This window comes from Mobula hypostoma, chromosome X2 (genome assembly GCF_963921235.1).
Source record: "Mobula hypostoma chromosome X2, sMobHyp1.1, whole genome shotgun sequence".
Taxonomy (NCBI): Eukaryota; Metazoa; Chordata; class Chondrichthyes; order Myliobatiformes; family Myliobatidae; genus Mobula; species Mobula hypostoma.
The window spans coordinates 9,921,736-10,210,093 of NC_086129.1; positions in this window are offsets into that span (position 1 = coordinate 9,921,736).

Consider the following 288,358-nt stretch of genomic DNA (forward strand, 5'->3'; position numbering starts at 1 on the left):
GAATAATTACTTTGGTTCTGTCTTCACTAAGGAGGACATAAATAATCTTCCAGAAATAGTAGGGGACAGAGGGTCTAGTGAAATGGAGGAACTGAGCGAAATACATGTTAGTAGGTAAGTGGTGTTGGGTAAATTGAAGGGATTAAAGGCAGATAAATCCCCAGGGCCAGATGGTCTGCATCCCAGAGTGCTTAAGGAAGTAGCCCAAGAAATAGTGGATGCATTAGTGATAATTTTTCAAAACTTGTTAGATTCTGGACTAGTTCCTGAGGATTGGAGGCTGGCTAATGTAACTCCACTTTTTAAAAAAGGAGGGAGAGAGAAACCGGGGAATTATAGGCCGGTTAGCCTAACGTCGGTGGTGGGGAAACTGCTGGAGTCAGTTATCAAAGATGTGATAACAGCACATTTGGAAAGCGGTGAAATCATCGGACAAAGTCAGCATGGATTTGTGAAAGGAAAATCATGTCTGACGAATCTCATAGAATTTTTTGAGGATGTAACTAGTAGAGTGGATAGCGGAGAACCAGTGGATGTGGTATATTTGGATTTTCAAAAGGCTTTTGACAAGGTCCCACACAGGAGATCAGTGTGCAAACTTAAAGAACATGGGACCCCAGTTGTTTACAATATATATTAATGACTTGGATGAGGGAATTAAATGCAGCATCTCCAAGTTTGCGGATGACACGAAGCTGGGCGGCAGTGTTAGCTGTGAGGAGGATGCTAAGAGGATGCAGGGTGACTTGGATAGATTGGGTGAGTGGGCAAATTCATGGCAGATGCAATTTAATGTGGATAAATGTGAAGTTATCCACTTTGGTGGCAAGAACAGGAAAACAGATTATTACCTGAATGGTGGCCGATTAGGAAAAGGGGAGGTGCAACGAGACCTGGGTGTCATTATACACCAGTCATTGAAAGTGGGCATGCAGGTACAGCAGGCGGTGAAAAAGACGAATGGTATGCTGGCATTTATAGCGAGAGGATTCGAGTACAGGAGCAGGGAGGTACTACTGCAGTTGTACAAGGCCTTGGTGAGACCACACCTGGAGTATTGTGTGCAGTTTTGGTCCCCTAATCTGAGGAAAGACATCCTTGCCATAGAGGGAGTACAAAGAAGGTTCGCCAGATTGATTCCTTGGATGGCAGGACTTTCATATGAAGAAAGACTGGATGAACTGGGCTTGTACTTGTTGGAATTTAGAAGATTGAAGGGGGATCTGATTGAAACGTATAAGATCCTAAAGGGATTGGACAGGCTAGATGCAGGAAGATTGTTCCCGGTGTTGGGGAAGTCCAGAACGAGGGGTCACAGTTTGAGGATAAAGGGGAAGCCTTTTAGAACCGAGATTAGGAAAAACTTCTTCACACAGAGAGTGGTGAATCTGTGGAATTCTCTGCCACAGGAAACAGTTGAGGCCAGTTCATTGGCTATATTTAAGAGGGAGTTAGATATGGCCCTTGTGGCTACGGGGGTCAGGGGGTATGGAGGGAAGGTTGGTGCAGGGTTCTGAGTTGGATGATCAGCCATGATCATAATAAATGGCGGTGCAGGCTCGAAGGGCCGAATGGCCTACTCCTGGACCTATTTTCTATGTTTCTATGTTTCTATGTAACACCTCAACATCTGGAATCCAACACCAGCAAACAGATATCTCTGCACCAGCTGTTTCAGGTTTCAAAGTTTCTATGCTTTGGAAAATGGCACCGAGAAAAGGAAGCCCCACCAGCCTCTCGATTCCTCCTCCGTCCATTGCCAGACCCTAGGTGTTAAACTACTTACAGCCATTTCACACTTCTCTGAAAAGACGTCATCAGTGGTTCAGGCAAAGATTTTTCTTTATATGTGTAACTACTTTTTGGGAAACTTTCCAATTTTATTTTTTAGTGTGCCCTCCACATTCAGTAGCCTGCTGTGGGTTAATCCTGTTCTGTGTCATCTATTGCTCAGACGTTGCATTTCCCTGGCAGTTTGGCAGGAGGTGATTTATTGCAAAATAATGAGGTTCAAACACAGTCAGCAGTAATTGAACTTGAACTTCCTGTTGGCTGAAATCTAAAACTATGATCACCCGGCTTTGGAGTTATACGATCAGGGAATATTACACTTGGCCATTAAGCACTTCAACTTAACATACTTTCATTTTCCTCAAGCTTTTAATTAATATCACATTCTCTCCTTCTCAACAATCCAATTCTTTTTTCAAAGAAACACTTGAATTCTACTATAACCTCAGTCTGCCTCTGATTATTCCACATTCTAGCCACACTAAGAGAAAAATAATCTTTTATTTTATTCATTTTTATTTAGAGATACTATATGGAACAGGCCTTTCCAGTCCAACAAGGCGCATCGCCTAGCAACCAACTTATTTAACCCTAGCCTAAGCACAGGATAATTTACAATGACCACTTAACCTACCAACTGACATGTCTTTGGACTGTGGGAGGAAACCAGGGCACCCAGAGGAAACCCACACGGTCACAGGAAGGATGTGCAAACTCCTCACAGACAGCGCTGGTATTGAACTCCAAACTCCAGGAACCCCCGAGCTGTAATAGCATTGGGCTAGCTGCTATGCTACTGTAAATTCAGTACCAAAGATTCTAACTTTGATCTGTGACATTGTTTTTGCATGAAGAAAACAATTCTAACTTTATACAGCCACTGGACCTTGTCATAACCATCAGCAACAATTTCACCATGCTCCTCCAAACACAGTTTCAGCAACACAGATTCGACTCCCACCACCGTAAGGAGTTTGTATGTTCTCCTCATCATCATGTGGGTTTGCTCTGGTTTCCTCCCAAAATCTAAGGCCATACCGGTTGGAAGGTTAATTGGTCAATGTAAATTGTCCTGTGATTCAGCTAGAGTTAAACTAGGAGTTGCTGGGCAGCATGGCTCAAAGGGCTAGAGGGGCTTGTTTCACACTGGATCTCAATAAAAGAAATTGAAACGGATTCCTTTTGTCATAATATCGTGTCGAAACATCTTATCATACTCTATGTTTGCGTACTGTACGTTCATGGCCTTCTGCTGCTGTAACCCATCCACTTCAAGGTTCGATGTGTTGTACATTCAGAGATGCTCGTCTGTTGTAACATGTGGTAATTTGAGTTACTGTCGCCTTCCTGTCAGCTTGAACCAGTCTGGCCATTATCCTCTGATCTCTCTCAGTAACAAGGCATTTTCACCCGTAGAACTGCCACACACTGGATTTTTTTTTTCTCTTTTGCTCCATTCTCTGTAAACTCCAGAGACTGTTGCATATAAAAATCCCTGGAGATCAGCAGTTTCTGAGATACTCAAACTACTCTGCTGGCACCAACAATCATTCCATAGTCAAAGTCAATTATTTCACATTTCTTCCCCATTTTGATGCTTAAACTGAAAAACAACTGAATCTCATGACCGTGTCTGCATGCTTTTATGCATTGCGTTTCTGCCACTTAACTGGCTGATTAGATATTTGCATTAACAAGCAGGTGTACAGGGATAACTAATAAAGTGGCCACTGAGTGTACAATTCCAGTTGTTTACTTCTACAACCAAATGAATTCAGTGTATGAAAATGTTCAATCTGAAACCCAAGTGTATGTTTGTTGCAATAAGAGAACCTTGTTTTATATTCATAAAATCCTACTGCATTCTCCAATCAAGTCGTGTGTATTATATTGTATTGGTTTATTATTGTCACAGGTACCAAGATACAGTAAAGAGCTTGTCTTAAAACTGTTCATACAGATCAAATCATTAGACGGTGCATTGAGGTAGAAAAAATGTAAAACAATAAGAATGCAGAATTAAGTGTAAAAGCTACTGAAAAAGTGCAGTATAGGTAAACGATAAAGTGCAAGATCACAACGAGGTAGAATGTTTCAAAGTTCAAAGTAAATTTATTATCAAAGTATATATATGTCACTATATACTCCCCTATGATTGATTTTCTTGTGGGCATTCTTAATAATTACAAAGAAATACAACTGAATCAATGAAAATCTGAATGCAACAAAGACAGACAATCAATGTGCAAAAGATAACAAACTGCAGATGCAAAAAAATGAAGAAAAAACAACATAAAAATAATAAATAAGTAAGCAATAAATATTGAGAACGTGAATTGTAGAGTCCTTGAAAGTGAGTCCGTGGATTGTGGAATCAGTTCAGTGTTGGTGTGAGTGAAGTTATCGATTCTTGTTCAGGAGGCTGATGATTGAGGCCAAGAGTCCATCCTATCATACAAGACATCCATTCAAGAGTTTGATAACAGTGGGATGGGAACTGTGCTCGAGCTTGGTGGTATGTGCTTTCAGGCTTTTGTATCTTCCGCCCTATAGAAGAGGAGATATGAGAAAATGTCTGGGGTGGCTGGATTCTTTGATTATGCTGGCTGATTTACTAAGGCAGTGAGAAGTATAGACAAAGTCCATAGAGGTGAGCCAGGTTCCTGCGATGTGCTGAGCTGTGTCCACAACTCTCTTCAGTTCCTCGCGGTCATAAACAGAGCAGTTGCCATACCAAACTGATATGCATCCAGACAAAATGGTCTCTCTGGTGTATTGTTAAAAATTGGTCAGGGTCAATGGGAGTATGCTGTATTTCTTTAGCTTCCTGAGGTATTAGAGGTGTTGGTGAACTTTCTTAGTTGTGACATGAACATCATTGGACCAAGACAGCCTATACACACTGAGGAACTTTGTGTGTGTGTGTGTGTGAGCCAGGAGCTAGTCATACTTCATGGAGGATTCCAGCAGTAACCAGTTAGACTTGTTAAACCCAGATATACATAAGCGTCTTATACAAACTAGTATTCTACATTTTCAGACACATTTTATTTTTATTTTTCATAACATGAACCAATCCAGCTCCAGTTTTGAAGTCTGTTTCAATTCCCATAAAGTTTTGGCTGAATTAATAAAACATTTCTAAGTTAGTTCCTTTCTGGTACAGATGGCCCTTGCTATTCTTTTTATGGCCAATAATGCTACAACTAGATATCACTTTAGCACATTCCCTGACATTAAACCATGGTGACTGTCTATTGACTAACCTATCAGAGACAGCAGATTTGCCATAAGACCATGAGACCATAAGAGCAGAATTAGGGCATTTGGTCGATTGTGTCTGCTTCCACCATTCAAACATGGCTGATTTATTATCTGAACCTATTCTCCTGAGTTTTCTCCGTAACCTTTGATGCCCTAACTAATCAAGAACCTATTGCCCCCTGCTGTAAATATTCCCAATGACTTGGTCTCCACAGCCATCTGTGGCAATGAATTCTACAGATTCACCACTCTCTGGTTAAAGAAATTCCTCCTCTCTGTTCTAAAGGGACGTACCTCTATCAGGGTAACTAATTCATGAAGTTGTTATTAACAAGATTAAGCAAAAAATGCTGGAAACACTCACCCAATCAGGCAGCATCTGTTAAGGGAAAAACAAGATTAACATTTTCAATCTTCAGCAGACCTGGGAAAGAGAAAACAAATTAGTTTTAAGTTAGTGAAAGGGTAGGGATAGAGGAAATATCTCTGACAGGGTGAGGCAGGGTCACTGTGATAATAATCACTGAACCCATCTAGTTAAACAAGGAAGTCATGTTGGCTGTTTTCCAATCTTCTAGGACCCACCTAGAGTTTAACGAGTTATGAAAATTTTCAACCAATGGGACCACAACCTCTGCAGTTACTTCCTCTAAAATCCTCATGTGCAGTCTGTCAGGACCTGGCGACCTGTCTGCCTTAGGCTCCTGAGTTTCTGCATTCTCTTATCTCACGTAATTGTTTTTTTTTGTAAATTCTGTTATTTAATTTACTTAGAGAAACAGCACAGCCCAGCTTGCTGGTACTGTAAACCACTACATTAACCATGACACTACCATGTCACCTATGTTACTTGAAATCAAATCATCTGATTTCACAAATTTTCCCACAATGACAATTGTTGCAAAAATGTATTCAACACACTACTGTTTCTTTGTTTGCTGTTATTAATTTTCCTATCTTATTTGAGTCACCCTCTTCCTATTTACGTATCCATAGAAGCCACTAAGCCACTAACCTGATGGCATGAACTTCGATAACTCAAATTTCCAGTAATTGCCCAACTCTCCTCCCTCTCCCACCTTCACCATTCCCCATCCCCTTTTCCTTCTCTCACCTTCTCTTACCTGCCCGTCACCTCCCTCAGGTGCTCCTCCCCCTTCCCTTTCTTCCATGTGCTTCTGTCCTCTCCTATCAGATTCCCCCTTCTCCAACCCTGGATCTCTTTCACCAATCAACTTCCCAGCTCCTTACTTCATCTCTGCCCCTCCCAGTTTCACCTATCACCTTGCGTTTCTTCCTCCCCTCCTCCCACCTTCTTGCTCTGCCTCCTCATCTTTTTTTTTCCAGTCCTGATGAAGGATCTCAGCAAAAAACATTGACTCTCCTCTTTTCCATGGATGCCTGCTGGGCTCCTCTAGCATTTTGTGTGTGTTGCTTCCATAGAAACTTGTTTGTTTTTGTAGCACATGCAAATTTTCTCTCAAAATTCATATTCTCCCACAATCTAAGGTTTATACTCTTCCACTGCTGAATTCTAAACACTCCTCAGTCCTCTGGTTTACCCCTCGCCCTCATCACCCTCTATACCCTAATTTTCAGTTTAACTTTACCCTTTACCTCTGTTGAATTGTGCTTCTTTCTCATAGATAGCCTCTTGTTGGTTGCAATTAAAAGTTTGCTGAATATTACATACCAGCCGTTTGAACATCTGACCCAGTTCCTTCACTGACCTGTCTCTCAGTGTGTTTGCCCAGACCACCTTAGACTATTCCTCCCTCATAACAGACACAGAAAATATCAATGGCTGCATGTCTATTGACACTCTCCTTCACCTCCTTCCCCCAGTATATTCCAGTGCTGCTCTCCCCAATCCCTAGTAACACACACTAAATGGTGGAGGAACTCAGCAGGTCAGGCAGCATCTAGAGAGGAAGAAACAGTTGACCTTTCAGGCCAAGAACCTTCATCAGGACTGGAAAGGAAGGGGGAAGAATAAAGAATAAGAAGGTGGCAGGAGGGGAAGGAGGACAAGCTGACAGGCGATAGGTGAGGTCAGGTGAAGGGGAAGGTAGATGGGTTGGGAAGAGGGATGAAGTGAAAAGCTGGAAAGTGATAGGTGGTGAAGGTAAATGGGTGAAGAAGAAGGAATCCAATAGGACAGAAGAGTGCATCACAGGGAAAAGGGAAGGAGGAGGAGCACCAGATGGAGGTGAAAGGTAGGTGAGAAAATAAGAACAGATAAGGGGCAAACCGAAAAGGAGAGAGGGAGAGGGGAAAGGGAGAGAAATTACTGGAAGTTAGAGAAATCAATGTTCATGCCATGAAGTTGGAGGCTACCCAACGGAATATGAGGTTCTGCTCCTCCAGCCTGAGAGTGGCCTCATCGTGGCAGTAGATGACATGTCAGAATGGAAATGAGGAGTGGAAATAAAATGACTGGCCACCAGGATATCCTCCTTGTACCCTTCCCTCCAGCCCTCAATGGTCCCAGTGCCTTCACACACAACCCCACCACCCCCACCCCACACACACACACACACAAAACCTCCTGTCCCCACCATGGCCCTCCTCTCCCCTGCTGTCCAGAATAGAAGTAGAGTTTGACCAGGTAATCACTTGCCTTCCCTGGACTTTACATTTTCAGTCTCCATGTTCTTTGTTTCTATTTCTGTGTGTCTCACTTTGCAGATGTTGGTGTTTTCAGGACAACCTTCGATCAGCCAAGAGCCAGTCTCAGACTCCAGAGGTATGAAAGCACATCAGTCTGAGACCTATTTGTCCTTTCAACACCAGCATCCAGTCTCAATCATGTCAAAATATGGTGTCTTCTTTCAGTTTGCCTTTTTTTTTCCCTTCGGTGACTCACTCCTGGGAAATGAACACAAATTATTTTTATACATTTAATTTGTTGTTACTTGTCTTTCCATTCTCATTTCTAGAATCCTATGTTCATTCAAGCCCTGAGATAATGCAATAACCCACCATTGAGGACATCTTCAAAAGGCAGTGCTTCAAAAAGGCAGCATCCATTGTTGAGGACCCTCACCATCCAGAACATTCCCTTTCTCATTACTACAATCAGGGAGGGGGTACAGAGCCTGAGGACCCACACTCAACATTTTAAGGATCATTTAATGTATCAGAGTCCTAGAACACTACAGCACAGAAATAAACTCTTTGGCCCTTCTATCATTCTGCCTAGTCACATCGACCTGCACCCACGCTGTAGCCTCTCCCATCCCTGTACCTATCCAATTTCTCTTAACTGTTAAAATCCAACCCATACCCAGAATCCAGCTTCCACCCGTCCACCATCAAATTTCTAAACAAACCACAAACACTACCTTTTTCCTCTCCATTTGCTCTACTTTATGTACTTATTACTGTTACCTGCAGTGATTTTTTTTATGTATTGCACTATACTCCTGCTGCAAAACAACAAATATCATGACACATATCAGTGATATTAAAATCAATTCCAATTCTAATTATCGGAAGTTTGTGCGCAATAGGGTAAAAGACAGCGGTTCATTAAAAATTTGTACGTCAGTGGGATTTGGCTGTGAAATTTTAATCCAGGAGGTGCACAGAGATCATATTTTGTGAGAAAAGTCTCTGAACCAATGATTGTGGTTCATTTGCTGTCTTGCCTGCAAAAGAGGCCAATCAATGGCTGTTAGTACCTGTCTGAGCAAGAATATCGGTCAGTGTTTTACCCACGCACACATTCACTGCGGATATGTGGAAAAGGGGCAGAGATCTGCAAAGAGGGGAGTGAGATGAAAGGGATGTTGGGGTTTAAGGAGTGTGTGGGAGTCAGGATGAAATCAACAGCCAGCAACTTCTCACTCAAAGACAAATTCTCTGCAATCAATGACACTTAATTTCTATGTAAACAGCTTGCAGAAGTAGATCTTAAAATGATTTTAGTTTAAATAACATTTTATAAATTATGCAGTATTTCTGTGTGAAATCTAATGCTGATTAGTAATTGAAGAAATGCTAACAGTGTACAGAAGTACTTTTATTTATAAGGCCTTGCCAAAAAAAATCGATGAGCTGGAGTCTGTCCATGTATTAACCCATCCAATGAAAGGATTGGCATTGTCCTCCTTGGCCAATGATCAACTATTTTCAAATTTTGTCTTGGAGTTTAACCACTGTTTTTCTAGCTTGCTGGACTCAAGTCCATTGAAAAAGTCTTGTGCACTAGACCTGGAGTTCTGGTCTGGGGGCCATTGTTAAAGCTGCATGGACCAGGCCTGACCTCTGGTTTGAAGATCATTACTAAAGCCTTGTCGACAAGGTGTTTACTTCTGGTCTGAAGGCAATTGAAAAAGACTGACTATTCCAGTGGAATGTGTGAAAAGATGGGCGGAACGTACTGCATATTACTCTGTTGGGAACACTTTCAATACTCCCAGCAAACTGAGCAAGGAGCTGGGGAAGAACGCTCCTATTCTGAATTGCAGAACATACAGCATAGAACAGTACATTCTGTGCCAAATATGATGCCAAATTAATGTGCTTTTTCCTGTGAGTGCTTGTAACCCTCCATACACAGCCTGTTCATGCCTCTTAAACAATGCTAATGGGTCTCCGTTCACCACCTCCTCTTGCAGAACATTCCAGACAGCTACCACTCTCTGTGTAAAGATCTTGCCACATAAATCTCCTTTTAACCATTGCCCCTCTCACCTCAAAGCTATGTCCTTTAGCGTTTGACATTTCTGTCTAATCGATGGAGCTGGGAGACAGTGACAAGTGGGTGATGGATGGAGGCAGACAAAGAGAGAGAAAAATGAGAGGCAGGTTCAAATATAATTCTATTACTGCTTCACCTAATCCATCTGCCTACCATTCCCCACACCAGGTCCCCTCTCCCAATGTTCCCAACTGAATTCCATTCTCCACCTTCCTCTCCTAATACATTCCAGAATCAGTTTTATTACCACTGTCTTAAATTATGTGAATTAATTTGTTTTCCAGCAGCAGTTCAGCACAAAGATATAAAATTACTATAAACTACAAAAATAAATAAACAGTGAAAAAATAAAGGAGTAACAGAGTAGTGTTCACGGGTTCATGAACTGTTCAGAAATCTGATAGTGGAGGAGAGAAAGCTATCTCTGAATCATTGAGTGTAGGTCTTCAGGCCCCTGCACTTCCACCCTGGTTGGAATAACACAAACAGGGCATGTCCTGGATGCTGAGAGTCAGAGTGGATGCCGCCATCTTATGGGGGGGTGGGTTGTGCTCATGATGAAGCCCACTGAGTCTACAAACCTCTGCAGCCTCCTGCAAACATTGGCGCCTCCATACCAGGCAGTGATGCAACCAGTCCGAACGCTCTCCACCGTACATCTATAAATGATGTCCATCACCTGCAGCTCCTTGTCACCTCTATTTATTATTGAGATACCGCACAGAATAGGCCCCTCTGGCCCCATGAGCCGCACCGGCCAGCAATCCTCTCGATTTAATCCTAGCCTAATCACAGGACAATTTACAATGACCAATTAACCTACCAACCAGTACGTCTTTGGACTGTGGGAAGAAACCAGAGCACCCAGAGAAAACAACATCGTAACACCTGGAGGAAACCCAGACAGGCACGGGGAGAGCATACAAACTCCTTACAGACAGCAGCATATCTCTATTCTCCCCGTCTTGATGCAATTTCCATTACCCTCCTCTCGACCTGCCAATCTTCACTCCTCACCTTGATCTTTTTATTGTTTTCTTTCTCTTGTTCCACCCCTTCACCTCATCCCTTCATACTGACAATCTCCCCTTCTAATCCTTCAGTCCAGAGGAAGGGTCTCCACCCAAAATGTTTAGATTCCATTTGTCTCCATGGATGTTACCTGGCCCACTGAGTTCCTCAAGAACTTTTGTGTGTTGTTCCAGACTTCCAGCATCTGCAGCCTCTTGTGTCTCTTGTCAGCAACTGTAATCTGTTGATCAGAAAGCATCTGCCATGCAAACAGAATACAGTGAGCTCAGACTGTGGGAGACCTAGGCTAACATGGAAACTGGATGGAAAATTAAAATATGACATTGTTCTCCACTTCATGGCATGATACTTTACTCAGAATGGTATGAACATGGAGATAGAAAAGATTGCAGATGCTTGAATCTGCTGGAGGAACTCAGCAAGTCGAGAAGCACCTGTGAGCAGGAAAGGAAATGACTACTTATCAGATTAAAACCCTGCATTAGGACTGAGAGTGGAATGGCGAGATTGCAAGAGCTGAGGGTATTATGGTCCGGTCCGTGAAGTCCACATTCCAGTTCACAGACCGGTCCATCGATCCTTATTCCAGGTTTTCTGGTTTTCTCTTGTTCTGTTGGTGCCTTAATTGAGGCACATGATTCTCATTTTGGGCTGGTTACATAAACAGCTCCTGGGTTCAGCTTCAGTTGCTGGACTATTCCCTTCCCTTCCTTTCACCTTCCTCCTGAAGCCTTGCTTGTAACCTCTACCTGAAGCCCAGCCTGCAACCTTGCCTGCGTCCTCGCCTGTATTGCTGGCAGGTTCTACCGCCGGAGCAAGACTGGAGCCTTGCTGTGCCTAGATAAGGAACTGTCCTTCACTATTTGGAACTGTCTCTGTGTCCACGCCTTCGCTAGGTAGGTCCGGCCATTTGCCACTACCTTGTGTTGAGAACCATCTCTGTGTTCTGCGTTCCTGTCTCCCAAGACCAAGGCTCTGTGTTCTGCGTTGCTGTCTCCAAAGACCAAGTCAAGCCTTCGGGGTCTCATCCTGCCCTTGTGCCTCGCCCAGCCCAGGAGTACCTCGTCTAGTCCAAGCCACATCCAGGTACCTTATCTAGTCCAAGCCATGGCTTTGTGTTCTTGTCCTGTGAAAGAGTTCTTCATCCAGTCCTGTGGCCGCATCCAGCCCTGTAGCCATGTCTTGTCCTCACCTAGATCCGGGGTCCAAGCCTGAGTCAAGATCCGGGTCCCTGTCCAGTCTCTGGCTCGGAGTCCTTGTCCAGGTTCCAAGTTCCTTGGTCCTCGTCCAGGTCCTGCTTTCCTAGTCTAGTCCTAGCCCAGGCCTTGCATCCTAGTCTCGTCTAGGGCCCGTGTCTTGTCCAACGTCGTTTCTTCCCCACCTCCCTTGCTTTGTGACACGCCTAGTCCTGTTCCTAGTACTTCAGTGTCTGTGTGTTGCATCTGGGTCTGCTCCCAGCACCCCACCACCACCCCCCACCCCCGTATGACAGAGGGGGAATAGTGAGATAGGAGCCTGATGTGATTGGTGGATTGAGAAAGAGGGGTGAGACAGTGGTCTGAGGTCATTGGTAAATTGAAGGAACGTGGTGAGACAGAGATCCGAGATGATTGGTGGATTGAGGAAGACGGATGGAACATTGGTCTGAGGTCATTGGTAAATTGAAGGAACGTGGTGAGACAGAGATCCGAGATGATTGGTGGATTGAGGAAGACGGATGGAACAGTGGTCTGAGGTCATTGGTAAATTGAAGGAACGTGGTGAGACAGAGATCCAAGATGCTTGGTGGATTGAGGAAGACGGATGGAACGGTGGTCTGAGATCATTGGTGAACTGAAGAAAGGAGGTGAGACACGGGCCTGAGGTAACTGCTGAATTGAAGCTGCTGGTGGGTAAGAAACAGAAACAGTAACATGCAAGAAGTTCCACATACTCGATTTGCTCTGATTCCCAAATTGTTGAGTTTATGACTTGGCCAAACTTTGTCCTGACTAAGAACATCATCAGTAAAGGATGGTTGCAGGAGTACTCAACATATCTTCAATGGAGGACAGAGGACCTATATCTCCTAGCAGAGTCCATCCAGATGGGAAGATATCATAGAAACATAGAAAACCTACAGCACAATACAGGCCCTTCATGTGCCGAACATGTACTTACTTTAGAAATTACCGAGGGTTACCCGTAACCCTCTATTTTTCTAAGCTCATGAACAACTGCAAAATTAACCAAGGAATTTAAAATGATAAATCATAGGAACAGGTCTAGGCTTTTATAATTGTTTTTTTATGTACACAGAGAGTGGTTGGTGAGGGAATGTACTACCTGAGGTGGTAATCGAGGCAGATACGGAGAACATAGAACACTACAGCACAGTACAGGCTCTACGGCCCACATAGTTGTGCCAAACCTTCTTCACACAGAGCCCTCCATTTTACATTTCATCCATGTTTCTATCTAAGAGTCGCTTAAATTGCCCTCATGTATCTACCGTTCCCAGCACCCCTGGCAGTGTGTTCCATGCATCCACCATCCTCTGTGTAAAAACCCTACCTCTCATATCCCCGCTATGCTTTCCTCCAATCTCCTTAAAATTATGACCCCCATACTGGCTATTTCTGCCCTGGGCAAAATGTCTCTGGCTGTCCACTCTATCCATGCCTCTTACACACCTCTATCAAGTCATGTCTTATTCACATTCGCTCCAAAGAGAAAAACCCTAGCTTACTCAAGAAATCCTCATAAGACATGCTCTCTAATCCAGGCAACATTCTGGTAAATCTCCTCTGTACCCTCTCTAAAACTTCTACATCCCTCCTATAATTTACTTTTAATTCTCGATACATCACAGAATGACCGTCTGGAGGTTTGTAATGAGTAATCGTGGCTGAGGTCAGGTGCAGGGACTGAGAATGGAATCAGAGGGACACACAGTCTGCCGGGGTTATCTACTTCATGGAAGTGAAGACAAAAGCCAATGGAACTTCACCACCTAATGGAAATGTCTAAAGTTATGAGAGGCAGTAACAGCCTTTTTCCCAGGATAGTGGAGTCCAAAACTAGAGGACATAGAGGGTGGGAGGGAAAAGATTTTTAAGGGACCGGAGTACAATGGAAGTAATTCAGAATTACAATAACCTGGAGCACAATTTTTCCATGCAGGAAGTAAGTATATGGATATGTGGAGAAAGCAGGAGAATGGGGTCGAAAGGGATGATAAATCAGCTATGATGGGATGGCAGAGCCGTCTTAATTGACTGAATGTCTTAATTCTGTTCCTATATCTTCTGGTTTTATGGAAGGGACCTCTCTCCATGCTGAGTTGCTCTGTGAAGCTATGAAAGAATTAGTCAGAAATTTGCCACTGTACTGAGGGGTTGCAGCGCTGTCTGGGGTACGGTCTTGCAGATGAATCATTCTCAGTGGAGAGAGTGAGCAAATTCAAGTGCCTGGGTGTCAATATCTCGAAGGGCTTAACCTAAACCCAACATACTGTGACGAGCACTTGATCCGTAACGACAGATGAGGAAGTTCGTTAAACTCAGCAGCAGTTTTATTGTGATAAACATAAAACAGACCAGGGTGCTATGACCCAGAGCTGAGTCTCATGCAGACGGGGGAGGTGACCATTACACACCTCCGGTACAGCTGGGATGACCCACAAAATACACAAGCGAATAACCGCATAACCCAAGCTAAACTGGAACTTCCCACCATAATGCCACGAAAGCATTTTAACACAAGAACAATAAACAGAGCTGGTCATTAGAAATGCAGGGGCGGGCGATCAATCACTTCCTCACCCAGAGCGTCTCACTGCCCCCACCCGAGGGATCAGCCGTCTCCCGGCAACCCCAGAGTCCATAACAAAGTCCGAAAGTCCCTGTAGGGTTTTGCTGCCGCCTGGGACGCTTGGAGGGGCGGGGGGGGGGGGGGGGGGGGGACTTGTTTCTGGAGCTCCCTCCAGGCGAGGCCCTGTTTGTGTGAGGCAAGAGGCAGAGACTCCTTCCTTCAGCCTCGCTGGGTTAGTGGTGGCCAAGAGCTGACATGATGCCAGCCGGTCCCGGTGCAGTACGACTGCCTTTCGCGGCACAGGCAAGCGCACCCGATATAGCACATCGGAGATGCTGTCGAGCATCTCTCCGGCCCCTTCCAGTGGCTTCCCAGATTGGGCAATAATCCCTTCTTCTGGGAGGGGCAGTGGACCCATACTGGGGCCCCCATGTACTGCTGCATTAGAACATAGAATAGTACAGCACAGTACAGGCCCTTCAGCCCTCAAACTCTGCCTCCCATATAAGCCCCCACCTTAAATTCCTCCATATACCTGTCTAGTAGTCTCTTAAACTTCACGAGTGTATCTGCCTCCACCACTGACTCAGGCAGTGCATTCCACGTACCAACCACTCTCTGAGTAAAAAACCTTCCTCTAAAATCCCCCTTGAACTTCCCACCCCTTACCTTAAAGCCATGTCCTCTTGTATTGAGCAGTGGTGCCCTGGGGAAGAGGCACTGGCTGTCCACTCTATCTATTCCTCTTATTATCTTGTACACCTCTATCATGTCTCCTCTCATCCTCCTTCTCTCCAAAGAGTAAAGCCCTAGCTCCCTTAACCTCTGATCATAATGCATACTCTCTAAACCAAGCAGCATCCTGGTAAATCTCCTCTGTACCCTTTCCAATGCTTGCACATCCTCCCTATAGTGAGGCGACTAGAACTGGGCACAGTACTCCAAGTGTTGCCTATAGAGCTGCATCATTACATCGCGACTCTTAAACTCTATCCCTCGACTTATGAAAGCTAACACCCCATAAGATTTCTTAACTACCCTATCCATCTGTGAGGCAACTTTCAGGGATCTGTGGACATGTATCCCCAGATCCCTCTGTTCCTCCACACTACCAAGTACCCTGCCATTTACTTTGTACTCTGCCTTGGAGTTTGTCCTTCCAAAGTGTACTATCTCACACTTCTCCTGGTTGAACTCCATCTGCCACTTCTCAGCCCACTTCTGCATCCTATCAATGTCTCTCTGCAATCTTCGACAATCCTCTACACTATCTACAACACCACCAACCTTTGTGTCTGCAAACTTGCCAACCCACACTTCTACCCCCACATCCAGGTCGTTAATAAAAATCACGAAAAGTAGAGGTCCCAGAACAGATCCTTGTGGGACACTACTAGACACAATCCTCCAATCCGAATGTACTCCCTCCACCACGACCCTCTGCCTTCTGCAGGCAAGCCAGTTCTGAATCCACCTGGCCAAACTTCCCTGGATCCCATGCCTTCTAACTTTCTGAATAAGCCTACCGTGTGGAACCTTGTCAAATGCCTTACTAAAATCCATTGACCCCCTCTGGGACATGCAAGCGTCACAGCCGTGCACGGACTGTCTGTATCCAGGCCGGTAGAAATGTTCACGCAGCTTGCCCAATATCTTTGCAACTCCGAGATGTCCGGCCTCCACCAGTCCGTGCACCGACCGCAGCACCGTGGCACGGAGCCCCCTCAGGACCACCAGCTGCAAGAGTCTGTCACCATCGGACAACTGCCACCGCCTGAACAGCATCCCATCGTGGACCTCCAGCGTTCCCTACTGCGAGTACAGGGCCTCGGTCTCTGGGTCCAGGGTGGAGACGTCCGCCCACTCCGGCCTTCGTCCCACAGTCAGCCATTGCCTCACCCAGGCAAGCACAGATCGCTCACCTGTTCACTGTGCAGCTGCTGGTCCGTGGTGGGGAGGTGGTCGCCGGCTGTCACCATCACTTACTCCTGGTTCAGCTGTGTCGCGTTGGGCCACCACCGGGTGTGCTTTGCTGCCGTGGGCTGCTGTGAAACTGGCAGTGATTGCTGCTGTCCCCCAGGACCGCTTCCTGGAGCAGCCCTGCCGGAGAGCCACGGCTTCAGCACTGAGGTAGAGTGCTGGCCCCGACACATCCACGCGGGCCCTCCCAGCGGGACAGCAGGTCCAGGCCAAGGATGCAGGACTCCTGATGTCGGCGAGCCGCACTTCGTGCTCCTCTGCGTTTCTCCCCACTGTGATGCTCAGCCCCCTCTTCCCTCTCATCGCCGCATAGTCACCGGTGACCATCGCCAGTTGGACTGCCGTCGTTGTCCACCCAGACGGGGATGGCTGGTCTGTGTTGGGGAGAACACCGGGATGGATGATAGTGATGGTTGACCCTGTGTCCACCAACGCACGGCATCTGATGCCCTCCACCACGCATTCCACGGATAAGCCTTGCTCTTCCCCAAAACGACCCACACACGGACCTTCTGCTGAAGGACTCGGGTGACGCTACCCTCTTGGCGTTCCCTGATGGCTGCTCTGAGCTGTGGTGCCGGTGCGGGGGAGCCCCGGGCCACACCGGGCGACATGACCTGGCTCACCTCACCGGTAGCAGACGTCGTTTCGTGGCCGGCACGGCGCTGATCGAACCTGTCTCACGGGCTCCTGTTAGTCAATTTCCTCCTCACCCTCGGTGACACAAGCCCGGGATCGCGGCATGCGGGTTGATGCTGGAACACTTTAGCCGGCTAAGATCACTTCTGCTCTCTCCGCCTCTGCCACCTCGCCCAGCGATGATGGCGACGTCAGGCGAACATGCTGCCGAAGGCACTCTGGCATCAGCGACTTTACAAGGGCGTGGAGGGCAAGCTCTTCCGCATCGCGGGAGGGAACTCGGGGTAGCCACCCTGATCACAGTGGCGGAGATCTGCTGCAAGCATCCCCAAGTTTTCTCCCATACGGCGCCGTCTGCTGCATGGTTCTTCCCTCATTGCTTCTGCCCACAGCCTCTGCTCGAAATGCCGCTCAAGCGCCACTACGAGGGTCCTGTAGTCGCGCTGCTCTGCCGGCGTTAGGTCAAGGAGGACCCGCAGGGCCCCTCCCTTCAGAGCCAGGGCAAGGTGCGTCGCTGTCTCGGCGGGGCTCCATCCTTTGTGCCATGCGGCAAGTTTGATTTGCGCCAGGTATGGCTCCAGGCGGCTGGTACCGTCATACCTGGGGAGCTTCACGGAGACCTTGTGGCGCTAATCGTCGACGGCCTTTGATCTTCCTGATGCTCTGGCGACGTCTACCATGGTGCCCATCCTCCCATGGCTACGGCGTCTTGGGTTCTCCGGTGAGGGTTGTTACGGAGGCGAGTGATGCACTCCACTCCGTCCCCTGGGTTGGGTACGCTCGCTCAATCGGGGAAGGCACGATGCTCGGTTCCCAGGTCCTCCCTCCGGGTCCAGTCTTCTCGAGCCCCGCCCGTGGGTGTGGGGGAGGCCTACTGCTCGGTCCCTCGTCTTATTCCCTGGGTCTTAAGGCACTCCATCCGCCGTTGTAGCTCTTCAATCTCGTCGTCCATCTCGCATCCCACTCACTCCTGGCATCAATGTGGTGAGCATTTGGTCCATAATGACAGACGAGGAAGCTCTTTCACTCAACAACCGTTTTATTGTGATAGACATAAAACAGACCAGGCACCGTGACCCGGAGAGTGAACCCATCCAATCTCATACAGACGGGGCGGGGGGGGGGGTGACCATCACACACCCCGGTTACAGTTTGGGTGACTCACAAATACACAAGCAAATAACTGTATAACCCAAGCTAAAATGTAACAATAAATGAACTGGAACTTCCCACCATAAAAAAAATCCCACAAAATTATTTTAACACAAGAATAATAAACGGTGCTAGTCATTAGAAAGGCAGGGGCAGGCTCTCGACCAGGGCCGCCCCACCCTCGCCCCCGGAGCGTCTCAATATCGATGCAAGTACAAAGGAGGCATGACAGCGGCTGTATTTCATTAGGAGTTTGAGGGGATTTGGTAAGAAACCAAAAAGACTTGCAAATTTCTGTAGATGTACCGTGGAGAGCATGCTAACTGGCTGCTTCGCGGTCTAGTATGGGTAGAGGCTACTGTACAGGATCGAAGTAAGCTACAGAGAGTTGTGAAATTATTCGGCTCCATCTTGAGCACCAGCATCCGTAGTGTCTAAGACATCATAAAAGAGCGGCGCCTCAGGAAGACGGTGTCCGTTATTAAGGACCCCCATCACCCAGAGCATGCCCTTTTCTCACTGTTACCATCAGGGAGGAGGTACAGAAGCCTGAAGGCACACACTCAGCGATTCAGGAACAGCTTCTTCCTCTACCATCCGATTCCTAAATGGACATTGAACCCATGAACACTACCTCACTACTTTTTTATTTCTGTTTTTTAGCACTATTTATTTAATTTAACACACACACACACACACGTACTTCCTGTAATTCACAGTTTTCTTTTTCCCTCTATTATTATGTATTGCACTGTACCGCTGCTGCATAACAACAAATTTCACGACATATGCCAGTGATATTAAACCTGATATGGATGTAAGTAATCTAAATCTACTGCTTTGCTGTTCTCCAAGGGCTAATATTTGTCTCACAGCTTTAAATATGACCAAGCTAATATCACATTGCAGTTTGCGGTCCTTGCTCTGCACTAAGCTCCCTTCATTACGTAGTGGCAGTCACTTCACAAACGCCTCACTGGACAGCAAATGGCCCCGGTGTGTGCTACAGCTGTCAGATGCAGAACAGTGGATGTCGTTTGAACATTTTTGCTCTGGTTTATCCATTCAATGCCATCAGGATCCATGGTTCACCATGAGGCTTTCTCTGTGGGTGGGGTGGGGTGGGGGGGGGGAGATGAAGAGACCTAAGAGGTAACTTCTTTACACAGAGGCTAGTGAGTACCTGGAATGAGCTGCCAGAGGAAGTGGTCGAGGTGCATACATTTGAGATATTTGGGTAGGTACATGGAGAGGAAGGTCTTCGGGGTTATGGGCCGAACACGGGCATTTGGGATGAGCAGCGAGGGTGCTGTGGTCAGCATGGTCCAGTTGGGTCAAAGGATCTCTCTCCTGCTGTATTACTCTCTGATTCTATGTCCCAGAGGCAATCAACATCCTGTGCATTAGTCACAACTAAACTAGATCCAACTACCTTCTTGGAGGCAGTATAATGCCTTCAAGTGGCAGTGACCCAGGTTCAATCCCACCTTGTCCTTATGATCACACCATGACCACAAGGGTTTCCTCTGGGTGCTCTGGGTTCCTCCCACATTCTAGAGATGAACAGGTTAATCGGTTAATTGGTCACATGGGTGTTATTGGGCAGCATGGCTTTTTGGCGCAGAAGGGCCTGTTACCGTGCTCTATCTCTATATGTGCTCATTTCAAATAAATGTTGCAGAATAGTCAACAGTACAAGTGTTGATTCTTTGGAATGCTAGCCAGGAATTCACTGAGAGCAGTATTGGAAAATAATGCAATTCTCCCCAGCACATCTGCTCTCTATTGCAGTCAGAATGAACTGTGTTCTCTTCACTGTAACTGTCCTCAGTGATCAGTGAGAGACACACACAGTCTGGGCATTGATACATGATGTCCACAGTGAAGGATTAATGATGGCTTCAGTCCAGTTGACTCATGATCAATAGGTAATTACTGAGAATCACATTCGTGCAGATGGAAAAATTGCAATCAGACCCAATAGTCCCCCCCAGTTAGGGACGACTATTACTTTTGAAAGCTTGGTTCAGGCCACCAAGTTAAGGTTTATTCGGAACCGAGACTCTTGGCTTTTTGCCCTCCTGCTCTACTCTAACAGAAGTAGTGGATACGGCCCAGTCCATCACAAGTAAAACCCTCCCCACCGTTGAGTGCATCTATATAAAACATTGTCACAGGAAAGCAGCATCAATCATAAAGGTCCCCGTCCACCCAGGCCATGCTCTTTTCTCACTGATTCCATCAGGAAGAAAGTTCAGGAGCCTCAGAATTCACACCACCAGGTTTGAGCATAGTTACTACTCCTTAACCATCAGGTTCTTGAACCAAAGGGGATAACTTCACTCACCTGCACTTGTCCCATCATTGAAATGTTCCCACAATCTATGAACTCACTTTCAAGGACTCCATTTCGTGTTCTCAATATTTCAATCAACATTGGGGCACCTCAAGGGTGTGTGCTTAGCCCACTGCTCTACTCTCTGTATACACATGACTGTGTGGCTAGGCATAGTTCAAATACCATCTGTAAATTTGCTGATGATACAACCATTGTTGGTAGAACCTCAGGTGGTGATGAGAGGGTGTACAGGAGTGAGATATGCCAACTAGTGGAATGGTGTCGCAGCAACAACCTGGCACTCAACGTCGGTAAGACAAACGAGCTGATTGTGGACTTCAGGAAGGGTAAGATGAAGGAACACATACCAATCCTCATAGAGGGATCAGAAGTGGAGAGAGTGAGCAGCTTCAAGTTCCTGGGTGTCAAGATTTCTGAGGACCTAACCTGACCCCAACATATTGATGTAGTTATAAAGAAAGCAAGACAGCAGCTATGTTTTATTAGGAGTTAGAGAGATTTGGCATGTCAACAAATACACTCAAAAACTTCTATAGTTGTACCGTGGAGAGCATTCTGACAGGCTGCATCACTGTCTGGTATGGAGGGGCTACTGCACTGGACCAAAAGAAGCTGCAGAGGGTTGTAAATCTAGTCAACTCCATCTTGGGTACTAGCCTACAAAGTACCCAGGACATCTTCAGGGAGCAGTGTCTCAGAAAGGCAGCATCCATTATTAAGGACCTCCAGCACCCAGTGCATGCCCTTTTCTCACTGTTACCATCAGGTAGGAGATACAGAAGCCTGAAGGCACACACTCAGTGATTCAGGAACAGCTTCTTCCCCTCTGCCATCCGATTCCTGAATGGACATTGAATCTTTGGACACTACCTCACTTTTTAAAAAAATGTACAGTATTTCTGTTTTTGCACATTTTTTAAATCTATTCAATATATATAATTGATTTACTTGTCTATTTATTATTATTATTTTATTGTTTTTCTCTCTGCTTGATTATGTATTGCATTGAACTGCTGCTGCTAAGTTAACAAATTTCACATCACATGCTGATGATAATAAACCTGATTCTGATTCAGATTCATGCCGAATCTCCACAAGTTCCTAAGGAAGTAGAAGCATGGCTGTGCTTTCTTTGCAGTACAGGTTCTCCGAAAGAGTGACACGCAGGAATTTAAAGTTACTGACCCTCTCCACCTCTGAACCTCCGATGATTACTGGCTCATGGACCTCCGGTTTCCCTCTCCTGAAGCCTATAATCAGTTCCTAGGTCTTATTGACATTGAGTGAGAGGTTCTTGTTATGGCACCACTTTGCAGATTTTCAATCTCCCTCCTGTATGCTGATTCATCGCCACCTTTGACTCAGCCCACAGCAGTGGTGTCATCAGCAAACTTGAATATGGCACTAGAGCTGTGCCTAGTCTCAGTCACAAACGTAAAGCGAGGAGAGCAGGGGACTAAGCACAGAGCCCTGTGGAACACCTGTGCTAATGGTGATTGTTGAGAAGATGTTTTTGCCAATCCGAACTGACTGGGGTCTACAAATGAGGAAATCCAGGATCCAATTGCACAAGGATTTATCGAGAGCAAGGTCTTGGAGTTTATTGATTAGTTGTGAGGGGATGATGTAGCATCCTGATGTAGGCATCTTTGGTGTTCAGGATTGATTGAAGAGAACATAGAACATAGAATAGTACAGCACAGTACAGGCACTTCAGCTCACATTGTTGTGCCGACCCTCAAACCCTGCCTCCCATATAAGCCCCCACCTTAATTTCCTCCATATACCTGTCTGGTAGTCTCTTAAACTTCACTAGTGTATCTGCCTCCACCACTGACTCAGGCAGTGAATTCCACGCACCAACCACTCTCTGAGTAAAAAACCTTCCTCTAATATCCCTCTTGAACTTCCCACCCCTTATCTTAAAGCCATGTCCTCTTGTATTGAGCAGTGTTGCCCTGGGGAAGAGGCGCTGGCTGTCCACTCTATCTATTCCTCTTATTATCTTGTGCACCTCTATGATGTCTCCTCTCATCCTCCTTCTCTCCAAAGAGTAAAGCCCTAGCTCCCTTCATCTCTGATCATAATGCACACTTTCTAAACCAGGCAGCATCCTGGTAAATCTCCTCTGTACCCTATCCAATGCTTCCACATCCTTCCTATAGTGAGGCAACCAGAAATGGACACAGTACTCCAAGTGTGGCCTAACCAGAGTTTTATAGAGTCAATGAGATGGCATCAGCTGTGGACCAGTTGCACCAGTAGGCAAAATGGAGTGGACCGAAGTCTTCTTTCAGGCAGGAGCTTGTATGTTTAATTACCAACCTCTCAAAACACTTCATCACTGTGGATGAAAGTGCAACTGGGTGATGGTCATTGAGACAGGTCACCATGCTCTTCTTAGGCACTGGTGTAATTGAAGCCTGCTTGAATTGGGTGGGTACCACACACTGCCAAAATGAGAGGCTAAAGATCTCAGGGAACACACCAGCCAGTTGGCTAGCACAGGTCTTTAGTACATGGCCATGTACCCCATCAGGTCAGTTGATTCACCCCCTTCAAAGCAGCCCACATGTCAACTGCAGAGACCGAGATCATAGGATCAGCGAGGGACATGGGGGTTCACAATGGCTCCTCCATGTTCTGATGGTCAAAGTGAGCATAGAAGTGAAGCCCTGCTGTCTCCCATGTCACTTGATTTAACTTTGCAGAAGGTGACAACATTCAAGCCCGCCACAGCTGTCGAGCATCCCTTGTTGATTCAAGTTTGGTCTGGAATTGCCACTTTGGATGTGAGATGGCTTTCCAGAGATCGTACCTACATCTCTTGTAGCTTTCTTCATCTCCAGACTTGAATGCCTTTGATCTGGCCCTCAGCAGGTTTCGGATCTTGTGGTTCATCCAGGGTTCCTAATTGGGGAAGACTCGATGATTTAGTGGGGACACACTTATCTACAGCTAATATTATTTTCTCTCTGCTATATTATGTATTGCATTGAACTGCTGCAGCTAAGTTAACAAATTTCACGTCACATGCCAGTGATAATAAACTTGATTCTGATTTTGATTCTGTTTTATTGCCTATTTATTTATTATTATTCCTTTCTTTTTGTACTTGCACAATTTGTTGTCTTTTGCACACAGGTTTAACCATCAAGTTGGTGCAGTCTTTTGTTGATTCTGTTATGGTTGTTATTCTATTATGGATTTATTGCGTATGCCCACAGGAAAGTGAATCTCAAGGTTGTATATGGTGACGTATATGTACTTCGGTAATAAATTTACTTTGAACTTTGAACTTCCTTGTCAGACATGCGCAACATGCTCAAAGTTCTCACGAGGGGTAGGCCATTTAGAACGTAGCTGAAGAAAAACTTTTTCACCCAGAGAGTGGTGGATATGTGGAATGCTCTGCCCCAGAAGGCAGTGGAGGCCAAGACTCTGGATGTTTTCAAAAAAGAGATGGATAGAGCGCTTAAAGATAGCAGAATCAAAGGTTATGGGGATAAGGCAGGAACTGGATATTGATTGTGGATGATCAGCCATGATCACAGTGAATGGCGGTGCTGGCTCAAAGGGCCGAATGGCCTACTCCTGCACCTATTGTCTATTGTCTTTTGAGTTGTGTGGACATTGACTCCACAGGACTGCAATCTCGAAGATCAGGTTGCAACAATTTTAAGGAGAGTCCTTTGGGAAAGTCATGAACAAAGGGAGATACATACAAAATAAGGGTCCAGTTATTTAAAAGCAAGGTGTGTAGAAATTTCTTCTCTCAGTTAGTGGTGAATCTATGGAACTGTCTTTCCCTGAAGGTGGTGAAAGCCACATATTTGATGTCCTTAAGGTGGAGGCCCATAAATATTTGAAGACCAAGGAGCTAAGGGGAACTGATGCAGAAAGATAGTTGAGGCCTATTTTCCTGTGTTCTTGGGAAGCCAAAAGAGCATATTCCAGACATCTTGGTGTAGAGGCTCCAATGCAGAAGATCACAAGGGGCTGCAAAGACCGGTAAACCCTCCTGTCCCCCTCCCCTCTCCTCCTTCCTTCTATCCCCCTTTGGTCTTCCCACTCTCCCTCCTGCACCTCTCCCCTTCCCTCATTCCCCCTCCCCTCCCTACTCCCTCCACCTCCCTCCTCTCCTCTGCCCCTCTCCCTTACCTTCTCCTCTCCTCTTAGCCCCTCTGCTCCACCCACCTGCCTCCCTTCTCTTCCCCCCTCCACTCTCCTTCCTCCCCTCCTTTCTCCTGCCCTCTCCCTCTCTTCTATCCCCACTCCCCCTTCTTCTCTCTCCCTTCTCCCGTCTTTCCTCTCTCCTCAATTATTCACAATCAGTATCTGCAGTTCAGGAATTTTAACTTGGACATCATCTTCTCCTTTCTATATAATACAATTTCCTTCCAGAATTTGCACACTTCTGATGTATAAGTTAAGACTCTGGTTGTGTTTTCTGTTTTTGCTCCTTGTATTTAACAGATAGATTAGAATGTTAGACAGATCCACTTAATTTTGCTTGATCCTCATCAGTTACTGAAACCCTAAATGTTTAGATGGCTGCAGAAGACCCACATTCCACTCATACAAGGAGTAAACAGCTCTGGAGTCAAAATAAACTGCATCTACATTGAGAGACACAAGTCCAGGCAGGCCTGGTTCACAGATTAAAGTAACAAGTGAAATAAATTACCCACAGTCTCTCTGGAATTCCGATTGAGCTAAGGAACCACCACAAATTAGCCCATAAACTTTTAAAATATTTGAAGAGCTGGACAGAATGTACAATTTAGAGTCAATGATAGGTCAATCTCTGAACAATTTAATCATCTCAAAAGTGCCTTTCATCTGTGAAATCTGTCTTCTTCATATCTTTCTGGATGAGGATTCCTGCAACAAAGAAGACAACTTCTTCCATGAATGCTTCCTCTTGAGGTGAATAATAATCCACACAAAATTGGTCAATTGTCTTATTATTGTCACATGCCTTTCGCTGCAGTGCTGCCCAGGTCCTAGTACGAGGTGCATAATGCTGTTTGGACAATTTAAAAGATATACTGGAAAGACAGGGATCAGGATTGGAGGAGAGAGCTGGTTTTTGCTCGCTCTCCTGCGATGGCGACTTCTCTCTTCAATGCGCTAGGCTGTGAAGACTGCCCCAGCTGCTGTGCTCTGTGACTGCTAATATGGTCGACTGACACCGAGGCCCAGGCCTACACCAGCTGCTCCGGGCTTTGGATCTAAGGATACATTTTGGTTCAGAATGTTCTTACTCGCTTCTATTGTTTACATGATTTGTGTTTTTTTTTCCTTTCCCTGTGCATCAGATGGTAGACTTTTTTAAATTAAATTATGTCGGGTTTCTGTATGTACCGTGTTTTGGCCTTCATGTGTGGCTTAGCTACTAAGTCCGGCAGAACTGTTTCTACTGACAGGAGAAGGGGCAAAGGCAGGTTTTGGTATTTTAAAACCAGTTGTTTCAGGCAGGTAGGGCTCATCAGCCATGGTTGGCAGCCCACTTAGGAGAAGGAAAACTCTGATCTCAAACCTCCGCTGCCTTGCAGCTGTACCCACTCATGGAAAAGGCTCCGCGAGTAAACCCCAAGGGAAAAATCCGGAGCTGAATACCGAGGGCAGTCCTACGGTGAGGTCAATGCTGACTGGCAATTCCTGCGATGCTGCTGGTACCAAACTGTATCGGTCTCTGCTGTTCCTTTGGGGGTCATCAGGTGCATGGAGAGGGGGAGCCTGTTACATAGGCAACAGCTTGTTCTCCATATTGTACTGCCCTGGCTTGTATTCCCAGACAGTGAGGACACAACATACATGATCAACCCTGACCAACAGAGGCGTCAGACTCAGGAGTACTAGAATAGAAGTGTAGCCTGCTGGAGACACACGAGGAACTGCAGATGCTGGATATCTAGAGAAATACACAAATTACTGGAGGAAATCAATGAGTCAGGCAGGATCTGAGGAGGGAAATGGATTGTTGAAGTTGTGGGGTGAGACCCTTCATCAGGACAGTATAGCCTGCTCCTATGGACAACCACTAATGTTCCTGTTGATAGAAGCAATGCCACAGGATCGCTGTATCTTCATCAAGGATCAACTTTATTCTCCATATATAGAAACATGGAAAACCTACAGCACAATACAGGCCCTTCAGCCCACAAAGTTGTGCCGAACATGTCCCTAGGCTTACCTATAGCCTTCTATTTTTCTAAGCTCCATACACCTATCCAAAAGTATCTTAAAAGACCTTATCGTATCCGCCCCTACCACCATTGCTGGCAGCCCATTCCACAGACTCAGCAGTCTCTGAGTAAAAAACTTACCCCTGACATCTCCTCTGTACCTACTCCCCAGCACCTTAAACCTATATTTACATATATTAGGAATTTGCTGTGGTGTGCTGGTGTGATATGAAACAAAAAACATTTAATTAACTCTAAAGAATGAAGAATTATATAAAAATTAATTGAAGGTATGGAAATAGAATAAGATGTCTATAAATACCAGCATGTATTTACAATGTAAAGAGCATCATAAAAAGTGGTTTACAGTGTTTACAATGTAGTGCAGTATTTGTTTCTCTTTAACACTTCTACCGTAGTATTACCCTCAAATTAAAGCTAATCTCTGAAATGAGTGATGATGCAAATCCTTTTGCTACTCTTTCTCAAGGATCAGAATCTGAATCCGGTTTAATAGCACTGACATGTATATCATGAAATTTGTTGTTTTCAATGCAATAGATAAAATTTACTATAAATTACATTAAGGATATATAGATTTTCACTCGCTCTCCTGCCATGTTCACTCCTGTCTCCGCGATGCTGAAGCTACGAGACTGCCTACGGCTGCGGCGCTTCGTGTCTGTGAACTTTGCGGTGATTTGCCCTGCTAATATGATGAACTGATGCAGAGGCTTTGGGCTGATTTCGAGCTGCCCTGGGGATTTGTACCTTTGGGCCCAATTTGGTTTGCGTGATTTGTGTTTTTTCCCCTTTCTCTGTGGGCATTGGGGGGTGGTTTTTATCTTTTTTATTTGGGTTGTTTCAGGTTTCTTGCTTTGTGGCTGCCTGACAAATCTCTATATCGTATACTTTATACATTCTTTGACAATAAATGTACTTTGAATCTCTGAATCTTTGAATCTTTGAAAAATAATTAAATTAAATAAGTAGTGCAAAAGGAAAGCAAAAGTAAAAAATAATGAGGTAGTGTCCAGGATCAGTTCATTGGCCATTCAGAGATCTGATGGTGGAGGGGAAGACGGTGTTCAAAAAATGCAGGCTCCTGTATCTCCTCCCAGATGGTAGCAATGAGAAGAGGGCATGTCCTCGATGATGGGGTTCTTTGATGATCGATGCTGCCTTTCTGAGGCATGACCTTTTGAAAATGTCCTGGATGCTGGTAGTTGAGTTTGCAACCTTCTACAGCTTTGTGCAGTGGCCCCTCCATACTAGATAGTGATCTAACCAGTTAAAAGGCTCCTCACAGTACACCTGTAGAAATTTTCCAGTCTTTGGTGACGTAAACAATGTTAAGTCAATGAATTTGATAAGATGAACTTTATACCATAATTACTGTTAAGATGCCATCTTGGATATTGGAAATATAACAGCACAGGGTTAATTGAATAGACTTTATTTCTTACATCCTTCACATACATGAGGAGTAAAAATCTTTACATTACATCTCTGTCTAAATGTGCAATGTGCAATCATAGTAACTTATAATAAATAGAACAGTCAATGTAACATAGAAATACACTCATATCAAGCGTCAGTTAATCAGTCTGATGGCCTGGTGGAAGAAGCTGTCCCGGAGCCCGTTAGTCCTGGCTTTTATGCTGTGGTACCATTTCCCGGATGGTAGCAGCTGGAATAGATTGTAATTGGGGTGACTTGGGTCCCCAATGATCCTTCAGGCACTTTTTACACACTTCCCTTTGTAAATGTCCTGAATAGTTGGAAGTTCACAACTACAGATGTGCTGGGCTGTTAGCACCACTTTCTGCAGAGTCCTGTGATTGAGGGAGGTACAGTTCCCATACCAGGCAGTGATGCAGCCAGTCAGGATGCTCTCAATTGTGCCCCTGTAGAAAGTTCTTAGGATTTGGAGGCCCATACCAAACTTCCTCAACCATCTGAGGTGAAAGAGGTGTTGTTGTGCCTTTTTCACCACACAGCTGGTGTGCACAGACCACGTGAGGCCCTCGGTGATGTGGATGCAGAGGAACTTGAAGCTGTTTAACCTCTCAACCCCAAATCCATTGATGTCAATAGGGGTTAGCCCATCTCTATTCCTCCTGTAGTCCATAACCAGCTCATTTGTTTTTACGACATTGAAGAAGAGGCTGTTTTCTTGACACAACTGTGTCAGGGTGATGACTTCTTCCCTTTATGCCACCTCATTATTGTTTGAGACTAGGCCAATCAATGCAGTGTCGTCAGCAAATTTAATTAGCAGATTAGAACTATGGGTGGTGACACAGTCATAGGTATACAGGGAGTAAAGGAGGGGACTTAGTACACAGCCCTGAGGGGCTCCTGTGTTGAGAGTCAGAGGGGTGGAGGTGAGGACGCCCACACTTACCACCTGCTGGTGATCTGACAGGAAGTCCAGGATCCAGCTGCACAAGGCAGGGTCAAGGCCGAGGTCTCTGAGCTTCCTGTCGAGCCTGGACGGAATTATGGTGTTGAATGCTGAACTGCAGTCCAAGAACAGCATTCTCACATAAGCATCCTTCTTCTCCAGATGTGTAACGACGGTATGTAGAGCAGTGGTTACTGCGTCATCTGTCAATTGTTTGTGTCGGTAGGTGAATTGTAGGGGATCCAGTTTGTGTGGTAGCAAGCTGCAGATGTAGTCCTTGACCAGCCTCTCTAAGCATTTGCTTATTATTGAGGTGAATGCGACAGGACCCCAGTCTTTCAAGCATGTTACCTTGGTCTATTTTGGTACAGAGACAATGGTGGATAATTTGAAACAGAAGGGCACTCTACACTGGGAGAGAGAAAGATTAAAAATTAAAATTAGAAAATACATGTTACTGTATAAATAACTGTACTTTAATATACTTGCTTAACTGTCAAATACTGATGAGATATTTGAAAAAGTAAACTAATGATTTAAAATCAAACAGGGACTCCACTAAAGAAGGACTTCATTCAAATAAAAGGTTCAGACCATTCACTTGGTTTGTACTCCTCCTGATCACAGTGAAGAAAGAATTTTCAGAAGAATGAAAATGATTAAGTCCTAATTATTTGAAACACAACACCATGAGCTGAAGAAAGAATTTTCAAAAAGATGTAAATATCACCTGAATATCATTATGAGTGCACAAAGACACTGCAGTCTTTCAGCGGACACCTTCCTGCTCCTGTAGAGATAAGTTTCCCTCATTTTTTCTTCAATTTAGCAGTTATTTGAAAGGTAAAAAATGTGTGGATCCCAATACTGAATAGATAAACGTATCAAGTTTGTAATCTTGACAAAGGATCTTTAATGAATGAGTCAAGCAATGAAATCCTCAGCCACATTGGATAATTGGTTATTATTGTTTCATGCACAATACCAGGATACAGTGAGGAGCTTTTGTTTGCAGATCAATTCATGCATAATACATCAAGAGCAAAGCAATAACAGAATGTAGAACGTGGTGTGACATTTACTGAGAAACTGCAGTGCAGGCAGACCAATAATGTGCAAGATCAGTGGTGATGTCAACTCAAAGTATATTACCAAATTTGTATACTATATGCAAACTTGAGATTCATCTCCTTGCAGGCAGCCATGTAACAAAGAAACCCATTAAAAATAAAGACCTTCAAACACCCAATGTGCAGAAAAAGAACAAATCATGCTAACAATAAAAGTAAGCGAATAACATTCAGAACTGAAGTTCATGTGAGTGAGTCTACAGCCACGAAGCCAGTCATCACTGCAACCAATCTAGGAACCATTTTGTTGCAGGCCACAGCCTCAGTTCAGTGCAGAGATGAGTAAATCTCACCAAGCAGTGAGCTGAACACTGGTCCTTTCCTCGCCTCCAGCCCCAACACCCTGACCTTTACAATCTGGCACAGCACTTAAATTGGTCAAACCTTGGGTCATTCCTCATTCTTGGACCAAGGCACTGCTGCTTCAATATGCTCTTGGACCTGGAACCCACTGCCTCAATTCAGCCCATAGTTGACCTTTCCAATTCAGCCCGCCGCTGAAATCGATGTAGACTGAGAGGTCTGCAGTTCATCTCTTATCAAACAACTGTTTTGTTCATAAGTCCTATAACAGTGGGATTGAAGTTCTTCTTGATTCGCAGACATTGTGCCTTTAACTTCCCCAGTAATTCGCTGACACTGGGCTCTGGTCAACAGGCCTCGACTTCCGGACTGCTTATTGACTCTCAGGCCTTGATCCTCAGCATCAGCTCTGTTATATTGAATATGACCACCATGAGAACTGTTTATAGGAGCAATTCAAAGCTAATCTCAGTGTTCTGTTCGCTTTCCTGTTTATTTCTTTTATCCACGAGGCTATTTCTAACAAAACAAATTACTGTCCTGAACAGAATATCCTGCAGAGCAATTTCAGTTGGCAGTTAAGAGACGATCATGACTGGTAGCATAGCGGTTAGCGTAACGCAATTACAGCACCAGTGACCCGAGTTCAATTCCTATCGCTGTCTGTAAGCAGTTTGTACATTCTCCTCATAACCGTGTGGGTTTCCTCCAGGTGCTCTGGTTTCCTCCCATATTCCAAAGATGTACAGATTACTAGGTGAATTGGTCACATAGCTTTAATTGGTTGGTGAAGCTCGTTGAGCCGGAAGGGCCTCTTACAATGCTGTATCACTAAATAAAATTAAGTAAATATCTCAAAGTAAAGAAATGCTGCCTTGGTAATGGCAAAGAACATTGGGAATTCAGATCTACTTTTACAACAATTTGGAAATTCCATGTCCATCATGACTGGTATTATCCTTTAACTTCAGATTCACTTAATTAATTGGCTTTAGATTCTGATTTGCTCTGTGGCACAACACCATATCTTGGCAACATTAATCCCAGACAATGGTAGAGGCAACAGCCACTCCACACTGCACCAATCACTGCTTCTATTTTGTTAAATGTGTCAAAAGGCTTGTATTTATAAAACGCCTTTCATCACTTTAGATGAATCTGTAGAATTAATCTACAGATTACTTTAGAACCACATTAGAATAATTTTTATTTTTTTTTACTTGTCAAAAGGCTTGTAATTTTAAAATGCCTTCCATCATTTTAGAATAATCTGTAGATTGATTACTTTAGAATTGCTTTTACAATAATCTTTTTTGTTAAATTTGTCAAAAGGCTTGAGTTTAAAAAATGCCTTTCATCACTTTAGAATAATCTGTACAAATTCTCACCAAAAATGTACCATATAAGTGCTATCAGGGCTCCTGCTATGTCCTTGTAGAATACTGCAAGTGTATGCTAGTAGCATTGTGATTAATGACCAAGGGAATCTATTTTTGTGATGATTGTTTTTTTATATCTGAATACCTGAAACAGAATAACAGTATATAGACTGGGGGCTAAACATAGCTTTTCAAAATATAATAGTTTTTGTCCTTCTATTCTTAACTTCTGTTATAAAAATCAATCTACTGCTGGCTTGCCTGTGGCTATACCAAGCTGTCTTTACATTTATAAGGAATCATATATCTGAACCCAATTCTTCCACTCAGTTAGACGGCAAGTCCAAGGGCTCAAAAACACGGAGTAATCCTGGGACCAACACACATAAAAGTTGCTGGTGAACAGAGCAGGCCAGGCAGCATCTCTAGGAAGAGGTACAGTCGACTTTCCTAGAGATGCTGCCTGGCCTGCTGTGTTCACTAGCAACTTTTATGTGTGTTGCTTGAAATTCCAGTATCTGCAGATTTCCTCGTGTTTGAGTAATCCTGGGACCTGTTATGGCCAGGTTAGCATTTTAGACAGCATCAATCTCACAGCGGGCTCTATCATAAAATCATGAATAAACATGAATGTTTTCATAATAATTCATAGAGTCATACAACACAGAAACATGCCTTACAGCCAAACTTGTCAATGCTGACCAAGTTGTCTACTTGAGCCAGTCGAATTTCCCTGTGTTTGGCCCATACCCCTCTAAACCAGGGGTTCCCAAATCTTTTTATGGCATGGAGCCAGTAAATGGTAGATTAACTGAGGGGTCCATGGATGCCAGGTTGGGATCCCCTGTTCTAAAGCAAGAGTTAGAAAAGAGAAGAGTATAGCAAAAAGTCAAAGGACACAGAACTCACTAGGTTCTAAAAGAACCACAATAATATGAACAGTTAGCTCATAGTACCATCAATTTCAGGAGATGTCACTGAGGTTCTTGGATTATATATATATTTTTCACATGAATATGCTTCTTTGCTTGTTAATTTGTTTGTTTCTCACCTTGGCCTGGCAGGAACACTGTTTTGTTCTGTGTATCTATTATGGTTGAATGATAATATTTGAAGCAAGGCCAATGAACCTGTGGCATCAATCCATACGAAGCGGATTGATCCACAGACCATTGTAAAAATGTGGGTGAAGGTGATTGTTAAATTAAATATCCAAGGGTATCCGGTAATATGCTAGGCAGTAAAGTATGGGAGGTGGGGTAGTGAGGATGAGATCAAAGCAATAAATTGGTAAACTGATTTATTGCTACATGTACCGAGATACAGTGGAAAACTTGTCTTGCATACTGCTTGCATAATTTCACGTCATATGCCGGTGATAATAAACCTGATTCTGATTCTGATTCATACGCAGTGCACTGAGCCATTGTTTGTGAGCCATCCAAACAGATCAGTGACAGATGCAGCTATGGGCTAAGAAATTACAGATGGAGTTTAGCCCAGATAAATGTGAGATGTTGCACTCTGGTAGGGCAAATGCAAGGAGACAGTATACTGTTAAGGGCAAAATCTTTAACAGTGTTGCAGAGAGATCTTGGGATCCAAGTTCATATCTCCTTGAAAGTGGCTACACAGATTGATAAGGTGGTTAAGAAGGCTGATGGAATGCTTGCTTTATTAGTCGAGGCGTTGAGTTCAAAAGTGAAGAGGTTATGTTGCAACTTTGTAAAACCCAGGTTAGGCCGCATCTGGAGTATTGTGTACAGTTCTGGTCAACCCTCTGTAGAAAGGATGTTGAGGCTTTGGAGAGGGTGCAGAAGAGGTTTATGGGATGTTGCCTGATTTAGAGGGCATGTGCTATCATGGGAGGCGGGATAAACTTGGGTTGTTTTCTCTAGAGTGTCAGAGGCTGAGGGGAGATCTGTTAGACGTTTACAAGATTATGAGAGGCATAGATAGAGGAGACAGAGAGTATCTGTTTCCTTGGGTATAAATGTCTAATACCAGACAGCATGCATTGAAGTTGAGGGGGTAGGTTCAAAGGGGATGTGAGGGGTAAGTTTTTTATTCAGAGAGTGATGGATGCCTGGAATGCACTGCATGGTGTGGTGGTGGAGGCAAATACATTAGAGACTATGAAGAAATATTTAGCTTGGCACATGGATATGAGGAAGATGGAGGGATTAGTTTTTGGAGATTTTTGATTTACTTTTTAGTTGGTTCAGCACAGCATGTGGGCAGAAGAGCTTGTTCCTGAGCTGTACTTCTCTGTGTTAAAGGTTCTGCCATTCCATGCAATAGTACATCAAAGTTATATAAAACATAAGAACAACACAGAATGAAAATCCAGACTGTACAATGATTTTAGAGCAAGAGCTATGGACAGTATAGATTGTCAGGAGCTATCAAGAACTTATTTACTCAGGAAAGAATGAAAAGAAACTGTGACCAATGACCAGCCCCAAATGGGAACAAATACAAAATGGTGGCAGAAGAAATGGCAGATTCAGTTCTAGCTTGAAAGGTCATCGAACTGAAACAATAACTCAGCTCCTTCCTCCATAGACTGGGCAGAAAATACAAGAGCCAGAAAGCACATTCCACCAGTCTCAAGGATAAAGACCGTAAGACAATAGGAGCAAAATTAGACCATGCAGACAATCGAATCTGCTCTGCCATTTAATCTTGACTGATTTATTATCCCTTTCACCTGCATTCTCCTGCCTTCCCCCTGTAACCTTTGATGCCTTTGCTAATTAAGAGCCTACCAACCTCCAATTTACATATACCCCGATAAAGTGAAAGTCGTTATATGCACAATTACATGTACAGTATGCACTCGCAGCTGCATCACTGACACAGAATCATATGAGCCTCATTCACAAGTAGGGCATAAATTATACACAATTCTTAAAGGAAAGAACATAATTAGAACAAAAAAACAAACATTCCTTCCAAGAAAGAACACAGTTGGAACAAAGAACAACAATGTCCATTTTGTACGCAAACTCACCATGATGTTGCGAACACTAGTGATTAGGATTTTGCTGGTTGGTTCAAGAACCAAATGGTTGAAGGGAAGTCGCTATTCCTGAACCTCAATAGCTTCTATCCCACTGTTGAATGGTCCCCTAGAGCAAGAAGATGGACTCTTTACCTCACAATTTACCTCATTGTGGCCCTTACATATCTTAGTATCTTCCTGCACTGCACCTTCTCTGTAACAGTAACAATTTATTGGGCATTCTGTTGGTGTTTTTCTTTGTGCTATCTTAATGCACTGATGTGATAGGGCTCACTTTTATTCTGAGTGCTATTTGCTACTTTTGTTGTTTACTCAATTCGTTTTTTTTCTCTGCACATTGGGAGTTCGACAGTCTTTTTTATGTGTTCTTTGTATTGTGGCTGCCTGTAAGGAGATGATTCTCAAGGTTGTATGATGCACACATACTGTACTTTTATAATAAATGTACTTTGAACTTTGTATGATCTGTATGCAAAACAAAGTTTTCCACTGTATTTCAATACATGTGACTTTAATAAACCAATTACTCCGTAATCTGCTGAATCATTCTAGTTTATAGTTTAGCCATATACAAGCAGCAATATTTTGCTACTGTGGCAAGAAAGTGATATTTTTGAAGTGGAACAGTGATACTTAGATAAAAGTACGATTGTAATTCAAAATATTGATTAAAGTGTCAAAAGTACGAGAGCCTACTGCCAAATTGTATCACTGGAACCGTTTGAAAACAACTCAGTGAGTCTGAATCCTCTGTTCTTCAATCCGGACTGGGCTTCTTGAAGCCCTTGTTCCGCTCCCATGAAGTAAGAGATGGAGATGAAAGAATCCCTTGTGTTTGATTTCAATGTTTCGATTATTCACAGTTTATTGATCATTACTTCACAGCAGCAGCAACTTTGCAGGATATTTGTTTAACTGTCTCTGGTCACTATCGCACCAGAGTAGGGGATATCAGAAGAGTTTACAAAAAAAAATGTTGTATTTGGTGGATGTTGCATGATACAAGTTCCAGAAGCAGTAGACTAAGACTTTTCTCATCAGAGAGCCCTTTGTAGTACTGTTGTTCCACTCAGTGAGATTGAAAGTACAGGACCCAAAGCTTTTAAATTTGATAATCTGGAGCTCCAATCTTAGAGCCACAAAACATAAAAATGGTCCCTTCAGTGCTCCACAGAAGTGCCAACTTTCCTTCCTATCTGCTCTAATCCACTTGCCTGCATGTCCTTCTCTGCCTTTCCTATTTAAGTGGCTCTTAACTTCAGTAATTGACTCCACCTCCTCCTCCTCCATCAAGATAATGGCTCATACTTAGTCATTTTAAGTTCATTGGGATGGTTTTCTGGATGGATGGGGGTGGGGGAAGGTTTCAAGGTCAGATTAGGGTTTAGGAACAGGGACATGGAGACGTTAGTGGTCAATGCTTCACTCTGCACTTGAAGTCCAATGACATAGACAGGTGATGAAGGACATCCACGGTTTAGGCCTCTGCTCTGCTCTCGGCCAGCGATGTGGATGGCTGATTAAGGACACCTGTGGATGTTGGGCTGATCCATGTCAATGGGTCCCAGGAGACATGAGCATTGTGGGCATGCTATGTTGGCGCTGGAATGTGTGGTGACATTTGTGGTCTGCTCCCAGCACATCCTCGGGTGTGTTGGCTATTAATGCAAATGGCACATTTCACAGCATGTTTCAATGTATATGTGATAAATAAATCTGAATCTGAATCCTCCAGCAGCAAAGGCTATGCTGCAACCCTATTCAGGCAAATATGCCGTGTGCCTTCTTCACTACTCTGTCTACCTGTGTTGCCACTCACGGGGAACAATGGTTTTGAAATCTCAGATCCCTCTGTTCATCAATATTCTGAATTGTTTTTAGGTTAGCTTTAGTCCAGGAACAGCTTTCTAACCTATGCATCTCTCTTCTCCAGGTGAGTGAGGACAGTGTGTAGTGCTGTGGCTACGGTCAGTAGATCGGTTCTGTCCAGTGTGGGTGGTAGCAAGATGCAGATGTAATCTTTAACCAGCCTCTCAAAGCATTTGCTTATTATTGAGGTGAGTGCGACAGGACGCCAGTCTTTCAGGCATGCCACCTTGGTTTTCTTAGGTACAGGAACAATGATGGATGATTTGAAACAGGAGGGCACTACACACTGGGAGAGGGAGAGATTAAAATGTCCGTAAATACACCAGCCAGCTGTTCAGCACACACTTTAAGAACGTGCTCTGGGATGCCGTCTGGTCCTGCTGTTGATATGTTGGAATGCTCTACGTACCTCAGCCTCGGAGATGATCAAGGAGCAGGTCTCATCGGTGGCACTCCTCAGGGGTTCACTTCTATCTACCTTGAATCGAGCGTAAAAAACATTTAGCTCATCCAGGAGCGTGGCAGCAGTGTTGGCTGTACTGCTGTATTTCCTCTTGAAGTCCACGATGGTGTGCAGTCCTTGCCATACGTCATGTGTGTCATTGTCGCAGGGTTGTGACTAGATTTTGTCCCTGTGTTGCTATTTTGACACCTTGATGGCTCTGTGAAAATCATAGTGGCATCTCTTGAGCTTCTGTTGGTCTCCGGAGGTGAAGGCTTTACCCCCTGCGCTGAGAGCAAGACCCACTTCATGATTTATCCAAGGCTTCTGGTTTGGGTAGACCTGCACCAATTTTTGGAAAACAATGTCTTCAATACACTTCCGAATGAAGCTTGTGACCATGTATAATTCACAACCACTGACATGGAGTTGGGGTTCACTTTAAGAGGCTGTAATGATGTGATGAAGTACTGTTACTGAGCTTTGAGTTCTGCATTTAGTTGACAATAAATTGAGTTGTTACAGTTCCCCTTAAACTTAAAACACCTCTACCATTTTGTTTATGAAAACCTACACTACCATGCATAAAATGAAAATATTTTGCCTGGATAAAGGGTGATTGAGCTAAATATACATTTTCATCCTCACAAGAATGAAATAAAAAGAGCATGGATTATAAGACATAGGAGCAGAATTAGGCCATTCAGCCCATTGTGTCTACTCTGCAGTCTATGTCATATGGCTATTTGACTTCTCAAAGTGTATCTCTTTACATTTGTTAATTCTATCTGCCAACATTCCAATTTTTCAATGAATCTACAGTACATCCTGCTGCAAAACATAGGAAACATTCTTCATTATGCACAACACAGACATTTTTCATGTCATCCATGGATTTACTAATAATAATTCCTCAACACTTCTGTAGAAGAAGGAAAAATGTTTTACACAGGACAATGATATGAAGAATATCCTGTTAAACAATGAGGCTCATGGAAATGACAAGAGAAATTTCCAATCAATTCCACTAATGAACATCTGCACTCTCTCCTAACACCTCAACCTCCCATAACTATGTAATATTCCAGGAGCAATTTTGTGAAAAAAGGATCAAATGGAGTAAAATATTTCTGAAAAATAACTTGGGGTCCCAAACCCCAGTATTAGAAAAGTAAGAAACAAATTCCATGTTAGCATGAAGCCACCACCCTTCCCACCTGTAACATGTTATGCCAGGAGGCTACTCAGTTCCCCACTGCATATTTGCAATGAAATATATCATCATTTGACAACCTGGAAACCTGATCCAGCCCAATGGCTCACAGCAGAGAGAAAAACCATCTGATAGCGAAGAGGAAGAAGCTGTCCCTGAAACATTCATTATGCGTCTTCAGGCTCCTGGACATCCTCCTCAGTGCAAAGATGCTATGTCTCAGATAGTGAGGGATGCCACCTTCTCAAGGTACCACCTCTCACTGCTCTCTGTAAGGAGTTTTTACATTCCCCCACGATCACATCGGTTTCTTTCAGGTCCTCCGGTTTCCTCCCACGTTCTAAATACAGATATCAACTAGAGTTAGTAAGCTGTGAGCATATTATTGAGCTGTCCCAGAACATATTCAAATTGTGTTGGCCATTGATGCAAATGGCACATTTCATAGAAAATAGAACAAAGAACAACACAGCACAGTATAGGACCTTCAGCCCTCGAAGATGTACCTACATCTACTCCGCGATCAATCTAACCCATCTCTCCCACATAGTCTTCCATTTATTCTTTCATTCATGCACCTACCTAGGAGTCCCTTAAATGTCCACTTGATCTATGCCTGTTATCACCTTGTATACCTCTATATATGTAGTGGTGTTTCAGTGCACATGTGACAAATAAAGCTAATCTTTAAGCCTCTTTAAAAATGTCTTTACTATTGCGGAGATGTGTACCCATGAGAGAGTTGGCTGAGCTTACAAACCTCTGTAGCCCTTTTGCAATTCTGTGCATTAGAGCCTTCATACCAGGCTGTGATGAGCAGGCATTTAGAATACTTATCACTGTAACACCTATAGAAATTTGCAAGAGTCTTTGCTGACATAATATAGCTCCTTAGATTATCCATTACCCATTTTTGAAGTTGCAGGATCCTGAGTACTGTGATTGTTTTTTCACTGTAAATGAGAACTTGGCCCCACTTTGGGCAATATTCAAGATGAGGTGTCTCACCAGCACCAGCAAAGGAAAAGAAGATGATCAGCACAAGATTTTTATCCGGCATCAATTAAAGCTGCAGGATTCTCACAAAGCATCTCAAGCAGTTTGGTTCCAGAATGAAATCACTGTTGTGACACAATTATTTCATACACGGCAGCAAGGATCCATGGGTAGCAAAGCAGTTCAAACCCGCTGACTGGTCTCACCCTGAAACATCGACTCTTTATAGCCAATGCTGATACTAATCATACAGAAGTTATTAGAAATTAATGATTAATAAAGATTAGCTTTATTTGTCACATGGACCTTGAAACGTACAGTGAAGTGTATTGTTTGCAACCAGTACAATCCGAGGATGAGCTGGGGCAGCAGCATGCCTACAACCGACTAACCCATGTGTCTTTGGAATGTGAGAGGAAGCCCTCGCAGGGAGAATGTACAAACTCCTTCCTGACTGCGGTGAGAATTGAACCTGGCTGGCATAAGATCAACTGCTTTGCTATTGTGCCACAGGAGAAAAACACACCCAAACTTTTTCAAATAACACCATGGAGTAGGTGAAGGGGTGTGTGGAACAAGCTGGCAGAGGAGGTGGTGGAGGTGTGTACAGTTGAAACATTTGAATGACATTAGAACAGGTAATGGATGGGAAGGGTTTGAAGAGAAATGTCTCAGGCACAGACAGCTGAGACTGACTTGGGTGAGCATCTTGCACAAAATGGTTGAGTTGGGCCAAAGGGCCTGTTTGCATGCTGCATGACTCAATGACTCTACACATCCATATACTGTATCATCTCAGCTAACACACTACCAAGGAGTAAGTATTACCCTCACCATTTTTCCATCTGGTAGTGGAGGCAACAGAAAAGACCCCTTCATCAGTACTGGAAAAAAGGCAGAAACACTTCCCCCCTTCCTTTTCAAACCTGCGGAAGGGTCTCAGCCTGAAACAGCAACTCTTTATTCCTCTCCATAGATAGTGCCTGACCTGCTGAGTTCCTCCGACATTCTGTGCGTGTTTCTCCAGGTTTCCAGCTTTCCTTATGTTTTGGATGGTGAGGAGATTGTAATAAGACCATAAAATATAGGAGCAGAATTAGGCCATTCAGCCCATCAAGTCTGCTCCGCCATTCCATCATGGCTGATCCGGGATCCCACTCAACCCCATACACCTGCCTTCTCACAATATCCTGTGATGCCCTGACCAATCAGGAAACTATCAACTTCTGCCTTAAATATACACACAGACTTGGCCTCCACCGCAGTCTATAGCAGTGCATTCCACAGGTTCACTACTCTCTGGCTAAAAAGCTTCCCCCTTACATCTGTTCTGAAGAGTCACCCCTCAATTTTGAGGCTGTGCCCTCTAGCTCTGGATACCTCCACCAGAGGAAACATCCTCTCCACATCCACCCTATCTAGTCCTTTCAACATTCAGTAGGTTTCATTGAGATCCCCCTGCATTCTTCTAACTTCTAGTGAGTACAGGTCCGAAGCTGCCAAGCACTGCTCCAATGTTAACCCTTTCCTTCCCAGAATTATCCTTGTGAATCTCCTCTGGACTCTCTGCAATGATAACACATCCTTTCTGAGATATGGGGCCCAAAACTGTTGAGAATACTCCAAGTGTGGCCTGACTGGTGTCTTATAAAGGCTCTAGTCTGGCTTTAGGCTCTAATGTGAATGAAAACAGGAAATAATCTGTTAAATAATTAACTGGGACGAGTTAATTAACTTGTTTGAGTTGTAGTTATACAGCATGGAAACAGGCCCTTCAGCCCAACTTATCTATGCTGACTATGTGCCGTTTACCTGCATTTATCCCAGCTCTCTTTAAACTCCTCTTATTCAGGTACTCCCCAACAACCTGAACTAGCGAAGGTAATTTCACACATCTCAGCACTGAACTAATTCCACAATCTATTGACTCACTTTCACGGACGTATGTTCTCAGCACTATTTATTTACTTTTTTATTTATTGTTGGCAGAATTTGTGCCCTTTGGCAAGTTGGATGTTTGTCAGTCTTTGTGACGTGTAGTTTTTCATAAATTCTATTGTATTTCTTTTCCAGTAAATGCCTGCAAGAACAAGAATCTCAAGTAGTATCTGATGATAAATTTACCATTGGACATAAGACAAAAGACATAGGAGCAGAATTCAAAGTTCAAAGTAAAATTTATTATCAGCGTACATACATGTCACCACATACAACCATGAGATTCTTTTTCTTGCAGGCATACTTAGCAAATCTATCTACAGAACAGTAACCATAAACTATAAACATCAGAACTGTAAACCGTGAACAAACTATGCAAATGGAAATATAAATAAATAGCAATAGGCCTATTGCCCCGTCAAGTCTGCTCCACCATTCCATCATGGCTGATTTATTATCCCTCTCCACCTTATTCTTCTGCTTTCTCCCCATATCCTTTGACACCCTGACTAATCAAGAACATATCAACCTCCAGTTTAAATACACTCAATGACTTGGCCTCCACAGCCACCTGTGGCAATGATTTCCACTGATTCGCCTCCCTCTGGCTAAAGAAATTCCTCCTCCTCATCTCTGTTCTAAATGGATGCCCTTTTATTCTGAGGCTGTGCCCTCTGGTCCAAGACTTACCCATGATAAGAAACATCCTCTCTGCACCCACTCTGTCTTGGTCAATAGGTTTCAATGAGATCCCCCCTTCATCCTTCTGACCTCCAGCGAGTACAGACCCAGAGCCGGCAAACACTCCTCATATGTTAACCCTTCATTCTCAGAATCATTCTCATGAAACTCCTCTGGGCCCTCTCCAATGCCAGCACATCTTTTCTTCGATAAGGGGCCCACAACTGCTCACAATAATCCAAGTGTGGTCTGACCAAACCTTATAAAGCCTTAGCATTACAACCTTGTTCTTACTTACTTTCAAATTTATATTGAAATTTACTTCAAACTTTGAAATTTGCATTTATCCAACTCTCTCTTTATGCAAGAAGTTGTTACTCATTTTAAACTACGACAATGCTAGTGTTACTAATACTGATAACCTTACCATCAGATGTATGGCTATGGCCTCTCTGCTTTGAGTTAACTACATATTTCAAGGGATTTGATAAATACATTGTATTGACTGGTAATTGTGATTAGTGCTTCCTGCAGTTATTAATAGCCAAAGATCAACATGAGTTAGTGCAGTCATTATGCATTGTCTTTATGGACCAGATGCACAGTATTTGTGATTTCTATTAGTGACAGCACTTACATTCCACTAAAATCTACCTTGCTGAACAGATACTTCAATGTCATATGTGTTCCAGCTTCTAACATTGCCTGGTTCTCAAACATTCATTGAAACCTAACAAATATTGATAGAGTGGATGTGGAGAGGATGTTTCCAATAACGGAGGAGTCTTGGACCTCAGAATAGAAGGACATCCCTTTCGAACAGAGATGAGGAGGAATTTCTTTAGTCAGTATATAATTTATTGCCACAAGTGTGTATATTTAAAGTGGAGGTTGATAAGTATTTAATTAGTAAGGGTGTCAAATGTTTTGGGGAGAAGGCAGGAAAATTGGCCTGGCCCAATCTACTTCATTATGGTTTTATGGTCAAATCTGCTTCCTTCTGCAGAAGAAATGTTCATTTCTCTCTCTTTGCTATTATTGCCACTGTCTTTGTTAGTTAAATAAAAGCCAATCCATTAAGGTATCAACCTGACAAAATGACAGACATCAATAACCTTAATTCCAAATGAGAGTAAAGCCTGTGTTCAAAATTCAGAGAAAAATGTCACCTTCATTGATCGCATGTCAGATTGCACTAACACTGTCTTTAAAGATAACAATAAAGATGAGCTTTATTTGTCATATTATCTTATTGTACAAGACCCAGGCTTTGGAGCAGTGGCAGCCCTGTATAGCTGGATTTTTGTGGACAGATGCAGCTGATGGTTCTTCTACACATGCTTCTGGAGGCGCCCAAAGGCACTGCTGGCTCTGGCGAATCGATTGTCAATGTCCCTTACTACCATAGTGTCATTGGAAATGACGCTGCCTGGGCAGGTGAACTGCTCAACCGTAGTGAGAGGGTGGTCATCAATGGTTATCTGAGGTGAGTTGTAAACACCACAAGGGGGCTCCTAATGGAGAATCATTGTTTTCTTCAGGCTGACTGTTAACCTGAGAGCCCTTGCAGCCTTGACAAACTGAGTGATTGCGGCCTGCAGTGCGTCCTCTGTGTGCGTGAGAAGAGCACAGTCGTCAGAATATAGTAGCTTGAGAGTGGGTCGTTGCTCGAGGGCTTCCATCAGTGCTATCAGCTGGCAGGATCGTGTCTCCAACAACGAGGTCCTGGCGAAGACCAGCTTCCAAATATTGAAGCCACTTTGCTGCTCAAGCAGGTCCACTGGTCGGGCCATGTGTCTCACACGGAAAACTCCAGGTTACCAAAAGCAATTCTCTGCGGAGAACTCTCTCAGGGCAAGAGAGATTGTTGTGCCCGGCACTAGAGGTACAAAGGCCAACTTCAGCAGAAGCTCTCTCAGGCAAATTGAGGTCAATGAGTGGCAGCAGCGAGCTTGTGACAGAGACCACTGGAGAACGCTGATCCAAGAATTTTGAGGATTCCAGAACAGCGACTGCTGAAGAGAAGAGGAGATGCAGGAAGGATCCTACTACCCAATCGCCCTCATCCCAGCTGCTCCTGTGTCCCTACTACTCCAGAGTCTGCAGATCCAGAATTGGCCTCCACAGTCACTAACATCGTGCTGTCACTGCTGACAACTCTTCTTCCCTCCTGATCTTTACAAGAAAAGAACCAGCCATCATCATCATCCAATCTCATTACTGATCAAGTTAACTGATCAGAACACACTTTATTTATAATATAGATTGGCTTTATTTGTCGCATGTACATGGAAACGTCAAAATATAGAGCCAAATATGCCATTTATATCAAAGTCCAACATTCAAAGTTCAAAGTAAATTTTATTATCAAAGTACATACATGTCACCATATACAACCCTGATATTCATTTTGTAGTGGGCATACTCAGCAAATCTATAGAATAGTAACTATAACAGGATCAGTGCAAGATCAACCAGAGTGCAGAAGGCAAAAAACTGTGCAGGTGCAAATATAAATAATGAGAACATGAGATGCTGAGATAAAGAATCCTTAAAGCGAGATCATTAATTGTCGGAACATTTCAATGGATGGCCAAGTGAGTGTAGCTATCCTCTTTTATTCAAGAGCCAGATGGTTGAGGGGCAGTTACTGTTCTTGAACCTGGTGGCATGAGTCCTGAGGCTCCCGTACCTTCTACCTGATGGCAGCAGCAAGTAAAGAGCATGGTCAAGGTGGTGTGGATCTCTGCTGATGGATCCTGCTTTCCTATGACAGTGTTTCATGTAGATGTGCTCGGTAGTTGAGAGGACTTTACATATGATAACCTGGAAAGGATCTATTACCTTTTCTAGGATTTTCCATTAAAGGCATTGGTGATTCCATACCAGGCTGTGATGCAGCCAGTCAATATACACTCCACTACACATCCATAGAAGTTTGTCAAAGTTTTAGATGTCATGCCAAATCTTTAGATGTCACACAAACTCCAAAGGTGTTGCCATACTTTCTTCACAATGTGCTGAGTCTAGGACAGGTCCTCTGAAATATTGATACCCAGGAATTTAAAGTTGCTAATCCTGTCCACCTCTGATCCTCCAATGAAGACTGGGTCATGCACCTCTGGTTTTCCTCTCCTGGAGTCTATAATCAGTTCCTTGGTTTTGCTGACATTGACAACACTCAGCCAAATTTTCAACCTCCCTCCTGTATGCTGATTCATCGCCACATTTGGTTCGGCCCACACGGTCATAGGTGTAAAGCGACTACGAGGGGTGATTGATAAATTCGTGCCCTAAGGTAGAAGGAGTCAATTTTAGAAAACCTGGCACATTTATTTTTCAACATAGTCCCCTCCTACATTTACACACTTAGTCCAGCAGTCATAGAGCATACAGATCCCTTCTTTGTAGAAGTAAGCGTCTTGACCTCCAGAAAGTTGTCCACAGCAGGGGTGATTGATAAGTTTGTGGCCTGAGGTAGGGGAAGATGAGTTATACAGCTTTCGTTACATGGACATACATTTCAACTCTTTGAATGATTATGCAGAAAGTTTGAAGTTAATATCTCATCTCCTTCTACCTTAGGCTACGAACATATCAATCAACCCTGCTGTGGACCACTTTCTGGAGGTCCAAGACTCCGACTTCTACAAAGAAGGGATCCGTATGCTCCATAACCACTGGACTAAGTGTGTAAATGTAGGAGGGGATTATGTTGAAAAATAAATGTGCTAGTTTTTCTAAAATTGACTCCTTCTACCTTAGGCCACGAACTTATCAATCACCCCTTGTAGAGCAGAGGGCTAAGCACACATCCCTGTAGTGCACTTGTGTTGATGGAGATAATAGAAGGGATGCTGTTGAGGTTCTTAATTGGACATGGCATGAAAAGTTACGGGGAGAAGGCCAGGAACTGGAATTGAGGACGAGGAAAAAAAAGGGTCAACCATGATTGAATGGCGGAACAGACTCAAGGGGCCAAATGGCTGAATTATGCACCTATGTCTTATGGTCTTGCCAATCTGAACTTATTCAGGTCTACAAGTAAGGAAATCCAGGATCCAATTGCACAAGTAGATATTGAAGCCAAGGTCTTGAAGCTTAGAGATTAGTTTTGAGGAGATGATGATATTGAAAGCTGAGCTGTAGTCAAAAATGGGCATGCTGCATCTTGGCTGTCCAGATGTTTCAGCGTTGAGTGAAGAGTCAATGAGATGGCATCTGCTGTTGACCTGCTGCTCAGGTAGGCAAATTGGAGTGGATACAAGTCATCTCCAGGCAGGAGCTGATATGTTTTATCACCAGCTTTTCAAAAAACTTTGGCATTGTGGATGTAAGTGCAACAGGGTGATAGTCATTAAGGTAGGTCACCATGCTCTTCTTGGGCACCGGTATAATTGAAGCCTGCTTGAAGCAGGTGGGTACAACACAATGGCAAAGTGAGAGGTTAAAGATCTTAGTAAACACACCAGCCAGTTAATCAGCACAGGTCTTTAGTACATGGCCAGGTACTCCGTCCTTTCCAGGGATTCACCCTCCTGAAGGCAGCCTGCACATCAGCTTCAGAGACTGAGATCATTGGATCTGTCATAAGGGGGCGCTGGTGGCGGACCCAAATGCAAGACACAGATACTGAAGTACTAGGAACTGGAGTAGGAGTGTCAAGAAGGCAAGGGAAGTCGGGAGGAAAAGATGCTGAACATGGACACAGCCCCAGGATGAAATAAGGACACCGGAATTGGGCTAGGACTTGAACTGGGAGCGTAGGACCTGGACGAGGAACTTGAAACAAGGAGCCTGGACTAGGACTCCGAGCCAGAGACTGGATAGGGACCCGGAGCATGGGTCTTGACTCAGGCTCGGAATCCGGATCCAGGCGAGGACTCGGGATGAGGAACAGACGAGACACAAAAATAGTACAGGGAATATGAAGCTTTGACATGGACTGGACGAGGCTCTAGGACGAGGCTTGGACAAGGAGAGGTTCTTGGGTGCGATGAGAGACTCCAGGACGGGACAAGGTACTCCAGCACTGGGCTGGGCATGGAACTCTGGATTCGGCTGGGCTCGGCTCTTGACTCTTGGACTGGACGAGGTACTTCTGGACTGGACATGGCTCCAGGACCCGGCTTGGCTTGGCTCTTGGATACTTGGCTGGGCTCGGCCCTTGGACTGGGCTTGGCTGGTTCTTGGGTACTTGGTGGGGCTCAGAGCCTGGACTCTTTCTTGGGCTCGGAGCCGGGACTCCTTGTTGGGGCTTGGAGCCACCGGAACCCTTCTAGGACACAGGGCCAGGATGCTTTCCAGGAAGCAGGGCCGGGCTCCTTTCTTGAGCGCAGCAGCTGGGATGGTTTTCAGGACGCAAGGCTGGACCCTTTTTAGGACGCAGGGCTGGGGTGGCCGCCAAGGGAACTTGCCGTGGCAACTGTCAGGGATACAGAAGGAAAGGAAGGGAACAGTCCAGCAGCCAGAGGCTGAATCCTGAAGCTATTTATGAAGCCAGCCCAAACGAGAATCAGCTGCCTCAACAGAAACTGAGGAAAACTGGAAAACCTGGAAAACCTGGAGTAGGGAGCGATGGACCGGACCATGAACCGGAATGCGGACTTCACGGGCCGAACTATGACAGGATCACCGAGGGACGTGGGGGGTTCGCGATGATTTCTCCATGTTCTGACAGTCAAAGTGTGCATCGAGGGCACTGAACCCATCTGGAAGCAAAGCCCTACTGTCTCCCATTGTTTGATTTAAGTTTGTAGGATGTGATAGCATCCAAGCTCCACCACAGCTGCCGAGCATCCCTTACTGATTCAAATTTGGTCCGGAATTTTCACTTCACCCGTGAGATGGTTTTTCGGAGATCACACTTATACCTTGTGTAGTTTTCTTGGTCTCCAGACTTGAATGCCTCTGAGCTGGCTGATCAAATCAAATCAGTGAGTATTGTGACAGGCAGCCTGGAAGTGTTTCCATGCTTCCAGCACCAACATCGTATGCCCACAACCTACTAACCCTAGCCCTAAACTTAGGTCTTTGGAACGTGGGAGGAAACTGAAGACCCACATGGTCCTGGGAAAAATGTAAAAATCCTTACAGACAGCAGTGGGAACTGAACCCTGATCAATGATGCTGTAAAGCGATTGTGCTATCCACTACGTTACTCCAACATTAGCTGACAACTTGCTTTCCATGCAGGTACTCTGTTTCTCAGTCTATAGCTCCTCTATTTTAAACATGTTGCAACTTGTCCAAAGGAGTTAACTTTCTTTTTAAATCTTTTTATTGAGTAAGTATACAAAAAAGGTAAGCCATATAAACATTAATACAATGTTAAAGTATAATAAAATTCCAAAAGATAACAATACCAAAAAGAAAATACTACAAACAATGTAATTTAAGCATAAGAAACCAAAATAACATAATAGTATACTAGATTTTATATATATCAATGGAAAAAAAAAGAAAAAAACCCCCCCAAAAAAAAACCCACCGTGCAACTAACTAAAAGCAAAGCAAAGCAATGGGCTAACTTGAAACTAAACAGAGTTAAACTTAAAATCACGTCCTCAATCCCGACCTCCATTAAAACAGTGAAAAAAAAACAAGAAGGGTAAATATTACATTAAATGAAAATATCGAATAAAAGGTCCCCAAATCTGTTCAAATTTAAATGAAGAATCATGAAGGTTACTTCTAATTTTCTCCAGATTCAAACATAAAATCGTCTGAGAAAACCAAAAAAAGGTAGTTGGAGCATTAAGCTCTTTCCAATGTTGTAAAATACATCTTTTCGCCATTAAAGTAAGAAATGCAATCATTCTACGGGCTGAAGGGGAAAGATTACTAGAAATTTTAGGTAGTCCAAAGATAGCAGTAATAGGGTGAGGAGAGATATCTATATTTAATACCTTAGAAATAATATTGAAAATATCTCTCCAAAAAGTTTCCAAAGTAGGGCAAGACCAAAACATATGAGTTAAAGAGGCTATCTGCCCCGAACATCTATCACAGAAAGGATTAATATGGGAGTAAAAACGCGCTAACTTATCTTTGGACATATGTGCTCTATGCACCACTTTAAATTGAATTAGGGAATGTTTAGCACAAATAGAAGAAGTATTAACTAATTGTAAAATCTGCCCCCAATCATCCACAGAAATGGTAAGCCCCAATTCCTGTTCCCAATCTACCCTAATCTTATCAAATGGAGCTTTCCTGAGTTTCATAATAATATTATAAATCATAGCCGATGCACCTTTCTGACATGGATTAAGGTTAATTATCGAATCTAAAATATATATAGGAGGAAGCATTGGAAAAGAAGGAAGTATAGTACTTAGAAAATTTCTAACTTGTAAATATCTAAAAAAATGTATTCTTGATAGGTTATATTTATTAGATAATTGTTCAAAAGACATAAGGGAACCATCTAAAAATAAATCCAAAAACCGTAAAATACCCTTAGTCTTCCAAGTTTGAAAAGGGCGATCCGTAAAAGAGGGAGGAAAAAATATGTTACCTAAAATAGGAATCGCTAACCCGAATTGATTAAGATCAAAAAATTTTCTGAATTGAAACCAAATACGCAAAGCATATTTAACGATCGGGTTAGAGACCTGCTTAAGGCGTTTCGAATCAAAAGGAAGAGATGAACCTAAAATAGAACCAAGTGTATAACCCTGAACAGATTGTAATTCCAATGCTACCCATTTAGGAATAGATAGTATATCCCGGTCAAGTAACCAAAATTTCATATGTCGAATATTAATAGCCCAATAATAAAATCTAAAGTTAGGTAATGCTAAACCTCCATCTCTCTTAGCTTTCTGTAAATGTATTTTACCCAGTCTCGGATTCTTATTCTGCCAAATAAATGAAGAAATTTTAGAGTCGACTTTATCAAAAAAAGATTTAGGAACGAAAATTGGTAATGCCTGAAACACATATAAAAATTTTGGCAAAAAAAACATCTTAACTACATTAATACGACCAATCAAAGTTAAATATAAAGGAAACCATTTAGATGAAAGTTGAGTAATATGGTCTATTAATGGTAAAAAGTTAGTCTTAAATAAATCTTTATGTTTACAAGTAATTTTAATCCCAAGATATGAAAGGTAATTATTAATCAATTTAAATGGAAATTTATAATATAAGGGAAGATGTTTATTAATCGGAAAAAGTTCACTCTTACTAAGATTTAATTTATAACCTGAGAAAAGACCAAATTGTGCTAATAACTCTAAAACAGCAGGAATAGATCTTTCAGGATTAGAAATATATAAAAGTAAATCATCAGCATAGAGTGATAATTTATGGGACTTTAATCCCCGAGTTATCCCAGTAATATTTGAAGATCCTCGAATAGCAATTGCAAGAGGTTCTAATGCAATATCAAATAATAGGGGACTAAGAGGACAGCCTTGTCGAGTACCACGAAAGAGAGGAAAAAAAGGTGAGTTTAAAGAGTTAGTACGAACCGAGGCTACAGGGGAGTGATATAACAGTTTAATCCAGGATATAAATTTCAGGCTAAAATTAAACATTTCAAGCACCTTAAATAAATAAGGCCATTCTACTCTATCAAAAGCTTTCTCGGCATCTAAAGAAATAACACACTCAGGAACATTTTGTGAGGGAGTATAAACGATATTTAACAATGTACGAATATTATAAAAAGAGTAACGACCTTTAATAAAACCCGTTTGGTCTTCCGAAATAATAGAAGGAAGTACTTTTTCTAGTCTATTTGCTAATAACTTAGAAAAGACTTTAGAATCAACATTTAATAAAGATATTGGTCTATAAGATGCACATTGAGCAGGATCTTTATCCTTCTTTAGTATTAAAGAAATTGATGCTCTATTAAAAGATTCCGGAAGTTTACCAAGTTTCAAAGAAGCCTCAAAAACCTTATAGAGCCAGGGAATCAATAAAGAAGCAAAACATTTATAAAATTCAACGGTAAACCCATCAGGGCCCAAAGGAGTTAACTGTGTGTCATAAAAATCTGCTGAATCTGTGATAACAATATCTCAATGTTACAGCAATAAACATTCATAAATCTTTTGATTGCAAAGTTGATGTTACCTTTTTAATTGTCTTTGAGCTTTTCTTCTCTTCTGCTTTCTAACCTAAAATTTAAATCGATTCTCCACCCAGATTCTTCAGTTCATGATGTTCAGCTTTATCTTGGACTGTCGCCAGCCATGTTCTCATCCAAGGAGCTGCTTTGAACTTCTCAGCTTTTGTTGGGTGGTTTCTCTCTCCCTTTTGGAGGGTGTTTCCACCCCTAAGGCCATCAGCAGTTTGTGTGGTGTGACCGGCGATCCTGGAGCAGTCTCTTGGAGAGTACTGTAGGCTATTGAATTCCCCCCAGGATCTTACAGCGCTACATACACACTCACTACAAACAGATCAGGAGCATAACCCTGGCTGATCTTCAACCCTCTGGTCCAAGACTGCTGAAGCAAAATGGACTTGGACTGTAACTATCCTGATTAAATCAGCTTACACAGCACAGATCAGCACTGAGCCAGGTCCCTGCAAACTAACATCACATAAACCAGGAAAACCTTCATGTCAGCACAAACAAAATGCTGAAGGAGCTCAGAAGGTCAGGAAGCATCTATGGCAAGGAATAAACAGTCAATATTTTGGGCCAAGAACTTTCATCAGCACTTTTTAAAGGTAGTGATCGGACCACCAGACGACAACAGCACATCCTTGTTTGCGGGTTTGATGATGAGGTTGGGATTAGTGTAGAGAGAGAGAGGAGGGCCATGGAACACTGATGAAGGGTCTGGGCCTAAAACATTGACGGTCTATTCTTCTCCATCGATGCTGCCCGTCTTGCTGACTTCCATCAGCATTTTGTGTGTGTTAATCTGGATTGCCAGCATCTCCCGAATCTGTGTTAAAAGCCTTCATGTTACTGCTTCTTACATCTTGTGGCCAGGATGTGGAATATAAATTACAAAGGGCAAATGAAAAGACATGTAAAAAGGGCAATCTTACGATAGGGTTGGGGGATTTCAAAATCCAGATCGACTGGGAAAATCAGGTTGGTGTTGGAGCCTAAGAGAGGTAAGTTGTAGAATGCCTGTCTAACAAGATGGCTTGTGAGAACAATTTGTGGTTGAGCCCACTAGGGGAAAGGCAATTTTGGATTGGGTGTTGCGTAATGAACCAGATTTGATTAGGGAGCTAAAGCTAAAATAACCCTTAGGAGGCAGTGATCATATGATAGAATTCACCCTGTAGTTTGAAAGGGAGAAGTAAAGTCAGATGTATCAGTATTACAGAGGGATTTACAGAGGCATGAAAGAGGAGCTGGCCAAAGTTGATTGGAAGGGGACACTAGCTGGGATGATGACAGAACAGCAATGGCTGGAGTTTCTGGAGGCAATTCGGATGACACATGATAGATACATCTCAAAGATGAAGAAGTATTCTAAAGGAAAGATGACACAACCGTGGCTAACAAGGGAAGTCAAAGGCAGCATTTAAAAGTAGTTTTTAAAAAACCAACAGAAGGCAACTAAACAGCCATAAAAGAGAAATGAGGAAATATGAAGCTAGCCAATAATATCAAAAGTTTTTTTCAAATATATGGAGTAAAGAGAAGCAAGAGTGGATATCAGACCACTGGAAAATAATGTTCAAGAAGTAGTAATGGGGGACAAAGAAATGGCAGGTGAACTTAATTAGTAGTCTTCACTATGGAAGGTACTAACAGTATGCAAGAATGTTAGGGGGCAGAAGGGAGTGTAGTTGCTAGTACTAAGGAGAAGGTGCTCGGGAAGCTGAAAAGTCTGAAGGTCACCTGGACCAGATGACCCCACGGTTCTGTAGGAGATAGCTAAAGAGATTATGGAGGCATCAGTAATGATCTTTCAAGAATCGTTTGATTCTGGAATGGTTCCTGAGGACTGGAACATTGCAAATGTCACTCCACTCTTTAAGAAGGGAGGGAGGCAAAAGAAAAGAAACTATTGGCCAGTTAGCCTAACGATTGGAAAGATGTTGGAGTCCATTATTAAGGATGAGCTTTCGGGGTACTTGGAGTACATGATAAAATGGACCAAAGTCAGCAGGGTTTCCTCAAGGGGAAATCTTGCCTGACAAATCTGTTGGAATTCTTTCAGGAAATAACAGACAGGATAGACAAAGGAGGGTCAGTGGATGTTGGATTTTCAAAAGGCCTTTGACTAGGTGTTGCACGTGAGGCACTTCTTTTCAAGTTATACAGTACGTCAGTGACTTGGATGATGAAATTGATGGCTTGTGGCCAAGTTTGCGGGTGATACAAAGATAGGTACTTGGGAGTCCTTGTGCAGGATTCCCTAAAGGTTAACTTGCAAGTTGAGTCGGTGGTAAGGAAGGCAAATGCAATTTTAACATTCATTTCAAGAGGACAAAATATAAGAGCAAGGATGTAATGCTGAAGCTTTATAATGCATTGGTCAGACTGCACTTGGAGTATTGTGAGTAGTTTTGGGCCCCTTATCTGAGAAAAGGTGTGCTGGCATTGGAGAGTGTCCAGGGGATGTTCACAAGAATGATTCTGGGAATGAAAGGGTTAACATGCAGATATGAGGAGCATTTGATGGCTCTCAGCCTGTGCTCAGTGGAGTTCAGAAGAACGAGGGATGATCTCATTGAAACCTATTGAATATTGAACAACCTTGTCAAATGCCTTACAGGTTGGGTACCCCTTATCCAAAATTCCAAAATTTGTAAACCTTGGAAGTCCAAAATGTTTTTGAGCACTGACGTGATGGTTCAAATGGAAAATTCCACAAGGCACTGGGAAGATTCCCAGGTAACGCACAAGTCTCTGCACACTACAGACAGTCTGAGAAGTGACCTCACATATATAATGAGCAGAGGTTAATGAAAAATAGAAAAACACTGCATGAAGTGAAAAATGAAGATATCGATCGTGTATCGAAAGAGTAATTTGTCAGTGTTGGATATGCCACTTAACGGTATGTGATCATGAAACAAGCAAAGATCTATTGTGATGAACTGAAAATTGAAGGTAATTGTAAATATTGAGCAGGCTACTTGCAGAAATTTAAGAAAAGGCACGGCATTAAATTTTTAAAGATTTTAAACATTTTTAAAGATAAAGTGACTACTGATCATGAAGCAGCAGAGAAATGATGAGTCTGCAAAGATCGTCGCTGATCAAAACCTAGCCTAGCACTAGAACACGTCTACAATGCAGATTGTCTTTACACATTACATAAAGCCTAATAAAAAGTAAAATACAAGTACTATGCACTGTAACTTTTAATCATAAATGGAGACGGAAAGCCTGCTGTTGTTTGTTGTTCAACGGCTGATTCCAATATTCTTCTGATGCTGCTTTTGTTACCTTGCACACATTATATTATTGGCATGTAATAATTTTTACTGTTAAGTACATACATGTGATGAACAAGTGTAAGACAAAGACTGCTTACCGGTAGCAGTCAAATTCAGAGTCAGAAATGATGGCAATCCCAAGCTATCTCATTCTCTATTCCAAAATCCAAAAAAACCTGAAATCCAAAACACTTGTGGTCTCAAGCATTTTGGATAAGGGGTACTCAACCTGGACTAAAATCCATGTAGACAACATCCATAGCTCTACCTTCAGCAATCATCTTCATCACCTTGTTGAAAAACTCAATCTTGTTAGTAAGACGACTGGCTCTCCCTAATTAGGCCATGGTTTTCCCAAATGCTCATAAATCCTATCCCTGAGAACTGTCTCCAGTAACTCCCCGAACACTGATGTGAGACTCACCAGACTGTAGTTTCCGGATTATCCCTGGTTGCCTTCTTGAATAACAGAACAACATTAGCTACTTGCCAGTCCTCTGAGAACTCACCTGTAGCTAGAGAGGACACAAAAGCTATTGGTCTAGCATATTAATACACTCTGCACTGATCTCCATATCCTCCAGATCATTCTCCTTGGTGAGTACTCAATAAGGGCGTCACCTGCATCCTCCACATCCAAGCAAATGTTCCCCCCCTTATCCTTGAGTGATCCTACCCTCTCCTTGATCTTGATGCATGTGTAGAATGCCCTGTGACTTTCTATAATCCTACTTGCAAGGACTTTTCATGGCCCCTCCTGGAATTCCTAATTCCCTTCTTGAATGCTTTTCTGGCTTCTTTATAATCCTCAAGGGTTCTGTTTGATTTTAGCTGCCTAAGCTTTACTTACTTTTCCTTTTTCTTTTTGACTAAATTCATCACCTCTCTCCAACTCTTACCTTGCCACCTTTGTCCTTCCGAGTGGAGCATACCTGTCCTGTAGTCTGTACAGTTAGACTTTAAACTTGCTCCACATGTCGGATGTGTACTTGCTCATAAGCTGCTGTTCCCAATTAACTCTCGTTGCTTCCTGCCTAATGCTCTCATAATTTGCCGTGCTCCAATTAAATACTCTCCTGCAAGACCCATACTTATCCATATCTGTAGCTATCTTAAAATTTAAGGAGCAAAGCAACAGCAAAGATATAGACTTGCAGTTACCCCAAAAACTTTGCGTATCACCCAGCATTCGACATACCACAGGCTCTCTCGCTCCCTAGTAAGGGAGAAGGAGGTGTCTCCATTTTCCCAGTGAGCAGGGAGACATAACAAACAACTCAATGGTTTATGTTGTTGAAAGTCCATTACGTCGCTTTTTCCGAGCTCTGTTCCCAAAGATCTCAAAGATCCCGAGTCTTTGGGCACACAGCAGAAGATTTTATGACTCCCTTGACGACACACAGGTGTGCTGCCGTGACACCGACCCTTGATCCGCCTGTCTCCAGAGCCCCGAGATCTTAGACTTCCAAATCTGAGCCGGACTCTTAGGCCGAGCCCTTAGCGTGCCAAACAGCGGCCAGTCCTGAAACCCCGAGAATGGGTCCCATTCCTGCAAAGAACCATAGTCAGCATGTAACTGCAGGTCAGGATCTTCAAAACAACCCTGAAAGGGAAAAATAAAGATATTAAAGATGGAAATAGAGCTGTTTCTAAAGATGCAAGCAAAGGATTGACCGTTTAGCGCCATCTTAACTTCACTCCGCCTCCCCGAACTCCCCTTCGGAGTTCAATCCTGGTACCGGTCTGTACGTCCTCGCTGTGAAGCGCATGGATTTTCCCCGGGTGCTCCAGTTTCCCCCCACCATACAAAGACGTACTGGGCAGGTTAATGTTTACTGCCATTTATAGTAATTTTTTTTGGTATTCAGAAACTTTTCATATCATTATTTTGAAAGCGTCTTTGCTTTACAGAATAGTTTTACGTATTTGCACAGTACTGTACATCTTTTAAATATATATATTACCTGTTCTATGATTCACACATTCATTTGTTAGTTTGTTTATTTATTTATTCATTGAGATACAGTGTGGAATAAGCCCTTCCTGCCCTTCGAGCCACGCCGCCCAGCAATCCCCCAATTTAGCCCAAGCCTAATCACAGGACAATTTACAATGACCAATTAACCTACCAACTCTTACGTGTTTGGATTGTGGGAGGAAAGTGGAACACCCAGAGCAAAGCCACACTGTCACGGGGAGAACGTACAAACTCCTTGCATGCAACGGTGGGAATTGAACCTGGGTTGCCCCTTCTGTAAAGCATGTGCTAACCACTACACTACTGGGCCTTGCATATTCAAAGAATTACTCAAAAATATTTTTCTTTTGATGAAGGGTCGCAGCCTGAAAATGGACTGTTTATTCATTTCCATAAATGCTGCCTGACTTGCTGAGTTTCTCCAGCATCTTGTGTGTATTTTCTAGGTTTATTTCCACCGATTTCCATTTGCGTATAAAAAGCATCAAACATTGCACATTAACCTTTAATTGTTCTTTCTTAAGATAAAAGATTAGGTTTATTTGCCATATGTACATTGAAAACAGATATATGTAGTCAAACATGTTATTTGCGTCAAATCGAATCAGTGAGGATTGTGCTGGGCAGCTCACAATTGTCGCCACTCTTCCGGTGCCAAAACAGCATGCCCACAACTTTCTAAACCTAACATGGACTTCTTTGGAATATATGCCTTTACATTCACACATGTTATAGACTTTAGCTAATTCAAAAAGTTAATCAAAAATTTTTCCTCCCCAACAGGGAGCAAAATGTTTCCAGTGCCAGGGTCATAGAAACAATCTGTACCTTGGGTATAAGATCCTGATGCAACAAGCCAGTGATTTATACAGTATGTTTTGTCGGTATTGTAAAATCCTTCAGCATTACATTTTTTTATGAACCAGTGAGACAGGAGTACACAGCAGTGCTCAGCTAGGTCCAAAGACAAAACCATGGTTAATTACTCCAGAGCTCATGAAGGTGCAGTTATGTCCATATTCCAAAGGTGCTGCTGCCTAGAGAGAAACAAATTGCTTTTTCTAAAGACTGATGGTCTTACAATTTTCAGATTCAGAGTCAGATTCATTTATTTATCACACGCACATCGAAACATATACAGTGAAATGCACCATTGACGTTAACAACTAACACACCTAAGGATGTGCTGGGTTCAGCCCACAAGTGTTGCCACATATTTTGCTGGCAACGTAGCATGGCCACAATACTCAGCAGAGCTCAACAAACAATAAAAACAACAGCAAACAAGCCCCTTTCCTCCCTCCCACACACATCGACAGTCATCCAACTCCAGGAGAGGAGAGGCCTCCGGTACCCAGTCTCCAGCTTCCAGTTTCCAGGCTTCAGTCATCAGACTTCTGGACTTTTGATCAACCTTTACGTTTCGATCTTCAGTATTGACCCCTGGACCACCTAATGATGGGACCCCAAAATCCAAACTCAAACTCTGGACATGCAGACTAACCAGCCCTGACACCCTGATGCCACCTGCTCACACAGGCATCCGATCCTGGGACAGCCGGACATCCACAAATGTCCCTCGTCAGCTGGCTACATCGCTGGACTTCAAGCATACCATATTACGAAGAAAGGAAGAGTGGAAAACTACTTGTTCTCATTCTTAACAAAGGAGGGATAGACTGAGTTATGGGAAGATAGGATAAATCGAGGGCTTTCCTCTTTGGAGCAAAGGAGGATGAAAGGTGACTTGATAGACATGCACAAGGTGATAGGAGGCATAAACTGAGTGGACAGCCAGAGACTTTTTCCCAGGGTGGAAATGGCTAATACAAGGGGGCATAATTTTAGGTGTCTGGAGGAAAATACAGGGGTGATGACAGAGTAGAGTCTACTACACAGAGAGTGGTGGGTGCGTGGAATGCACTGCCAGGGTTTGTGATAGAGGCAAATACATTAGGGACATTAAGCACACAGATGTAACAAGAACCTAGGGCTATGTAGGAGTGAAGGGTCAGGTTGATCTTAAAGTAGGTTAAAAGGTCGGCACAACATTGTGGACTGAAGGCCTGTATTGTGCTGTAATGTTCTATGTTCTAAAGGGCCAAGAGGGAGGGATCTAAATGGATTTGGAGTTCTGGATTCAGGAGGAAGGATTGAAAAAGCAAACTATGTAACAGCAATCTGGTGCATCTGGTAGAGTCACTGCCTCACACCTCAGTGAGACAGGTTCGATCATAATCTCAGATGCTGTGTTGTCTGAAGACACACCTTTTGGGCAAGCTGCAATTGTTCTTCTTAAAACGAGCAATAACACCTAAAACCTCAACTGCGGTAAAATCCTTTAAACAAATGTCATGATGAGGCCAAAATACTCTAGCCTAGTTACAGGTCCAGTGAAAATAATTCCTTGCTGTAGTATCACAGATACATAGGTACAGACACTGCGCAGAATATACTGTAAATTACAGATGCATTATGCAAGACAGTGAAGAGGAAGACTGCAAAACATGACACTAGTGCAAAAAAAACCCATCAGAATCATAGTAGTGTAATTACAAATAAACCTCTCCGAGGATTGACACCTTGTCACGATGGTGTGGGTTGTGAGTTCCTGTGATCCCGAGAGCAATGCTGCCTTTAGTTTAGCCGTCTGGCTCCTGGTCAGGTCACCCATGCTGGTAAGGGCAAGGGTGGAGGTTCCAGACGAAGAACGATCCAACTAAAACCTCAACGGTGGAGCTGGTGGAAGATGATGGCAGTGAAGGTGAAGGAAGGCTGCAGAAATGGAGACCTGCACTCCATGCCATTGGACCCTGAGCCTGATCTGTCAAGGACCATATGGTGACTGCTCATGTATCATCCTCCCCATGTTAAACAAAGTCACACACAGACATTCTCCATTCAGGGAATCTACTCTGACATCCCGGATGAGGACCCAGCATTAGACAACCCCTTAGGAGAACATCATGCTCAACTCGGGTGATCATTACTATTACCACTAATACACTTGTGCTAAATTTATTAATATCAGAAGCACAAGAAATTCTGCAGATGCTGGAAATCCAAAGCAATACATACAAAGTACTGGTGGAACTCAGTCAGTCAGGCAGCATCTGTGGAAATGAAGTACTGAAGAAGAATCTCGGCCCGAAGCATCGACTTTTTATTCATTTCCGTAGATCAGGGATTCCCAACCTGGGGTTCGCAGACCCCTTGCTTAATGGTATTGGCCCATGGCATAAAAAGTTGTGAACCCCTGCCATGGATGCTGCCTGGCCTGCAGAGTTCCTCCAACATTTTGTGTTTATTGCTTATTAATATCAGCTTTATTATCAGCAAATCCAGAGTGGAGCCCCTATGGCGGCTGGATGTCATTGAACATCCTTCCAGCAGCTCCTGCAGCCAAGCTAGTGCCAAATGTATTGCTTCATAAGCTTTCCTTTGGACTACAGTGGTGAAGCTGAGAGGGGGATCTTGACGAATGGGCATCTCAGGACCTCCATAGCTTCCACCCAGGCTTATGACAATGAGGAGGATCACTCATTGTCTTACAAGACAGACGGATGCCAACCATTATTAAAAGAAGCAAAATGTGATTTAAAATGCTCCACTAGACTCCTTATTCACACGGACATCCTCCGTTGGGCTGCCCATTAAGTGCTTGGCTAAATCTTTCCTATCTTTTTGGTATATCCAATGAATGCTTTTGAATTCGCCTTTCTCACAAATCTCTTTTCAGCAGTAGAATTAGTTCCATTCAATGTCAGAGCCTTTTTCCTAGCAATGCTACTATTTCTATTCCCCTTTCAACAATTCTCACTATTATTAGTCAGAACATTTCCACTTTTTCTAAATTTTTAATACTTCATTAAGAAGCTTGACTACTGAAATTCTATTCCTACCAAGGCTTTGCCCAATGCTTTTTTTCCCTATTCAGCACAGTCCGTTACCAGAAACATCCTCCTGAGATCTGATACCTCCAGCATGTTGGTACATCTAGATCACCCAGACTACTCGTCGTCTTCACAACTGCTATCATGAGTAGTAACTGTGTGATCTAGATGCACTGTTAGCATCAAATTTCCCCAGATGCTCAGCTTTCCTCCCACATCCTGAAGATTTGAAGATTGGTAAAGTATAAAGATTAGGTCTTTACTTGTCTCATGTACATTGAATCGTTGAAACATACAGTGAAGTGCATTGTTTGCATCAATGATAATCCAAATGTGTGCTGGGGACAGCCCGCAAATATCACAATGCGTCTGGCACCAATGTAACACGCCCACAACTTATTAACCCATACTAATTTATGTCTTTACAATATGGGAGGAAACCAGAGCACCCAGAGTAAGCCAACACAGTGACAGGGAGAATGTATAAACTCCTTGCCGTCAACAGCGAGAATTGAACCCCGGTCACTGTCTGGTTAGTAATAGAATCCATGGAGAGTTAATGGGAGCATGGGGAGAGTAAAATAAAAAATGGGTTGGTGTAGGATTTATGTAAATGGGTGCTTAATAAAGAGTATAAGTGTGGGGAGAGCTGTGGCAAAGTGCCTGACGTTAATTGTACATGGAAGCAGAGGCAGAAGCAGCAGAGGAAGAGTTCAAGGTCAGGTTGGATGCAGAATTCTTTACTGACAAAGCTGAGGCCTTTAATCACTGTTTGTTTAGGTTCAGTGAGGAGCAGGTCAGAAGGGATAGTGAAAACCTGGCAGGTGATGAGAATCAGAGTCCGAATCAGTTTATTGCCAGTCTGTGAAACATACCAGAATTGATTGTGGTTTGGTGCCAAGCATAAAACAGAGAACAATACTACAACAGACAGCACAATAGCAACCAACAATTTACAAGACAATACTACAAACAGCCATGAGCAATCAACAATTAGCAGAATGGTGACAAGCACAAACGTCAATGATCAAACTTAAATAAATGTGAACATATGAACAGACACAATAATTATCAACAGAACAAGGAGAGCAGGAAAGACTGTTTAACGGATGCTGTGCAGGGACAGTGAGGGTATCACACCCGAGTGAGTTTTGTTGAGAAGCTGGATAGCTGCAGGAAAGAAGCGGTTCAGAGATGACGGGTAGTCCTGGTGGTGATGGACTTGTACTGTCTTCCTGATGGCATAAATATAGGGAGAGACAGGGTCAGAGGGAAGTAAAGGGTAAATAAATCCAAGGGAGAATTGGAATACAGGAGGTGATGAACTTACGATATGTAACATTAGAAATAAAGGGAAAAGGTCATCTCCTATAACTTCCACTGCCCCCCCCCCCCCGTTAATCTATCATCTAGATCAGGGGGTCCTAACCTGCTTAATGGCATTGGTCCATGGCATAAAAACAGTTGGGAACCCCTGGTCTAGATGAATTCACCAACAGTTTATCACCATGACAACACTGACCTCACCCTCTCAGATATTCCCATTACACTCCCCTCCTCTTCTACCCTTTCTGTAACTCAGAACTATTTTGGAGCTTCTTCCTCCTTTCCTTGCAGTCATGATGAATGGTCTTGGGCTGAAACATCAACTGTTTATTCCTCTACATAGATGCTGCCTGACCTGCTGAGTTCCTCCAACATCTTGTGTACTGTATATGGCTGTGGATTTCCAACATCTGCAGAGTTTCCTGTTTTCAAAGCTAATTTCTCTTTTTCCTAGTTAGACCATAAGACACAGGAGCAGAATTAGGCCATTCAGCCCACTCATTCTATCATGGCTGATCCCAGATCCCACTCAACCCCGTACACCTGCCTTTCTCGCCTTCTTTCAGTTCTTTGAAATGAAACATTATCTTTCTTGCTTTTGCCATGGATGCTGCCTGATCTGCTGAGTAAAAGAAAGATTAAAAGATTAGTTTTATTTTTCACATGTACATCAAAACATACAGTGAAATGCATTATTTTCTGTTAGCGACAAACACAGCCTGAGGATGTGCTTGGGGACAGCCCGCAAGTGTCAACATCTTACTAACCCTAATTTGTATATTTTTGGAATGTGGTTCATCTGGTCTGTGCCGGGCCATTTGAACTGCCTACTCCCATCAACCTGCCTCAGGGCCATAGCCCTCCGTATCCCTACCATCCATGTACCTTTCCAAACTTCTCTTAAATGTTGAAATCGAGCTCGCATACACTACTTGTGCTGGCAGCTCATTCCACACTCTCATGACCCTCTGAGTGAAGAAGTTTCCCCTCATGTTTCCCTTAAACTTTACACCGTTCACCCTTAACTAATGACCTACAGTGGAAAAAACCTGCTTGCATTTACCCTATCTATACCCTTCATAATTTTGTATACCTCTATCAAATCTCCTCTCAATCTCTTACATTCTAAAGAATACAGTCTTAACCTATTCAATCTTTCCTTATAACTCAGGTCCTCCAGTCCCGGCAACATCCTTGTAAACTTTTTCTGTACTCTTTCAACCTTATTTACAACTTTCCTGTAGGTAAGTGACCAAAACTGCACATGATACTCCAGTCTAGGCCTCACCAACGTCGTATACAACTTCAACATAACATCCCATCTCTTGTACTCAATACTCTGATTTATGAAGGTCAATGTGACAATTAAGGATAGATTGTCTACAAAGTCTACATCTCATAAGAGTATGGAATGACTCATGATCAGCCCTGGTACATGAGCCAATCATGAGATGACAGCAGCAGATTTAGTGTATTCAGCTGCTTTCCAAATTCCTGTCCATGCAGGGTACAAAAAAGCACTGGCTGAATGCTGAAAGTAAATGACTGTAGCTCATTAATATGCAAATGTAATACAACCAGCATAAGAAAACAGTTGTTTTTTCCCAAGCAAATTCAACATGGGTTCATGGACCATTAAGAAATCTGATGGCGGAGGGGAAGAAGTTGTTCCTAAAATGTTGAGTGTGTGCATTGGTTGTTAATCCAAATGCCGAGTTTCAATGTACGTGAGGTCAGTAAATCAGAATCAGTAATGTAGAACACCACCCCTCCAATGTTAATTTCATCTGAAGCATTAGATTGCTTGCTCTTGATACTTTTTGTAGAGTCCAGTGTCCTCAGGAGTCCTATGAACATACACTGCAGCCCCTAAAGGGGAGGTGCAACGAGACCTGGGTGTCATTATACACCAGTCATTGAAAGTGGGCATGAAGGTACAGCAGGCGGTGAAAAAGGAGAATGGTATGCTGGCATTTATAGCGAGAGGATTCGAGTACAGGAGCAGGGAGGTACTACTGCAGTTGTACAAGGCCTTGGTGAGACCACACCTGGAGTATTGTGTGCAGTTTTGGTCCCCTAATCTGAGGAAAGACATCCTTGCCATAGAGGGAGTACAAAGAAGGTTCACCAGATTGATTCCTGGGATGGCAGGACTTTCATATGAAGAAAGACTGGATGAACTGGGCTTGTACTCGTTGGAATTTAGAAGATTGAGGGGGGATCTGATTGAAACGTATAAAATCCTAAAGGGATTGGACAGGCTAGATGCAGGAAGATTGTTCCCGATGTTGGGAAAGTCCAGAACGAGGGGTCACAGTTTGAGGATAAAGGGGAAGCCTTTTAGGACCGAGATTAGCAAAAACTTCTTCACACAGAGAGTGGTGAATCTGTGGAATTCTCTGCCACAGGAAACAGTTGAGGCCAGTTCATTGGCTATATTTAAGAGGGAGTTAGATATGGCCCTTGTGGCTACGGGGATCAGGGGGTATGGAGGGAAGGCTGGGGCGGGGTTCTGAGTTGGATGATCAGCCATGGGTGAACCAAATTGGTAAAGGTGCTGAGGAAGAGGATTTCTTGGAATGTATGCGGGATGGTTTTTTGAACCAACATGTCGAGGAACCGACTAGAGAGCAGGCTATTCTGGACTGGGTTTTGAGCAATGAGGAAGGGTTAATTAGCGATCTTGTCGTGAGAGGCCCCTTGGGTAAGAGTGACCATAATATGGTGGAATTCTTCATTAACATGGAGAGTGACGTAGTTAATTCAGAAACAAAGGTTCTGAACTTAAAGAGGGGTAACTTTGAAGGTATGAGACGTGAATTAGCTAAGATAGACTGGCAAATGACACTTCAAGGATTGACGGTGGATATGCAATGGCAGGCATTTAAAGGTTGCATGGATGAACTACAACAATTGTTCATCCCAGTTTGGCAAAAGAATAAATCAAGGAAGGTAGTGCACCCGTGGCTGACAAGAGAAATTAGGGATAGTATCAATTCCAAAGAAGTAGCATACAAATTAGCCAGAGAAAGTGGCTCACCTGAGGACTGGGAGAAATTCAGAGTTCAGCAGAGGAGGACAAAGGGCTTAATTAGGAAGGGGAAAAAAGATTATGAGAGAAAACTGGCAGAAAACATAAAAACAGACTGTAAAAGCTTTTATAGATATGTAAAAAGGAAAAGACTGATAAAGACAAATGTAGGTCCCCTGCAAACAGAAACAGGTGAATTGATTATGGGGAGCAAGGACATGGCAGACCAATTGAATAATTACTTTGGTTCTGTCTTCACTAAGGAGGACATAAATAATCTTCCAGAAATAGTAAGGGACAGAGGGTCCAGTGAGATGGAGGAACTGAGCGAAATACATGTTAGTAGGGAAGTGGTGTTAGGTAAATTGAAGGGATTGAAGGCAGATAAATCCCCAGGGCCAGATGGTCTGCATCCCAGAGTGCTTAAGGAAGTGGCCCAAGAAATAGTGGATGCATTAGTGATAATTTTTCAAAACTCGTTAGATTCTGGACTAGTTCCTGAGGATTGGAGGGTGGCTAATGTAACCCCACTTTTTAAAAAAGGAGGGAGAGAGAAACCGGGGAATTATAGGCCGGTTAGCCTAACGTCGGTGGTGGGGAAACTGCTGGAGTCAGTTATCAAGGATGTGATAACAGCACATTTGGAAAGCGGTAAAATGATCGGACAAAGTCAGCATGGATTTGTGAAAGGAAAATCATGTCTGACGAATCTCATAGAATTTTTTGAGGATGTAACTAGTAGAGTGGATAGGGGAGAACCAGTGGATGTGGTATATTTGGATTTTCAAAAGGCTTTTGACAAGGTCCCACACAGGAGATTAGTGTGCAAACTTAAAGCACACGGTATTGGGGGTAAGGTATTGGTGTGGGTGGAGAATTGGTTAGCAGACAGGAAGCAAAGAGTGGGAATAAACGGGACCTTTTCAGAATGGCAGGCGGTGACTAGTGGGGTACCGCAAGGCTCAGTGCTGGGACCCCAGTTGTTTACAATATATATTAATGACTTGGATGAGGGAATTAAATGCAGCATCTCCAAGTTTGCGGATGACACGAAGCTGGGTGGCAGTGTTAGCAGTGAGGAGGATGCTAAGAGGATGCAGGGTGACTTGGATAGGTTGGGTGAGTGGGCAAACTCATGGCAGATGCAATTTAATGTGGATAAATGTGAAGTTATCCACTTTGGTGGCAAAAATAGGAAAACAGATTATTATCTGAATGGTGGCCGATTAGGAAAAGGGGAGGTGCAACGAGACCTGGGTGTCATTATACACCAGTCATTGAAAGTGGGCATGCAGATACAGCAGGCAGTGAAAAAGGCGAACGGTATGCTGGCATTTATAGCGAGAGGATTCGAGTACAGGAGCAGGGAGGTACTACTGCAGTTGTACAAGGCCTTGGTGAGACCACACCTGGAGTATTGTGTGCAGTTTTGGTCCCCTAATCTGAGGAAAGACATCTTTGCCATAGAGGGAGTACAAAGAAGGTTCACCAGATTGATTCCTGGGATGGCAGGTCTTTCATATGAAGAAAGACTGGATGAACTGGGCTTGTACTCGTTGGAATTTAGAAGATTGAGGGGGGATCTGATTGAAACGTATAAGATCCTAAAGGGATTGGACAGGCTAGATGCGGGAAGATTGTTCCCGATGTTGGGGAGGTCTAGAACGAGGAGTCACAGTTTGAGGATAGAGGGGAAGCCTTTTAGGACCGAGGTTAGGAAAAACTTCTTCACACAGAGAGTGGTGAATCTGTGGAATTCTCTGCCACAGCAAACTGTTGAGGCCAGTTCATTAGCTATGTTTAAAAGGAAGTTAGATATGGCCCTTGTGGCTACAGGGGTCAGGGGGTATGGAGGGAAGGCTGGGTTCTGAGTTGGATGATCAGCCATGATCATAATAAATGGCGGTGCAGGCTCGAAGGGCCGAATGGCCTACTCCTGCACCTATTTTCTATGTTTCTATGTTTCTATGATCATAATAAATAGCGGTGCAGGCTCGAAGGGCCGAATGGCCTACTCCTGCACCTATTTTCTATGTTTCTATGTTTCTATGTTTCTAAAATCCAGAGTGGGTCTTTACTCTGACAAGCTCTGTCTATACTCCGCAGGCACCAGCATACAGTATTCATCTTACTCTAGTTCCATGTTCCCAGCTTCCTGATTGATATGCACAAGTGCCTTCAGTGTTCCATGATGTGTATGCTGCAAGGATTGATGAATTAGCTAACAGTACTTAATTTGAACAATGTGCACACTATCATCAGCAAGAAAGAATCCAATAGCTAATCTGTCACAAAGAAAATTGTTTCATTTTGGTCACGCTAAGACAAATAGACTTTTAGTTTGAGTCTTTGCTCTTTATTTTGAACTTCCACTTTGCTGTTATGTACAATTTTATGATGTGGGATTGTTATCAGTAAGAACTCTGCAAGGAGTACTGTACATACTCATAAAATTGATCATAAATTCTTTATGATTATCCTTATTATCACTCCACAAGTGTTTCCAGTTCTCCTGTGATAGTCACCTATTAAATTATATTTGCAACATGATTGCCTTGAATGGGTCATTAGCCCAACAATATGACTTTTCCAGTGCTTGTAACTGACCAGAAGACGAGCTGCATGGTGATACAGCAATACCCAGAGTAGACTTCCCACTTGCCTGGTGTTAACTTTAGAGATCTTTAGTGCCCAAAAGCAAGTCAGCGAGGATAGTGTTGGGCAGCTCACAAGTATCATCACGCTTGCAGTCAGCAGAGCATGGCCATAGCTTACTAACCCGAAACTATATGTCTTTGGAATGTCAAGAAAACTGGAGCACCTGGAGGAAACCCACAAGGTTTCCTTGATGCTTAAGATATATCTCACTCTATATTTCCATATTTCGATGTTTCGATGCACATGTGACAAATAAAGCTAATCTTTATCCTTATGCTTGTACAAGGCCTTGGTGAGACCACACCTGGAGTATTGTGTGCAGTTTTGGTCCCCTAATCTGAGGAAAGACATCCTTGCCATAGAGGAAGTACAAAGAAGGTTCGCCAGATTGATTCCTGGGATGGCAGGACTTTCATATGAAGAAAGACTGGATGAACTGGGCTTGTACTCGTTGGAATTTAGAAGATTGAGGGGGGATCTGATTGAAACGTTTAAAATCCTAAAGGGATTGGACAGGCTAGATGCAGGAAGATTGTTCCCGATGTTGGGAAAGTCCAGAACGAGGGGTCACAGTTTGAGAATAAAGGGGAAGCCTTTTAGGACCGAGATGAGGAAAAACTTCTTCACACAGAGAGTGGTGAATCTGTGGAATTCTCTGCCACAGGAAACAGTTGAGGCCAGTTCATTGGCTATATTTAAGAGGGAGTTAGATATGGCCCTTGTGGCTAAAGGGATCAGGGGATATGGAGGGAAGGCTGGGGCGGGGTTCTGAGTTGGATGATCAGCCATGATCATACTGAATGGCGGTGCAGGCTCAAAGGGTCGAATGACCTACTCCTGCACCTGTTTTCTATGTTTCTATGTTTCTGAAATCACTCAAGGGTTACCACCAACACAGACAACACAGGACACTCCAAAATCACTGGAAGAATAGGGAGTTTGTATATTCTCCCATGATCATGTGTATGCTTTCCCTGGGTGCTCCTGTTTCTTCACACATTCCAAAGATGTACAGGTTAGGGTTAGTGAGTTGTGGGCATGACATGTTGGCACCAAAAGCATGGCAACACATGAGGGCTGTCCCCCAGCACGATCCTCAGACTGTGTTGGTCATTGACACGAATGGTGTGTTTCAGTGTATGCTTCAATGATTCAGTGGTCATTTGACAAGTAAACCTAATCTTATCATTAATCCTCCAAAACCACTGGAGGAGGATTTTATGGAGGCAATGTCAGAGGAACACTGAAAAGGAGCAAGGGCAGCAATATTAAGATCCTCTGATTGAAGTTGATCAGTCAGAGTATTGGGGCTGCACGGTAGCATAGTTGTTAGCACAATGCTTTATAGTACAAGTGATCTGGATTCAATTCTCACCACTGCCTACAAGGAGCTTGTATATTCTCCCCATAATTGTGTGTGTTTCCTCCAGGTGCTCCAGTTTCCTCCTACAGTCCAAAGATGTACCGATCAGTAGGTTAATTGTTCATTGTGAATTGTCCCATGATTAGGCTAGGGGTTAAATTGAGGGGTTGCTGGGCAACGCGGCTCGAAGGGCTGGGTGGGCTTACTCTGCACTGTATCTCAATAAGTAAGTAAGTAGATCCTGTCAGGCACTTGCCACACTCACTGGCTTGCAACCAACCCAGGAACCACTTCCACAATGCACAGCTGGGCCCTGATGCGCCAATCAACATTAACAGTTATATTTTGGGGATTTTCCTTTCAATAGATGAGATTGCACTCTAGGCCTAACCAGATGATTTACTCACATTCAACATGGAAAATCTAATCTCAGCTGCTGTTAATCCTTCTGTTGGTCAATAACGGCGTGCTCGAGCACAAGTGCTTGCCAAGCTCCCTTCCAATAAATCAATATTTGCTTACCCACAGAGGTTGGAATTGCTTGCATCTGTTTCATGCCCTGATGCCATATTGTGTCTTAAACAATAGAGCAGTCAGGCATGAGACAGAGTTCTGTGATCCACCAAATATTTCCAGCAAAGGTCTTCTGGTATCTGGAAGACAACTCGAATAACAATGTCATGACAAGCTCCTTTCTATTTCTTTGTTTCTCATGTTCCTGCAAGGTTTTTCAATGGATCAGAATCAGGTCTATTATCACCAGCATGTGTTGTGAAATTTGTTTACTTAGCAGCAGCAGTTCAATGCAGGAGAAATAAATAAATAAGTCAATCAATTACAGTATATGTATATTGAACAGAAATAGTACATATTAAAAAAGTGAGGTAGTGTCCAAGGGTTCAATGTCCATTTAGGAATCAGATGGCAGAGGGGAAGAAGCTGTTCCTGAATCGTTGATGGCTTTTGTGTCTCCTACCTGATGGTAACAGTGAGAAAAAGGCATGCCTTGGGTGCTGGAGATCCCTAATAATGGACACTGCTTTTCTGAGACACCGCTCCTTGAAGCTGTCCTGGGTGCTTTGTAGGCTAATACCCAAGATGGAGCTGATTAAATTTACAACCCACTGCAGGTTCTTTCAGTCCTCTGTAGTAGTCCGCCCCACCGCATCCCCCCCCCCCCCCGCAAGACCAGACAGTCATGCAGCCTGTCAGAATGCTCTCCACGGTAAAACTATAGGAGTTTTTGAGTGTATTTGTTGACATCTCTTCAAACTCCTAATGTAGTATAGTCACTGTCCTGCCTTCCTTATAATTACATCGATATGTTGGGACCAGGTAAAGTCCTCAGAGATCTTGACACCCAGGAGCTTGAAACTGTTCACTCTCTCCACTTTTGATTCCTCTATGAGGATTGGTATGCGTTCCTTTGTCTTACCCTTCCTGAAGTCCACAATCAGCTCTTTCGTCTTACTGATGTTGAGTGCAAGGTTGTTGCCGCATCGGTGGGGTAATTCTGCACAAATGTAATATTCACACCTTTTATTCACTAAGTCCTTCTGTTTCCATGGTCATAGAGTCATAGAGCTGAGCAACACTACAACAGACCACCTTATCCATGCTGACCATGATGTGGGTCCCTTTAATCAATATTTTGTCCATGTTCCTCTACTCTGTTTCTGTCCAATTACCTGTCTTTTAAACTTTGAAATCTTTCTTTCTCTAGCAGCTTGTTCCATGGAAAACTTGTCATTCAGATCTTCTGTATCTCTCTTCGTTTCTGGTTTTGGAATACTCTAAACTCAGGAAAAAGACTTACTACCTACTTGGTCTCACCAGAATCAGAATCCGATTTATTATCAGTGAATTTTATGAATGAAATTTGTTATCTTGTGGCAGGAGTACAGTGCAAAATTGTAGAAGTTACAAATATAGTACAAAGAGAAGGAAAGAGAAGGTAGCGTTCATGGACCGTTTTACAACCTGATGGTGGAGTGGAAGAAATTGGTTCTGATTTGTTGTGTGTGTGTGCCTTCAGGCTCCTGTACCTGCTTTCCAAAGAAGAGGAAATGTCCTGGATGGTGATGAGGGCGGATGCTGCCTTCTTGAGGCACTGCCTCTTGAAAATGTCCTTGATGTTGATGAGGGTTTTGTCTACGATGGAGCTGGCTGAGTCGACAAACCTCTGCAGCCTTTTCTGGTCCTGTGCATTGGAGTCTCCGCACCAGGCGGTGATGGAGGTGGATACCTGCTGTCTTGTACTTGGGCATGAAAGTACCTTTCCTGCTATGTTCAGCGATCTGTGGAAGTGCAGGCTAAATAAAATTCAAGTTCAAGTTCAGGTTTATTGCATTCAGCCATACACATGTATACAGCTAAATGAAACATCGTTCCCCCGGGGCCAAGGTGAAAAAAAAATGGCACGTATACTGTCGATCCGGCAATACAGTCAAAAATAATATTGCTACAAGTCTCTGTATGGCATAGCCTGAAGATTGACAGGTTGACATAAAGTGTGAGGTCCATGTTTATATAAGACAGTGTAATGTTACTGACGCTTATAATAAAACAAGTGGTAGTGTAAATACAGTCCATGAAGTCCTTCAGCTTCTTGATATTTTTGGTACCCAATCATTTACTGTATATTCCCTTGCCATTATTTATTTACTTACTTATTAAGATACAGCACGGAATTGGCCTTTCGTTCTCTGTGAGCTGTACTGCCCAGCAATCCCCTGATTTAACCTTGGCCTAATCACGGGACAATTTACAGTGACCAATAGGAATCCAATCACAAACAAGAGAGAATCTGCAGATGCTGGAAATCCCGGTAACACACACAAAGTGATGGAAGAACTCAGCAGGCCAGGCAGCATCTATGGAAAAGAGTGTAGTCCACGCCACCCTCCGTCCCCAGCACTCTCTTCTCTGCCACCTGTCCCCTCACCCCTCCCATGGTGCTCCACCCTCACTATTCCCAACATCCTTTGCTCCCGCCAGAGTTACAAATTCGCTCTCCACTCCACGTTGACAAATACAGTACTGTGCAATAGTCGTAGGCACCCTAACTATATATACAGTATGTGCCAAAGACTTTTGCACATGCTGAGGAGTGATCTGTTACTGGAAATATAACATGCTTTGATCATGAAAATACTTTTCTCTTGCTTTTAATTTCTTTCTATTGGTCTGTTATACTTTTCCTGCCTTCACCATTATTTTGCTACGACAGTTGTTAGCAAGTTTGATGGATTTATATTGCAAGTCACTGGAAAATTGATCTCTTATTTTAGAACATAGAACATAGAATAGTACAGCACAGTACAGGCCCTTTGGCCCACAATGTTGTGCTGACCCTCAAACCCTGCCTCCCATATAAGCCGCCAACTTAAATTCCTCCATATACCTGCCTAGTAGTCTCTTAAACTTCACTAGTATATCTGCCTCCACCACTGACTCAGGCAGTGCATTCCACGTACCAACCACTCTCTGAGTAAAACACCTTCCTCTAAAATCCCCCTTGAACTTCCCACCCTTACCTTAAAGCCATGTCCTCTCGTATTGAGCGGTGGTGCCCTAGGGAAGAGGCGCTGGCTATCCACTCTATCTATTCCTTTTATTATCTTGTACACCACTATCATGTCTCCTCTCATCCTCCTTCTCTCCAAAGAGTAAAGCCCTAGCTCCCTTAATCTCTGATCATAATGCATGCTCTCTAAACCAGGCAGCATCCTGGTAAATCTCCTCTTTTGAATTTTCTGAATTCAAAACCTTCAAAACAAAATCTACTTATCATTTTTTAAAATATTTCATTAATTACAATAAAGGAAGTTAAGAATTCACATTGGTTGTTCATGCTGGGATAATGAAAGGAGGATGATAGAAGCTGACTGACAGATGGTTAATATAAGAACAACAAATATAAAATAACTGATTTAGCCTCACAATACAAACCCATATTCTACATGTAGATAGGATGCTAAATAAGACTATTGGAATGTTTGTCTTCATGAGTCAGGGCATTGATCTATTCTGAGCCCATCATCTTGATGTAATTATGAAGAAAGCACACCGTTTGGGCATATTCTGAAGTTAGCGTATATAGCAAATATTAATTTCAAGATCAACTCATCTTCAGGTTTGAATGTGGATTGTAGATTGAATTTAAAATGCAGCTCTGAATAATAGTCCTCCTGGAGTTGCTGTTTGGGGTTGAATGCAAACTGGAAAGACCTATTCACTTGTCTGCATATGGATGAATGCAGCCTCGGGTCAGTGTTGATTAACATTCATTTTGGGTGTCTGGAGTGTAGGTGCGAAGAAGGAGGTGTTGGAAAATTATCTGTAATTCAAAGGAAGCATCGTAGATACATTGTAACTATAGAATTATTCTGCTGTTATCTTTGATCTTTAGCATATAAAATTGTCATGTAATATTGGGTCAGGCAGTCCTCTTCTTCCAAGAGTGTCTTACTGCTTGTTTCCGAATAAAGATTTCTATATCCATTAGCTTCAGTGTCTCGCTAGATACTTTATTTGCAGTCACAACACCACCAACAGCTTTAGTTCATTTTAGAGTTTGAGTATGTCACCAAAGACTCTTACAAATTTCTATAGATGTACAATGGAGAGCTTTCTGACTGAGTGCATCAACGCCTGGTATAGAGATTTCAACGCACATGATTGGCAAGAGGCTGCCACCTCCATCACAGGCACAATTTTAGAGTATGGAGCCGAGTTTTTGGCTCATTGAGATTACTGCAGGGAGAGGCATAGACCATAGGTATTTTTTTCATTACTTCTTCTTTCTTTCTTTCTTATTGCACATTCCCAGCAGTGGGGATGCCAGAGACGATAGTAGAATTCTCCTCTTGTGGGATGTGGGAAGGCAGGGAGATCTCCAATGTCCCTGACGACTACACTTGCAAGAAGTGCATCCAGCTGCAGCTTCTAACAGACCAGGTTAAGGAGTTGGAGCTGGAATTGGATGGACTTGGTAGCAACTGGGTGCCACAGTTTCTGAAGAGACCTTGGAATGTGTAGAGGGAGAGAGAGTTTAAAAGAATCAAATGGGAACAATTGGCACATTTTGCAAAGCACAGTTCCTCAGGAGACATCGAATTGCGTAGAGGAAGAGAGAGTTTAAAAGCAGCGGGCAGGGCCAGTCGGCACATTTTGTGCACCACAGTTTCTGGAGGGAAATTAGATTGTGCATAATTAGAAACTTGTCAAGGGCCAATAAGAAGAAGTTAGGTTTAAGCAAAGCGGCCATAGTCTGAGTGGGCCAGTGGGCTGCAGCTTTTAACGGACTATGTTCAGGATTTGAAACTGGAACTGGATGAACTCTGGATCGTTCGGGAGGCTGAGGTGTTGATAGACAGGACATACAGGGAGATAGGTACACCCAAAGTGCAGGACACAGGTGACTGAAGGGGGTAAAAAGATAGGCAAGCCAGTGCAGAGTATACCTGAGGCTAATCCCTTCAACAACACGTTTACCGCTTTGGGTACTGTTGTGGGGGAGGGGGAGGGGTGACCAAGAAACATAAAGCTACAGTGGTCAGAGTCCAGCTCTGTGGCTCAGAAGGGAAAGGGGGAGAACAGGCAAGCTGTAGTGATAAGGGCTTTGTTGTTTAGAGGAACAGAAAGGTGGTTCTGTGGTTGAGAACGAGATTCCAGGATGGTATGTTGCCTCCTGCGTGCCAGGTTCAGGGACATCTTGGATCAAGTCCACAGCATTCTAAAGTGGGAGAGTGAACAGGCAGAAGTCATGGTCTACATCGGAACCAATGACATAGGTAGGATGGATGAAGAGGTTCTGCAGAGTGAGATCAGGGAGTTAGGTGCTAAGTTAAAGGACAGGTCTTCCAGGAATGTGATCTCGGGATTTCTACCCATGCCACATGCTAGTAAAACCAGAAATAGGAAGGTTATACAGTTTAACATGTGGCTAAAGAGTTGGTGTAGGATGGAGGGCATCAGATTTTTGTATCATTTGATTTACTTCCAGGGAAGATGCGGCCTCTAAAGAAGGGACAGTTTGCATCTGAACTGGAGAGGGAGTAATATCCAAGTGGGAAGGTTTGCTAGTGCTGCATGGGGGGTGGGGGTTAAACTAGAGATGCAGAGAGATGGGGAGGGGAAAGTGACAGAGCATATAGAGGAATGGTTGTGGAGAAAGATGTTGCTAAACCTACATACAAAGTCAGGAATCAAAAGACTGAGCATAATGTTCTAAGCTGCGTACATTTCAATGCAAGGAGTATTGTAAGAAGGCAAATGAGCCTACATCAGAGATAAGCATGTGGAATTATGATGTTGTAACCATTAGTGAGACTTCATTGCAGGTGGGGCAGGACTAGCAGCTCAATGTTCTGGAGTTCCGTTGTGTTTGACGTGATAGAGGGGGAGGGATTAAAGAAGGAGAGTGACGTTTTTAGTCAGGGAAAATGTCATGGCAGTTCTCAGACAGGATAGACCGGAGAACTAGTCTAGTGAAGCTTTATGGGTGGAACTGAGGAATAAGAAAGGTATGACCATGTTAATTCAATTATATTATAGACCACTCAACAGTCTGCTAGATTTAGAAGAGCATATTTGTAGAGAAATCACAGGCATAAGGTTGTGGTTGTAGGGGATTTTACATATTTACTGGGACTCCCATACTGTAAAAGGGCTGGATGGGAAAAGTGTTCGTCAAAAGTGTTCAGGGAAGATTGCATAATCAGTACACAGAAGTCTCAAATAGAGAGTGTGTGATACTAGATTTCCTATTAAGGAATGAGACAGCGTAGGTAACAAAAGTTTGGGCAGGGGAGCACTTTGCATCTAGTGAGCATAATCCCATTAGTTTCAAGGTAATTATGGAAAAAAGATAGGTCTAGTTCTCAGGGTGAGATTCTAAATTGGAGAAAGGCCAATTTTGATTGTATCAGAAAGAATCTGGCAAGTGTGGAGGGAGACAGGTTGTTTTCTGGTAAAGGTGTAAGTGGGAGCCCTTCAAAAGTGAAATTTTGAGAGTACAGAGCTTGTACAGTAAGTTCCTGTCAGAATAAAAGACAAGGATAACAAGTTTAGGGAACCTTGGTTTTCGAGAGGTATTGAAGCTCAGGTTCAGTAAAGAAAGGAGGTGCATAGCAGGTACAGGCAGAGAGGAACAAATGAGGTACTTGAGGAGTATAAGAAATGCAAGAGAACACTTAAGAATGTGCATTTAAGTTTATGTCAACCCGCTGCAAAAAGCTAACTTTCATGACATTTCTAGTACCGTGCAAAAGTCTTAGGCTCATATATGTATCTGGGGTGCCTAAAACTTTTACACAGTACTGTAGTAATTTTATATATTGCACTGTACTGCTGCCACAAAAAAAATCCATGACATACTGAATGTGAGTGATGATAAACATGATTCTGATATGAGCCTCGATTGTGCACCGAGAGTGGGAAGGGGACAAAGAGAGGAGAGTCATGGTTAGTAGAAGGGGAAGGGAGAGGGGAGGGAGCAGGAAGCATCAGAGACATATTCCGTAATGATCAATAAACCATTGTTTAGAATCAAATGACCTTGCCTGGTGTCTCAGGGCTGGGTGTGTTGGCACCTGTGGCATTCCCCGCCCCAGCACTCCTTCTCTGCCACCTGTCCCACACCCCTCCCGCGGCACTCCACCCTCGCCATTCCTGACATCCTTTGCTCCTGTTAGATTTACAAACTCGCTCTCTGCTCCACGTTGACAAACACAGCACAATGCAAATGTCTTGGGTACCCTCAATATATATATATATATGTATATATGTGTGTGTGTGCCTAATACTTTTTCACAGTACTGTATACCCTATGCATGTGTGCCTATCACAATAATAAAGTTGAAATTGAATTTGAAATTACTGGTCAACAACCAGACACCCTCCAAAGTCCATCAAAACCTCCTCCTATCTGACATTCTATACATTCACCTTTCTCGTAACTTCTCGGGCCACATCTTCTCCATATTACTTTTAATATTTATAAAGTACTGCTGCTGTTAGGTAGCTCTAACAGAAGCATGCTTAATGAGAGAGCAGAGAAGGGAGAACGTCCGGAGTGGATAGGAACTTTGATTGTGATGGCTGCTTTACTGAGGCAATGAGAAGTGTAGACCATCTATCCATAAATGACGTGCTGGGCTGTATCCACAGCTCCCCTCAGTTTCTTGCATTCTCAGGCACAGTAGTTGCCATAACAAGCTGTTAACGTGCATACTAATCTGGAGGAATTTAGCAGGTCAGGGAGCATAAATGGACAATCGTTGTTTCAGGGCAAGATCAAAGAGTCTTACTTTCTCGGTTCAGACAAAATGAAGTTTGACTGCTCTTGATGTACACACAAAAATAATAATGACAGAAAATAAATTGGAAATTTGCATAGTGTCATTCAAATGAGAACTAAAAATGGAGCAAAGTTCCGTATAATTAACAATGGTGTCAATGGCTCGATTGTGTCAACCCTGTCAATTCCTACATAATTTCTACACATTATTTTTTGATACCTACTAAGCATTTTTCTTCCTTCAGTTACTACTTCAGCAAGGACGGATTTTTATAATTTTTATGGTGGTCACTAATGAACCGATCATTTTTGCCTCGCCGAAGAATGAATGCAGAATAAATCTCAGCCACTTCAGCTATAATAACAATACATCCCAATAATTGCCACTGTTCAAGAAAATGTCAATGTGAAATTGGTAGGATTTTCAAATGCTGCCACAGTACCAGATTGTGCCTGGGTTGCCATAGAGATTAGAATCCAAAGAGCAGAAACCTGAGTGACTTCCATTAAAAGCCCTGTATAGAACAGCATGTTATTATGATTGATTTTAGACCTCCAGGGACTTGACTACTCTGAAATGATCACCATAGCTTGTTTTGCTGTGCAGTGTGCGGCCGACATATCCAATGATATTTCCAGTGTTTTAGTGTGATTCTGCCAACCACACTGAATTTGTATGATGGCCTTCCCCTTATATTACTCTCAGCAGATGCTTATCCTGTTATTGACACTAGTATTGTGATTGTGGCAGATGACGTACATTGAATATGACAACACAACATTACAGTAAATTGGAAAGAATTTTATTTTTCGATCAATGTCCACTTGAATATAATTACCTTCCATTCTCAGAGACTTCATCATTAATCTCTCAAATGAACAGAAACTAGCCATTGTGAACCAATGGGTCAATTTTCTGAAATACTATTTAATCTTGAAATCCTTTCCCGTCTCCCTACTTTGCTCTTTGACAATTTGTAATATTCTTCCAGACGTTGTCAGGTAAAAGCACGTTTTGTAGAAAAACAGAAGTTATGATTTCCAGCGTCTACAGAATCTCTTGTGTTTATAAAGTTATCATGATTTATGTCATAAACCTGAGGAGTACAGAATCTGAGGAAAAGTCTGATGCACATATATAAAGCTAGGGCACCTAAGACTTTTGCACAGTACTGTACTTGTCAATGTGGAGCAGAGAGTGAGTTTGTAAATCTGGCAGGAGCAAGAGATGTTGGGACTGGAGGGGGTGGAGCACTGCAGGAGGGGACAGGTGGCAGAGAAAAATGCAGACAAACCCAGCCTTGAGGCACTAGGCAAGATCATTTGATTCCAAGCAATTGGAACGTGTTTCTGGCGCTTCCCGCTCCCTGCCTCTCCCTTCCCCTTTTCCCAACAATTATTCCCCTCTCCCTGCCCCCTTCCCACTCTCAGTCCACAATAGAGACCCATATCAGAATCAGGTTTATCATCACTCATGAAGTTTGTTTTTATTTGTGGCAATACATAAAATTACTACAGTGCTGTGCAAAAGTCTTCGGCTCCCTAGCTATATGTGTGTGCCTAAGACTTTTGCACAGCACTGTAACTTCAGAAAGTAGTGAATGCTACCCAACCCAACAAAGATAACGCCCACTTCACCATTGAGGATATTTATAAGGAGCTCTGCCTCAAGAAAGCAGTAAGACTATAAGACAAAGGAGCAGAACTAGGCCATTCAGCCCATCGATTTTGCTCTGCCGTTTCATCATAGTTGATCCCAGATCCCACTCAACCCTATCGACCCTCCTTCTCACCATATCCTTTGATGACCTGGCCAATCAGGAAACTGTCAACTTCTGCCTTAAGACCCGTGGTCTTAGTCTCCATCACAGTCTGTGGCAGACCATGCCACAGATTCACTATTCTCTGGCTAAAAAAAAACCCTCCTTATCTCTGTTCTTAAGGGTCACCCCTCAGTTTTGAGGCTGTGCCCTCTGTAACCATCATCAAGAGCCCCCATCATCCAGGCCAGCCTTTCTTCTCTCTACTGCCATTGGACAGGTGGTACAGGAGTCTTAGGTCCCATGCCACCAGGTTCAGGAACTGTTATCAACCTACAGCAATCAGGATTTTGAACTGGTGTGGTAACTTTGCTCACCCCAACATTAAACTGATTCCACAAACAACAGACTCACTTTCAATGACTCAACAACTCATGTTCTCAGCATTGTTTGTTGTTTATTTGCACAATTTGTCTTCTTTTGCACAGATACAGTAGGGACATTTAAGAAACTGTTAGATTTGCACTTGGATAATAGCAAAATGGACGTCCTTGTCGGAGGGAAAGGTTAGATTGATCTCAATGTAGGTTGTAAGGTTGGCCAGTTCTGTGCTGAAATGTTCAATGTCCTATGATTCAAATTCAGGTTCATTTATTTATCACATGTTCATTGATTTGTTGAATTATTGATGCTAAGATCTTTATATTATTGGAATATATGTTATTGTGTATTTGATTCCAGAAACATATGCCAATTAGATTCTTTATTTAAGTTTTTATTTAGTGCTAAAATGGACATGTCGATCTCCCTGGGTAGTGTACTCCGGGTTTCTGTCGGTGTTACATCTGAGTGCCCTCCCCCAGCATGCTCAGCGGTAACACAGCAACACCATTACTGCTTGGTGCGTTAGAGTTCAGAGTTCAATCCCGGTGTCCACTGTAAGGAGCTTGTACATTCTTCCTGTGTGCATGCAGGTTTCCTCCAGGTGCTCCAGTTTCTTCCCACGGTCCAAAGACATGGCAGTGAGCAAGTTAATCGGTCATTGTAAATTATCCCGTGATTAACCTGAGGTTAAACCGGTGGGTTGCTGGCAGTGCAGCTCAAAGGGCGTGCTGTATCTGTCGATAGATAGATAGATAGATAGATAGATAGATAGATAGATAGATAGATAGATAAATAAATAAATAAATAAATAAATAAATAGATAAATAAATAAATAAATGGATGAATGCATGCATGCAAAATATCGCTTGAGATTCCTCTGCCCACTGTGCAGGATAACCTACCCACCAGCTCCTTGCTTATGAGACCTGGAGTGGTGAGGTCACCTGATTCCAGAGGATGGGAGGCAACTTCATTAGTTTACTATTGAAACCAAGAAGACTGTGTATAACACAGTGGCACTAAAACTCAGTTCTGGACTTGAATTCAGAAGCTACGTAGACTCTTCAGTACAGAAACAGTCATAACCTGTCCATGCCATCGGAAATAAATGTTTCCATTAAGCAGGTTAACCATATAACCATATAACAATTACAGCACGGAAACAGGCCATCTCGGCCCCTCTTGTCCGTGCCGAACGCTTACTCTCCCCTAGTCCCACCGATCTGCACTCAGCCCATAACCCTCCATTCCTTTCCTGTCCATATAGCTATCCAATTTAACTTTAAATGATAATATCGAATTTGCCTCAACCACTTCTGCTGGAAGCTCGTTCCACACAGCTACCACTCTCTGAGTAAAGAAGTTCCCTCTCATGTTACCCCTAAACTTTTGCTCTTTAACTCTCAACTCATGTCCTCTTGTTTGAATCTCCCCCACTCTCAATGGAAAAAGCCTATCTATCACGTCAACTCTATCTATCCCCCTCATAATTTTAAATACCTCTATCAAGACCCCCTCAACCTTCTATGCTCCAAAGAATAAAGACCAACTTGTTCAACCTTTCTCTGTAACTTAGGTGATGAAACCCAGGTAACATTCTAGTAAATGTTCTCTGTATTCTCTCTATTTTGTTGACATCTTTCCTATAATTTGGTGACCAGAACTGTACACAATACTCCAAATTTGGCCTTACCAATGCCTTGTACAATTTCAACATTACATCCCAACTCCTATACTCAATGCTCAGATTAATAAAGGCCAGCATACCAAAAGCTTTCTTCACCATCCTATCCACATGAGTTCCACCTTCATGGAACTATGCACCATTATTCCTAGATTCCCCTGTTCTACTGCATTCTTCAATGCCCTACTATTTACTATGTATGTCCTAACAAAATGTAGCACCTCACATTTATCAGCATTAAACTCCATCTGCCATCTTTCAGCCCACTCTTCTAACTGGCCTAAATCTCTCTGCAAGCTTTGAAAACCTACTTCATTATCCACAACTCCACCTATCTTAGTATCATCTGCATACTTACTATTCCAATTTATCCATCCAGATCATTAATGCATATGACAAGTAACACTGGACCCAGTACAGATCCCTGAGGCACACCACTTGTCACCGGCCTCCAATCTGACAAACAGTTATCCACCACTACTGTCTGGCGTCGCCCATCCAGCCACTGCTGAATCCATTTTACTACTTCAATATTAATACCTAACAATTGAACCTTCCTAACTAACCTTCCCTGTAGAACCTTGTCAAAGGCCTTACTGAAGTCCATATAGACAACATCCACCGCTTTACCCTCGTCAACTTTCCTAGTAACCTCTTCAAAAAATTCAATAAGATTTGTCAAACATGACCTTCCACGCACAAATCCATGTTGACTGTTCCTAATCAGACCCTGTCTATCCAGATAAATATGTATACCATCTCTAAGAACCCTTTTTAGACAATGGAACAACATGAGTAATACGCCAATCCTCCAGCACCATCCCCATTTCTAATGACATTTGAAATGTTTCTGTCAGAGGCCCTCCTATTTCCACATTAACTTCTCTCAAGGTCCTAGGGAATGTCCTGTCAGGACCCAGAGACTTATCCACTTTTATATTCCTTAAAAGTGCCAGTACTTCCTCTTCTTTAATCATCATAGTTTCGATAACTTCCCTACCTGTTTCCCTTATCTTACACAATTCAATATCCTTCTCCTTAGTGAATACCGAAGTAAAGAAATTGTTCAGAATCTCCCCCATCTCTTTTGGCTCCACACATAGCTGTCCACTCTGATTCTCTAAGGGACCAATTTTATCCCTCACTTGCTTTTGCTATTAATATAACTGTAGAAACTCTTTAGATATATTTTCACCTTACTTGCCAAAGCAACCTTATATCTTCTTTTAGCTTTTCTAATTTCTTTCTTAAGATTCTTTTTACATTCTTTATATTCCTCAAGCACCTCACTTACTCCATGCTGCCTATATTTATTGTAGATATCTCCCTTTTGCCGAACCAAGTTTCCAATATCCCTTGAAAACCATGGCTCGCTCAAACTTTTAACCTTTCCTTTCAACCTAACGGGAACATAAAGATTCTGTACCCTTAAAATATCAACTTTAAATGACCTCCATTTCTCTATTACATCCTTCCCATAAAACAAATTGTCCCAATCCACTCCTTCTAAATCCTTTCGCATCTCCTTAATGAATTTTGCTGCTATTCTTTGGGAGAATTCCAAGCTGTATCCTTGTGGAAAGAGTTAATGCACTTTCCTGTAATTCTTTCTTCTTCTTCTAAGCCCATCACCGCTGCTGGGGTTGCCAACAGCAGCTCGCGAGAGTCCTCTGTCCTGGGCCAGTCTTTCAAGTTGTACAGAAGGTAGATTGGCCCTAGTGGTTTCCACAGACTTGTGGTTTTCACCACCAACTTCATACATCTTCCAGGCAAAGATCCTCCTTCTCCTAGGAATGAGGTTTTTTGAATGTCTGTCGCACTGGGTTTTTACAGGATGGGGTTGCTAGTCCGTGACCAACCCTCCTCCTTTCCCAGCCGAGTTTGGGACTGTCCACAGCAAGTTTTGCTGTTATTCGTCGGGCAAATTTTAAACCGAACCTTTGCGGGCTGAACTTTAACAAGGATGTGAGATTGCAGCACTGAAATAAAGATTGAATTTCGATACAATTATATTTCAATCCCTCATGTAGTCATCGTGATTGTCAATTTCTCAAGGTTTCATACCTAGAAACCCATGCAAAGCCAATAGGTTCATTAACCTGATCTCTCTGACTAAGTAAATGCAAGTCCTATCCATCAGCTGAAGGCCTGATGTACTGTTGGCATAAGGCATTATTTAACCAATCAGCTATTCCAAACTAGACAGGTTCTGACTACAAGAATGCAAGTGTGGTTATTTTGACATCAAGCTGTCAAAAATGGAAACCACCTTTCTTACATTTATTTTGTCAACTTTAAATTAATTAAGCAATTTTGCCTCAGCTAAATCTAACTTCAATATCAAAGAACAGGTGAGCAGTTTTAAAGAACGGAGTGAAACAAGATTTGTTTGATACCTACTGGAGGACAAGAATCACATTTTTTATGTCTGCTTCAAATTCTGAAGGCACAGAAAATGAGAGAGAGGCTCAAAGTTTTTCGTTGTGGGCCACAAATGTTTTGGATAGGCAGCATAACTGATACTGGTATTGGTTTATTATTGTCATATGTACCAAGATACAGTGAAAAGTGCCACTCAAAAAATATGCTAGCTGCTTCACTTTGGAAAGTCGAATTGAATACAGAATAAACGGGGTTAATGACAGGAATTTTAGCAGTGTGGAGGGATAGAGGGATCTTGTGATTCACATCTAGAGATCCCTCAAACTTGCAGCACAAGTTGATAAGATGCTTAAGAATGTCTGTGGTGTATTGGCCTTCATTAGTCAGGGGCCAGATTGAAAAGTAGTCAGGTGAGATTGAAAAGGTCAGGATGTTGGGACTGGAGGCAAGGGACAGGCTGCTTCTCTTTGCTGCTCAGTGACATTTTACTCAATTCTGCACTGAACTAAAGCTGTGGCCTGCTCCATCAGCAGTGATGCCTGTCTTTGTGTCTGTGGACTCAGTTTTGTATGCTATTTGCTTAGTTTTATTGTCTGCACAATTTGTTTTTCTCTCTCTCTCTGCACATTGGGTGTTTGATGGTCCTCTTTTTTTAAAATAGGTTCTTTTGGGTTTCTTTGTTTTGTGGCCGGAAAGAAATTTCCTGGTTGCATAATGCATTGTGTGTGTGTGTGTGTGTGTGCGGCCTCCGTCGGTCATGGTCGACCATGGGTACTGCGCCCCTGGTAGTCACTGGTTTGTCGAGCAGCATCGACAGTGGCTATTGAGGCCGATCCTGGAATGGCAGGCTCTGCCACAGTTGCTGCACGTGTAGGGCATCGTGGAATTGTTGTCTGCTGTCCGCTGTGCTCTCCGTTTAGCTCTACGCTCCACAAACTGACTCGGGATCAGTCTTTCGCCTTGCTCTCGGTGTTGCTGAAGAGTACCTCGCCATTCGTTGCGGTTATCTGCTGTATCCTCCCAGTGCTCTGTGTTGATTTTTAAAGCTTTCATGTCGCGCTTGCAGAGGTCCTTGAAGTGAAGCTGGGGTCTACCAACGTTCCTCTTGCCTGTTGCTAGTTCTCCGTAGGGGACATCCTTCATATGACGGATGTGGCCCAGCCAGTGCAGTCTTACATACTTTGATAATAAATGGACTTTGAACTTTGAACTTTGATGGAGTTCAAGAGCTGTGAGGTAATGTTGCAGCTCTATAAAACTCTGATTAGATCACACTTGGAGTATTGTGTTCAGTTCTGGTTGCCTCATGACAGGATGTAGAAGCTTTAGAGAGGGTGCAGAGGGGATTTAACAGGATGCTGCCTGGAAAAGAGAGAATCAGAATCAAGTTTAATATCATTGGCATATGTTGTGAAATTTGTTAACTTGGCAGCAGCAGTACATGATAAATATAGAGAAAAAATCAATTACAGTTAGGATATACTGTATATGTTATTAAATAGTTAAATTAAATAAGTCATGCAAAAACAGATAAAAGGTAGTGAGGTAGTGTTTGTGGGTTCAATGGGGAAGAAGAGGATTGCAGAGGGGAAGAAGCTGTTCCTGAATTGCTGAGTTTGTGCTTCCTTATGGTAACAATGAGAACAGGGCATGTCCTAGGTGGTGGGGGTCCTTAATGATGGATGTCGGCTTTCTGAGCCACTGCACCGTGGAGATGTTTTGGATACTACAGAGGCTAGTACCCCTAATGCAGCTGACTAATTTTACAACTTTCTGTAGCTTACTTCGATCCTATGCAGTAGCACTGCCACTACTAGCCAGTCAGAAAGCCCCCCACAGTACATCTGTAAAAGTTGTTGAGTGTTTTAGGTAACAAACCACAATCTCCTCAAACTCCTAATGAAATACAGCCACTGTCTTGCCTTCTTTATCACTGCATCGATATGTTGGGACCAGGTTAGGTCCTCAGAGATCCTGAAACCCAGGAACTTGAAAATGCTCACTCTATCCATTCCTGATCCCTCTATGAGGGTTGGTATGTGTTCCTTCCTGAAGTCCACAATCAGCTCTTTTACCTTAGTGACACTGAGTGCTAGGTTGTTGCTGTGACACCACTCAACTAGTTGGTATATCTCACTCCTGTACACTATCTTGTCTCCATCTGGGATTCTACCAACAATGAATTGAATTGAATTGTCTTTATTTCTTACATCCTTCACATACATGAGGAGTAAAAATCTTTACATTACATCTCCGTCTGAATGTGCAATGTGCAATCATAGTAATTTATAATAAATAGTATGTACAACAGGACAGTCAATATAACATAGAAATACAGTTATGTCAGCATGAATTAATCAGTCTGATGGCCTGGTGAAAGAAGCTGTCCCGGAGCCTGTTGGTCCTGGCTTTTATGCTGTGGTACTGCTTCCTGGATGGTAGCGGCTGGAACAGTTTGTGGTTGGGGTGATTCTGGTCCCCAATGATCCTTCTTTTTATACACCTGTCTTTGTAAATGTCCTGAATAGTGGGAAGTTCATATCTACAAAAGCGCTGGGCTGTCTACACCACTCTCTGCAGAGTCCTGCGATTGAGTGAAATACAGTTCCCATACCAGACAGTGATGCAGCCAGTCAGGGTGCTCTCGATTGTGCCCCTTTTGAAAGTTCTTAGGATCTGGGGGCCCATACCAAACTTCTTCAACCGTCTGAGGTGAAAGAGGCACTGTTGTGCCTCTTTCACCACATAGCTGGTGTGTACAGACCACGTGAGGCCCTCGGTGATGTGGATGCCAAGGAACTTAAAGCTGTTCACCCTCTCAACCCCAGATCCATTGATGTCAATAGGGGCTAGCCTGTCTCCATTCCTCCTGTAATCCACAACCAGCTCCTTAGTTTTTGCGACATTGAGGGAGAGGTTGTTTTCTTGACACCACTGTGTCAGGGTGATGATTTCTTTTCTGTAGGCTGCCTCATTATTATTTGAGATAAGGCAAGTCAATGTAGTATCATCAGCAAATTTAGTTAGCAGATTGGAGCTGTGGGTGGCGACACAGTCATGGATATACAGAGAGTAGAGTAGGGGCTTAGTACACGGCCCTAAGGGGCATCAGTGTTGAGGGTCAGAGGGGCAGAGGTGAGGGAGTCCACTCTTACCACCTGTCGGTGATCTGACAGTAAGTCCAGGATCCAGCTACACAAGGCAGGTTGAAGGCCGAGGTCTCTGAACTTTTTGTCGAGCCTGCATGGAACTATGGTGTTGAATGCTGAACTGTAGTCCAAGAACAGCATTCTCACATAAGCATCCCTCTTCTCCAGGTGTGTAAGGACAATATGTAGAGCAGTGGCTATTGCGTTGTCTGTTGATCAATTGTGTCGGTAGGCAAGTTGTAGGGGTCCAGTGTGGGTGGTAGCATGCTGCAGATGTAATCCTTGACCAGCCTCTCAAAGCATTTGCTTACTATTGAGTTGAGTGCGACAGGACCCCAGTCATTCATACATGTTACCTTGGTCTTTTTAGGTACCGGAAAAATGGTAGATATTTTGAAGCAGGAGGGCACTCTACACTGGGAGAGGGAGAGATTAAAAATGATTGTATCAGCAGCAAATTTATAGAAGGCATTTGAGCTATGCCTAGCCACACAGTCATGGGTATAGAGAGAGTAAATCACATATCCCTGAGGTGCGCCAGTGATGATTGTCAACGAGGTGGAGATGTTATTACTAATCCACTCAGATTGTTCTCTATACATTTTTCTCTATATTTATGTGCTGCCGTCGCAAAGTTAACAGATTTCATGACACATGCCGCTGATATTAAACCTAATTCTAATTCTGATCCTTTCTGTAATGGTGCAACCGGGACCATAAAACCATGAGACCATAAGATATAAGAGCAGAATTAGGCCATTTGGCCCGTTGAGTCTGCTCCACCATTTCATCATGGCTGATCCATTTTCCTCAGAGCCCCAATCTCCTGCTTTTTCATCATATCCCTTCATGCCCTGACCAATCAAGAATCTATCAACCTGTTCCTTAAGCATACATAAAGACTTGGCCTTCACAGCCACCAGTGGCAACAAATTCCACAGATTCACCACTCTCTGACTAAAGAAATTCCTCCTCATCTCCATTCTAAAAGGATGCTCCTTTATTTTGAGGCTGTGTCCTCTGGTCCTAGACTCTCCCACCATAGGAAACATCCTCTCCACCTCCATTCTATCAAAGCCTTTCACCATTTGATAGATTTCTGAATTCCAGTGGATAGCTGCCCAGAGCCATCAGATGCTTTTCATATGACGAGACATTCAACCCTGGAATCATTTTCATCAACTTGCTTTGAACCCTCTCCAGGACCGAATGCAACTCTGGTATTTTTGAAGGTATGTTAGCAGGCAATTCCCCATTTGTTTGATATTGGTAGGATATTTCATCAGTTTTGATTAGCCTATAGACAACTGATGGAGGAAACACGGTAAGTATATCTTCCCTTTTTCCCTTGTGACAGTGTAACTGATTCCACACAGACAGACCTCAGGCAGTTCAGTGAGCTGAGAGAGTAACTATCACTAAATCACGCTCTGCTTTGTTACTAGCACCCCCTCCCCCAACACAACTTTGTTTATTTTCCATTACAAACTCAGTAATATATATTTATTTTTTTTAGCTACATCCTGTATCTAATAAAGTAGATAAAAAATAAAGTGTATGTTTGTGGTCTTCTGCTGCTGTAGCCCATCCATTTCAAGGTTTGATGTGTTGTACATTCAGAGATGCTCTTCTGCACACCACTGTTGTAATGTGTGGTTATCTGAGTTACTGTCGCCTTCCTGTCAGCTTGAACCAGTCTGGCCATTCTCCTCCGACCTCTCTCATTAACAAGGCATTTCACCCACAGAACTGCTGTGGCATGGATTTTCTTTTTTTTGTTGTTTTTCACACCATTCTCTGTAAACACTAGTGACTGTTGTGCATGAAAATTCCAGCATTTTCTGAAATACTCAAACCACCCCGTCTGGCACCAATGGCTAAAATCACTTAGATCACATTTCTTCCCCCATTCTGATGTTTGGTCTGAACAACAGTTGAACCTCTTGACTATGTCTGCATGCCTTTATGCATTGAATTGCTGCCACATGATTGGTTGATTGGATATTTGCATTAACGAGCTGGTGTGGAGGAGTACCTAATAAAGTGGCTACTGAGTGTATCTTACTGAAGCTTAATGGTTGCGATTTGTTGGAGCTGGCATTATGCAATGGGGCAATAGAATTTACTTTCATCTTTGCATCATACAACAGGCAAGTTTGCGATTAGAGCCAGTCGACAGGAAGAGAGAATTAACACACTGCACGTTACGAGTGACAGTAAAACAATTTGATTTATTATAACCTGTTAAATGCCACATAAAATAACGTAACGGATGTTAGCACCAAGAAAAAACTTGACTTGTAAAGATTACAAATGAGCGGGTAGCATTAACAATAAATTTTTCATTCTGAATTAAAATTCATTTGCCTCCATTTAAGAAGAAGAATACTGTATTCAATTTAATCAAGATGATTAGTTTGTGATCATAAACTGTGTGACAAATTGATCAGTCTGATGTTGTCATGTAACCCCTTGTCCTGCGTGATTTAATTTTTTTAGTTGCTGCTTCTATTAAAATGGCTTGTAAGGCTTGTACAAACTTCATTATCCATATTTAAACCTCTCAACTACTCTATTGATCTATAAATTATATAGCTTGTATGAATATAAAGCAACTTTCCAAATGACTCTTAATTACTTTAATGATTTCATGCTTCCGTCTCCTTGTTGTCAGAGAAAGAACTCTGGAAAGACATACAATTTATTCACAGCAGCACCACCTGATTGCTGCTTTCAAAAACCCAGGCATATTTAATTATTTCAGAGAAAACTGAAAGGTTCAGAAAAAGTAGTCAGTTTATTCTTTCAGTACATAAGGATGAAAGCTGAAGCACTTGTTTCACCAAATCAAAGAGCTGATTAGAGAGGAAACCAGAGGTCTATGAGCAGGTTCTCATTAGGGATTCAGAAGTGGAGACTTCAGATTCCTTGGCATTATCATTTCAGAGCATCTGTTCTGGGACCAGCACGTAAGTGCCTTTACAAAGAAGGCATGGCAGTGCCTCTACTTTCTCAGAGGTTTATGTAGACTCAGAACGTCATCTAAAACTTTTGATAAACTTCTATAGATGCACAGTGGAGAGCATCCTGACTGGTTACATCATGACCTGGTATGGAAACACCAATGCCCATCAATGGAAAAGCCTACAAGAAGTAGTGGATAAGCCCAGATCATTGCAGGAAAAGCCCATCCCTACCAGTGAGAACACCTGCAGGAAGTGGTGCCACAAGAGAGCAGCATCCATCAGCAATGCTATCTTCTCGCTGCTACCATCAGGAAGGAGGAACAGGAGCCTTAGGTCCCACAACACAAGGTTCAGAAATAGTTATTACCCTTCATCCAGAACTAGCCTGGATAGATTCACTCACCTCAACACTGAACTGATTCCATAACTTATGGTCTCACTTTCAAGGACTCTACAACTCAGGTTTTCAGTATTATTTATTTATTATCACTATTTATTTTTGTTCGTATTTGCACAGCTTGTCTTCTTTTGCACATTAGTTGTTTGTCAGTCTTTATGTGAAGTTTTTAATTGATTTTATTGTCTACCTTTGTACTTAGACCTGCAAGAAAATGAATCTCATGACAAATGATGACATACAAGTACTTTGATAATAAATTTACTTTGAACTTTGAACTTTGTTTCATCAATCCTACTAATGCAAGATCCATTATGACCACAGCCTGCGTTATATAAGTACTGCGTTAGTGCTGGAGACTGGAAGTCTCTTCTTGTATGCTAAAGATGGATTCTTGAACTCACGGTCTACCTTGCCCTTTATTGTCTAACAGAGCAACACACACAAAATGCTGGAGGAAGTCAGCTGGTTAGGTAGCATCTATGGAGTGGAATAAGCAGTCGATGTTTTGGGCTGATACCATTCATCGGTTAACAAAAGTCCATTAGAGCAGTGGTCCCCAACCACCGAGCCGCGGACCGGTACTGGGCCGCAAAGCATGTGCTGTCGGGCTGCAAGGAAACGATATGATTTGGCGATATGAAACAATATGAGTCAGCTGCACCTTTTCTCATTCCCTGTCACGCACTGTTGAACTTGAAATAACCTACCAAATCATACCAAATAGCACATAAAATCTAAAATAACACTAACATATAGTAAAAGCAGGAATGATATGATAAATACACAGCCTATATAAAGTAGAAATAATGTATGTACAATGTAGTTTCACTTAACAGAATCGGGAAGATTAAGCCAAAACCAATTTGTAGAGAAAAAATCGGCACGTACATGCATGCGCACGTCATGTATACGCACATCACGCATGCGCACACGGGTGCCTGCGCAAGGCTTCATGGTCATGGTAGTCTTTCTCGGGGTAAACACAAGAGTCCCGTATTTGACTGCTACTTTTGTCCCTTATTTGGGAGTCAGCCAGCCCGCAAGAATATTGTCAAATTTAAACCGGTCCGCGGTGCAAAAAAGGTTGGGGACCCCTGTATTAGAGTGTCACTGACCCGGGTTCAATTTCTTTCTGTCTGTAATGAGTTTGTATATTCTCCCCATGACCACGTGGGTTTCCTCTGGGTGCTCTGGTTTCCTCCCACCTTCCAAAGACATACATATTGGTAGGTTAATTGGTCACGTAGACTAATTGGGTAGTGCATGTCAGGAATTGTAAAGGAGGCTTGACCCAAGCACAAAGCAGCAGAGATGATTTAGCTGTAAATGATATTTTGCTAATAAGATTCCAAGAGTGGCCATGAAGCAAGAGAGAACAGATGCTTAACACAACAAGGTAACAAGGTAACTGAAGGCCAGGAAAAACTGGTTGAGGCTGGCTGGTTCGTATGGGTGAACAACGATTGTGGATGAGAGCTGGGTTTAAATGGGCTGCAGATGATGAGTTGGAAACAAGTGGCAGGTGGAGACAAGGTGGTGCCTGCCTGTGCACTTGTTGGCCTGGAAGGGCCTGTTACCTCTAAATAAAATTTAAATTTAAAACAGTAGCTCTGCTGTTTCTTCAAGAATGGCAAGAAAGAAGGTTGATCAGCAGCAAAAAAGAGACGTCAGGGATTTTCTGTTCTGCAATTAACTGGATAAATTACACATTCTCTGAAAGTTTCTTCACTGTTCCTCATTAATGTTCCAGATTATTACTCTTCTTATTTGATTATAATGATAATTGCATGCTGCACATAATATAATACTAAGTTTGCTGCGTTGGTCAGACTCCTGGTTGTAAATCAGATGGCTGGATGCATCAGTCCAACAATGGATTTACAACGCATTATTTGGGCAGATTCCTTCATGTAGCCCTGAGCCAGTGGAAAAGACAGATAGCATCTTATAAGAACATAAGACATAGGAGCAGAATTAGGCCATTTGGCCCATTGAGTCTGCTCTGCTATTTCATCATGAATGATCTATTTTCCCTCTCAGCCCCAATCTCCTGCCTTCTCCCCATATCCCTTTATCCCCTGACCAATTAAGAAATCTATCAACCCCTGCCTTAAAGATACTCAGTGACTTGGCCTCTACAGCCTCCTGTGGCAATGAATTTCACAGATTCACCATCCTCTGGCTAAAGAAATTCCTCCTCATCTCCATTCTAAAGGGATGTCCATCTATTCTAAGGCTGTGTCCCCTTGGCTTAGACTCCCCACCACTGGAAATATCCTCTCCACATCCACTTTATCGAGGCCTTTCAACATTCAATAGGTTTCAATGAGGTCACCCCTCATTCTTCTGAATTCCAGTGAAGAGAGGCCCAGAGCCATCAAATGCTCATTGTATGACAAACCTTTCAATCCTGGAATCTTTTTTGTGAACCTCCTTTGAATCCTCTCCTTGTCAGACATTCACCATTTTCAATGGCAGCAACAGCAAGCTAACTAGGTCTCCATTTGTAGATCACCGTCCATGCTCAGCGAGGGATTGGGGTTCAGCTGTTGTGTAGGCCACATCCTTGTCTTGTTAATTGGTGATAGTAGCCGCTCATTGGATACAATATTGGAGATTATTCCATCAAGACGGGTAAAGATTTGGGTCTGTTTTCTTTGGAGTTTGGAAGCTGAGTTTATTGTTATGTGCATAAGTACAGTAAGCTACAGGTACAATGAAAAATGCTTGCTGTAGGTATGGACAATACACAGAACATAGATTACATAGAAACTATACAAGACAGAAGAAAGGCAAAGAAAGACTGCAAAAGCAAAATATTAGTGCAAATAAAAAGACAAATTCAGAGACAAGTTCATAGTAGTGCAAGAGGTGGTCTGTAGACTTCCACTGAAGAGTGAAGGGTGACTTTATGAGACAAACAAGGTCCTTAGGGGCAATGAGAGGGTAGAGATTGAGAAGGTTTTACCAGTAGGAGATCCCTGCATGAAAGAAAATCATTACAAGATTAGATGGCAATCAAATTAAGCTGAGGTACGTAAATTTAATTTGAAGCAGGCAGTGCATCCTTGGAATTCTCAAAGTTCAAAGTAAATTTCTTATCAAAATACAAATATGTCACCATATACAACCCTGAGGTTCATTTTCTCGTGGGCATTCACAGGGGAAAAAGAGATTCAATAGAATCAATGAAAACCTATACACAAAGAATAGCAAACAACCAATGTGCAAAGGAAAACAAACTGTGAAAACAAAAACAAACAAAAAATAAATAAATAACTAGACAAATAAGTAAATAAATAATACTGAGAACCTGAATGGTAGAGTCCTTGAAAGTGAGTCCATAGGTTGTGGAATCAGTTCAGTCTTGAGGTTGGAGCGATTCACTCTGGTTCAGGAGCCTGATGGTTGAAGCTAAGATGTTAGAATTATTGAAGATAGAGTGATAACAGGGAATAAATTAGTGCACAGGGCTCATATGTCCAAAGATAAATTATCTTGTTATTACTCTTATATAAATCCTATATGTGATAGATGTCACTCTGAGATAGCTTCTTTAACCCACATGTTTTGGTCATGTCCTTTGTTGAAAAAATATTGGAAAGATATTTTTAATATTATTTCAATGGTTTTGAATACAGACTTACAACCTCAACCAATTACTGCTATTTTTGGGTTACCAATGACAGAATCAAATCATTTAACCTCTTCAGCTCGTTGGATGATTACATTTCTTACTTTAATGGCTAGAATTTTGCTGAATTGGTAAGAGATTAACCCTCCTACCACATTTCATTGGTTTTCTCAAACTATGTTGTGTTTAAATTTGGAAAAAATTAGAAGTATTGTTTATGATCCCTCTATTAAATTCAAAAAGGCTTGGAGGCCATTTATTCAGCATTTTCATATGATGTAATTTGACCATTTCCAAACTTATTTTACTTCTCTGTAGTGTTGGTTGAGAGGAACGGAGTCGTCGATACTAAGGTTTTCCTTTTTCTGTTTTTTTTACAATGTTACAAAACAGTCCATGTCTCTTTTTTCTAGTTTATTTGATTAATTCTGTTTAGATTAGTGTTTTTTTGGGGGGGGGGTATTTTTTTTCCCTTTTTCATGATTTTTTTTAGATATCTTTCATTGTTTTATATTATTCATTTGTATCCTGGGAGTTTTATGATTTAAGTGTTATTTGGCTTTATAATCACTCATGTTAATTATAACAATGTATTCCCAATAACTTTGTACTACTACCATGTTATGTTTATTTTTATGAAACTAATAAAGAGAAAGAAAAAGAGTGATGACATGGAATTGAGGACTGCAAGGAACTGGTACAGAGGAGGAACTGAGGCCCAGGGCTGGTCAGCCTTGATCACGGTGAATGGTGGTGAGGCTGGAGGAGCTGAGTGCCCTAATCCTGCTAATGTTTTGTAGCAATCTTGTGACTGGGATTCCCTATTTTGGTAATTTATTCATAGAGTCATAGATTTATTCATAGAGTCATAGAACTCTAAAGTGCAGAAACAGGCCCTTCAGCTCATCTAGTCCATACAAACCATTAACCTGCACAGTCCCATTGACTGGCATCCAGACCATAGCCCTCCATACCCCTAACATCCATGTACCTATCCAAGCTTCTCTTAAATGTTGAAATCAAAATCGCGTCCACCACTTGTGCTGGCAGCTCGTTCCACGCTCTCACCATCCTCTGAGTGAAGAAAATCCCTCTCTATTTGTAGTGTTACCCAACCGCAGTGGAAAGAGCCTGCTTGAATTTACCCTGTCTATACCCCTATGATTTTGTACACCTATATCAAATCTCCCCTCATTCTTCTAAACTCCAGGGAGCAAAGTCCTAGCCTATTCAACCTTTCCCTATAACTCGGGTCCTCAAGTCCTGGCAACATCCTTGCAAATTTTCTCTGCACTCTTTCAATCTTATTTACATCTTGTAGGCAGGTGACCAAAACTGCACATAATATTACAAATTAAGCTTCACCAAGTGTCATACAACTTCAACATAACATTCCATCTCCTGTACTTAATACTGAAGGCCAACGTGCCAAAGGCTTTCTTTACGACCCTATCTATCTGTGATGGCACTTTCAAGAAATTGTGGATCTGTAATCCAAGATCCTTCTGTTCAACTGCACTCTCCATTGTGTTACCACACACCGTGTAAGACCTACCCTGTTTGGTCCTCACAAACTATACCAGCTCACACTTGTCTGCTTTATATTCCAACCGCCACTCTTCAGCACATTTTCCAGCTGATCCAGATCCCGTTGCAAGCTCTGATAGGCTTCCTCACTGTCCACTACACCCCCAATCTTGGTGTCTTCTGCAAATTTGCTGATCTTGTTTGCCACATTGGAGGGAGGAGAAGATGGCGGCGCGACACAGCGCACACGGCCGTTCCGAATTGATATCGATATGTGTTAACTAGGGGACCGTGCACAATCCGGATTTGATGGGGACAGCCGTGAGAAGCGCAGAGGAACATCTGGAGTAACTTCTGAAATGCCTGCTTCACTGCCGCTACTACTGTGCGATCAAGAATCTCTGGAGACGAAGGTGCCAAATCCTTGGCTTTGCGTATCGCCTGTTGCCGGGGCCGGGATGGAAGCGCTCGGCAGAGATGGTGCTCGGTGTCGAAGAGGTGGGTCGGAGGCTCAGAGTTTTCGGACAGACTCGAAGTCAGACTGTGGTCGGATGCTTCCGGGATGCTGCACCGGCAAGTTGGCGGTGCTGGAGGTTTACCGTCTGCGTGAGATGATGGGAATTTCGAGAGATTTTGAGACTTTTACTGTGCCATGGTCTGTTCTTATCAAATTACAGCATTGCTTTGCACTGTTGTAACTATATGTTATAATTATGTACTTTTTGTTAGTTTTTAAGTTGGTTTGTCATGTGTTTTCGTGATATCATTCTGGAAAAACATTTTATCATTTCTTAATGCATGCATTACTAAATGACAATAAAAGGGGACTGCGTGTCCTCATAATCATAATCGTTATCATTCAGATCGTTGATACAGATGACAGACAACAAAGGACCCAGCACCGATCCCTGTGGCACTCCACTAGTCACGGGCCTCCAGTCAGAGAGGCAGCCATCTGCTACCACTCTCTGGCTTCTCCCACAAAGCCAATGTCTAATTCAATTTACAATCTCATCTTGAATACCTTCTTGACCACTCTTCCATGTGGAACTATGTCAAAGGCCTTACTAATGTCCTTGTAGACAACATCCACTGCCTTGCCTTCGTAAACTTTCCTGATAACTTCCTCAGAAATCTCTATAAGATTGGTTAGACACGACCTACCACACATGAAGCCATGCTGACTATCCTTAATCAATCCATGTCTATCCAAATACTTGTATATCTGAGAATACGAATAATTTCCCGATTTATCCTGAGAGCCTTTATTAAACAGCAGAACAACACTAGCAATCCTCCAATCATCCAGTACCTCACCTGTCGCTAAGGATGATTTCAATAATCCTCAGCAATTTCTGCACTAGCTTCCCACAGGGTCTGAGGGAACACCTTGTCAGGCCCTGTGGATTTGTCCACCCTGATTTGCCTCAAGACTGGAAACACCTTTTCCTCTATAATTGGTATAGGTCCAAGACATCACTGCCACTTCTATAGATTCTGTTTCCATTTCTTAAGTAAATACAGATGTAGAAAATCAAATTAAGATCTTCTCCATCTCTTTTGGCTGTACACATCCTGGAATTACAAAGGAACATTTTGTCCCTTGCAATCCTTTTGCTCTTAATATATCTGGAGAAGCTCTTAGAATTCTCCTTCTTATTGTTTGCTAAAGCAACCTCATGTTTTCCTTCCTGATTTTTGTCTTAAGTGTTCTCTTGCATTTCTTATGCTCTTCAAGTACTTCATTTGTTCCTACCTGCAATGCACTTCTTTCTTTTTTTCCTTAACCAGGCATCAATATCTCTCGAAAACCAAGGTTCCTTAAACCTATTATCCTTGCCTTTTATTCTGACAGGAACATACATACCCTGTACTCTCAAAATTTCACTTTTGAAGGCCTCCCACTTATTAAGTAAACATTTGCTAGAGAACAACCTGTCCCAATCCACACTTGCCAGATCCTTCCTGATACCATCAAAATTGACCTTTCTCCAATTTAGAATCTTATCTCAAGAACAAGACCTATCACTTTCCATAATTACCTTGAAACTAATGGCATTGTGATCACTAGACACAGAGTGTTCCCCTACACAAACTTCTGTCACCTGCTCTGTCTCATTCCCTAATAGCAGATCCAGTATCGCTCTCTCTCTCTAGTTGGGATTTCTACATACTAATTAGGGAAACTTGCCTGAATACATTTTACAAACTCTAACCCACCCAGTCATTTTACAGTATGGGAGTCCAAGCCAACATGTGGAATGTTAAAATTACCTATTATCACAACCTTATGTTTCTTGCAACAGTCTGTGATCTCTTTTCAGATTTGCTCCTTTAAAACCAGTGGACTGCTGGGTGGTTTATAATGTCATCCTATTAATATGAAACTACCTTATCCCTCAGTTCTACCCATAAAACCTCAAAAGACGAGTTCTCCAGTCTGTCTTGACAGAGCATTGCCATGACATTTTCCCTGACTATTAATACCATCCATCCTCCTTTAATCCCTCCCACTCTGTCATATCTAAAACCCCGGAATATTGAGCGGCCAGTACTGCCCCTCCTGCAATGAAGTCTTACTAACGGCTACAATGTCTTAATTCCCCTTGCTGATCCATACCCTAAGCTCATCTGCCTCTCCTACAATACTCCTTGCATTGCATTGCAGCCCAGGACACTAGTCACGCCATGATCGGCCTTTTGATTCCTGACTTTGTGACTTTCTCCGCAACCTCTCCACTATCTGTTTTGGTGCTCAGGTTCCCATCTACCTGCAATCTAGTTTAAACCCCCTGTGAAGCACGAGTAAACCTTCCCGCTAGGATATTAGTCTGCCTCCAGTTCAGGTGCAAACAGTCTCGTCTGTATCTTCCCTGGAGGAGAATCCAATGATCCAAAAATCCGAAATGGTGCTCCTACACCAACTCCTTAACTGTGTAACCTTCCTATTTCTGGACTCACTAGCATATGGCATGGGTAGCAATCCTGAGATCACAACCCTGGAGGTTCTCTCCTTTAACTCAGTACCTAATTCCCTGAACTCACTTTGCAGGACCTCGTCACTCATCCTACCCATGCCATTGGCACTGACATGGACCATGACCTCTGATTGCCCACCCTCCCATTTAAGAATCCAAGATGTCCCTAGCCCAGGCACCCAGGAGGCAAGATATCATCTGGGAATCTCATTCTCCTCCACAAAACCTCAAAACCTCCTGTCTGTTCTCCCTATCATTACACAATCCCCATCTGGTCACCGAATTATAGGAAAGATGTCAATAAAATTGAGAGAGTACATAAGAGATTTACTAGAATGTTGCCTGGGTTTCATCACCTAAGTTACAGAGAAAGGTTGAACAAGTTGGGTCTTTATTCTTTGGAGCATAGAAGGTTGAGGGGGGACTTGATAGAGGTATTTAAAATTATGAGGGGGATAGATAGAGTTAATGTGGATAGGTTTTTTCCATTGAGAGTGGGGGAGATTGAAACAAGAGGACATGAGTTGAGAGCTAAAGGGCAAAAGTTTAGGGGTAACATGAGGGGGAACTTCTTTACTCAGAGAGTGGTAGCTGTGTGGAACGAGCTTCCAGCAGAAGTGGTTGAGGCAGGTTCGATGTTGTCATTTACAGTTAAATTGGATAGATATATGGACAGGAAAGGAATGGAGGGTTATGGGCTGAGTGCAGGTCGGTGGGACTAGGTGAGAGTAAGAGTTCGGCACGGACTAGAAGGGCCGAGATGGCCTTTTTCCATGCTGTAGTTGTTATATGGTTTATATGGTTATATGGTTTATATTACAGCTCACCTCTTCTCCCCACCTGACTGGGGTGGCTTTCCTTAGCTAGGTCATTCCTTCCCCCCAATACTATCCAAAGCATCGTTGCCTCTGAACCTATTGTTGAGGGAAAGGCCACATGGGTACTCTGCTCTGGCTGCCTATTCCCTTTCCCCTCCTGATGGTCAACCAGTTACCTGTGTCCTGCATCTTGGGTGTAACCACCTCTCTGTATGTCCTGACTATCAACCCCTCAGCCTCCCAGATTATCTGGAGTTCATCCAGTTCCAGCTCCAACTCCTTAACTCGATCAGTTAGAAGTATCTGCTCTTGCAGCTGTAGTAATCAAGGACACTGGAGGTGCCCCTGCTTTCCCATATCCCGCAAGAGAACCATTCTACTATCTTGCCTGGCATCCCTGCTGCTCTAAACCTGCAATAAGAAAGAAAGAAAGAATAAGTAATGAAAGAAAAAGTCCTTTCATGGCTTGTGATATATAAGCCATGCTGCGTTCTGCCATCCATTCTAGTTTGTTCCTGTTAGTAGTGATCACTGGTGTGGAGAAATAACTCAGATCCATAAAGCTTCCTTGTTCTTTGTGGCTGTAAACATAAACGACTGAAAGTGAATTTCCTGTAATGGTTAATCATTGAGAAAGCAATGATCCAGACAGAGGCTCCTATGTTTTAAAGTTTGATAATCAGCAGCTATCCTGTTTCACTGATGACAGTGATTGTGTAAACAAGAAGATCTTAGTTTACTTTTAGGTAGCAATGCTGTGATATATAAGCACATTTGAACTGGATCTAAGATTTGTTTTAAAATTAAGTGCTTTTGAGCCATCTTCTTTTGAGTTCATAAGAAACCATGCTTATCTTTTAAAAAGACTTAAAAGACTCTTTATTAAGTATTTGGATAGACAGGGACTGCTTAGGGATAGTCAGCATGGCTTTGTGCATGGTCGTGTCTAACCAATCTTACATAGTTTTTCGAGGAGGGGGAGGGAGGGAACGTCAACTCAGACCATGAGAGGCCTGCATCGGGCATTTTCATGCCTTACAAGGCGCAGATTGGAAGTCTGTGTGGGACACCACTCCTCACACAGACACTAGAGCAATGTGTGGTTAAGTGCCTTGCTCAAGGGCACAAACACGCTGCCACAGCTGAGACTCGAACTAGAGACCTTCAGACTAGACGAATGCCTTAGCCACTTGGCCACGTGGAAGTTGCCAGAAAAGTAGATGTTTCTTACTTCAGTTTGCTCTCCGTATCGCACTGCCCTGGCTTGTGTATCTAGACAGCATGGACGCAACATCCGTGGCGACCCTGACCAACAGAGGCCTCAGTTAGCTGATGGAAATACATCTGAGGCCTCTGTTGTGTTGTATTTTCCAGCCACATTCCATGAAAATCACTTTGCTTTTCATAACAGTGAGTTAGGTGAACTTAGCAATTATCTAATAATGAAGACATGAGAGACTGCAGACGCCAAAATCTGAAGTGACACACAATCCACTGGAGGAACTCAGTGGGTTAAGCAGCATCTGTGAAGGGAGAGAAATACCTGTCGATGATCTGGTCCAAACCCTGTATCAGGATGTTAGAAGCAGCTTGACCTGCGAGTTCCTCCAGCAGATTGTTTATTATGAAGTGAGATCTCAAGTGTACCTTTACATGTTACTTTACTTTGCTTTATTTTATTGTCGCAAACAATTGATACTACAGCGTACAATCATCACAGCGATATTTGATTCTGCACTTCACACTCCCTGGAGTACAAATCGATAGTAAATATTAAGAATTTAAATTATAAATCATAAATAGAAAATAAAAAAATGGAAAGTAAGGTAGTGTAAAAAACCGAGAGGCAGGTCCGGATATTTGGAGGGTACGGCCCAGATCCTGGTCAGGATCCTTTCAGCAGTCTTATCACAGTTGGAAAGAAGCTGTTCCCAAATCTGGCCGTACGAGTCTTCAAGCTCCTGAGCCTTCTCCCAGAGGGAAGAGAGACGAAAAGTGTGTTGGTTGGGTGGGTCGTGTCCTTGATTATCCTGGTAGCACTGCTCCGACAGTGTGCGGTGTAAAGTGAGTCCACGGACGGAAGATTGGTTTGTGTGATGTGCTGCGCCGTGTTCACGATCTTCTGCAGTTTCTTTCGGTCTTGGACAGGACAACTTCCATACCAGGTTGTGATGCACCCTAGAAGAATGCTTTCTACGGTGCACCTACACAATCATGGGTGTACAGTGAGTACAGCAGGGGGCTGAGTACACAGCCTTGTGGGGCACCGGTGCTCAGAGTGATTGTACAGGAGAGCTTGTCCCCTATTTTTACAGCCTGGGTCCTGTCTGTGAGGAAGTTGAAGATCCAGCTGCAGATCTGAGTGCTAAGGCCCAGGTTCCGGAGCTTAGGAATCAGTTTATTTGGAATGATGGTATTAAAGGCAGAGCTGTAGTCAATGAAAAGGAGCCTTACATATGTGTCTTTATTCTCCAGGTGTTCTAAGGAGGAATGTAGGGCCAGAGAGATGGCATCTGCTGTTGACCTGTTGCTCCAGTAGGCAAATTGCAAAGCGTCGAGGTTGACTGGTAGGCTGTGGTTGATGTGTGCCATAACCAATCTCTCGAAGCACTTCATAGCAATTGATGTCAGAGCCACAGGTCGATAGTCATTCAGGTATGCCACCTTGCTCTTCTTCGGCACCGGGATTATCGTTGCCTTCTTAAAACACGAGGGGATCTTAGACTGAAGCAAGGAGCTGTTAAAGATGTCAGCAAACACTCCAGCTAGCTCGCTTGCACAGGCCAGGAGAACCCATCCCGGGACGCCATCTGGGCCTGTCACCCTCCTTGGATTTATCTTCAGGAAGGCCCTTCTAACGTCCTCCTCGGTGACGATGAATCTCGATGCCACCAGGTCCGGTTCATCCAGAGGGAGCAGGACGCTCCTCTTCTGTTTGAATCTTGCGTAGAATATGTTAAGTTCGTCAGGAAGACAAGCGCCACAGTTATTGATATTCCCAGCCTTTTCTTTGCAGCCAGTGATCTCATTTAGATCCTGCCATAGTCTACCAGCATCCCTCTGGTTAGCCTGGGGTTCCAACTTGGCTCGATATTGCCTCCTGGCGCCCTTAATGGCTTTCCAGAGTTCACACCTGGATTCCGTGTAGTGACTGGTATCTCCGGACCTGAAAGCCATAGCTCTAGCCTTCAAAAGGGACTTGCCACTTTAAAGAAAACTTACAGTAGATTCTCATTATTTCAGACTTGGCCCACTGCGGTGGTCTCATCGCCAATTTGAAGACGGAGCTCGAGAAAAATTAGGCCACGCTGCCATGAGGAGCCTGTCCTTACTGACCTAATCAGTTCCCCTCTACCACCACTCTGCTCCGTCTAGCGGAATTAGTCCTTACTCTTAATAATTTCTCCTTTGGCTCCTCCCACTTCCTCCAAACTAAAGGTGTAGCTATGGGCACCCGTATGGGTCCTAGCTATGCCTGCCTTTTTGTTGGGTTTGTGGAACAATCTATGTTCCGTGCCTATTCTGGTATCTGTCCTCCACTTTTCCTTCGCTACATCGACGACTGCATTGGCGCTGCTTCCTGCACGCATGCTGAGCTCATTGACTTTACTAACTTTGCCTCCAACTTTCACCCTGCCCTCAAGTTTACCTGGTCCATTTCCGACACCTCCCTCCCCTTTCTAGATCTTTCTGTCTCTATCTCTGGAGACAGCTTATCCACTGATGTCTACTATAAGCCTACTGACTCTCACAGCTATCTGGACTATTCCTCTTCTCACCCTGTCTCTTGCAAAACTGCCATCCCCTTCTCGCAATTCCTCCGTCTCCGCCACATCTGCTCTCAGGATGAGGGAGGTGTCCTCCCTTTTTAAAGAAAGGGGCTTCCCTTCCTCCACCATCAACTCTGCTCTCAAACGCATCTCCCCCATTTCACGCACATCTGCTCTCACTCCATCCTCCTGCCACCCCACTAGGAATAGGGTTCCCCTGGTCCTCACCTACCACCCCACCAGCATCCGGGTCCAACATATTATTCTCCGTAACTTCCGCCACCTCCAACAGGATCCCACCACTAAGCACATCTTTCCCTCCCCACCTCTCTCTGCTTTCCACAGGAATCGCTCCCTACGCGACTCCCTTGTCCATTCGTCCCCCCCATCCCTCCCCACTGATCTCCCTCCTGGCACTTATCCTTGTAAGCAGAACAAGTGCTACACATGCCCTTACACTTCCTCCCTTACCACCATTCAGAGCCCCAGACAGTCCTTCCAGGTGAGGCGACACTTCACCTGTGAGTCAGCTGGGGTGATATACTGCGTCCGGTGCTCCCGATGTGGCCTTCTATATATTGGCGAGACCCGACACAGACTGGGAGACCGCTTTGCTGAACACCTACGCTCTGTCCGCCAGAGAAAGCAGGATCTCCCAGTGGCCACACATTTTAATTCCACATCCCATTCCCATTCTGACATGTCTATCCACGGCCTCCTCTACTGTAAAGATGAAGCCACACTCAGGTTGGAGGAACAACACCTTATATTCCGTCTGGGTAGCCTCCAACCTGATGGCATGAACATCGACTTCTCTAACTTCCGCTAATGCCCCACCTCCCCCTCGTACCCCATCCGTTACTTGTTTTTATACACACATTCTTTCTCTCACTCTCCTTTTTCTCCCTCCGTCCCTCTGACTATACCCCTTGCCCATCCTCTGGTTCCCCCCTGCCTTGTCTTTCTCCCTAGGCCTCCTGTCCCATGATCCTCTTATATCCCTTTTGCCAATCACCTGTCCAGCTCTTGGCTCCATCCCTCCCCCTCCTGCCTTCTCCTATCATTTTAGATCTCCCCCTCCCCCTCCCCCTCCCTCTTTCAAATCCCTTACTAACTCTTCCTTCAGTTAGTCCTGACGAAGGGTCTCGGCCTGAAACGTCGACTGTACCTCTTTCCAGAGATGCTGCCTGGCCTGCTGTGTTCACCAGCAACTTTGATGTATGTTCCTTACTGATTGCAGTCTTTTGGTCAGGAAGTTGCAGGGTCTGGAGTTTGGTGATGAGTTTACTTGGAATAATGTTCCAAGGACATGGGTCTACAGAGTAGAGTTTCCAATTTTATAGATGACACAAAGGCAGCAGAAATGATAACCAATGTGGAGGAGAGTTACAGACTGCAAGGGGACATAGACAGGATGGCAGAAGCAGATGGAGTTTAATATTGAGCAACTTTGGGAGTAAGAGGAATGAGTGACAATGTTAAAGAATTGTCGCTGTTCTAAATAGGATGTAAAGATTTGGTTAAGTGTGTGCTTCAGTACTTGATCGTGACAGGGCCCACTGAGGGAATGGTTGGTGAAGCAGAAGGGATCCTGGAAGTGATTAGCAGAGAAGTCATGTGCAGAACCCAAGTTTCTGCTCAATAGAACAGTATATTATTATTTGCTACATGTACTGCCATACAAACTTCACCAACACAAGTAACTAGTTATGTGTTACCAGCCAGTTTTATTGGGAAAGAACTGATTAAGCTCTATTTTCATTCATGTTCTAAACACCTTCATATAGAGAACCTGTCAAAGTTAAACATCAATATTAAAGTAATGTATTTAAAGCAAAATTCATTATCAAAATTCATATATGTTACCATATATTACCTTGAGATTTATTTTCTTACAGGTGTTACGTCAATGGCAACAATGAATATCAATCGAGACGGGTTATATAAAAACAACCAAACATTTATTAAGCACTTATAAACGATAAGGAAAAAAAAAACAAAGGAAAACTTTAACCGGAGGTTAACAGGTACGCAGCTGTTCACCAACTCGCCACTCGGCTCTGGTTCTTAAAGCGTTAAATGCAAAAACAGTTCTTAAAGCGATACAGTCAGATATAGTTCTTAAAGCAATAACTTCGAAAGTCCAATAGTTTTACACATTCAATTGGGAGAGACTTCTCTGGAGAAAGATTTCTTCACAGATGCACCTTTACTGCTGGTTCTGTCCACAGGATTCCCGATGCCAAAAATGAACAGTTTAAATCAACTGACTTTAAATTCCTTTTAGAGAGAGAGAGCCTTTGTGCATGAACTCATTGCGCTTTTACAAGAGTTATCTCAATGCAGGTTCTCTCCAACGAAGACTCAATAAGGTCGATCCTTTATTAAACTGCCAAACGATGCCGACTTCTCTCGATCCTTCACTTCCATGAATTCTTCACTCTCCCTTCAAAACTGTCGGAATTGAGTAAATTGGCACTTCCAGCCACAAATTTCCAGTTCAATAATACAAATCTTGTAAGAGAACGCACCTTCCGTTTTAAAAATGAAACTGCGTCACAAAAACAAACACGCAACAGAAACGGAGGCACAACACGTTCTACCTGGAAATCTACAAACTCAAAAACTAACTGCATCACCTGGGTCGACCCTTATATAGTCACGGGGCACATCGGCGGGAAAATCACATCAGGTGACCTCCAAAAGACCATTACAGCATTCTCACAAAAAAATTCTCCTTCAGCATGTAACACAGACATTTGCAGGAAAATACAGAAACCATAGAAACTACAGCACAGAAACAGGCCTTTTGGCCCTTCTTGGCTGTGCCGAACCATTTTCTGCCTTGTCCCACATAGAAACCATAGAAACTACAGCACAGAAACAGGCCTTTTGGCCCTTCTTGGCTGAAATATAATAGAATTTATGAAAAACTATACATAAAGACTGACAAACAATCGGCCATGTGATTTACATTTTTGAAACTCTACCTTTAAATTTTAATTTATTAATTTTATTTAGAGATACATCATGATAACAGGCGCTCCTGGCACAATGAGGCCACACTGCCCAATTACACCTATGTGACAAATTTACCAAATAACCCGAATGTCTTTGGACTGCAGGTGGAAACCGATGCTCATGAAGGAAACCCATGTGGTCACAGTGGCAAGGCACAAACTTTTTACAGGCAGCGCAGGAATTGAATCCAGGTCGCTGGCGACGTAAAGTGTTATGCTACCTGCCTTAAACAACGGCATTGCTTAAAGTGATCACATGGATGGGATTACATACTGAACTGAGATATTTGTATAATGCGTCGTGTAATTTTATTTTATTTATTTCATTCTTTTATTGTAACTTTGTTCAACCTTCATGGAACATTGGTTTGGCCGCATTTGGAATACTGCCTTATTCTAGCCAGTTAACTGTAAGAACAATGCAAGGGTTTCAGACAGGATGTACAGAAAGATTTTCTGGGATGGCCCAGCTCTAAGATGAAAGTCAAAAAGTCAAAGTAAAAGTATATTGTCATATGCACAAATATACGTGTGCACAGCTGCAATGAAAATAGTCATTTGTATCACAGGTACATCGCTCAGTTAAGCAGCATTCACAAGAAAAACAAATATTAAACATAAAAAGAAGAATGTATGAGCAAAAACAAAACAAGGTCCAATTTAGTGCCAAATGATTGATGTAGTCAGAGTGTTGCTAAGCTCTAGAGGTCGCAGCAACAACCTTGCACTCAGTGTAAGACCAAAGAATTGATTGTGGACTTCAGAAAGGGTAGGACAAGGGAACACCACACCAGTCCTCATCGAGGGATCAGAAATGGAAAGAGTGAGCAATTTCAAGTTTTTGAATGTCAAAATCTCTGAGGATCTATCCTGGGTCCAGCATATCGATGCAGTTACAAAGAAAGCAAGATAGTGGCTAGACCTCATTAGGAGCTTGAGGAGATTTGGTATGTCACCAAAAACACTCAAAGTTCTACAGATGTACCATGGAGAGCATTCTAACTGGCTGCATCACCGTCTGGTATGGGAATGGGGAGCTTTGCACAGGATCAAAATAAGCTGCAGAAAGTTGTAAACTTAGTCAGGTCCATCATGGCAATAGCATCCATAGCATCTAGGACATCTTCAAGGAGTGATGCCTCAAAAAGGCGGCATCCATCATTAAGGAGCCCTGTCACCCAGGACATGCCCTCTTCTCATTGTTACCATCAGGGAGGAGGCACGGGAGCCTGAAGGCTCACACTCAGCGATTCAGGAATAGCTTCCTACCCTCTGTCATCAGATTTCTGAATGGACATCGAGCCCATAAACACTACCGCATTATTTTTTTCTCCTTTTGCACTACTTATTTAATTACCTTTTTAATATATATATATACTTACTGTAATTTATTATAATGTACTGCTGCATAACAACAAATTTCATGACATATGCCAGTGATATTAAACCTGTTTCTTATTCTGATAAGGGTGTGACAGTTGGTTACCAACCGTTTGAAGGGAAGTACTCTGGGGAAGCAGAGGCTGTTCTCCTTGGAGCAAGAGGTGAAGGGATTTATAAAAGGAAGCTGTTCCTAATTGTAGGTGGTCCAAAGGTCAGGAGGCAAAATGTAACACAAGGAAATGGGAAGGAAAGCTGTTGGTGCTGATGATGGTTTTGATCTGGAATGGGTTCCTGTAGTGGAGTGGAAACAATGTCAATCAGGATTGTGTAGGCACATGAGAGAGTCATTTACAGAGCTCTGGGAAAAGCAGATGTATGGGACCTATGAGATTGCTCTATCAGGAACTGGCAGGACTCAGTGGGTGGAATGGTCACTTAATACGCCAACAGATGAGAATAAACTGAGATGGGAAAATCTACACATGCTGGAAATCCGAGCAACACACACAAAATGCTGGAGGAACACAGCGGGCCAGGTAGCATCAATGGGAAAAAGCAGAGTCTATGTTTTGGGCCGAGACCCTTCATCAGGACTGAAGAAGAAAGATGAGGGGTCAGAGTATGAAGGTGGGGGAAGCGGAGGAAGTAGTACAGGGTGGTAGGTGACCGGTGAAACCGGGAGATGCAGTGGGGTGAAGTAAAGAACTGGGAAGTCGATTGGTGAAACAGATAAAGGGCTGAGGAAGGAGGTAGAAGACCATGGGAGAAAGGGTGGAGGTGATAGACAAGTATGGAGATGAGGTGAAAGAGGGAAACAGGAATGGGAATGGTGAAGAGGGGGGTAATTACCGGAAGGCCGAGAAATTGCTATTCATGCCATCAGGTTGGAGGCTGCCTAGACAGAATATAAGGTGTTGCTCCTCTTACCTGAGTGTGGGCTCATCTCAACAGTAGAGGAGGCCATTGACCGACATATTGGAGTGGGAACGGGATGTAGAATTGAAGTGGGTGGCCACCAGGAGATCCTGCTTTTTCTGGCAGACAGGGCATCGGTGCTTGGCAAAGTGGTCTCCCAATCTATGTCGGGTCTCACTGATATACAAGAGGCCACACCAGGAGCACCGAATACAGTAAATGACCCCAACAGACTTACAGGTGATGGATCGCCTTCTTGGAAGGACTGTTTCGGGTCCTGAATGGTAGTGAGGGAGGAGGTATAGGGACAGGTATGGCACTCATCCTGCTTGCAAGGATAAGTACCAGAAAGGAGATCAGTGGGTCGGGATGAATGGACAAGGGAGCCACGTAGGGAACAATCCTCGCGGAAAGCTGAAAGTGGTTGGGGGCGGGGGTGGTGGGATGTTGTGCTTGATGGTGGGATCCGATTGGAGGAGGCAGAAGTTCCAGAGAATTACAATACGTGCTGGGTGCAGCGGCTACTGGGGTGGTAGGTGAGGATAAGAAGAAACCTATCCCTGGTGGGTGATGGGAGGATCGTGTAAGGGGAGACGTGTGTGAAATGGAAAAGATACAGGTGAGGGCAATGTTGACGGTGGTGGAAGGGAAAGCCCCTTTCTTTGAGGGGATCTCATTAGTTCTAGAATGAAAAGCCTCATCCTGAGAGCAGTTGCGACAAAGGCAGAGGAATTGAGAGAAATGTATCTGCCACTACCACCACCCCAGACAGGACATTCCAGGTTCCTGCCCTCTCTGTGTAAAAAAACTTGCCACTGACATCTCTTTTGAACCTACCCCCTCTCACCTTCAATGCATACTCTCTAGTATTAGACAGTTCAACCCTGGGAATCAGATACTCACTGTCCACTCTATCTCTGCCTCTCATAATCTTATGAACATCTATCAGATCTCCCCTCAGCTTCCTCCGCTCCAGAGAAAACAACCCAAGTTTGTTCAGTCTCTGGTTATAGCAACGTATACTACACTGAGATTCACAGTAGAACAAAGAAATACAAGAGATTGAAACAAAAAAACAACACACAAGCAAGGATTGACAAACAACCAGTGTGCAAAAGAAGACAAACTGTGCAAGCACAAAAGAATGATAATAATAAATAGTAAATACATAATACCGAGAACATGAGTTGTTGAGTCCTTGAAAGTCAGTAGTTTATTTGGCTTGAACAAGTTTGTCGCTGCAGATTTATGCTAACAGTCTTGTTCAGTAGAACATAGGTTTAGCCTCATTGAATCAGAAGTGTCTTCATTTCTGTTCTAACACCAGAATACTCCTTGAGAAAAGAGAGACAGTATTATTTTCTGACTACATAAATTCCTCACTGCTGCTTGAGTTAACATCATTGATCTGTGTGAGCAATGGGATACAAATGCATGCACATTGTGTGAAAATTAATATTTTCCATGTACTTTATTCTTCAGCTATTATTTGAGTGGGTGGTCATTTTCATATAATTCCCACACTCCATTTTTAAAGCAATGAATTGCAAGTGGTAGGATATAATGAAGTTGTTGGGTGCAGTGGGAAAAAATGCTGAATTCACAATGTAATTGTTCCTATTTTACAACATCCTCGACTGGAGAGCTTCTGATTTTACTTTTTATTTCAGTTAGAGATACAGTGTGGAACAGACCCTTCCAGCCCAGTGAGCAACCGATTTAAAACTAGCCCAATCACAGGACAGAAATGACTTCTGTAAGAAAAATCTGCCAAGCGTAATCATAGTCATGGATAAGACCATGATCACCCACGTTAATATGACACAGCACATAATGATGATGATGATGAATCACAGGACAATTTACAATGACTAATTAAAGTACTAACTGCACGTCTTTAGACCGTGGGAGGAAACCGGAGCACCCAGAAGAAACATACACACACACACACACACACACACACACAAATAGATGGGAATACCATATACAGAGGATGCTGGAATAGAACGCTGAACTCTTATGGCAAGCGTCATGCTACCTTGGCACCATTCAGAGTTACCTGCTGCAACAATATTGTTACATTGCTCGAAATTCCAGATTACAGTTAAAACGTAAGTGATGATAATAGTCTTTGTGTGTGCTTCACAGCTTGGGGAGAGAGTAATGGGACTATAGCAACAGAGTCATTGAGTCTTTGAGCATAGACTTAGGCAATTCAGCCTCTCTATGAGGACCATTGCACTAATCATATTAACAGTAGCCTAGTGGTTAGTGCAACACTTTATAGCTCCAGCTATCACTGATCAGGGTTCAATTCCTACAGTTTCTACATACTCCCCATGACTGCAAGGGTTTCCTCTGAGTGCTCCAGTTTTCTCCCACATTCTGAAGATATACAGGTTAGTAAGTGTCAGTAATTTGTGGGCATGCTATGTTGGCACCAGAAGCATGATGACACTTGCGGGCTGCCCCCAGCTCATCCACGGTATGTGTTGGTTGTTAACGCAAATGACGCACTTCACTATATGTTTCAATGCACATGTTACAAATAAAGCTAATCTAACCGTTCAAATTATAACACCATCATCTCTATCCAGAATGCACTCAAGAACTTGTGGGATCAACCAGTCCCAGAACTCTGCCATTGTACCCATGGATACCGTGTGATCCTTTTCCAGGCACAGCCAGGCATTGACATAACCCTGGAAGAGTGGCAGGGAATCAGCTCAGGCAGACCCTTTGACTGCCTGCTGTGTAGACCTATGGCCAAGGGCAGCTTGCAAACTTTATTTACCTGCATTTGGTCCAGTACCTTCTATGTCTCAATGTTCATCTAGATCGGAGCTCCCAATCTACGTTCCACCAATGTCTCAGTTAATGGTAGGGGTCCATGGCATAAGAATGGTTGGGAACCTCTGGTCTAGATGTTTCTTACATGTAGCGAGAATATCACTTGCCTGAGGAATTGATGCAGTGAGGGCCTGTGACTGAGATGATTGACCTTCAACAACTACAAATATCTCAGAATCCAAATCAGAATCAGTTTTATTATCACTGATATGAAATTTGTTGTTTTGAGGCAGCAGTACAGGGCAATACATAAAAATTACTTGAAGTTAGAAAAAGAAATGCATTTAAAATAAATAAATAGTGCAAAAACAGAGAAAACTAGTGGGGTAATGTTCACGGGTTCATGGACTGTTTAAAAATCTCACAATGGACAGACAGGAAATTCGGTGGCTGTGAAAAATATGCCAGGTTGATGTGTTGCCTCTCTGGTGCTAGGGTCCAGGATGTCTCAGAGCAGCTGCAGAAGATTCTCAGGAGGCTGTGTGCACATTGGCACCAATAGCACAGGTCGGAAGGAGGATGAGGTCCTGCGTACTGAGTATAGGGAGTAAGGGAAGAGACTGAAGAGCAGGACCTCCAAGGTGGCAATGGTTTGATGGTTCCATTTAACATTAGAGAATGTTTACAATATACAATCTGAATTTTTTACTCTTCACAGACATCCACAAAACAGAAGAAACTCCAAAGAATGAATGACAGAAAAATATTACAACTCCAAAGTCCCCTCTCCCATGCACAAACAGCAGCAAAGTGTCAACCATCCTCCCTCTCCTTCTGGATTACTCACAGTACCATCTGTTAGTCATGGCAAGAAGTAGATAATAGTACAGATGAATGAGTGGCTGAGGAACTGGTGCAGAGGGCAGGGATTCAGATTTCTGACTCATTGAGATCTCTACTGGGGAAGGTCTCACCTGTACAAAAAGGATGGGTTACACCTGAACCTGAGGTGGACCAATATCCTTGCAGGCAGGTTTGTTAGAGCTGTTGTGGAGGGTTTAAACCTGTGTTTCCCAACCTTTTTTAGCCCAAACACTTTCATACATGCCCAACACCCCCTGAAGCACCTGCATACTTGCCAATGCCCCTCTTAGGCACAATGTACAAATACATGTCTACCATATGCTAACATGAGAAAAATGATTCTGCTTTAAATTCTTATTTGTCTTTAAACCTAACTTACACAGTACCTGTGCACTGTAAAGCAGCTTTGATATCAATGTAATCTTTGAGCTTGACGGTTTTTAGCAAGAGTTGAAATATCTGGTTCAAGTTGTGACAGCAAAAGCCTTAAGTCCCCATGTGGTTTCTGTCTTTTGTGAGTATGTGGTTCACTGCACTGCAGCCTCTTTCAACAAGGTAGGAGGATGGAAATGCAATGAAGAGCAGTTTGGCTCTTATCCAAAGACCAGGAAACTTCATATGACAGTGTAGCCACATACCACAAAAGCTGACATTTTAGAAAAGCATTTTTCTTCTTCATCATTCTGAATTTCAATAATTTCTTCCTGCAAATTTTCTTCCTGTTCTTCCACCTTGCAAAGAAATGGGTTAATTACCCAGACCAGAATTTCCAGATTGTTCAAATCCTTGAATCAATTCTGAAAATCCTTCTTCAGTGACTGCAGGTGTAAACAGTACTCTTGCAAATCATCATCTGTGAAAGAGAGTGCCATACTTTCCATGCAGGGAAACTGTGAGAAGATACATCTCCCAATGTTTTACTAATAGACTTCCAATTTTTCAATAAAAGTGGACACTGCACATTTTGCCTGGATTAAATTGAAACTTGCACTGCAGTTTCATATTTAGAATGGTTATTTTGGCATAAAGATCAGCTAGGTATGCCACATTTCCACATAGAAGTTCAATCTTGTTTCCCAAGCTCTTGTCAATTTTGAGCAAAAATTCAACCACACTGTCAAAAAGATGAAAGAACGATTTTAAACAGCAGCTTTTTGTTAGCCAATGCACTTCAGAGTGAAGAAGCAAGCATTCGAACTCTTCATTGTTATCTTGGCATAATTGGCGAAATATTCTGCTTTAATTTTGTTGATAGCATATATTACAAGAGTCACACTTGAAAAAAGTCACTAGCTAAGGTTTTTGGCGGTGAGATGTTGATGATGAATTACACAATGGATTGTAAACAGACTTGGAATTTCTTTTTTCATAAATGCCACTAAACCAGCATGGTGACCTGTCATATATGGGGCTCCATCTGTTGCTCAAGAAATCATGTTCCTAATCGGAAAACCTTTATCCTCAATATACATTTTGAGCTCATTGGAGATTGACTCTCCATTGATATTTGTTTTTAACTTTTTACTAAAGAGAATCTCTTCATAAACTTCCATTTTGCTAAACCATGCATTTGCCATTAGCAATGCCTCATTATCTCGCTCAGTTGCCTCATCCAGTTGTATCCCAAATTCTGTGTTTTTTTTGTAGCTGTGTGAAAAGTTAATACTCAACGTCTTCACTGATTTCGTTGATACAATGATTATTACTCAGAGGAACTGATTTTAAAATATTGGTCTTCATTTTGAGAACAGAGATGAGCACTTCTGATACAGTAGGCATGATCAATCTTTGACCAATTGTACGAGATTTTCCACCCTTTGCTATCATTTCACAAATGTTATAAGAAGCAATGAGACCACTATCAAAGTCATTTAAGCTTTCTTGGCAAATGACTCAAGTGTGCAACACTTTTCAAATGCTTCTTTCATCTTCTGGATCTGAGTAATACTATAAGTAGCCTTTTCAGGGTGTCTTTTACGGAAGTGTTCCTGCAATCCTGATGGTTTCATGGCTTCATTAGACAGTACCGTATTACAAGAAAGACAGATAGGGCTTTGCTGATCTGACGGGAATGGAATAAAAGCACACTCCAGGCACGTAACATTTTATTGACACTCTTTCTGCAGTTTCTGTTTCTTAGGAGGATTAGAATTCAAGGCTTCACCACCTGCAGAGTCACAGAGATCGCACTATACATACTTATCCATTGTTAACAGAGCTATATTAAAATAAAAAATTGACACAAACTGGGAATGCCTGTCAGATGTTGATGACAGCAGCGAGTTGACACAGATGGTGACTGCATGCAAAGAGACGGTGAGGTGAAGATGAAGCCGATCACAAGAGCAAAAATTACGTTGACAAGGATTCGGATTGGAGTCTGACTGTCAGTCAGCGTAGAGCTGGTGTTTGGCAAGCTACCTTTATACTATACCAGTTAGTGCGATTGACCAATCATGTGAGGTCTCATAATCCCCAAAGGTGAAAGTTCTTGACCACACATATCAGCCGAGGTCACTTTGAACAGCTCAAGAGGAATCCATGGGGTCGGCAGGTTCACTGATTGGTTCTATTTTACCGTTTGGTTCCGGCCAGCACTGTGTGACCTGTTTTCTGTAGATCTGTAGAGAAAATTGAGAGGGTGTACTTGACTTGCCAACTGTTAACTTGCCTGAACTCGTTCTGTGCCACAAGTCAAGAAGATCTGTTGGGCAGCCTGGTTGCTAATTTATGCATCCCCAATAACGTCTGTTTGGTTGGTAAGGTCGGATGAGATTGCCAAATTGGCTCCCCGCCTGCAGAGCTGTGGTTCTTCCTGTGCTCCATTGCCTCTTCCCTTTTTTTTGGGAAGTGCCTGCTCTACTAACGGTCGGTCAGGTCTCGTGGCTCAAGAATCTTGAATGGTCCCTGATGACTTCTATTCCCCTAACTCCCCCTAAGGACACATGACCACCCCCTTGGGGGTGGTGCCATTCCCATTGAGGATCACTAGTTTAAACTAATTAAACTAATTTGGAGGGGGATGGGAACTGTATTAATAGGGCTAAGGACAGTGCAGTTGGTGTATAAGTCGATGCAGTGTGTAGTGAGACTGTGAGGAAGTACAGGCAGATGATAGGGAAACATTGCAGTGAGTGGGATGAGTTGAAGTATAACATGAGGGCAAATTTCAAAAAGAGTGATGAATCCAGTATCAATGCACCCAGTAAACGGAATGAGGTCGGCCTTGTAGCACAGTTAGAGATTAGTATGTATGATGCTGTGAGAATCTCTGAGTGGTGGCTGAAAGAAGATCAAGGTTGGGAGCTTAACATCCAAGGATTCACATGCAAGATGGAAGTTTTATACAGGCCAGGATGTGGGCTACAAATTGTAACAGGCGATAAACAAGACATGCAATAAGCAGAATGTTATGATAATGCAAACAACAGGAATTCTGCAGATGCTGGAAATTCAAGCAACACACATCAAAGTTGCTGGTGAACGCAGCAGGCCAGGCAGCATCTGTAGGAAGAGGTGCAGTCGACGTTTCAGGCCGAGACCCTTCGTCATGACTAACTGAAGGAGAGTGAGTAAGGGATTTGAAAGTTGGAGGGGGAGGGGGAGATCCAAAATGATAGGAGAAGACAGGAGGGGGAGGGATGGAGCCGAGAGCTGGACAGGTGATAGGCAAAAGGGGATACGAGAGGATCATGGGACAGGAGGTCCGGGAAGAAAGACAAGGGGGTGGGGGGGAACCCAGAGGATGGGCAAGGGGTATATTCAGAGGGACAGAGGGAGAAAAAGGAGAGTGAAAGAAAGAATGTGTACATAAAAATAAGTAACAGATGGGGTACGAGGGGGAGGTGGGGCATTAGCAGAAGTTAGAGAAGTTGATGTTCATGCCATCAGGTTGGAGGCTACCCAGACGGAATATAAGGTGTTGTTCCTCCAACCTGAGTGTGGCTTCATCTTTACAGTAGAGGAGGCCGTGGATAGACATGTCAGAATGGGAATGGGATGTGGAATTAAAATGTGTGGCCACTGGGAGATCCTGCTTTCTCTGGCGGACAGAGCGTAGATGTTCAGCAAAGCGGTCTCCCAGTCTGCGTCGTTATATGTTATATGTTATGATAATGTCAGGTTCAATCAGGTCTGTGGGTCTGGCAAGTGATTACGCGTTCCCGAACCTGCCGTGAAGAGCATCAATCTGCAGCTTCTTCCTTTCAGCAGGGGGAGGGGATGGGGTAATGGACACCTTCGAGACAACAGAGTTCAGAGAATTCTCCGCTATGGAATTAGCAAGTTTAGGGGATAGGTCAGACAAAATGCTGGGGAGTCGTTGGCCGCGTGGTTATGGGATGTGGGGGGGGCGGGGTACCAGAGTGATCCTATCTAATAGAGAGATAAGTGCCTTAGGGAGCCCATTAATAACAGGCGATCAATAACACCATGAGAACACTGCTTATTTCCCCTGAGCAGAATGCATCATTACGGATCTGGGTAATAGCAGCTGTTAAACTTGGGTATCCTACTCTTACCAAATAGAATTTAAAACCCCGAGTGGAGGGGAGCACAGCAGAGGAGGGTACTAAAGTTCGACGCCAGCGGGCTCTTATCACAAAAATATACCGCGATAGTGGTAGCCCACCAGAGAATGTTGAATTAACTTCCGGACTGGTGGGACACATGATTACTTCAGCAATATTTCTAATCAAAGGGGTCTCCTTCTTCGGTGGTCCATCGAAATTCGATGACGACGTCCACTCCTTTAACGGTGAGATCTTTGATGACTCTACAGTCCTATCCTGGACCCACAAGCTCTGTTGCAGGTGGGACATGTATATGTAGTAGTGGTGGTGGTAGTGATGGCAACCATGGTTGCATTTCTCCTGGCTCTCTTCTGCTGTCTTCTGGTTGTTCTTTCCATCTCCAGAATATGAAACCCGTCCCTACACAGCTGTCGCCAAGTGGTACGGTCAGCATTAACATCCTCCAGGTCCTCGGGTCTGATCTTGAACTTCCTTAAAGCATTCTTCATCTGATCCTTATAGCGCTTCTTCGGCCTTCCAGCTGAGCGTTGACCATGATGTAGCTGGCCGTATAACACTCTACGGGGTAGCGGACATGGGGGCAACAAAGGGGTAGTGCTGTCTTTAATAGCACTCGCAGTTGGTCATCCTGTAAGTACAGTGATTCAATTATTACAAGGTTTAGAGTATGTAGAAGAGGGTGCCCGTAGACAAGTACGGAAGTTAGGTAAGCAGAAGGGGAGTGGGGGATCTCGTATATCCTGTAAAGAAATGTAGCGTTGCTTAAAGCTGGGGTTTCAACCCCCATCCTCGATGCAATGTGGAAATACTATCAGAGGGAGCTAGAAAGAGAGACTGTTGAGGGAGAAAGGTCATTCTTCAAGCTCTCTGCAGATAAGTTTCTTTTTGTCCTCTGCCAGATTTCTCACATTCCGTTCAGGGTTCCCCGCAAAAGATATTGGCTAACTTTCACCAGCAGTGGGAATCAGAGGGTGGTTAGTGCCTCACTGTTGTAGGGAGGGGTTCATTCGACCTGCATCCCTCTTCCCAGTTAATAGAGTGTGAATGATTTGGATGCGGAGAAGCATGAGGTGTGGCCACATGCACGCGTGTGTGTGTGTGTGTGTGTGTGTGTGTGTGTGTGTGTGTGTGTGTGTGTGTGTGGCCTTTAAGAGCCTTATCAGTTATTCTTTGTTGCTGCTTCTCTGTGAGCAATTAACTGTCTGTTTTAAATTTTTGCAGTTCCATAGGAACTACAGCTGGGGCTTTGTGATTTGTGTTTTGTTTCCTAATCTGTTCCTTTGTTACTTGTTTGCCTATGGTTTTTGTAATTAGTTTTAGGGATGACTCATTTTTCATAGTGGCCATATGTGATTTGAGTTGAAATTTGGGCAACTTTATTCTTGATATGAGATGCCCACATTTCAAAGGGAATTAAGCATTTGGGGAGCAAATCTTATAGTTCTATTGTTTAAAACGCAAACACAAGGAATTCTGCAGATGCTGGAAATTCAAGCAACACACATCAAAGTTGCTGGTGAACGCAGCAGGCCAGGCAGCATCTCTAGGAAGAGATACAGTCGACTAAAAGTGGGGGCCAGATACCAGAATAGGTTTGGAACATAGATTGTTCTATTGTTTTTTTGTTTTCCAATGTCCAGTGACTAATCAGGAGTGAGTACATTTGTATCTCCCTGCATCACAGAACGACAAAGTACTGAATGCTAATTTGTGGTGGGAGATCCTGCAATAGATTCCTGTTGGTGGTGTTTGAATTTGTGCGCTGGACCAACGGGTCAGATTGCTGAATTTTGTATGAAGACTCCTTACTACATCACAGAAGGGATGCCACTCATATTGATCCCTTTGAAGACAAAGAAAAGACTGTTGGGGAAAATTATCTGGCCTCTTGGGTTTTGGCATTCAGTTTTGGGGGAACTAGGAGGGGGTAGTCAATTCCAACCAACCTTAACCCAGAGTAAAGTAACAGCTTTAAGGGGCTTGAGCCTTGATGGCCTTGGTAGAGTAAGTGTTTTGAAGGCCGGCATTTCCCTACGCACCATCTGCAGAAGTCCTGACTCTTAAAGTGATTTCCCCACCTGGCAGTGTGTTGGTGTAGGTGGCATGTTGAGTACAGGTACAAGGTGCAAGGTGGATGGCAAGTGTGAGCAGGAACAGTGTCCTGGGACAGCTGTATCTGTGCCAAATGGTGTTGTGAAGATGGGCACTTGTTGGAAGCTGAATGGCACTTACTGGATATGCTGCTCCTAAGCCTACCCATTGTTCCCATAGGGTGCTGCATTTGACATGTGGTGTCGCATGTATGCCATCCCAGTGCCCTGAATAAACACCTTGCTCACACTGGCTGGTAAGAGGGCTGTTACAAAGGACGGATGTTTTGAATGATAGCCTTTCTCAGCAAGGTACAGCCCGGCTGACCCAGGAGCTGATTTCAATGGCCTTGGATTACCTGCTCACAAAGGAAGAAGGCACACGTACTGTTATTGGTCAAGAATGCTGCACCTACATTCCTGATGGGTTGGTGAATATCTCTCACCTAGTTGATCAGTGTATAAAATTAAGTGGGGGACCAGTTCATTGGCTATTACACTGCAGGGAGGGTCTGGTGGCCTTTTGAGGCGCAGGGAGGCTAGGGGATGACTACAGTATCCTGGGAAGTGACTATTGGGTTTACAGCACTGGGTATCGTACTCTCCTGGGCTCTGTATAACTTAGTTGGGAGTTTGTGAGTGTCCTACTAGTCTGAGGGTTGGATCATCACGTTCGCTACTTTTGCGAGGTGGAGTGCCCTGTGGGGCCGTGCCTTATTCTGATTGTTGGAAGTTCCTTCTGCTGCTTTCCCCATTGGATAACTGGCTGGTGTATATAAAATAGCACGAGAAAGGGGCTTGCTCTCTTCTTCCATTGAGAAGGTATGCTCTGCGTGCACTTTTACCTAAGTATGCTTGTTGAGTATTCAGTTTTGTAATGTCTGTAACTTGGGGAACGTGAATGTTTGATCAAATTTTTACTGTTTGTAAATAAATGATTCATATACCTATTCGCAGAGAGTGCTTTCTGTATCACTTGCCAGACCCACAAATCTGATTGAACATTACAGATGGTCATGGGGGATTTCAATATGCAGATAGATTGCAAAAATCAGGTTTCTGCTGGTTCCCAAGAGGAGAATTTGTGGAATACCTACGAGATGATTTTTAGAGCAGCTTGTGGTTGAGCCCACTTGGGGAAAGACAGTTGTGGATTGGGTATCAATATTGTGCCGACCAAGTAACTTACTCTAGAAACTGAATTACTCCACTAAAATTACTGCCTAGAATTACTGTACTGCATAGGCCTCGATATTTCCAAGCTCCATGTACCTCCCTTCCAAGCACCTTAAAACTCTGTCCCCTCATGTCAACCACTTCAGCCCTGGGAAAAAGTCTCTGGCTATCCACACAATCAATGGCTCTCATCATCTTGTACACCTGTCAGGTCACCTCTCATCCTCTGTCACAAGTCCTGTCACAGGCCAAATTCACTCAACCTATTTGTCACAATGGTGCTTAGAATGGACCCAAATGCAAGACACAGACTCTGAAGTGCAAGGAACAGGACTTTATTAGAGTAGGGGCGTGACAGGATAGAGGCAAGGAGCAGGGCCAAGAATGCAGACTTGGGCTAGGGAAAGCGGGACCAGGACTACAAGACAAGGCTTCGACTCAGAGCCCGAGACTGGACAAGGACCCAGAACCTGGGTCTTGCCCCAGGCTCAGACCCCAGAATCAGACAAGGACGTGACATGGCTTCAGGACAGGACGTGGCTGGGGTCCAGAGGCCTGAGCTTGGAGACAGGCTGGGGTCTTGGATCTTGAGCCTGGCTGCGCATTCCTCAGGGTCTGGCTTCCTGGAGCCTGGCTGCGTGATCTTAGTCTTGAAATGAAGAGGCTGATAACTCAGAGGCTGGACCTGAGACACCGACTGGGAACTGAACATCAACATAGAGCCGGGACTTGTCCTTCGAAAAGCCAGGACTCATCGTTAACATGACACCAACATGAAACAGGACAGTACGTAGACATAGAGCCAGGACCTATACTTAGACAAGCCAGGACTCAACCTCTCCTGACCAAAGTGGGACAGGTCCACCTGTTGGGTAACGGCAGAACAGCCAGGCTTACCCAACAGAGTCAAGGACAAGACAAGACTGATCCCCCCCGCAGGGCCTCGACAAAACGGCCTGACTTACCCCACAGGGGCAAGGACAAGAGACAAACACCACAGAACAGACAGTTCCATCTCTGCTCCAGGGAAGCTCCGAGTCTCCATTCGGCCAGCAACCTCAGCTGGCTACGGAAATAGCCGGATCCCTACCTAGCTCAGAGTGGCTGGCAGCCACTCAGCTGGCCCAGGAACCAGGCGAACAGATACCGCAAAGACTACTCTAACGAGTGGCAACAAGGCTCCATGAAGCAGTTGTCCTCCACCCAGGCCTAGAGATCGCCAATGGTTTCACTAGCCTTCCATCAGCAGGTTGCTCCAAGGGGGACTGACAAGACAAACCAGCATCTCACACTCAACCCCAAGGCTACTTATATTCCAAGCCCCAAGATGGGAATCAGGTGCCTATGCTTAACGCAATCAAACGAGGGACAGCTGGAAGACCCGGAGTTCTGAGTCCATGGACCAGACTGTGAACCAGAATGCGGACTTCACAGACCGGACCATGACAGTACTGCCCCCCTCCCCGCCATTCTATGGGAGCCTGCGGGCGACCGAAGAGGCTCTCCAGGACTACTGACAACTCAGATGGTGGGGAGGTGGGGGTGGTGAGGTTTCAACACTAGGGAATCCTGGATGGCAAGAGTTCATCTCCATTGTCTGTGTCACTGGGTCCATGGTTGGCTGGTTCATTCTGTCACAATGAGGTGTTGGGAACAGTCCCAAATGCGAGACACAGACACTGAAGTGCAAGGAACAGGACTTGACTGGAGTAGGGACGTGACGGGATACAGGCAAGGAGCAGGGACAAGAACGCAGACTTGGGCTAGGGCATGGACAAGACAGGGAACCTGGACTAGGAAATATGCACTAGGAGCCAGGGCTTAGGCTCTGAGCCAGAGAGGACAAGGACCCAGAACCTAGGTCTTGCCTCAGGCTTGGACCCCAGAACAAGACAAGGATATGACATGGCTTCAGGACAGGACGTGGCTGGGGTCTTGGGTCTTGAGCTTGGCCGCGGGATCGTCAGGGCCTGGCTTCTTGGAGCTTGGCCGCGGGATCGTCAGGGCTTGGGTTCCGGCCCAAAATGTCAACTGGTCTTTTCCACGGACGCTGCCTGACCTGTTGAGTTCCTCCGGTGTGTTGTGAGTGGCCACAGCATCGTCAGGGCTTGGGGTCTTAGAGCTTGACCGCTGGATCGTCATCTTAAAATGCAGAGGCTGATAACTCGGAGGCTGGAGCTGAGAGACTGACTGGGAAATGTACATCAAAATAGATCCAGGACTTGTCCTTTGAAAATCCGGGACTCATCATTAACATGACACCAACATGAGACAGGACAGAACATAGGCATAGAGCCAGGACCTATACTTAGACAAGCCAGGACTTAACCTCTCCACACCAAGGTGGGACAGGTCCACCTGTTGGGTAACAGCAGAACAGCTGGGCTTACCCAACAGAGTCAAGGACAAGACAAGACTGATCCCCCACAGGGCAACATCAAAACTGCCTGACTTACCCCACAGAGGCAAGGACAAGAAGAGACAAACACCAAAGAACAACAGACAGTTCTATCTCTTCTCCAGGGAAGCTCTGAGTCTCAGTTCAGCCAGCAACCTCAGCTGGCTACAGAAACAGCCAGATCCCTATCTAGCTCAGAGTGGCTGGCAGCCACTCAGCTGGCCCGGGAAACAGCCAAATCCATATCGCAAAGACTACTCCTACAAGTGGCAACTAGGCTCCATGAAGCAGTGGTCCTCCAACCAGGCCTAGAGATCACAAATGGTTTCACTAGCCTTCCATCAGCAGGTTGCACCAAGGGGGACTGACAAGACAAACCGGCAGCCCACACTCAATCCCAAGGCTACTTATATTGCAAGCCCAAAGATGGGAATCAGGTGCCTATGATTAACTCAAACAAGGGTCAGCTGCAAGACCCGGAGTCCTGAGTCCACGGACCGGACCGTGAACCGGAATGTGGACTTCACGGACTGGAACATGACCCTATTCTCATAAGGCATGCTCTCCAATTCAGGCAACATCCTTCCAACTCTCTGCACTTTCTCTGTAGTATCCACATCCCTGTAATGAGGTGACCAGAAATGAGCACAATAATCCAAGTGGGGTCTAATTAAGGTCTTATATAGCTGTAACATTACCTCACGGCTCTTGAACTTAATCCTACAGTTGATGAATGCTAACACTCTATACACCTTCTTAACAACACTGCCAACCTGCGCAGAAGCTTTGAGTGTACTGTAGACATGGACTCCAAGATCTTTCTGCTCCTCCACAGTTTTTGGAAAATCAGACCACTCTTCGATCCTGCTTTTGCTGATGTACAGGCAGAAGCTGAAACAAGAGGCGGCCATAGTTAAAACCGTCCACTGTTGGTCCGACCAGTCGGTCTCCATGCTGCAGGACTGCTTCGATGACTGCGACTGGAACATCTTCCATGATGAGGATGTTTCCAAGTTCACTGATGGAGTCATGTGCTTCATCTGGATGTGCACCCCCAGATGTTGTCCCCCAGAAGTCGGTCAGGGTCTACCCGAACCAGAAACCTTGCACGAATAGTTCCACGCGAGCAGCACTTACAGCGCGACATAGAACATACATCTCTGGCAATCAGCTAGAGCTCAAGAAAAGCAGCCATCATCTGCACAAAGCTATCAAGGCTGTGAAACAACAATACAAGGACAAGACTGAGTCAAGATTCACAATGAATAGCACACGTGACTTGTGGTGAGGGCTGTATACCATCGCAGACTTCAAAGCCAAACGTTGTGGTGCTGCCAACATCGCGGCCTCTCTCCCAGATGATCTCAATCGCTCTTATACTAGGTTCGATGTCGCTAACTCTGAGCCTCCGAGGAAAGCCACTGCTACAACCTGCAACCTGATCATCTCTGAGGCTGAGGTACGCAGATGATTCCAACGAGTGGACAGTCGCAAGGCTGCGGGGCCGGACGGCATCCCAGGGCGAGTACTCAGGATGTGTGCAGCACAACTGGCAAGTGTGTTTACAGACATTTTTAATCTCTCCCTCTCCCAGTGTAGAGTGCCCTCCTGCTTCAGATTATCCAGCATTGTCCCTGTACCAAAAAAGGCCAAGTTAACATGCCTGGACAACTGGCATCCTGTGGCACTCACCTCAATAGTAAGCAAATGCTTTGAGAGGCTGGTCAAGGATTACATCTGCACCTTGCTACCACACAAACTGGATCCCCTACAATTCAGCTGCCGACACAACTGATCAACAGACAACGCAATAGCCATTGCTCTACATACCATCCTTACACATCTGGAGAAGAAGGATGCTTATGTGAGAATGCTGTTCTTGGACTACAGTTCAGCATTCAACACCATGGTTCCATCCAGGCTCGACAAGAGGCTCAGAGACCTCGGCCTGGATCCTGCCTTGTGCAACTGAATCCTGGACTTCCTGTCAGATTGCCAACAGGTGGTAAGAGTGGACTCCCTCACCTCCAATCCTCTGACTCTCAACACAGGATCCCTCAGAGCTGTGTCCTAAGCCCCCTCCTTTACTCCCTGTATACCCATGACTGTATCACCACCCACAGCTCTAATCTGCTAATTAAATTTCCGATGACACTACGTTGATTGGCCTTATCTCAAACAATAACGAGGTAGCCTACAGGGAAGAAGTCATCTCTCTGACACAGTGGTGTCAAGAAAACAACCTCTCCCTCAATGATACTAAAAAAAGGAGCTGGTTGTGGATTACAGGAGGAATGGAGATGGGCTAACCCCTATTGATATCAATGGATCTGGGGTTGAGAGAGTAAACAGATTTAAGTTCCTCGGCATCCACATCACCGAGGACCTCACATGGTCTGTAAACACCAGGTGGGTGGTGAAAAAGGCACAACAGCACCTCTTTCACCTCAGACAGTTGAGGAAGCTTGGCATAGGTGTCCAAATTCTAAGGACTTTCTACAGAGGCACAATTGAGAGCATCCTGACTGGCTGCATCACTGTCTGGTATGGGAACTGTACTTCCCTTAATCGCAGGACTCTGCAGAGAGTGGTGCGGACAGCCCAGCGCATTGTAGTTGTGAACTTCCCACTATTCAGGACATTTACAAAGACAGGTGTGTGGAAAGAGCCGATATGATCATTGGGTACCCGAGCCACCCCAACCACAAACTGTTCCAGCTGCTACCATCCGGGAAGCGGTACCACAGTATAAAAACCAGGACCAACAGGTTGCGAGACAGCTTCTTCCACCAGGCCATCAGACTGATGAACTCAGGCTGATTTGAGTGTACTCTATATTACATTGACTGTTCTATTTGTTATAAATTATTATAAATTACTATGATTGCACATTGCACATTTAGACGGAGACGTAATGTAACAAGATTTTTACTCCTCATGTAAGAAATAAAGTCAATTCAATTCAACACTGTCAAGAGTCTTAAGGTAAAGGAACCCTTCAGAGGTAGTGATCAAAACATGACAGACTACAATTTTGAGTTTGAGAGCGAGAAGCTGAAGTCAGATGTATCAGTAATACAGTGGAGTAAAGGGAATTACACAGGCATGAGAGAGGAGCTGGTCAAAATTGATCGGAAAGGAGCACTAGCAGGGATGATGGCAGAGCAGCAATGGCTGGAATTACTGGGAGCAGTTTGGAAGGTGTGGGATATATACATCCCAAAGAGGAAGATGGATTTTAAAGGCAGGATGAGGCAACCATTGCTGACAAGGGAAGTCAAAGACAGTATAAAAGGGAAAACAGAGCATATTATTAATTAGTGAAGTTATTAATAGAATATAATTAAAAGCAAACATTAGTGGGAAGTAAGAGAATTGGAAAGCTTTTAAAAGCCAATAAAAGGCAACTTAAAAAAATATGAAGTATGAAGATACACAAGCCAATAATATAAAAGAGAATGCCAGAAGTTTTTTTCTGATACATAAAGAGTAAAAGAGAGGCGAGACATTAGTGCTGCAGTAACCGGGAACAAAGAAATGGCAACCAAACTTACTAAGTGTTTTGCCTCAGTCTTCACTGTGGAAGATACCAGAAGAATATCAAAGATTCAAGAATGTCAGGAGCAGAAGTGAGTGTACTGGCTATTAATGAGGAGAAGGTGCTGGGGATGCTGTAAAGTCTGAAGGTAGATGAATTACCTGGGTCATATGAAATACATCCCAGGGTTCTGAAAGAGGGGGCTGAAGAGATTGTGGAGGCATTAGTAATGATCTTTCAAGAATCATTGGATTCTAGAATGAGTCTGCAGGACTGGGAAATTGCGAATGTCACTCTACTCTTTAAGAAGGGAGGGAGGCAGAAGAAAGGAAATGATAAGCCAGTTAGCCTGACTTCAATGGTTGAGAAGATGTTGGAGTCTATTATTAAGGATGAGGCTTCAGAGAAGTTAGAGGCACATGATAAGTAGGCCAATGTCAGGATGGTTTCCTTCAGGGGATATTGAGGAATTAACAGGCAGGATAGACAAAGGTGAATCAGTGGATGTTGTTTACTTGGATTTTCAGAAGGCTTTTAGTAAGATGCCACACAGGAGAATGCTTGTCAAGATAGGAGTCCATGGTATTACAGGAAAGTTACTGACATGGTCAGAGCATTGACTGATTGGTAGAAGGCAGCAACTGGGAATAAAAGGATCCTTTTCTGGTTGGCTGGCAAGTGACTAGCAGCATTCTGCAGGTGTCAGTGTTAGAGTAGATGTGGAAAGGATGTTTCCCATGGTGGGGAAGTCCAGGACAAGAGGGCACAGCCTCAGGATAGAGGGCACCTTCTTATACAGAGATCTGGAGAAATATATTTGAACCTGAGCGCGGTGAATTTGTAGAATTTGTTACCACCAGCCGCTGTGGAGGCCAGTTCATTGGGTATATTTAAAGTGGAGATTGACAGGTTCTTGATTGGCCATGGCATCAAAGGTTATGAGGAGAATACCAGGGAGTGGGACTGAGGAGGGGAGGAAAGGATCAACCATGATTGAATGGTGAAGTAGCCTTGATGGGCCAAATGGCCTTATTTTGCTCCTATGTCTTATGGTCTTATGCTCTAAATCAGCCATAATGGAATGGTGGAGTAGGCTCAATGGGCTGAATGGCCTAATTCTGCTCTTATGTCTGATTGTCTTATGGTCTAAGGAGCTGTTACCAAAATGTCAAGAGTATGTCTTCAGGCTCCTATACATCCTGCCTGATGGTAGTAATGAGAAGAGGGCATGTCCTCGGTGGTGCATGTACTTCAAGATGGATGATGCCTTCTTGAGGCACTACCTTTTGAAGATGTCCTCGATGGTCAGGAAGCTAGTTCCCATGATGGAGCTGGCTGAATCTACAACCCTCTGCCCTTATTTTAGATCCTTTGCATTGGCGATTCCATTCCAAATGGTGATGAAACCGCTCAGAATGCCCTCCAATATACACCTTTTAAAATTTCTTTTTTTTGTAATTTATTTTTTATTGAATTTCATCATCAAACAAACATTTCCATAAGATGTATTTCAGAGACTGTACATATATATCATATAATCATATTTGTCACAAATCTCCACATAATACTTATCTGAGGTGTACACTTATAGAAAAGAGAGAAAAGAAAGAACAATCGAAAGAAGAAAACTATGTACAGAGTAGGGAGTGATCTTTTTTTTAACAACATATTCATTGACTTGTGAGAATAAAATCAGGCCTATGAGGTGTTATGCAGTTAAACCATTTTTCCCAGTATGAATCAAATTGTTCCAACTTATGATTAACACATGCTGTTATCTTCTCCATTTTGTAAATGTCCATTGTAATTTCCATCCATACATTTAAAGTTGGGCTCTCCTGTGATAACCATTTCCTGGTAAGGGTCTTTTTACCAGCCACCAGCAGTATATTAATTAAATATTTATCTCTTTTCAACCAATTCTTGAGGTATATACCCAAAATATATGGTCTTACTCTCTAAGGCTATTTTATATTTAAAGATGTCTTGTAGGGCATTATGTATCCCACTCCAATAGTCTTTGATAACGGGGCATTCCCAGAAAATATGATAATGGTTTGCATTTTGATTTCCACAATTTCTCCAGCAAACAGGGGGGTTACTATCATAATGGGATTTCTGAGAGGGTGTAATAAAATATCTTATCAAGTTTTTCCACCCGAACTCCCTCCATTTCTGTGAACTGGTACACTTCCATTGATACCTCCATATTATTGTCCAGTCTTCCTCAGATATTATTATCCCTCCTTCCTTCTCCCATTTTGTTTTAATGTATAAAGTCGAATGTGTTTTAAGATTTGACAAACCCTAATACACGCTTGAAATTATTCTACTACCGTTGTTTGAATTATATGCTTTTCTAAATAGCTCTAACAGACATGCACTTGCCTTGGTTACATTTTTAACCATCCTATTAACATACTGTTGCATCTGTAAAAACCGGTAAAAGTCTTGTTTTTCTAATAAGTGTTTCTCTTTGAGCATTTCAAAACTGAACAGTGTTCTTTCTTTCATTATATTGCAAGTAGCTGTTATTCCTTTAGCTGTCCAGTCCTTAAATCTAGCATCCAGTTTCTTTGGCGTAAAATCCGAGTCAGATGCACACCATTTAAGAATTGCAATGTCTCTCTCTAGTTTACATTCTTTTATAGTTTTTCATATTTTAAGAGTCCATTTCACCCACAGGTTGTCAATATTATTTATGTAACTTTGTAGGTTGTTATCAGCCAAAGTTGCTTGTATGGGGATGGAAAGTTGAAAAAAAAAGACCCAGGCTGTAAAAATAGGGGACAAGCTCTCCTCTACAATCACGCTGAGCACCGGTGCCCCACAAGGCTGTGTACTCCGCCCCCTGCTGTACTCACTGTACACCCATGATTGCGTAGCCAAGTTTCCATCAAACTCAATATATAAGTTTGCTGATGACACAACAATTGTAGGCCGTATCTCGGGTAATGATGAGTTTGAGTACAGAGAGGAAATTAAGAACCTGGTGGCATGGTGCAAAGACAATAATCTATCCCTCAACATCAGCAAGACGAAGGAATTAGATGAAGGAGTAGCGGATCGCACGACCCCATTTACATCGGTGATGCGCAAGTGGAACAGGACAAAAGATTTAAGTTCCTCGGGCTCAATATCACAAATGACCTGGCCTGGTCCAACCAAGCAGAGTTCACTGCCAAGAAGGCCCACCAGCGCCTTTACTTCCTGAGAAAACTAAAGAAATTTGGCCTGTCCCCTAAAACCCTCACTAATTTTTATAGATGCACCATAGAAAGCATTCTTCTAGGGTGCATCACAACCTGGTATGGAAGTTGTCCTGTCCAAGACTGAAAGAAGCTGCAGAAGATCGTGAACACGGCGCAGCACATCACACAAACCAATCTCCCGTCCTTGGACTCACTTTACACCGCACGCTGTCGGAGCAGTGCTACCAGGATAATCAAGGACACGACCCACCCAGCCAACACACTTTTTGTCCCTCTTCCCTCCGGGAGAAGGCTCAGGAGCTTGAAGACTCGTACGGCCAGATTTGGGAACAGCTTCTTTCCAACTGTGCTAAGACTGCTGAACGGATCCTGACACGGATCTGGGCCGTACCTTTCAAATATCCAGACCTGCCTCTCGGTTTTTTTGCACTACAGTACTTCCCATTTTTCTATTTTTTATTTATGATTTATAATTTAAATTTTTAATATTAACTAATTTTAACTATTTTTAATATTTTTAATTTTTAATATTTGTAATCCAGGGAGTGGGAAGCGCAGAATCAAATATCGCTGTGATGATTGTACGTTCTAGTACCAATTGCTTGGCGACAATAAAGTATAAAGTATCAAAGTATCAAAAGTATCCTCTCCTCAACGTTTTTCCATATGATGGGTTGCACCAACACATCACAGCTCTCAACTGTGCTGCAAAATAATAATCTCTAAGAGAAGGTAGGCCCCATCCCCCCTTTTCCTTGGCTAATTGCAATATTTTGAGTGGAACCCAAGGCCTTTTACCTCGCCATATATATCTTAATAGCATCTTGTTCCATTCATTGAATTGATTTTGGTTCATCTCTATTGGTAGGGTCTAACAGTGATATAGTAGTCTGGGTAGTATATTCATTTTAATAGATTCAATCCTTGAACTGAGACCTAGAAAAGGAATTAGGTTCCATCTTGTTATATCTTCCTTAATTTTTTTATATATAGGCTGATAATTGCATTCTGATAATTTTGCCAAATCTTTTGGCATAGTGATGCCCAAATATTTGACGGACTCTGTTTGCCATGCCCAAGGATATCTACTTTCAATTTCTCTTGGTGGGCTATAGTTATATGAAAGTAATTGGGTTTTATCTATGTTGATTTTGTATCCTGATAATTGGCCATATTGTTCAAAGGATTGCATCAATTTAGGTAAACAGTATGTTGGTTGGCCTAGATAGATCAAAATGTCATCTGCGTAACAGGCCAAGTTATGCTCATCCCTTTAATAGTAATTACCCTGATATCTTCATTTTGTCTGATGTATTGAGCTAATGGTTCCAGGTATAATGCGAAGAGTAGCGGTGACCATGCACAACCCCATCTCGTGTCCCTTTGTAGGGTAAAACTACTAGATAAGCATCCATTGATTTTAATCCTGGCAGTAGGGTTGTCATATAGTGCCTGTATAGTTTTAATAATTGTGTCATGTAGACCAAATCTATGTAAAACTCTGTAAAGAAAATTCCAATTAACCGAATCAAATGCCTTTTCAGCGTCCACGCTTATCAGTACTGCTTTAATTTAATTTTTTTTCATATGATCCATAATGTGAAGTGTCCTTTGTATATTGTCTTGTGTTTGGTGTTGTTGTATAAAACCTGTCTGATCCTTACGTATCAGTATGGGTAGAAACTCTTCTAATCATTTGGCCATGATGGAGGTAAATAATCTATAATCTACATTAAGAATGGATATTGGTCTAAATGACCCACATTCCATTTTATCCTTGCCTTCTTTCGGTATAGCTGAGATTATCGCTTCCTTCCAGCTGGGTGGCATTTGTGCCTTTTTGAGAGCCCAGTTCAGTGTGGGAAGTAAAACAGGGATTAACTCATTTCTAAACTCTTTATAACACTCTGCCGTATATCCATCTGATCCTGGTGACTTGCTTAATTTAAGCCTGCCAATTGTAGTTTTTAGTTTAGCTTCAGTTATGTCAGCAGTCATCGTTCTATTTTGTTCTTCACTTAAAGTGGGTAACTCCAGAGAATTCAGGAAAGTGTCAATTTGGGTTATGCTTCCCCTTGGAACTTTGGAATATAGAGTTTCGTAAAACATTTCGAAAGCTTCTTGAATTTCACTTAGCTTATTTTTTATCACTTTTGTTCTTGGATCCCTAATTCTATAAATTGTATTTTTTACTATCTTTTTTTTTCAGTTTCCACACCAGTATTTTCTTAGATTTAGATCCAGTTTCATAGTGTCTCTGTTTCAGAAACATTAATTTTTTTCTAATTTCTTGTGTAGCCAAACTATTAATTTCATTCCTAATTTTTTTAATTTCCTCTAGTGCAGCGGTCCCCAACCACCAGGCCGCGGACCGGTACTGGGCTGCAAAGCATGCGCTACCGGGCCGCGAGGAAACGATACGATTTGGCGATAGGAGTCAGCTGCACCTTTCCTCATTCCCTATCACGCCCACTGTTGAGCTTGAACACACACGAGGTCATTACCCGCACGTCATCCATGTCAGCGCGGGAAGGAAATCAACTCCTCGAGCTTGCAAATGACGGCGGGCTGAAAAGTATGTTTGACATAACATCTCTGCTGGCATTCTGGTTTAAAGTCAAGGCTAAATATCCTGAGACAGCCACGAAAGTACTGAAAACGTTGCTTCCATTTCCAACATATCTCTGCAATGAATGCAACGAAAACTAAATTGTGGAATAGACTGGACATAAGGAACCCCCTTCGAGTATCACTGTCTCCCATCACCCCTCGATGGCACCGTCTTGTTGCAGGGAAACAAGCCCAGGGCTCCCACTGATTCAGCGATATTGGTGTGTTGCAATGATTTTATATATTCATACGGGGGAAGTATGTGCTGTGTGTTTAATATCCAAACGTTACTTAAAATGTTATGATGCTATTGACTTATAAGTTACTTATATAACCATATAACAATTACAGCACAGAATCAGGCCATCTCTGCCCTTCTAGTCCATGCCGAACGCTACTCTCACCTAGTCCCACCGACCTGCACTCAGCCCATAACCCTCCATTCCTTTCCTGTCCATATACCTATCCAATTTTTCTTTAAATGATAACATCGAACCCGATTCTGCCACTTCTACTGGAAGTTCGATCAACACTTACTTCAAGCTCCCCTGTCCTCCCCTGATAATTGACTTATCACTATAGTCACGCGAGGAAAATATGCGCTGTGTTTAATATTAAATTCGTTAGATAAACCCTTTTAGAAACGAAATTGAGCATATTAACCACTTATCACCTATATTCCGGTCTTGATTAACACCCCCCGCAGTACAGAATCGCCAAAAACGATTTGTAGAGAAAAATCGGCAAGTACACCACATGCACAAGTCACGCATGCGCACACAGGTGCCCGCGCAAGGCTTCATGGTCATTGTAGTCTTTCTCAGGGTAAACACAATGTATTTGACTGCTACTCTTCTCCGTTGGCAACCCTACCGCGCCCCCCCCCCAACTGGGTTGGCCAGTCCGCAATAATATTGTTAATAATAAACTAGTCCGCGTTGCAAAAAAGGTTGGGGACCCCTGGTCTAGTGTATCCTGTGCCACACTCAATTTGTGTTTTTTTTCTAGTTCCTTCAGCTTATTTTGTAATTCCTCTAATGTTTTAACATATAACATATAACAATTACAGCATGGAAACAGGCCACCTCGGCCCTTCTAGTCCGTGCCGAACTCTTACTCTCACCTAGTCCCACTGACCTGCACTCAGCCCATAACCCTCCATTCCTTTCCTGTCAATATATCTATACAATTTAACTTTAAATGACAACATCGAACCTGCCTCAACCACTTCTGCTGGAAGCTTGTTCCACACAGCTACCACTCTCTGAGTAAAGAAGTTCATGTTACCCCAGAATTTTTCCCCTTTAACTCTCGACTCATGTCCTCTTGTTTGAATCTCCCCCATTCTCAATTTGAAAAAGCTTATCCACGTCAACTCTATCAATCCCCCTCATAATTTAAAGTATCTCTATCAAGTCCCCCCTCAACCTTCTACGCTTCAAAGAATAAAGACCTAACTTATTCAACCTTTCTCTGTAACTTAGGAGATGAAACCCAGGCAACATTTTAGTAAATGTCCTCTGTACTCTCTCAATTTTATTGACATCCTTCCTATAATTTGGTGACCAGAACTGAACACAATACTCCAAATTTGGCCTTACCAATGCCTTATACAATTTCAAAATTACATCCCAACTCTTATACTCAATGCTCTGATTAATAAAGGCCAGCATACCAAAAGCTTTCTTCACCACCCAATCCACATGAGAGTCCACCTTCAGGGAACTATGCACCATTATTCCTAGATCCCTCTGTTCTACAGTATTCTTCAATGCCCCACCATTTACCATGTATGTCCTATTTTGATTAGTCCTACCAAAATGTAGCACCTCACATTTTTCAGCATTAAACTCCATCTGCCATCTTTCAGCCCACTCTTCTAACTGGCCTAAATCTCTCTGAAAGCTTTGAAATCCTGCTTCATTATCCACAACTCCACCTATCTGAGTATCATCTGCATACTTACTCATCCAATTTACCACCCCATCATCCAGATCATTAATGTATATGACAAACAATATTGGACCCAGTACAGATCCCTGAGGCACACCGCCACACACCGCCCTTCAATCTGACACACAGTTATCCACCACTACTCTCTGGCGTCTCCCATCCAGCCACTGCTGAATCCATTTTACTACTTCGATATTAATGCATAACGATTGAACCTTCCTAACTAACCTTCCGTGTGGAACCTTGTCAAAGGCCTTCCTGAAGTCCATATAGACAACATCCACCGCTTTACCCTCATCAACTTTCCTAGTAACCTCATCAAAAAATTCAATAAGATTTGTCAAACATGACCTTCCACGCACAAATCCATGTTGACTGTTCCTAATCAGACCGTCTATCCAGATAATTATATATACCATCTCTAAGAATACTTTCCATCAATTTACCCACCACTGCCGTCAAACTCACAGGCCGATAATTGCTAAGTTTACTCTTAGAACCCTTTTTAAACAATGGAACCACATGAGCAATACGCCAATCCTCCGGCACTATCCCCGTTTCTAATGACAGTTGAAATATTTCTGTCAGAGCCCCTGCTATTTCCACACTAACTTCCCTCAAGGTCCTAGGGAATATCTTGTCCAGACCCGGAGACTTATCCACTTTTATATTTCCTTAAAAGCACCAGTACTTCCTCTTCTTTAATTGTCATACTTTCCATAACTACCCTTCTTGTCTCCTTTACCTTACACAATTCAATATCCTTCTCCTTAGTAAATACCGAAGAAAAGAAATTGTTCAAAATCTCCCCCATCTCTTTTGGCTTATTTATTTCTTATGTGAAGATATCGCTATAACTTTCCCTCTTAAGACAGCCTTCAGAGTATCCAATAGAATGGGAGGTGAAACCTCTCCAGTATCATTGAATTCTAAGTAAAGACCAATTTCTTTTTTAATTTGTTCCTTAAAATAGGGATGATTGAGTAGACTTGAATTTAGTTTCCAAATAGTATTCTTTGGTTGTATGTCAAAATCAACAGATAAATGTATAGGTGTCTGGTCACTTACATCTATTGTCCGAATTCCACAGGTGATTATTTTGTTTCTATCTTTTCCAAGTGTTATGAAATAGTCTATTCTTGTATATACTGAATGGGGGGCAGAATAGTGAGCGTAATCCCTTCTGTCGGGGAAAAGGTCCCTCCATATATCAATTAAACCAACATCCTCAAAAAGAGTGTTAACTTTCTTATGTAAGGACTTTGTTTCATAAGTTTTTCTATTGGAAAAGTCTAACTTTGGTTCTAATTGTAAATTTAAGTCTCCCCCACATATCAAGAGACCTTCTGTTTCTGTTACCATAATATTAGTAATTTTCTGGAAGAAACTAATATCACTTCTTGGGGGTGTATATATATTCAATAAAGTAACTGGATTTCCATCTATATTTCCCCTTACCAAAATATATCTGCCCTCCTTATCTCCCATTTCGAATACTTTTTCAAAATTTAGCTTGCTTGAGATGAGAATAGCAACCCCTCTTCTATGTCCTGATTTATATGAGGAGAAAAATAAATTAGTGAAACCCATTCTCTTTAATTTTCCATGCTCATTATCACTTAAGTGAGTTTCCTGTAAATATACTACATGGGCTTGTTCTTTTTTCATTTTTGATAGAATTTTACTGTGCTTGACTGCATTCAACAGCCCATTAACATTAAAAGAAATGAATTTTACTTTGTCTGTAGCCATGTGTATTTATCTGTTAGTATATCATTGAGATTTGCAGAATATAACTTTATCGATCTACTCCCTGAACAAATAAGAGCCAAGAAACGCGAATAATTAAAAAAAGGTAACGAAGGTGTGATTCCAAGGCTGAGGTTTCTAGTAGATGACCCTGGGTTGAGCTAGAAGAAACGTCTAGCCGTGGGGATAACCCCTCCTACCTGTAAGTTGAGGGCCCCCACTGCAGTACCTGTAAAAGTAAGTAAAAAAATCTATGTCCATTACACAGAAATGATTTCCCTGTGTATTCCCCCCATGTATATATTCTCATTTAGGTGGGGAAAAAGAAATGAATGAATGAATTTTTAAAAATTGAGTAATATAAAATCCACATTATAATACGTATTTCTCGAGATAGGTATACCACCATTTATTTTTGCTTCCGTTTAGTTTATCAGCACTTTTAAAGTTAGCCAAACCTTATGGCTCTTCTGGAGGAGGTGAGGGCTGCCCTTGGAGAACTGACAGTCCCTTCCTAATGTCCTTCTCTCATCCTACTCCCGTCCCCTGCTTTCTCGGTTCTCTTACTATTTCCCAAGCAGATTGGGATAACTGCTCAGCCATACTTTCCCTTGGTTTGACCACGCTAATGGACAGTCCTCTGTTCTTCATGTCTGTAGTCGCCTCTTCCACCATCTGGTATAGTCATATCCCCTCTTGGTAAAATGCCCTCAGTTTAGCAGGGTACGGGGTTTGGAATTTGATCTTTTCTTGCTTTAATATTAATTTTGCTTCGGAATATTCCTTCCGTTTCTGTAGGACCGCCGGGGGGTAATCATGATCGAAGTACATTAACTTCACATTCCAAAAAACCCTCTTCTTACCCCAGGCCCTTCGTAGAATCTCCGCCTTGCTCTTGAATCGAAGGAATTTAAGTACCATTGAGCGCGGTTTACTTTCTCTGTCTCTGGAAAGCCTCGGGATGAGTGAACGATGCACCCTCTCAATTTCAATCTGCAGCGCTTCCCGCGGCAGCTTGTCTACAAAGTCTATCATCGATAATCCCTCCGCTTCTTCGGGAACATTATAAATCCTGATATTTTTCCATCGCGATCTCCCCTCCTGGTCAAGCAATTTACTTTCCTGTTGATTTAATATTTTTATCATCTTACTTACTATCTGTTCCACGTTTTGCACGCAATCTTCCACCTTCTCAATTCGAGTCTCTGCCACCTGATTGACATTTTCTGATTGACGTCGGTGAGTTCTGACTTTATATCATTGAGTTGCTGTTTTATATCTTTTTGGATTTCCCTTATCTCTTCCAGAATCCTTATCATATTTGCCGTTTCACCTGCACGAGGCCCCGTGTCAGCCTCGCCGCCACGTGCACGTGTAGGAGAGCCGCGCACTGCACCTCTCTCTTCCATAGGCTCCGCAGTGATGCTTTTTTTATCTCCATTCTTTTTCCCTATTCTTGTCCCCCTTATCAATTCAGATATTTTCAGAAGATCTTATATTTGATGGATTAATGGGGCAAAATACGCATTTTTCCGGAGGAGCTGTTGATTTAAGCTGCCATTCTGGACGATAATGTCACCGGAACCTCACCTTTTAAAATTTCTAGTCTTTGGTGACATAGCAAACCTCCGCAAACCCCTAACGAAGATAGCTGCTGCTGTGCCTCCTTTGTGATTTATCAATCTTCCATTGTGCATGCTATAGCTCCCAACCACTTGAGAGATTTCCCCTGATAACCAATGACATCAGTCTGACCAGGGAACCTTGATTCCTTACAGGGACAGTCTCACTCACCTCACCTCTGGAGTAGAGCTCTCTGGTCCACACTTTTTTTTTTAGCTGAGTTGAGATCTGAAGTTGAGTGTTGCAGGCAGTGTCTGAAATGGATATTGTCGAATAAATACTGCCACCATCACCATCCATCATTTTGCTGACTGGATTACAATTAGGCAGATTGGATTTGGACAGCTTCTTATAAAGGTATACAACATTATGAGATGTATATCAAGAATGAATGCATGCAGTTTTTTTCTCTCTGAGTTGAGAACTGGAGGTCATAAAGTTAGGATGAAAGGTGAAATATTTAAAGAGAATCTGAGGGGAAACCTCTTCACTCAGCGGGTGATGTGAGTGTGGAACGAGCTGCCCGTGGAAGTGGAAGATGAGGGTTCATTTGCAGGTAGGTAGGCAAAATCAGGTTGGTGCTGGATCCCAAGAGGGGGAATTTCTAGAATGCCTATGAGATGACTTTTTAGAGCAGCTCATGGTTGATTCTACCAAAGCATCCTTTAGAGAGTTAAATTTCATTTCTACATGATTGCTATCACCTTCTACAGATTCTATTTCTAGACTTAATTAATTGCAAGTATTCAAGGGATTGTTCAGGTATTTCCTTCTTTAGTTTTTTAAAGTTTTACTTTTCCATGACATACTACTGGGTTATGGTCACTATTACACCCTGCACCTGGATATGTTTTGCATTGAGTCACTGAGTTTCTATATCTTTGGTTTATAGTAATAAAGTTAATTTGATTTCTGCTGTTGTCACCTGGACTTTTCCAGGTCCATAAGCCTCTTCAATGGTTTTTAAAGTAGGTATTCATAATGACCTGATTATTCATCTTGCACCATTCTACCCATTTCTCACCTCTTTCATTTCTTTCCCCTAGTCCAAATTTTTATGGTATTTCCATCAGCACCTTGTCCTCCTTTAGCATTTAGATTTCCCATGACAATAACAATATCTTGAGATTTGCATCCATTCTTTGCTTGTTCAAGCTCTTCATAGAATTATCTATATCCTCATTTGTTCCATCTGTTGTTGGTGCATATACCTGTATAATTGCTAAATCAAATGGTTGTCCTCTGAATCTAACAAGGAGCACTCTTTCTGATATTGCCCAATGTCCTAAAACACTTTTTGCCATGTTTTCATCCATAAGAGTTCCTGCTCCATTAGTATGGGATGTTCCACAAGAATAAATTAGTGTTTTATTTCTAACCTGACATGTTCCAGCACCTATCCAATGAACTTGGCAAATTCCCATGATGTTAATCTTTAGTCTTTCCATTTCATTTATCACATTGTTCAATCTTCCTGCTTGATATAGGGTTCTTACATTCCAAGTGGCAATAATTTTCTTTTGTGTTACTTGAATTTTATGAGCAGTAGCTTAATGACGGTCAGGGATCCCCTGCTGACCAGAATCAACCCTACCAAAATTTAACTCTCTAAAGTAGTGGTCACCAACCTTTATAAGCCCAAGATCCCCTACCTTGACCTCAGTGAAAGGCAAGATCTACCTACTAAATCGTTTAGAGAAAAAACAGCTCAGATTGTACTTCCAATTTGAGGCCTTTTATTTGGGCGAATTGTATTTGAATTACACAAAATACTTCTGTCAAACTTTCAAATTAATTCAAACAAGAAAACACTGTAACTAGCATATCAAAAAGGCCATAGCTGTCTTTCTTTAAGAATATTACAACACTTCACACCTTTAATTCTAAGTTTCATTATTTAATTTTATTTCAAAATAAATGAATAAAAATTGACTGTTGCACTCATTGTGATGACTGGGGCTGAATACTTTCTGCTAGTTCCCTGAAATTTGGCTCATAACTACAGACAGCCAGTCTGAGACACTCTGTGAGGTGTAGGGTTGCCAACTGTCCCGTATTCCCCCCGCTAAGGTAGAACGTTCCTATGAAACCTTTCGTGCTGAAATGCTTTACGCCGAAGAAGCATTTACCATTAATTTATATGGAAAAAAATTTTGAGCGTTCCCAGACCCAAAAAAATAACCTACCAAATCATACCAAATAATACATAAAACCTAAAATAACAGTAACATATAGTAAAAGCAGGAATGATATGATAAATACACAGCCTATATAAAGTAGAAATAATGAAAATTAAGCCAAAACCGATTCATGGGGTTAAAAAAAAATCGGCACATCACGCATGCGCACATAGGTGCCCGCGCAAGGCTTCATGGTCATGGTAGTCTTTTCGGGGTAAACACAAATGTCCCGGGATTTGACTGCTACTTTTGTCCGTTATTTGGGAGTGAGAAAGTTGGCAACCCTAGTGAGGTGTCTGTCAGTAAGTCAGCTCCTGTACTTAGATTTAATCATTTTCATCTGTGAAAATGCATTTTCACATAGATAAGTTAACCTGAAGTAGGCACTGACTTTTAGTGGTATAAAACCAACGCGCACACCGCGCATTGCTCGGCCCCATCAGTAGTAATTGCCACCAGTTTATGAATGGGGATGTCATTTTCACAGACATGTTTTTTAAACTCATTGTAAATATCCTCACCTTTCGTTCTTTCCTTTAATTGCAAAAGAATGAGGAAGTCCTCCTTTGTTGTAAAATCCTGGAAAGCCATTCTGACAAATACAAGCTGAGCTGTTTGCATTACATCCAGGGATTCATCGAACTGTAGTGAAAAATATCCATGTCCTCTGACAGTGACTCTACCCTCCTTGTCACTGTTGTAGGGCCAAGCGGTTGTGAAGCCGTTTTTGTTTTTAAAGTCATTAAAAACGGTCTCTGCGGTAATGGCCATTGCTTCCTTGAATAAATTGCCATCTGTAAAAGGCTTCTTGTGTTCAGCCAAAAGGTGACTTACATGAAATGATGCTTCAATAGCAGCCTTATTTTGAGCAGCATGTTTTGTGAAAAACGATTGCTGGGCCTTCAACCCCGATTTCAGCTCAACTTTCCCGGCATGAATTGCGCTCTTTGGCGGGGTAGGTGTCTTTAAATTCCTGGTGGTTGGTGTTGTGGTGCCGCTCCAGATTCCCTCTTTTAGTCAGTGCTTATGTTTGGTGGCACAACATACACACACACTTGTCTTTCACCAAGGTAAATTGAAATTCCTCTTCCCATTCTGGATGGAATTTGTATGTTTTCACCTTCTTTCATGGAGCCTCCGTCATGCTATCAGGGTATCACGAGCGAGTGCTGATTGCATTGCCTCTGATCTGAGCCAACATTCACCTAATTAATTAGCTTGTTTATTTTGGCTTTTTTTCTTAAAGATGTGCTGTGTGCATCCCGACTACCGCTGCACCCCTGCATGCTTCGCGGCCCGGAGGTTGGGGACACTGCCGTATATTGATGTTTGCGACAGTCTGTACTGTTACCTAATCTGATCGGTCACTTTGATGCAGCACAGGCTACGCTGAAAACATGGCGCATGGCGGGGGAATTACACATATGACACTGGGCAAAAAGATCAGAACGAAACCCCCGCAACCCGGAAACAATCTCTCTTTACAAACAGCTTTTTAGTGAAAATATTGCTATATTACCATTATCCTAATTAGTATTACTTACTTTTGTAATGCTCACATTACAACCGTATTTGTGTATTTATTTTTGATTTTTCTTCGGGATCTACTGGGAAAGTCTCAAAGATCGACCGGTCGATCGCGATCGACGGGTTGGCGACCCCTACTCTAAAGGATGCCTTGGTAGAATCAGCAAAGTCAGTGATTCCTAAAAAAGAAAAAGCACACAGAATAAATGGATGACAGATGAAGTCAAAAATCTAATGGAAGCAAGGAGACGGAAGAAAGCAAATCCTATAGGATATAAGTCCTTAGATTAAAAATTTAAAAGCTTCTGTCAAAAAGCCAAAGAAGAATGGTTAAACCAGGAATGTGAGCAAATAGAAAGAATCCCTATTACTGATCCAAAAAGGTTACATCAACAAATCAAGAATATCACTGATAAAAAGCTCCTCTGTTCTTCAGGTGGGTGTTTGAAAGCAAAGGATGGTACCATTATCATGGAAAAAGATGAGATTATGAACAGATGGACTGAGTATATTCAGGAATTGTTTGAAGATGATTGAGGTGAAAAACCAGAAATTAAGAAAAACATTGAAGGTCCAAGTATTTTTAAATCGAAGTTCGTAATGCAATAAATAAGATGAAGAAAGGAAAGACAGCAGGTCCTGATGAATTAGTAATAGAACAAATTATCACCCTTGAAGATTTTGGAATTGAAAAACTTACTGATTTAATCAATGACATTTATGAGACTGGAATAATACCAGAAGAGATGAAAAAAATCAGTATTTGTCACTCTTCCTAAGAAAGCTGGAGCAATAGAAGGTGAATTACATAGGACCATAAGTTTAATGAGTCATATCACCAAGATACTTCTAAGAATTTTGATGACAAGAACTAAAAGTTAGATACAAGCTGAAATAGGCAAAGAACAATGTGGTTTGTGAAAGACAAAGGTACAAGACACGCAATATTGATGTTAAGGATACTATCAGAACGAGCTATTCAAGTGCAAAAAGATTTGTTTGTTTGTTTTATTGACTACACAAAAGCATTTGATAAAGTGAAGTACAATAAGTTATTTGAAATAGTACAGAAAACTCAAGATCTAGATTCAAAAGACCTCCACCTAATCAGAAATCTGTACTGGGAACAAGCTGCCGCTGTAAGAATAGATGGAGAAGTGAGTCAGTTTATAAAAATCAAGAGAGGCATTAGACAAGGATGTGTTTTCTCCCCTGATTTATTTAATGTGTACAGTGAAACAATATTACAAAAAATAAGAGACATGTTGGGAATCAAAGTTGGCGGTGAAAACATCAATAATTTCAGATATGCAGATGCCACTGTGTTAATTGCAAGTACGGAGGAAGAACTACAAAACTTAATTGATATAGTTGTTGAAGAAAGTGCAAAAATGGGTCTGTCTATCAATTGCAAAAAGACAGAATGTATGGTGATATCCAAAAAGAAGGATAAATGGGGAAGACATAAAACAAGTACAGAACTTCTGCTACTTTGGAAGCTGGGTGACATCAGATGGCAGATGCAACATGGACATCAAAAGAAGAATAGGGATGGCAAAAGACACCTTTACGAGAATGAAGAGTATACTGACCAACACTAAACTAAGCATGACAACCCACCTCAGAATACTGAAATGTTACATTTATCCAGTTATGTTATATGGTTCAGAACATTGGACAATATCTAGTAACATGAGGAAACGAGTTGTAGCAGCAGAGATGTGGTTTTTGAAGAGGATGAAAAGAATATCGTGGACAAAACAAATATCTAACGAGGATGTCATGAACAGAGCAAACACAGAAAGAGAAATAATGTATGAGATCATGAAAAGGCAACTTAACTTCATTGGACATGTGATTAGGAAAGCGGAGTTAGGATGCACAGTAATTATGGGAAAGACTGAAGGGAAGAAAGCAAGAGGAAGACAAAGACAAATGATGATGGAAACAGCAGCCAGAGAACCGGAAATGAATACCAATGAATTGATCCACTTGACCTGAAACAGGAGTGTGTGGGCTATGGCAGTCAAAGCTCAAACTGGGCATGGCACCTGATGATGATGATGATGATGATCATGGTTGATACCACCAGGGCAGTGGTCCCCAACCACCGGGCTGCAGACTGGTACCGAACTGCCATGTGTTACCGGGCTGCGAGGAAACAATATCATTTGGCAATACGAAACGATATGAGTCAGCTGCACCTTTCCTCATTCCCTGTCACGCATTATTGAACTTGAACACCGAGCCCCCCCCGCGCCCCCCCCCCCACGCTGGCTGGTCCGCAAGAATATCGTCAATATTAAACCGGTCCGCGGTGCAAAAAAGGTTGGGAACCCCCTGCACTAGGGGATCAGCAATTTGGATTGGGTGTTATTCAATGAACCAGAATTTATTAGAGAGCTTAAGGTAAAAGAACCCCTCGGGGGAAGTGATCACAATATGATCAAATTCACCATGAAATTTGAGAAGGAGAAACTAAAAACAGATGTATCAGTATTAGAGTGGAGTAAAGGGAATTACGGAGGCATGAGAGAGGAGTTGGCCACAATCATTTGGAAAAGAACACTGGCAGGGTTGATGGAAGATCAGCAATGGCTGGAATTTCTGGAAGCAATTCGGAAAGCACATGATATATGCAACTCAAAGAGGAAGAAGCATTCTAAAGGCAAGACGCCACAACTGTGACTAACAAGAGAAGTCAAAGCCAACATAAAAGCCAAAGAAAGGGCATATAATAGAACAAAATTAATGGGAAGTTAGAGGATTAGGAAGATTTTAAAAACCAATAGAAGGCAACTAAAAAGTCATTAAGAAGGTAAAGATGGAATACTAGCCAATAATACTAAAGAGGATACCAAAAGTTTCTTCAGATACATAAAGTGTAAAAGAGAGGTGAGAGTGGATATCAGAGCACTGGAAAATGATGCTCGAGAGGTAGTAATGGGGACAAGGAAATGGCCAATGAACTGAATAAGTATTTTGCATCAGTCTTCACCGCGGAAGTTCCAGGTGTCAAGGGTCATGAAGTGTATGAAGTTACCATTACTAGGGGGAAGGTTCTGAGGGAAACTGAAAGGTCTGAAGGTAGATAAGTCACCTGGACCAGATGGGGTACACTCCAGGTTTCTGAAAGAGGTGGCTGAAGAGATTGTGGAGGCTATCATAATGATCTTTCAAGAATCAGTAGATTCTGGAATGGTTCCGAAAGACTGGAAAATTGCACATGTCACTCCAGTCTTCAAGAAGGGAGGGAGGTGGAAGAAAGGGAGTTATAGGCCAGTTACTCTGACAGTGGTTGGGAAGGTGTTGGAGTCAATTTTTAAGGATGTAGTTTTGGGGTACTTGAAGGCACATGATAAAATAGGCCATAGTCAGCATGGTTTCCTTAAGGGAAAATCTTGACCTGACAAATCTGTTGGAATTCTTTTGAAGAAATAACAAGCAAGATAGACAAAGGAGAATTGGTTGATATTGTGTACTTGGATTTTCAGAAGGGATTTGACAGGGTGCCACACATGAGGCTGCTGAACAAGCTATGGGCCCATGGTATTACAGAATAGATTCTAGCATGGATAAAGTAGTGGCTGATTGGCCGGAGGCAAAGAGTGAGAATAAAGGGAACCTTTTCTGGTTGGCTGCCGATGATGAGTGGTGTTACACAAGGGTCTGTTTGGGACCGGTTCTTTTTACATTATATCATCCACACACTCCTCCCACTAGTCCTTCTCTCCACCTCCTACCCTATATTCCAATCTCCACTTTCGTTTCCCATCCGGATTCCATCATCTTTAGCCCTTTGTCACTTCCACCTTGCTAACTTCTGAAACCATTCCCACTATCTCCCATCTTCTATCAGCCTGTCAACCACCCCCAACCCTCCACCACCTGAACCCATCTATTGCCTGCCTGCTCCTGATCACCTTTTTATACCAACCATCCCTCATTTTCTTTTCAGTCCAGATGAAGGGTCCTGACCCAAAATGTCAACTGTCCATTTCTCTCCATAGATGTTTCCTGATATGACTCCAGAATTTTGTGTGCATGTCAGTGTAGGCATAAACTGAATGATTACATGAAACTAGTGTTTGAAACATGTCAGTGTAGAACCAAACTGAAAGATCACATGAAGCTGATGTTCAAAGTAATATGCAACTTATTAAAAAACAGGTGCAGATCTTTAGACCAGCCAAAGCTGAACTGCCTGATCTTGAATTTGGTACAGCTTTTACATTCTCAGTTGACAAGATGACTAATAAGACTACATTTTAATAAGATAATGGTGGTTACAGAAATACAGAAGGTAACAGACTGGGTCCTGATTACAGAATAAAATGATTATCTTCAGGCCTATAGTAAATGCAAATGGCACCAGCAAACAACGCAACCAGCAGTGCTTCAGAAAAGAATGGCTCTGCAGTGACTAGCAGTGTGGTACTGAACTGAACTGAACTAAACTGAATACTACCGGCTTGATGTCTGATATTCTATGTGTCGTTCACTCACTTTGTGCAATTTACATAATTTGTTCTTTTTCCATGCGCTGGGTGTTTGAGGTTTTCTTTGAATGGGTTCCATGGTGTTTCTTTGTTTTGTGGCTGCCTGCTGGAAGATGAATTTCAGAGTTGCATTCTGTATACATACTTTGATAGTAAATGTACTTTTAACCTTTGAATCCAATTTTCTATTACAACAATGGGTGCATGCTAGAACAAAATTAGTGAAGTTCCTGAAGCTTAGGTGTTGTCACTGCTGCATTCTGTCTCTCTACTTTTTTCTGCAGTTCCCTGTTACCGCATTAGTATAATCCATAGCCTTAGTTACAAGTTAGTAGCCAACACTATTCTTTCCCCTACAATCCTGACAGACTGTTGCCTGACTAATCTGTGAAGTATAGCAGCACCTGAATAAGCCATATGCAGTATTTTATGGCTTTGATGTGATGTGTTTTGATGTTTCTTCTCTGATGCACTCAGACTCCTTTGCCTTTTTGTTGATATATATAAAGTAGAGTTCATTCCCTCTATTACTTCCCATTGATCTTAGGTTGTGAGAGCTGCGGTGGTTATCTTCCAGAATGATTCGTCTGTGGGGTTGAATTAATAATTCAGCAATGGAAATCTGAGGATGTGAATCTTTAAGAAATATTTTGGAAGCGGAACTTCATAAAACTCATAAGTTCACAAGAAATCCTTTATTTAAGGTTAGAAACAAAGCCTGCTGTGATCTGGGTAATGTGTAATCAGTGTGGATAATGCTTAAGTTCCACAGTTTCACTGACAAAAGTCAAAGTAAGTTTTCGAATCAAAGTCTGTATACTCATTGGCCACTTTATTAGGTACACCTATACATTAATTACTCCTGCTTATTAATGCAAATATCTCATCAGTCAATCATGTGGCAGCAACTCAATGTATAAAAGCATGCAGACATGGTCAAGAGGTTCAGTTGTTGTTCAGACCAAACATCAGAATGGGGAAAAATGCAACCTGAAGTGACTTTGACCGTGGAATGATTGTTAATGCCAGATGGGGTGGTTTGAATACCTCAGAAACAGCTGATATCCTGGCATTTTCATGCACAAAGGTCTTTCGATTTTACAGAGAATGATGATGAGGAAAACAAACATTCAGTGGGCCTTGTTAATGAGAGAGGTCAGAAGAGAATAGCCAGACTGGTTTAAGCTGACAGGAAGGTGACACAAACTCAAATAACCATGCATTACAACAGTAATGCAGAAGAGCATCTTTGAATGCACAACACAAGTATTTGGCTATAACAGCTGAAGACCACAAACATACGGTCAGTGGCCACATTATTTATGGAGGGGGTACCTAATAAAGTACCACTGATTTTTACATTGCAATTCATCCTGTTGACTACAATTTTGCCCTATCAACAGCCTCTCCTTGCTGGCAGTCCCACTACATTCTGCCTCTGTTTGTAAACCAACTATTTCATCCTCAGCCCTTTCACTCCAGTTCCCCTCCTCCTGTGTAATTAGCTTAAGCTCTCCTGAACAGCTCCAGAAAAACTGCCCACATGGATATTGGACCCCCTTGGGTTCAAGTATAACCATCCCTTTTGTACAGGTTATACCTTCCCCAGAACAGATCCCAATGATCTGTAAGTCTGAACCCCTTCCCCCTGGACTAGTTCCTCAGCCACACACTCACCCGACAAACCATCCTATTCTTACCCTCACTGCCACGTGGCACAGGCAAAAATCCAGTGATTGCTACCCTGGAGGTCCTGATTTTCAGCTTTCTACCTGGCTCCCTAAAATCCCTGTTCAGGACCTCCTCACCTTTCCTACGTATGTCATTGGTGCTCATAAGCACCAAGACTTCTGGCGGCTCACCCTCACCCTTGAGTATACCGTGGACCCGATCCGAGACCTGCCTGACCCTGGCACCTGGTTGGCAACGTACCATCCAGGTGTCTCTATCATGCCCACAGAATCTCGTCTCTGTTCCTCTGACTATGGAATGTCCTGTCCTCTTCACTTCTCTTCTGTACAACAGCATCAGTGACTGTGGCTCCCCTGGGTAGGTCATCCCTTCCAACAGTATCCAAAGTGGTATACTTATTATTGAGGGGAACAAGCACAGGAGTGCACTGACTGCCCATTTCCCTTCCTTCTCCTGACAGTCACCCAGTTACTTGCCTCTTGCAACCTAGAGTTGACTATCTCCCTGCAGCTCCTATTTATCACCTCCTCATTCTCCTGTAAGGGCCGAAGGTCATCGAGCTGCAGCTCCAGTTTTATAATGCATTCTCTGAGGAGCTGCAGCTCAGTACACCTGGTGCAGATGTGGTTATCCAGGAGACTGGAGGTATCCCAGCATACCCACATCTCACACACAGAACAAAACACTGCCCCTGGAGTCATTCTCACTGCGCTATTATATCCAAACAGACAAGAAATGAAGAATAAAGAAGAAAAAGAGTAACTTACCGGATGCTTACCTCGCCTAAGCCTGATGACCCAAAGCCGCTCCAAACACTGGCCCACATACAACACTGGCCGCTCGGCTTGCACTTGCTTTATTTTTATTGGCCCTTTCTAATGAATTCCACTCAGTAATTGGGTGCAATCCATCTCCTAAAAACTGTTGCGAAGTTCTGCCTTTTTATTCTTGAGCGTGGACCTGATTAAAAAGGTAGCTCTCTTCTCATACTCCTGCTCAGCAATTGGTTGCAGTCCAACTTATAGAAACTGCTGCAAAGTTCTGCCTTTTTAATCTTGAGTGCAGATCTGATTGAAAAGGTCACTCTTTTCTCTTACCCCTTAGAATTCTTCTTGTATAATTGTATTCTAAATGCAATTAGAATTTATGAAACACTATACATGGAGCTGCAACTGGATGAACTCTAGGTCATTCAGGAGGCTAAAGGGGTAATGGATAGGACATAGTTACACCCAAGGTGCAGGACGACACAAGAAACTGGGTGATAAACAGGAAGGGGAAAGGGTTAAACAGCCAATGCAGAGTACCCCTGTGGCCATCCTCCTCAACAACAAATATATCACTTTCGATACCGTGGGGGAGGTGAGATGACCTAACTGAGGAAAGTCACAGTGTTCAGGTGTCTGGCACTGAGTCTGGCTCTGTGACTCTGAAGGGAAGGGGTGAGAAGAGGCATACTGTGGTGATAGGAGGCGCATTAGCTAAGAGAACGGACAGGAGGTTCTGTGGGCGAGAATGACATTCCGGATGGTATATTGCCTCCTGGGTGCCAGGGCCCGAGATATCAGGATATCTGGGAATGAGTCCTCAGCATTCTTAAGTGGGAAGGTGAACAGCCAGAAATCGAGGTCCATGTAGGTACCAATGACATGGGTAGGACGAGTGACGAGGTTCTGCAAAGTGAGTTCAGGAAATTAGGTATTGAGTTAATGGACAGAACCTCCAGGGCTGTGATCTCAGGATTGGTACCCATGCCATGTTCTAGTGAGGCCAGAAATAGGAAAATTATACAGTTTAACACATGGTTAACTACTTGGTGTACGAGGGAGGGCATCAGATTTTTGGATCATTGGGCTCTCTTCCAGGGAAGGTGGGATCTGTATAGAAAAGATGGTTTGCACCTGAACTGGAGGGGACTAATATCCCAGTGGAAAGGTTTGCTAGTGCTGCACAGGTGGGTGTTTAAACTAGTCATAGGGAGATGGGAACCAGTGTGACAGAACAGATAGTTGTGGAAACAGGTGTTGTTAAGACCTCAGACAATGTCAGAAATCAAAAGGTTGACCATGCTGCAACTAATGTTCTGAGCTGCATACATTTCAATACAAGAAGGATTGTAGGAAAGGCAAATGAGCTCAGGTTATGGATCAACATATGGAATTATGATATTGTAGCCAGTAGTGAGACTTGGTTGCAGGTGGGGCAGGATTGGTAGCTCAATATTTCAGAGTTCCATTGTTTTGACGTGACAGAGCAGGAGGGATTATCGAGGGAGAGGTGGTGTTACTAGCCAGGGAAAATATCACTGCAGTACTCAGTCAGGACAGACTGGAGAACTCATCTAGTGAGGTGTAATGGGTGGAACTGAGGAATAAGAAAAGCATGACTACATTAATGGGATTATATTATAGACGACCCAACAGTCCGAGGGATGAAGAGGAACAAATTTGTAGAGAGATTGTGACTGTTGCAAGAAACATAAGGTTGTTATAGCAGGTGATTTTAACTTTCCACATATTGATTGGGTCCCCCATACTGTAAAAAGAGTAGATGGGATGGAGTTCATCAAATGTGTTCAGTAAGGTTTCCTTAATCAGTACATAGAAGTCCTAATGAGAGAGTGTGTGATACTTGATCTGCTATTAGAGAATGAGACAGGGCAGGTGACAAATTTTCAGTTGGGGAACACTTTACATCTAGTGATCACAATGCCATTAGTTTCAAAGTAAATATGGAAAAGGATAGGTCTGGTCCATGGGTTGAGGTTTTTAAATTGGAGAAAGGCCAATTTTGATAGTATCAGAAATGATCTGGCAAGTGTGGAGTACAACAAGCTGTTTTCTGGCAAAGGTGTACTTGGTAAGTGAGAGGCCTTCAAAAACAAAATTCTGAGAGTACAAAGCTTGTATGTGCCTGTCAGAGTAGAAGGTAAAGGTAACAAGTTCAGGGAACCTATCTTTTCAAGAGATATTGAGGCCCTAGATATGAAAATGGAGGTGCATAGCAGGTATAGACAGATAGGAACAAATGAGGTACTTGAGAAGTATAAGAAATGCAAGAGAACACTTAAGAAAGAAATTGGGAGGCCCTTAATCGCAGGACTCTGCAGAGAGCCCAGCTCATCTGTAGTTGTGAACTTCCCAGGATTCAGGATATTTACAAGGACAGGTGTGTAACAGGGACCTGTAGGATCATTGGGGACCCAAGCCATCCCAACCACAATCTATTCCAGTTGCTACCATCTGGGAAATGGTACCGCCCCATAAAAGCCAGGACCAACAAGCTCCAGGACAGATTCTTCCACCAGGCCATCAGACTGATGAAATCACACTGACTCGAGTGCACTCTATATTACACTGTTCTATTTATTATAAATTACTATGATTACACAATGTACATTTAGATGGAGATGTAACGTAAAGATTTTTGCTCCTCATGCATGTGAAGGATGTAAGAAATAAAGTCAATTCAATTCAATTCGAAAGAATACATGAGATTGCTCTAGCAGACAAGATGAAGGTGAATACTCAGGGATTCTACAGATATGTAAGAACAAAAGGATTGCAAGTGATAACATTGATCCTCTGGAAGATCAGAATGGTAATCTATGCGCGGAGCCAAAACAGATGGGAGGTCTTAAATGGATTTTGTTTTCGCATTTTTGCATCTGTATTTACTCAGGAGATTGACACAAAGTCTATAGAAGTGAGGCAATGCAGCAGTAAGTTCATGGACCCTCCACAAATTACAGAGGAGGCGGTGTTTGCTGTCTGAGGCACATTAGGTTGGGTAAACCCCCAGGGCCTGAAAAGATGTTCCCTCGGACTCTATGGGAGACAAGTGCAGAAATTGCGGGGTCTTAAACAGTGATATTTCAATCATCCATAGAGACAGGAGAGGTACCAGAGGATTGGACGATAGCTATTGCTGACCTGCTGTTTAAGAAAGGCTCTAAAAATAAACCAGGAAATTATAGGCCAGTGAGCCTGACATCAAATGTGTGAAAGTTATTGGAAGGTGTTGTTCTATATCTTCAAAGCACTAAAGTAATTCAAACAAAGACATGGGAGTCCAAAAATGCACTCTAACTTTAAGTTTACTTTAAGCGAGGAGCATATGTATCCTGGATATATATATATGATTACTCAAACATTACTGAAAATATTAAATACACAACACAACAACACTCTTCCCAGCTTAGCTATAAACTCCAACTCAATATAGAATGCATATCAACTGTATACACCGTATGTTATATAATACAATGACTATATAGAGACATTCATAGCAGAGCAAATTTTAGTTTGTCCCATTCAAGCCTACAGATTTAATTGCAGTGGTGGATTTTTTACTCTTATGGGATAATGTCTTTCACTCTGCTTTGCAGATAAGACCTATGGTGGTGAAACAATCTCAGGTTCGGGGGCCTCCGCCATGGTGGTTGTAGTAGTTGACTCTGAGACTGCAGGAAGTGATTCTGATAGAGGTAGCCAACTTTATTTTCTATCAACTGACTCTGCTCTCCTTAACTGATCCATATGGTGTCTCCAGATATCAGGCCGAATCTCCACTGTGTAGGAGAGTGGTCCAGTTCTATCCTTCATCTTTCAAAGTACTCACTTTTGATCACCTCTGTAGTCCCTCGTAGGACTACTTATCCAGGAGTAAAACATTGAACTTCCCTTGTTTGAGCAGCCTTCAATTTGTCTCAGCTATTTGTCCTGCATCCTCCTTCTGAGATTGGGTTTGAGAAGATCCAAGCGTGAACGCAAGAGGTGACCCAGGAACAGCAGAGCTGGTGGGTTGTTGCTTGAGTGCGTTGCATCGCGATTATGCAAGGAGGAAATTGGCGAGCTTCTGATTCAATGTCAGTGTAATGTGTTCTACTGACATTCGCTCTTTAGACTCCGGACAAACTTATCCATCAAGCCATTTGTAACTGGGTGGTATGGTGCTGATGTAATATGCCTTATTCCATTCCTTTTCAGAAATGACTGAAACTACTCTATAACAACTATAACCTATAGTCATTTATCACTGGCTAAGGCTATGTCCACACTAGACCGGATAATTTTGAAAACGCCAGTTTCGTGTAAAAACGATAGACGTCCACACCAGGCATTTTTGAAAATACCTCCTTCCACATTAAAATGGATATTTGGGCGAATCTCCTCCCACTGGGTATGCGCAGGAATGACAGAAAACAAGTGAAGAGGAAACAGTATACTTGGTGTGCGTTTGTCCAGTTACAGACTAGAAAAACTTAAAAGGAAATTGCCAAACGAAAGACTTGGTGCGAACACTTCTGGCCATGTTGTGGCTGCATCCACTACTACCAAGAAATTTGTGCCCATGAACAGTCCAGAAAAGTTCACATGAATCCTCTGCTAGGGCATTGCAGGCCATTCCCAGGGTGGAGAGGCACGGCTCGTGGCATCCCAGACAGCGCATGGCAAGCTGCTCGATCTGCTGATCTATGCCAGGCTACCAGACAAAGCTTCAAGCCAATGCTTTCATTTTAACCCTCGTAGATGACGGTCATGAATCTCCTCAAACACTTCAGCTCTCAGCTTGGATGGTGGAACAACTCTCAATCCTTACATGAGACAACCCCTATCAAGGGCAAGTTCATCTTGGCACTGGTAACAAAGGCAAAGTTGGACTTCTGTTGCATATTCCAGACATTTTGGGTGGCCATGTAGAGCTGAGACAGAGTGGGGGTCTTTTCTGGTTTCTCTTTGGATCATCTCTGCCGCAACAGGGAGACTTTCAATTTGCATGAGGGAGAAAACATTAAGAGGAGAGTCTTTTTTAGTAAAGTTTTCCAGTACTTCCTTTTCTAAGGGTAAATTGGACAATCAGCATTTCCATGATTATTTATCTTCTTAAACTCAATCTTGTAATTGTGTCCTCCAAAAACCGGAGCCCATCACTGCATTTGTGCTGCTTCTGTAAGTGGAGCACCCTTCTGTGGGTTGAAACTGAATGCCAGTGGTTGATGATCAGTAATGAGGGTAAACTCTCTCCCATACGGGTACTGGTTGAAACATCTTACTCCCCAAATGAGACTCAAGGCCTCTCTCTCAATCTGTGCATAATGTGTCTCTGCAGCGGTAAGGGAACGTGATGCAAATTCTATGGAGCATTCACTTCCTTTGCCTATACTGCACCTATACCATAAGGTGAGATATCACAGACAAGCTTCACTGTATGATGTGGATCATAATATGTGAGTACAGTGTCTGACATCACCATTTCCTTTACCATTTTGAAGGCCATGGTCCATTGCTATTTCTTCCTGATCTGTAGCAATGAGTTCAAGGGGTGGAGCACAGTAGCCAGGTTTGGCACAAACCTGTTATAGTAGCTGACAAGTCTAAAAAGGACGACAATTGTGACATGTCCTTGGGCCTTGGGGCATCCACCACTGCTTGAATTTTCTTGACACACTGTGTAATCCTTGTGCATCAATTGCGTGGCCACAGTAGGTGGTGCTTGGTTTAAAGAATTCACACCTGTCAGGTCATGCCCTGAGCCAATAATTTTCTAATCTTTGTAACACTGTCTTGTCATCCTTATCGATAACAATGATGTCATCTAGGTAACACTGAGTGCCTGGGCAGCCTTGCAACCAAAGTGTAGGTGCAGATGTTTATGGCCTTTTTTTTAGCTTGGCCACTTCCACGTGCTGACCTGTGTTTATCGCAAACTGTGTTTTTTCAGTTCGAATGTCCCGCTGCACTTTAACCGGTCAGTAGCCGTCACGGGTTCGTTTTAAAAAAATACCTAATGCGGTTTTACTTCAAGTTTACTTTATGTATCATGTGATAGCATGATGACGTATGCAATTAACGTATGTTTACATATGACCCATGATTAATGATTTAAATGAACAGGAATGCTTGATCAACATTACTCAAACATTAGTGAAATATTAAACACACAACAAAAGGTGTTCTAAGGGACTAGATTTATGAGTATTTGGATAGACACGGACTGATTAGTGATTGTCAGCATGGCTTTGTGAGGGGTAGGTTGTGTGTAACCAAACTTATAGCATTTTTTGAAGAAATTACCTGGAAAGCGGATGAAGGCGAGGCAGTGGATGTTGTCTGCATGGACTTTAGCAAGGTATTTGACAAGGTATCACAAGGGAGGCTGGTCAAGAAGGTTCAGTTGCTCGGCATTCAAGATGAGGTAGTAAATTGGATTAGACATTGGTTTTGTGGAAGAAGCCAGAGAGTGGAAGTAGACAGTTGCCTCTCTGACCGGAGGCCTGTGACTGGTGGTGTGCGGCAGGGATCAGTGCTTGGGTCCTTTGTTGTTTGTTATCTACATCAATGATCTGGATGATAATGTGGTTAACTGAATCAGCAAGTTTGCAGATGACACCAAGATTGGGGGTGTAGTGGACAGTGAGGAAGGCTATCATGGCTTGCAGAGGGATCTGGATGAACTGGGAAAATGGACTGAAAAATGGCAGATGGAATTTAATGCAGACCAGTGTGAGGTTTTGCACCTCGGAAGGATCAAGCATGGCAGGTCTTACAGAGTGAACAACAGGGCACTGAGGAGTGTGGTAGAACAAAGGGATCTGGGAATACAGGTCTATAATTCATGGAAAGTGATGTCACAGGTAAATAGGGTCATAAAGAAAGCTTTTGGCACACTGGCCTTCATAAATAAAAGTATTGCATACAGGAGCTGGGATGTTACGTTGAAGTAGTATAACACATTGGTGAGGCCTAATTTGGAGTATTGTGTACATTTTCTGGTCACCTACCTACAGGAAAGATGTAACAAGTTTGAAACAATACAGAGAAAGTTTACAAGGATGTTGCCAAGACTGGAGGACCTGAGTTATAAGGAAAGATTGAATGAGTTAGCACATTATTCCTTGTGATTAAATTTCCATATCAGGCAGTGATGCAGCCTGTCAGGATGCTCTCAATTGTGCCCCTGTAGAAAGTTCTTAGGATTTGGGGGCCCATACCAAACTTCCTCAACCGTCTGAGATGAAAGAGGCACTGTTGTGCCTTTTTCACCACCCAGCTGGTGTAAACAGACCATGTGAGATCCTCGGTGATGTGGATGCTGAGGAACTTGAAGCAGTTCACCCTCTCAATCCCAGATCCATTGATGTCAATAGAGGTGAGCCTGTCTCCATTCCTCCTGTAATCCACAACCAGCTCCTTTTTTTAATGTCATTGAGGGAGAGGTTGTTTTCTTGACACCACTGTGTCAGGGTGATGACTTCTTGCCTGTAGGGAACTTCATTATTGTTTGAGATAAGGCCAATGGATGTAGTGTCATTGGCAAATTTAATTAGTAGATTGGAGCTGTAGGTGGTGAGACAGTCATGGGTATACAGGGAGTAAAGGATGGAACAGTACACAGCCCTGTGTTGAGAGTCAGAGGGTTGGAGGTGAGGGAGCCCACTCTTACCCCTGACGGTGATCTGACAGGAAGTCCAGGATCCAGCTACACAAGGCAGGGTCAAGGCAGAGGTCTCTGAGCTTCCTGTCAAGCCTGGATGGAACTATCTTGTTGAATGCTGAACTGTAGTCCAAGAACAGCATTCTCACATAGGCATCCTTCTTCTCCAGATACGTAAGGACGGTATGTAGAGCAGTGGCTATTACGTAGTTTGTCGATCGGTTGTGTCGGTAGCTGACTTGTAGGGGATCCAGTGTGGATGGTAGCAAGCTGCAGATGTAATCCTTGACCAGCCTCTCTAAGCTTTTGCTTATTATTGAGGTGAATGTGACAGGACGCCAATCGTTCAGGCACGTTTCCTTGATCTTTTTTGGTACAGGGACAATGGTGGATAACTTGAAGCAGGAGGGCACTCTACACTGGGAGAGGGAGAGATTAAAAATGTCTGTAAACACACTTGCCAGTTGTGCTATGCACATCCTGAGTACTCGCCCTGGGATGCCGTCCGGCCCCGCAGCCTTGCGACTGTCCACTCGTTGGAAACGTCTGCGTACCTCAGCCTCAGAGATGATCAGGTTGCAGGTTGTAGTGCTGGCTTTCCTTGGAGGCTCAGAGTTAGTGACATCGAACCTAGTCTAAAAGTGATTGAGATCATCTGGGAGAGAGGCCGCAATGTTGGCAGCACCACAACGTTTGGCTTTGAAGTCTGCGATGGTATACAGCCCTCACCACAAGTCACATGTGCTATTCGGTGTGAATCTTGACTCAATCATGTCCCCGTACTGTGGTTTCACATCCTTGATAGATTTGCGCAGATTGTAGTTGATTTTCTTGAGCTCCTGCTGATTGCCGGCAATGTAAGCTCTGTCACGCGGTAAGTGCTGCTCGCACAGATCTAACGATCCAAGGATTCTGGTTTGGGAAGACCATGACCTACTTCTGGGGGACAACATCGTCGTTGTGCTTCCGGATGAAGCACGTAACTCCATCCGTGAACTCGGAGACATCCTCATCATGGAAGACATTCATTGACGTCATCGAAGCAGTCCTGCAGCATGGAGACCGACTGGACAGTGGACAGTTTTAACTATGGCCACCTCTTGTTTCAGCTTCTGCCTGTACGTCGGCAAAAGCAGGATCGAAGAGTGGTCTGATTTTCCAAAAGCTGGATGAAGGAGAGCTTTCTAAGCTTTGCAGAAGGGAGTGTAGCAGTGGTCAAGTGTGTTATCTCCATGAGTGCTCACCTGGATGTGCTGACAACATTTAAGAGAAGTTTGGGTCGGTACACAGATGGTAGGGGTATAGATAGCTATGGTCCTACTGCAGGTCAATGGGACTAGGCAGTTTAAATGGTTCAGCACAAGCTAGATGGGCCAAAGGGCCTATTTATCTGCTGTTCTTTTCTATGACTCCATGACTCTATAGCAGTATTGGGAGTGTGATCACTTGAGTTGAGTGCGATCTTCTCCTAAAAGGTTGTCTATTGTTTGATCTTCAGGTGGCTATTGAGGCCAGTCCCAGATCCATATATTCTAATACAGTGTCAACTCCCAGACCTGACGATTCTGCTGCCTTCCCCACTTGCTAATTGCCACAGGTCTTAATCCGGATTCCCTTAATGGAGAGCACCTGTGCGTGACTTTGTTTAATGTGGCAAGGCTGATGCACAGGCAGCCGCACACTGTCCTTGACTGTTTGGCGTCAGGGTCCAGTGGCATTGACTGTAAGATGACTGTGGACCCTTCACTGCCGCAGCCTTCCTCCATATTCAGTGTCATCATCTTCCACCAGCTCCACTGTGAGATCTTAGTTGAATCACTCTTTGTCTGAAACCTCTGCCTTGGCTATTGGTGACCCTATCAGGAGCTAAGTATCAAATGGCTAAACTCCAGACAAGATACCTCTTGAGATCTCAGGAACTCACAAGTCTCTGGGTGGGGGGAGGGAGGGAGGGGGAACATCGACTCAGATCATGAGAGGCCTGTGTCGGGCATTTTCATGCCTTACGAGGCGTAGATTGGAAGTCTGTGTGGGGCGCCACTCCTCGCACAAACTAGAATAATGTGTGATTAAGTTCCTTGCTCAAGGACACAAACACGCTGCCATAGCTGAGGCTCGAACTAGTGACCTTCAGATCACTAGACGAACGCCTTAACCACTTGGCCATGTTCCCTCCCTCCCTCCACAAGTCTCTCCACCATGACAAGGTGATGTATGTGTTACCATTTTCTTCATTTTCTTGAAGGCATTTACAAGAAAATAAAGAAATGCAATAGAATTTATTAAACATATAAATATAATCAAAGGCTGACAAACAACCAATGTGCAAAAGAAGATAAATTTTGCAAATCAAGAATAAATAATACTGAGAACATAAGTTGTGGTGTCCATGAAAGTGAGTTTGTAGTTTACGGAGTCAGTTCAAAGTTGTGGTGGGTAAAGTTATCCATGCCAATTTAGGAGCCTGATGGTTGTAAGGTAATAACTGGTCCTGAAGCTGGTGTTGTGGGACCTAAGGCTCCTGTACCTTCTGCGCAATGGGAGTTTCGAGAAGAGGGCATGGCCTGGATGGTGGAGTACTTGATGATGGATGCTGCTTTCTTGTGGCAGTGCTGCATGTAAGTGCACTCAGTGGTCAAACGCTTTATCTGTGATGGACTAGGCTACATCTACCACTTTTTGTAGACATTTCCATTCCTGGGAATTGGTGTTTCCATACCAAGCAGTTAGGATACTCTCCATCGTGCATCTATACATTTGTCAAAGTTTTCAAAGTTCAAATAAAGTTCGAAGTAAATTTATTATTAAAATACATATTTCTCACGATGTACTTGTCATACGGCGGTGGCTGGGAACGGACCCAAGTGCAAGACATAGACACTGAAGCACTAGGGACAGGACTAGGATACAGGCTGAGGGCAAGGACATGGACACGAAAACCGGGAACCTGGAACAGGACTGGACAAGAGAGCTAGGAGCCCAGGCATTGGACTCCGAGCCAGAGACTGGACAAGGACCCAGTACCTGGGTCTTGCCTCTGGCTCGGACCCCAGAACTAGGCAAGGACAAAGCGTGGCAGGCAGGCAGGACGAGACTGGAGTCTACAGGCTTGAGGCTAGAGGCTAGAGACTTGAGGCGAGGCTTGGCAGGAGGCAGGAGGCTGGAATCTTCAGGCTTGAGGCTAGAGAATTGAGGCGAGGTTTGGCAGGAGGCAGAAGGCTGAAGGCTGGAGTCTTCAGGCTTGAGGCTAGGCAGGAGGCTGGAGACTTCAGGCTTGAGGCTAGGCAGGAGGCTGGAGTCTTCAGGCTTGAGGCCAGGCAGGCTCTTCCTGGGCAGGGCGCGGTTCTCCTGGGCAGGGCGTGGATCACCACCCGACAGAGGCATGGGACAGGAAGGGGCAGAATCAACCGCAGGTAACGGCAAGATGGCCTGGCTTACTCGACAGAGGCAAGGGACAGAAAGGGACAGAACCAATCGCAGGTAACGGCAAGATGGCCTGGCTTACCCGACAGAGGCAAGGGACAGGAAGAGAGCTAGGTATGAGGTGACTCCAGGACAAGACTGCAGGCGAGACGAGGCGGGAGTTACCAGCAAGACAAGGCAGGGCTTCAGGTGAAGAAACAGGAGGCAGAGGAAGGGATACAAGGAGTAAGGACAAGAACAATCCAGCCACCATGCCCTGGTCTCAGAAGGTATTTATGCAGCCTGCCCCAATGAGCATCAACTGGCTCAATTAGAGCTCAACAAGAACAGAAACAGGGTAGACAGGAAAACCTGGAGCAAAGGTCGATGGACCGGACAGTGAATCGGAATACGGACTTCACGGACTGGACCATGACAGTACTACCTTGAGATTAGTTTTCTTACAAGCATTTGCAAGAAAATAAAGAAATACAATAGAATTTATGAAAAACTATGCATAGACGCAACAGACTTTTAACATCGTAAATCAACGAGTTGTTTGTTATCTCTCTCCTCTCACTGTGAAACAGGGATACCTCTTTTTCTCTTATTAGGAAGAGAGAGAGCCTGTGGTATGTCGAATTACCGGGTGAACAAGTAGGCTTTGGGGTACTGAAAGTCTGTGTCTTTATTGATGCTTTGCTGCATGCCTGAGTGCTCAGTGGAGGGTGCTGATGTTTTTTTGCTAGTGGGTGGGAGTAGTTGCCTTGCTGCTGCTTGTGCATGGGAGGGGGGAGCTGGGGGGGGCTTTGGGGTTCTAACATTTAAATGTCATTCATTCTTTGGGGCACTCCTCTGTTTTCATGGATGTTTGTGAAGAAAAAGAATTTCAGGATATATATAGTATACTTTTCCCTGACATTAAATGTACCTTTTCAAACCAAACAAAGACTGACAAACAACCAACATGCAAAAGAAGACAACCTGTGCAAATGTAAAAAAAGGAAATAATAAGAATAAAGAACTAGGTAAATAAATGGCACTGAGAATAGGAGTTGTAGAGCCCTTGAAAGTTAGTGGAATCATTTCAGTAATGAGGTCAGTGAAGTTATCCACACTGGTTCAGGAGCAAAATGACATGCCAAATCTATGAAAACTTCCAAGAAAGTAGGGGCACTGCCATGCCTTCCTTGAGCTAGTTGCAAGATAGATCCTCTGGGCTGATAATTCCAAGGTATTTAAAGTAGACCCTCTCCACCTCTGATTCCCTAATTAGGAATAGCTCATGGACCTCTAGCATCTTCCTCCTGTAGTCGATAACCGGCTCTTTGGTTCCGCTGATGGCAAGTGAGAGGTTGTTGTGACCCCATTCAACCAGATGTTCAATCTCCCTGCTATGTGCCACTACCACTTTCTCAGACTTAACTTCTAAGTCATAATAGGTCATCAGCCAAAGAAAGCCGTAAGTCATGAGACATTGGATCAGAATTAGCCCACTCGATCTACTGACTGTGCTCCGGTCTTCAGTCATAGTTGATCCATTATCCCTCTCAACCCCTTCTCCTGCCTTCTCCCAGTAACCTTTGACATCCTGATTAATCAAGAGCTGGGCAACCTTTGCATTAAATATACTCAATGACTTGGCCTTCACAGTCACCTGAATTCACCACATTCTGTCTAAAGAAATTCCTCCTCATCTCTCTTCTGAGTGATGGCCCTCCATTCTGAGGCTGTGCCCGCCGATGCTATAGGAAGCATTCTGTCTATCCAGGCCTTTCAATATTCAACAGGTTTCAATAAAATTCACCCTCATTGTTCGAAACTGCAGACGTTCCACCAATGCAAGATTAATATTTACTTCTTCTATTGATGGCACACTGTCCTTCCAGAGAAGGGTGTATAAGACAACATTTACTTACAAAGACTTCTAGTGTGATAGTTGCAGTTTTTCTATTTTTGGGTCTTCAAATTACAGTTTATTTTTCAGACCTGAGTGTGGCAGTCATATGACTGACATAGAATCAACCTCTTGGGAAACCAGCTACACAGCTCAAATAATACCTCTCACTACCACTTGTAACTTGCTTCAGAAAGCACCGCTTTACCCAGCAAGTACCTTGTACCTTAATTACCTGCTGAAGTTTCTCATGCGGGAACATGGCAAATTAAAATGATTGTGTCAAAATAACACTGGCATTGATTCAGCTTCTCATACTGGCCCACAGTGTCATGACAAACTGTGTTAAGTGACATTTCTACAAAATGTGTTATAATTTAATATGTTTCAGTTTATTGTCATTCAGCCATACGCATATACATAGCTAAAGAAAACATCATTCTCCTGGGGCCAAGGTGCAAAAACACAGAACATATAGTCACACACAGCATATACGCTCTGTGGCCACTTTATTATTTACCTCTTGTACCTAATAAAGTGCCCAACTGAGAGTATGATTGTGGTCTTCTGCTGCTGTAGCCCATCCACTTCACGGTCCGATGTGTTGTGTGTTTAGACATGCTCGTCTGCACACCACTGTTGCAAAACATGGTTATTTGAGTTTCTGCTGCCTTCCAATCAGCTTTAATGTTGATGGTTTTAAAATGGCAGAACTCAGATTCAGAGGGATGGCATGTTGGCGTAGCAGTTAGCACAACACTTTACAGTGCCAGCTGTAAGATTGGGCTTCCATTCCCATCACTGTCTGTAAGGAGATTGTATGTTCTCCCAGTAACTGCGAGGATTTCCTCTGCCTGCATATCTCCACAATCCAGAAATGTACAGTACTGTGCAAAGATCTTAGGCACATAAATATTTTATGTATTGCACTGTACTGCTGCAAAAAAAACAATTTTCATGACATATGTGAGTGATGATAAACCTGATTCTGATATGGGTCTCTGTTGTCATCTCATGGCGGCATGATGGCAGCGCGACGCAGCGCCCGCGGCCGTTCTGAATGATATCGTATGTGTTAACTAGGGGCCGTGCACAATCCTGATTTGATGGAGACAGCCGCGAGAAGCACGGAGGAACACCTGGAGAAACTTCTGAAATGCCCGCTTGGCTGCCGCTGCCACTGTGCGATCGAGAATCTCCGGAGGGGAAGGCCCCAAATCCTCGGCTTTGCCTGTTGCCCGTTGCCGGGGCCGAGGTCGAAGCGCTCGGCAGAGATGGTGCTCGGTGCTCAGTGTCGGAGGGCTGATCGGAGGCTCGAAGTTTTTGGATGGACTCAGAGTTGGACTGTGGTCGGATGCTTCCAGGATGCTGCATCGGCAAGTTTGCGGTGCTGGAGGTTCACCGTCTGCGTGAGATGATAGGAACTTTTGAGAGACTTTGAGACTTTTTACTGTGCCCATGGTCTGTTTTTATCAAATTACAGTATTGCTTTGCACTGTTGTAACTATATGTCATAATTATGTGGTTTTTGTCAGTTTTTCAGTCGGTTTGTCTTGTGTTTCTGTGATGTTATTCTGGAGAAACATTGTATCATTTCTTAATGCATGCATTACTAAATGACAGTAAAAGAGGACTGTGTGTCCTCATAATCTAATCTAATGTGGACTGAGAGTGGGAAAGGGGGCAGGGAGAGGGGAATCATGTTGGGAAAAGGGGAAGGGAGAGGGGAGGGAGCGGGAAGCACCAGAAAGACATCTGTAATGATCAATAAACTAATATGACCTTGCCTGGTGTCTCAGGGCTGGATGTGTCTGCACCCATGCCAACCCCTGGCCTGGCACTCCTTCTCTGCCACCTATCCCACACCCCTCCTGCAGCACTCAGCCCTCATCATTCCCAATATCCTTTGCTCCCGCCAGAAATAAGAACCCACTCTCCACTCGATATTGACAATTAAAGTACTGTGCAAAAGTCTTAGGCACCCTAGCTAAATGTATGTGCATATGACTTTTGCACAGTACTGTACGACTTAAGGTTAGTAAGTTGTGGGATTCCATGTTGGCACCGGAAGTGTGGCAACGCTTTGCAGACTGCCCCCAGCACATCCCAAATGTGTTGATCAGTGACACAAAGATGCAATTGACTGGATGTTTCGATATTTTGATGTGCACGTGACAAATAAAGGCAATATTTGTTTCTTTCAGCCTCTGACCACTTTATTGTCATCTATACCAGGGTGCAATAAAATTACTTGTTCGGGTGGAGCTCCCAGAGGAAGCAGGATGCTTGGTGATACAACAGAAGTACATTGACAAGTTCAAAACAGTGCAATGGGTGCATAGACAACAGTGCGAACTACAGTAGGACAAATAGAAATGCAGGGGAGAGGGATGTGAAGAGGTGATTGGTTCAGACATTTGGTATCAGTGGGGAAGAAGCTGTTCTCAAGTCTGGTTGCCCAGGATTTTATTATCCTCTATCTTCTGTCATTGTTGGATATGATGGACAGCCAATCAATCATCATTAGCAACAAGGAAAAGAGAAAAAGGAATGGGCAGGGTGCCAGGCGTACTTGACCTTCCCCTCTCCTGGTCTTGAACTTTCACTCAACCCCCTCCCCCTTTCATTCTTATTCTGGCTTCTGCTCTCTTCCCCTCCAGAGACACTGTCTGACCTGCTTCGTTCCTCCAGTATTTTGTGCATATTGCTCAAAATTTCAATCTACAGTTTGCCTTCCAGAAGCAATGCATTATGACGATGGACCACACTGGGATCACACTGAAATACCGTGAGCTGCTGCCTGATGATAGCAGGAGGCATGGACACTCAAGGAAAAATGGCATTTTGTACCAGGGGAGAAGGATGATGTGCTCCTGTCCAGTCAAAGTCACGCACAGTGGAAACAGCCAAAATAATGGTTGTTCTGCTTCATTTTGTTTACAGTTAGGACCATTAGGAAATAGAATTCAGTAACTGGAATTGATTTATTATTTTTGCATTTACTGTGGTACAGTGAAAAGCTTTATTTTGCATACAGATCGTTTCATTACAACAGTACATTGAGGTAATACAAGTGAAAACAATAACTGAATGCAGAATAGAATATTACAGAGAAAGTGCAGTGCAGGGAGACAGTAAGGTGAAAGGTCATAATGAGGGAGATAATAAATAATGAGGTGGTGAAGTTTCATCTCACCTTATTGGACTTGATCTCCTTAAACATGTGGGTGCCTGAAAGGTGTTTTCCGACTGGTCAGGCAGCATCTGTGGAGAGAGGATCAGAACTGCCATTTGAGAGGGTATTTGACATTTGATAGAGTAGACAAGCAGTATCTTTTTTCCCAGTGCTGAAATATCTGACACCAAAGAGCACACATTTAAGATGAGTGTCACAATGGGGGGGGCATTGGGAGCAAGGGTGGACCCAAATGCAAGACACATCTTGTGAGGTTAATTAAATTTAGTTTATTGTTCGAAACCAGGAGAGCAAGGCAGGAGCAGGAGTAGCGAACTGGACAAGGACTGAGGACTACAACTAGGCTGAGACAAGGGTCTGGGCTAGGACTCGGAATCGGCTCCCAGAACTAGAGGAGACATGAAGAGGCTAGGGTATGGACTCCGAGCCAGGGCCTGGGCAAGGACCCAGTACCTGGGTCTTGCCTTGGGCTCGGACCCCAGAACCAGGCATGGACATGACATGGGTTAGGGAGAGGAGGAACATGGGAACACAGAGCCTCAGTCTCGGGAGAGCAGGTACATGGAACCATGGACACATACACAGATCACAGAGTCGGGACCCCTCCTTGGGTACAGGACATAGGGCCGGGACTCACACACAGAACAGAGAGCAGGGACCCCTCCTTAGGTACAGGACATAGCCGGGACTCATGACCCCTGCGGGGCAACCGCAAGACGGTCTGACTTACCCCATGGAGGCGAGGACAAGACAAGACAAGACATGACTCCCCGCAGGGCAACGGCAAGACGGCCTGACTTACCCCACGGAGGCGAGGACAAGACATGACTCCCCGCAGGGCAACGGCAAGACGGCCTGACTTGCCCCACGGAGGCGAGGACAAGACAAGACAAGACATGACTCCCTGGGGGCAATGGCAAGACGGCCTGACTTACCCCACGGAGGCGAGGACAAGACAAGACAAGACCAACACGAATGAACACCAGACAGTACCTATCTAGCTCCAGTGATGGAACTAAACCGAAGTGCAGGCTGGGGCTGCAGACGAGGGCTAGAGGCGAGAGGGGCAGAGAAGGGATTCAGACAAGGGGGTAGGACAGGAATCACAGACTGCCAGGGCCAGGACTAGACTCAGAACTGGAAGACGCCAGGGCCAGGACTTGGACGTGGTACTTGAACGCTGCCAGGTCCAGGACGTGGACGTGGTACTTGAATGCCGCCAGGGCCAGGACTTGACCTGGTGCTTGAATGCCACCAGGACCAGGACTTGACCTGGTGCTTGAATGACGCCAGGGCCAGGACTTGACTTGGTGCTTGAATGCCACCAGGACCAGGACTTGACCTGGTGCTTGAATGCCGCAAGGGCCAGGACTTGATTTGGTGCTTAAATGCCGCCAGGGCCAGGACTTGACCTGGTGCTTGAATGCCACCAGGACCAGGACTTGACTTGGTGCTTGAATGACGCCAGGGCCAGGACTTGAGTTGGTGCTTGAATGCCGCCAGGACCAGGACTTGACCTGGTGCTTGAATGCCGCAAGGGCCAGGACTTGATTTGGTGCTTAAATGCCAGCCAGGGCCAGGACTTGACCTGGTGCTTGAATGACGCCAGGGCCAGGACTTGACTTGGTGCTTGAATGCCGCCAGGACCAGGACTTGACCTGGTGCTTGAATGCCGCAAGGGCCAGGACTTGATTTGGTGCTTAAATGCCGCCAGGGCCAGGACTTGACCTGGTGCTTGAATGCCACCAGGACCAGGACTTGACTTGGTGCTTGAATGACGCCAGGGCCAGGACTTGACTTGGTGCTTGAATGCCACCAGGACCAGGACTTGACCTGGTGCTTGAATGCCGCAAGGGCCAGGACTTGATTTGGTGCTTAAATGCCGCCAGGGCCAGGACTTGACCTGGTGCTTGAATGACGCCAGGGCCAGGACTTGACTTGGTGCTTGAATGCCGCCAGGACCAGGACTTGACCTGGTGCTTGAATGCCGCAAGGGCCAGGACTTGATTTGGTGCTTAAATGCCGCCAGGACCAGGACTTGACCTGGTGCTTGAATGCCACAAGGGCCAGGACTTGATTTGGTGCTTAAATGCCGCCAGGGCCAGGACTTGACCTGGTGCTTGAATGACGCCAGGGCCAGGACTTGACCTGGTGCTTGAATGACGCCAGGGCCAGGACGTGGACGTGGTACTTGGATGCCGCCGGAGCCAGGACGTGGTACTTGGAGCCTCCGGGTAGTGACGAGCTCTCGACTCGGCCCGTGAACAGTAGACAGCGGCTCTTGATTCTCTCCGGCGGGTTAACTGACGGACCCACCTCAGTGAGGAAACTTTGCAGGCTCGCTTCAGCGAGGTAACTGGACAGGGTTGCTCCGGTGAGGAAAGGTGAATTACCGGCACTTGCTTCAGCAGAGACTAGGCTTGGTCTGGCCAGATGACATCGGCACGCCATGACTTCGCAGACGCTCCCGCGCCGAACGGCTGAAAGCCGGAGACTATAAACTACCGGTTCAGCTGAGTGTTAATTGCCTCTAATCTCCAAAGGCAAGGGACACGGGAAAACAGGGAATCAACAGTCCGGATCGTAACATAAACAAGCTAAATTTAAAGGGACCCTGATCCGGACCATGACAATGAGAGGGCGTAAATTCAAAGGAGATGTGCAGGACAGTGTGCAGGCAGAGCAGATTAACTTAGTTGGCTACTTGATTAATATTGTCATTAGTTTGGTATAACATTGTGGGCTGAATGCCTGTTCCTGCCCTATACTGTTCTACATTTGATGGCCACTTTATTAGGTACACCTGTACACCTGATTGTTAATACAAATATCTAACCAGCCAATCACGTGGCAGCAACTCAATGCATAAAACCATGTAGACATGTTCAAGACGTTCAGTTGTTGTTCAGCCCAAACATCAGAATGCGGAAGAAATGTAAACACAAAATAATCTGCAGATGCTGGGGGTCAAAGCAACACTCACAACACACTGGAAGAACTCAGCAGGTCGGGCAGCATCCGTGGAAAAGATCAGTCGACGTTTCAGGCCGGAACCCTTCATCAGGACTGTAGGGGGAAGGGGCAGAGGCCCTATAAAGAAGGTGGGGGGAGGCTGGTAGGTTCCAGGTGAAAAACCAGTAAGGGGAAAGATAAAGGGGTGGGGGAGGGGAAGCAGGGAGGGGATAGGCAGGAAAGGTGAAGAAGGAATAGGGGAAAACACAATGGGTAGTAGAAGGAGGCAAAACCATGAGGGAGGTGATAGGCAGCTGGGGGAGAGGACAGAGTGAAATAGGGATGGGGAAGGGAGGGGGGGGGGAAATTACCGGATGTTGGAGAATTCTATGAACTCGCACATTATCCTCTGCAACTTCTGCCACCTTCAACAGGACCCCACCACTAAGCACATCTTTCCCTCTCCATCCCTCTCCGCTTTCCGCAGGGATCACTCCCTACGTGACTCCCTTGTCCACACATCCCTCCCCACGGATCTCCCACGCGGCACTTATCCCTGTAATCATAAGTGATACACCTCCTCTCTTGATACCATTCAGGGCTCCAAACAATCCTTCCAGGTGAGGCAATACTTCACTTGTGAGTCTGTTGGGGTCATCTATTGCATCCGGTGCTCCCGGTGCGGCCTCCTCTACATCGGTGAAACCCAACGCAGATTGGGGAACCGCTTCGTCGAGCACCTCCACTCCGTCCGCCACAACAGACAGGATCTTCCGGTTGCCACCCGCTTCAACTTTGCTTCCCACTCCCATTCAGATATGTCCATACATGGCCTCCTCTGCTGCCATGATGAGGCTAAACTCAGGTTGAAGGAGCAACACCTCATACACCGTCTAGGTAGTCTCCAGACCCTTGGTATGAACATAGAATTCTCCAACTTCCGGTAATTCCCTCCCCCCCTTCCCCTATCCCTATTTCACTCTGCCCCCTCCCCCAGCTGCCTATCACCTCCCTGCCTCCCTTCCCCCACCCCTTTATCTTTCCCCTTACTGGTTTTTCACCTGGAACCTACCAGCCTTCTCCTTCAGGTTCAATATCACCGGTATATGTCATGAAATGTGTTGTTATGTGGCAGCATACATTGCAATACATAATTATAAACAAATTATAAATTACGGTCATAAGATATATTCTGGAGGAACTCAACAGAAAGCATCTATGGAGAGGAATAGAGAGTTGATGTTTTAGGCTGAGAACTTTCATTAGGACCCTTTAAATAAGATCAAGTTTGCAAACAGTGATTAAAACACACACCATGGATTGCTGGATTCAGTTTAAAAAAATACCATCAAGGTAAAACTTGTGATAATTCTAAAAAGACCTCAGTATCACAATGCCTTTTTCCTTTGCTTTTCTCAAGAAGTATCAATGGCAAAAAACAAGGCAATATTTCCGAATATACACATGACACAAAACATGAACTGTGAAGAAGGTGCTTACTTCAGGGAGATATGGAGAGGTTAGGGGAAGTGGGCAGGTAGGTGGCAGATGATCTTTGATGCCATGAAGAGTGAATATAAATGAGGGGATACAATTCAAAAAGGAAATAGAGACTTGGGGTATATGCTTAGTTCGAAGAAAGTGAGAGAACATATTTAGGAAGAGGTTAAAATATAAAGGATCTGGGCTTTGAAAGAGAAACTGAATACAAAAGCATAGGTTTGTAAAACACTGGTGTGGCCACTACTGAATTATTTTGACCAGTTCTGTGACCACTCTTCAGGAAAGATGTGAAGACTTTGAGGAAAATGCAAAAACAGTTTTCTGAAATCATTCCAGGCATGAGGGACTTAGGTGTTGTAGGTAGACAGGAGAAAGTGGGTATCTTCTGCTTGAAACAGAGGAAATTGCTAGGAGAATTGATGGAGACGTTGAAGATCACGAAGTCTCTCAACAGAGCGAAGAGAGAGAAACTGTTCCCATTGGAGGAGAGGACAAGAACAAAGCGATATACACTCAGTGGCCACTTTATTAGGTAAATCTGTACACGTGCTCGTTAATCCAAATATCTAATCAGCCAATTACGTGGCAGCATACAGACATGGTCAAGAGATTCAATTGTTATTCAGACCAAACATCAGAATGGGGAAGAAATGTGACCTAAGTGATTTTGACCATGGAATGATTGTTGGTGAAGATGGGGTGGTTTGACTATCTCAGAAACTGCTGACTTCCTGGGATTTTCACGCACAACAGTCACAGAGAATGGTGGGAAAAACAGAAAGCATCCAGTGAGTGGCAGTTCTATGGTCAAGAGTGCCTTGTTAATGAGAGCGGTCAGAGGAAAATATCCATTCTGGCTGAAACTAACAGGAAGGCCACAGTAACGCAAATAACCACGTGTTACAACAGTGGTGCATCTCTAAATGCACAACACATCGAACATTAATGTGGATGGACTGCAGCAGCAGAAGACCATACGAGGTTCCAGTCCTGTAACTAATAAGTTGGCCACTGACTGCAATATGAAATTAGTTGGCAAAAGAACCTCAAGTGGCAATGAGTGCTTGCAGTTTGGAACAGACTCCCAGGAAAAGCGATACAGATAGATACCATTATGGCACTCAATACCTTATTAGGTATCCAAAATGGAGGAAAAATGTGGAACAATGGGAAAAGCCTTGGCCCGGAGGAACATTGTTTTGATTGGTGGTATACAGACAGCAAAGTGCTGTGCAAAAGTCTTAGGAGAATGTATATATAGCTAGGGTGTCGAAGACTTTTGCACAGTATTGTATCTTACAGAGAACACACACTCTTCTTGTCCCTACCATCAGGGAGGACATACAAGAGCCTGAAGACTTACACTCAATGATTCAAGAATAGCTTTTTCCTTGTAACAAATTTGTAAATTTTCAAGACCCAGCAACATCTTTGTAAATTTTCTCTTTCAATCTTGTTGATATCTTTCCTGTAGGTAGGTGACTGGACTGCACACAATTCTCCAAATTTGGTCTTACCAATATCTTATACAACTTTAACATAACATCTCAACTCCCGCACTTTAATTTATGAAGGCAATGTGGCAAAAGCTCTCTTTATGACTCTATCAACCTGTGACACTACTTCTAAGAAATTTATGATCTCTACTCCCAGATCCCTCAGCGTCCTATTGCACATTGTGTAAGTCTAACCCTACCTTGTCCTCCCAAAGTGCAATAACTCATGCTTATCTGCATTAAATTTCATCTGCCGGTTTTCAGCCTATTTTTCCAGCTGCTCGAGATCCCGCAGCAACATTTGATAGCCTTACCTGCTGTCCATTATGCCCCCACATTATTGCCCAGATCATTAATATAGATGACAAACAACGCTGGGCCCAGCACCGATCCCTGTGGCACACCACGAGACACAGGCGTCCAGTCAGAGAGGCAATCAGCTCTGGCTTCTCCCACAACATAGTGGTATTAGACCTCTGACTTGTTGACTTGTTTGATCAGGCCCCATCAACAGTCAAAGCAATTTACAACAGAGACAATCTTCTCACCTCACCCCTACAGCCAACATTTCAATGTGGGATCCAGCTCCGAGTAAACACGTTGTTTACAACAGTCATGTGCAAGTGATGTAGCCACACGTGTGATGTAAACACAAGTTTACTCAGAAAGGACTGTTAAAAATGCATTTTTAATGATAGTAAGACTTGTGACTTTCTGCATTTCGTAAGAAAGTAACAGAACAAACACTGTGTCACAGTTTGCGCTGGCAGACGACTGAACCCAGGTGAAGAGGAATGACAGAGTCCCATGTAGAGACAGAAACTAGAGTTTATTCATAGGAACTCCAACTGAACATCAGTGGCTTGACCGAGTGACAATGCAAGGCAAATCATTCTCAAAACACACACAGGGACCCCAGAAAAGTGCTAATCGGGAGTCTGCTTTAAATAACCACAGTTGGCTGACAACCCGTGCCAGTTACAATAAACTGGACAAGATTAAACAGAAAGCACATGGCCTTAACGGCTCTAGATAAGACAATAATGAACGATATTTAGACCGGTGGGTGCACAGGCCGGCAGGTTTATGACACACTGTTGTGTTGCAAACCCAGCACTGACAGACACCAGTTTCAGGAATGAACAAGCAATGTTTGTCTTGGAAAATCCTTTCCTGACGGTAAGTTGATTTAAACTTCTCAGCAATGTCTTCAGACAATGGTATTTACTCTTCTGTATTGACTGGTGGCTTATTAAAATGTTCCTTAAAAGCTTGGAAAGACAGAAAATATAATTACATAAATACAAATGAAACTCTTCCATGGGCACACAGCGTTCACCTCATTGTTCTGCTGGGGTTCAAAATGATCTAAATTACTAATTTGTCCCACTGTCAGAGTCGAGGTTCTACTCTTATCGTATCTAATTTCTCATTGACATCAATAACATAACCATGAAGACTTTCATTATTCTCATAACTACTTTTCCTGAAAATGCATCTCAAGATATGTTCACAGTGGCCACTTTATTAGGTACATTTGTACCCCCGCTCATTAATGCAAATATCTAATCAGCCAAGAATCAGAGGAGAATGTCCAGACTGGTTCAAGCTGACAGGAAGTCGACAGTAACTCAAATAACCACACCTTTCAACAGTGGTGTGCAGAAGAGCATCTCTGAACGCACAACACATTGAACCTTGAAGTGTTTGGGCTACAGCAGCAGAGGATGCTAGTGGTGCTAATAGATGTGCTAATAAACTCACCACTGAGTGTATGTACTTTGATAATTAATTGACTTTGACTTTGTAAAGACCATTAATATATCTAGTGAGGATGGTCTCAGTGGTTTTAACAGTTGTATAATTATAATAATCATTAAAACCATCGAGACCATCCACACTAAAATCTTTAATTCTTTTAAAACCTGAAATAAAATAACTTAAATAACTAACTAAAGCTACCCTACCCAGCTATTTTTGGTTGAAATAAAATGTTCATCCATGTTCTGAAGCCCCCAATATCTCCTGGAGAGAGGTCCAGTGAATACAGCAGGTTTATGAGAAATGTATGTAGTCCTCCTGCCAATTCACTACAGTAAATACCATTGTCTGAAGACATTGCTCAAAAGTGTAAATCAACTTACTATCAGAAAAAGTTTTTCCAAGATAAACATTGTTTGCTCTTGACTGAAAATGGGCCTCTGCCAGTGCTGAATTTGCATCAAAACAATGCTTGTTCTGTTATTTTCTTACTCAACACAATAAGTCACAAGTTTTGTTAGCATTAAGAATTGCATATTTAACAAGGGCCTTCTGCTGCCCTTGAGTAGGAGTGGCACTTTCTATGATCAGAGATGAGTCTGCCCTTTTAACACAGACAAACACAGACCAAGATGTTGCCCGAAGCTCAACTAAAGCATAAAGCTGCAGTAGATTAATTTGTCCTGAAGATCAGGATTGGTTCCTTGATGTTTCAGTGATGTTGAAAGCAAGTTGATGTTGGCTAATGAGAAGTAAAATAGCTCCAACCTTAAATGCTGTCATATCCTTTAGAGTTCCACTTACCCCTTATTATAGACAACTGGGAGGACTGGTTTTCACAATATGTTTTATCAAAATATCTTATTTTTTTATTTAGAGAGTCAGCACTGTAAATGAGCCTTCTGACCCGATGAACTCATGCTGTCCAATTACACCCATGTGACCAAGTAACCTCCTAACCTGTACATTTTGGAATGTGGGAGGAAACTGGAGCACCCAGAGGTCAATGGGGACAGCATACAGACAGTGGTAGGATTGAAACCGGGTCATTGGCTCTGCAATACCCAATTGAAGGAATTGTAAATTCACGATATCCCAGAGAAGCAAAAATAAAATCTCTCGGCCCCCGAAATCTCAAAGCTAGAGAGTTCTGGAAACACTCGGTAGATCAGACAGCGTCTGTGGGGAGTGAAACATTAATTCTGTTCCTCTCTCCACAGATATTGCTTGACCGGTGGGAAATATAACTTCATCCTGTAATGTGGAGGCAGATTCAAGGATCCAATAAGTGAAACAGAAGACAGAGATTGTGAATGAGCACATTAATTACTTATTTAAAAGTAAACAGCGAAACATGAAACTGGGTGTCTACATAAGTAAGTGCTCACCTAACTATCCTAAACTACACAGAACTACTATACTGCACATATAGCTTAATAGATACTCCATCAAATCTCCCCAAATTATAAAACTGAAGAACGAAGCATGCTGATACGACAATGAATACTTAACCAAACAAACGGGGAGGGTGGAAGCTGTTTATGTCTGCAACATTCTTTCTCAATGGTCCCTTAAGCGCTGGTTGTGACTTTAGCCTGAAGTGGACCATGGTGACAATGGAAAGAGAGACCAAGCCTTTTACACGTGCTGTTCTTATACCCCTGAAGCACCTGGACCTGAAACCGTTGCCATGGTGCACAATCCAACCAAAGGGAAAGTGCGGCTGCATCCTTTAAACGGGCCAATCAATGAGCAACACAGCAGAAGTGGTTTTCAACTGGCAAAGAAACCAAACCCCCACAAGACACGTCCTATGCTTCAGTCTGAGTGCTTTCATCAGAACTGTGCAGGAGAGGTAACAAGCTTGTTTTCAGAGAGTGAGGGAGAACTGAATAGAACAAATGGAATAATTCGGAAAGGATGTGAGCAAATAGCAACTTGACGCTTTGTTGTCTGTGTCACATGTGGCGAACAGCAAGGCTGTGGAATATTCTAATGTACGAAGGAGAAGAGAAAAACTGTGCCAAGATCACAAAAGATTGACAGGCAGGTTCACGAGTCTACAAGACGAGAACATGCCCAGAAACACAACAAGATTTTGATCTCGAAGCTTATGTTGAACACAAACAGAACACTAACTCGCCATCTCTTTCCTGGTTCCCATAATCGTACAATATACACTCAGCAGCCACTTTATTAGGTACCTCCAGTACCCAATAAAGTGGTCACTCAGTGTATGTCCATGGTCTTCTGCTGCTGTAGCCCATCCATTTCAAGGCTGTGCGTTGATGTGTTGTGCATTCAGAGATGTTCTTTGCACACCACTGGGGTGTATGGGGTGTCAGGGAGGGGTATCACCTCTGGTGGGGGAACATGTTGCATCCTTTTCAAGGCGGTTAGTCCACCTTTGGTCCCCACCTGGCACTCAGCTCTCACCTGTGGCTCCCCACAGCTGTTTGTATCCGACAGCGCCCACACCCCGGGCAACAGCTTCGACAAGCCAGCTAAACCAGGTGAGGGTAGCCGACGGGTCTCAAACCCTCAGTGAGATAGGGAGTTGTCTATCCCTGCATGTGAAGACAGAATCCGGCGGATTGAGCGGACGAGACCAATGGAAGGTCCAACGGTCAAGAAGGCGGTCTCTGCAAGCGTCGTGGAACGTGTAGAGCAGGACAAAACACAGAAGACGTCCTGGTCATCCACTGCACCTAGTCCCTTCTCCAGCCGTCTTGCCACTGGATCCAGGTGGGGATTGGGAAGAGAGAGTGAGGCTGACGCTGCACAACTCTCCCTCACTTAAATCCAAATCACGCGCTAGTCTCAACACCATCATAATGGTGTCGAGGTCCTCATTGACAATGATGGACGAACACATTTGAGTTACTGTCACCTTCCTGTCAGCTTGAACCAGTCTGGCCATTTTCCTCTGACCTGTCTCATTAACAAGGCATTGTCATCCAAAGATCTTCTGCTCACTGGATGCCTTTTTGTTTTTGACACCATATCTGTAAACTCTAGAGTCTGTTGTGTGTGAAAACACCTACAGATCAGCAGTTTCTAGATACTCAAACCATCCCATCTCGCGAACATTCCATGGCCAAAGTCACTCAGGTCACATTTCTTCCCCATTCTGATGTTTGGTCTGAACAACAACTGAACCTCCTGACCACATCTGCATACTTTTGTGCATTGAGTTGGCTGATTACCACATGATTGGCTGATTAGATATTTGCATTAACCAGTAGGGGTACAAATGTACCTAATAAAGTGGCCACTGTGTACATACCTTGAGATGCCTTTTCAGGAAAAGTAATTATGAGAATAATGAAAGTCTTAATGGTTGTGTTATTGATGTCAATGAGAAATTAGATAGGATAAGAGTAGAACCTCATGACTCTGACAGTGGGACAAATTAGTAATTTATATCATTTTGAACCCCAGCAGAACAAGAAGGTGAACGCTGTGTTCCCAAGGAAGAGTTTCATTTGTATTTATGTAATTATATTTTCTGTCTTTCCAAGCTTTTAAGGAACATTTTAATAAGCCACCAGTCAATACAGAAGAGTAAATACCATTGTCTGAAGACATTGCTGAGAAGTGTAAATCAACTTAAGGCTGATTTATACTTGTGCATCAAATGTACGTCGTAGTTATGGCATAGCCGCGTACCCTACGCTGTACTCTACGCCGAACTCTACATTGTAGCCTAACGTGCACCTCTCCCAAAATGTAACTACGCGTCGCGGCGACGCAGACCGAACAACTGTGATTGGTCTGCTTGGTAGCATCACATTTCCTCCTACGCTGCAATAGCTTCCCATTGGGTGACTGAAGGGCAGGGAAGGAACTCTGGCCGCAATGCTTTCCATAAAGCTTTACAGACCTCCGAAATTATGGAGGACCCTGTGCTTAACGCCAGTTTGTAGCTAGCTGCTACAGCCTGTTGACTTCCACCTGAAGCTAAAACTCGAATGGTGATTGCCAGTCTCTGAGTATACTGTGCGTACAATTATACATAGAACATAGAACACAGAATAGTACAGCACAGTACAGGCCCTTCGGCCCACAATGTTGTGCCGACCCTCAAACCCTGCCTTCCATATAAGCCCCCACCTTAAATTCCTCCATATACCTGTCTAGTAATCTCTTAAACTTCTCCAGTGTATCTGCCTCCACCACTGACTCAGGCAGTGCATTCCACGCACCAACCACTCTCTGAGTAAAAAACCTTCCTCTAATATCCCCCTTGAACTTCCCACCCCTTACCTTAAAGCCATGCCCTCTTGTATTGAGCAGTGGTGCCCTGGAGAAGAGGCGCTGGCTATCCACTCTATCTATTCCTCTTATTATCTTGTACACCTCTATCATGTCTCCTCTCATCATCCTCCTCTCCAAAGAGTAAAGCCCTAGCTCCCTTAATCTCTGATCATAATGCAAACTTTCTAAACCAGGCAGCATCCTGGTAAATCTCCTCTGTACCCTTTCCCAATGCTTCCACATCCTTCCTATAGTGAGGTGACCAGAACTGGACACAGTACTCCAAGTGTGGCCTAACCAGAGTTTTATAGAGCTGCATCATTACATTGCGACTCTTAAACTCTATCCCTCGACTTATGAAAGCTAACACCCCATAAACTTTCTTAACTACCCTATCCACCTGTGAGGCAACTTTCAGGGATCTGTGGACATGTACCCCCAGATCACTCTGCTCCTCCACACTACCAAGTATCCTGCCATTTACTTTGTACTCTGCCTTGGAGTGTGTCCTTCCAAAGTGTACCACCTCACACTTCTCCGGATTGAACTCCATCTGCCACTTCTCAGCCCACTTCTGCATCCTATCAATGTCTCTCTGCAATCTTCGACAATCCTCTACACTATCTACAACACCACCAACCTTTGTGTCATCTGCAAACTTGCCAACCCACCCTTCTACCCCAACATCCAGGTCATTAATAAAAATCACGAAAAGTAGAGGTCCCAGAACAGATCCTTGTAGGACACCACTAGTCACAATCCTCCAATCTGAATGTACTCCCTCCACCATGACCCTCTGCCTTCCGCAGGCAAGCCAATTCTGAATCTACCTGGCCAAACTTCCCTGGATCCCATGCCTTCTGACTTTCTGAATAAGCCTACCGTGTGGAACCTTGTCAAATGCCTTACTAAAATCCATATAGATCACATCCACTGCACTACCCTCATCTATATGCCTGGTCACCTCCTCAAAGAACTCTATCAGGCTTGTTAGACATGATCTGCCCTTCACAAAGCCATGCTGACTGTCCCTGATCAGACCATGATTCTCTAAATGCCCATAGATCTTATCTCTAAGAATCTTTTCCAACAGCTTTCCCACCACAGACGTAAGGCTCACTGGTCTATAATTACCCGGACTATCCCTACTACCTTTTTTGAACAAGGGGACAGCATTCACCTCCCTCCAATCCTCCAGTACCATTCCCGTGGACAACGCGGACATGAAGATCCTAGCCAGAGGCTCAGCTATCTCTTCCCTCACCTCGTGGAGCAGCCTGGGGAATATTCCTTCAGGCCCCGGGGACTTATCCATCCTAATGTATTTTAACAACTCCAACACCTCCTCTCCCTTAATATCAACATGCTCCAGAACAGCAACCTTACTCATATTGTCCTTCACCTTCATCAAGTTCCCTCTCATTGGTGAATACCGAAGAGAAGAATTCATTGAGGACCTCGCTCACTTCCACAGCCTCCAGGCACATCTTCCCACCTTTATCTCTAATCGGTCCTACCTTCACTCCTGTCAACCTTTTTTTCTTCACATAATTGAAGAATGCCTTGGGGTTTTCCTTTACCCTACTCACCAAGGCTTTCTCATGCCCCCTTTTTGCTCTTCTTAGCCCCTTCTTAAGCTCCTTTCTTGCTTCCCTATATTCCTCAATAGACCCATCTGATCCTTGCTTCCCAAACCTCATGTATGCTGCCTTCTTCCACCTGACTAGATTTTCCACCTCACTTGTCACCCATGGTTCCTTCACCCTATCATTCTTTATCTTCCTCACCGGGACAAATTTATCCCTAACATCCCGCAAGAGATCTCTAAACATCGACCACATGTCCATAGTACATTTCTATGCAAAAACATCATCCCAATTCACACCCGCAAGTTCTAGCCTTATAGCCTCATAATTTGCCCTTCCCCAATTAAAAATTTTCCTGTCCTCTTTGATTCTATCCTTTTCCATGATAATTATAAAGGCCAGGGAGCGGTGGTCACTGTCCCCCAGATGCTCACCCACTGAGAGATCTGTGACCTGACCCGGTTCATTACCTAGTACTAGATCTAGTATGGCATTCCCCCTGGTCGGCCTGTCCACATACTGTGACAGGAATTCATCCTGGACACACTTAACAAATTCTGCCCCATCTAAACCCTTGGAACTAATCAGATGCCAATCAATATTAGGGAAGTTAAAGTCACCCATGATAACAACCCTGTTATTTTTGCACCTTTCCAAAATCTGCCTCCCAATCTGCTCCTCTGTATCTCTGCTGCTACCAGGGGGCTTATAGAATACCCCCAGTAGAGTAACTGCTCCCTTCCTGTTCCTGACTTCCACCCATATTGACTCAAAAGAGGATCCTGCTACATTACCCACCCTTTCTGTAGCTGTAATAGTATCCCTGACCAGTAATGCCACCCCTCCTCCCCTTTCCCCCCCTCTCTATCCCTTTTAAAGCACTGAAATCCAGGAATATTGAGAATCCATTCCTGCCCTGGTGCCAGCCAAGTCTCTGTAATGGCCACGACATCATAATCCCATGCATGTATCCAAGCTCTCAGTTCATCACCTTTGTTCCTGATGCTTCTTGCATTGAGGTACACACATTTCAGCCTTTCTACCTTACTGTCTTTACACCATTTATTCTGCTTTTCTTTCCTCAAAGCCTCTCTGTATGTTAGATCTGGCTTTACTCCATGCATTTCTTTCACTGCTCTATCGCTCTAGATCCCATCCCCCTCGCAAATTAGTTTAAACCCTCCCGAACCATGCTAGCAAACCTACCTGCAAGGATATTGCTCCCCCTCGAGTTCAGGTGCAACCCATCCAATCTGTACAGGTCCCACCTTCCCCAGAAGAGATCCCAATGGTCCAAAAATCCAAAACCCTGCTCCCTGCACCAACTCCTCAGCCACGCATTCAACTGCCATCTCCTCCAATTCTTACCATCACTGTCACATAGCACTGGCAGCAATCCTGAAAACACCACCATTGAGGTCTTGTTCTTCAGCCTTCTGCCTAATTCCCGAAACTCACACTTCAGGACCTCATCCCTCTTCCTGCCTGTGTCATTGGTACCAACATGTATCACGATTTCTGGTTGCTTTCCCTCTCGTACCAGAACGTCGGGCATCCGGTCAGAGACATCCCGGACCCTGGCACCCGGGAGGCAACAAACCATGCGGGTGTCCTTCTCACATCCACAAAATCTCCTGTCTGCTTCCCTGACTATAGAGTCTCCAATGACGACAGCTCTCCTCTTCTCCGTCCCACCCTTCTGCACCACCAGGTCAGTCTCAGTGCCGGAGGCCCTGTCACTGTGGCTCACACCTGGTCGGTCGTCCCCTTGAACAGTATCCAGGACGATAAACTTATTATTCAGGGGAATGGCTACAGGGGTGCTCTGTACTACCTGTCTGCTCACCTTCACTTTCCCTCCTCTGACTGCAAAATAAATGGTTGGAGACGATGAACCAAATTGTCAAATCTACCTGCCGACATCCGAAAATACTTGAAATGCATTTCCTCGTCCATGTCTCTCAGTGGCCAGACGAGCACAGAAAATTCACCCTCCTTCAGTTTCAGTCGCCATTGTTTGAAGTTTAAGTTTCTTCGTGTTGAGTTTCAACACGAAGAAACTCAACACAGTGGCATAGAAACCCCAGCATCAATTAGCGTTTTGGCAGTGAATTGCAGAGAGACGCAGACACACCAACACACAAGTATAAATGCTCACAACGGCGTAGCCCACTTGCGTAGGTTATGGCGCAAGCTTTTATGCACAAGTACAAATCAGCCTTTACCGTCAGGAAAGGATATCCAAGACAAACATTGCTTGTTCATTCCTGAAACTGGTGTCTGTCAGTGCTGGGTTTGCAACACAACAGTGTGTCATAAACCTGCCGGCCTGTGCACCCACCGGTCTAAATATCGTTCATTATTGTCTTATCTAGAGCCGTTAAGGCCATGTGCTTTCTGTTTAATCTTGTCCAGTTTATTGTAACTGGCACGGGTTGTCAGCCAACTGTGGTTATTTAAAGCAGACTCCCGATTAGCACTTTTCTGGGGTCCCTGTGTGTGTTTTGAGAATGATTTGCCTTGCGTTGTCACTCGGTCAAGCCACTGATGTTCAGTTGGAGTTCCTATGAATAAACTCTAGTTTCTGTCTCTACATGGGACTCTGTCATTCCTCTTCACCTGGGTTCAGTCGTCTGCCAGCGCAAACTGTGACACAGTGTTTGTTCTGTTACTTTCTTACGAAATGCAGAAAGTCACAAGTCTTACTATCATTAAAAATGCATTTTTAACAGTCCTTTCTGAGTAAACTTGTGTTTACATCACACGTGTGGCTACATCACTTGCACATGACTGTTGTAAACAACGTGTTTACTCGGAGCTGGATCCCACATTGAAATGTTGGCTGTAGGGGTGAGGTGAGAAGATTGTCTCTGTTGTAAATTGCTTTGACTGTTGATGGGGCCTGATCAAACAAGTCAACAAGTCAGAGGTCTAATACCACTATGTTGTGGGAGAAGCCAGAGCTGATTGCCTCTCTGACTGGACGCCTGTGTCTCGTGGTGTGCCACAGGGATCGGTGCTGGGCCCAGTGTTGTTTGTCATCTATATTAATGATCTGGGCAATAATGTGGGGGCATAATGGACAGCAGGTAAGGCTATCAAATGTTGCTGCGGGATCTCGAGCAGCTGGAAAAATAGGCTGAAAACCGGCAGATGAAATTTAATGCAGATAAGCATGAGTTATTGCACTTTGGGAGGACAAGGTAGGGTTAGACTTACACAATGTGCAATAGGACGCTGAGGGATCTGGGAGTAGAGATCATAAATTTCTTAGAAGTAGTGTCACAGGTTGATAGAGTCATAAAGAGAGCTTTTGCCACATTGCCTTCATAAATTAAAGTGCGGGAGTTGAGATGTTATGTTAAAGTTGTATAAGATATTGGTAAGACCAAATTTGGAGAATTGTGTGCAGTCCAGTCACCTACCTACAGGAAAGATATCAACAAGATTGAAAGAGAAAATTTACAAAGATGTTGCTGGGTCTTGAAAATTTACAAATTTGTTACAAGGAAAAAGCTATTCTTGAATCATTGAGTGTAAGTCTTCAGGCTCTTGTATGTCCTCCCTGATGGTAGGGACAAGAAGAGTGTGTGTTCTCTGTAAGATACAATACTGTGCAAAAGTCTTCGACACCCTAGCTATATATACATTCTCCTAAGACTTTTGCACAGCACTTTGCTGTCTGTATACCACCAATCAAAACAATGTTCCTCCGGGCCAAGGCTTTTCCCATTGTTCCACATTTTTCCTCCATTTTGGATACCTAATAAGGTATTGAGTGCCATAATGGTATCTATCTGTATCGCTTTTCCTGGGAGTCTGTTCCAAACTGCAAGCACTCATTGCCACTTGAGGTTCTTTTGCCAACTAATTTCATATTGCAGTCAGTGGCCAACTTATTAGTTACAGGACTGGAACCTCGTATGGTCTTCTGCTGCTGCAGTCCATCCACATTAATGTTCGATGTGTTGTGCATTTAGAGATGCACCACTGTTGTAACACGTGGTTATTTGCGTTACTGTGGCCTTCCTGTTAGTTTCAGCCAGAATGGATATTTTCCTCTGACCGCTCTCATTAACAAGGCACTCTTGACCATAGAACTGCCACTCACTGGATGCTTTCTGTTTTTCCCACCATTCTCTGTGACTGTTGTGCGTGAAAATCCCAGGAAGTCAGCAGTTTCTGAGATAGTCAAACCACCCCATCTTCACCAACAATCATTCCATGGTCAAAATCACTTAGGTCACATTTCTTCCCCATTCTGATGTTTGGTCTGAATAACAATTGAATCTCTTGACCATGTCTGTATGCTGCCACGTAATTGGCTGATTAGATATTTGGATTAACGAGCACGTGTACAGATTTACCTAATAAAGTGGCCACTGAGTGTATATCGCTTTGTTCTTGTCCTCTCCTCCAATGGGAACAGTTTCTCTCTCTTCGCTCTGTTGAGAGACTTCGTGATCTTCAACGTCTCCATCAATTCTCCTAGCAATTTCCTCTGTTTCAAGCAGAAGATACCCACTTTCTCCTGTCTACCTACAACACCTAAGTCCCTCATGCCTGGAATGATTTCAGAAAACTGTTTTTGCATTTTCCTCAAAGTCTTCACATCTTTCCTGAAGAGTGGTCACAGAACTGGTCAAAATAATTCAGTAGTGGCCACACCAGTGTTTTACAAACCTATGCTTTTGTATTCAGTTTCTCTTTCAAAGCCCAGATCCTTTATATTTTAACCTCTTCCTAAATATGTTCTCTCACTTTCTTCGAACTAAGCATATACCCCAAGTCTCTATTTCCTTTTTGAATTGTATCCCCTCATTTATATTCACTCTTCATGGCATCAAAGATCATCTGCCACCTACCTGCCCACTTCCCCTAACCTCTCCATATCTCCCTGAAGTAAGCACCTTCTTCACAGTTCATGTTTTGTGTCATGTGTATATTCGGAAATATTGCCTTGTTTTTTGCCATTGATACTTCTTGAGAAAAGCAAAGGAAAAAGGCATTGTGATACTGAGGTCTTTTTAGAATTATCACAAGTTTTACCTTGATGGTATTTTTTTAAACTGAATCCAGCAATCCATGGTGTGTGTTTTAATCACTGTTTGCAAACTTGATCTTATTTAAAGGGTCCTAATGAAAGTTCTCAGCCTAAAACATCAACTCTCTATTCCTCTCCATAGATGCTTTCTGTTGAGTTCCTCCAGAATATATCTTATGACTGTAATTTATAATTTGTTTATAATTATGTATTGCAATGTACGCTGCCACATAACAACACATTTCATGACATATACCGGTGATATTGAACCTGATTCAGGACTGGGAATTTTTAGCATTTGCTTACACGGCAAAACTTTAAATGCGTCTTTTGTATTCAGGGGAGCCCTTGTATATTCAAGTTCCAAGAGAATTTAATTCTCTCCAGAACTTCAGAACTGTAGAAATGATCTTTACATTCCAATCCTCCATCCTTCTACAAACAAGGCTTTGTCACTGAAGCGTGATGTTATTTATATATTCTCTTCTTATTTGGTTTGGCTAAGTTATTGCCTCTGAATTCCAAATCATTGAGTTGCTATGATGTGGGATATGTTGATTGAAAAGGTGGTGTCGGCAGAAAAGTGTTCCTTGAATGCATATTTTAGACGACCTTTGCAGGTCTCTGAAAGCAGGCAATATTACTTAGTAATATAGGGTTTCCCTTGCTCCTGAAGATGATCCAAAGTGCAGGTTTGTTTTGCTATTGGGTGGAAGGCATTGAGTTCTCACTGACTGGAAGAGATGTCATGTTTGGAACTGATCAATAGTCATAGAGTCTTAGAACACTACTGTTCTGAAGCAGGCCATTCAGCCCATCTAGTCTCAGCAGAACTATTATTCTGCCTAGTTCCATTGAACTGCACCCAGACCATAGCTCTATATACCTCTCCCATCTACGTATCTATTCAAACTTCTTTTAAAAGTTGAAATCAAACCAGCATCCACCACTTGCGCTGGCAGCTCATTCCACACTGTCACCACTCTCTAAGTGAAGAAGATCCCCCTCATGTTCTCCTTAAATATTTCACATTTCACCTTTACCCATGACTTCTAGTTCGAGTCTCACCTGACCTCAATGAAAAAAGTCAGCTTGCATTTACCCTATCTAAACTCTTCCATAATTTTGTACACCTCTATCAAATCCCACCCTCCCCCGCCTCAGTATCCTACACTCCAGGGATAAAGTCCTAACATATTCAACCTTCCACTGTAACTCAGTCCTGAAGTTGTGGCAACATCTTTGTAAATTTTCTCTGCGCCCTTTCTATTTTATTGATAGCTTTCATGTAGGTAAGTGACAAGCATGGGAAGTAAAAACATTGATACACTGTAGCTGTGAATTCAGAAGTGATTCATTGATTAGATTTCTTTATTCAGATTTATTTATCACATGAACACACAGTGAAATGCATTTTCACATTAACAACTAACACAACCCAAGGATGTGTTGGGGGCAGCCCGCAAGTGTTGCCACCAATTCCGGTGCCATCATAACGTGCCCGCCATGTTCCATAGAGCCACCCAAGCTGCAACAACAGCAGCAAAAAAAAACAAAACAGAACAATAACAGCAAAACAAGTCCCTTCACACCCTCTCTCTCTCTCTCTCACTCTCACACACACACTTCCAACCCAGGGCAGGCCACCTCTGGGCCTTCGATCTCCAGTCATTGACCCCAGAAAATCAGACTTGTGGACATAGGGCCTCCAACCTCCAGACCCTGGCCTGGACTCACAGACTCGTAGACATCGGGCCTCCGATCACCAGGCAAGCTGGTCCAGGAGCTTTGACCTTTGGGTCTCAACCTCCAGACTCACCAACTTCAGTATCTGACCTTTGGGCAAAACAAGCCCCACCTCCACCCTTCCCACTCACACACAAAGAGGTAGGCCCTCAACCCCAGGACAGGCTGCTTCCGGACCTCCAGTCCTTGACCCATTGTGAACTTGCTTTTTGATTAGCTCCCTTTATGGTAAAACTGCTGACACGTAGGTTTTTCATTTCTGTAGTGCATTTCGTCACCTCTGAACATGGTAACATTTCCTCCATTCCAGCAGTGACTACACTTCAAAGAACTTAATTGGCTGAAGTATTTAATTCTGCAGTTGCTGTTGTGATGTAAAAAATGTGGTATTCAGTTTGCACCCAACCACAAACAACAAAGTGATACTGACCAGAACACCTGTCAATCAGGAGGTATTTATTTATCAGTGGGGCCTCGCTAGTGTAGTGGGCAGCCAGTAGCATAGCAGTTAAGGCCTATTTATACCTCTGCGTCAAATCTATGCTGTAGGTATGGCATAGCCGCGTACCTATGCCATACCCTACGCCGTAGCCTGACATTCAACTCCCCAAAAATGTAACTACGCGTCGCGGCGACGCAGACCGAACAACTGTGATTGGTCCACTTGGTAGCATCGCATTTCCTCCTACGCTGCAATAGCTTCTCATTGGGCGACTGAAGGGCAGGGAAGGAACTCTGGCTGCAATGCTTTCAATAAAGCTTTACAGACCTCCGAAATTATGGAGGACCCTGTGCTTGACGCCAGTTTGTAGCTAGTTGCTGCAGCCTGTTGACTTCCACCTGAAGCTAAAATTTGAATGGTGATTGCCAGTCTCTGAGTATACTGTGCGTACACCGATGCGAAATAAATGGTTGGAGACGATAAACCAGATCGTCAAATCTACCTACCAACATCCGAAAATATTTGAAATGCATTTCCTCACCCATGTCTCTCAGTGGCCAGACAAGCACAGAAAATTCACCCTCCTTCAGTTTCAGTCACCATTGTTTGAAGTTTGAGTTTCTTCGTGTTGAACACAGTGGCATAGAAACCCCACCGCCCACTAGCGTTTTGGCGGTGAATTGCAGAGCAACGCAGACACACCAACGCACAAGTATAAATGCTCATAATGGCATAGGCCACTTGTGTAGGCTGCAGCATAAGCTAGAATGCACAAATATAAATCAGCCTTTAGAGCCATGTATTACATTCGCCCCATGACTGAGTGAATTTCCTTCAGGTGCTGCAGATTCTTTCCACATCCTGAAGATGTACGGGTTAAGATTAGTAAGTTGTGGACATGCTATGCTGGTGCTGGAAACATGGTGACACTTGTGGGTTGCCCCCTACCCCCTGCACATCCTCTCTGATTTGATTTGATGCAACTGACACATTTCACTGTATATTTCAAGGTACATTTGACAAATGAAGCTTATTTTTCCATCTTCTCTTTAATGGTACTGGTACAATGTGTGGTGGGGTGGAGATACGTCTCTACCAAAAGAGGTGTAAGGTGCTCCTTCCTTCTGCTGGCCTGCAGGTCACCCTTGGCCTCCAATCAGGGTCACATGAAGCCATGGGAGCAGCTGGTGGGTGGTTGTATGAGCCGCTGGTTCATATCACAAGCTTGAATTGAATTGACTTTATTTCTTACATCCTTCATATAGATGAGGAGTAACAAGTCCTGGTTATGCAAACATTGACACCAGACAGACAATCTCTGAAGACTATTCATAATGGCTACTGATAATTACTGATAAACATCTTCTAAAGACACTGCCCAGAAGGAGGCAATGGCAAACCATTTCTGTTGAAAAATTTGCTGAGAACAATCATGGTCATAGACCATGATCACCCACACCAGACGACATGGCACACAATGATGATGGCTGGTATTAGTCTGTTCTTGTCAAATGTATAAGGTACAGTGAAAAGATTTTGTTTGCATGACATCCAATCAGATCATTTCAAACATAAATACTTTCAAGTTTGTAAATGTAAAGCAGAATGTAGAATTCAGAGTAAGTGCAGAAAGACAAGTATTTTATTTATTTACTTATTTCCTAATACAGCATTGTAACAAGTCTGTCGCCCAATTACACCCATGTGACCAATTAACCAACCAACTGGTATGTCTTTGGAATGTGGGTGGAAATTGGAGCACCCAGAGAAAACCCACTCGGCCACAGATACAAACACCTTACAGACAGCAGTAGAATTCTGCCCAGGTCGCAGATGCTTTAATAGCATTCTACTTACCGAGAGGTAAAGAAGGAACAACCGGGGTGGAAGGAGTCCTTGATTATGTTGAAGTAGCGGGAAGTCTTTAGCCAGAGAGTTGCAACCTGAGGAATTCATTGCCACAGGCAGCTGTGGAGGCCAAGTCATTGGGTATATTTAAGGTAGAAGATGATAGATTCTTGAGTAGTCAGGGCATGAAAGGATACGGGGAGAAAGCAGGAGATTGGGGCTGAGAGGAAAATTGAATCAGCCATGATGAAATGGTGAAGCAGAATCAATGGGCCAAATGGCCTAATTCTACATTGAGGCCATATCGTTTTATGATCTAAGTGTAGATAGAATCAGTGGAGAGAAAATTGTTTTGCCTGATGGACCGGGCTGTACCCACAACTCTCCACACTTTCTTGCACTCTTGGGCAGAGCAGTTGCCATACCAAGCTGTAATGCATCTAGATGTGATGCTTTCTTTCTTCATTTTATCTATAAAAGTTGTTAGGAGATATTGGGGACATGCCAAACTTCCTTAGCCTCCTGAGGAAGCAGAGGAACTGGTGTGTGTTTTTTGGCCATAGCATCCTTGTGGCTGGACCAAGTGAAATTGTTGGTGGTTTACACCCTGAAAACTTGAAACTCTAAACCGTCTCCACCTCAGCACCAGAACTATTGATCAGGTAACCGGAGATAGATAACAGGTAGTCGCTTACGACCCTGTTAGACCGCAGACTGAGTCTTTTTATTTTTATTTGGAGCAGGAGAAATCAGCATCTAACTGAGAAGCGTGAGCACCACTCACTCATGTACAGACTCCTGTTGAATTTGACTGCTAACCAACACATGAAGTATTCAATCTCAGTAAAAAGAACCAAATATAAACTGTCTATGGAAGTGAATAATTATTGATGCAAAACTGATTGTAATTGAGAAAGATCCATCTAGGGATTCTTACAAAAAAGAAGATCTGACACTTCAGGAAAATGTATAATTTCTGTATCGAGGCATCTGCAGATGTTCAGGGCATGCACCGGAGACCCCAGTGTTGATACATCCTATGAAACTATCTGCTCTGCTTGAGAGGATTCTGAAGAATGTTTGAACTGATTAGTTGCAGCTCATGGTTTGACTGCCAGCTACTCCCCTCCATCATGCAGAAAATTTTGTACCAGGCTTATAATATTTAATTAAGTATCTAGGAATCTCTGCAGCCAATATTAGCATGTAAACGCATTTTTAAAATAGATCATGAACAGGACACTATCTCCAGCTCACCTTCACACCAATTAATGGTGAGTTAGAAGGAAGTTGAGACAATGCCAGCTCAAACATCATTCCACAATTAGGTAACATAGGATATAAAGCATTACAGCACAGGGACTAAAAGTTGAACGTTCAGAGTTGAAAGTTGAGTTTATTGTCATATGTACAAGTACATGTAAGCACAAATGTACTGAAAAACTTACTTAGCAGCAGCATCACAGGCGCATTACCTCAGATAATCAACATTCACAAGAAAAAACAAAAATGAAATATAAGTTATGCACAACTTTTACAAGAAAGAACAATAGAGTCCATTTTAGTCAAATTGTTGTTAAACGGTAATGATTAGGTTTGGCTGTGTTCAGTTTGTAACTCCAAAGCATAAAACTAATGAAAGGAAAACAAAGGAGCTGGGATGAGCATGTCTACTTCATTTTATTTTAATGAGGCACGCATACATGACGTGGTGGTGTTATAATGTATGCCATTCATGTACTTCTTATATATAAGCCATAATAAATTATGTAAACAACAAAGAATGCTTAATCAAGCAATATATTTACAATATTACTCAAATATTACTGAAATATTAAATACACAACACTCCTCTCTCTACTTAGCTATAAACTCCAACGCAATATAGAATACAACTCAACAATATACACAGTAGAATTCATCTCAACTATATACTATATAATACAACTACTATGCAGACATCCACACCATAGTAAATTTTAAATTATCCCATTCAGGTCTAAAGATATAATTTCTGTGGAGGAATTCTTACGCTTGTGGGATAACATCTTTCTTGACAAGGGGGTTACTCTGCTTGGCAGATGAGACTTGTTGCTGTGAACGTAGTCTCAGGTTCTGGGGTTTCCTCCGTGGAGGTTGTAGGAGTAAAGTTTGGGACTGCAGGAAGTGGTTCTGACAGATCTAGACAGGTTGACATCCCAGACAGTACATGGCAAGCTGCTGAATCTGCTGATCTATCCCAGGCCATCAGACAAAGCTTCGAGCCAATGTTTTCATTTTGACCACACCTAGATGACTGGCACGTAGCTCCTCCAACACTTTAACTCTCATCTTCAATGGTACAACAACTCTCAACCCCCAATAAGGCAAGCCCCCATAAAGGGCAAGTACATCCCGGTGCTGGTAAAAATGGGCACACTAGAATTTCTGCTGCACGTTTCAGCAATTTTGGGTGGCCATGCAGACTTGAGACAGTGTGGGGGTCTTTTCTGGTTTTCCTTTGGATCTTTTCTGTTGTAATAGGGAGACTTTTCATTAAGGAGAATACATTGAGAGGAGTATCCTCCTTTGTAAGTTTTACTGATATTTCTTTTTCCAAGGATAATTGGGACAATCCATCAGCATTTCCATTATTAGGTGTCCTCTCAAATTCGATCTTGTAGTTGTGCCCTCCAAGAAATAGAGTTAATCTCCGTATTCGTTAGCGGAACGCCCCTCTGTGAATTGAAAATGCTCAGTAGCAGTTGATGATCAGTAATGAGGGTAAACGCTGTCCCGTACAAGTACTGATTAAAACGTTTTACACCCCAGATCAGAGTCAAGGGCTCTCTGCTAATCTGTGCGTAATTTTTCTCTGCAGCGGTAAAGGAATGTGATGCAAAGGCCATGGGGTGTTAATTTCCATCACTCCTAACATGTGACATGACTGCACCTACACCATAAGGCAAGCCATCACAGGACGATGTGGATCAAGATGTGTAAGTATCTGACGTCACCATTTCCTTTGTCCATTGCCATTTCTTCCTGATCTGCAATAATGAGTTCAAGGGGTGGACCATAGTAGCCAGCTTTCGCAGGAGCCTGTTATAGTAATTGAAAAATCCAAAGAAGATTGCAACTGTGACATGTCCCTCTGGCCTTGGGGCATCCACCACTGCCTGAATTTCCTCGGTACACAGAGTAAACATTGTGCATCAACGGTCTAACCACAGTAAGTGGTGCTTAGTTTAAAGAGTTCTCATTTATCGCATTGTGCTCTGAGCTCATAATCTTCTAATCTTTTTAACACTGTTGTGAGATTTTGGAAATGTTTCTTAACATCCAGGTAACACTGAATGCCTGGGCAGCCTCGCCACACCTGGTCCCTGACTTTATGCCAGAGTGCAGGTGCAGATGCCACTCCAAAAATAAGCCAATTATAGAGGTAAAGGCCTTTATGAGTGTTTATGGTGAGAAACACTTTGGACTCTTCTTCCATCTCCATCTGTAGGTAGGCCTCATCTAAGTCCACCTTGCTCGCGTGTTTCCCTCCAGATAGGTTTGCAAAGATATCCTCTCTCCTGGGCAGAAGGTATGGATCCACTTTCAGTACTGGGACAAATCCTAACAGACCCATTCTTCTTGGCTACTGGGACCACTGGCATTGTCTATGGGCATCACTCAAACTTGGAAAGAAATCTTTTAGCCCTCATGTGATCTAGCTCACTGGCTACTTTGTCATGGATGGTATAAGGAACCAGATGAGCTTTGTAAAATGTGGGCGTAGCATTTTCATTTTTAACCATATAACCATATAACAATTACAGCACGGAAACAGGCCATCTCGGCCCTTCTAGTCTGTGCCGAACTCTTACTCTCACCTAGTCTCACCGACCTGCACTCAGCATTTGTCACTATTTTACCCCTGATATGTTTGAGTTTTCCAATGCCATTGTGAACACTGCTGTGGCAGCACCCATTACCTTTCTTAATTCACTTTCAGTTGACTCTGTTGCAGAGGATGTGGTATGCAAATGGTGGGTGGATCTCCAATCTACTTGTAGTTGTCTCAGCCAACACGTCCATAAAATATTGGCCCTCCTCTTTTTACCACATACAAACTCAATGTGTAGTTCAGTTGTAGTTCAGACCAGACATCAGAATGGAGAAGAAATGTGATCTAAGTAACCCTGACCAATTGGTGCCAGATGGGCTGGATGAGTATCTCAGAAGCTGATAATCTCCTGGGATTTTTATGCACAACAGTTTCTAGAATTTACAGAGAATAAGGGAGGTCAGGAGAGAATGGCCAAACTGGTTCAGCCTGACAGGAAGGTGACAGGATCTCAAATAACATGTTACAACAGTGGTGTGCAGAAGAGATCCTCTGAACAATCAGTTTGTCAAACCTTGAAGTGTAGAGCTACAACAGCAGAGAACTATGAACACACACTCTCAGCTTGCAACATTGAGACCATAATACATGGAAGCGGAATTAGGCTATTTGACCCATCAGGTCTGCTCTACCATTCCATCGTGACTGATTTATTATCCCTCTCAACCCCAATTTCCTACCTTCCCCCCATAATCTTTAAAGCCTTTTCTCATCAATGACTCATCAGCCTCCATTTTAAAAATACCCAGTGGCTTGTCCTCTATAGCCGCCTGCGGCAATGAATTCCACAAATTCACAAAAGCACTAATTATTAGGTATAGGTTGTGTCTAAGAAAGTGGCTACTAAGAGTATTTCAATCCTCACTTTCCCACTACAGTTGCCACATGGTGGTCTGCGATCTACATTATCCACCAAGTGATACTTCTAGCAACCAATAACGAGGATTGTGGACAGTCTGAAGAATCACAGCACTAATTTCAGAAAAAAGACCTGAAATTTGTAATTATCTTCTGTTCGTGCACGAAGTGTGAATAAATATCAGTGGGACGGTGCTACTTTCACAGCTTGTCGGCTGCTGGTTAATTGTTTGTCACTTCTGGTGACAGTTTGTACATATTCTTAAAGAGCCTTCGAAAACTGTGAAGATTGAAACGGAAGTATTTTTAATGCCTTTTAGGGCAGTCAGGTTTACTGCATGACTTGATTTATCTTGAAGGACGTGCAAATGTTCATTGAAAAAGACCACAAGAAGCAGTTTGGGTGGATTCGGAAACAAAGCAAGACATGGTTTCTTTGAAGAGAATGATCAAACAAGGAGAGGCAATTTCACTGTAGTCTTTGCAGTTCCTTCCACACTGTTTCACAACTGGCAAAGTGTTCTTTGGAAGTAAAGGTTCTGAAGTAATTTGGGAACCAAAGCCAATGTGATGATAAGCAAGTAATTGGTTTTAGAAATGTTGATTGAAGGAGAAAATAAATTTAATCAGCAAAGGAATCCTGGGTATAGTTCACCTATACATTTGAGAATTTGGGTTTTCTTCATCCATAAGGATCACAGATTAACTTTATTTGCCATATACACTGACATGTTTAGGAATTTTCTGTGGCATGTTGGAACAGGGTACAACATGCAACAATGCATAAAGAAATGCATTAGAATAAAGTTAGAGGCTAAAGTATGGATATGGAATAAAATCTGTATAAATACATTAATATCAGCATGTATTTACAATGTCAACACATTATAAAAAGCGGTTTAAAGTGTTTATAGTGCAGTGCAGTGATTGAGGTAAGAGATAGAGAGGGGTGGGGGAGGAGCTAACTAGAATGGTTGTCAGATATTGAAAGCTTTCTAATGGTTTAAAATAAATGGTAAATCATTTAAGCCATCATCAAAGAAGGAATACTATTCACACACATCCAGGGATGGCATGAATAGCTGCTGGTTTATATATATATACCTGCTGGTTTCATGAAATGGAAACACAACAGACTGTGAATGCTGGAATATTGGGCAAAACAGAAGATGTTGGAGGAACTCAGTGGGTTAGACTGCATTAGAGGTCTAGATAGAGTGGACATGGAGAGGATGTTTCCCGTAGTGCGGGAGTCCATGACCAGAGGGCACAGCCCTATAATACACAGGCATCCCTTCTTTTGCCAGTAGATCCTGAATCTGTGGATTTTATTGCCACAGGTGGCCATTGAGGCCAAGGCATTGGGTATGTTTAAAATGGATGTCGATAAGTTCTTGTTAAGTCAGGGCATCCTAGCTTAGGGGAAGAAGGCAGGAGAATGGGGTTAAGAGGGATAATAAATCAGCATTGATTGATTGCCAGAGAAGGCTCGATGGACCAAGTAGCCTATTTCTGCACCTATGTCTTATGGTCTTATGATCTGGATGCTGTAGGTGACAGCCTTCATCTGGACTGCAGTTAAAACATGAAACTGTCATGATTATTCTGATGAAAGAATTAATAGAAAATCTTTATGAGCAAAAAATGTTTATTCTACTTAGCTGGAGTGTCTCCTTCTCTAGTGACTGAGATGCTGGATTGGAGCTCAGGTGGACCATGACCTCCTTTTGTACCACAGGTACACGTTTGCTCCTTTTATTTTTTGACAAATGCAAGAACTCAGTACATAGTTGGTTCACAAGGAGACAACAGCTTATAAACTTGCCTGGTGTTGATAGCCGAGAGAGGGATGTTGGATGATGTTTGTGATTTATACACACTCAGATACCTCCACCTAGTAAAGTGGTCACTGTTGTATGTTCATGGTCTTCTGCTGCTGTAGCCCATCCACGTCAAAGTTTGACATGTTGTGCATACAGCGATGATTCTCTGCACACCTCTGTTGTAATGCATTGCCTTCTTGTCAGCTTGAACTGGTCTGGTCATTCTCCTCTGACTTCTCTCATTGACAAGGTGTTGTCACCCTCAGAACTGCCACTCACTAGATGTTTTTTTTTGCTTTTCACACCATTCTCTGTAAATCCTAGAGACTGTTGTGTGTGAAAAATCCAGGAAATCAGCAGTTTCTGAGATTCTCAAAGTATCCCATCTGGCATGAACAATCATTCCACAGTCAAAGTCACTTAGATCACATTTCTTCCCCATTCTGATGTTTGGCCTGAACAACAGCTGAATCTCCTGACCATGTCTGCATGCTTTTATGAATTGAGTTACTGCCACATGGCTGATAAGATATTTACATTGACGAGTAGATATACAGGCATACCTAATAAATGCCGTCGCCTTCTGTAAGGAGTTTATAGGTTCTCCACATGATTGCGTAGGTTTCCTCCGGGTACTCTGGTTTCCTCCCACAGTCCAATGATGTACCAGTTGGTAGGTTAGTTGATCATTGTAAATTATCACAAGATTAAATTGGGGGTTGATGTGCGGCAGTCTCAAAGGGCCAGAAGGGTGTATTCCATGCCGTATCTCAGTAAATAAATAAATAAAAGAGGTCACTAAGTGTAAGTGACTTGGGCATGAATGTGGTGGATAAGTTTTCAGATAATGCTAAAATAAGTGGTGTTTTAGACAGTGTAAAAGTTACAGGTGCATATTAATAAGCTAGGTGATCAGACTGAGCTTTGGCAAATCAGTTTCAATCCAGATGAATGTGAAGTATTGCACTTTGGCAGATCAAACCAAGGCACAATTTATTGTTATAAGTATTAACTGCCAACAATAATGATTGGTAGGCACAGAGACAATTTGTATTAACTGACAAATATCTTTATTGATTCAGTTAACTGCAAGCAGGTGAATTTACAAAACTAAGTACCTGTGTGCACACTCACGAGGTTTCCCTGACTCTCCATGAATAGTCAAAGAATAGAAAAGATAATATCCGAGAAAAGAAGTGTTGGATTAGGGTGTAGAACTGTTATTTTCCTTGTAGTTTAACTTTCCTGTGCCTTATGCATTTTTTAAAATAATTTTTAAATTTGTTTTGTTCAGCATAACAAAACTTTCAATTTCCAGATACACTTACATTTATATTTCTTCCCCTCACAGATATCAGGTATCAGAACACATCCATCAAAATATAGACATCATCACAACATCCTATACAAAAGCCTTTATTAGTGTAGCAGACAGGTTTACATCTATATACTGCAGAAAAGGTTGCCATGTTTTATGAAAACTATTTGTTTTTGAGTGCAACATCCATGTCAAAAAGTCCAAAGCAATGTATTCCATGATTAATTTACGCCAACCAAAAAGTCCAGGCGCCTTATCGGATATCCAACAAAGTAAAATTTTCTTCCTCGCACAAAAAGTCAAGATGTTAAAAAGATTTTTCTGATGTGCATTAATAATTAGGCTGGGTAAGCCTAAGAGAAAAGACACTGGGTCCAGTTCAAGCTCTATCTTTAGAATCTTTTCCATTTCACCCAAAATATCACTCCAGTATGCCTGAAGTTTGGTACAAGTCCAAAAACAGTGGGTGAAAGTTCCAGTATTTACTTTACATTTAGAAACATTGGAGAACCCCTGTCTTAAATTTCGAGAGATGATCCGGAGTCAGATGGGCTCTATGCAGAATTTTGAGTTGCAATGCTTTAGTTCTATTACAAACTGAAATCTTCTTTGCATTATCACAGATGTCTTGCCATGTTTCAGCTGTAATTTCTACTCCCAGCTCTTCCTCCCAGACCCTTCCCAGTTGCTCAGCCTCTCCACAAGAACATTCCCTCAGGATGCTGTAAAAAGTACTGATAGAGACTTCACCCTTAGAATGAAACACTCTGTTTTCCATGTCAGAACTATAGAAATCAGTTAACAATTATGTTTTTTTCTGTATATAATCTCTTATCTGAAAGAAACGAAAAAGATCCTTGTTGGGTATGTTAAATTTCTGTACTATTTGACTAAAAGACATCATCGTTCCTTCATCAAACAAACCTCCTAGATGGAAAATACCCTCAGAAATCCAAAGTTTAAATCCAGAATCCATTATGCCGGGCTGAAAATCTGGACTGCCGGTTATTGGAGTGAAGGGTGATATTTTTGCTGCGTTGCCCTCAATTGGTCACACCGCCCTCCAAGCCCTGACTGTATTAATTGTTATTGGATTGCGACAATATTCCTTAACTAGTTTCATCTTATTGAGGAAAAGCAAATTAATAAGAGTGCATTTTGCTAGTGAAGCTTCAATGTCTAGCCAAATTGAGGAGGGGTCCCTGCAAACCCAGTCAACCACAGAAGATGAAAAGGAACTTAACTGATATATTTTGATGTCTGGAAAATCCAAACCCCCTAGACTACTGGGAAGCTGTAACTTAGACATTTTAATACAGGGTCTTTTTTTGTTCCAGATGAAAGAAACAAACCAGCCATTTATTTTTTTAAGTATTTGTTGGGTAAAAATGACTGGAATCATTTGTATTGGGTAGAGCAGACGAGGAAGAATATTCATTTTGAGCAAGGATATTCAGCCAAGCCAAGAAAAAGGAAGAGTGCTCCATCGCTCAAGATCCTGTTTGATTTTGTCAAATAACTGTGTAAAGTTAGCTTTGAACAATTGATCAAAGGTAGGTGTGATAAAATATGCCTAAGTAAACAAAACCTGTCTGCGACCCTGAGTGTCAGGTACCTGCTGCAGATTCCCCAGAGGCATAGCCTCTGATTTAGTAAAGTTGATTTTATAACCTGGAAGGGCGCTAAATGAATTGATGCATTGTATAAGGTGGTGCACTGATATAGCAGGGTTTGATAAGAAAATTAGAACATTATCTGCATACAATGTAATTTTATGTGACTTTAGTCCGATGTCTGGAGCAGATGTTTTGGGGTCTCGCCGAATAGCCTCAGCCAATGGCTCGATCACTAGTGTGAAAAGTAGTGGTGATAAAGGGCAGCCCTGCCAGCTGCCCCTCAGAACACTAAGATTATCCGACCTAATACCATTATTGAGAATCGCAGCCAAAAGGTCATTATAAAGAACCTTCACCCATTTAATAAAATTATTGCCCAAACCAAATTGTTCTAAAGTGAAAAAAAGATACGGCCATTCGACACAATCAAATGCCTTTTCTGCATCTAAGGAAACCACCAACCCGTCTACTGCCTGTTGCGGACATGCCTGAATCACATTAAGTAATCTTCTGATATTGTAGATGATCTATGGCCTTTTACAAAACCCATTTGATCCTCTTTTACGATAAAAGGTAACACAGTTTCTAATCACAATGTTAAGGTTTTAGATAAGATTTTAAAGTCAACATTTAACAATGAAATAGGCCTGCAGGAGACACAATCTTCAGGGCTCTTTCCTTTCTTAAGAATTAGGGAGATATTAGCTTCTCTCAATGATGGTGGGAGGAGACCACAATTAAATGCATGATTGAACATGTTCAGCATAGGCTCCAATAATAACCCTGTAAACTCTTTACAGAATTCACTAGTGAGTCCGTCAGGACCAGGGGCCTTCCCACTTTGGAGCTGTCTCACAGCTTCCTGTATCTCATGTATAGATAACGGAGCTTTGAGGAGGGACCCTTGTTCAGAAGAAATGCCTAGGAGATCTAAATTTCTGAAAAAGGACTCCATCCTAGATTGTCCATCATTACATTGCTCAGATTGATACAGTTTAGAATAAAAATTCTTAAACACAACATTAATCATTTTAGAATTACTAGTGAGGGCTCCTGTCCCATCCCTAATTGAAGCAATAGTCTGAGAGGCATTTTTCTTTCTAGCTAAATAAGCCAAATACCTACCTGGTTTCTCACCATGTTCAAACAATCGTTGTTTAGCAAATGTCAATTTTCTTTTGGCTGCTTGTGTAATTAAAGACTTTAGTGTACAGCAAAGGGCTGTGATATTCTGTAACTTGGCTGCAGAATGCTTATTAATATAATCCTTTTCAGCTGCCACAAGCCTTGCTTCCACTAGCTGATTTGGAATTAATAGATAGGAAAGTTTTGAATTCGGAAGTAAAATAGTCTATAAATTTATTATCTTTAAAGGATTCAGCCTCCAATGTCTAGACCATGCTGAATTATCTTTGGGCTTAATATTTAAATATACTGCTGCATGGTCAGAAATAGTGATATTTCCAATTGTGCAGGATACAACTAAATCTAGGAGCATTTTGGGGGTTAGAAAAAAGTCTATTCTGGTGTAACACTTGTGTGGATTAGAAAAAAATGTGAAGTCTTTGTCTGAGGGATGTAACAACCTCCAGACATCGACAAGTCCTAGTTCTCCTCATAAGCCTATGATTTGTTTGGACTGTGAGGAGAGCAATGGGGGACCACTAGGTACTCTGTCCATCAGTGGGTCCATGAGACAATTAAAATCCCCATCTACAATAATGTTTTGTATTGAAAAGCTTGTAAGTTTGGAAAAAGCATCTATTAGGAATTTGAGAGGATGAGCTGGAGGGCAGTAAAGATTGAGAATACTATATTCCTCTCTATATATTGAAGCCTTAAAAATCACAAATCTCCCATACTTATCCTTAATGCAGTCTAATAACTTAAAAGGTAAGTTCTTCCTAATTAAAATGGCCACCCCTCCCCCCCACTCCTGGTATTAAAAGATGAAAAGTAGACTTGATCAAATCCACTCTGTTGCAGTTATGTCTCCTGCAATAAGGCTATATCCACCTTTTCCTTTTTCAGGTTTAGTAGGATTTTCTTTCTCTTGATTGGTTAATGACTCCCCTTAATGTTCCAAATACACAATTTTAATATATTACTGGTCATAACCCTTTATAACTATCATGTGACTCTGGAGGAGAAGAAACCAGACTTAAGATCAGCTGAGCAGCAATAAGTAAATTAAAAAACCCACAAAAAAAACAAAGCGCTGAGCAAGATGACTTACCTCACACTTAAAGGGGATATCTGAACCTTCTAGCACCCCATATTCTGCCCCACTGCCAATGTGGCATTTAACATAGTCAAAAATGAAAACAGGGCATAATTTATCAATCCACCAATTTGTTACTGTCACTCCTTCAGGCTGGAGCAGCACCGCTAATTTAAACAAATAATGAAACTGTACCAATCAAAACAAACATGTTACCTATCTTATAAGATATCTTGCCGTCGAGTAATGAAAAGGTAAAATAAAGTGACCATCGAGCATGTTATCGTCCATAACCAGGGCTACACAATATAGTGTATACATTCTTTAGCCCAACATGCCCACAAAAGTTTTAGCTTTGCCAGGAGAATCAAATATCTTGGTGATCCCATTGTAGGTGATTTTCAGTGCCGATGGGTATAGCATAAAGTACTGGATTCCAGATTCTCTCATCCGTTTCTTTACCTGGTCGAATTCCTTGCGCTTCCGGATAGCGGCTGCCGAAAAATCTTGAAAAAACATAAGCCTGGATCCCTCATATATTAAAGCCTGGGCATCAGACCCACGGTGCCTCGAAGCCTCCATCACTCTTTGCTTATCACCGAAATTATGGAACCGCACGAGGACGTGTCGAGGGCGTTGGCCTGGGCCCGGTTTTGGCGGCAGCGTACAATGAGCTCTTTCCACTTTAATCCGCCCAGCCTTGGTTTCCAAATCAAGGAAATTAGGCAGCCAGCCCTCAAAAAACTTCGCCGGTTGGCTGCCTTCTGTATCTTCAGGTAGACTGATGATTCGTATATTCTTTCTCCTACCTCCGTTCTCAAGATCATCGATATAGTCAGACGGGCTTTGAACTTGCTTTTTCTGTGCCCGGATGCGGCTTTGGGCCTGATCAGTTACAGTTTCTACCATGGAAACTCGGCCCTCGGCTTCAGTCGTTCTTGTATCAAGGTTTTTAAGCTCCAGTGTGTGGTTTTGGAGTGTTAGAGAGAGTGCAGCCGGCTTCTCGTTCATCACTTTGGATATGTTCTCTGTAACTTCCCGAATTACTTGACGAAAAGCAGGGTCCAACGTGTTAGCATAGGTAGCTCCTCAGCCCCGGGAGAGCACTCGTGCAGCCCATCTTGGCCACCTTTTTAGTACCTTTCGATGGCATGGTGTTGAAGCAGCTCAAAAAAATACTCATCAATGTTCATGTCATTAAATCCGACACTTGGGCATTTTAAAAAAAAGTTGAAACGAATAGGCTTATATGGGAAATTATCAGTGTTGCAGTGCTGAGCTCAACAAAGCAGACTTTTCACTGCGCTGCCATCTTGAAAAAAAAGCCTTATGCATTTTTATATAATCACCTATGTAAACTTCTGGTTTAAGATGGTGCTACTGAAGTTGTGCAACAGCTTACTGGTGGTTCAGAAGGCAAGAGATACAACCAAAAACATCATTAATAACACTTTTTATGAGATAAACTGTGGTAAACTATCACAGCAGACAATGAAGAGGTGAGCAGAGGCGAAGCTGACTCGAGGGATGAGCCGTGCTGATGCGTTGCAAAGTCAGGGCAGAACATGTTCAAGGCAGTTTACAGAGACGGAGATGGAGTTTCAATGAGTGATTCAAAGAGGAATCAGGGCGGAAAAGTTTTGTTGCCTGTTCACCTAAACTGGGTGCGAGGTTGAATCGCTCCAAGTTCTGATCTAATTTGGAGAGGTCGAGAATGGCTTTGGGTTGGGCGGTGAAGTGTAGGCCCTGCACCGGGGCCCGGTGGGGCACGACCCAGTGTTTGGACAATTCAAACGCCGGCCCAGATAGACCAGGAAGGCAGGGTGCCAGAACCAGGACGGATTTCACTCGCTCTGTCATGATGTTCACTCCTCTCTCTGCAGCACTGACATTGTGAGTCTGCTCCCACTGCTATGTGCTTCATTTCTGTGAGTTTCACAGCAGCTTGCCCACTATATGATGAACTTGATACTGATATTTTGGGCCAACTTCAGCTGCTCTGGGGATTCAGGTCTATGAACTCAGTGTGGTTCAGATTGCTGGTGCTTGAATTTTGTTATCTGAAGGCTGAGTATGAGATGACCCTGACTGTGGTTTCTCTTTATGTTTTCTTTGTTTTTTTGGCTTCTCTTTCTTCATTCTCTGTTCTTGTTACGTTTAGTATAGTTGCTTAGCAATAAGTTTTACACTTCATTTTTGACTTCTGAAGAAGCTTTAGATTGTGAATGCATCAGAACCCAACAGGATTCTATGCTGGCCAGGTGTTTTCCTTGAGTTTTCTCATGTGGGATCATCCACTTCTGTGATGGTTGGTCTCCAGAGATATCACTGCGTGCCCTAAAATCCTCCATCCAAATCTATTTCCTTGTCAAATCAATCTATTATGTTTTGATCTATTTGGCTCAAGCTCATCTGACTGACTTCTGTCAGCTTCTCATTGGATCTGGCTCAAGGCTACAAATACTATTACTTTATGGCTCTTCCTCCAGACTGGTGCATCGGGTTATTTTATTTGTTCTTTCCAAATGGTCTCAGGTTTAACAGATTATCAGTTCAGAAAACAGTGCATAAAATGGTGGCTGCAAAAACAGCTCACAAAATGGTAGCCTCCATTCCTTCAACTGCATGGCAAGAACAAAGACATTTACTTTCCTGCTTCCTTTGCCCTTGCCTCTTTCCTGTTTGCTTATTTATAAATTTTGGTTCTTTTTGGCCAAAATTATCTGGTGAATGGTAGGACCCTGAGGAGTGCTCTGGAACAGAGGGACTAAAGAAGTCGAAGTGCATATTTCGCTGAAAACAGCATCATAAATTGATAAAGAGGTGAAAAGGTGCTGTGTTTTTTTTTATCAGTTAGGGCATTGAATATAGGAGTTGGAAATTTACATTGGGGTTATATATAAATTTGGTGAGGCCACACTTGAAGAATGTGTACCATTTTGGTCTTCCTGATATACCGTAGGAAAGATATTAAACTAGAAAGACTGCAGAAAAGATTTACCAGGATGTGGCCTGGATTTGAGACCCTGAATTATCAGGAAAAGTTGTGTAGACTGGAATTTTATTCCCTGGAATGTAGGAGATTAAGGGGTGACCTGAAAGAGATATGTAAGATAGATAGATAGACAGATAGATAGATAATTTATTGATCCCGAAGGAAATTACAGAGTCACAGTAGCATTACAAGTGCACAAATATAAATATTAGGAGAGAAGTAAGAAAGAATAAAAAATACATTATCTCAAGCAGCCTAACTTGAGGGGGGCATCACTTCCCCAGCTAAAGATTGACTCATCATAGAGCCTAATGGCTGAGGGTAAGAATGACTTCATATATCATGCTCTTTGGAGCAGCGCAGTTGTCTTAGTCTATTACTAAAAGTGCTCCTCTGTTCAGCCAAGGTGAGGGTGAGAAACATTGTCCAGAATTGCCAGGATTTTCCGTGGGGTCCTTTGTTCCACCACAGCCTCTAGTGTGTCCAGTTTGACTCCTATAACAGAACCAGCCTTCCTAATCAGTTTATTGAGCCTGTTGGCATCACCCGTGTTGATGCCATTGCCCCAGCACACCACCGCATAGAAGATTGTACTGGCAACAACAGACTGGTAGAACATGCGAAGGAGAAGCCTACATACTCCAAAGGACCTCAGTCTCCTCAGGAAGTAGAGGCAACTCAGGAAGTAAAGGTTAATTTACAGGTAAAGTCTGTGGTGAGGAAGGTAAATGCAATGTTAGCATTCATTTCAAGAGGACTAGAATATAAAAGCAAGGATGTAATGCTGATACTTTATAAAGCACTGGTGAGGCCTCACTTGGAGTATTGTGAGCAGTTTTGGGCCCCTTATCTTAGAAAGGATGTGCTGAAAATGAAGATGGCTCAAAGGAGGTTCACAAAGATGATTCCAGGATTGAATGGCTTGTCATATGAAAAGCGCCTGATAGATCTGAGCCTGTATTCACTGGAATTCATAAGAATGAGAAGTGACCTCATTGAAACCTATCGAATGGTGAAAAGCCTTGATAGAGTGGATGTGGAGAGGATGTTTCCTATGGTGGGAGAATCTAAGACCAGAGGACACAGCCTCAAAACAGAGGGGCATCCTTATGGAATGGAAATAAGGAGGAATTTCTTTAGCTAGAGAGTGGTGAATCTGGAATTCATTGCCACAGGCAGCTGTGGAGGACAAGTCTTTGTGTATATTTAAGGCAGAGGCTGATAGCTATTTGACTCGTCAGGGCATGGAGCGATACAGAGAGAAGGCAGGAGATTTGGGCTGAGGGGGAAAATTGGATAAGCTATGATGAAATGGTAGAGCAGACTCAATGGGCCAAATGGCCTAATTCTGCTCCTATATCTTATGGTCTTATAAAATCATGAGAGGCCTAGGCAGGGTGAAAGCATATCATCTTTTTCCCAGGGAAGGGGTGCTGAAAACAAAAGGGCATAGATTTAAGATTGGAGAGCCAAGAACTTAAAAGAGGGTATCAGAGGCAGCTTCTTCACACAGAAGATGGTGTGCATTTGGAATGAGCTGCCAGAAAGAAAAGTTGAGGCCACCACATTAGCAATGTTTACAAACCATGTAGATAAATACATAGATTGGACAAGTTTAGAGGACTATGGGCCAAATGTGGCCAGATGAGACGAGTTCGCTGGGCAACGTATTCTGCATGGACAAATTGACCCCTTGCTCACTGCTGCTGGTAAAAGGTGCCTGCGTGTGATGGTCTCTATCTCCCTCTCTCTTGCTGCTCCTGGGGAAAGGTCCCTGTGTTCAAATGGTCCGTCTCTCTCTCCCTCTCCCTTGATGCTGTCAGAGGATGGTCCTAGGTCTAGGGCAAAGTTTAATCAACACAGTTTATGGATTGGAGTCTGTAGTTAGGTTATGATGTGTTTCTGGTTTCTGGTCACTTCTTTTGTTGCTATTTTGGACTATTATTTGGGGGCAGCCCGCAGATAACAAATGACACAGTGCTAGATCAAAATGAACTGAGCTGAACTGAGTATGCCTAGACTCCTTCAATTTTCTATTTTATATTCTGTGTCTTTCACTCTTTTTTTTGCCGTCTGTGCAATCTGTTTTTTTTTGCACACGGGGTTTGTGTGTTGGGGGCTGATGTTTTTCTTTGAACAGATTCCATGGTTCTCTCTGTTTTGTGCCTGTCTGTAGGAAGACGAATCTCGGGGTTGTATACTACTTACACACTTTATAATAAATGGACTTTCAACTTTGAATTTTAAGTTTCAGGACAGAGCGTTAAAGAGGAACTCATGATAACTGAGATGGATAAAGAGAATGGGACTTTGCAGAAATGAAGATTGTGGAGGGAAGTGATTACAGTCCTTAAAAGGGTGCAAAGCAAGACATATTAATGTGTGCATATTCTTGCTCAGAAGCTTTGTAAAAATAAAGCGGAGAGGTTACAGATTAGGAACATTACTTCTCTTCACAGTTTGCATGGATCCATCAACATAATTAATTCTGTGTCAATGACCCACTTTGAGTAAAAGTGAACTGAATGTTTGGTAGTGGGAGCTTAAATGGATAAAAGTGATGGAAGATTTCAGGCAGCATACTTATTTCCTGAGTTTCAGAGACTATAGCAATATTTGTTGAATAATTATGGTTTTCTAGCGATATATATAGGAATTACTCGTGAGGTAACAATGGATTTAGTTCTGATGTTAAACAATAATAGAATGACAATAATTATATTTGCTGCAGAGGTTAAAATGTTTAAAGTTCAAAGTAAATTTATTATCAAATTATATACTACTCTCACCACATTCGATGGGCCAGATGGCCTACTTCTGCTCCTATATCTTATACAACCTGGAGATTCATTCTCTTGCAAGCATTCATAGGAACACAAAGAAAATATATTAGAGGCAATTAAAAACTGCACATAAAGACTGCCAAACAACTAATGTGCAGAAGACAAACTGTGCAATTCAAAATAAATAAATAAATAATACTGAAAACCGAGTTGTAGAGTCCTTGATAGTGATTCTATAGGTTATGGAATTAGTTCAGTGCTGTGGTGAGTGAAGTTATCCATGATGGTTCAGGAGCCTGATGGTTGTAGGGATAATAATTGTTCCTGAACCTGGAGGTGTGGGAATTTTGCCTTTGAGAAAGCGAAGGGAGGTTGGAAGGTTGGAGGACTAGTCTAGTGAATTAAATAGCCCCAGCTTTTATGCAGATTCATCAATCCATAGAGTGGTAAGGCATGAAAATGGGCCCAACTCAGAACCAGAGGGGATAACTTCACTCAACTTCACATGCCCCTTCACTGTTCCCACAACCCATGAACTCACTTTCAAAGACTCTCATGTTCTCGACATTTATTGCTTATTTAATTCTTTACTATTATTATTATTATTATTTACACAGTTTGTTATCTTTTGCATATTGGTTGCTCATACGTCCTGCTGGGTGCGGTCTTTCATTGATTCAATTGTGTTTCATGGATTTAATGTGTATGCCCACAAGAAAATGAATCTTCAGGTTGTATATAGTGACAAATATGTACTTTGATTATAAATTTACTTTGAACTTGAACTTTGAACTTTGAACTCACCCATGCTGACCAAGATGCCAATCTAAACTAAACCCAATTTCTAGCATTTGGCCTATATTCTTCTAAATCTTGCTTCTTTGCGAACTGGTCCAAAACACAAGAGATTCTGCAGAAGCTGGAAGTCCAGAGCAACACACACAAAATGTTAAAGGAACTCAGGAGGTCAGGCACCATCTATGAAGAGGAATAAGCAGCCAACGTTTCAGGTTGAGACTCTTCATATGGTACAAATATCATCTTGATTTTGTAGTTGCAACTGCCTCTAACATCTCCACTGGCATCTCAAAGTTCAAAGTAAAATTTATTATCAAAGTACATACATGTCACCACGGACAACCCTGAGATTCCTTTTCCTACAGGCATACTGAGCAAATCTATAGAACAGTAACTGTAAACAGGATCAATGAACAACAAACTGTGCAAATGCAGATAATAAATAAATAGCAATAAATAACAAGAGCATGAAAATAACAAGATAAAGAGCCCTTAAATTGAGACCATCGGTTGTGGGAACACCAGAAATAGAATGAGTGTAGTTTTCACTTTTGTTCAAGAGCCTGATGGTTGAAGGGTAGTAACTGTTCTTGAACCTGGTGGTGTGAGTCCTGAGGCTCCTGTACCTTCTACCTGATGGCAGCAGTGAGAAAAGAGCATGGCCTGGATGGTGAGGATCTTTGATGATGAGTGATGTTGGATACAGCAACGTTTCATGTAAATGTGCTCAATGGTGGGGAAGGCTTTACCTGTGATGTTCTGGGTTGAATCCACTACCTTTTGTAGGATTTTCCACTCAGAGGCATCAGTATTCCTATACCAGACCTTCGTGGTCCCTTTAAATCTTTACCTTCTTTCCTTAAACCTGTGCACCTTCTATTTTTGAACTCCCCTACCCTGGGGAAAAGACTGTGACTATACAGTATTGTGCAGGTATGTGTGTCGCCAGGGTGCCTAAGACATTTGCACAGTACTATATTTGCCAATGTGGAGCGGAGAGTGAGTTTGTAAATCTGGTGGGAGCAAAGGATGTTGGAATTAATGCGGGTGAAGGATGTGTAGGATAGGTGGCAGAGAAGGAGTGACAAGGTTTGAGGGGTGGTGCAGGTGTAGACACACCCAGCCCTGAGACACCAAGCAAGGTCATTTGATTCCAAACAATTGGTGTATTGATCATTACAGAATGTCTCTCTGCTACTTCCTGCTCCCTCCCATCTCCCTTCCCCTTTTCCCAACCATAATTCCCCTCTCCCTGCCTCCTTCCAACTCTCAGTCTACAGTAAAGACCCATATCAGAATCAGGTTTATCATCACTCACATTTGCCATGCATTTTGTTTCTTTCTGTGGCATCAGTGCAATACATAAAATTACTATGTAGGTTCTTGCTAGTAAAATAACATGAGACATTTTATGTTTAAGCAAAACTGTAGACTCATTTATTGTACTCCAAACACTGAACATAAAGCATGGTAACAGTACCTTATGTAATTGCATCATCATGACAGACCAACCTCTTAAAGTAAACCCCAACTCAATGAACTCAGGCAATTGCTGCATGAAGAATAAAACAAGGATGGTGATTTCCCTGGAGAAACAGCATGTTCTCCATTAGCTCCGACAGCTTAGCACCGATAGTCCAAAAGTCTGTAAAAGGTTAGTTTTCAGCGATCGGTATTTATTGTGTTCAAGTAGACACACTGCTCTTGTAGCCGAGGAGTTGCTGAGCGCTGTCATTACATCGAAATATTTGGAGTTGTCTGTGGTGATTTCTCAAAGCACAAGTTAGGCCTCGGCCAGTATGAGCCAAGCAATGGAATTTTGCTCCTAAAGCTCTGGCAGTTTCAAAGTTGGCCAACATGCTCAGTAGCTCTGGAATCATCCTGGAGCATCGAGGTCACCAATGCAGGTTTTCGCAAATAAAAACGGTGGAGGCGTTTTATGTTTCAGAAAAACTGTAACAACTCATTTATTGAACTCCAAACACTGAACACAAGGCGCGCTAACAGTATTTTACATAATTACCTCACCACGTTAGACCAGGCTCTTAAAGTGAATCCCAATTCAATGAAGGTGGTTGAAAATTATGTATGTTTCAACCGATTACATTGTCCTACAACTACAGTATTGTGCAAAAGTCTTATACATCCTAGCTACGTATATACATACATATATATATATGTGCCTAATACTTTTGCACAGCACTGTCTACACAACTGTGCCCCTTATAATTATATAAATCTCTTCAAGGTCATTCCTCAGCCTCTTACACGCCAAAGAAAACAGCCCCAGCCTGTGCTGTCTCTCCTTATAACTCAATCTTCCAGAAAAGGCAATATTCCTGTGAATATTTTCTGCACCTGTTTCATCAAAAGAGCATCAAAATTTTATAACTCTCCCATGTTCTACTTCTCTTTTACTCACACACATCTTACTGTTTCTCCTTTCCTCTCTGTTTTTATGTTTCCCCGACTTACTATCTCTCTTTCCTGTACATGCAAGAGATTCTGCAGATGCTGGAAAACTTGATGCTGGAGGAACTCAGCAAGTTAGATAGCATCCATGGAGGAGAGTAAACAGTCAATGATTTGGGCTGTAACACTTCATCAGGATGACAAAAAATTCTCCGTACTGTTGTCTTTCTACAGATGTACCACGGAGAGCGTTCTGACTGGCTGCATCACTCTCTTGTATGGAGGGGAGGGCTACTGCACAAAATCGAAGTAAGTTGCTGAAACATGTAAAATTAGTCAGTTCCATCATGAGCAGTATCCAAGACATCTTCAAGGAATCTTAGAAAGGCGGCGTCCATTATTAAGGACCCCCATCACCCAGGACATGCTCTCTCCACATTGCTACCGTTGGGCAGGAGATACAGGAGCCTGAAGGCACACACTCAGCGATTCAGGAACAGCTTCTTCCCCTCTGTCATCTGATTCCCAAATGAACATTGAACCCATGAACACCACCTCACTACTTTTTAATTTCTGTTATTTTGCACTGCTTATTTAATTTAACTATTTAATAGACGTATATATACTTACTGTGACTCAGTTTTTTTCTCTCTGTATTTATTTATCATGTATTTCATTGTGCTGCTGTAAAGTTAATAAATTTCACGACAGATACCAGTGATATTAAACCTGATTCTGATTCCTTCTCTCTTTAGTCCCTCACGAGAGATACCACTTATTTTGCAATATTTTCCTCATGTCATTAACATGATAAAAAGTACCTCAGTAATTTGTGCCTGCATTAATTATGCATGCTAACTGCAATTGACAGCACCAGTTATGTTGTATGAGCATGAGATAACAGAGACTCTGGAGTCATGGAGTCATAGAAAAGTACAGCACAGAAACAGGCCCTTTAGCCCATCTAGTTTGTGCCAAAACCATTTAAACTGTCTACTCCCATTGACCTGCACTGGGACCATAGCCTTCCATATCCTGACTATACATGTACCTATCCAAACGTCTCTTAAACGTTGTAATCAAGCTTACATGCACCATTTGTGCTGGCAGCTCATTCCACAGTCTCACAGCCCTCTGACTGAAGAAGTTTCCCCTCATGTCCCCCTTAAACTTCTCACCTTTCACCCTTAAACCTTGACCTCTGGTTGTAGTCCCACCCAACCTCAGTGGAAAAAGCCTGCTTGCATTTACCTGATCTATACTCCTCATAATTTTGTATACCTCTATCAAATCTCCTTTCAATCTTCTATGTTCGAAGGAATACAGTCCCAACCTATTCAATCTTTCCTCAGGTTCTCCAGACCTGGCCACATCCTTGTAAATTTTCTCTGCACTCTTTCAACCTTGTTTACATCTTTCCTGTGGGTAGGAGACCAACACTGCACACAGTACTCCAAATTAGGTCTCACCAATGTCTTATACAACTTCAACATAACATCCCATCTCTTGTACTCAATACATTAATCTATGAAGGCCGTGTGCCAAAAGCTTTGTATATGACCCTATCTACCTGTGCTGCCACTTTCAATTAATTATAGAGCTTGTATTCCCAGATCCCTTTGTTCTACCACACTCCAGTGCCCTACCATTCACTGAGAGTTCAGAGTTTCCTTCAGGGACTGGAGAAGAGCTACAGAATTTCCCCACAATAATGAGTGAAGTTTCATCAACATCCCAAATGGACAAAGTGATTGGGTCATACAGTAATACAGTGTAGAAACAGGCAGTTCAGCCCAACTCGTCCATGCTAATCACAGCACCCACCAAACTAGTCCAATGTTTGATCCATATCATATTAAACCTCTCCTATTCACATGTCTGTCCAGCTGTGTTTGAATGATGTTAATATCCCTGCCTCATTCACATACTGACTGCAAGAAAATGGCACACACATGTAGACACTTTGATAACAATAAATTTTGAAACCTATTTGAGAAGAAATTGCCCCTCAGGTCCCTTTTAAATCTCTCACCTCTCACCTTAAACCTAAGCTGTCTAAATTTTAGTTCCCAATCCCTGAGAAAGACTGTGAGCATTCACCCCATCTGTACCCCTTTCATTTTATATACCTCTATAAATGTCACCCCTCAATCTCCAACGTAGCAAGGAATAAAGTCCTAACCTGCACAACTTCTCCTTATAACTCTAGTCCTTGAGCCTTGGCAGCATCCTTATAAATCTGTCCTGAAAACCAGTCCCAATTAAGTTTCTCAGCCTGAAACATTGATTGTTAATTCATTTCCATGGATGCAACCAGGCCTGCTGAGTTCCTCCAGCACTTCGTGTGTGTTGCTTTGGATTTCAGGTATGTGCATTTTCTGTTTTTGTTTCAGTTTTCTAGCCTCTACAGTATTTTCTTTCTGGATGAGATTTATGTGTTTTGTTGTGTTAAATGGACCCAATTAGCAGAAACTAGCAGAGAAGTTCCAAGAATCAGAATATGGCAGAATATGGAAATATATGTACAAGTGGAATGAGGAAGGTGATGTAATATTAATAAGGAAAAACACAAGGGACAACGTAAACAGTTGATTAACTGGGGGAGAAGATTCAAAATGCTGGTGATAATGGGAGTAGATGACTATTGCATAAGTAAGTTTGTTTTCCCTTGGAGTGGTAAGTGTAAATTCCGAGTGAGCAGAAACCATGGAAAACTGCAAAAAAAAACTACTCAGAGATACTACATTGTTGGCGTCTGTACCTTTTGGAGTTTTGGAAACCAGGGATGATCTCACTGAAAATGTAAAACCCTTTATCTCTTTCACCTACTACTTTCCAGTTTCTCATTTCTTCCCCCTCCCTTCCCCATCTACCCATCTTCCCCCTCACCTGGGCTCACCTATCACCTGCCAACTTGTATTACTTACCCTCCCACCACTTCGTCATTCTGACTTCTTTTCCCTTCCTTTCCAGTCCTGATGAAGGATCTTGGCCTGACAAGTCAATTGTTTTTTCCCTTTCCATAGATGCTGCCTGACCTGCTGAGTTCCTGCAGCATTTTGTGCGTGTTACCCAAGATCTTAAGTGGGGCTGATAGGATGGATGCTTGAAATGCTCTCAGTCATGGGAGACTCAAGAATAATGAACAAAGCTGTAAGATAGTATGTGGCGAGTCCTTTGAAGTTGAGTTGGGTAGAAATTTCTTCTCTTATAGGATAGTGGATCCCTGGAATTCTTTGAAGGTACTGGAGGTCAGATCATTAGCCATATTGAATTGGAGATAGAGAGCTTTTTAAAACAAAATCAAGGAATTGAGGGTTATAGGGAAGAGGAGTTGAGGCCAGCATAGATGAGCCATAGTCATGTTGAATGGAAGGACAAGTCTGAGAGAACTGATAATAATCCTGCTCTAATGTCCTTGTCCTCTAGTGTCTTGAGAACTGCGTTCTCCTCCCTGGCTACAAGATGCCCTGTTGTTGTGTTAGTGTTCCCAGGACAGTCTGCCCTTTACCAGAATCAGGTATATTATCACTCACGTCCTGTACGCCATGAAGTTTATTGCTTTGAGGCAGCAACATGGTCCAAAATGTAGAAATTACTATAAGTTACAAAAAAACAGATCGTGCAAAAGAAGAATAGCAAGGTAGTGTTCATGGGTTCATAGACCATTCAGAAATCTGATGTCTGAGGGGAAGAAGATGCTCATAAAAGTTTGAGTGCAAGTCTTCCTCCTCCCCGATGGTGGTAATAAGAGGGCGTGGGGTGCCACCTTCCTGAGGCACCAACTTTTAAAAATGCCCTCTATGCTGGAGAAGACCATGCCTGTGATAGAGTTAGCTGACTCTACAAGTCTCCGCAACCTCTTTTGATGCTGTGCATTGGCACCCCCTTACCAGGTGGTGATGCAGCCCACCAGAATGCTCTCCACCATGCATCTGTCCAAATTTGCTGGACTCTTTTCTGACATACCAAATCCCCTAAACAGCTACCAGTGATGACTTGGATGACTGAACTGGACAGGAGTTCATTTCTGCTGTCCCTGAACCTGCCCAGTGCATTGGAAGGTGCTGAAATACGTTTGCACAGCAGATTGCCAAGAAGTACGAGGTGAGACCAATAATGAATGGTTAGTGACTGTGGGGGTGTGGGAGTTCCACCCTCAGGCATACTATATAATTTCACAAACATACTCTGAAGAGAATGTTTGTGCTTGGTGTTTTACTTGTTTATTTTTAGTCTGAGGCACAGATGATATTAATTTGTGAGGCTGCAGGAATTCCTGTCTTGCAAGATTTAGTGAGACAGAGTTGTACAGCACAGAAATGGGTGCTTCGGCGTTCCATGTCCTTAGTGGGAGTATTTTTCTCTCCCTCACTTATCCTATTGCCAACATTAACACAATATTTTTCTATGCCTTGCCTTTTGAGTTGGAGGAGGTGGTGGTGGGGGAACTGGAACTGTAGCTTAGTGGTTAGCGTAATGCTATTACAGTGCCACCTGTAAGATCAGAGTTTGATTCCTGCTGCTGTCTGCAAGGAGTTTGTATGTTCTTCCTGTGACCATGTAGGTTTCCTCTGAATGCTCAGGTTTCCTCCCACATTCTGAAGATATATGGGTTCGGGTTAGTGAGTTGTGGGCATATTATGTTGGCACCCAAAGCGTGGCGACACTTGTGCGCTGCTCCCAACACATCCTCACTGATTTGATTTAATGCAATGTATTTCACTGTATGCTTTGAAGCACATGAGACAAATAAAGCTGATCTTTATTTAAATCTTTTTAAATGCCTGTATAAATGCCACTTAAATGTAGTAATTAAACATAATTCTAGTGGAGACAAAATTTACCGCAGATGCAGGAATCTGGAGCAAAGAAACAGACTGCGGGAGGATCTCAATGCATTTGTAGAGGGAATTGATTAGCATTTCAGGTCAAGACCCTTCATACGAGCTGTCATAATAATTCCAGTGGTTAGACTGCAGAGGACCAGAAAAAGCTGCAGAGCATTGTAAAATCAGCCTGCTCCATTGTGGGCACTAGCTTCCCCACCAAGAAAGACACCTTCAAAAGGCAATGCCTCAAAAAGGCAGCATCCATTATTCAGGATTCTCACCATCTGGGACATGCCCTCTTCTCATTGCTACCATCAGGGAGGTGGTACAGCTTCTTCCCTGCCACCATCAGTTTTCTGAACAGTCATGAACTCCTGAACACTGCCTCCCTATTTCTCTTTTACACTACTTACTGTTAAAACTGTAGCTTACACTAAGTTGTCATGCCTGCACTGTACTATTGCATCTAAACAACGGAGTTCATGACTTATGTTAGCGATTGCAAATCTGATTCGGATTCATGGGATGGCCTACTAAAATACAATGGGTCAAAATGCCTGGTGATGGTTGATGTGCTGTGTGACTCAGGTTTCTATGACAATAATCTACAGTCCATGAATTCATGAACACCACCTTACTATTTTGCTCTCTTTCTGCACTACTAATTTAACTTTCATATGCATTATTGTAATTGACAGTCATTTTTATGCATTGTATTGCACTGCTGGTGCAAAACATCACATTTCATGATGTATGTTGGTGATAATAAGCCTGATACTAATTCCACACATTCTGCTTCTTGCACCGGAGGACATAGGAGGCAGGGTGTGGTGAGTAAAGATCAGGGGTGAGAGGGCCATTTGGCATGTGTGAGTAAGGCTGGATTTCCACATGAATTCTAAATGACTTATAAAGATAACATTCGTTTTATTCATCACATGTACATCAAACTGTGGGACAGGTGCTTTGGGGTTCCAGCATTTTAACTGTCAATCATTCTTTGGGGCACTCTTCTGTTTTTGTGGATGTCTATGAAGAACAAGAATTTCAGGTTGTATCTTGTGTACATTCTTTGATATTAAATGGAACTATTGAACTATTGAAATATGTCGTTTGCATCAAATCAGATCAGTGAGGATTATGCTGGCAAGTGTCACCAGAATCAGGTTTAATATCACTGGCATAAGTTGTGAAATTTGGTGTTTTTCAGCAGCAGTACAGTGCAATACATAATAATAAATACTATAAATTACAATGAAAAGTATATATAAAACAAATAAAATAAGTACTGTATTGCAAAAAGAGAGGGAATGCAAAGTAAGTGTCCATTTGAAAGATTTCCTGATGTCAGCATTGAGCTTTTTCACTTTAAGATAGTCTTCCTTAGGTCATACCTGGACTTAATGTACAGTTCTGGATCACCAGTCTTGAATATCATAAATCTAGCCTTCAGCATACTATAAATCTCCTAGCTCATCCACGGCTTTTGGCTTGGGTATGTTATCGAAGGCACGCACTCATCCACACAGGTTTTGATGAAGTAGGTGATAACTGTGGCGTCTTCATTCAGATTCAAAGATAAATCCCTGAATATTGTCCAGTCCACTGACTCAAAGCAGTCCTGTAAGCACTCCTGGCTTCCCTTACTGGCACCATAAAGCCAGTCACTTCGGGCACATGGGGCTCATTAGCCGTGATTGGAAGCTCATCTAAGAGAAGGGCCAGAAGTACCTATTCCACGTGGTATCGCGAAATTAAAAAAAAATAAGAGGGGACCTCCCACTTGGAGGAGGGCATACACGTGTGGACCATATCCTGTGCTTGATGGAAAAGGAGGCAGCTTGAGCTGCTGTGAACCCCACAGTGTAGGAGGGTTGTGGGGTCATGGGGTCAGGGAGGGAGCCAATCTACCTCTCCCACACTCCTACCAGCTTCCTGACAGAGGAGTCATCGCAGTAACCAGGTTGGGTTGGTTCGCGTTGATGGGTACTCAGTTCTGCCCTGGATTCAGTGCATGTCAGAAATAAAGCTTGTGGGCACACTATGATGGCACCAGAAGCATGGCAGCCCTTGCAGGCCACCCCCAGCAAATCCTTGGCCTTTGCTGGACGTTGATGCAAAATGAGGCCTTAATGTTTCAATGTACATGTGACAAATAAAGCTAATCTTAAGAGGTTGCCATGATAGCGCAGTATTTAATGTAAGATCGGGATTCAATTCCCACAAGGTTCTCCCTGTGTCTGTGTGGGTTTCCTCCCACATTCCAAAGGTATACAGGTTAGCGGGTTAGTGAGTTGACATCAATAGCATCCAAAGAAGGAACCAATAAGAGGCAACTCATTGCCTGTAGCTCCCATGGGAATCATCAAATATTCCTATTCACAACTACTACAGCTGAAATCCAATCATAGCCATGGCTATTTCAGTAAGCACCATCATTTTAAGACCTTTAAAAAATTAATCAATACCCAGAATCAATGGAGCCTGGACTGCAGACTGAGGTTGTGAGTGCTGTTAAGAACGAGGAAGTCTCAAATAGTGAGCAGTAAAGATGTCAGGAAGGACAGGCAGGGGATGAGGCAAATTTGCAGCCATTGGGATGAGTTGCAGTGCAATAAAGTTGCAGTGCAATCAAAGCAAAAAGTACCAAATACTGGACGTAAGGTGTTATACTTAAATGCACACAGCATAAGGAATAAGGTGGATGATCTTGTCGTACAGCTACAGATTGGCAGGTATGATATTGTGGCCATCACTGAGACCTGGCTAAAGGACACATGTTTCTGGGAGCTGAACGTCCAAGGATACACGGTGTATCAGAAGGATAGGAAGGTAGGCAGAGGGGGAGGCATGGCTTTATTGTTAAGAAATGATATTAAATCATTAGAAAGAGGTGATATAGGATCGGAAGGTGCAGAATCTTTATGGGTTGAGCTAAGAAATAGCAGGGGTAAAAGGACCTTGATGGCAGTTATATACAGGCCTCCAAACAGCTGCAGTGATGTGGACTACAAATTACAACAGGAAATAGAAAAGGCTTGTCAGAAGGGCAGTGTTATGATAATTGTGGGGGATTTTAACATGCAAGAGGATTGGGAAAATCAGGTCAGCACTGGATCTCAAGAGAGAGAATTTGTAGAATGTCTGCGAGATGGCTTTTTAGAACAGCTTGTTGTTGAGCCCACTAGGGGATCGGCTGTACTGGATTGGGTATTGTGTAATGAACCGGAGATGATTAGAGAGATTGAGGTGAAGGAACCCTTAGGAGCCAGTGATCATAACATGATTGAGTTCACTGTGAAATTTGAAAATGAGAAGCCGAAATCTGATGTGTCAGTATTTCAGTAGAGTAAAGGAAATTATAGTGGCATGAGAGAGGAACTGGCCAAAGTTGACTGGAAAGGGACACTGGCGGGAAGGATGGCAGAGCAGCAGTGGCTGGAGTTTATGCGAGAAGTGAGGAAGGTGCAAGACAGATATATTCCAAAAAAGAAGAAATTTTCGAATGGAAAAAGGATGCAACGTGGCTGACAAGGGAAGTCAAAGCCAAAGTTAAAGCAAAGGAGAGGGCATACAAGGAAGCAAAAATTAATGGGAAGACAGAGGATTGGGAAGTTTTTAAAACCTTGCAAAAGGAAACTAAGAAGGTCATTAAGAGGGAAAAGATGAACTATGAAAGGAAGCTAGCAAATAATATCAAAGAGGATACTAAAAGCTTTTTCAAGCATATAAAGGGTAAAAGACAGGTGAGAGTAGATATAGGACCAACAGAAAATGATGCTGGAGAAATTGTAATGGGAAATAAGGAGATGGCGGAGGAACTGAACAAGTATTTTGCATCAGTCTTCACTGAGGAAGACCTCAGCAGTATACCGGACACTCAAGGGTGGCAGGGAAGAGAAGTGTGCACAGTCACAATTACGACAGAGAAAGTACTCAGGAAGCTGAATAGTCTAAGAGTAGATAAATCTCCCGGACCAGATGGAATGCACCCTCGTGTTCTGAAGGGAGTAGCTGTGGAGATTGCGGAGGCAATAGCAAAGAACTTTCAAAAGTCAATAGATTCTGGCATGGTTCCGGAGGACTGGATGATTACAAATGTCACTCTGCTATTTAAGAAGGGGGCAAGGAAGCAAAAAGGAAATTATAGACCTGTTAGCTTGACATCAGTGGTTGGGAAGTTGTTGGAGTCGATTGTCAAGGATGAGGTTACAGAGTACCTGGAGGCATATGACAAGATTGGCAGAACTCAGCATGGTTTCCTTAAAGGAAAATCCTGCCTGACTATTGCAATTTTTTGAGGAAATTACAAGTAGGCTAGACAAGGGAGATGTCGTGGATGTTGTGTATTTGGATTTTCAGAAGGCCTTTGACAAGGTGCCACACATGAGGCTGCTTAACAAGATAAGAGCCCATGGAATTACAGGAAAGTTACATAGGGGGATAGAGCGTTGGCTGATTGGCAGGAAACAGAGAGTGGGAATAAAGGGATCCTATTCTGGTTGGCTGCCGGTTACCAGTGGTGTTCCACAGGGATCAGTCTTGGGGCCGCTTCTTTTTACGTTGTACATCAACGATTTGGATTATGGAATAGATGGCTTTGTGGCTAAATTTGCTGATGATACAAAGGTAGGTGGAGGGGCCGGTAACAGAGAGTCTGCAGAGAGACTGGGATAGATTGGGAGAATGGGCAAAGAAGTGGCAAATGAAATACAATGTTGGAAAGTGTATGGTTATGCACTTTGGTAGAAGAAATAAACGGGCAGACTATTATTTAAGTGGGGAGAGAATTCAAAGTTCTGAGATGCAATGGGACTTGGGAGTCCTCGTGCAGGATACCCTTAAGGTTAATCTCCAGGTTGAGTCGGTTGTAAAGAAGGCGAATGCAATGTTGGCATTCATTTCTAGAGGAATAGAGTGTCGGAGCAGGGATGTGATGTTGAGGCTCTATAAAGTACTGGTAAGACCTCACTTGAAGTAATGTGAGCAGTTTTGGGCTCCTTATTTAAGATAGGATGCGTTGATGTTGGAGAGGGTTCAGAGAAGATTCACTAGAATAACTCCAGGAATGAGAGGGTTAACATATGAGGAATGTTTATCCGCTCTTGGACTGTATTCCTTGGAGTTTAGAAGAATGAGGGGGGACCTTATAGAAACATTTCGAATGTTGAAAGGCATGGACAGAGTGGATGTGGCAAAGTTGTTTCCCATGATGGGGGAGTCTAGTACAAGAGGGCATGAATTAAGGATTGAAGGGCGCCCATTTAGAACAGAGATGCAAAGAAATTTTTTTAGCCAGAGGGTGGTGAATCTATGGAATTTGTTGCCACAGGCGGCAGTGGAGGCCAAGTTATTGGGTGTATTTAAGGCAGAGATTGAAAGGTATCTGAGTAGCCAGGGCATCAAACGTTATGGTGAGAAGGCTGGGGAGTGGGACTAAATAGGAGAATGGATCAGCTCGTGATAAAGTGGCAGAGCAGACTCGATGGGCCGAATCGCCGACTTCTGCTCCTTTGTCTTATGGTCTACTTGGCTGGTGAGGAACTTTGTACAAGCCACGCTATCCAGCGCCGTTGCTTTCACTCGTGAAAATCTAAAGCATTCACATGTAGAACATGTCAAATTACCGATATTCTCGATTCGCCAAAAAGAATCAACGAATTTACATGGATATCGTCAATTAATGCTCACCTTTCCTCACCATGCCCAATATCCCTGGGAGGAACTCGATTCCAACAGCCCACCAGATTCTTCAGCAGAAAACAAAACAATCTCCCCACTATCCTGCGCGTGCGTGATGACATCACCATCTCCACTTAAAGGCACAGACAACTATTCTAGCATTACCCGGATGGATGCCCAAGTACACTTTAAACGATACTGAATAAGAGTCGACGGTCACTCGGTTAGATTATGAAGACACGTAGTCCTCTTTTATTGTCATTTAGTAATGCATGCATTAAGAAATGATACATTATTTCCTCCGGTGTGATATCACAAAACACAGGACAGACCAAGACTGAAAAAACTGACAAAACCACATAATAATAACATATAGTTACAACAGTGCAACAATACCATAACTTGATGAAGAACAGTCCATGGCACAGTAAAAGATTCAAAGTCTCTCAAATGTCCCACATCTCACACAGACGGGAGAAGGAAGAAAAACTCTCCCTGCCATGCCCGACCACAGTCCGACTCTGAGTCGTCCGAAAACTTGGAGCCTCCGATCAGCTCTCTGACACCAAGTACCGAGCACCATCTCTATCTGAACGATTCGACCTCAATCTCGGTCGCCAGCAGCAGGCAAAGCCAGGGATTTTGAAGCCTACCCTCCGAAAGATTCCCGACCACACAGTAATGACAGCAGCGAACGGGCATTTCAGAAATTTCTCCAAATGTTCCTCTGTGCTTTCACGTCCATTCTCCATCAAATCAGAATTGTCCACGGCCCCTATTTAACAGATACGATGTCATTTTTCACCGGAGGGCTGCGCACACGCAGGCATGCCGCCATCTTCTCCTCCCTACATTAATACTTTTCAAAAGCTCTGGCACATCCTCTTTCTTAATATCTATTTGCTCAAGCGTTGCAGTCCATTGTAAGTCATCCCCACAATCGACAAGTTCCTTTTCCGTAGTGAATACTGAAGCAAAATATTCATTAAGTACCTCCGCTATCTCCTCTGATTCCAGACACATTTTTCCACTGTCACACTTGATTGGTCCTATTCTCACACAGCTCATCCTCTTGCTCTTCATATACTTATAGAATGCCTTGGGGTTTTCCTTAATCCTGCTTGCCAAGGCCTTCTCATGACCCTTTCTGGCTCTCCTAATTTCAGTCTTAAGCTCCTTCCTGGCACCCTTGTAATTTTGTAGAGCTCTAACAGTACCTAGTTTCTTGAACCTTTCGTAAGCTTTTCTTTTCTTCTTAACTAGATTTTCCACATCCTTTGTACACCATGGTTCTTTTATCCTACCATCCTTTTCCTGCCTCAATGGAACATATGCAGAATGCCATGCAGATGTTCCTTGAACATTTGCCACATTTCTGCCCTGCATTTCCCTGAGAATATCTGCTCCCAATTCGTGCTCCCAAATTCCCTCCTAATAACATCATATTTCCCCCTACCCCAATTAAATGATTCCCAAATTGTCTGCTCCTATCCCTCTCCAGCACTATGATAAAGGAGATAGAGTTATGATCACTACCTCCAAAATGCTCTTCCACTGAGAGATTTGACACCTGACCAAGTTCATTTCCCAATACCAGATCTTTTCTTTTTCAATCTTTTTATTAGTTTCATAGAATATAAACATAACATAGCAATAATACAAAGTTATTTGGAATACATTGTTATACTTAACATGAGTAATTATAAAACCAAATAGTATTAGGTTGACAAAACTCCCAATCATATAGGATACCAATGAATAATACAGGACAAAAAGAAAATATCCAGACAAAAATCATGGAAAAGGAAAAAAAAACAAAAAAACAAAAAAAAATAACCCCCCTCAAAAAAAACTAATCTAAACAGAATTAATCAACTAAGCTAAAAGAAGTCCTGGGCTATTTTAACAACGTAAAAAATGGGAGAAAGGAAAACCTTAGTGTCGACGACTCCGTTCCTCTCAACCAACACTACAGAGAAGGAAAATAAGTTTGGAAATGGTCAAATTACATCATATGAAAATGCTGAATAAATGGTCTCCAAGTTTTTTCAAATTTAATGGAAGGGTCGTAAACCACACTTCTAATTTTTTCCAAATTTAAACACAACATAGTTTGTGAAAACCAATGAAATATAGTAGGAGGGTTAATCTCTTTCCAATTCGCAAAATGGATCTCCTAGCCATTAAAGTAAGGAATACAATCATCCGAGCTGAAGAGGTTAAATGATTTGATTCTATCATTGGAAACCCAAAAATAGCAGTAATTGGTTGAGGTTGTAAGTCTATATTCAAAACCATTGAAATAATATCAAAAATATCTTTCCAATATTTTTCCAACAAAGGTCATGACCAAAACATGTGGGTTAAAGAAGCTATCTCGGAATGACATCTATCACATATAGGATTAATATAAGAGTAATAACGAGATAGTTTATCTTTGGACATATGAGCCCTGTGCACTAATTTAAACTGTATCAACACATGTTTAGCACATATAGAGAATGAATTAACTAATTGAAGAACTTGGTCCCATTTTTCATTTGGTATAATAATCTTAAGTTCTCTTTCCCAATCAGTTTTAATTTTATTAGATACATCAGGACATAAGTTCATAATTATATTATAAATAATTGCTACAACACTTTTCGGAGAGAGATTTAGATCTAAAATTTTTTCCAAAATATCCATTGGATATAAGTGTGGAAAATTAAGAGAAACGGTAATTAAAAAGTTTCTAACCTGTAGGTATCTAAAAAAGTGAGATCTGGGTGAATTATATTTATTAGAAAGTTGATCAAAGGACATGAAACAATTATCCAAAAATAAATCACGAAATCGTACTGTACCTTTGACTTTCCAATCAAAGTAAGCTTGATCCATAGTGGAAGGTTGAAAAAAGAAATTAGATATAATAGGACTTGCTAAAATAAATTGGTTCAACCCAAAAAATTTTCGGAATTGAAACCATATACATAAAGTATGCTTAACTATTGGATTATTCATTTGTTTATACAATTTAGAAGAAATAAAAGGAAGCGAAGTCCCTAAAACCGAACCCAAAGAAGACCCTTGTAATGAATTACATTCAAGATTTACCCAATGTGGACTTGAAGTTGCATCCAAATCTCGTAACCAAAATTTTAAAGTATCGAATCTTAATTGCCCAATAATAAAATCTAAAATTCGGGAGCGCTAGCCCCCGCCCTCTTTTTTAAATTTCTGTAAATACCTTTTACCTAGCCTAGGATTTTTGATCTGCCATACATATGAGGAAATTTTTGAGTCAACATTATCAAAAAAAGATTTTGGGATAAAAATTGGAACCGATTGAAATACATATAGAAATTTAGGCAAAATAATCATCTTAATAGCATTAATCCAACCAATCAAAGACAAAGATATTGGTGACCATTTAGTAAACAAGAGTTTAATCTGATCAATTAAAGGTAAAAAATTAGCTTTAAATAAATCTTTATACTTTTTCGTAATTATAATCCCTAAATATATAAATGAATCAGTAACCAATTTAAATGGTAAACATCCATAAATAGGTACCTGCTTATTTAGGGGAAATAATTCACTCTTATTAAGGTTTATTTTGTCGCCAGAAAAATTACTAAATTGAGCCAACAAAGCTAAAATAGCAGGAATTGACTTCTCCGGGTTAGAGATATATAATAACAAATCATCTGCATATAGTGATAATTGATGTATTTCATTTCCGCGGGTAATACCAAAAATATTGGGCGAGTCACGGATAGCAATACCAGACCAAGTACAGCATCTCCTCTGAACACACCTGAACACACCTAACAAACTCCACCCCATCTAAACCCTTTGCACTAAGGTGATGCCAGTCAATATTCAGAAAATTAAAATCACCCATCACAACAACCCTATTATATTGCACCATTCCAGAATCTGCCTCGATGCCCCTGTTAATATTAGGGGGGGATCTATAAAAACACCTAGTAGAGTTATTGCCCCCTTCCCGTTTCTGACTTCCACGCACACTGACTCAGTAGGTAATCCCTCCATGACTTCCTCCTTTTCTGCAGCCGTGATACTATCCCTGATTAGCAATGCCACACCCCCACCTCTTTTGCCTCCCTCCCTGTCCTTTTTGAAACATCTAAAGCCTGACACACTCAGCAGCCATTCCTGCCCCTGAGACATCCAAGTCTCTGTAATGACCATAACGTATTGATCCACGCTCTAAGTTCATCCACCTTGTTTATGATACTCCTTGCATTAAAATAGACACATCTCAAACCATCTGGCTGAGTGCATCTTTGCTCTACCATCTGCCTATCTTTCCTTACAATCTCTCTACAAGTTGTCCCTACTTGTGCACCAACCACCCCATCCTCTGCCTCTTCACTTCAACTCTCTTCCTCCTGCAAATCTAGTTTAAACCCTTCCCAAAAGCATTAGCAAATCTCCCCACCAGGATATTGATCCCAATTGGATTCAAGTGCAACCCGTCTTTTTTGTACAAGTCATACCTGTCCTAGAAGAGGTCCCAATGATCCAGAAATCAGAATACCTGCCCCCTGCTCCAATCCTTCAGCCACACATTTATCATCCACCTGATTCTACTCCTATACTCACTGTTGCATGGCACAGGCAGCAATCCGGAGATTACTACCTTGAGGTCCTGCTTCTCAACTTCCTTCCTAACTCCCTGTAGTCTGCTTTCAGGACCTCCTCCCTTTTCCTGCCTATGTTGTTTGTATTAATATGTACTATGACCTCCGGCTGCTCACCCTCCCATTTCACGATATTGTGGACATGCTCAGAAACATCACGAACCCTGGCACCTGGGAGGCAAACTGCCATCCATGTTTCTTTTTTGCACCCACAGAATCACCTACCTGTCCCCCTGACTGTAGAGTCCCCTGTTACTGCTGCCATCCTCTTCCATTCCCTACCCTTCTGAGCCACAGGGAACAGCCACTGCCGCTTCCCCCAGGTAGGTCATCTCCCCCAAAAGCACTCAAAATGGAGTACTTATTGTTAAGGGGATGGTCACAGGAGTGCTCTCCACTAACTGATGCTCTCCCTTCCCTCTCCTGATGGTCAATCACTTATCTGTCTCCTGTGGCCTCAGTGTGACTACCCACCTGTAGCTCCTATCGATCACCTCCTCACCTTCCCTAACAAGACGAAGGTCATCGAGCTGCAGCTCCAGTTCCCTAACTCAGTCTCTAAGGAGCTGCAAGTCGATGCACCTGGTGCAGATGTGGCCATCAGGGAGGCTGGAAGTCTCCTGGATATCCCACATCTGACACCCAGAACAGAAAACTGGCCTTGCTGTCATACCCACTATTCTCAAGTTAGAGGGGTAAGAAAGAGATATGAAAGTAACTTACCTCCTTACTTCACCCAGGCCCATCCTCACCCGAAGTCCTTTTGAGCCAAAGCCCTACTACTCTGACTCACGCTACTCTGATGACTGCTCCTTTGATGAATACTCCTCTAGGCAGTGTCTCCCTTTTATCCCAGAACCTTCTCAGTGACCTTTCACGATGACAAGCTACTGCATCTGTAAGTCACAGAGGCCCTGAAAAAAGATTTTAGCGAGTTAGGTAAAAAGCTGAAAAGCAGGACTGCCAGGGTAGTAATCACTGGATTGCTGCCTATGCCACACACCAGTGAGGGTAAGAATAGGAGCATTTGACAAATAAATACATGGCTGAGGAACTGGTGCAGGGGGCAAGGGTTCAGGTTTCCGGATAATTGGTATCTCTTCTGGGAAGGGTATGACCTGTACAAAATGGATGAGCTACACCTGAACCCGAGGGGCACCCGAGTTTGCTAGAGTTGGGGATCTCCAAACAGCAGCAAAGCTGTGGTCTATTAATTACAATGGAAGATAGAGAGTACATGTTAAAAGAGCAATGTTATGATAGTCATGGGGGATTTCAATATGCAGGTAGTTTTGGAAAATAAAGTTGTGCTAGATACCAACAGGGGGAATTTATAGAATGCCTACAAGACAACTTTTTAGAGCAGCTTATGGTAGAACCCACTAGAGGATCAACGATTCTGGATAGGGTGTTGTGCAATAAAACCAGAATTGCCCCTTAAGGTAAAAGAACCCTTAGGGGCAAGTGATCATAATATGATCAAATTCACCCTGAAATTTGAGGAGGTGCTAAAGTCAAATGTATTACAGTGGAGTAAAGGGAATTACAGAGGCATGAGAGAGGAGTTGGCCAGAATTGTTTGGAAAAGAACACAGCAGGGATGACAGCAGAGCAACAATAGCTGGAATTTCTGGAAGCAATTTGGAAGGCACAGGATATATACATCCCAAAGAGAAAGAGGTATTCCAAAGGAAAGATGACACAACCGTGACTAACAAGAGAAGTCAAAGCCAACATAAAAGCCAAAAAGAGAGAGCATATAATAGAGCAAAATTTAATGGGAAGTTAAAGAATTGGAAAGCTTTCAAAAATCAACAAAAACAACTAAAAAAATAATTAAGAAGGTAAAGATAGAATCTGATAGTAAGCTAGCCAATAATATTAAAGAGGATACCAAAAGTTTCTTCAGATACATAAAACATATAAGAGAGGCTAAAGTGGATATCAGACCACTGGAAAGCAATGCTGGGGAGGTCATAATAGGGGACAATGAAATAGTGGATGAACTGAATAAGTATTTTGCATCAGTCTTCACTGTGGAAGGCACTAGCAGTATGGTGGAAGTTCCAGGTGTCAGGGATCATGAAGTGTCTGAAGTTACCATTACTGGGGAGAAGGTGCTTGAGAAACTGAAAGGTCTGAAGGTAGATAAGTCACCTGGACCAGATGGAGTATACCCCAGGGTTCTGAAAGAGGTGGCTGAAGAGATTGCTGTAAGCATTAGTAATGATCTTTCAAGAATCACTAGATTCTGGAATGGTTCCAGAAGACTGGAAAATTGCAAATGTTACTCCACACTTCAAGAAGGGAGAGAGACAGAAGAAAGGAGACTGACCTCAGTGATTGGGAAGATTTTGGAGTTGATTATTAAAGATGAGGTCTCAGGGTACTTGGAGGTACATGACAAAATAGGCTGTAGTCAGTATCGTTTCCTCAAGGGAAAATCTTGCCTGATAAATCTGTTGGAATCCTTTGAAGAAATAACAAGCAGGATAGACAAAGGAGAATCAGTTGATGTTGTGTACTTGGATTTTCAGAAGGCCTTGACAAGATGCCACACATGAGGCTACTTAACAATCTACAAGCCCATGGTATTACAGAATAGATTCTAGCATGGATTAAGCAGTGGTTGATAAGCAGGAGGTAAAGGGAGAATTTTCTGGCTGGCTGCTGGTGACTAGTAGTGTTCTATAGAGATCTGCGTCAGGACCGATTCTTTTTAAGTTAACTGTCAGTAATTTGGATGATGCAATTGATGGCTTTGTTGCAAAGTTTGCAGACAATATGAAGATAGGTGGAGGGCGAGTAGTTTTGAGGAAGTAGAGAAGGATTTACATAGATTAAGATGTAACACTCTGTAAGGTTTCACTGCTACGGCTAATGTAATGGCTTCTATGTAATGTTTCACTGCTAATGTAATGGTTTCTCTGTAGCAGCAATGTTTGGGTTATGACTAGAGATAACAAGGCTTTGGAATGTATGTTAACCAATGGGAGAAATGTTGTTCTTTCTTGTGTGTCTAGGAGCCAGGTTTTTCACAGTCTTTCGTCAGGGAGCGATGGAGAGAGAGGACACGAATGGAGAGAGTCAGAAAACCACCGGAGAGAGAGGACTGAGGAGTGAGAGTCCGAGGAGGAGGTCAATGGTTAATGAATAGCCATAACAGTGAGCTCCAACGATGTGCAATAGACTTTTTTCCTTAAAATGGGTCCTTGTTCTTTTTATTTTCTTTACTAACCCTTTATTCAGATTGAGATTTATAAAGTTCAATCATTTAATTGCATATGGTGTACTGTCTGATATTTTGCAGTGCGGATTTGTAACCGGGCAACATGTCATGCGGCATCCACACAAACAAGATTTCTCAGTTTTGCGGAGACAGGAATTGTTTTCCCCTAGATGAACACATGCTGGCTGAGCCTGAGGGTTACAAGGAGAATGGGCAAAGAAACGGCAGATGGAATACAGTGTCAGGAAGTGTATGGTCATGCACTTTGGTCGAAGAAATGAAAGGGTTGACTATTTTCTTAATGGAGAGAAAATACAGGTGCAAAGGGACAAGAGTTCTTGTGCAGGATTCCCTAAAGGTTAATTTGTAGGTTGAGTCTGTGGTAAGGAAGGCAAATGTAATGCTAGCATTCATTTCAAGAGGACTAGAATCTAAAAACAAGGATGTAATGTTGAGACTTTATAAAGCACTGGTGAGGTCTCACTTGGAGTATTGTGAGAAGTTTTGGGTCCCTTATCTTAGAAAGGATGTGTTCAAACTGGAGAAGGTTCAAAGGAGGTTCATGAAAATGATTCCAGTATTGAATAGCTTATCATATGAAGAGCATTTTATGGCTCTGGGCTTGTATTCGCTGGAATTCCAAAGAATAAGAAGTGACCTCACTAAAATCTGTGGGCAGTGAAAGGCCTTGATAGAGTTTATGTGGAGAGGATGTTTTCTATGATGAGAGAGCCTAAGACTAGAGGATACATCCTCAGAATAGTGAGGCGTCCTTTTAGAGTGGAGATGAGAGTGGTGAATCTGTGGGATTCTTTGCCACAGGCAGCTGTGGAGGTCACATCTTTACGTATGCTTAAGGCTGAGGTTGATAGATTCTTGAGTTGTCAGCGCATGAAGGGATACGGGGAGAAGGCAGGAGATTGGGGCTGAGAGGGAAATTGGATCAGCCATGATGAAATGGCAGAGCAGACTCAATGGGCTAAATAGCCTAATTCTGCTCCTATATCTTCTGATCTTATTTTCTTGAGTTAATATTCTTGAGTGCGGACGTCCAGGTTTTCAAGCTCCTGTATCATCTCCCAGAAGGTTGAAGAGGGAAAAGTGAATGACCAGGGTGGCAGGCATCCTTGTCGATGTTGTTAGCCTTCCTGAAGCAATGTACCATGAAGATGTTCTGGGTGGAGATAAGTGACAAGCCTGTGGAGAACTGGGCAGGTTCCATCAGTCCAGAACAGAGTAGTTACCAGTGCACTGCAGAGCTTGTGCGTAGTGGGGAAAATGCTGCTTCACTGTGAGTTTGTATTCTTAGGACAGGCTTGCTTATAATTGCATTTCCATGATTCTGTTGATGGGCCATTAGTTTGATGGAAGACAGGAGTTTCTTCTATTTTCTGAAAGAGAAGCAATAAGAATCCAAATTGTATCAGATTTGAGAACCCTTTGTTGCATTGAAAAAAAGAAAAAAACAAAACACAATGTTGCCTGGTTGATCATTAGTTTTGTGAAATTGAGGGACTATCAAATACATATTTTTATAAATTCTTGGAGGTGAATAAATTGTAAACAAAGAGCAATCTGTCAACTTTCTTTTCTTCAGCAATTCTGCGAAATAACTAATCTTTGTTCTTAACTACAACTGTGACTTTGCAGTGACATGAAAATTAGTTACTCCATATTGGCATCTGCCAATGACATAAACCAATAATTCTCATCAATTTAACCAGCTACATCCAATCACTTAAACAATCTGACATAACAACCATTTATCCTGAGGGATCTAAGGCCACATGACTTTCATTTTCCATTTAAAATAACAGAATAGGAAGGACTAACATAGATCGATTAAAGGAGAATGCAGACAAGACATCAAACAATGAAAAAAAATTAACTGAGCATTTTCATAGTGCTGGTAAAAGAGATGATAATGCACAGAATAATGGAGTTTAAGTTGAAATACCTCCTCAGTCTGGCATTTTCACACTCAAAGAACTTGAAGAAATTGAATATTGCTGAATTCCAAAAGTTCCTTAAGTTTGGTGATCTGCTCATAACATACATTCAGTGGCTACTTTATGAGTACCTAAATAAGTGGCCAATGAGTGTACGTTCATGATCTTCTGCTGATGTAATCCATCCACTTCAAGGATTGACGTATTGTGCATTCAGAAATGTTCTTCTGCACATCAATGTTGTAACTTGTGGATATTTGAATACCGTCACCTTCCTGTCAGCTTGAACCAGTCTGGCCGTTCTCCTCTGACCTCTTGCATTCACAAGGTATTTTTGCCCAAAAAACTACTGCATACTGGGTATTTTTTGCTTTACACACCACTCTCTGTGAACTCTAGAGACTGTTGTGCATGAAAATTCCAGGAGATCAGCAGTTTCTGAGACATTCAAACCATTCTGTCTGACACCAGCAATCATTCTCTGGTCAAAGTCACTTAGATCACATTTCTTCCCCATTCTGATGTTTGGTCTGAACTGCAACTGAATCTCTTGACCGTGTCTGCATGCTTTTATGAATTGAGTTGCTGCCACATGTTTGGCTGATTAGATATTCGCATTAACAAGCAGGTGTACATGCATATCTAATAAAGTGGCCACTGAGTTTAACAGCCATTTATCCCCAGTATCGTCAGGCCGTACAACTCTTATTCTCTGTTTAAAGTAACATGTTTGAAGAGAAGGGGAAGGAATAGCACAGATTGATTAAAGGTGAATGCAGGCAAGACATTAAACAATGAGAAAACCTATTAACAGCATTTTCACAGTGCTGGAAAAGGAGAATGAATATATAAAGATGATAATACACTGAATAATAGAGTTTAAGTTGATATATCTCCTCAGTCTGGTATTTTTACACTCAAAGAATATGAAGAAATTGAATACTGTATCAGTGAATTCCCAAAGTTCTCTAAGTTTGATGACAGAACAGCCAAAGGCTAAGAAAGCAGAAACCAACCAGAATCATATTGGGTTTATGCAAGTTACTAAACCCCATCATCTATTATAGACAAAGTGAGCACTTGGACAGGGCAGGGGTGGGGAGAGGGAAGTGGAGGTGGGAAGTAAGGATGTGATAGTCTAGCTTTGAGCTTTATTTACAGTACATTGCAAATGTCTTGGCCAGATAGATGCAGCTAAGACTTTTGCACAGTACTGTATTACTAATGTGGAGTGCAGAGCAAGTTTGTAAATCTGGCAGGAGCAAAGGATATTGAGAATGGTGAGGGTGGAGCGAGTTGGGTGTTGGACAGGTTGGAGAGAAGGAGTGCAGGGGTGGTGGTGGTGAGGGTGCAGGCACACCCAGCTTTGAGACACCAGACAAGGGAGTTTGATTCAAAACTATTGGTTTATTGATCATTACAGAAAGTCTCTCTCCTGTCCTCCTGATTTTAACAATTCAATTAATTTTTATTTAATAATACAGCACAGAAAAGACCCTTTTGGCCACACCACCCAGCAAACCACCTACAGCTGCATGAAACAAACATGCATACACTTTCATAATGGTACCTCCAAGTACATCCACTTTCATCAGTGTATTTCCAATTACATACAGTTCTTCAGTGCACCTCCAATTCCATACACTTTCATCAGTGTACCTCCTATTACATACACTTTCATTGGTGTATCTCCAATTATATACACTTTTATCAGTGTACCTCCTGTTACGTACACTTTCATCAGTGTATCTTCAATTATATACACTTTTATCAGTGTACCTCCAACTAAACACACTTTCATTAGTATATCTCCAATAACAGGCTCTGCCACAGTTGCTGCATGTGTAGGGCATCGTGGAATTGTTGTCTGCTGTCCGCTGTGCCCTCCGTTTAGCTCTCCGCTCCCCAAACTGACTCAGGATCAGTCTTCCGCCTTGCTCTCGGTGTTGCTGAAGAGTACCTCGCCATTCGTTGCGGTTATCTGCTGTATCCTCCCAGTGCTCTGTGTTGATTTTTAAGGCTTTCATATCGCGCTTGCAGAGGTCCTTGAAGCGAAGCTGGGGTCTACCAACGTTCCTCTTGCCTGTTGCTAGTTCTCCGTAGAGGATGTCCTTTGGCAGTCTACCATCCTTCATATGATGGGCGTGGCCTAGCCAGCGCAGTCTGCATTGTCTTAAAAGCGTGAACATTGTGGGAAGTCCAGAGCGGGAAAGGACCTCAGAATTTGGGACTTTGTCTCTCCAGGTGATGCCGAGGATGTGGCGAAGGCTGTGCAGGTGAAAACTATTGAGTTTCCTCTACTACTTGGAGTAGGTGGTCCAAGTCTCGCTACCATACAGGAGGGTGCTGATAACGCATGCATTGTACACAGCAGTCTTGGTCTTTGTAGCGAGTTTCGGATTCTCCCAGGCCCGCAAGGAGAGTCGAGCAAGGATTGATGCTGCTTTGCCGATACGCCTATTGATTTCAGCATTGAGGGAGAGAGTGTCGATAATGGTTGACCCCAAGTATGTGAACTTGTGGACCACTTCTAGATCGTAATTGTCGATGGCAATGACTGGTGTCTCCACTACGTTCTGGGCAAGGACATTTGTTTTCTTTAGGTTGATGGCAAGCCCGAGGTCCTTGCATGTCTTCGAGAAGCGGTCCATGAGAGTTTGTAGTTGCTGTTTGGTGTGCGAGGTTATAGCAGCGTCATTGGCAAAGAGCATGTCGTGTATTAAGATCTTACACACCTTTGTTCTTGCTCTCAGGTGCGCAGGGTTGAACAGCTGCCCATCAGACCTGGTGTGCATGTAGGTGCCTTCTGTCGACGTCCCAAACACGTCCTCAAAATCGGCTGTCCCCCAAAACTCCAAAGTATCATCAAGTCATTCCATGATGACATGAGGGCTACTGTTCATCAGAACCCTTCGTTATTCGTAGTGGAGTCAAACAAGGATGCAAGTCAAACAGAGTGCTGGGAGGATACAGCAGATGACTGCAACAAATGGTGAGGTACTCTTCAGCAGAGAGAAGAAGATGCCAAGTAATGTTGGGGCCAACACACATCCTTGTTTGACTCCACTACGAATAGTGAAGGGTTCTGATGAGCTGCCATTGTACTGAACAGTAACCCTCATGTCATCATGGAATGACTTTATGATACTTTGGAGTTTCGGGGGACAGCCGATTTTGAGGAGAATCTGAAAGAGCCCATCCCTGCTGACAAGGTCGAATGCCTTGGTCAAGTCAATGAAAGCGACATAAAGGGGCTTCTGTTGTTCCCTGCACTTCTCCTGGAGTTGACGGAGTGAGAAAATCATGTCAACAGTTGACCTCTTTGCACGAAAGCCACACTGGGACTCAGGGTAGACCCATTCTGCCAGAGTTTGTAGACGTGCCAGAGTTACACGAGCAAGGACTTTGCCGACAATACTCAGGAGGGAGATACCCTGTAGTTGTTGCAGTCACTCCTAACACCCTTGTTCTTGTACAAAGCACGAATTTGGAGTCGCACATATCCAGTGCTCCTTCCTTCCAGCACGCACGGAGGACCTCATGTAAAGGTTGAAGGAGTGAGCTCTTGCAGTGTTTGACCAGGTCTGGAGGAATCCCATCATTGCCAGAAGCTTTCCATGGGGCCAGATTGTCAATTGCCTTGCTGAGGTCCTCAATGGTTGGTTCTGAGTCGAGTTCATCCATGACTGGTAGACAATCGATGGCATCAATGGCTGAGCTAATAACAACATTTTCCCTCGAGTGGAGCTCAGAGTAGTGCTCTACCCAGCATTCCATCTGCTTGCTTTTATCAGTGATTATTTCACCGCTGGATGACTTCAGGGGTGCTGTCTTGCTCTGCGATGGGCCAAGGGGCTTCTTGATACCATCATACATTGATCTGATGTTGCCTGTCACAGCTGCTGTCTGAATGTCCTCACTGAGCTGGAGCCAGTACTCATTTGCGCACTGACTTGCAGTCTGTTGCACTTTGCTTCTAGCAGCTCGAGGTGCCTGAAGTGTTTGGTCGGATGGTGAGCACTTGTACTCTGAGAGCTGCACACTTGGCTTCAATGACAGGAGTCACGATGTTGGACTTTGCCTCAAACCAGTCACTGCTCTTTGTGGTCTTTCTTCCAAAGATAGAGAGTGCTGATTCGTGGATGGTGTCACGAAGGTATGACCATTGGTCTGTTGCAGTATCTCCTTGTGAGGAGGTAGTCATAGCGCCCTGTACTGACTTGGCACACTGATCAACCTTTTCTGACAGTTTCATCTCTGTTGTGTTGATGCAAGGTTTTCCATTTTGTTTGGAGTGGTGGATTTTCTTCGGACATAGTTTGATCTTGCAGCATACTAAAGCATCTCTCTGACGGTGGTGTCTGAAAAGAGGATGCTGTCTAAGTTGCATGCCATCTTGGTCAATGTCTCCCATCCACTACATAATGTACTCAGTGGGCACAGGAGTACATTCAGCCAGAGGCTCTTCCACCAAGATGCAGCACAGAGCGTCATAGGAAGTCATTCCTGCCTGTGGCCATCAAACTTTACAACTCCTCCCTTGGAGGGTCAGACACCCTGAGCCAATAGGCTGGCCCTGGACTTATTTCATAATTTACTGGCATGATTTACATATTACTATTTAACTATTTATGGTTCTATTACTATTTAGTATTTATGGTGCAACTGTAACGAAAACCAATTTCCCCTTGGGATCAATAAAGTATGACTATGACTATATCACAGTCCGCACTGTGGTATGAGCGGGTGATTAGTACAGAGCTGATGAAAGAGCGCCTGGTGATGATCATGTCTAGTTAGTGCCAGTGTTTGGACCGTGGATGTCGTCATAAGACCTTGTACTGTGACTTCGTCTGAAAGCAGGAGTTAGTTACACACAGGCCATGATAGGAGCAGAACTCCAGCAGACATTGTCCATTGTCATTTATTTTGCCAATTCCAAAGTGGACAAGACAAGACGGCCAGGAATCGTTATTGGCTCCCACTCTGGCATTGAAGACACCAAGGAGAACGAGGTGCTCATCACCGGGAATATTCCTGACAACAGCTTCTAATTTGTTGTAGAACATGTCTTTTGCCTCAGAGGTGGAGTTCAAGGTAGGGGCATACACACTGACGAGAGATACTGGGCCATGACTGGTGTAGGCGGAGAGTCATAAGTCGTTCTGATCCATTTTCTGGTGGCTCCACCATTTGCAACAAGGAGTTCCTAATGGCAAAACCCACTCCATGCTCGCAGGGCTAGTCTTGGTTCTTTTCCTGCCAGAAAAATGTGTAGTCCTTTTCCTTCAGTGTACCTGAATTTACCAAATGTGTTTCTTGTAGGGTAGCTATATCTACCTTGAGCCTTAGTAGCTCATCGTTAATGACCGCTGTTTTTCGTGCATCTTCGATATCCCTGAGGTTTTGGTCAAGTCCAGTCATCATTGTGCGGACATTCCAACATCCCAACTTGAGGGGTGTTGTCTCATTCGATTTGTTTTCTTTCTTGTCTGGTGCAGTAGTTACGGTCAACTCTTCAAGGAATAATCCATTATCCCCAAACACCCAATGAGGAAGACTGACTGTGGTGGGACAGCACCTTATTAGCGGGGGTCTGCCCAGTTTGAGACGGGCAGTGGCTGTCCAGTGAAACGTGACGGTCTCTCCCACCGTGGGAAGCAACCCCAGGCACCATGCTCTACGCCAATCAAGCATTATGAAAGTGGATGTAATTGGAGATACAATGATAAAAGTGTATATAATTGAAGATACACTGATGAAGTATATTTAATTGGACGTACACTGATGAAATTGGATGTATTTGGAGATACGCTGATGAAAGTGTATGTAATTCGAGATACACTGATGAAAGTGTATGTAATTAGAGGCACACTGATGAAAGTGCAGGTTATTGGAGATACACAAATGAAAGTGCATGTAATTGGAGATACACTGGTGAAAGTGTGTTTAATTGGAGGTACACTGAAGAAAGTGTATGCAATTGGACGCACTGATGAAAGTGTATGCAATTCGAGATACACTGATAAAGTATATTTAATTGGACCTACACTGATGAAGGTAGATTTAATTGGAGATACATGAATGAAAGTGTATGTAATTTGAGGTACTCTGATGAAGGTGTACGTAATAAGAGGTATGCTGATGAAAGTGCATGTAATTGGAGATACACTGAAGAAAGTGTGTTTAATTGGAGATACACTGAAGAAAGTGTATGTAATTAGACATACACTGATGAAAGTGTATATAATTGAAGGTACACTGATGAAAGTGGTTTTAACTGGAGCTACATTGATGAAAGTGATTTTAACTGGAGCTATACTGATGAAAATGAATGTAATTGGATGTGTACTGTTGAAAGTATACATAATTGAAGATACACTGATGAAAGTGTATGCAATTGGAGGTACCATGGTGAAAGTGTATGCAATTGAAGTTACACTGATGAAAGTGTATGTTATTGGAGATACACAAATCAAAGTGCATGTAATTGGAGAAACACTGATGAAAGTGTGTTTAATTGGAGGTACACTGATGAAAGTGGATGTAATTGGAGTTACACTGATGAAAGTCAATTAATTGGGGATACACTGATGATAGATAATGTACTTGGAGATATACTGATGAAAGTGAATATCATTAGACATACACTGATAAAAGTGTATGTATTTGGAGGTACACCGATGAAAGTGTATTTAATTGGAGATACACTGATGAAATTCAGTGTAATTAGATATACACTGATGAAAGATAATATAATTGGAGGTACACTGATGGAAGCGTATGTACTTGGAGATACACTGGTGGAAGCATATGTACTTGGAGATACACTGATGAAAGTGGATGAAATTGGAGGTACACTGATGAAAGTGGATGAAATTGGAGGTACACTGATGACAGTGAATGTAATTGGAGTACATTGATGAAAACTTTTTGAGTGGATTCGAGGGATGAGACTGAGATTAGAGAAGGGGAACCTTTTCCGAGTGGGAGGAGATGCAAGTGTTACTGTGCCATCTCTTCTCGCAATTGTATGACTAAGGCTATAAGGCCACAAGATATCAGAACAGAATTAGGCTATTTGGCCCATTGAGTCTGTTTTGCAATTTCATTATGGCTGTTCCAATTTTCCTCTCAGCCCCAGTCTCCTGCCTTCTCCCCATATTCTTTCATGGCCTGACCAAGCAAGAACCTATCAACCTCTGCATTAGATATAGATAAAGACTTGGCCTCCACAGCTGCCTGTGGCGAAGAATTCCTCAAATTCACCATTTCTGGCTGAAGATATTCCTCCCTGTCTCCATTTCTATAGGACATCTCTCTATTCTGATGCCATGTCCTCTGGTTTTAGACTCTCACACAATAGGATTTCCAGCAGCTGCAGATCTTCTCTTGTTTTGTGATAGGAAACATCCTCTCCACATCCACTCTGTCAAGGCCTTTAACCATTTGATAGGTGTCAATGAGGTCATCCCTCATTCTTCTGAACTTTCAGCTTCAGATTCAGATTTATTTCTAACATGTATGTATACCTAAATACTCAGTGAAATGTGTATTTTGTGTTAACAACCAGCGTACACTAATGTGTGCTTGGGGCAGACCAGGAAGTGTCCCCACACATTCCGGTGCAAACATAGCCTGCCCTCCATGTCCTGTAGAGCAACACAGCAGCAGCAATAACAATAACAAGACAAAGCAAGTCAAGAAGAGCAGAACAAGCCCATGTTGCCTCCCCTCATACCCACCCTCCCACTCACACACAGCAGGCCACCTCTGGAGCTCCAGTCCTTGTCCTCAGATTATCAGGCTTGAAGGCATCAGGCTCCAATTTCAGACTTCACATCAGGGACTAGCCAATTATTGGCTTGACCTTTGGACCTTGACTTTCAGGCTTGCAAGGACCTCTGCTCCTGGTGACCACAGTCGTTGTGCCTCCTTCAGTCCCCTGGAACTCTTTCTGGCCACTACCTTCTGTCTTCAACCTTCAGGATTCTACCTTCAGACACACCATGTTCTGAACTTTGACTGTTGACCTTCAACTTATGGTTTTTCAGAGCCTTGAGGTATTTCCATTCTACTGAGTCATATATGGAGCTTATATTCAGTCTGTGCATTGAAATATCCTTTAGCTTTGAATGGGAACACATGCCAATTTGGTACAGTAGTGCCTGATGATGGAAGTGTGAAATAGGGAGGCATTGTTTTGAGGAGAAGATAGAGAGGTGGCCCAGAAAGCCTGAAGAAACAGTCTATGTATTTCAGTGGACAAATAATCGAGGACAACAGAACATTATGTTATAATTAGAGCTGGTTCATTTATGACTGAAGTTAGGAAATGTGTAATGAATTAAAAACAGAGTTTATCATGAATATGTTCAAAACATACTCTGAATGAAGACTGAACATGTAAAGTTCCAACTCACACCATACTGCTTAATGCATGTATATATTTATTTAAAGCGAGCTATCATCAGTGATGTGGAGAGGGTATATTATGGAGCTAATACACACAAACATTGACTTAGCAAGAGGTGAATGCAATTTGATATTAAGCTCAATGTAAATTATAAGAAATACCAAAGGATAATTATCGAATTACAGCCAACTAAGCTCAACGCCTTTCTTCACTGGGTTAAACACAGTGCACTATAAATTCAGGTGAACCATTTTAATTCTTCACACAGAGCTAGTAAAATGGAGACCATATCACTTCTCTGTGTTGGAGGTTGTCACTGAAAATCTGTCAGTGAGTTGAACACTGGGATTTAATTTGATTAAATGCCAGTCATTTTCCCTGCCGTTCAATAAATAAATCTGTCTGTGCTGTGCAGGGTGGCACGTTAGCATTGTGGTTAAGGCAAAACTTGGCAGCGCCAACAATCTGTGATCAGGGATCAATTCCTGCCACTGTCTGTAAGGAGTTTGTACATTCTCCCTGTGACTGCATGGGTTATCTCTGGGTGCACTGTCATCCCTCCATAGTCCAAAGACGTACCGGTTGGTAGGTTAATTGATTATTATAAATTGCACCATGATTAGGCTAGGATTAAATTGGGAAAATGTTGGGTGGCGCACCTTAAAGGACTGGAAGGGCTTCCTCCATGCTGTATCTCAGTAATAAATAAATATTATGTTACAAATACAGCTAATTTTGATAAATCTTTAATCTTGTTGAAACAAAATTGTCAGAAATTGTTGATATGTTTTTTTTTAATTTCCTGAAAAGCTCAAAGTTCTAGATGAATTTATTATCAAGGATTGTATACCAACCTTGGGATTCATTTTCTCGCAGGCACACATGGGGAAATAAGGAAATACAATAGAATCCAGGAAAAAACACACATAGCGAAGACCAATGAACATCCAGTGAGCAAAAGACAAATCTTGCAAATAATTAGAACCGCAAAAAATTAAATACCAATAATGAGCTGCTTTCCCATAAAGAGTGTCCACGGGGTGTGGAGGTACCTCCATTCTCAGGTGAGTGAAGCAAAGTGTGTCCACAGGCTATGGAGTCTGTTCACCTCTCAGGTGAGTGAGGCAAAGTGTGTCCACAGGCTGTGGAATCTGTTCAGCTCTGAGGCAAGTGAAACAACATGTGTCCACAGGCCCTGGCTTCACTTCAGCTGAGACAAGTGAAGCTATCCATGCCAGTCCAGAAGCCTGATGGCTGTAGAACTGTTGCTGAACTTGATGGCATGGGACCCAAAGCTTCTGCACCTCATGCCTGATGGTCATAGTGAATACAGCAGGAGAACTGTCAAATTGGTCTATTTATTCTGTCATTCAGATTAATTGTCTTAATTAAACTTGTTCAGGATGTAATTGTCATTTGTTCACTGAAAGAATTAGATGGACAATCATGACTTATTTAAACCTGGTTTTAATCACAGTGCACCTGAGGGCCAAATGCTTTGAGAAGAAGAGCATTTTGTGATGGCCAAAATGTTCATACCCTCAGTCACAATTTCTGTGGACCAAGTTTTCCCTTTAGCTCTTGCTGTCATTAGTGTCATTAGCAATTTTCCTCAGGAGGAACTCTGATACTTTTATAAATTTACAAATTATGAACACAATTGAAAAGAAAGCATGCCATCAACTACATTGTCGGGCATGTATCAACACCTGAAATTATGAAATTGTAGCCATTAGTGAGACTTGGTTGCTGGAGGGGCAGGATACCAGGGTTCTATTGTTCTGAACGTGAAAGAGTGGGAGGGATTATAGGAGGAGGGGTTGTGTTAATAGTCAGGGAGAATGTTATGGCAGTGCTCCGTCAGGACAGATTGAAGAACTCGTCTAGTGACACATTATGGGTGGAACTGAAAAACATGAAATGTATGACCACGTTAATGGGACTATATAACAGACCACACAACAGTCCAAGGGATTCAGAGGAAAAAATTTGTAAACAGATTGCAGACTGTTGGACGGGACATAAGGTTGTTACCATAGGTGATTTTAATTTTCCACATACTGACTGGGAATCCCATACCGTAAAAGGACTAAATAGGATAAAGTTCGTCAAATGCGTTCAAGAAAGTTTGTAGAAGTCCCAATGAGAGAGCATGAAGTACTGGATCTATTACTAGGGAATGAGACAGGGCAGGTGACAGAAGTTTGTGTGGGGAGCGCTTTGCATCCAGTGACCACAATGCCATTGGTTTCAAAGCAAATATGCAAAAAGATAGGTCTGGTCCATGGGTTGAGATTCCGAATTGGAGAAAGGCCAATTTTGATGATATCAGAAATGATCTGGCAAGTGTGGATTGGGACAGGCTGTTTTATGGCAAAGGTGTACTTGGTAAGTGGGAGGCCTTCAAAAGTGAAATTTTGAGATTATAGAGCTTGTACATGCCTGTCAGAATGAAAGGGAAAGATAACAGGTGTAAGGAATTTTTTTTTTTCAAGAGATATTGAAGCCCTGGTTGAGAGAGAAAGGGAGGTGCATAGGAACAAATGAGATGCTTATGGAGTAGATTAATTGGCCTAATCTCAAATAATAACGAGGCAGCTTACAGAGTAGTCATCACCCTGACACAGTGGTGTCAAGAAAACAACCTTTCCTTCAATGTCACAAAAATAAAGGAGCTGGTTGTAGACTACAGGAAGAATGGAGACAGACTAACCCATATTGATGTCAATGGATCTGGAGTTGAGAGGGTGAACAGCTTTAAGTTTCTCGGCATACACATCACTGAGGACCTCACATGGTCTGTACATACCGGCCGTGTGGTGAAAAAGGCACCTGGTATGGGAACTGTACCTCCCTCAATCACAGGACCCTGCAGAGAGTGGTGCAGACAGCCCAGCATATCTGTAGATGTGAACTTCCCACTATTCAGGACATTTACAAAGACAGGTGTGTAAAAAAGGGCCCAAAGGATCATTGGGGACCCAAGTCACCCCAACCACAAACTGTTCCAGCTGCTTCCATCTAGGAAAAGATACTGCAGCATAAAAGCCAGGACCAACAGGCTCCGGGACAGCTTCTTCCACCAGGCTATCAGACTGATTAATTCACGCCGATTCAATTGTATTTCTATGTTATACTGACTGTCCAGTTGTACATACTGTTTATTATGAATTACTATAAATTGCACATTGCACATTTAGACAGAGACGTAACGTAAAGATTTATTTGAAGGATGTAAGTAACAAAGTCAATTCAATTCAATAAGAAATGCAAGAGAACACTTAAGAAAGGAATCAGGAGGGCTAAAAGAAGGCATGAGGTCACTCGAGCAGATAAAGTGAAGGAGAATTCCAAGGGATTCTACAGATATGTTAAGGACAAAAGGATTGCAAGGGAATAATTGGTCCCCTGCAAGACCAGAATGTTTATCTATGTATGGAGTCAAAAGCAGATGGGGGAGATTTTAAATTGTTTTTGTATCTGTATTTAGTCAGGAGATGGACACAGAGTCTACAGAAGTGAGACAAAGCGGCATCAACTTCATGGACCTTGTACAGATTACAGAGGAGGAGGTGTTTGCAACCCTGAGGCAAATCAGGGTGGATAAATCCCCAGGGCCTGATAAGATGTTCCCTCGGACCCTATGGGAGGCAAGTGCAGAAATTGCTGAGACCCTAGCTGAGATCTTTCAATCATCCTTAGTGACAAGAGAGGTACGGGAGGATTGTTATGCTGTTTAAAAAAGGGTCTAAACATAAACCAGGAAATTTTAGGCCGGTGAGTCTGAGATTGGTTGTGGGAATGTTTTTGGAAGGTATTCTGAGGGACTGGATACACAAGTATTTGGATAGACATGGGCTGATTAAGAATAGTCTTCATGCGTGATAAGTCATGTTTAACCAAGCTTACAGTGGATGTTGTTGACATGGACATGAGCAAGACATTTGACAATGTCCCTAGTGGGAGGCTGGCCAAGAATGTTCAGTCGCTCAGCATTCAGGATGAGATAGTAAATGAGATTAAACATTGGCTTTGTGGGAGAAGACAGAAAGTGGTAGTAGATGGTTGCCTTTCTGACTGGTGTGCTGTAGGGATCGGTGCTGGGTCCTCTGTTGTTTGTCATCTATATCAATGATCTGGATGATAATGTGGTTAACTGGATCAGCAAATTTGCAGGAACACTAAAACTGAGGATGTAGTAGACAGCGAGGAAGGCTATCATAGCTTGCAGAGGATCTGCATCAGTGGAAAAATGGGCTGAAAAATGGCAGATAGAATCTAATGCAGACAAGTGCGAGGTTTTGTACTTCGGTAGGACCATCCAGGGTAGGTCTTACACAGTGAGCAGTAGGGCACTGAGGAGTGTGGTAGAACAAAGGGATCTGGGAATACAGGTCTATAATTCATGGAAAGTGATGTCACAGGTAAATAGGGTCAGAAAGAAAGTTTTTGGCACATTGGCCTTCATAAATCAAAGTATTGAGTATAGGAGATGGGAGATTATGTTGGAGTTGTATAAGGTGTTGGTGAGGCCTAATTTGGAGTATTGTGTGTAGTTTCAGTCACCTATCTATAGGAAAGACATAAATAAGGATGAAAGGGTTAGGACTATTTGTTAGAACGTAGATTGAGATGAGATTTGATAAAAGTATACAAAATCATGAGGGGTATAGATAGGGTGAATGCAAGCAGGCTTTTTCCACTGAGGTTGGGTGGGGCTACAACCAGAGGTCAAGGTTTATGGATGAAAGGAGAAAAATCTAAGGGGAACATGAGCAGAAACTTCTTCTCTCAGTGGGCCGTGAGAGCGTGGAATGAGCTGCCAGCACAAATGGTCCATGCGAGCTTGATTTCAATGTTCAATAAAAGTTTGGATGGGTACATAGATGGTAGGGATATGGAGGCCTATGGTCCTGGTCAATAGGAGTAGGTAGTTTAAATGGTTTTGACATGGACTAGATGGTCTGAAGAGCCTGTTTCTGTGCTGTACTTCTCTATGACTACAAGCAGCGTTCACAGCAAAAACATAAATTGAACATAATTTATACACAATTTTACTGGAAATAACACAATTATAACAAAAAATAACATCCATTTTAGTGCAAAGTTGTCATAGTGTTGCTAAGCTGTAGTAATTGGAGTTGGTCAAGTTGGTTCAAGAACCAAAGAGTTGAAGGAAGCAGCTGTTCTTGAACTTGGTGGAGTGAGACTTCAGGCTTCCCTACCTCCTATCTGATGGGAGCTGTGACAAAATGGCATGGCCCAGGTGGTGGGGATCTTTGATGATGAATCTTGCCTTCTTGAGGCAGCGCCTTCTGTAAGTACTACTGATGGCAGGTTGGGATGTGCCTGTGGCGTTTTGGGCAGACTCCGGTCCTCTGTGCATTCAAATTTTCATACTCGACCACAATGCAATCAGTCAGGATACTTTCAACAATTGATTTGTATAAGTTTGATAGAATGTTCAATGACATCTGAACCTCCGTGACCTCTCAAGAAAGTAAAGATGCTGCCACAACTTCCCTGTGATTGCAGCAATGTGCTGGACCCAAAATGGAACGTCTAATATTTTAATACCCAGGACAATCCCCTCGGGCAATCCCACAATGGAGACTGAGATAAGGGAGGGATGATTACATATTCTAATTAAAGTTGACTCACACCCTCTGCTCCATTCCCACAACAATGAGTCTACCTTGGTTCTTTCTCCCTTTGTTCATCTCCCACCCATTACCTGGGTTCATTAACCTCCCTCATCTGATTCCATCTGCCCATCACTTACACACTTATCCACCTGGGCTTCCTCTCCCTTGGTCTACCTCAGATACTTCCTCCTGTCCATCAGTCCCCAAACTCCCTTATCTGGTTCCACTTATCACCTAGCAGCCTCTGGCTCCACCAATGCCGCACTAATCACGACCTCAGTATACCAACATTGTGACCACTTTTACTACAATGGATCTTTGGTTTGTTCCAAATGTGCTCTTTCTTGATCAGTCCATGCTTTATGTTTCACTTATACTTTTCTTGAGGACTCTGGTTATCTAATACCATGTGCCTAGGATGCTGCTACAGGCAAATTTTTCATTGCACATGTGCGTACATGTACTTATGCAGATGATAATAAACTTTACTTTAAACACCTTCCCTTTCCTTTTCCCCTCCCTGGCTCCATTTTGTTTCCCTTTCCTGTTTCCAACTATCAACCAGCAAACTCCATCTCAGATCTCCCACCTACTCATTTCAACCAGTCGTCATCCCCCACCTCAAGTGTTTCTCCTACCTCTTATCACACCCCTCCATCGCATCTCCCTCTCATTTCTTTACAGATGGGGGTCACCTGTTACTCTGTGGTTCTGAGTCCTTTGACAAGGTGCCACACATGAGGCTGCATACCAAGTTAAGAGCCCATGGTATTACAGGAAAGTTACTAGCATGGTTAGAGTATAGATTGACTGGTAGGAGGCAGCGAGTGGGAATGAAAGGGTCCTTTTCTGCTTGGCTGCCAGTGACTCGTGGTGTTCCGCAGGGGTCAGTGTTGGGACCGCTTCTTCTTATGCTGTATATAAATGATTTAGATGATGGAATAGATGGCTTTGTTTCCAAGTTTGCAGATGATTCGAAGATTGGTGAGGGTGGGTAGTGTAAAAGACAATAGACAATAGGTGCAGGAGTAGGCCATTCGGCCCTTTGAGCCAGCCTCGCCATTCACTGTGATCATGGCTGATCATCCACAATCAGTAACCTGTTCTTGCCTTCTCCCCATATCCCTTGACTCCACTATCTTTAAGAGCTCTATCTAACTCTTTCTTGAATACATCCAGAGAACTGGCCTCCACTGCCTTCTGAGGCAGAGCATTCCACAGATCCACAACTCTGTGGGTGAAAAAGTTTTTCCTCAACTCCGTTCTAAATGGCCAACCCCTTATTCTCAAACTGTGGCCTCTGGTCCTGGACTCACCCAACATCGGGAACATGTTTCCTGCCTCTAGCGTGTCCAATCCCTTAATAATCTTATATGTTTCAATCAGATCCCCTCTCAGCCTTCTGAATTCCAGAGTATACAAGCCCAGTCACTTCAATCTTTCGACATATGACAGTCCCGCCATCCCAGGAATTAACCCAGTGAACCTCTGCTGCACTCCCTCAATAGCAAGAATGTCCTTCCTCAAATTTGGAGACTTAAACTGCACACAGTACTCCAGGTGTGGTCTCACCAGGGCCCTGCACAACTGCAGAAGGACCTCCTTGTTGATGAAACAGGTAGGCTGCAGAAGGACTTAGACAGATTAGAAGAATGGGCAAGAAAGTCGTAAATGAAATACAATGCTGGAAAATGTATGGTCATGCATTTTGGTAGTAGAAATAAATGTGTGGATTATTTTCTCAACGGGGAGAAAATCCAAAAATCTGAGATGCAAAGGGACTTGGGAGTCCTTGGGCTGAACACCCTAAAGGTTAATTTGCAGGTAGAGTCAGTGGTCACTTGGAATGTTCCGGGAATGAAAGGGTTATCATATGAGGAACGTTTGATAGCTCTGGGTCTGTACTAGCTGGGATGTAGAAGAATGAGGGGGGATCTCATTGAAACCTTTCGAATGTTGAAAGGCCTAGACAGAGTAGGTGTGGAAAGGATGTTTCCCATGGTGGGAGAGTTTAGGACAAGAGGGCACAGCCTCAGGATAGAGGGGCGTCCATTTAAAACAGAGATATGGAGAAATTTCTTTAGCCAGAGGGTGGTGAATTTGTGAAATTTGTTACCACAGGCAGCTGTGAAGGCCAGATTGTTGGGTGTATTCTAAGGCAGGTTCTTAATTGGACACGGCATCAAAGGTTATGGGGAGAAGGCCAAGGAATGTGGCTGAGGAGGGGAAAAACGGATTAGCCATGACTGAACACGAGGAATTCTGCAGATGCTGGAAATTCAAGCAACACACTTCAAAGTTGCTGGTGAACGCAGCAGGCCAGGCAGAATCTCTAGAAAGAGGTACAGTCGATGTTTTGGGCCGAGACCCTTCGTCAAGACTAACTGAAAGTAGCTCTTCCTTCAGTTAGTCCTGACGAAGGGTCTCGGCCCAAAACGTCAACTGTACCTCTTCCTAGAGATGCTGCCTGGCCTGCTGCGTTCACCAGCAACTTTGATGTGTGTTGCTTGAGCCATGACCGAATGATGGAGCAGACTGGATGAGCCAAATGGCCTCATTCTGTTCCTATGTCTTATGGTTCTTATGGAGTCCAGGTGGGGTTTCAGAGTACAAACAACATTCACTAGAGGTTGTACTACAGGTAAGCAAGCTCATATAATGCTGAAGGAAACACCTGCCTATAGTAGTAAAGGGCTGGAATCTCAAGTGGTGAAGTTGGACAAATGCAATGGGAGACCTGGGTTGTGGTGCACAGTATGGTCCCCTAACTGTGAATGAACAGACTATAGAGAGTGGTGAATCTGTGGAATTCATTGACACAGGCAGCTGTAGAGGCCAAGTCATTGGGTATATTTAAGGTGGAGGTTCATAGGTTCTTGATTAATAAAAGTGTCAAAGGTTACAGGGAGAAGGCAGGCAAATGAGGCTGAGAGGGATAATAAATCAGCCATAATAGAAGAGCAGAGTGGACTGGGTGAGCCAAATGGCCTAATTCTGCTCTTATGTCTTATGGCCTACACGCTAAGGCCCCTCTACATACTCAGACCTGAAACGATACCCACCCCTCTGCTTGATCCACCGAGTTCCTCCAGCAGTCAGTTATTTACTCTGAGTTCCAGCATCTGCAATCCCTTGTGTCTCTGTTGTCAGTGAATTGCTGTGAGTCTCTTTCATGCCTTGCACTCCAAACAATTTGAATTTCCAATATTCTCATCCTGTGAAATTTCTCAACAAATGCAAAAAGAAAGAGAGATGCTTTGCGCATTGAGTGGTGAGAGTGATTATTGAGTTTCCACCATTAGTCATGTTTTAATGCTGTATACACATCTCCATTGGGAACTTCTGACTTCTGAACCTTTTTCTTGCATCTAAATGCTCCAGTCTGATTCAAATCCTGTTTGAGGTTTGGAAAGCTATTAGTGCTTTCGATATCATTCTCCCTAAGTGAAGTAAATTGTGATGAAGGATTCAGGACCAAAAGAGTGCTTGGAACAACCTGCCAGACAATTTTCTTATAAAACTGCATGACAGTATACCTAAGAGAATTGATGCAGTTTTAAAGGCAAAGAGTGGTCATACTAAATACTGATTTGATTTAGTTTTTCTTACACTTTATTGTTCTTTCTAGTATATTTTTTAATGTTTAGAAACTTTTTCATTTCATTATTTTTGAAAGTATCTTCACTTTACAAAATTTTTGTACGTGTGCCTAAGACTTTTGAACAGCACTCTCTACATATTGATAGGTAGATATAGATATATAAAACAAGTCATACAAAAAGAAAGCAAAATAATGAGGTAGTGTACGTGGATTCATTGTCCATTCAGATGGCAGAAGGGAAGAAGCTGTTCCCAAAACGTAGAGTGTGTCTTCAGGCTCCTGTACCAATGAGAAGAGGACATGTCCTGGGTGATGGGTGAAGACATCCTAATGCTGGAGAGACTAGTGCTCAATGTGGGGCTAGTTGAGTTTGGAACCCTCTGCAGGTTTTTCTGATCCTGTGCGGCTGTCCTTCCATACTGAACAGTGGTGAAACTAGCCAGAGTGCTCCCACAGTACATCTGTAGACATTTGTGAGGGTCTTTGGTGACTTACCTAATCTCCTCAATCTCCAAATGAAATATAGCTTCTGATGATATAGCTAATGTTTCTTCAGCTACATAAAGTGTAAAAAAGAGGAGAGAGTGGATATTGGACCGATGGAAAACGATGCTGGAGAGGTAGTAATGGGGGACAACAAAATAGTGGATGAAATAAATAAGTATTTTGCATCAGTCTTCACTGTGGAAGACACTAGCAGTATGGTGGAAGTTCCAGGTGTCAGGGAGCATGAAGTATGTGAAGTTACCACTACTAGGGAGAAGATGCTTGAGAAACTGAAAGGTCTAAAGGTAGATAAGTCACCTGGACCAGATGGAGTATACCCCAGGATTCTGAAAGAGATGGCTGAAGAGATCGTGGAGGCATTAGTAATTGCTTGATTCTGGAGTGGGTCCAAAAGACTGGAAAATTGCAAATGTCACTCCAGTCTTCAAAAAGGGAGAGAAGCAGAAGAAAGGAAACTATAGGTCAGTTAGTCTGACCTCAATGTTTGGGAAGGTGTTGGAGTTGATTACTAAGCATGAAGTCTCAGGGTACTATGGAGCATATGGTAAAATAGGCCATAGTCATCATGGTTTCCTCAAGGGAAAATCTTGTCTGACAAATCTGTTGGAATTCTTTGGGGAAATAACAGGCAGGATAGACAATGGAGAGTCAGTGGATGTAGTTTACTTGGGTTTTCAGAAGGCCTTTGACAGGTACCATACATGAGGTTACTTAACAAGCTACGAGCCCACGGTATTACAGGAAAGATTCTAGCATGGATAAAGCAGTGGCTGATTGGCAGGAGGCAAAGAGTGGGAATAAAGGGAGCCTTTTCTGACTGACTGCTGGAAACTAGTGGTGTTCCACAGGGGTCTGTGTTGGGACTGATTCTTTTAACGTTATATTTCAATGATTTGGTTAATGAAATTCATGGCTTTGTTACAAAGTTTGCAGACAGTATGAAGGTAGGTGGAGGGGCAGGTAATTTTGAGGAAGAAAAGAGGCTACAGAAGGACTTAGATTAGGAGAATGGGCAATGAAATGGCAGATGGAATACAGTGTCAAGAAGTGTATGGTCATGCACTTTGGTGGAAGAAATGAAAGGGTTGACTAATTTCTAAATGGTGAGAAAATACAAAAAAAAACTGAGGTGCAAAGGGACTTGGGAATCCTTGTGCAGGATTCCCTAAAGGTCAACTTGCAGGTTGGTGCTGTAGTGAGGAAAGCAAATGCAATGTTAGCATTCATTTCAAGAGGACTAGAATATAAAAGTAAGGATGTAATGTTGAGACTTTATAAAGTACTGGTGAGGCCTCACTTGGGGTATTGTGAGCAGTTTTGGACCCTTATCTAAAAAAGGATGTGTGGACATTGGAGCGGTTCAAAGGAGGTTCATGAAAATGATTCCAGGATTGAATGTCTTGTCATATGAAGAGCATTTGTTGGCTCTGGGCCTGTATTCACTCGAATTCAGAAGAATGAGGGGTGACCTCATTGAAACCTATTGAATGGTGTAAGGCAAACATGAGGAAATCTGCAGATGCTGAAATTTCAAACCCGAAACATTGACTGTACCTCTTCCTATAGATGCTGCCTGGCCTGCTGTGTTCACCAGAAATTTTTATGTGTGTTGAATGGTGTAAGGCCTTGATAGAGTGGATGTGGAAAGAATGTTTCCTATGGCAGGATCAGCCATGATGAAATGGCAGAGCAGATTCAATGACCTAATTCTGCTCCTATATCTTATGGTCTTAAGAACCTTCGTTGTAATTGCATCAATATGATTTTCCCATTTATGTTACAAGAATCTCACCCCTTGTAATAATGATCAGTGAGGCACAGAGAATCTGTATTTATCGACAAGTAACTTTTATTATTTCAACTAAAAAGCACACGGGTTCATACCTGATCTACCTGTGCACTCTCTACTAGAACCCCTGACACTCCATGAACAGGCAACAAAGAGAAAAGGTATTACCCTGGAAAGGGGTGTACATTGGCCAGGTGTTCCTCGTGGTCCTGATCTCCACGTGTCCGTGGGGTCCTCCTTATCCGCCATGGTTGGTCTCTGGCTGCTGGAGAGTTATTGCTCCTGTGTTTTTGGAGCTGCTGACTCTTATTGTTTTCCTCATCATTTGAACCATTGGATCTCCATTCCATTGGCTCAAGGTCACCTTCTTACTGATCATGGTACAGGGCTACAATCCAACATTGTTCCATGGCTCTGCCCACCCCAGCCTTGTGTATTTGTATCTTTACACTCTGACTGGTCCAAACCAGTTAAATGAGGCAACCGAGACAGAGTCTAACAAGATTACCGATTGCAGGTCTGGCATTTTACATAACAAGTAGCTACTCCTCTGAGAATGGTCTCAGGTATATTGCTCTGATTAGATTGTCCCAGAGCAAGAATCAGTGCAGAGTCCATTTCCTTTACATAACAAATGGTTACTTGTTTCAGAATGGTCTCAGGTTTAGCAGATCATTACCTGAAGCTTCCTGTGTCCACATTCAGTTGCTCTGATTACATTATCCAAGAACAAAGAAACTATTCAGAGTCCACAAAATGAAGGAAACAAAGACAACTGGCTTGTCTGCTTCCCCTGTCCTTGATCAGACTGCAGTTTCTTCTGGCCAACAGCTCCCTCTTCTCATTCAGTTGACTGCCCATAGGACTGCCATGGAACCCAATTAACATTTACAGACATCCCACCTCTCCCGGAAGTTCCGGGAGTCTCCCGCATATTAATAGTAGCTCCCTGATGCCTGCAAATTATATACAATGTCCCGGAAATCAACTTTTTTGAGAGCAAGCGAGCGCGAGAGCGAGAGAGAGAGAGCGTGAGAGAGAGCACGAGAGAGAGAGAGAGAGAGAGAGAGAGAGCGCCATGGCAGAGTGTTCCAAAAAAAGAAAATATAAAATGTACATCACCCCAGACTACACTAAAGTGTAGCCCTGCCTAATAGGGGTCAAAATAATGACAGTGTTGCTCACTGCACTGTTTGCAACAGTGACTTTTCTATTGCCCATGGTGGGTTAAGACTGTAAAAGACATGTTGAGGTGAGTTTAACAGGTGTCATTTGTTCATTATCATAGCTAACGTTATTTAAACTAGCTGGCTAGCTGCTAAGGAGCTACTCTATTGCAGACATCCCACCTCTCCCAGAAGTTCCAGGAGTCTCCCGCAAATCGGTGGTGCTACCTCCCTGAAATGAGTTTTTGCAGGGTGGGATGTCTGCATTTACGAACTAAATTCACTCACTTTATACTGACAATCGTCTCTGCTGTTTCATGAAAGTATTGTCCTTGATTTTTCCCATTATTCCAGCCTTCCATCTTCTCAGCAATACAATTATCAGGGTACAGAAAATTAGTATTGCAGCAGCATGTGATACTATTCTTACCCATGAGTGTATTTGAACACTTGTCCCGCAATTCCAAAATTTAATTAGTTTGGTGTGTTTAGTCCATTGATGGATTATCTCCCTTGCCTCCTCCACAACACATGTCCAGTCTGCAGTCGCATTTATAATGAAACTTATCAAATACAAAATCTGTCACAAATACAATTGGAGAGCACTTACTATCTTTTTTCCAACTTACTTAAGACATATTCCTGCTTACATTTAAATGTTGGTAGCTGTTGCAGTTTGATTAGTCCAAAAACCACCACTTCTCTTTCTGTCTCCTCACAAAACATCCAACCCATGTAACCAAATCCCAAACGTAATTTTCTAAATTTATAAGCTGTAAACCACAAATATAAACACAAGATATTCTGCAAATCTCAGAAATCCAGAGTGACGCACATAAAATGCTGGAGAAACTCAGCAGGATGGGTAGCATCTATGGAAAGGAATAAACAGTCAATATTTTGGGCTGAAACCCTACAAAATATTGGCTCTGACAAACTCCATTGCATGAAACATTTCACCATTCAGCTGACGCCAAGTATCCTTCAAAAGAGACAAGAAAAAAAGAAATGCATAATCTGAAATAAACTGTTTTATATAAATAACTCTGCAGTCTGCATTTTATTTTGTTTATTTTATTTATAGCAGGGTGATCTTCATCAACAACTATTGCCCAATTCCACTACATCTACAGTACTTTGATGAAGTGCTTTAAGAGGTTGGTTAGGACTGATATCAACTCCTGCTTAAGGAATGACCACGGCTCTCCACTCGGCCTTGGATCACCTGGATAATAGCAATACCTACATTAGGCTGCTGTTTATTGATTATAGCTCAGCGTTCAACACCATTGTACACTCAGTATTAATCAACAAGCTCCAAAACCTGGGTCTCTATACTCCCCTCTGCAACTGGATCCTTGACTTCCTTACTGGGAGACAACAGTCAGTGCTGCATAGAAATAACACCTCCTCCTCGCTGACATTCAACACTGTCGCACCTCAAGGATGCGTGCTTCACCCACTGCTGTACTCTCTCGACATCCATAACTGTGTGGCTAGGCACAGCTCAAATGCTATTTATAAAATTGCCAAAGACACAATTACTGTTGGCATAATTTCTGATGATGACAAGGAGGCGTACAGGAGTGAGATAGACTAGCTGGTTGAGTGGTGTCACCACAACTTTGCACTCAACATTAGTAAAACCATAGACTTCAGGAAGAGGAAGTTGAAGGAACACACACTAGTCCTCATTGAGGGATCAGCAGTGGAAAGAGTGAACAGTTTCTTTGGTTTCAACATCTCCGAAGATCTATCCTGGGTACAAAATTATTGCTGCAATTGCAGCAGCTAGGTAGGAGTTTGAGGAGATTTGGAATGTCACTGAACGTCCTCACAAATTTCTACAGATGCATCATGAAGAGTATTCTCACTGGGGCCATTGCAAAGGATCAGAAAAAGCTGCAGAAACTTGCAAATTCAGCCATCTCCATCATTGGCATTAGTCTCCATTCAGAACATCGAGAACTAGAATCCATTGAGAAAATCAAGAACATTTTCAAAAGGTGATGCCTGCAAAAGGACCCCCATCACCCAGGACATGACCTCTTTTCATTGCTACCATCAAGGAGGTGGTACATTGTTGGAATAGCTTCTCTCACTCTGCCATCAGATTTCTGAATGGACAATGATGATTTTTTTTCTTTTTATTTGTTCTCTTTTTGCCCTAATTTAATTTAAGTTTACATATATATTTCTAATTGTAATTTATAACTTTTTAAAATGATGTACTGCTGCAACAAAATAACAAATTTCACTGCATATGCCAGTGATATAAAACCTGATTCTGAATCTGTGATACAACACGGTAACTGGCACTTCTGGCCCATATAGCCTGCACTGCCCAATTACACCCATGTGACTACTGGTCACATACTAATCTATACATCTTTGGAACTTAGGAGAAAACTGGAGCACCTGGAGGAAACCCATGTCATGTTTGTCCATCATTGTCAATGAGGACCTCGACACCATTGATGGTGTCGAGACTAGCGCATGATTTGGATTTAAATGAGGGAGAGTTGTGCAGCGTCAGCCTCACTCTCTCTTCCCAATTCCCATCTTGATCCAGTGGCAAGACAGAGTCAAGACGGCTGGAGATGGGACTAGGCGCAGTGGATGGCTAGGACATATTCTGTGTCTTGTCGTGCTCTACACGTTCCACGACACTTGCAGAGACCGCCTTCTTGACCGTTGGACCTTCCATTGGTCTCGTCCACTCAATCCACCGGAGTCTGTCTTCACATGCTGGGATAGACAACTCCCTATCTCACCGAGGGTTTGAGACCCGTCGGTTACCCTCACCTGGTTTAGCTGGCTTGTCGAAGCCGTTGGCCGGGGTGTGGGCGCTGTCGCATGCAAACAGCTATGGGGAGCCACAGGTGAGAGCTGAGTGCCAGGTGGGGGCCAAAGGTGGACTAACCGCCTTGAAAAGGACGCGACATGTCCCCCCACCAGAGGTGCTACCCCTCCCTGACGCCCCATACACCCCAAGGAAACCCACGTAGTCATGGCGAGAATGTACAGACACCAGTGGAATTGAACCTGAGTCACTGGCGCTGCAGTAGTGTTACACTAACCTCTACTTGATCATATGCTATTCAAAAGCATAACCTCTCTTTTCTGGCTATCTCATCTAATGCAAGCAAGTTATGAGTCTAATATCAGTGGAAATTATGGAGAATCAAAGAGATTTCTAAATATTGCCCAATTGGTCTCATGATACTGAAACACTTTTCTAAGTCTTTCACCCTCGGTGTTAGGACACAGAACAGAGAACATAGAGTATTAAAGCCCAATACAGGCTCTTAGGCCCACAACGTTGTGCCAACCTTTTAACCTTTTCTAAGATCAATCGAACCCCTCCCTCCTATATAATCCTCAATATTTCTATCATCCATGTGCCTACCTAAGATTTTCTTAAATGTCCTCAATGTATCTGCCTCTATAACCACCTCTGACAGCACGTTGCACACTCCCACCCCTCTCTGTGTAAAACGTTTACCTCTGACATCCTCTCTATACTTTTCTCCAGTCACCTTAAAATTATGCCCTCTCGTGTTAACCATTTCCACTTCGCGGGAAAAAAAACTTCTGGCTGTTGTCTCAGGCTATGCCTTTTATCATCTTGTACACTTTTTCTATTTACTCGATGAATTAAAGCTTATTGTGGATGGAAATGGCAAAATATTCACTTCCTGCCTTGTACCTCCCTCCCAGATATCATCTAACAGTGCACACTCTGAAACAAACTGAAAATCACACCAGGCTTTCAATACACACAAGATTCTCAAGAAACTCAGCAAGTCAGGCAGTATTGATGCAGGGAAATGAGCAGTCGATGTTTCAGGCCAACAATACAATTCCTGATAAAGGGTCTCAGCCTCCAGAAGTGAAGCCTGACCTGCTGAGTTCCTCTAGCAGTTTGAGAGCATGACACACCATTCTAATTCGAAAATATTTGTTCTGGTTTAAAGCTTGTTTTTTCCAAGTCAGCAGCACCTTGGGAGCATCTTCATCAGAAGGACTGGAGTGATTCAAGAAGATAGCTTCCAACCAGCTTCTCAAGGGCCATTAGGAATGGACTATGCATGCTGAGTACTATCAGATAATCAAGAAATGAATGAATAGAAAAAAATCCCTCCATTGTGTGGTATTGACTATTGAACTCAGATTCCGATTGAAAACATACAGTAAAATGCATTATTTGCGTTAACAACCAACGATGTGCTCGGAGCAGCCTGCAAGCGCCACACATTCTGGAGCCAACATAGCGTGCCTGCAATGTTCAGCAGCAACAACACCAACAACAAAACAAGACAACAACAGCAAAGCAAGTTCCTTTCTCATCCTCCCGCCTACCCACACAGACAGTCCCTAGCCCCAGACCCTGTCTTCCCCCACCCAATTACTGCACAACAAAAGAGGATCAACCGGAGCCCCAAAGGTATTAAGCAAGACATTTTCTCCATTACATGTCCCTGGGATGCTTAAACACAGAAGAGTTAATGGTTGACAAATATACCAGCAACAATTTTAAAGAAAATTCTAGTCAAACATAGGACTTTTAGGTATGGGATTGATAATTAGACAAAATTGTCAAAAAGCTTGTTCACAGAAATCTTGCTAATCCTTCACATCTAGTAATAATTGGCCCACATTTCTGATTGAGTAGAAGGTATCATGATTCTCCAAGCATTCAGAAACTTCACCCTAAATATTTACACACAAGTTCTCCTGTCTTGTACATCCCATTGCATCCATCACTGTTGACAATTCCATATCTCATGCTCCAAACTCAAATTTATTCAATAAATCGTGAAATCACTTCTTGTCTGACAGTTTTGACTTATTTCATCTAGTCTCTGCGTTTTGTTTGTAACGAGCATAAACACAATGGCCTAAATGTCAGAACTGAGGGAACATGTTGGTATTCCTTCGTCATGTGATCCTCTTGCCTCATTCCTCGTTTTTGTAAATACAATAGATCCTGCAAAGGTTGGAAATCCAGAGCAACACACACAAGATGCTGGAGGAACACAGCAGGTCAGGCAGCATCTATGGAGAGTAAGAAACAGTTGATGTTTCAGGCCGAGACCCTTCATCAGGACTGGAAAGAAAGATGAAGCCAAGGAAAGGATAATAAAGTGAGAGGCTGGCAGGTGATAGGTGGAAAAGGAAAAGGGCTGAAGAAGGAATCTGATAGGAGAGGAGAGTGACCACGGGAGAAAGGGAAGGAGGAGGGGCACCAGAAGGAGGTGATGGGCAGGTAGAAAAGAGAAGGGATAGGAGGGGAGTCAGAATGGGAAATTGAAAAAGAAAGAAAGGAGAAGGTGGAGAAATTAACAGATGTTAGAGAAATCAGCAGAAGTCAGAGAAATCGTTATTCATGGCATTATCTTTATTTTTGTTTTGAGATATCGTGAAGAATAGGCCCTTCCAGCCCAGTGAGACACACTGCCCTGAAAACACCTCTTTAACCTTAGCCCAGTCACAGGACAATTTACAATGACCAATTAACCTACGAACTGGTATGCCTTTGGACTCTGGGAGGAAACCAGAGCACCCAGAGGGATCGCAAGCGTTGACAGGGAGAACATACAAACTCCTTGCAGACAGTGCCAAAATTGAACTCCAAACTCCGACGCCCCAAGCTGTAATCACATTGCATTAACTGTAATGCCTCTGCCATGACCATTGTACTTTGGAGGCTACCCAGATGGAACATGAAGTATTGCTCCTCCAGCTTGTGAGTTGCATCATCATGGCAGTAGACGGGGTCATGGACTGGCATGTCAGAATGGGAATGGAAATGTCTCCTTTTGCTTTCAATTTCATCCAAGAAATTATCATTGGCTGTCGATGCCTCCTCTTCACTTCACAACCTTCCTGACTTATTCTTACATCACTCGTGAATCGCTCCTTATGTAATTGGACAATTCTGCAATATTAGGCTGAAAATACATAATGTGCCTTTCTCAGCGGCCATTTAAGATATACATCCATTAGTACACATTTTCTGCGGCTTTGCATTAGACTGTGATCTGAGCACTTTCATTTAATCCACGTTCCTTTCAAAGATAAAATTTTCACAGCGTCTTTTACCCAGGACAGAAATGACTAATACAAAGGGGTATAATTTTAAGGTTATAAGAGGACCCAAAAGGGGTGGATTTCAGAAGTAAGTTTTTTTTTATACAGAGAGTGGTGGGTGTATGGAGTATGCCGGGGTGGTGGTGGGGACAGATACATTAGGAACATTTAAGAAACTCTTAGATAAGCACATGGATAATAGAAAAATGGAGGGCTATGTGGGAGGGAAGGGTTAGATTGATCTGAGAGTATGTTAAAAGATCAGCACAAAATCATGGCCACTAGGGCCTGTACTGTACTATAATGTTCTATGTTTTATATGAATTAATAAACTGGCTCTCTCAGAAATATTTTAATGTAAAGGCATTACTCAGAAGACACCTTTCCAGTCATTGCTTCCAGAGCGTGCAACTTTCTGACCATTTTGTTATGTTCCTGAATCAGTTAGCAATAATGAATTTGCCTCCTTCAAAATATCTAATTCAGTCTTTGTGGAGATGAGTTTGTCATCCATTGTAGGTGCCTATTGTTTTGTTTAATGACAGCATTGGACAAGCATGTTTCCATAACCTAAGATATTTATAATGAGTGTGAGCTGGTAAACTATCATTAGATAATTACCAATTAAAGTGGTTCTCTGCTGCTTTGGGGAAACCCAGCCGAAAACTTAGAACAATTACTTTCCCCTATGTGGAGTTGAAAATTACATTAAATGGTTATCAAAATAAAATATTGTTTCTTTCTCCAAGTAGTTTTTAATACAATGGTAAGTAGGCAATGTTTAACTCAACAGAAATGAATTAATTTATTTAGAGATACAGATTCTTCTGGCCCAACAATACACCTATTTAATCCCGAGCCTAATCACAGGACAATTTGCAGTAAGACCAATAAGACCATAAAACCAAGTGACAAAGGAGCAGATTAGGCCATTTAGCACATTGAGTCCACTCCGCCATTTCATCATGGCTGATCCTGGATCCCATTCAAACCCATACCCCTGTCTTCTCACCATATCCCTTGATACTCTGACCAATCAGGAAACCATCAACTTCTGCTTTAAAGATACCCACAGACTTGACCTCCCCTGCAGTCTGTGGCAGAGCATTCCACAGATTCACCACTCCTTGACTAAAAAAATTCCTCCTTACTTCTGCTCTAAAAGGTTTCCCCTCAATTTTGAGGCTGTGCCCTCTAGTTCTGGATACCCCCACCAGAGGAAACATCCACCTTTTCTAGTCCTTTCAACATTCGGTAGGTTTCAATGAGATTCCCATGCATTCTTCTGAATTCCAGTAAGTACAGGCCCAAAGCTGCCAAACACTGCTCATAGGTTAACCCTTTCATTCCTGGAATCACCATCGTGAACCTCCTCTGGACCCTCTCCAATGACAATACATTCTTTCTGAGATAAGGGGCCCAAAACTGTTGACAATACTCCAAGTGTGGCCTGACTAGTGTCTTATAAAGGCTCAGCATTATCGCCTTGTTTTTATATTCTATTCCCCTTGAAATACATGCCAACATTGCATTTGCCTTCTTTACCACAGAATCAACCTGTAAATTAACATTCTGGGAGTCTTGCACAAGGACTCCCAAGTCCCTTTGCACCTCTGATGTTTGAACCTTCTCCCCATTTAGATAATAGTCCACACTACTATTCCTTTTACCAAAATGCATTATCATACATTTCCCAACACTATATTCCATCTGCCACCTTTTTTGCCCATTCTTCCAATTTGTCCAGGTCCTGCTGCAATTGTATCACTTCTTCAGCCCTACCTACCCCTCCACCTATCTTCGTATCATCCGCAAACGTTGCCACAAAGCCATCAATTCTATATACAAATCATTGACAAACAATGTGAAAAGTAGCAGTCCCAATACTGACCCCCGAGGAACACCACTAGTCACAGGCAACCAACCAGAAAAGAACTCCTTTATTCCCACTCACTGCCTCCTGCCAGTCAGCCATTCCCCTATCCATGCCAGTATATTTCCTGTAACACCACAGGATTTTATCTTGTTACGCAGCCTCACGTGAGGCACCTTATCAAATGCCTTCTGAAAATCTAAATAAACGACATCCACTGTCTCTCCTTTTTCTACCCTGCTTGTTACTTCCTTGAAAAATTCTACTAGATTTGTCAGGCAAGATTTCTCTTTTAAGAAACCGTGGCTGACTTTGACTTATTTTATTATTAGTCTCCAAGTTCCTCGAAACCTTGTCCTTAATAATGGACTTCAACTCTTTCCCGACCACTGAGGTTAGGCTAACTAGCCTACAATTTCCTCTCTTTTGTCTCCCTCACTTCTTAAAGAGTGGATTCACATTTGCAATCTTTTAGTCGTCCGGAACCACGCCAGAATCAAGTGATTCTTGAAAGATCAGGACTGATGCATCAGTTATCTCTTCAGCAACCTCTCTCAGAACTCTGGGATGTCGTCCATCTGGTCCAGGTGACTTATTCACCTTAAGACGTTTCAGTTTGCCTAGTACTCTTTCCTTTGTAATAGCAATGACACTCTCTCCTGCTCCCTGACACTCACGGACCTCTGGCACACTGCTAGTGTCTTCCACAGTAAAGACTGACGCAAAGTACTTATTTAGCTCATCTGCCATTTCTTTGTCCCCATTACTACCTCACTAGCATCATTTTCCAGCTCTCACCTCCCTTTTATTCTATGTATAACTGAAAAAAACTTTTAGTATCCTGCTTTATATTATCGGCTAGTTTGCCCTCATATTTCATCTTTTCCCTTCTTATAGCTATTTAGTTACCTTTTGTTGGATTTTAAAAGCTTCTCAATCATCCAACTTCCCACTCACTTTTACTATATTTTATGCCCTTTCCTTGGCTTTTATGCAGTCAACATCCCTTGTCAGCCACGGTTGCCCACCCCTGCCATTTGAGAACAACTTCTTCTGGGGGACATATCTATCTCTTGCCCTGTGACCATTTCTAGAAACTTCAGCCATCTCCATTCTGCCATCATTCCTGCCAGTATCCCCTTCCAATCCACCTAGGCAAGCTTCTCTCTCATGCCTCCATAATTCCCTTTATTTCGTTGTGATACTTATACATTTGACTTATGCTTCTCTCTCTCAAATTGCTGTATGAATCCAATCATATTATGATCACTGCCTCCTAAGGGTTCCTTTATGGTAAGACCACTAATAAGATCTGGGTTATTACACAACACCCAATCTAAGTCAGCCTTTCCCTGAGCAGACTCAAGCACAAGCTGCTCTAAAAAAAACAACTCATAGGCATTCAACAAATTCCCTTTCTTGCAATCTGACACCAACCTGATGTTCCCAATCCCCTTGCATATCGAAATCCCTGATTACAATTATGACATTACCCTTATTACAAGCATTTTCCAGCTCCCTTTGCAATCTTAACCCCACATCTTAGCTACTATTTGGAGGTGTAAATATGATTTCCATAATGTTTTTTTCACCCTTGCAATTTCTTCACTCCACCCACAGTGCTTCAACATTCTCTGACCCTATGTCACCTCTTTCTAAGGATGTAATTCCATCTCTTACCAACAGAGTCACACCACCGCCTGTGCCTTCCTACCTGTCCTTTCGATACAAAGTATGTCCTTTGATGTTAAGCTCCCAACTATGACCTTCTTTCAGTCACGACTCAGTGATGCCCACACGTCATACCGACCAATCTCTAATTGTGCCACAAATTTGTCCACCTTATTCCAAATGCTACGTGCATTTAAATACAGTACTTTCAGTCCTGCCTTCTTTGCCCTTAAGAATTTTGACTCTATAGTACAATTTAACTCTTCACTCTGTCTGCATTTGTACCCAGTCATTGCTTGTCCTTCCTTACATTCATATTACATATTATACCCATCATCTACTTGTAAACCTGCTGGCTCATCCTCAGCTCTATTATACTGGTTCCCATCCCCCTGCTGTATTAGTTTAAACCAGTCCCAACAGCTCTCGTAAACCTGCCCGCAAGAATTTTGGTCCCCTAGAGGAGGTCCCGATGATCCAGAAATATGAATTCCTGCTCCCTGCTCCAATTCTTCAGCCACACGTTTATTTGCCACCTCATTCTATTCCTATCCTCACTGTCGCATGGCACAGGCAGTAATCCTGAGATTACTATCCTTGAGGTCTTGCTTCTCAATTTCCTTCCTAACTGCCTGTATTCTGTTTTTAGGAACTCCTCCCTTTTTCTATGTACCACGACCTCTGGCTGCTCACCCTCCCTTTTCAGAATATTGTGGACGTGCTCAGAAACATCTCGGACCCTGGCACCTGGGAGGCAAACTACCATCCATGTTTCTTTTTTGCACCCACAGAATCATCTATCTGTCCTCCTAACTATAGAGTCCCCTATCACTACTGCCTTCCTCTTCAGTCCCTACCTTTCTGAGCCACAGGGCCAGACTCAGTGCCAGAGTCACGGCCACTGTTGCTTCCCCCAGGTAGGCCGTCTCCCCCAACAGTACACAAAATCACTCATTAACCTACTAACCGGTACCTACTTTGATTTTTGGAAGAAACCAATGCAGTCGGAGGAAACCCACACATTCAGGGAGAGAACATACAAACTCCTTACATGCATCGCTGGAATTGAACTCTGAACTCTAATGCTCTGAACTGTCCTCACGCCACATTCACCTCTAAGTCAACTGCTGAACTTGCTCAAGTTTCCTCTTGAGGATAATCGGTAATTAGTTTCTGTAAGCAATGAACTTCTTGCAGCTGTTTTGTGGTGATATCAAATCTGTATTGTTTATTTTTATTACTTTCCACTGATGACAGCATTAGCTGCTTTTTGGTAAAGATGGCCACTGAGTGAATGATTGTAATCTTCTGCTGCTGTAGCCCATCCACTTCAAGGTTCAACATGAGCATTCAGAGATGCTCTTCTGCACACCAATGTTGTAACACATAGTTATCTGAGTTACTGTCACCTTCCTGTCAGCTTGAACCAGTCTGGCCATTCTCCTCTGACCTCTCTCATTAACAAGGCATTTTGAATCACAGAACACCCACCCACTATTTTGTTTTCACACTATTCTCTATAAACTCTGGGGATTGTTGTGGGTGAAAATCCCAGGAGATCAGCAGTTTCTCAGATACTCAAACCACCTTGTTGTCATCAAAAATCATTCTACAGTCAAAGTCACTTTGATCACATTTCTTCCCTATTCTGATGTTTGGTCTGAACAACAATTGAACCTCTTAACCATGTCTGCATGCCTTTATGCATTGAGTTGCTGCCACATGATCGGCTGATTAGATATTTGCATTAATGAGCACTGTACAGGTGTACCCAATAACGTAGCCACTGGATTTCAGTGTCAGGAATGTGTGATAAGTTGGGGATGTGGCATTAATGGGTTTGTGCTTTGAAAGACCTGATACAGATACAGTGTTCTGAACAGCCTCTTTTTTTCCTATGTTTATTGACTGAACACTGAACATTAAATGTAGCCAAGAGGCACTCAGCCCTCAGTCAACCTTATCAAGGCAAATGACCTGGGATATCTCAGTCCTGTTTGTCACCACTGGCTGTGCACTCATTGGCTACCATATTTCTTGCATCACAATAGTGACAATGTATATCATTGGTTGAAAAGACTTTGAAGTACAGTGTGTTGCAAGGTGAGGTTGATAAGCCTAAATACTTAACCTTTGTTCATTAAAATCACAATATTAGTTGTTGATATTGTCAAAACATTCTCAAAAGAAGAAAACCACAAGCAATTATGAAGGCAGCTGTTCCTCACTTGATTCCATGCTCCAACTTCCTCACATATAATATTCTATTGTTTTCCTAGAGTCAGAGAGCTGGAACACCCTGGGAGAACACGCAGACTCCACACAGACAGCACCCTAGTCAGGAATGAACTTGCGTCACAGAATCTATGAGGCAGGAGGTCTACTAGCTGTACCAATCTTCTCTCTATGACTATATTGGCTTTCCATAGGTGCTCTGGTTTCCCCCAGCATCCTAAAAAATTGTGCTGGTTGTGAGGTGAACAGGCAGTTTGAATAGCCTCTGATGTAGGAGAATTTGCATCGTCAATGAGCAAAAGACTCGGGAAGAAGCAGGGACAAATACCATAACAAAATGTACTGAATTTCTCCACAGCCCTCAGTGCAGGATAACTGAATGGAAAGTTTGGAACCACAGGACTGGAACTTGGAATTTGAAATCCTGGACAGTATCTACAGAACTGTGGAAAAGTCTTAGGTACATATATATAGCTCAGGAGCCTAAAACCTTTGCATAGTACTGTATTTGTCAACGTGGAGGGGAGACCGAGTTTGTAAATCTGATGAGAGCAAAGAATGTTGGGAAAGGTGAGGATGGAGCGCCGTGGAAGGGGTGTGGGACAGATGGGAGAAAGGTGTGCCAGTGGTGGGATTCCAAACAACTGATTTATTGATCATTGCAGAATGTCTCTCTAGTGCCTCCCACTCCCTCCTCTCTCCATTCCCCTTTTTCCAACCATGATTCCCCCTCTCCCTGCCCCCTTCCCACTCTCAGAATCAGGTTTATCATCACTCATATATGTCATGATTTTGTTTTTTTTTGTGGCAACAGTACTGTGCAATACATAAAATTACTACACTACTGTGCAAAAGTCTTAGGGTCTCTTGCCTAAGGCACAGTACTACGTGCAATCAAAACTTGGTGGGGCCCATAGACATTTGTAATTATCAGTTTTGAAAGAGCTAAATTAGGACTTTCGTTCAACCATCAAGAAATGCCTGTTCCTCAGATGTGTAATTCCATTCTGTGGCTTAATGTCCACATGGTTATCTATTCTCTCCTCCCTCAAGTGCCCCTCCTCCTTCTCTTTCTCCCATGATCTCCTATCAGATTCCTTCTTCTTCAGCTCTTTACCTTTTCCACCTATCACCTCCTAGCTTCTCACTTCATTCCACTCTCCCCCCCCCCATCACCTGGCTCCACCTATCACCTGCCAGCTTGTACACTTTTCCCTCCCCCACCTTCTTATTTTGGCTTCTTCCCCCTCCTTTTCCAGTCCTGATGAAGGGTCTCAGCTGCTGGGGCTGCAGTGATGCCTGGCTTCATATCCTTTGCAAAACTTTAGTTCTGAATGCTATTTGTTTACTCTCATTCAACAATTTTTTTCTCTGCACATTGGGTGTTTGACAGTCTTTTGCTAATGGCTTCTTTTGGGCTTCTTTGTTTTGTGGCTGCCTGTAAGGAGACGAGTCTCAAGGCTGTTTTGTGTATATATACTTTGATAGTAAATGTAATTTGAACTTTGAAATTTGATATATGTACTTTGATAATAAATTTACTTTGAACTTTGAAATCAAAGTCAAAGTTGAGTTTATTGCCATACGCACAAGTTCATGTATGCACAGGTGAAATGAAAAACTTACTTGCAGGAACATCCCAGCCACAAGCCCATGGCATCTGATACATACTGTAAATTCACAAGGATAACAGTAAAATCACCAACGTAAAGAGCATATCCCTTCCCAATAAGCTTAACATATTCTAAGCCCATTTGAAACAGAAGAGAAGAGGTATGTCACCACCGCTCTGACAGCTTCTAGGACACCAGAATCTACAGCAGATGCAGGGTGAGTCTTCCAGAGAGTGAATCTGTAAGAAGCATCAGGCCTGAGTGTTGTCCCTGGCTGTGTCCTTAGATCCTGTGTGGAACAGCTGGCAGGGTATTTGCAGACAATTTTAACTCTCCCTGCTTCATGCTATGGCTCCCATTTGTTTTAGGACCACTAACATCGCAGTACCCAAAAAAAAAGATTGCATGCCTTAATGACCACTGCCCAGTGGCTCTAACACCTATAAGACCATAAGATATAGGAGTAGAAGTAGGCCCTTCAGCCCATTGAGTCTGCTCTGCCATTCAATCATGGGCTGATCCAATTCTTCCAGTCATCTCCACTCCCCTGCTTTCACCCCATACCCTTTGATGCCCTGGCTAATCAAGAACCTATCTATCTCTGCCTTAAATACACCCAATGATTTGGCCTCCCAGAGCCGCTCATAGCAAAACATTCCATAGATTTACCACCCTCTGACTAAAGTAATTTCTCCGCACCTCAGTTCTAAAAGGACGTCTTTCAATCCTGAAGTCGTGCCCTCTTGTCCTAGAATTCCTTACCATAGGAAATTCTACTGTACCGTCATGAAATGCTTCCAAAGCCAAATGATCAATGCAAAGGCACCAATGTCAGAAAATTGCTTATTGACTACAGCTCTGCCTCCAATAGCATTATTCCAAGCAAACCCATCACCAAACTCCAGACCCTGGGAGTTATTGCTTCCCTCTGCAACTGCAGTACAACTGTTTTAGATAAGTAAGTATTTTTGCTTATTTATTTATTATTATTTCTTCCTTTTTGCGTTTCCATAGTTCGTTGTCTTTTGCACACTGGTTGAACACCCAAGTTGGAGTCTGATAATAAATTTATTCTGAACTTTGTAGTAGGCCACACCTCAAATATCAGTGAATCAGACTATGAGAAGGAGATAGGGAGCTTATTTATTTATTCAGAGGTACAGCATGGTACAGGCCCTTCTGGCCCAATGTGCCACAATGCCAATTTAACCCTCGCCTAATCAAAGGACAATTTACAATGACCAATTAGCCTACTAACCTCTACATCATTGGAATGTGGGGAGAAACCGGAGCTCCCTGTTGAAACGCACGTAATCACAGGGAGAACGAGCAAGATCTTACATTCGGCGCTGGGATTGAACTCTGAACTCTGGAAAGCCCCAAGCTATAATATCATCGCGCTAACCACTATGTTACCATGGCAACCAACAAGCTCAGCAACCTGGTGAATTGACAACAACCTCTCCCTCAATGGCATCAAAACAAAAGAGCTGGTCATTGACCAGAAAGAGGTATGTGCACATATGCCTGTCTACATCAGTGCTGTTGACGTTGAGAGGGTTGAAAGCTTCAAGTTCCTCGGTGTGAACTTCACTAATTGCCTGTCCTGGTCCAACCACATTGATGTCACAGCCAAGGAAGCTCACCAGTGCCTCTACATCCTCAGGAAGCTAAGGAAATTCAGCAAGTCCCCATTGACTCTTACCAGTTTTCATCAATGCACCATACAAAGCATTTTGTCTCAATACACAAGGGCTTGGTATAGCAACTGCTCTGCCTGTGACTACAAAAGACTGCAGTCAGTTGTGGACACAGTTCAGCACATCACAGGAACCAGCCTTCCCTCTATAGACTGTTTATTCTTCTTGCTGCCTCTGTAAAGCAGCCAGCGCAATCCAAGACCCCACCCACACTGGACATACATTCCTCCCCTCTCCCATTGGGCAGAAGACACAAAATCCTGAAAGCACATACCACCAGGCTCAAGAACAGCTTCTACCCCGCTGTTATCAGACTCTTGAATGGACTTCATGTATGATAAGATGGACTCTTGGCTTCACAATCTACCTCGTTATAATTTTGCACTTTATCGTTTCCCTGCACTGCTTTTTTTTTGGTAGCTTTCACACTTTAATCTTATTTTACCTTATTCTAGCTCTTTGCATCATGTAATGAATTGATCTGTATAAACAATGTGCAAGGCAGCTCTTTAGGGTGCCAAGGTGGTGTAACGGTTAGCTTAATGTGACAAATAAAGCTAATCTCACAGTACCTTGGTACATAAGACAATAATTAACCAAAAACAATAACACTACAGGAAAGTACACAATTAGAATAAACAAAATGATCACGTCACTAGTTGTGGGATCATGCTGCATCTGCTGGATGTAACGCAACAGTTACTTCATGGGAAGTGAAATGTATTGGGCTGTGAAAGGCTCCATAGTATTTTACTAAAACCGACTCAGACCAATACTGCGGGAAATTGCGTCTTCTTAGTGTCGGGGCATTTGGGTGTGGCTGCAGCTAAAGGCAAGTTCAGAACCAGAATAAAGCTTTCTTTGTCTCCAAAAGCAACAACAAAGTAGCTGGCTGCCAGCCAATAACAACATCTATCGTGACAATAAGGACACTCGAGTTGATTAAAAGCTACTAAGAGAGTGGAGTAATGGGGGAAAAATGAACTGCAGTTTGTTTTCATAAACACAAGAGATTCAGCAGATGTTGGAAATCCAAAGCACACACACCCTTCCCCACCTTCTTACTCAGATTTTGCACCTTTCTTTTCAGTCCTGAAGAAGGGTCTCGGCCTGAAATGTCAACTGGTTGCTTTCTTCCATAGATGCTGCCTGGCCTGCTGAGTTCCTCCAGCAATTTGTGTGTGTTGCTTTGGATTTCCAGCATCTGCAGATTTTCTCATGTTTGTGACCAGCAGGTTAGGAGGCATCTATAAGAATGAACAAACAGTTGATGTGTCAGGCCGAGAGCCTTAATCAGGACTCCAGTAAGATCAGCTACTACCACCACCAAAATCTGTACCAGTCGTGGCTCCACACAGGGCCTGTGCTCAGCACAGCGTCCCTCCTACTCATTGTGGCATAGGACTCCTGATGAAGCGTCTCAGTCTAAACGTCAACTGTTTATTCCTCTCCACAGATGTTACCTGACCTGTTGAGCTCCTCCAGCATTTTGCGTGTGCTGTAGTCTGTGTTACTTGAATAAGGCAGCTCGCGAGTGACCATGATCCTCCTTGGCCACTGTATACCTGATTAGTTTGGCCCATCTGAAGGTATTAATCTCTGTCAGAAAATGAAATTGATATCAATAATTTCTCTGCCTTACAACAAAATCATCTGCAAGATTTCATTTATCACTGCTTTCTTTATCATTTCATTGATCACAACTTTGCTGTATGAAACAACTTCAATTAACAACAAAAACTAGTCTAGGTTGTGTTGTGGGTACCATGACTTTATACTTTACTCTCAGGAATGCAGGTACGACATTAAAAGATGTCCATCCTCAAAAGGGAGGGCGCAATTAAAGCGTCAGGGCTCCACTATAGGGTTCAGCCCCACTACTCCATGCCAGCCTGGATCATCTGCCTGAGCCTGTCACATCTGTCTACATTTGACCCATCCCTCGCTCTTCTCACTACCACCATGGAGCACGAGGTGCAGGAGTCTTAGGGCCTGTGCCGCTAGGTTCGGGAGCAGTGTGGGGTAACGTAATCGGTGGAAACATATATAATTCAAAGCCACCTTCATTGAGTTGGGTTCACTTTAAGAGGCTGGTCTGATGTGATGGGGTAATTATGTAAAGTACTGTTAATGCGCCTTGTGTTCAGTGTTTGGAGTTCAGTAAATGAGTTGTTACAGTTTTTCTTAAATATAAAATGCCTCCACCATTTTAATTTGTGAAAACCTACATTGGTGACCCTGATGTTCCAGGATGATTCCAGAGCTATTGACCATGTTGGCCAATGCAGTCACTTTGAAACTGCCGGAGTTCTGGGAGCAAAATGCAGTTGCTTGGTTTGTACAACCTGAGGCCCAAATCACGGTGTGAGAACTCACCACCGCCGACGCCAAATATTTCAATGTGGTAACATATCTCAGCAACTCCACGGCTGCAAGAGTAGTGAGTCTACTAGAACACCTGCCTGAATATGATAAATATTAATTGCTGAAAACTCACCTTTTACAGACCATTGGACTATCGAGAGTCTGAGCGTGCAAAACAGTTGTTCTCCTTGCCTGGCCTGAGCAATGCTAAGCTGTTGGAGCTAATAGACCGTAATGCTGTCTCTCCTGGGAAATCACCACGCTTATTTTATTTTTGAAGAACTCTTCATGCAGCAAATACCTGATCAAGCTCGCATAGCTCTCGCTAATGCACCCATGAAGGACTATAGAGAGCTTGCTAAACTGGCTGATAGTCTACACTCAGCCAGGCAGTGATGCCTCATTCCTCGTCCTTTCTCTACCTCAATAAGCACGGTCAGCAAGGCTTCCAAAAGGGACTCTGCTGCTCATATTCTCTGTGTCATTTGTTTATGTTTTTTAATATTTCCATAATCCATCCTCCTTTGCTGATTGGATATTTGTCATTTTTTGCAGATTCTATTGCATTTCTTTGTTTTCCTGTAAATACCTGCAAGACAATTAACTTCAAGATTGTATATGGCTTACATACTTTGGTCATAAATTTGCTTTGAATTTTGCACTTTGCCACAAACAATAACAGCTCCAATGTCATATTCAAGTTTGCCTGCAACACCACTGCCATTGGCTGAATCAAAGGTGGTGCTGAATCATCATACAGGCGGGAGATTGAAAATCTGGCTGAGTGGTGCCACTACAACAACCTCTCGCTCAATGTCAGCAAGACCAAGGAGCTGATTATTGACTTCAGGAGGAGGAACCCCAAGGTCCATGAGCCAGTTCGTATCGGGGGATCAGAGGTGAAGAGGGACAGCAACTTTAAATTCCTCAGTGTTATCATTTCAGAGGACCTGTCCTGGGTCCAGAATGTAAGTGCAATTACAAAAAAAGCACAGCAGCACTTCTACCTTCTTAGAGGTTTGCAAAGATTTGGTATTTCATCCAAAGCACAGCCAAACATCTATAGAAGTGTGGTGGGGGGTGTATTGACTGGTTGCATCACAGTCTGGTTTGGAAACACCAATGCCCTTGAACGGAAGTTCCTACAAAAAGTAGTTGATGCAACCCAGTGCATCATGGGTAAAGCTCTCCCCACCATTGAGCACATCTACATGGTGCCTTTCGCATGAAAGCAGCATCCATCATCAGGTACGTCCACAACCTAGGACATGCCCTCTTCTTGCTGCTACCATCAGGAAGAAGATACAGGATCTTCAGGACTCGCTCCGACAGGTTCAGGAACAGTTATGACTCCCCAACCATCAGGCTCTTGAACCAGTCAACTTCACACAACTTCACTCGCCCCAACACTGAACTGTTCCCACGACCACTTGACTCACTTTCAAGGACTTTTCATCTTATGTTCTCAATACTTATTGTTTATTTATTTTATTATTTTGTTTTTTTTCCAGTTTTCTTTGTATTTATTATGAATGCCTGCAAGAAAATATATCTCAGGCTGTAAATGGTGACATATATGTACTTTGATAATAAACTGACTTTGAACTTTTTTGAACCCCTTTGTCCTGCAACACAGGGGATTTATTTTGGAGGCTGGAAATCTAAACAAAAGCAGAAAGTCCTGTAAATACACAGCAGGCCAGACATCACCTGTGGAGAAGCTGGGACTTTCTTTCCTGCAGCATAGGTATCTGAGTGGCTGTCGTTATAGTGGCTTACAAAATCATGAGGGGCATTCACTCAGTGGCTACTTTATTAACTACCTCCTGTATCTAATAATTTGGTCACTGAGCGTATGTTCGTGGTCTTCTGCTGCTGTAGTACATCCACTTCAAGGTTCAACATGCTGTACATTCAGAGTTGCTCTTCTGCACACCACTGTTGTATCATGTGGTTATTTGAGTTACTGTCACCTTCCTGTCAGGAATTACCAAATATGGACATTGCTGATTTAAATAAAGAGCACATACCACCAGCCTCAAAGACAGGTTCTATACCGCTGTTACAAGACTTGGCACATCGCTTTACAACAGCAACAATCGTAAATCAGGTTCAATTCCTGATGCTGTCTCTAAGGAGTTTGTACGCTCTCCCCATGACCAGGCGATTCTCCTCTGTAATGTGTGGTTAGTTGAGTTACTGTCACCTTGAACCAGTCTGGTCATTCTTCTCTGACCTCTCTCTTTAACAAGGTGTTTTTGCCCACAGATCTGCCACTTACTGGATGTTTTGATAGTTGCTTTCTGCACCAGTCTCTGTAAATTCTGGAGGTTGTTGTGTGTGTGAGAATCCCAGGAGATCAGCAGTTTGTGAGGTAGTCTAATCACCCCATCTGGCACCAACAATCAGTTAAAGTCACTTATTTCACATTTTTTCCCTATTCTGGTGTTGGTCTAAACAACAACTGAACCTCTTGACCATGTCTGTGTGCTTTTATGCATTGAGTTGCTGTCACAAGATTGGCAGATTGGATATTTGCATTAGTGAGCTGGTGTATAGGTGTACCTGATAACGAGGCCATTGAGGTGAATATCCAAATTCCTTTCCCTAAGGTAGTGGAATCTAAAACTGCAGGATATACAGTATGTTTAATGTGACGGGATTGACAAACAGTTAAAAAGGAAGTGAATGGCAACTTTTTCCACACAGTAGGTGGTGAGTGTCTGGAATGAGCTGCCAGAGGAGGTGCTTTAAGCCAGGAGTTTGGGGTCCCATCATCAACTAGTGCAGGAATTGATACCAAAGCTCAGAAACCAAAGATCATTCGCAAGTCTGTCAGTCGAGTCCTAATGGCTAAAGCCTGGAGACTGCAGGCCTATCCTGGAGTTAGAGGACTATCCGTGTGTGCAGCTGGGAGGGAAAGAGGAAAGGGGCTTGTTTCACTGTTGTTTTGTTGTGTTTTGTGTTGTGCTGGCATTGTGGGCATACTATGTTGGTGCCACAATGTGTGGTGACATCAGCAGATTACCCCAGTACATCCCTCAGCTATGTTGGTTAATAAAAATGACAGATTTCAAAGTTCAAAAAGATTTGTCTCCACAAAACAAAGAAACCCAATAGAACCCATTTTAAAAAACGGTCAAACACCCAATTCCTTCAGTTTAAGATGGTGCTACCGAAGACATGTAACAGCTTACTTGTGGTTTGAAATAAAAACATTATTGCTAACACTTCTTTTAAGAAGTAAATTGTGGTAAATTGTAACTGCAAACAATGAAGAGGCAAGCGAGGACAAAATGAACTCGAGAGATGTGCCCTGCCGGTCTACTGCAAAATCGATGTACTTGGAGTTGAAGCCATGCTGGTTGGAATGAAGGATTCGGAGTAGAGAAGACAGGATGGAGCAGTTCTGATGCCTGTCCAACTAACCCAGGTACGAGAGTGAATCGCTCTAAGTGCCAAGCCGATTTGGTGAGGCCGAGAATGGCTTATCCAACGTGAAATCCAGGTCCAAAGCGAATCACTGAGCGACGCGTTCTAAGCCTGGTGCGATTCGCCGTGGCAAGGCCAAGGTCCTAATATGAGGTACAATACACTGTTTCGACAATCTAAACGCCAGCCCAGATAGACTGGAAAGGCAGGGTGTTGAGAGTCAGGCGAGGTCGGGTCACTCTAAGTGCCGAGCCGATTTGGAGAGGTTGAGAATGGCTTCTCCAACGTGAAATCTAGGGCCAGAGTGATTCACTGGCCCGGTGCCTGGAGTGAGGTTTGGACAATTTAAACATCAGCCCAGATGGTCCGGGGACTCCTCTCTCCATGGCGCTAAGGCTGTGAGACTGCCCCTGGCTGCTGTGCTTCATTGCTGTGAACTTTGCAGCGATTTGCCCCACAAATATGATGAACTGAATACTGAGGCTTTGGGCCTACTGCAGGTTGCTCTGAGGATTTGGATCGAAGGACTCAGTTTGGCTCACGATGCTGTTGTTTGTATGAATTTTTTTATCTCTTTCTCTGTGGGCACTGAGGGTTGGTCTTATTTTTTTTAATTGGGTTATGTTGGGTTCCTTGCTTTGCAACTACCTGTTAAGCAAATAAATCTCAAGGTTGAATAATTTATAAATTCATTGATAATAAATGCACTTTCCAGTTAGACCTGACAAAGGGTCTTGGCCCGAAACGTCGACTGTACCTCTTCCTGTAGATGCTGCCTGGCCTGCTGCGTTCACCAGCATTTTTTGTGTGTGTTGCTTGAATATTGGAATTATGGAATCTTTGCTGAGAGAGAAAAAAACAAATTGTGCAAACAATTAAAGTAAGGAAATATACCCAATACGCCCACAGCCAGCAGCTGATCCTGTAGCCCGTTAGTTGCAGGCCACAGCCTCAGTTCAGTGCAGAGATGAAGTAAAGCTCGTGAGGCAGTGAGCCGAACACTGGCCCATCCCTCGCCTCTGACCTTTTCAATCTGCCCCAGTGCTCAAATCATCCAAACCTCAGGTCATTTCTTGCTCATGTATTCAGGCCCTGCTGCTTCAATATACAGTACATGTGATAAATAAATCAGATTCTGAACTTTGAATCTAAATCAGAATCAGATTGTGGTAGGTACAATTACAATGTGTAAGGGATACTTGGACAGGTATGTGGATAGGAGAGGATTAGAGGGATATGGATCAATGTAGACAAATGGGAATAGTATTGGAATACAGTTTAGTCTACATGGAGAAGTTGGGTTAAGGGGCCCGTTTCTGTGCTGTGCAGGTTCATGACTCTATGACTACCTGCCCTACCATGAATCCCATACAACTTATTGGTCCCTTTAGAATGCTGAAAGGGAGAGGACAGGGAAAGAGCAATAAGATGAAGATGTCACAATAAAAGGAATAGAAACTACAGGGAATAAATTGCTGAATCCAAACCAGCTTTATTATCACTGACATGTGTTGTGAAATATGTTGTTTTGCAGCAGCAGTACAGTGCAATACACACAGATATATATATATACATATACAGGCAGATCTGTAGAAATTTGCTAGGGTTTTTGGTGGCATCCAATATCCCCTTAAACTCCAAATGAAATATTACTGCTGTTGTACATTTTTTAAAATTTAGCAATACAGCACAGAGTAGGCCTTCTGGCCCTTCGAACCACGCCACGCCACCCCACCCAAGCCACCCCCAACAAAAACCCTAAACTAATCACTGGACAATTTATAATGACCAATTAACCTACCGGAGCACCTGGGGGAAAATCCATGCATGTCTGGCCTATATCCTTTGACCTGTTTGGCATGGGTGACCCTACCAAGAGCCAAAGCAGAGAGCCCTGATTCCAGCCAGCATAACTCTCCGGGTCATTGAGACACACAAGTCTCCAATCCCTACAACAAGGTTGTGGTTCTCTTGGAGGATAGTATATCCTTACTGACCTGAAAGTGTTCCCTCCACCCTGTCCCTCGTGAAATTATCCTTTGCTCTATAAAGATATTGACATTGACACCGTCCAGAAATGGAAAGCCTTGTATCCTGTCCAAACAGAATCCATATCCCAAGAAAAATTATTCCTTCTAACAAAGACAACCAGATTTATTTTTCAGCCTTGTAGCTACATACTTTCCAGGAGTCAGCTGCCAGGCAGAAGAGATGATACTAGAAACTATTCAGAACAATATGTCAAAATGCCATTTTGCAATATTTGTTCAGTTTGCTTGTGTCAGCATTTCTGAGTCAGCGAACGTGCTATCTGTGGAAATGCTTCAAATCCACAGCTCCAAACACCATCAAACACACACTTATAGATCTAAATGCCCACCTTCTCTTTACAGAAACACAACCAACTTCACCATAGCAAATGTGGCAAAATCAACAGACCATAAGAAGTAGGAGCAGAATTGGGCCATTTGGCCCATCGTGTCTGCTCCGTTATTCCATCATGGTTGATTTATTATCCCTTTCAACCTCATTCTCTTGCCTTCTCCCCTTAACCTTTGATGCCCTGACTAATCAGGAAGCTATCAACCTCTGTTTTAAATACTGTATACCCAATACCTCCACAGCCATCTGTGGCAGTGAATTCCACAGATTGAACACATTCTGGTTGAAGAAATTCCTCCTGATCTCTGTTCTGAAGGGATGTCTTTCTATTCTGAAGCTGTGCCCTCTAGTCCGAGACTCTCCCACTGTTGGAAACCTCCTCTGCATGTCCAGTCTATACAGGCCTTTCAATATTCACAGATTTCAATGAGATCCCCCTTCATTCTTCTAAACTCTAGCAGGTACAGGCCCAGAGCAATCAAGCACTCCTCATATGTTAACCTTTTCATTCCCAGAGTCGTTCTTGTGAACCTCCTCTAGACGCCTCTCCGCAGCAATATGCTGGGTTTGCCAGGTTTATAGCTGGATCCTCTAGGGATCTGACCAGCCTCCTCTCCACTGTGCAACTTTCAAATTAGTTTACTGCGATCCCAGCAGCCCGTTCTGTGGCTAGAATTGACGCCATGATATAATGGTACGGAGGAACATTGCTCCAGTGACCCAGATAGTCATCCCTCAATCAGGATGCCTGAATGATTAATGTAGATAAAGATAAAAGACTTGCTTTATAAAAGATTAGCTTTATTTGTCACATCTACACCAAAACATACAGAGACTGGCGTTGTTTGTGTCAACAACCAATACAGTCCGCGAATGTGCTGAGGGGCAGCCCGCAGGTGTCACCATGCTTCCAGCATATCCTCAGCTCACTCACCCTGACCCACACATCTTTGGAATGTGGGAGGAAACCAGAGGACCTGGAGGAATCCCACACGGGAACATCTAAACTCCTTACCGGCAGCAGTGAAAATGGAACTCAGGTCACCGGAGATGTAAAGCGGTACGCTAACCGCTACACTACTGTGCTGCGAAAGAGTGGACTGGGGCAGTCAGGTCTTGAAGTAGTTGGTAACTGGCTTATCATTGCAGCCGTCCTTAAGGTCATTTCAGAATGCAAGGACATTGAGCAATAACAGAATGAAGAATAAAGTGTATGGTGGACAGTAAGATGCAAAGCCATAGTAAAGTAGATTGTGAGGCCAGTAATTCATCTTTATTTATTTATTAATTTAGAGATACAGCACGGTAACAGGCCCTTCCGGCCCAGTGAGCCTGCCCCACCCGACTACACCCGTGTGACCAATTCATCTACTAACCTGTATGTCTTTGGAATGTGGAAGGAAACCGGAGCACGTGGTCACAGGGAGAATGTACACTACAAACTCCTTATTGAGCGCGGTGGAACACAGGTGTCGGGCGCCATAAGAGCGTTAAGCTAACCACTGTACCACCATGCCTCCTCATCTTTATCATACAAGAGGTTAGCTCAAGAGTCCGTTAATAGCAAGGTCAAAGCTGCAGGAGGGGGTTTCAGCAGCAGATACAGAAGGCATGTGCAGAGCAGAACAACTCAGCATGAAATATGACAGGCAGATGCAAACAGCCTGACCGAGTTTCCCACAGATGCCAGGAAAAGGGATGAAGTGTGGAACAAGCTTCTGCTAGTAAGCTTGATCTTCTGTATATCTACACATCAAGGATGGATTTTGGATAAGCAAGATAACTGAAACAGATGGTGCAAATCTCATTGTGGAAAGAACAGTACAAATTAAGAACTATGACCAATTTTGAATGTATAAGGAGCTGGAGCAGAGATTAAGCAGACTTTCTGGTCAGAAACATCTAAATTTAAGTACAGTTCTTGTTCTGACTTTTAAACTATCGGTATGGCTATATTTATTTTCTCCAGACATTTTAGAATGAGAGCTATTTAAAATGAACTTAGCTTGTTGGCAAGTGCACCTACTGTTTCTGACGGGTTTAATGTATCTAATTGAGGAGGAAAGGAGAGAGTTGGCAGCATCAACCACCCACTCTTTACACTTGGCATTGCTCAGTTGTGAGGCTCATTAAGAGAGGCTGTGAGGAATTTTAGCGTGAACCCCTGCTGAGAATTCCTCAAAAAAGATAGCATCAAGCCAAGTGGCCGAGAAATCCTTTGACAGGGTGTGAAAGGAAAATCAGAGGCCCAAGAAACAGGTCAGGGAGGCTGCTGATACATAGTGGAATGGCACTAAGGAGAGGGATGAGGGATAGGTGGATTAGGGTTAGGATGGGGGGCTGCCAGAGAAAAGTAGATAACTTAAAAAATCTAAATGACACCTTTACTAAACTAACGGATCCTGATGAAGGGTCTCAGCCCAAAACATCAGCTCATTATTCCTCCCTATCTCTCCAACATTTTGTGTGCGTTACTCTAGATTTCCAGCATCTGCAGAATCTTTTGTGTTTATATAAAGGATACCTTGAATGTGGGTTGGAATCTGAGGAGACCTCCTTAAATAGGGTGACACGGTAGCATAGCACAAGCTGTAAGATCGGGATCTGATTCCCACCGCTGTCTGTGAGTTTGTACATTCTCTCCGTTACCACGGTTTCCTCTGGGTGCCCTGGTTTCCTCACTCATTCCAAAGGTGTAACCGGTTAGTAGGACAATTGGTCACATGGGTGTAATTACGCCATATCCTTGGTTGTTAATGCAAATGATGCATTTCACTGTATGTTTTGATGTACATGTGACGAATAAAATTAATCTTTAGTCGGGCCGATTTCACTCGCTCTCCCGAGATGTTCACTCCTCTCTCTAGGATGTTGCGGCTGTGAGACTGTGAGACTGTCCCAGCTGCTGTGCTTCATGTCTGTGAGCTTCACAGCAATTTACCCTGCTAATATGATGAACTGATTCTGAGGCTTTGGGCCTACTCTGGGCTGATCCGGGGTTTCAGATCTAAGGACTCAATCTGGTTTGGAATGCTGTGCTCTCTTCTATTGTTTGCTTGATTTGTGTTTTTTTCCTTTTTCTCTGTGCATTGGGTGTTGGTCTTTTTTTTTAATTGGCTTCTTTTGGGTTTCTTGCTTTGTGGCTGTCTGTAAGCAGACAGCTTTCATAGTTGTATAATTTATATATCCTTTGAGAAAATGTGCTTTGAATCTGTATCTTTATAAATATGACCAATGATTACTCAGAGTTACACAACACAGAAGAAGACCCATCTGCCCACCAACTACTTATTCTTTTTCTAATCCTACATCCTATTCTCCTCACATTCCAATTAACTCCCCCCAGATTCAGGGTGTCAGACCTGGGAATCCTGGGAGACCTCCAGCCTCCCTGATGGCCACATCTGTGCCAGGTGCACCGAGTTGCAGCTCCTCAGAGAACACGTTAGGGATCTGGAGCTGCAGCTTGATGACCTACTGCTTATCAGGGAAAGTGAAGAGGTGATAGACAGGAGCTACAGGGAGGTAGTCATCCCTAGGCTACAGGGGTCAGAAAACTGGGTCACTGTCAAGAGAGGGAAGGAAAATGCCCGGAAAGTGGAGAGCACCCCTGTGGCTGTCCCCCTCAGCAACAAATATCTTGTTCTGGATGCTGCTGAGGGGGATGACCTGACAGGGGACGCCCACGGTGACCGGGTCTCTCACTGAGCCTGGCGCTGTTGTGCAGGAGGGAAGGAGGGAGAAGAGGAATGTGGTAGTCATAGGGGATTCCATAGTCAGGGGAACAGACAGGAGATTCTGTGAGCCTGACAGAGATACCCGCATGGTGTGTTGCCTCCCAAGTGCCAGGGTACGAGATGTGTCAGATCGGGTCCTGAATATTCTAAAGGGGGAGGGTGAGCAGCCAGTTGTCTTGGTATATGTTGGTACCAATGACATAGATAGGACAAAGGAGGAGGTCCTGAAGAGAGATTTCTGGGAGTTAGGAAGGAAGCTGAGAAGCAGGACCTCCAGGGTAGTAATCTCGGGATTGCTACCTGTGCCACGTGCTAGTGAGGGCAAGAATAGTAGGATCAGGCAGATGAATGCGTGGCTGAGAGACTGGTGTAGGGGGCAGGGCTTCAGATTCTTAGATAATTGGGATCTCTTCTTGGGGAAGTATGACCTGTTCAAAAAGGATAGGTTACACCTGAACCCGAAGGGGACCAATATCCTGGCAGGAAGGTTTAATAGAGCCGTTAGGGAGGGTTTAAATTAATTTGGCAGGGGGATGGGAACCGGAATGATAGAGCAGTGGAAGGGGAAAACAGAAATAAATCTAAGATAGTGAGCAGGAAAGATGTCAGGAAGGACAGGCAGGTGATGGGGCAAATTTGTAGCCATTGGGATGAGTTGCAGTGCAATCAAAGCAAAAAGTACTAAATACTGGTCTTAAGGTGTTATACTTAAATGCACGCAGCATAAGGAATAAGGTGGATGATTTGTCGTACAGCTACAGATTGGCAGGTATGATATTGCGGCCATCACTGAGACGTGGCTAAAGGATGCATGTCTCTGGGAGCTGAACGTCCAAGGATACACGGTGTATAGGAAGGATAGGAAGGTAGGCAGAGGGGGTGGTATGGCTTTATTGGTAAGAAATGATATTAAATCATTAGAAGAGGTGACATAGGATCGGAAGGTGCAGAATCTTTATGGGTTGAGCTAAGAAATCGCAGGGATAAAATGACCCTGATGGCAGTTATATACAGGCCTCCAAACAGCTGCAGTGATGTGGACTACAAATTACAACTGGAAATAGAAAAGGTTTGTCAGAAGGGCAGTGTTATGAAAATTGTGGGGGATTTTAACATGCAAGTGGATTGGGAAAATCAGGTCAGCACTGGATCTCAAGAGAGAGAATCTGTAGAAAGTCTGCAAGATGGCTTTTTGTGTAATGAACCGGAGGTGATTAGAGAGATTGAGGTGAAGGAACCCTCAGGAGGCAGTGATCATAACATGATTGAGTTCACTGTGAAATTTGAAAAAGAGAAGCCGAAATCCGATGTGTCAGTATTTCAGTGGAGTAAAGGAAATTATAGTGGCATGAGAGAGGAACTGGCCAAAGTTGACTGGAAAGGGACATTGGCGGGAAGGATGGCAGAGCCGCAGTGGCTGGAGTTTATGCGAGAAGTGAGGAAGGTGCAAGACAGGTATATTCCAAAAAAGAAGAAATTTCCGAATGGAAAAAGGATGCAACCGTGGCTGACAAAAGAAGTCAAAGCCAAAGTTAAAGCTAAGGAGAGGGCATACAAGGAGGCAAAAATTAGTGGGAAGACAGAGGATTGGGAAGTTTTTAAAAGCTTGCAAAAAGAAACTAAGAAAGTCATTAAGAGAGAAAAGATGAACTATGAAAGGAAGCTAGCAAATAATATCAAAGAGGATACTAAAAGCTTTTTCAAGTATATAAAGAGTAAAAGACAGGTGAGAGTAGATATAGGACCAATAGAAAATGATGCTGGAGAAATTGTAATGGGAGATAAGGAGATGGCGAAGGAACTGAATGAGTATTTTGCATCAGTCTTCACTGAGGAAGACATCAGCAGTATACCGGACACTCAAGGGTGGCAGGGAAGAGAAGTGAGCGCAGTCACAATTACGACAGAGAAAGTACTCAGGAAGCTGAATAGTCTAAAGGTAGATAAATCTCCCAGACCAGATGGAACGCACCCTTGTGTTCTGAAGGAAGTAGCTATGGAGATTGCAGAGGCATTAGTGATGATCTTTCAAAAGTCAATAGATTCTGGCATGGTTCCGGAGGACTGGAAGATTGCAAATATCACTCCGCTATTTAAGAAGGGGGCAAGGAAGCAAAAAGGAAATTATAGACCTGTTAGTTTGTTATTGGTGGTTGGGAAGTTGTTGGAGTCAATTGTCAAGGGTGAGGTTACAGAGTACCTGGAGGCATACGACAAGATAGGCAGAACTCAGCATGGTTTCCTTAAAGGAAAATCCTGCCTGACAAACCTATTGCAACTTTTTGACGAAATTACAAGTAGGCTAGACAAGGGAGATGCAGTGGATGTTGTATATTTGGATTTTCAGAAGGCCTTTGACAAGGTGCCACACATAAGGCTGCTTAACAAGATAAGAGCCCATGGAATTACGAGAAAGTTACATACGTGGATAGAGCGTTGGCTGATTGGCAGGAAACAGAGAGTGGGAATAAAGGGATCCTATTCTGGTTGGCTGCCAGTTACCAGTGGTGTTCCACAGGGGTCCATGTTGGGGCCACTTCTTTTTACATTGTACATCAACGATTTGGATTATGGAATAGGTGGCTTTGTGGCTAAGTTTGCTGACGATACGAAGATAGGTGCAGGGGCCGGTAGTGCTGAGGAAACAGAGAGTCTGCAGAGAGACTTGGATAGATTGGAAGGATGGGCAAAGAAGTGGCAAATGAAATACAATGTTGGAAAGTGTATGGCTATGCACTTTGGCAGAAGAAATAAATGGGCAGACTATTGTTTAAATGGTGAGAGAACTCAAAGTTCTGAGATGCAACGGGACTTGGGAGTCCTCCTGCAGAATACCCTTCAGGTTAACCTCCAGCTTGAGTCAGTAGTGAAGAAGGCGAATGCAATGTTGGCATTCATTTCTAGAGGAATAGAGTATAGGAGCAGGGATGTGATGTTGAGGCTCTATAAGGCGCTGGTGAGACCTCACTTGGAGTACTGTGGGCAGTTTTGGTCTCCTTATTTAAGAAAGGATGTGCTGACGTTGGAGAGGGTACAGAGAAGATTCACGAGAATGATTCCAGGTATGAGAGGGTTAACATATGAGGAATGTTTGTCCGCTCTTGGACTGTATTCCTTGGAGTTTAGAAGAATGAGGGGGGACCTCATAGAAACATTTTGAATGTTGAAAGGCATGGACAGAGTGGATGCGGCAAAGTTGTTTCCCATGATGGAGGAGTCTAGTACAAGAGGGCATGACTTAGGGATTGAAGGGCACCCATTCAGAACAGAAATGCAAAGAAATTTTTTTAGCCAGAGGGTGGTGAATCTATGGAATTTGTTGCCACGGGCAGCAGTGGAGGCCAAGTCATTGGGTGTATTTAAGGCAGAGATTGATAGGTATCTGCGTAGCCAGGGCATCAAAGGTTATGGTGAGAAGGCAGGGGAGTGGGACTAAATAGGAGAAAATGGATCAGCTCATGATAAAATGGCGGAGCAGACTCGATGGGCCGAATGGCCGACTTCTGCTCCTTTGTCTTGTGGTCTTATGATTCATTCACTCACCAGTGGATATTTACAGTGGCCAATTATCAATGGAGCGGCACATCTTCGAGATGTGGAAGGAAACCAGAGCAGTCAGAGGACACCCATGCAGGAAGAGCTACTCAGACAGCAGCAGGGATCAAGACTGAACCTGTGTCACTCTGCCGCTTCGGAACAATATGATGAAATTTGGCAGGAAACACTGCATCAGGATACTGTTATTGGAGCAACTAGGCTTTGCCTTGCAGAATTTCCAGGGTAGCCTGCAGATGGTCACAATTACATTTCAACAGGTGACAAGTGATTTACAGACCTAGAATTTTAGAAAAAACAACACTATTCAGATGAATTTCTCAACTAATATTGGGATAACAAAATTTTGTTCTGCATTTGAACAATACCACATTTGAACAAGAGTCATGATGAAATGTCTCACCTCAAAATGCCAACTGTTTACTCCCCTCCTTAGATGCTCTCTGACCTCTCTGACCTCCAGCATTTTCAAACTCAAAGTCAATTGATTATCAAATTGTGAATATGTTACCATGTACAGTGGATTCCGATTAACTGGGACACATCAGGACTGGTAAATTTTTGCCCAATTAAGCAGCTGCCCCAACTAGCCAAAATTTCATGGAAGTAGAAACAAAGAAACATAGAAAACCTACAGCACAAAACAGGCCATTCGGCCCACAAAGCTGTGCCGAGCATGTCCTCACCTGAGAACTGCCTAGGCTTACCCATAGCCCTCTATTTTTCTAAGCTCCATGTACCTACCCAGGAGTCTCTTAAAAGACCCTATCGTTTCCACCTCCACCACCGCCGCTGGCAGCCCATTCCATTCGTTCAGCACTCTGCGTAAAAAACTTACCCCTGACATCCCCTCTGTACCTACTTCTAAGTACCTTAAAAATATGCCCTATCGTGCGAGCCATTTCAGCCCTGGGGAAAAGCCTCTGACTATAGTATTAATGGTAAGACTCTTGGCAGTGTGGAGGATCAGAGGGATCTTGGGGTCCGAGTCCATAGGAAGCTCAAAGCAGCTGCGCAGGTTGACTCTGTGGTTAAGAAGACGTACGGTGTATTGGCCTTCATCCATCGTGGAATTGAATTTAGGAGCCGAAAGGTAATGTTGCAGCTATATAGGAATCTGGTCAGACTCCACTTGCAGTACTGTGCTCAGTTCTGATCGCCTCACTACAGGAAGGATGTGGAAACCATAGAAAGGGTGCAGAGGAGATTTACAAGGATGTTGCCTGGATTGGGGAGCATGCCTTATGAGAATAGGTTGAGTGAACTCGGCCTTTTCTCCTTGGAGCGACGGAGGATGAGAGGTGACCTGATAGAGGTGTATAAGATGATGAGAGACATTGATCATGTGGATAGTCAGAGGTTTTTTCCCAGGGCTGAAATGGTTGCCATAAGAGGACACAAGTTTAAGGTGCTGGGGAGTAGGTACAGAGGAGATGTCAGGGGTAAGTTTTTTACTCAGAGAGTGGTGAGTGCATGGAATGGGCTGCCGGCAACGGTGGTGGAGGCGGATACTATAGGGTCTTTTAAGAAACTTTTGGATAGGTACATGGAGCTTAGTAAAAAAGAGGGCTACGGGTAAGTCTAGTACTTTCTAAGGTAGGGACATGTTCGGCACAACTTTGTGTGCCGAAGGGCCTGTATTGTGCTGTAGGTTTTCTATGTTTCTATCCACACGATCAATGCCTCTCATTATCTTGTACACCTCTATCAGGTCACCTCTCATCCTCTGTCGCTCCAAGGAGAAAAAGCCAAGTTCACTCAACCTATTCTCATAAGGCATGCTCCCCAATCCAGGCAACATCCTTGTAAATCTCCTCTGCACCCTTTCTGTGGTTTCCACGTCCTTCCTGTAGTGAGGCAACCAAAATTGAGCACAGTACTCCAAGTGGGGTCTGACCAGGGTCCTATATAGCTGCAACATTACCTCTTGGCTCTTAAACTCAATCCCACAATTGATGAAGGCCAATGCACCGTATGCCTTCTTCACCACAGGGTCAACCTGTATAGCAGCTTTGAGTGTCCTATGGACTTGGACCCCAAGATCCCTCTGATCCTCCACACTGCCAAGAACCTTGCCATTAATGCTATATTCTGCTGTCATATTTGACCTACCAAAATGAACCACTTCACACTTATCTGGGTTGAACTCCATCTGCCACTTCTCAGCCCAGTTTTGCATCCTATCAATGTCCTGCTGTAACCTCTGACAGCCCTCCACGCTATCCACAACACCCCCAATCTTTGTGTCATCAGCATATTTACTAAGCTATCCCTCCACTTCTTCATCCAGGTCATTTATAAAAATCACAAAGAGTAGGGGTCCCAGAACAGATCCCTCAGGCACACCACTGGTGACCGACCTCCATGTGGAATATGACCCATCCACAACCACTCTTTGCTTTCTGTGGGCAAGCCAGTTCTGGATCCACAAAGCAATGTCCTGTTGGATCCCATGCCTCCTTACTTTCTCAATAAGCCTTGCATGAGGTACCTTATCAAATGCATTGCTGAAATCCGTATACACTACATCTACTGCTCTACCCTCATCAATGTGTTCAGTCACATCCTCAAAAAATTCAATCAGGCTCGTAAGGCACGACCTGCCCTTGACAAAGCCATGTTGACTATTCCTAATCATATTATGCCTCTCCAAATGTTCATAAATCCAGCCTCTCAGGATCTTTTCCATCAACTTACCAACCACTGAAGTAAGACTCACTGGTCTATAATTTCCTGGGCTATCTCTACTCCCTTTATTGAATAAGGGAACAACATCTGCAATCCTCTAATCCTTTGGAACCTCTCCTGTCCTCATTGGTGATGCAAAGATCATCGCCAGAGGCTCAGCAATCTCCTCCCTCACTTCCCACAGTTGCCTGGGGTACATCACGTCTGGTCCCGGTGACTTATCCAACACGATGCTTTCCAAAAGCTCCAGTACATCCTCTTCCTTAATATCTACATGCTCAAACTTTTCAGTCCGCTGCAAGTCATCCCTCCAATCGCTAAGATCCTTTTCCGTAGTGAATACTGAAGCAAAGTATTCATTAAGTACCTCTGCCATCTCCTGTGGTTCCATACACACTTTTCCACTGTCACACTTGATTGGTCCTATTCTCTTACATCTTACCCTCTTGCTCTTCACATACTTGTAGAATGCCTTGGGGTGTTCCTTAATCCTATCCACCAAGGCCTTCTCATGGCCCCTTCTGGCTCTCCTAATTTCATTCTTAAGCTCCTTCCTGCTAGCCTAATAATCTTCTAGATCTCTATCATTACCAATTCTTTGAACCTTTTGTAAGCTCTTCTTTTCTCCCTGACTAGGTTTACAACAGACTTTGTACACCATGGTTCCTGTACCCTATCATCCTTTCCCTGTCTCATTGGAACATATCTACGCAGAACCCCACGCAAGTATCTCCTGAACAATTGCCACATTTCTTCCGTACATTTCCCTAAGAACATCTGTTTCCAATTTACGCTTCCAAGTTCCTGCCTGATAGCCTCATATTTCCCCTTACTCCAATTAAATGTTTCCCTAACTTGTCTGTTCCTATCCCTCTCCAATGCTATGGTAAAGGAGATAAGACTTTGATCACTATCTCCAAAATGCTCTCCCACTGAGAGACCTGACACCTGGCCAGGTTCATTTCCCAATACCAGATCAAGTACAGCCAACCTCTCCTCTTGTAGGCTTATCTACATATTGTGTCAAGAAACCTTCCTGAACACAACTAACTCCTCCCCTTCTAAACCCCTCACTCTAGGGGAATGTCAATCAATATTTGGGAAATTAAAATCTCCCACCACAACAACCCTGGTAAAACGGTAAAAAGTTAGTTTAAAAGGTTTAAAAAAGACAAACTAATGTTTAACAGAGTAACAAATAATGTATTTAAATGAGATGCAGAACAAATTAGAACAGTGTGAATGATACTACAGTATTATAAAACAGTGTATTATTTCCTAGTAGTTATTGATGGAGGAATTCATCAGTGTATGCTGTCGTGCATGGGGTAGCACCTTTGTCGAAGGGGCTTTCCATGTCCATTTTCAGACAGCCCACTCACCTTTGGTTCCCACCGGACACTCAGCTCTCTCCTGTGGCTCCAAGTAGCTCCTTGCATGTGACAATGCCACCCCAGTACATCGCATCGACAGGCGGGTAAGCCAGGCAAGGGGAGCTGCCGGGCCTTGTACCTCAGTGAGATAAGGACATGCCTGTCCAAGCATGTGAAGTCAGCTCCAGCAGACTGGGTAGATGAGATCTAGAGTGAGATCCGAGGCCAAGAAAGTGGTTCTACAATGCTTCGTGGAGAGAGAGGGCATGACAAGGCATAGAAGAAATCATGGTTATCCACTCCATTCAAAGAAGACCCCAGTCTGTGACAACTTCTTGTACCACTGGACCCAGACTTCCGAAGTTGGGAGAGTGGAACTGTCCCGGGCTTTTCCACTTTAAAACCTCTCCCCCACAGGTTTCACTGTCATCATCAAATACGACAGACAACTGTGTCCTGCAGTGCTCTTTTGATTGAGTGTGTTTGTAAATGAATACAGAGCACAGACACCTAGTGCAGATGATAGACTGCCTTCATACAAAGCTTTTGATAATTTGCATCTTCCAAATTTTCCATTTTCATTAACATTCAAGATAGTTACTGATACCTTCAAGTTCTTCATAGTACCTAACTTGTTGAAGTAGTGAAATCATTTCATTTTCACTCCTGGCCAATTCTTGCATCTTCAAGCCTGAATTCTTGAAACAGCAGTGAGCAAAACAATTCTAAATTGTCTTACTGCTTATTTCTCGACACCTATCAGTGACAAAGATCACTAATTTTTGAACACAAACAAGCGAATTTAAAAATTGCTTGCTTGAAGCATGGTGTATTGTCTAACGGCCACACAAGTTCACATGACTGATGCTGGTTAGAATCTGTTCAGCAGCAGTAAACTACATTAAATAAGCAGCAAAATGTCCCAAAATAAACAAAGGGAATCCTGGCTATATTTTTTTGATCAGTTTTTGTTCTTTAAGAGTTGTGGCAAATAAGTGGCTGCCCTGATTAGCCGATGGATCAATTAACCTGAATACACTGTACTACCTTAGGATTCATTTTCTTTCAGGCATTTGCAGGAAAATGAAGAAATACAACAGAATCTATGAAAAACTATACATAAACAAGACTGACAAACAACCAATGAGAAAAAGAGGACAAATTGTGCCAATAAAAATAAATAAATAATACAAAATTTTGCTCAGGATTTCCCACATCTGTAGAATTTCATGTGTTTCTATTTGTCAAGAATTGCATTTCAAACATATCAAGAGAGGAATTTCAGAGCTAAATTCAAATAAAATTCCAGACCAGGAATTGCATCTGCTCAGCACTCTCTGAATTAACATTGGACAGTGCATGAACTTTTCATGGTTTGTTAGAAGTTTTAATGGAAAGATCATTTAAACTTTAGTGATTCTCACTTCTTAGAGCACAAGGATTAAGCCCATAAGACATAGGAACAGAACTAATCCCTTCAGCCCATCAAGTCTGCTCCACCATTCCATCATGGCTATTTATTATCCCTGTCAACCCCATTCTCCTGCCTTCTCCCCATAACCTTTGACACCCTTAATCATCAAGAAACTACAGCTTTTGCTTTAAATATTCCCAATGAGTTGGCCTCCACAGTCTTCTGTGGCAATGAATTCCACAGATTCACCACCCTCTGGCTGAAGAAATTCCTCCTCATCTCCATTCTAAAGGGAGTCCTTGTATTCTGAGGCTGTGGCCTCTGGACCTAGGCTCTCCTACGTTCACTCTCTGTTGCTTGTTCATTATATGCCATGTGGTATGACAAGGACGATTATGGTCTATCTAAGACCATGATTGTTCTTGGCATTTCTTTCTACAGAAGAAGTTTGCCATTGTCTTCTTCTGGGCAGTGTATTTACAAGATAGGTGACCCCAGCCATTATCAATATTCTTCAGAGATTGTCTGCCTGGCATCAGTGGTCACATAACCAGGACTTGTGATCTGCACCAGCTGTTCATATGACCATCCACCTCCTGCTCCCATGGCTTCACATGACCCTGATCGGGGGCGGGGGGGAGAGGCTAAGCAGGTGCTACACCTTGCCCAAGGGTGACCTGCAGGCTAGTGGAATGAAGAAGCACCTTTCACCTCCTTTGGTAGAGACGTATCTCCACCCTGCCACACTCCCACTCTCTATAGGCTCTCAATACTTGATAGGTTCCAATGAGATTCCCACCCCATTCTTCTGAACTCCAGCGATCACAGGCCCAGAGCCATGAAGCACTCCTCAAATGCATCAAATTATTGCAAAGAAAATATTTCAAGAAGTTTGTGAGCATTCCATCAAAGTCCAGACGTGGCTTATTTAATCATTCGAAGCCCAAAAAATGTGCTTCTGTCTCGAAGCACACAATCTCTGACATTTTATTTTTCATGCCACATACAAAACACTTATCCATCAAGGAAATTCAGTAGTGACAAAGCTCAGCTCTGGATTGTCACAGATGAAAGGAAATTACATGGTTCCCACATGATTCGAATTGCTGCAGCTTTTATCTTATAACACAAGCTGAAAAGATGTGCATTTTTATTTGATTGCTTGATGATGGGAAACAACATGACTTGTATACATTAAAATCTTTAGCTCTTTGGTCTTCTCATGTCAATAACACTGCAAATATGGGTTTTAAATATATTATTATGCAAAAATATTTCAAAAAGGAGAAAGTGTAATAATTAGGGTGAGTAAACAGAATTAATTTTGGGCAAAATAATTAAGGAAATAGTAGCAGAATATTTAAAGTACAACAACATGATCATGCAGAGTTTATATTGATTAATGAAAGGACAATAGTCTTTAACATACACTCAGTGGCCACTTTATTAGGTACACCTGTACACCTGCTCATTAATGCAAATATCTAATTAGCCAATCATGTGGCAGCACCTTAATGCATAAAAGCATGCTGACATGGTCAAGAGGTTCAGTTGTTGTTCATATCAAACATCAGAATGGGGAAGAAATGTGAGCTAAGTGACTTTGACCCTGGAATTATTGTTGGTGCCAGACAGGGTGATTTGAGTATCTCAGAAACTGCTGATCTCCTGGGATTTTCTACGCACAGCAGTCTCTAGAGTTTACAGAGAAAGGTGCGAGAAACAAAAAAAAACATCCAGTGAGTAGCAGTTCTGTGGGTGAAAATGCCTTGTGAATGAGAGAGGTCAGAGGAGAATGGCCAGACTGGTTCAAGCTGACAGGAATAACCATGTGCTACAACAATGGTGTGCAGACCCTCCAAGCATCTGCAGATTTCCTTGTCTTTGTACTACCACTGCACTGTGAAGTCTCTTCCAGGGATGCCTACCCTGAAGAAATTTAAATCTTCCCACAGATGCAGCCTAACCTGCTGAGTTCCTCCAGCATTTTATGTGTGTTGCTTGGAATTCCAGCACCTGCAGATTTTCTCCACCAAGTGGAACTATCCCTTTGAGAGTCTTACTAGTGTGGTGGTAAGGCTTTAAATGTAGTGTGAGTATTGTCAACATGCATTAGATAAGCAGTAAAATAAAAGGATGCTGTACGAGGTCAGAGGAGTTCAGGAGATTGGTGGAATATTGGTGGCAGTGCCCTGAGAACAGAGGAACTTCAGAGTACTAGCATATGGCAAGAGAATGGAGTTGAGAAGGATAATAAATCAGCCATGATGGCATGGCGGAGCAGACTCAATGGGCCGAATGAACTAATTCTGCTCCTATGTGTTATATTCTTATGGTTCCATGAAAGTGGATTCACAGGAAGACAGGGTGGTTCATTCTAGGATCGCAGGCGAGCTATATTAGCGCCAGAAGATGTGTCAACAATAGCGGGCTGCACCCCCTCACTTCCTTCAGTGTGTTGGTTTTTAGAGCTAAAAACATATTTTATCGTATGTTTTGAGGTATATGTGATCTACAAACCTGAATCTGGTGACAAAGTCTTTTGGCATGTTGGCCTTCATCAGTCAGGGCATAAAAGTTGGGATATCATGGGTGTAATTGTACAGGACCTTGGCAAGGCCAAACAGAGTATTATGTTCAGTTCTGGTTATCCTGCTACAGGGAAGATGTTATTACATTTGAAAGAGTGCATAGTGTCATAGAGTCATAGTAAAGTACAGCACAGAAAAAGGCCCTTCAGCCCAACTAGCACATCCCGAAACCATGTAAAATTCCTACTCCCATTAACCTGCACCGGGACCATAGCCCTTCATCCCCACACCAGTCATTTACCTGTCCAAACTTCTCTTAAACATTGAAGTCGAGCTTGCGTGAACCACTTGTGCTGGCAGCTCATTCCACACTCTCACAATCCTCTGAATGAAGAGTGAAGAAGTTTCCCCTCATGTTCCCCTTAAACCTCTCACCTTTCACCCTTAACCCATGACCTCTGGTTGTAGTCCCACCCAACCTCAGTGGAAAAAACCTGCTTGTATTTACCCTATCTATACTCCTCATATTTTGTATACCTCTATCAAATCACCCTTCAATCTTCTACTTTCTAAAGAATACGGTCTTTCTCAAAATCTTTCTTTATAAGTGAGGTCCTCCAGACCTGGCAACATACTTGTAAATTTTCTCTGTACTCTTTCGTCCTTGTTTTTATCTCTCCTGCAGGTAGGTGACCAAAACTGTGCACAATACTCCAAATTAGGCTTCACCAACATCTTAAACAACATCAACATAACATCCTATCTCCTGAACTCAATTCTTTGATTTGCAGAAATTATTTGCAAGAATATTGTCAGGACTTTCATGCTGGCGATATAATGAGAAGTTGTATTGGTAGGGCTTTATTTTCTACAGTATGGGAGACTGGTGATCTTATAGAAGTGCATAAACGCATGAGGAGCATAGATAAGGTGAATGCACTCAGTCTTGGGAGTCCAAGTGTCCTTTAGCCAAACTAGAGTCTCAATCTCTCCAGGGCCAATACATACTGTATCAGGAATTGTGCACAGAACGGTCAATGCCTCTGGTATGGTCCAATGATGACCCTGCACAGATTTAGCAAGTCCTCCTCACTCACATTCAATTTGATCATTTCCTTTGCTTTCTCAAGTTCAAGTTTATTCTCATTCAACTGTACACATGTGTACAGCTAAACAAAACAATTTTTCTGAGGGACCAAGGCGTAAATCACAGTCCATTTATATCACATCTGCCATAGACCTATTGTGGTGACAGGCAAGTTGAGGTTGGTCCAGGTCCTTACTGAGGCAGGAGTTCAGTCTAGTCATGACCAACCTCTCAAAGCATTTCATCACTGTCGATGTGAGTGCTACTGGACAATAATCATTAAGGTAGCTCATACTACTCTTCTTGGGCACTGATATAATTGTTGCCCTTTTGAAGTAGGTGAGAATCTTCGACCACAGTAGTGACAGATTGAAAATGTCCTTGAATACTCCTGCTGATTGGTTGGCACAAGTTTTCAGAGCCTTGGCAGCATGTACAAAACGCTGGAGGAACTAGCAGGTCGGGCA